The sequence below is a fragment of the Clavelina lepadiformis genome, chromosome 3, assembly GCF_947623445.1.
Source record: "Clavelina lepadiformis chromosome 3, kaClaLepa1.1, whole genome shotgun sequence".
NCBI lineage: Eukaryota > Metazoa > Chordata > Ascidiacea > Aplousobranchia > Clavelinidae > Clavelina > Clavelina lepadiformis.
Genome location: NC_135242.1, coordinates 17,209,973 through 17,474,362, shown reverse-complemented (window position 1 = coordinate 17,474,362; position 264,390 = coordinate 17,209,973). Strand labels below are relative to the sequence as shown.

Here is a 264,390-nt window from a genome sequence, read left to right as displayed (position 1 = left end):
TAAGCACGGTTTCTTGGTATTTCAGAATTAAGATCACTCTGTGAGGAGTGCTACATACACACGACATTACTGTAAGGTTGTTCACTCGAATTTATTTGATATATGATCCATAATTCGGACATCCGTTTAAGGTTTGGTCTTTAAATTTTCTCCACAAGTTTCACAAACCCGGGTTGTCATGGGCGTTACCAGAAATTACAAACTGCATAAGTTTTGTAACAAGTGAAAAACCTTTAATTGATTATACAGCAAGTTACGTACAAAACAGTGTGACAGATCGGACGGCCACACCACAACCACGTTGAACGTGATTGTCTTTGATCACATTTGAAATAACTGAGTGGAATGTCCCAGCCACATATAGCGCTTTTTTATTATTTTACAATATGAGATTAAGTTGTGTGAGTCGTATTTTAACAGTTCATTACATACCTGTGTTTGATGTAAGCACACCTTTCGTCTAGTGCTTAAATACTATTGGGAGTAGCGGCATTTCAAGATGAGAGGACGCTAATAGGTTAAATACAGAGTATATATTCAAAGTCCTCATTATTTACATCGCGTGTTGTCGTCGAATTAATCAACAGAATAGTTTCGGACAAGTCAGAGTTGAAATGAACTTAACGCAGCAATTTGACAACGAACATCTGCAATTAGTGGGATTTAATTTCGTGGAAAATGCTTTTTATTCGGCGACGAAAGCACCACTTTAGTGCATCTCACACAAGATTAAACGCCTTTTTGTAGCACTGAAAATGCTAATAATTTTACGACATCACGGTTATGCATAACGTTTCTCGCCACAACAAATTACAATTGTACATTTTATTTTCCTTGACATAGATATCTTGCTAAAACATTAACAACTTCGTAGAATTGAAAAAGAAGTTTGTCGTCTTAAGTATACGCCCTCATACCCAACGTTAGGCTGCTACTATTCCGTTCCGTGCAAAATTACCATCAGCATAAATATCAATTGTAATTGGAAAAAGATTACGCATGTGAATGCATACCTTTGTGAATGCAAGAATGAAATGAAAGAGCGCAATGCAAACGCAATTTCATTTTTCGCATTCCATCAAGCATTTGTTGCCTTTAGCTAAAGCACGCAAGCAAGGTATCTGGTATGCGTTTAATCTTACGAATAGCATTGATACGATCTATCTGATTAAAATAAAAATTGTTGCTGGAAATCTCCAAAACGATTAGTTGTCACATCAAACTTTGATAATCGGCTGCATTGTTTCTTGCCATCACGTTCTCAGGATAATCGTTTTAGCAAAGCCGTCATGACCTTTCACCTTTGTCATAATGCGAATTACATGCTTCATTTCCCAGTGACAAGTGCATTCAATTGCACAAGCATTTGCAAGCTTAACGCAATGCCCTAATTTGTATGCATTTGCAAACTTAGATCAATTTATACTAAAATCATGTTAAACGCTACTTTAATGATATTTCGACTTGAAGATACGTTTTTTTTGTGAAACCAAAGCATGGTAAAAATATTTTAAGTTTTGGAACACAAACGTTTTATTGATATTAGGTGTAACGCATTGCCAAAAATTGTAGTGTTTTTTATTTTTATACTATTCAACATGGCCTGTGTAGCCTACTTTAACCATTACCTGTTAATAACATAGCAGGTCATTAGCCACCGAAGCAAAACTTAACTCGACTTCTTTATAAATATGCCTATATGTTGGGCTTAACAACGTAAGCCTGGTCTAGTTTTGCAAAAACATTTTCGATTTTGTAATTTTAAACACTGTTATATCTAGGTTTGCATCTATTTTACTGCTCGCTATAACGTGAGCACACTATTGTTTTATTAAACCATTTGCCAAGTACACCGAGATCTCCTTCCACCATCAATTTTTTAACGTTTTGTCAAACATTACGTAACGTTATTGTGGCGCTACCCCATGTCGCGTGCAAATGTGTGGTTGAAACGCGGTAAACGGTTACATCGCACGCTCAGTCTAAAGCCATGGCTTTTGCGAGGTACCATGCATGAAGTTTCATGGCACTACCCTGAATGAAAGTAGGAGCGACATGACTTACCCTGAAAGACATTTTATCGTTTAAGCTTCAACAACGCGTACCGCTTGTTTACAAAAAAAGGATCCAAGTTCACTTTTTTAAAACCATAAATATTTAAGAGCTCAAAAAGAAATTGGAGGCCCTTTCGGTCTTTGCGTGTCAGTGGCCCTTTTTGTCCCCTTGTGTTACTTGCTGCAATTAGGTCGCACGCTTGGAGATTGACGGCACACTTTCTATTCGAAGTTAACCAAGTTTTCAAACCGCGGTATGTGACCATGCAGTTATTTTTAGCTCTAATGATGCCAATTATAATAACGTACCCCGAAAGGGTAACATTTTACTGGCGTTGTTGGGGCGTGTGCCTTATGACTCATTCAGCCCTGCATGCGATGATAGGTTCCCCGACAAAACGACTTGGTGATGTAATGAGATTTGTAAGTAATTTTTCTTGCATATTTTATTTTGAAGTGGTTAAAAATTTCCGCTAGTTTGTCCATCATCACTTACCCTTTGCTAGCCGAGGGATCGCGTCGTGAAACCTACTCGAGTATACTCTGTTAGGGCAGTATGATATACTGAAGATCGTAAATTCAAGTTTTAATTGGATGATGAGGTTACTTATCGCTTGAGGTATTTTGGACAACTCCCCACAATTTTAACCAAAACAGCAGACCCCACCCAGCCAGAGAACCCAGCTTGTCCATTATTCTGCTCTGCAGAGCGTAATCATTAAGACAAACAAATTACAATAAAATAGCCTTGTTAACTGCTGGCGCGAACGGATCTGTTCGCTCAAGTTTCCTGTTGTCACAGCATTTACCCAATCATTGCCGCTTGCAAAATCCCTTAACTCAGCTTTCTCTGGGATGGCATGGCTTTGCAAACGCGATGCGAACCGATTAAAATCAGGATTATCAAAATCCCCGCGCGCAATTTAAAGATTTTGTTGCATGACACATTCAGCAATTTAGGATTTGCCTTTGCTATATTTAGGCCATGTTAAATGCCAAGGCTAGGTTGTGGTTTAATATCTCTTTTGTCGATGCCTATTTCAAGGGTTTGGAAATATATTAAGGGCTTAAAGCTGACCGGAATATGTAGTGTCTGTGTGGTTTGGATATCTCGTATAATGTCAGTTTATACGGTAAAGTTATATCATAGAAGGAACTATGCCAATGCTATTGGCAAGTTTCTTTTTGGGAAACTAAAAACATTTATCCTATTCTTTGCTAAGTATTCTATACTATTTCTTCAGTTTTGTACAAATATATGTTTTACAATATAATGTAATGGCGCTTTTCAGTGCTTTTATTCCAAGTTTGCAATAAAAACTTTCAATAATTGTTATTATTGAAAAAAATACAATGGAAGAATTTTGCGATATAAATAGGGCCGATTGAATGGTGAATGATATGTATATATGCGTGGAATTTACTAGATTGACCTCGTCATTGCTTCGACGAGCAGTGACATTTGTTTTGCCCCCGCCTATACGAGTTGTAAAATTTATTGCATGACCAGCGTGAAAGCTCTACACGTATGTTTAACCGTAAAATTCAGTATAGTTTGTTTCAAAGACATGTTTAATCTATCCCTAAATAGCTTTTTGTCGTAAACTTTAGTTACACGGTCATGGTGTGGCAATATTGTCATGTACTCTCATGTCAAGTGCCCGTTTATTACATAAGGAAATATTTACTTTATTAGCTTACTGCACATCGTTAGACGTTGTGAGTAGTGCTGCTGGCGTCGAAAGATCCATAAAAATTATTATTCGAATTGATGTGACTGAAGGTGATTTCAATGTGTCAAAGATATAGACTGTAAGTAAAAATGAAAGAACATGGCTTATTTTTCTTGATGATGTTTTTTATAAACAAACGGTGAAATCTTCTCCATTGCAAGGCGGCAGATGGCCTATATTATTCATATGCTTCTGATATCTTATTGACACATGTCGTTTCTAGCTGATAATAAATAAGAACATACTTTTTATTTTCGCATAAATCATCTCAACGTTCACTGTCAGTGATCGTTCCATAACACTATCAGAAATATTGCATGGAATTACATTCAAGCAATTTTCACCGCTATGTAAAGTTTATCAATATAATTTATTAAGTCATATTTTGGCTTCTGCGTCTTCGATTGTTTATCTTTTGCTTAATGCTTTTGATCAGCTTCAAACCTGTGCGACACTTATCATTCGAACAGTGACAGATTTCAGTTCAAATTTTAGCAGTCTTATACCGTACTTCGGACATTATGTCAGCAACCGCCAATCCGCTATACACCGTTCAACACTCAACGAATTTTACTTCAAAATATAGACCTCCTATTTACCTGATATCGTTCATCATTCTTGCGCAAACTTTGAAATGTTTACCATAGTGTCCCAAATTCAAAGCTTCTCTTTGATACGTGATATACGTCGATGTCAAATTGACGTGGACATGGACGAATATGCCTTTGTCATCTTTTTTTGTCACCGCACGCACTTCCCAGCGGTGTTGCGGGATTATTTGCCTAACATTTCCACAGCCGCATTCCGAGTAGATATGGACCGACGAGTAAACATGAGACTTCATGTGTATACGCCCCTCCTTGCATTAAAGGCAATCTCAACGCTATCGGGAACAATGATATAATGACTCGTTTTCAAAGACCAAACACTATACGACACAAACTCTCCGTCGCACCAAACAGGTTTCTGTGTACCATGGAAACAATAGATAACTTTGCGTTATGGACGAAATTATTGGAAAGTGTGTTTCTCCCAATCGTTAAAAATTTAGGTTTTGTTTGACCTAAACGTTATTTACAATGGAATTTTTACTGCAATTCTGTCGTAATCTCTGACGTATTACTTTTCGTGTCAGTGTGTGACATCGTCATTCTAGTTTAAACAATCGTAACTAACTTACCGTGTGGTGTATGGGGCAGAGTTAAGCAAACCCGTTCATTAACTTGCTCTACTACAAGGTAAACAAGGACGGTCGGAACACGGGAAAGGTTGAAATATTTCTGAATATTTTTTATCCCCAATGATACCTTTTCCAATGTTTTTCATTTATTGAAGCTGGTATATTATTAATACCAGTATATAATTTATACTACCAGATTCAAAGTAGACGCTATGTCGAGTGTCAATGAGGAGCTGCGGAAATCAAAAACGTGTTTTATTTAATCCGCTTAATGGGCGCGCTACCAGAGCCAAAGGTCGGACACAGTTCACATTTGATACGTAATTGTGACAAGATTCGGCGTTTTAGACCTTCTTAGAACGGGCCAGAGTGACGAGTCAGGGATTGTGACAAAATCGTGCTTGACAGCGTTTAATTTACTTTCACTCGCTCGTGAAGTATAAGCTTTATTAACTGCATGCTTTAGCTAAACCCTGATCAAATTTGACAGGATAGTAATGTTTTTGCCAACATTTCCAAAAACATAATTTTAATGATATGAGGCGACCACAGAGCACATAATGCGTGTGACTGGGAAATGTCAGGCATAGGCTTATATGTTACCACTGGCGTTTACTAAAAGATAATTAAACAATTAAAACCGCGGATAAACAAGAAAATCCCGCCTTGACATCATCATTGACGTAAGAATTTAACCACAACTTATAGCCTATCCTTGTCCGTTATTCATTACAGTCTAAATTCGGTCAACAGCGAATAATAGTCAAAGATGCTTTGTTTGAAGTGAAATAGGTTTTGAAAATTCCGCAGAGCTTGTTTCGCTGGCTGATGACACCGCTTCCATATCTTTTACGTCATAGAAATAAGTTTTCTGTAAATAGGAATCGCACAATCTCGTCCCTTCCTTTCTTGTGGGATTATTTCATTCGTGATATCTCTCAGCCTCGGCTGTAATTCGAAAAAGCAATAAATTTCTCAGCCACATTTTCGACTCTTGTTTACAGGCTACCACCTGGTAAAGTAGTGACATATTTCCTATATGATTTAATAGTTGCGAATTTTATTACACGTGGACAATTTTCCCTTTAGAAGTAAGTAGAAATGAGCCTTTCGGTAAATGTCAGACAAGTGGTAGGACAACACGTATTTGTTATTAGGCAAACGTCCCTAACCTTATTATAAAGTTATGTCATTGTCAACCGTCCCGGGTTTCATAAAGGTTTTAATATCGTCAGTTAATTCTACATCAAAGAAGCGGAAAACCGACGGATTCCACGACTTAGTGGTGCAAAATTCACTGCACACATGGTAACTGTTATAACTGCTTATATGGGCATACTTGGATATAGGCCTACAATGCAAAGGGAATTACAAGCACGAGTGGTATATATCGAATATGTGCTGAAAAAAGTGAAAACGTTAGTATCGACCGTATTTCCATGGTATAAGCATGCATATTTCGTGACTATATTGCCTACTCAAGCCAACTGTTTGGAACATAGGCCTAATCGCGAAGTTTTTCTATTACCTTCTAAACAATCTAAACGTATCCCGAATATGCTTCAATGCGTGCCCTGGGGATTAATTAAACTGACGGTGTAGACTGTAGACCGACCTAAAATAACAAGAGTTCGGAAAAATCCCTTCAAATCCGATCACGTCACGGGCCTTAAAAGTTATCGTCTCCTTTATTTTGCGATTTGTGCGCATTTTGTCTTTTTCACCAACAATGTGCTTGATGCTGAAAATTTGATCAATTATCTCAGCCACACAAAATAACATAACTTAAACTTATCTTATTTTAAGAAGATTTACATATAGTAACCTATGCAGGCTGTGACGTATGTTCTTTCCATGGGTTACGGGGCGCTTCTAAAACCACGCAATGCTGCCAAACGAAACACGATCTTTGAAAGCGGCTGGCGACAAGGTGTACTGTTGCATTCATGAATCCTTTAAAACCATCAAACTTTGAGTTTAAATTGAGGCTAAGTTGTTTGCTCAATCATTTCTGGTTAAGTTAGGTCACTCTTATCTGGGGTAATTTGAGCTGGGAAAACTTAATTAAGTATACTAATTTGCTGAGCCTATTACGTAAAGACTGGCATTATAATATCATTGGTAGGCAAAGTTAGGCTTGAAACAGAGACGTCGAAAATGAATTGACCCATGGCGCATTACGTAAGTATAATTCTTACAGATAAAGGTGGAGGTTTAACACACTTGCCAGGAATTTCACAATATATTGCACAAAAGTTGCGCTTTGCCCTCTGACGCCGTTCGCAGGTATGTGCCTCGTCTCCTTTCGAATCAGCCGATCCGAAGAAAGACATGCAGTGAAAAAACGCTACACAGAATTATTATGAGTTCGCTCATTTGGCCTACAGGAATAAATTTTTTATGGTCTTCACTGCTGACCTGATATGTTGCGCCTCAAGTGGACGGTTTTTGAAGTTTTTGACCACCAAAGAATTTAAAGAGGTTAAATAATTTAACAACAAATCAAACCCATTGAAAGCAGCTTAATCCCACGCCTCTCTTTAGCGGAGTTAATTGTTGTGGGTTTTGACACCGTTTCTTACCAAGTATAGAATTTCCTCTGGTTAAGTTGGTTGATTTATTTCTGGTGTGCTCATCTTAGCAGGGATACAAAAACGTCAACATTCACACACGCGGCTAAGTAAGCTATCCTCTTGTTTTACTTTGTTTAGTTGTTTCATCACCGTGTTACTAACTTGCCAGGGACAATATAATTGTGGCCAGTTGGAACTATATAGCAACGGTGAATTCCCAGTTAATCTTGATGATTCACGCGGCTTAGAGCTGACCGGTATGATTAAAAATAGCGATCCCAACATAATGTTCTCCGCCATCTTATTAAATCAATTAAACACAGAAATGATCACTCCCACATCTGTTGCGGCTTGATATTTTCGTGGCGTCAAACGCAATTAATATCGACCTGATGCATCCCCTTCATGTAATATCATTCACACAATTCTTCGTTATGTCTCTTTTAATTGGTTTTACTCTTAAGTGATGTATTTTAGTCCTCAATTAAATTGCATTATTGGGGCAATGTGGATATAATATACCCACAATTCGGCATGTTTTTGTACATACGTGAATGGTTAACCCATCTCTGTGTAGAGACAAGGATAGATATGCCTTCAAAGGTAAAAGAGAACGTATACACATTCAATTATTATTATCAATTTGAGTGCATTGCCCAAATAGCAGCTATTATGGCGTCCGCTCAAAAGCAAGCTACTTGGTTGGCTTCCTCTAAAGTTTCAAAGCTAATACTTGAAATGATTTCGCTCACGCCACACAAAAAGTAGCTTTTATCTATATAACTTAAATGAATTGGCTGTCATTTGTAAATAGCTACTATCTGATGTCCACTTGAAATTCAACCTTTGCGTGTAATTCTTATGACGTTTAGCATCGAGCGGAACGCTGCAATCGTTAGCGGTGAGAGACCACTAATTTCAATCGTAGAAAAGTAGATTTGCTTGCTAAACAAATTCAAAAAAATCGTGGTTAATTCGTGATATATGCAGTATTATATCATTAACCTGTCATTACCCGTTGGTGACGTTTTCTTTGATTGCGTTATATGTTTATGGGGCGATACATGTGAATGATGTGAGGAAATAAATGGTACAACTAACTAACTAGCTTTTTCTTGGATATTTTCATTTATCTCTTCAAATTATGACTAAAAGCTGAAAGTTGTGCCTTTTTTACTGGGATTATTTGCTATAGGCGTTGAATGCGTTTTGCGTGTTTCTTTAGTAATAAATGCTTACTACTGCAAACTCATGTTTTGTTTGGTATGATGTGTTGGATGTTGTCCAAACTAACTCTTGCTTTTTTTACAGCACAGGTATGGCACTATACAAGCAAGGTTATCAATCATCAAAATTTCACTCTAGCAGTGTTAGTTTGACAATTTTTTCTAAAGTTAGCCTTAAAGTTATCGAAGCTGTTTGTTTTCCTCCAAGCGCGCAAAATACAGGAAAATACCTAAATGATTTTGGCTGTTTTTTTGGAAATTTGTTTTCATTTTTGTGGTATCCGAAGCCAGACCATCTCCATATGCTGCTAACTTTTTCTTAGAACTAAGTCGATTTAGCTAATTGCGATATCCCACAAATTAAAAACGAAAGAAAAATAAGGCAAGTGTGCTGATTGTCAGTCAGTCCATTATCGCTCCTAACTAGCAACATTACATCTTGCACCCGCTGATTCACTCCGTACAAATTAGCCCTATCCCTTTCATTTTTCGTTTTTAAATTGTTAAGGGAAGATTAACTGGTCACGGCTGCCAAACGTGAATAGGAAAGCGGCAAAACTGATAACCATATTCGGTCAGTCGGGGTTATCTTCGGCTTTTAGCAATTAACATTTCGTTTAAATCAATGCCGGCTTATCTTTCGTCAAAACGACCGAATGGAAACATTGCATTGCGAAGCGCAGAAAGACAGCTGAATTTCAAAACAAGTTAGACCCCAGGAAACCGTTAAAAACGCTTTCAACCACGTGTCAACGCCAACAAGGGAAATATTATACCCTTGCAAGTTTTGCAAGGAAATTTCTTTTATATACGGTAAGGCGTAAATTAAAACGTTCACTTGTAACTCGCCATTCTCTTTTCATGTTCAAAATTCGTTTTATCTTGGATTCCTGCTATATCGGTTTTCGAAGAAACATCATATCAAGCTATCTTGATCCATGTCGTGTCTGTCAAGACCAGTGTCGTTTTTTTGTTTAAATTCTGTATTTTGGTAGGAGGCATTTCTGGTAGATGCACTAACCCATTACATCATTAGTGCTTGTTTTTAAATAAAGAAACTTGATTTACCCGTGTACAAAAATAAACCCAGCTAATATGGAGAAGTTGCATTTTGCTCCTAACTTGTAACAGGAGCTGACTGTGCAAATAAAGTGACTAACGGTAAGGTCTGACCCCGTGCTGGGGTATACCATGCGGGTTTGTCTTGGAAAAACAGAGCAGGTAGAATTGGGTATAGTAAATGGTTATTTTTGCAAGTGGCAATTACGGTTGCGTTTGAGTAACATGATAATTCGCTGATTTTGCTGGTTGAGACATTGAGCATTTTAAAATTTTCTAGACCTTTTTGTTTTCGTTCACTAAATTAGGGCGAAATTTGCAACCTACCTCAATTTCAGAGTTTTGTGTTAATGATGTTTTCAACAAAACCCAAAGGTATTACTTTACACAGAAAGGAATTTACTTCTAGCAATAACAAAAAAAAATCAATGCATGGTGAAGTAAAACGCAAACTGCGTGTTGTGCCTGTTCACCCCAAACAATTATTTTCTTTTGAAAACAATGTGAGACGGACCATTAAATACAATAAATATTGTTTTTTTTGGAGAGATCAGCTCAAACTCGGTTTAAGCGTATCATTGTTCAGACAAAGAACAAGCTTCAAACGAGAAAGGAATTTTCAGGCAATTTCTACGCACCCGTATTGCGCTTCGGGTTTCTCTTCAAACATTTTACTCCCCACTAAGTCACCTGTGGCGCAAAGCCTTGTCTTTCCCCAACTGATACAAAGTCAACTTTCTTTGAACGAAGACGTCGAAACTTCATCAGATCAGACGCTTTATGATTCATTACGCAAATATGGCTTTGTTACATTATTTAGTATTTCTTTGAAATAAATGAATTTTATAAAATACATGCATATGAGGATATAGAATTCACTGTTTGGAATCATTTAAATTTTGTACTTATATCAGACCAATTTCGTATAAATGATACTTTCTTTTCGACAGATCTGGCTCAACAAAGAAATGGAATCCAAACGTACTCATTCCCAATTTTACTTACGTATTTTAGGAGTACTCGGTCTGCTTTATGTATAAAAACAACTTCATTGTTTTTTAGTGTAGCAATAAATTTCTTTCTACGTACAGGCTACTCGTTTGTTGGAGATCAACCAAGGCCACGCGTGGGCGTATTGGTAAATTTTCGATATTTGGGATTACTTGTTTGCACGCCATCCTTTGAAAATGTATTAGGCTTGAGACAGCTTGAGATAAATCCAACACAGATTGCCTAAATTACCCATAACTGTAAGATCTGCTGTGGAACAACCCTGAAAGCTATTCAAATTACTTGCTATTGGTGTGAGTCAAATGACTATGCAACTGGTTCCAGGGGGCAAGGGTTGCGTGTACTGTAATCTTTGTTTTGATTTGTGGTCGTGTGAGAGGTAAAAGTATGACGCCATTCATAGGTGATAAGGTTAATGCGGGGATTGTTCATCGTTGTCCAATCTGTTCACTAACAAGCAGCAACGGCTTAAAAAAGCAAACAGTTTTGTTGAGCCTTTCACTGTTAAAAAATCGAAATAAGATTATTTCAAAGGTTTTGCGTTATAACCAAAACTGTGCTGAGGTTTATTAGACTGTCAAGATGGGATTCAATAAATGTGAAATAGGTTTTTAAAGCACAGTTTTTTCAAACGTACTCACTTACGGAAAATTTAGGAGAATAAACACATAAACTTGTTATCGTATAAACGTGTTAATTTTTAATGTATCGACTGATTTGTTGATGTATATTTTAAGTGTAATTTAGTTATGGTTAAAGTAATGGTTGATTATGTCCCAATAGCAAGATTTACTTTTGGTTTGCCGAATGGAAAAAGCAATGAGTACTGTACTCGTTAATTCTATGTGTTTACATGCGATCATAGCTGTTTAAAATTTTATGGATGGGGCTACCGTGGTTCTGCATTCCATCCATACAACACACACACACACAGCTGCTGCATTTTGTGCGCTAAGTATGATCACTGTACACAAATTATGCAGTCTAGCGTTAAAACAAATAAACCTACCATATACGTGGCATAATCGCCTGACCCCTCAAGTGGTGTTTTGTGCTGACAAATTTTGCACTTATTGTTCGGCTAATCGTTTGTATAGAGTGAAAGATTTGGATGGTGGTAGCTGAACCCCTATACGCAAACTGGGTGGGCATGATTGCGTAATGTGTTGGGTCAACGCCGGTGAAGGTACCAACTTACGCGTTGAGATTCGGTACGGCTTCCCTCAGTGTGCTTTGAAACACTGTGTAGGCCGCCACGGAAGGTATGTCGACTTAGAAACTTATTGTTATGCCTATACACGCCGAGAAGGTTTGACTTGACATGGTGAAGGCATAAAATTTCCATTTTCTTAGTTGTAACCGCCAATAGTGCTAAAACGTCAGCAGTTTAGTTTCGGTATACTGTATATACGGTATATGCTTACATCATTAATTCCATAAGAAGCTTTTTTACGTCACGCTCAATAAAAAGTGACACTAAGTAGTTTTTACTGTAAATAAAACTCTGTGACGACAATCTATAGCTCAAACCGCTTAGCCAATAACATGTTTTTCGAAAACCGCTGATACAAGTGGTAAGCATCTGTGCGAATGTTATGCAATGCATAGAGGCACAACGCGTACAGTAGTAACATACCTTGTCGGTATAATTTTATTTCCATTCGAAAACGTTTACAAACAATTGCTGTTGGTTTATCTGATGAGTGATGACAGAAGTCCTGTATAAGCGACAATTTCTTGATTCCTTGCGTGTTTTGACGTGCGTATATGGTGATCCTATCAGATACGGTCACGCTTATTAAAATTTTAAATATACATAACTGCAACTCATGACGTTATTGTTAACCCAATGTAAAGTGAACCGTGTCATTTGTGATGTAATTATTGTATGATGCCAGCGTGATCTTTAACTTGGCTCTCTGTACGATTTAACAATATACCAAACAGTATAAGGCGAATCGGTTGGTAGTGATAATTTTGGAACGTAAACGAAGAGTAGTCCTCCTTGTTAACTATTAGTGTCACCGCCATAACAGGTAAATCAAAATCAACGACACTTCTGTTGCTTCATATGTCCTGATTACCAATGTATAAACAACCACCGTTAAGATGTGCCGGACTAACAGGATAAATAGTGCACTGGGAAAGAGCGCCACATTGTCGTATCTATTGTAACAAGCTGCTTACGTCATTCTATTTAAGTTGTAAAATGCAAATACTAGACCACGAAACAAAAGCAATCGAAATTTTGTACTTAATACAAATATATTGTCCCACTAAGAAATTTATCTCAGAAAACATATTTTTCCTTTTTCAGCATCCTTTAGTGGGCATTCAACTTGTGTTTATACAACATATAACGAACGCAATTTCAACATTATGCAGTAATTGTTTGGAAACGTGAAATGTCTTGTACAAAGTACAGGAATAATTTCGATTGAACTTCAAAGCAAAATTTTATTTCAAAAGTAGGTTGAAAGATTTTTTTATGTGGCGCTTCGTTGAGGACATCCAACAAAACGTGTCTCAGGCACTTCAAACACTTGTGGTGCAAACTCAATAACAAGTCACATGTGTCGTTATGGCATTTGTAAAGGTAACAAGCGGTTTACATGAAAGACTTAAATTTTTTTAATTGTTTGTATAATTATGTCTGGTTCCGTGTATATGTCAGACTTAGATCTATAACACTTCTACAAACATTTGAAAGCATGTTAACATGTTATGACAAATTTTATTATGTGGAGCAAGCTTTTGTTTTGCTCTATATGCAGCATTGCCTACAGTACTTATTTCAGTTTTTTAGCAGTTTAGCACATATGGGAAGTTTTTAAACACTCGAAGATTTGCTATGTACAATTCCAACTTGCTTTGTATTGAGTTTTGCTTTGAAAGGAAAACAGAAACCAAGTTAGATGATAACGTGGTGCTGCTTATATTTGCACAATGTTTCACCCGCTATCCCACCCTGTTGTAAAGGTTAAATTGCGATATTAATTAATGTTAACTTTTTAAAACTGTGAGTGGTGTGCACTTTGTTGTTTTAATCAAGCTAAAGATCAGAGTGCCAGTTAAATCTGCTACCATCTTCTCAGGCCCGTGCTGTATTGATATGCGAAGCATTATCGTATGTCATTAATTTATAATTATCTTAGCGTAGCTTATTATAGTAGTTGCTACCGACTAAGGTAAAGATGAATAAGCGAAAAATAAGGCCTTGTCACACTGTTTAGTATTCCATAAACAAGATATGACTTATAAAATAGTCAGTTATGCAATGACAATAACTTTCAGGCAGCAACAGCTTATTTAGTGCCTGACGAGATTTGAAGCACGTTTACTGCAGCTAGGTCGTCAAATAATCTACATGTTTTTACTTCTCATCATTCATTAATGCGACATAGATCGGCGTATGACGCCACTAGGGCATCAACTTTATAATCTTCACCTATTTACCCACGTTAAAAATTACGGTCATTGCGACAAAGTGTCTGATTTTGGCGCCATTCAAACTGAAAACAGCCAACCACTCAACCTTAAGCGCGTCATATGCGGTCCTAAGTTGAAAACACATTTGCGAGCAGAGCGATTAGACTCGCGTTTAATTAGTTTACTATAATCACATTGGGGAAGTCGATGTGGCTCCATTTATGGCGATGCATCATTCAACTTGTTTTCACCTGCACTTTACTCGGAAGTTATGTGAAACTTATTATAGTGAGGAGAATTTTTCTCTACAAATGCAGTTCGATTTGGCTGGTGATGTGTGTTGCAAATAGTGCAACGTTTGGCAAATTTTGTGAATTATCTTGCACACCTTGGCGTAGTGTAAAACCGCAGGCCATTTATTTTCCTTTATATCGTGTTCACGCTGAAAACTGCTTGTGTCGTAATACGGACATAATGACGTCCATTGATAAAAAATTTACGTTTTTTGTTTATTTTTTTGTAATCCTGGTTTGTTTTCAAGAGAAACTGATTTCTTGACGTAAGTTATTCGTATATGTTAATACAGATTGTTACGCTGCACTATGCCACGTCGCTCGAAGTTTAACACCTGTTCCTGCGGGAAATTATTATCGCGCAAATCGCTGATCTTGGTGCAACGCAGTTACGCAGGAGAAACCTGTTGATGTCAAACACACAATGTTAGGCCTATTTTTATAGAAGCTACAACACGTCACGGAGAACGACAGCCAATCGAAAAACAGTAAAACTGACAGAAAGAGTAAACTATTTTCCGCAAAATGTACTTCCCGCCGTGTGCAGGTGTCAGTGTTACTTCATGATAAAATTGTTTATCGATGTCAAAAAAAACATTTGAAAACTCAAAAAAAGCTTTTAGGGAACAGGTTGTGATGACGTGTTGTAAATTCAGGCGATAAACTAATTAATTATATGACGTGATTCCCACGCTAAAGAGCGATGACGTACATAACCAAATGTTCGGAGACATTTTTAACAATGAAGTTGTGATTCATTTCACTGCCGGACTGGAAACAAAAGGACAGGTGTTTGCGAAAATAAATGCAAAAATGGATTTCTATAAACTCTTACTTAATCACCAATACAACACATCGAATCACCGAGCCTTGCATCTTTTTTCTTATTCCGGACAAACTCCATCAACTTCTTCATTATAACAATGTTTTTTTGCTAATTTACTGGAAACGGTATATGTTTTATTGTTTATATAAGTCTTTCAATAAAATTTTGATTCATATTTGCATTAAAGCTTAAAACTTTATTTGTTCTCTTGTAGACTCTGTGACTGAGTCTTGATGAGACCTGATCTGACCTTATATCTGAGTATATGGTTTTCACATGTATAAGTATACAATTCATAGATTGTTAAAAAGACATGCAGCCAATTTGTAACTACCTGTATAACATTTTCATTTGCTTAAGCAAAAAAACAATATCAAAATTTATCATTACATATCACATTTTTGGCAGCTTAAAGCTTAAATACATGATAGCGATGCTCCGTATACCTCAGGGCGTATATATGATCGGTTTTGACGGCTTTAGTGCCTATAATAATTTACAGAGCCTGATTAATCCATTAAGGAATCGATAAACTTTAGCATACGTGACCTCGAATTTTGTTTACTTGCACTAAAATTATCTCGCCTTGTGCAAGCCATGTTTGTGCCTCACCGTACCACCGTTTATATGTATTACTAGCGAAATGTTTATAGTTTTGTCAACAACGCCCAGAACGTTTTTATTATGCTTGTTGCTCTTAATTAATCACGATTCGAACCTTATTAGAAATGTTCATTTGTATGTACGAGCATATGTTGTAGTATGCGTAAACCTGGGCTGACTATTTATACTGTACGTCGTACGTGTGTTGAAACGATCAACGTACAGTATATTAGCCTGTTTTGAACAAGTTGCTTTCCTCGAAAACCTTTAATTTGAAGTATGCAAATGACCCCTTCTTTGTCTGGGGGTTCTTTTTCACACATTATACGTTAAGGTCTTAAAAACACCTTTTGGTGGAAAATTTGAACAATTTACTTTGGAAATAAACTAGCTGGCGAGCGACCTTTTGCGACACAAAAAGAAGTTTTTTGCAACGTGCAAGAACGAGTTGGACTTACTTTTAATTACATGGTTTTGCACCAGACAAGATTTACGGCGTATTTGTTTTGAAACTTGCTTTTTGGAAAGTCACTTTAAAATAGAAAGAATTTCTTTACTGTTACCAAAGATTAACGTGGGAAAACTGGGCGAGTTTATCATAACAGGAGGACATTTGCAAAGGTACTTTTCAGTAAATCACTGCAAACCAATAACTCTCCCGTGTTAAAGCCTCTTTCGTATGACGTCTGCTTAAGAATAAGTGCCGGACGGCGCCTCTGACGATTTCACCAAGCACTCTGACATACAGGGTGGCATGTAACTACCCATAATCTTTTAATTAAAGACTATGTTTGATAATTTTATGTGTTATAATACTGTTGTTGTTACACTAGTAAGTGCTGTGGAGATGGTCATATGTTAATAATCTTGGACTGCAGACTAAGAATTTGTAAATTCTTGATTAATTGGTTATACTTATTGCCGTATGTACATACGTTCTACTAAACGCAGGATAACACATAATGTGTCAACACCTATTTTGTGGTGTTTGGTTTATTATAGCATATAAGTCAAAATAAAACAATTAAACTTGTTGATATCTTAAAAGCAGAGTTTTATGACATAAACGTTACACCGATTTTGTCATCTTTTCAAATAAAGCAACAATCTCTTGGTAAGTGGATTCAATTCATATTCTCGTAATTTTCCCTCGATGTTGTAAAAATCGGCGTCTTCAAGCTGAGTTCCGGATTGCTTTATTGTGTCGACAGGATACCCGTCACTAAAAATGTTTTTCGCATATTTTGCTGTTATTTCTGCAGCTCATAAAACATATTAAAACTGAAACATATAGCACACAATTTTTGCTAGAAAAACAATAGAATGAAAACCGCTTTATGTCTCAAAAGTTTAAAAGACGTAAATGAGACAACCATATACTCACATGTTATTTTCACGACATATAATTCGATTCGCCAAAGCGCAGATGCAAACAAAAGTCTCTTTGTCGATACTGAGGTTATCTTGCCAAGTTGTAAGCACAAGCCTCTGACATCTTTCGTTTGCCTTGTTTTCAATTTTTTCTTCGTTGGTGTGAAAATGTTTTTGAAATGTAACGTTGGACTTGGATTTTGGGTCAAAACCCAACAAGAATAGAACTCTCCGTAGTAAAGGATGAGCCAGTTCAACAAATAGACGTTCCATGGCCGAACTCAATTCTTTATACGTGATATGTCTGAAAACCACGTTTAATGTCAAAACTTTGGAAACCAATTACAATGTGTATATGAAATGAAAGCTTTACCCGTCTCGGTCTCTGTCGTTTTGATGAAAGGTATTACAATAAAATGCCCTCCAGGTGGCGCTCACTATACAATGTTTTGATAAGTACTGAATTGGCGATACTCCTTTTAAAGCTCTTAGATCAATGGGCAAAGAAAATCTCGTATCAAATCTCGAGTTAGTATCCCCAAATCTACCACCTTGATTTGCCTGAAAAAATAAGCGTGTACGTTAAGGTTAAGTTATGGGCGGTTGCCTATTGAGATACATCTTGTAACGTACCTCTTGTATTTGCTCGCACAACAGATCAAATGAAGGTAAATTAGAAACAGCATTGCTCGCCGTGTTTGCTTTGAGTGGAAACTTTAAGTTGTCATAAGACAAAAGAAGATTTGCTCCTGGAGTTAAAGCGTCACTTCTTAGTAGTTCTTGCCTCACCCACGCGTATAAGTCCTGCCAAGAATAAATTAAAGTGTGGCCTATACCTGTACGTTTATTCATTACAAGTACAAGAAATTTGATAAGTTACCGTACTTTCATGGCCACCTATAAATTTCTCTACCTGTAAAGTTTTGTATTCAGGAAATTCCGTGGAATATTTTTCCTCTTTAAATGTAATTGTAATCTTCACGTTTTCAAATTCAGGCTGTTTATATTTATAAACAGGTTTGTCGGGCTTTCTAGTCTCTTCTATTGTTTCCTAATAACGTAAAGAAATATCTGTGCATGGCTTGACCCATGAGGAAATCCAATTTTATTCTAACTAATTTAAATATTTGATTGTGATCCGCACTCATATAGGTTTTGTATGATGCTGTTTACGTGTTACCTTCCTTGGCCCAACGGGTGCATTTCCGAATGATATTGCAACACTTTCTCTATGTAAACATTGGAACAAGGTGGAAGTATAAATCTTCGTAATAGGTATATAGTTATATACAGTATAAAGTGTGTATTTCCAGCATATAAACAAAATTCACGAATTTCCACTATTATGTATATATAGATTTCTTATTACGTGATTTGGGTAATTTTGGCGTCTGATTAAAATGTGAAACCAATGACCAATAAATAGCATCTTTGTTTATATATATATGTAAAAAATACCTTCGCTTTTTCCTTCTCGCTTCAAAATCCTCTATTTTACTACCTAGGTATTGGGGTGGCGGAGGAGGCAAAGACGTTCTTCGTTTGCTGAGCTCATCTTCAGCCTGCCATTGAGTTTATGTTGTTATATTCATACTATCCAATATTATTTCAATGTAATCACCTTAGACTACCTGTTTTGTGTTGGGCTCAGTCTTACGCTCATCTGCAAATGTCACTGTTTTCTTCATTTCATTAATTGCATCATTTCCTTCCTTATTGTCTTTTTTATTTTTCTGCTTTTTACCAGTCGATCGTTTGGATAAAGTCGTACTTGACTTTTGCTCCTGTATTGGAAAGGTAAATGTTCAAGATTTCGTATATAACAGATGTTGCTCCAATTCCGTCTAACTTGTAAATAAGTTGTTAACAGAACGCCATTTATCCTTTAACTAACTAAATGACAACTCTAGTGGCCTATATTTTAAAGAACAACTTGAAAAACTATTGCCCGAACTATGTACAATTGTACACCTAAAGAGCGAATGGGAAAGTTTTGTGATTGTTCTCACACAAAGACTTGCTGGATTTTCGGGTTAGTAAGCATTGTTAAGCGCTATTTTTGTAAAGCGTATATTTGTTTTGCTACGTTTACATAAATCTACCGAAACAAGGTTAGACATGTCCTTTCTAAGCTCAGTGAAATAAACGAAGACATAAGACGAAGCAAATGAAGTATTTGGCAGTTTGTATTTCCATATTGAAATTCTTACAAATGATTATCTCAGTTAATTTGGTGATTGATAAGAAACCAAGTTATTTGTTCACTTTTTGATTATATAATCTTTCAAGTATAAGACTTTCTATGAAAGTATGCTTTACAATTGTGCTTGCACGAATGTTTTATGTTTAATCCCCATTTATGAGCGTTCGATTGATTTTTTCTGTACGTTTTCACATTGTTTGGCCGCTTATTTGGAATAAGAAATTCTAATGCTTACCGTAAGAAAATGTTAAAATTACCTGTATTGACACAAGCAGACTTTAGGATGTTACTCATTTCAATACACCCATTTTAATAATTACCGACGAACCGTGGAATATAAAGCCAAACCGATCTTGACATTGCTGTAGCCCATTTCATTTGAGTACTATAAGGAATACCTCTATGCTTCGCTTGGGAAAACAATTTTGAACAGTAAACTAATAACCCTGTTAAGCAATAGTTACAACTGTACTGTTTACCATGGTATATACTTAACGTATATCAGAATGAATTGTGGTATTTATATGATGCATGCTTGTGAAAGACTGTATAAAGCCTTGTAAAAGCTGTAACATGAATTGATGTTTAATTTTGCAGTAATACGAGCTCTTGCAGTACTAGACAGTAAATTCAATTGAAGTGTTAGTAGAAAGTCTATAGCCTATAGCGTAAAGATGAGCTTGTAACGCTTCGAAGCATGACATTAAGGAAGTTGTTCTATTGAAGTACTGAATTAGTATAACTTACTCAACTTTTTCAAATGACTTGCAATCTAATTCATTATTGTCATATTATTTCTTAATAAATAATGTTTCTACGGTGATGTTATGAAACCAGTAACTAAAATGACATACTTTATGATAAAACGAGTCATGGCCAATACCACATACTAAGCAAAGTGGTTTGTTTACAAGAAGCCTGTCAGCCATATTAAAAATGTTAAAAGCTCGGACAGCAGTGGGCGTTATGTGAAATGGCACATACACCAAAGTGTTGTTAAGCATTTCCCTATCATTGCAGCTCCATGCTTGTACCGGTGAGTTTTGCGGCAAGCTTGCAAAAGCGCCTGATGATTTAGCATTGTCACTTTTAGAAGCACTTTCAGTTGAAGAAGCGCGCTTAAGCTTGGATGCCTTTGCTGTAGACCTGCGGCAACCAACCGAGTTTCTTCGATGAGGACCAAATATGCCAACACTTGGTCTTTTCCCTGAGTTTGCCATGTCAAGTAACAAATCAGCATCAATGTTTTCAGTATTCTCTGCTGATATTGTGCTTTTTCGACGTTTGTCGTATGGGAGATCACAACAGAAATAAAATATACTTTTACCTGTGATACAAGAAATATGGAATATAGCATCCCCAGACCAACCACATCGTTTAAAATTTTTATGTTATCTCAAAACTTCCTAACCTAAAAGGTGTTTGTTTTCTCGAAGCTCCGGACCTTGAGGGGAGAACAATATAGTCACATTGCGATGTTCTTCCAGCGCTTCCGACCTTGTTTTGTTAAGGAATTGCTTTAACACAATAGAGCTGAAATAAGCTTTTGCATTATGCCAGCCATAGCTCCAAGTTTTTAATACATACATTTTGAAAGATTTTTAAATCTTTTGTTGAGCTATGGCCTAAATTATAACTTAACACAAAGCTTAATGCATGCAGTATAATGAGTTTACCTGACAGCATAAATTTTCAATTTCTTCTACAGACCTCGTTGGCGGTGGACACAAGATTAATTTTTGTTCTCCACATTCACGATAGAAAAACGTTTTTTCGTCATCAAAAGATTTTCTACTTTTTGATTCACACCTTTTTACACATTGAACCAGGATCCACTAAACGCGTAGAAATTTGTGATTATGCTTATGTTTGATGGTTCAACGTGTTAAAGATGATTGCCGCTGCTGACAGCAACATCAACAACAACAACAGCACTTTATACTTACATCTCGTTTTGGTCTGGATTGATTCGGATTTTCTTTATTTTTTGACAAACTATCAACTGTTTGGTAAAAAAAGAGTTTAGTAGTCCTCATTTTTATCGTCATAACAACAATTACCGTTGTTCATAAATTTTACCTCCTGGTAAGGACAAGGAGCGAATCCAGAAGAGATGTCGTGAACAAGATGGCGAACTAAATTTCATTGTTTTTTCTCCGTTTTCATCTTGGCAGTAGGAACATGACAAATTTATTTCCTAAGTAACCAGAAAGCATTGAATAAAAGCTTTATGTTTTAAGAGAATCATGCGCTGGACATATTTTGGAGTTTTTTATACTGTTTGAGATTCATGCATATGCATATATTGAACTTAAATAAACTTTCGATCTTTTTAAGATAATGAAGCGTATACATGACTTTTAAATGATGTTAGGAAAAACATAGTCTTACTTGGTGCTTATTGAGTAATGCCAAATCAGAACATCGGGTTGGAGTTGAGAGTGATCTTTGCCGTTTAGCTGTTTGTTCAACAAGACTACTTGTGCCTAAAAAAAACGTGCGATTTTCTGTCCATAATTCCGAACATCGATGAAGATTATCCGCCAGAAGGTTCGCCGGACAATTTTGAACGTTTGCAACCCTGGGAGTTACCGGTGTCTAGAAACGGAGTTGTAAGACATAGTTTTAGTGTCGTGTTTTTAGGTGGCAAAAGCATTGATAGTGCATAGTAGGAATGAGAAAACGTTGAAACAATTTAAAACATAGTACAACTCCAACTCATAGTAAGTTAATCTATAGTAGTCGCCAAATTTAATACTATATTCTTCGAGGTTTAGATTTTTCTTCGATATGACACCGCGCAATTTTTAAAAATAATACCACTCACCTTGGTTCTCTGAAATGTTTCTTTCCTGTTTCTCAGGTGAATTTTTTCACTTTCGCATTCCTTGCACTTTTGACAAGATTTGTTGGAGAAACTGATTTTTTTCTTTGGCTCTATAGACAACTTAAATTGATAATGGGAAAATAAGGCTAACATAAATCACAGTGCTCATTTTATTATTCGACTGCTCAGTTATTTACGATATATTGGGGATTGGGGGATAAATTGCGTTGTGGAAAATTAAATAACGGTTTAGCTTATACCTGCGTCATAGTTTTCGTTGTTCTTTTCATCGATCTTGTTCAAAATAGGGCTGCATGGTGGACGGGCTGGTGATGTGAAGATCTCTTCGTATATATCATCATGACGCCAGCAAAAATTCCTTGCGTTCATGGAAGTAACTTTTACAGCCACCGGTTGAGTATTATAGGTATCATTGATTTCTTCATCAGAACTGAAATCGGTCTGGGAAGCCACATCACGTTTGGTTTTGGTGACTGTTGATATTTTGTTTTGTTGTGGTCTACTAATGGTAAATGTTTGGCAGTCACTGTCAGAATTTGAAAGAGTGAGATCACTGACAAATCCTGATGACAGTGATGTCACCTTACGACTTCTAACTGGTAAATGGCTAGTCTGCTCATAATCCTGAAAAACAATAAGAAAGGAATCTTTTTTATTCGACTTCAGTACACACTACTTTAACTTGATAGCCTATCTAAAACAGAAATATAGGCTATCATAACATTTGTGTAAATATTAACGATTACCGGTAAACCATTTAAACATTTTTACGTTGTTGTGTGAAGAAGAAAGCTATGGTTTGTGTGCTTGCTGTTTTTTTTCCATCCCTGTACTATAGGTTCTGTTTCCACAACCTAGCCTATGCCATATAAATTAGAAAATAGATGATGAATGTTAACAAAAGCATACCTTGCTCAACGCTCCTTGTTCCAAAATCGGCGGTAAGGATAAATTTCTCGTTTGACTCTGAGTACTTTCAGCTAAAAATACTTCGTCTTCTAGATCGAAAGATCTGCGTCTCTCTTCACTGAATCCGAAATCATCGTTCTTAACTGTTGTTCCATGTAATTCGCTGAGCTCAACCGTGTTCGTCATTAGAATTTTTCTTTATTGACAAGGTTACCTTTCCATGTGATGGTGATGAGTTTGGTGAAGTTCTTTATTGCTGATGTCTCAATTATTTAATTACTATGTATAGTTAAGTGTATATAACTTTATAGTCAATTTAACTAGCCTACCTTGTCATTTTCAGTTTTGCTAAACGAAACCGCTGGTTTGAGGGTGTACGTTAATGAACATTCGGCAATATTGCTTTACATTCTGCAGTTTTCAAACAGAATACAGTATTGTAACGAGATGTATTTAGCTGCGTAGATTGGTATCGTATCGTGAAGGTGGAATTAAGAACAATGCCGTTGCCATAGTGCTCAAAGTCGAGTGGTCACTTTGCTTCACAATTTGAAGTCTCTCTGTTCTGCGATGCGCCCACTCCACATTGAGCACTTGCCAATTCTACTTAAAATTTAACGGTAGAAGCATCGCTGTGACAAAAAACTTTGGGAATGGGCCATACAAAACCTTTTTAGGGATATAATCGTATAGGCCTATTTGTGATGTTGGAAAAAGCGATTTTATTATGATATAGCCTAAGCGCTATATTTTTGCATTTATTTTTTCCTGAAAATAGTTTAAAAACATTTCAAAATTGTCTAAGTTGAAAACACTCCATTTGTTGTGTGGAAACCGTTTCTAGTTTTGTTGTTTATTACCATCAAAAATACACTGATTAAATAATCATTAAGGCCAACTGTCAAGGTAAGTTAATTGTTTTTCTATAGAAAGTGATTCTGGATGTCGCTTGAGTGCAGTTTCCTAGGAATCTTTTTAACGTTACACAGCATAGAAGTAAGCCAACAACAATAAACTTATCCATGTTACTTTAGTGCAAAAAGTGAATTCAGAATTTATATCGATTTGGATTAATTAATTTTGTCACGCACATGAAATGCTGATAATAATTAACGTAGGCTAATTGGTTTAAACATGGAGAGGCATAAAAATTTTTGAGTTATAGACGAATTTTTATATACCTTCATTTGCTGTGTTTTCTCCCAACTTGAAAATAGTATAATAGTAAAATAGTGTTCGTCATTTCTCTTCGTTCACCACCAAATTTGTAGTTGCCAAACTGATATTTGTCGTATTGTATTGTTTATTTTTCTCCATTAACTGTGCGAAGCAAAAGTTACGATGCTAACCGTTGTAGATATTGCACTATAAAGCACATGCTCAAAAACAACTAATGAGTTAGAAAAAGTGGCAAAACCCAAGAGCTTAAAACATGCAAGGTAGCAATAATAGAATTGTGCTATAAGATGGTAGGTAATTAGTATGGCCACAAAATAATTCCTAAGTTTAACAAATTTAAGGCCAAAATAACATAAACAACGAAACAACAACACTGTTGGAAAATGTAGAGGATATGTTCCTTAACATAAGGCAGCAAGCATCATGCAGCATGAACATGCTTCAATTGTTAGCCCAGCGCTATATAAAATAAAAACCCATAGAAGAATTGATCTAATGATTGCAAAATGAGCAGATAAAGTATGGGAATGCTTCAACGTTCTTCGTCGGAGCAGTGATGCGATTATATTCTGGTTCTCAGAATATTTTGATTAAGAATTACATAACAATGAACATTTAACATAATACTTTATGTACGTGCATTCGAAACGTTCCTTTGGTCATGTCATATTTGATCTAGCACATAAAAAATTACAATACGGCATTGTAAAGTTCTTGTGATACATAATTTTTAAATTTCTATGTAATATCTGCTCAATAACGTACTGTAACTTAGGTCACCTTACAATTAACGAATGCAAGTTAATAATTAACACTAAATGCTTGGAAAAATAATTTGTACCTGAATAGTGTGAAGTTGAACAGTTTTATGCAAACCATATTGAAATAAAGTTTGTCAGACTTAAACTTCCAACGTTTGTTTCGTATTTCTTTATCTTTGATATAAAGTTACGCGTGAGCTTGATGATGGCCGTGGGCCAATAATAAACAGCTGCCGGGCCCCAGTTGGCCTGCTGGCCGTAGTTTGGACACACCTGGCCTAAATCACTCTTAAGATTAATCTACTCGCATGCCTTGCGTTTGAGACAAAGTTCCCAAAGCAATCCTGAACTCCTGAACTCAGACAAGGCTAAACGCGTTCAATCTTTGAACCCACAATTTTGATCTTGTTGCACACCTTGAGTTTTTTATAATCTTTGCTAGTAACAGTAGCTACAGTATTTCGCAAAAATACAAAACAGGCCTGCAATTATTTTGCGCAATTTTCACAACAAACAGCAGAAAAAAGGTTACAGCAGACTACCACAGAGTCTGGAAAATTGTAGCCTTGACCACTTATTTTTCATAAGCTTAACGTTTGTAAGCATATCCAGTTTGTTTTTGTGAAATTATAAGCATAGGTTAAGTTAAGCCATAGTCTATAGGCCTATATATTATAGACTATTAGGCTTACTATATAGACTACTCATACATACTATTATAGTATTATAACTTATATAGACTAAGGTTTGAAGAACACTTCGATTTATGAGGGTATCTTAGCTTAATTTTCCTGTTGATTTATCTAACTCTATTGTTGCGTGCAGTTAGAACTTTTGTCGGTCGAAAAGTTTTAATATTATAACAGAAATAGTTTACAAAAAAAGGTTTTTATTATGGGTGCTGTACACTTCATCAATATTACAAATAACCAAGGACATGGGTAATGCTACTACTTATAAGATGTCTAGTGAGTTGCAATCACCATGACTAGCTCAGACAACTCATCTATTGGCTTCGATGATTCACTCAATTAACGTTGTCTGTATCTCTTTCTATCTGCTCGCTGGTAGAAGTGCGAGCTTATAAAGCGTGAAAGCGATGGGAGTTAAAATGTTCGATATGAAAAATGCAGCAATTCGTAGCAGGTGCAGCGAGGAAAATAATATGTTTTGACAATGTGAGATATATATAGCTAAAGCTGACAAATTGAGACATAGATAAATATAATCATTGTTATTCGAAGTTATTCGAAGTTATTCGAAGTTATTCGAAGTTATTCGAAGTTATTCAGAGCAAGTTTCCAAATATCAGTCGAAAGCTGATGTGTTTATCAAAAAACAATTTCATAAACTTCAATAAATAACTACAAAAAGCTTTTGCAAGAAATGATGAAATCGTAGTAAAAAATAGCACCCAGGTCGCTACAGGTTAAACATAATAGCCAGCCATGATTATTTACAAGCGCACTATTAGGTATCCATAGGTGGGCAGTACCACGGTATTATTGTACCGAATTACTGTGCTGCAATACTTTTTCAGTATCGATACCAGTACCGTTGGTACTTTTGTAAAAAACTACCGAATCTCTGTATCGAATTACTTTTTCAAGAAATTTCTGTCGGTCCCGGTACTCAGTAGCCTACTTTTCACGTAATTAGTTCAAAATTTTAACAAATATGTTTTCAAAATTATATGTTAATTAATCCTTAATACCAATTTTAGCATCCGTTGATCTTTTTACAATCTAAAAACGTCAAGAAAAATTGCAAGTGATTAACGTCACATATGTTTTTAACTACAGTAACCTTTACCGGGTTATAAGAGCGGCAAACATTGCCTCTGCAGCAACATCTTTTATACAAAAAATATCGGTACCGAGTAACGACAAAGTACCCAACTACTTTCTAAAAATAGTACCGAATACCGAAGCCGTCGGTACACTTTTTGCCAAGAACCGTTACCATTACTGCCCACCTCTGTAGGTATCTCTATTTCTAAAAATACACATACTGTATCTGTAGACCAATTATATTTTCATCCTTAAGGTATAGTGACTTTAACAACCTTTCATTGTTTTCGGTATTCTTATATACAATATAGGCTACATCCAGTGGTGGGATTCAAATATTTTAACATCCGGTTCTCTCACTAGCAGCATGCCATATTGACCCGGTGCCGATACACACATAGGTCCATACCTACGCTTTGTGATAAATATATCAATTAATGTAATATAAAATTGTGTACGACATAGAATTCTCATCTATGGAATCAATGAAGCATAACACTGCGTGACGTAATCAACTGCTTACCCTTTGCGTGCATTTTGATTTATTCAGTCTTTTTCAGTCGTACGTTCAACGCCGCAACATGTCTTTATGCTGTTGCTGTCACAATGTTCTATCTTGATGTATTCGTTCAAAGAAGCTTCAAATATAATCAGATTATACAGTTGTCATTCCTGTGTCATTATTACTGAAGTCTATCAAAGTTCACTGTTAAGATATACACAAGTAAACAGACTTTGTAGTGTAGTGGGTAAACCTTACAGGTTAAGGCACCATTATACCACTTTTCATTACAGCTTGTTAACAACCGGTTCGCGGAGGTCATTAAAATTCTAAGAATCGGATTTGCACCGGTTCCTGCGTGGCTGAATCCCACCACTGGCTACATTCTGATTTTCATTAAACATTGGATCTGTTAGATATGTGTATATAATCTGAAAATGTTAGGTTAAGCATAACTTAAGCCTCAAATTGCAGACAACTAATTTTCTATTTCCCAGCTTTATTTAGAAATTTTATATAGACCTAGCCAGCCATATAAAAATCCGTAACATGAAACCTAATGATGACTGTGACACAATGGGCAAAATCAAACCAAAGAATAGTAAAACCCACATATTTTCGGGTTTTAGTGTTCTATGATCAAACCCAAATTTGATTTTCACCACTTGAAGCGCTCAACTGAAAATTGTGATAATGATGGGAAAGTTTCGCGCAAATCACGCATGATGTGGACTTTAGTTCCGTTTCTACGTAATCTTTACCCGGCAGTATGAAGATGTGCTTTCGTGTACTTTATAGAAGACGGTTTCCTTTTTCTACGACGTTGAACAATGTTCTAAAGTACTTCGTGCAGTAAGTTGTACTTGCAGTTTAGCTTGAGTTGTTGAGGTACCCTATATAAAGTAATCTTTTTAAAACATTAAATATAGGCTAGCTTATAGGCTAATCGAAGTTTGGTATGGTTAGGTGTGCAAGACTGACTGTGTGCCCCGGTACACAACAAAACGTGTGCACCTGGTATGCCCGAGTGTACAACGTTATGTAGATGCACACTGGCTGTATATTTTATACGATAGTTATTATAAATTTCACTATCCACACCCACAGATCTAATCTTTAAATATATGTATAGGCCTATATAAATATTGGAAACATAAACAATCATAGGCTACAATATTTTCGAGCAGCAGCCTGTTTTTTGCCGAGTCAGCAAGTAGTATCAAGGCACTAGCTATTGGAAAACAGTAGGCTGCTATTTTTCAATAACACCCTCACTTTTGGTTACAAGCCTGCCTGCCTCCAAGTCATGGGCGCCAAGTTAGGGCGTGCAGTGCACGCCCAGACTTGGGCAAGTTTTGCATTTTTCTGAAATCCTAAGACGCGTTGAAGTTCTTAGCTTCTCTAAATTAATTTTCTAATAATCTTTGACTGTTTTTTTATCGTGTCAATATAAGCATAAAGCTCAATGTAAGCAAAATCATTTCTGGAAATTGCTTTGTAGACTATAGTATAAAGACCTGTTTAAGCATAAAAAAATTCTCCTATTATTGGCAAAATCTGCAGTGTAAGAAATTTTTTGTTCATTAATGGACACTTCAACAGTGTTCCGCCCGCTATACAACAAACTGCGTGTCCTTATATTAAACCTTGCAAACTTGCAGCACATTCTGGGTGAGGAGCGTGGATTGTTCTCTTTGCCTCTTTTTCTCGAGTTTGTTTTTCTTTCACTATGTCGTAGATAAAATTAAAGCTTGCATTTTTTTCACTTGTATCATTTTGCTCTTAATAGGATGTGTGTCTTATTTGATACTCTACACTGGTCTATGCCATCGTATCTTTTTGATCTTTGAAGGCTTGGTTGTTAGTATAGTGTATCATTAACCTCAACACCTTTTTACCACATTGAGGAAAAAATTGTTAAAACCGATTTTTAAAAATAAAGCTGAGTGAAAACCTGTTTTCAAAATTTCAATTGTTGTAGCTACCCACTACAACCTTGCTAGAGGAGTAATACTGATTTTAGGAAATGGGAAAGTGAGGTAATTGACACTAGAGCGGGGGTGCATTTCATGTTATTGATACCCCGATGTCCAGTTTGACATACATTATGAGTAAAGATGTTCTATGCCAACTTCAATCCCTAAAAAGAGACACTGTTTCTCTTTTTCGTCTAAACAAGAACAAAGTGAATTTGCGGTTGCCATGGTGTGGTTGCGCCAAAACATGCAAGTTCTCTGTGACACACCGAAGTCAAACCGAATTTATGCCTTGCCACATTGAAGATCTTTAGTGAAACCCACGTAAAATGTACTCTGCCACTAAAAATAAAAAATCAGAGATTGTATCGTTTATCTTTTGCCATTGACTGTGGGTAGCAAAAAGAAGGGTACAACCCTTGTTGTAGCAAAACGTAACAAAAATACAGGTGTTAATTATACCTTAGTATTATACATTGCCGTCGATTTTCTAAAAGAAACTGAAAAATCTGGGGTGGGGGAAAATTAAATATAGTCAAGTGGGGCAAAAAAATGCAAAATTGACAAACTTTTGATTTTCTCGCTAAAAAATGGGCCAAAAAGTCAAGTTTTACCCTCTATTGATCAATATTAATATTCCATTGATGTATCCAAAAAATTGGAGCATTATGTTTATTCTTTTTATTTTTATCGAATATTTTGTGTTGTTTTTTTCCCCCCAGTGTTTGGGGCAATAAAAACCATGCACTGGGTAAAAAAAAACAATCACTTTCGACAGCAAATTTTGTTTATTAAAAGCAACACAAAGCAGAAGAAATAGCAATATATACAGATGAGGATGAAACTGTAATATCTTGTTCAAACAAACAAAGAAGTTTATGCATTATGAAGTCCATATTTGCTTAGGAACACAAATTTTTCTTTCACTTCCTCTTCTTCGGCAAAACCAAAATATGATTTTGCACATCCGACAGAAGTTAACACTGCGGTTGAAGGACCCCAAAAACAATTTTCAACGTTGACTATATCTATGTCCTCCTTTGTTTGCCAGTCCCAATACACTGCATCTTCTGAAGTTGATTTCTTGTCTCAAAACTTAAATTCAGCTTGCTCAATTTTTCCATCAACCTCGTCTCTGAAGACCTTCAGAAGTTTTCCCCAATAATATGTTTTTGGCTTCTCCCAAAACACTGCAAAGTACTTTCCAACTTGCTTTTTGTTTATTTCCAATTTAATTGTTCTCTTTTCTTTCTTCTGTTGATTTACACTTTCTTCAGTTACATCTCTTCCTCTACATCTTCCATTCTAACAACTGTGTCCTCTCTTGTTTCGTCATTCATTTCTTCAGATTCATCGTCAGACTCTTCTACCATCTCATCCTCTATCTGCTCTCCTCATGTCTTCATCCATTTGTCTTTGAATTTCTCACTCCATCCTTCTTTCTATTTCTTCCTCCTCCTCCAGGTCCAGTGAATTTATTTCTTTATCTTCGTCTGCGTTCCTTTTCCCAGCTTTTCTCATTTTTGCAATTGTTCCATTTGCTTCAAAGTTTTCAACTTGCTCGTTAAATTCTTCATTTGTTAAAATGCTTCCATTCATCTTCAATCTTTTTCTTTTTTTCTTCTTGTCATTTGTTTGTCGTCCCCTTGATTTTAACACACTTTCTATCGAAACCGATTCATCTTTTGACACAAGCCATATTTCATACTTCATCCCTTCGGGAGCGTGAATTTGCAACTCATTGATGATGTCCTTTGTTGTTCTGATCCGTGATTGTACTGTGGTGCTCGTCGATGGTGTGGAAACAGCTTAAATGTTGCAGATTGATGAGGTGGATGGCATTTCTTCCACATTACTTGACCATTCAGTTTCCTGTGGACTGGTCTTTTCCAAAATTGGATTGCCTTCTTCATCTTTTGGAGAAACACAATGCTACCAGGACTGGTAAACTAACACTGAACAGAGACTTCTGAAACTGGTAAATGCTTACAAGAAGGTTAAGCTTTTGAATGGCTATTTGGCAGGAGTTCAACAAAGTGGAATGGTACATAAATCAATTAACTACAAAGAACAACACAAAATGATTGGAGAGTGAAACTTCACGCTTAACTTCACTCGCTTAACTTAATTTCTAATGAATCATCAGTACATTAGGATTAATGTATTTACTAGAGATCAGGAAACTGAGACAATGCAAGTAAAACATTAAAATGCTAGTTTAATTCCTTATAGCAACCAAAATCGTTTTAAAATGAAAGTTATTAAAGATGGGGTAAAACAAAACAAGCACAGGGAAAATAAAAACAACTGTCTTTTTTTGCCCCAACACATTGTGTAGTTTTGGGGTAAAAAAAGACAACATAGAATAGAATGAAAGGTTAACAGCAATCAAAATTGAAGTACTGGAGTACAATCATACTAAAATATCATGTAAATACACATAAAAAGATTGTGATTGTCAACCATCATTTTCGATCCACAAAAAGTTTAGTAAAGAGCAAAAAAAGTTTTTTTGTACCTTTTTTGGGTCAATTTAGTGATTTGCATAGTTCCTGAAGAATACTTACCTCTAGACCTGTATTGTATGTTAAAAAACTATGCAAATAAATGATGTTTCTAACCATGCAAAGCTTTTTCAAAAAAATCATTCTTAGGGGGAGTTGGGAGAGTTGTCCTTTTTTACCCCAAGTACCCCTATGTTTTTTTTTGCCCCAACTGACTATATTTTGGCGATTTCCAATTGTGAGAACGTTAGAGCGACCCAATGTTAATGTTGTTGTGTACTGTAATTATGTAAATCATTATCACAATGCGTTTTAAAAATTCTATAATAACCATATAGTGACCTGCGTTTACAACACATTGTTCCTACTTTTATTTAATCTATAAACTTAAAACGAATTTCTTAGCAAAGTTTGAGCAAGTGGTCTTCTTGGTTGTTTTCAAGGTAAGCATAAGTGTAACTTTCTCTGTCTTCCTCGTTTCATTTTGTGCTTTCTCGTTTCTCGAGTTGGAATTGCACCATGGGTTTGGGTAACTATTGTTATTTGTATAATTATTGCAGACTGGAAAATAGAGACGTAAGAACAATCTCAAGCAGAAACCACTATAGAAAACAAACCACAACAATTATAGCTATGAACAACTGCAAAGTTGCTGGTGTTTGGCGAATGTTGACTTTAAACAAACGATCTCTGATGGGTAATGCGAGTATGCGGCTAAATCAAAGTTTATCTGAGTCAGACTTCCGGTAGTATATTTGGTGTGCGGGCACCCTTTGCCCCTGGGAATCAACGCCAATGGTACTATAGTGATAAAAAGTTGACATGGCCACCATACCCAAAACCCAACCTAGGAGGTATTTCCTACTTTTAGTGCTGATTTCCTCATTTTCCAATATTGTACTATAAGTGTTACTCATTTGTCATAATTCTTTCCAGTAATCTATTACTGAACAATTACTTTCACCTACACTTCTGCTTTATCAGATGATGATATTATAGCCGCTGGCATTTGGCTATTTCCACGAGGTCTATTTCGCTTTAGAATGATGGCATACTAGAGCGGTAATGAACTGTCAAAAGGTCTTGCTGGAGGGCAGCTTAATTGCCTTTTCAGATAACAATTTGCAACTGCAATTAATTATAATTTCAAGAGAAAAAAAACGGAACAGTTTTATGTTGGAATAAGATATTGTACTACAAATACTGCAAGAGTATGTAACGACAGAAAATGAAAAAGATTGATAAAAGGGGCTATTGGATAATGGAAAAAGCAATAGTGATAGGAAGAATGTTGCACAATGCATATACATAAAGTTCAGTGAAAATATTCAAATTACTGTCCCGCACTCGTTTGACAAAGTCTATGTTGCACTTGTATGTCTTGCTCACTCAAGCGGTTAGAGGTAACAGTACATATAATTCATGTACAAAAGTTTGAGTTATTTCCTGGGGAAAAGGACTCAAAGCCCATTCTGGTACACTCTTTTACAGCAAATTTTTGCTATAATGCAATTGAGTCTATAGTTAATTAAGTGAGTTGTTTGGTTGTTGAACTTGCATTTATTTTTCATTTTCCAGATATAATGTTTTTGTTATTGTTAAAATTTGATCTTTACTATTGTTAAGGTGGAACATAGTATTGACATGTACCCATTTTTCTATATTTTGAGTTGTTACATTTATATTTTAACATAATTTACATGTGTTTCCATTGGGCTATAGTTTTAGGGCAGTTGTGGAATATGTGGCATGTCACTTTTGGGCCAATGTTGCACAAAGGGCCGTTGGTGCTCACTCCTGGTGCGTAATAAGGTGAACGCCTCGAAATCCTTACTATATGCACGTAAACAATTGTGGGTTAACCATGTTAAGATTTTAGCAAACAAACAGCTCGGCATTGACACGATGTTTAATACAAACTGGTCAGAAAGTGAGAAAATGTTACTAGATTTTTTTGGTTCTCAAAGATGTGTTTTAGCTTAGTTTGGATGGTCTGTATTACGAAAGTAATTTACCAGTGGAAATAAGATAAGTATCTAAGTAGTTTTATGCTTAAAATAATGTTCACCTGCTACTTCATTCAATGCAAAACCCATAATAAGATGCAGCCATACTTGAAACACACCTGTTGTCATGCTTATTGGAGTTCAAAATGTGACGTTATAATTTAGGATTTTCTTGTCTTTCTACGTCTTACTGTTCTATGCTCTTTTGACTGAGTGGTTAGCCATTGAGGAATTATATCATCATGTTGGTTAGTTGTCTAAGGTCCCTAATGAAAATATATTCTATTATATAATAAATGTGATGACGATAAAACCTTTACATATATTTTTATTAAGGTTGGTCAGTAAGTTGTATAGTGTATACTGTATACTGTTTCGAAGTAAAAATGGTTTTGCGTTCATTTTGTTTATTGCTGTTGGTTGGAATTGCATTAACAGCAGTGACAAAAAAAGATCGGGTTATCGATCAAACATTGAGTGACAAAGAACCTGGTTCACCCGATTATGATCATGATGCGTTTGTTGGACAAGAAGAGGCTGAAAAGTTTAACGAACTGTCTCCAGAAGAAAGTCGTCGACGGCTGGCAATTATTGTCGATAAAATTGATAAAGATGCAAATGGAAAGATCACCGAGCAGGAACTTGATGACTGGATTGTTTTCACGCAGCAACGTTACATCAGAGAAGATTCTGATAAGCAATTTGTAACCCATGACAAAAACAAAGACAACAAAATTCACTGGGATGAATATAAAGAACAAACATATGGCTTCTTGAACGAGGAAGACTTTGCTGCCTCAGACGGGGAAGACTTCAGCTATCAACAGATGATTGACAGAGATGAAAAAAGGTGGGATGTAGCAGATGTTGATGGAGACAAGTCACTTACTGTTGAAGAATTCAGAGCTTTCCTGCACCCAGAAGAATATCCTCACATGAAAGATATTGTTGTTCAAGAGACCCTGGATGACATAGACAAAGACAAGGATGGATTTGTTGATTTAAATGAGTACATTGGTGATATGTTCAGTAACGATGCAGGTGAAGAAGAGCCAGATTGGGTAGCAACTGAAAGAGAGCAATTCACCAAATATCGTGATGAAAACGGTGATGGAAAGCTTGACTTGAATGAAGTGCGCAAGTGGATCCTTCCTGATGACTACAATCATGCAAATGCTGAAGCCAAGCATCTCATTTATGAGTCAGATGATGATAAAGATGGTGAGCTGACAAAAATGGAAATTCTTCAGCATCATGACAAGTTTGTTGGTTCTCAAGCTACTGATTGGGGTGAGGCTCTAAATCGCCACGATGAATTTTGAATGTGCCAAAGTTAGTTAACATTTTCCCTTCGGTAGATGCAGACTATTTTTACCTTCAGTGGTTATGGGAGTAAGATTACACAAACATGCAGTATAAATATTTTCTGACAATTATTGAAGCATTTTGAACTGTTTCTGGCCCAATTTATTGCAGTTATTTGAATTACATTTTTTTATAGTTACAAAAATGTTGTGGATAATACAGTGTAACAAATTGTGTTTGACGTATGTTACGCTTGCTTATCTAATCTACCATGATTAAAATTCTACTTTCAAATTTACAGTTTATTTTTTCTGCAATATATCTCAGTACTAACTTAAAAATACTATACATTGTGTCAAATACATAGTACAGATAGATACAAACACTTTGTTTATGTTTTATATCCACGCATAAACGTCATTTGCAGCATTACCTTGTTGTGGTTTCCTACTGAGGAGGTAATAGCACAAATTACACTCAGTCTATGAAGCAGAAATCCTTGGTTTATAGTAGTGCAGGTTTGATTTTAGCTGCATCTCACGTTGTATATTTGAAAGTTTGCATTATTCCATTAGATGCCGGCAACATATCAGTTAAAATAAGGTGTATGAAGTTAAAAATGAATATTGCCTGTTGGTCGAGTCCCCTGGACAAGTGATTTTCAATTGGAGCCACTTGGCTCACTAAGAGAGGAAGTGGGGAGCAGTTGGAAAAATTGGGTAGAAATTCGAGTTCATTGCTTTTGCGCCCCAAGATACTGGTTCTAACAGCTATTATTTACCAGTTAAAGCATTTAGTCAAGCTGTGATTATCTTAACTAGGCTAGGTTTGGGAACAGTAAGGGAAGAATATGGAAAAAATGTAAAAACCATTGCTGTAGTCTTTATATAATTACTACCATGATGCAGTTGTCCTAAAACCAAGTTCAATTATGGTTACTACCAACGGTAATATAACTTCTATTTTTTAATTTCACAATTTCTAAAGAAATTACTTAATTATTTGTGGATGTCTACTTGTGTGTGTCTGTGAAATTCAGGTACCATTAAGGGTAAGTCTTAATACAGCCAACCTCGTTACATTACGTACAGTAGAATTAGCCTATAACAGCAGTAGCGGTATAAACATATGCCGTTATGGGTAAATTGTCATCAACGATTCCAAAACCGTCTTGATTCAACAAGGCTCTAGGTGCATTATCCAGTCACTCAGATTTACCAGTGTCATGAAAAACCGTGAAACTAGCGACTCACACAGAAAATACAGTAATGTCAAGTCGGGTATAGTAGGCGCAGTTGAGTTTGGGGGAAAAGGAAGCGCATCGCGAATTATAATTAAGAAACAAAAAAATTTCAAGTTTCCAAGCAAATCCTTTGCCCTACCATTCTTCTAGGTAATTTATAACGATAGGCTAACTGCGTGTGCTCTCGCCTACTGAGATAGCCAAATTGTAGTGCATTAAAATTTTCGAAAAAAAGTTTTTCAGCCCAAAATATCAGTGCTTACGATAATTTATATTTCCAAAGCAATGGTGAACTTACATGTACATAATAATTGATGATAAAAATGGGTCATGTTCTGTTCCTTTTTCTCCAGTGAAACCTATGCATGCATAAGATTAGAAAACATATATAATTGTTATTATGATAACTGCTGGTAGTTGAAAAAACATGGAGCAATTGTTGAGTTGCTGTAGGTTACAATAGCTAGTTGTTATCGCTGCTAAAAAAACATTAATTAATATACAACCTAAGCTCATTAACTGTTTTTTTTTATTAAACTCTTAAAGCCTCAAAAAACCTAACCCATTTAACTAGTACAAATAATTAAACAAACACACATTAAAGTGTTTTCGCAAAAGATGTTGAAATAACTAGTTAGCCAAGTTTTTCATGACAAAGAATATTTTTCATATGAGTTTGAAATACCTTTTTATATATTAATTTTTTGGATCTAGTGTAGAAGTGCACAACCAGAGGATGTATTTGTATATCTGACCACAGCTATTCAAATTGTGATGTCATTTGGTTCTGCACTTCTCCACTAAACCCGATGTTTCTGTTGTGAAATTATTTCCTGTTTTGAAGTTTTGCACAAGTAAGCATCATCCTAGTCAACAGAAAAACTTATAAATTACTATCAATCGTGGTTTTAATTTCTTTGAAACTAACAGGTATGCAAATTTTATCGAGAACAGTTTTCAGCAGATCAGACTATTCGTTACCCAGTAATGCCGTTTTAATCTTTTTGGGTCTTACATGTAACACACTAAGCATAAGCCTATACGTGTGCGCGACGCGTTCAAGTAACTTTCAAAATATGACACAGTTTCTGCACAGCATACCACTTTTCATTGTTACAGTGAGCTTTCTACCTAAGATACATGAACTAAAGTGGAATACAACGTTTAATGTTACTTTTCTTCAGACAAAAACTTTTTGCAGATACAGTGACTTCGCCTTATCGAAGTATACAACAAACACATTGGGGAAGTTGATGGGATGGACCAAAATGTGTTTAAATATCGTATTGCTATATATGGCAAGATGTGATACATAAGCCTGATAATGTTTTGCGCAGTTGGAACTTGCTGTAAAGAATGCTTGAAACTTGTATAGAATATGCAATAGCAAAAGTGGTTTAGACTTGCTACGATCTCGCAGGTATATTGTTAATACATACCTGATACAGTACGGTAAACCACCTTAACAATACATAAAAAGCAAACTTCAAGAAACCCGTATGACAAACACTATAACAATTGTTATGACACTGGACAATTCCTTAAGACATGCAAACCAGTGATGCCTTTTTCATACAAAAACTACCACCTGGTGTGGTGTTACCAGCAATTATTACTTTGATGTTTTTGAGCACGTTTTAAGCCTTCTCGGCTTTCTCACTTTTTTCCCGTTCATTAGCACTTGCTAGTAACTGGCGCTTTTGACAAAAAATAAAATTATTGATTGAAAGTTGGCAAAAGCTTTGTGTAATTTTGTACTGTTTAGCAAAACTTGGATATTTGCATCTTGCTATTTTCGTTTTCATTAAAACTTTTCAAAAATCGGTTGCATTGACTCGATTCTGATCCTTGTTTGAAGTGCGCAGCAACCTAAAATTAGATAGTGCATTTGCATAAAGTGTCTTATATCGGACACTTTCCATTTGTAAAAGTTCAAGGTCAAATTTCAAGACGAACATTTTAGAATGATGGATATCCGTCTAAGACAGTGATTCGTGATTATCATTCGGGGGCCATGGAGACATGGAGCGAAGGCTACTGCACACGCTATAGTGAAGTAAAAAGTGTTTTGCAATCATTAATCTACATTTTTATTGATGAGCGCGGGCCACGGATCTTGAGGGTCCACTTTAAGGTAGCCACGAACCATGAAAGCTTGAGAACCAATGTTCCAACAGATACAACAAAAAACGTTTAAAAAAATTAAATACTCATAAATAACTTGTATCATATAAACAGCATTTCAACTTGGAGAAAATGGTCACTCATGACATCAAAAGAAAATATCAAGAGCCTTCCTATTATTCCTATTATACTTCCCACATATAAATAGGTGTTATTGGTTTAATGGTGTTAACATGATGTTAGCATATTACCCAACCTATTTTTTTGCTGATATATTACACCAATTTTAATAAGTGTTCTTAACTCAAAATTTGGATAAGTTGAAGTAAGCTAATGGACTTCTCGGGCTTCAGTTTGTGATAAACTTCAATTGTTCAAAAGTTTTCCTATGTACAAAATGATGAAAGAAAGAAAGTGATGGTATTTTTATTTTACATTTATACTATCTTGCATAATTTGCTAAGTAGAACATTAATAGCACGTGACTAACACAAAATTAAAAAAATCCACATTTAAATGATCAGGAGCAATGAATAATATTTATAGGATGCAGTTATAATGTGAAGCTAAGCTCACATACGGCAAATCTACCTCATCAAGAGTTTTTTTTGAATTCAGGAGAAGTTATACAATTATGTGGATAAGCCTATGAATGAAATATTTCTTAAACAGGAGTTGTTAACGTTCTAAAGTTTGTGCATACTGAGAAAAAATTAGTTTTTGGAAGAATGATACCACAGTCAACAAAGCAAATTATTAGTATGCTTTGTACTTCACAAGACAGTAACAACTTTAGTTTTGTGGTAGTATATCTAATTAAATGGGTTGTCGAAACAAAATATTGGCAGCTGTTTAAGAAGAAATGTCCATTTACACCTTTACTTGTTCTTAAATATGTAAAATAACTAAATTGTGCTGAGGTGTCCAACTTCTGTTCAAATCTAATGCAACATTTCGATACCATATATAAAAGTTCTTATAGTGTTTACATAAAGATACCATTTTGAAAACGTGTCTGATATTCATGTACAGGTAGGACATCTGTTTTTAACAACATGTTCTACACAATACATTTTTTAACGAATAATGTGGAAATCAATTTTTTAATGTTTTAGTGTAAGAGTTGTTAATTTATCGAAAGTATAAAATCAGTATTTTGATGTCAGTTCATTTTTTTATTACATACATGTTAAAACATCAGCTGTAGGTTGATTTGTTCTTGTTGGATTTTTGAATTTACCCAATTTATTTTCGATTTAGGTTTTATCTTTCTTGAATGCAGTAATGTTCTCTGTCTACCATATGCAGTGCATGTGCTTATGAAAGGCCCTCATTGAGGTGTGTTAAAATTTACAACAGATTTTCTGCCGCCTTTTTACAGATCTATAGAAGCGTCAACTTCTTGTAGGGCTTGCTGTGTTTATAAAATGGTTTTAAGGGTATTTGTTGGTTTATTTATGGTTGGGATTACCTTAGCGGCTGTTGCCAAGAAAGATCGTGTTGTTGATCATACGTTAAGTGATAAGGAACCAGGTTCTCCTGATTATGATCATGATGCATTTGTTGGTGAAGAAGAAGCAAAAAAATTTAACGATCTCTCTCCAGAAGAAAGTCGTCGCAGATTAGGCTTGATTGTTGAAAAAATTGACAAAGACAGCAATGGAAAAGTTACTGAAAAAGAACTTGAAGACTGGATAATTTTTACACAGCAACGTTACATTCATGAAGATGCTGATAAACAGTTTCCAGCACTTGACAAAAATGGTGATGGCAAAATTCACTGGAATGAATATAAAAATACATCATACGGTTATTTGTCAGATGAGGACTTGGAAACTTCCGAGAAAGATGATGAATTTAGCTACAAGCAGATGATAGCAAGGGATGAAAGAAGATGGGATAAAGCCGATACTAATGGCGACAAGCATTGTGATTTAGATGAGTTCAAGGCTTTCTTACATCCTGAGGAGTTTCCTCATATGATAGATGTTGTTGTTCAGGAAACCATGGATGATATTGACAAGAATAAAGATGGTTTACTAAGTCTGGAAGAATATATTAACGATATGCATACGCGGGATGATACTGAAGAGGAACCAGAATGGGTGGCAACTGAACGTGAACAATTCACGACATACCGAGACACAGATAAAGATGGATATTTGAATAATGAAGAGGTTCGTGAATGGATACTTCCTACAGACTTCAACCATGCAATAGCTGAAGCAAAACATTTAATTCAGGAAGCAGATGGTGATGGAGATGGAGAACTGACAAAGGATGAAATCATTACACACCATGATGCTTTTGTTGGTTCCCAAGCAACCGATTGGGGTGAAGCCTTAAATCGTCATGATGAGTTTTAATTTGCAAATGTAAGACAGATAGTTAATTTGAAGAAAGTGGTTATTGCAAGTTATTTTACTTTATAAAGAACATAAAATTACAGAGTATGTCAAAATTTAACTACTTTTGTTATATTCTAGTTGCCTTATTTTTAAAACTTATATAGTATTATATAGCTGCTTTTAGCACTCCCTAACTTGCGAACATCTGTCATATAAATGTGTGTACATGTAAACAAAATATATGCTTAGCTTTCATACTATGTCATACATACTCCAGATATATGCAGATTTTTCTCATGTAGCTAGTGACATGTAAAAATATAGGAAAAATCACTAAGTACAAATTACTGGAAAATAATCCTCTTCCAATTTAGTCATAGTCTACTATTTAAGCTAATTAACATTTTTAGGTGAAAAACAGATTCGTTGCCTAATATCATGCACCTTTAAATATGTACCGGTACTTAAACAAAATTAATCTGAGATTTCTGTTTTTGAACTTGCAAACAATTTCATTCTTTCCAAAACAGGATTTTTTTCTGTGTATGATGCTTTCATGGCTCCGTTTGTATTGCAGTAATTGTACTGATATAACAATAACAGCCCACAACAAACATTTTGTTTTTGCTGTATTGCCATGTTTTGTTCATCAGGTGCATTTATGTTGGTATTTGTGCTTGTTTTCAAACTGCCTTTGGAATGTCATAAGTTGCAGCCTTGCAGGTATTGTATCCTTGCCTTATTTCTAACATTAATTTCCTCAAGTGATTAACTTCTAATAATATTGCTAATCTGCTATTTCCCAAACAACATTTGTATTTTGTTATTGAAGCCATTTATAACAGTTCTCATTTTGCTATTTTTTTACAGGATAGTATTATAAAAAGTAATTGCAAGCGACGTACACTAGTAAATAATTTTGTTTTTTTCGTTTTGTCTGTTAATTTTCTGACTCTTCTACACATAATACGGTACATCTTTTTATGGTGTGTGCTCATATGTTCAATTATACATTTCTCAGTATTTATGTAAAAATATAACATTTACCTGAAACACACATTATATATGTATATCCTGTGTTTACAATATGCCAAATGTTTACATGTTTTTTGATATTTTTATGTCTGTTTTGTTTGAAGTATTTTTGGGTGAGTTATCAATTTTTGCTGACTATCTTCATAATATGTAATTTTATGTGATGCACTAGCCCTCACTACACGTTTAGTCGCTTATAAATAGTGCTACTAGCAAGGTAATTAATTACAGTTTGGTTATGGTTAAGGTTAATCTATGCTTTATGTTTATATAGTAGATAAGCCATATACGGATACGGCGTAAAGATATCTAAACCACAAAGTTTTAAAAAGTATAATTTTAGCTTTCATAATGGCTGAGAAACCTGAAGATCTGAACCTACCTAACTCTGTAATTGCCAGAATAATTAAAGAAGCATTGCCAGAAGGAGTAATTATTTCAAAAGAATCGAGGTCCGCAATATCCAAAGCAGCCAGCGTGTTTGTTTTGTACTGTACATCTTGTGCAAACAACTATGCTCTCCAGCAAAAAAGAAAGACCCTCAAAGATGTTGATGTATTAGCTGCATTAGAAGAAATGGAATTTGAAAACTTTGTTCCTCAACTGAAACAGTTTTTAGAGGCTTTTAAGCTTGAACAAAAGGGAAAGAAGACAGCACTGGAAAAACGCCGAAAAGCAAAAGAAAGCTCAGTTAATACTCCTGAACTAACAAGTGATGTAGAGAAGGCTGATGCAGCAGGTATAGGTGCTGAAATGGGAGATTTGGATGAACTTCTTGTCATGGATACTGATGATGGTGCTAATAATAAATTTGAACCCATAAATTCCAATTAATAAATCTTGTATATTAATTTAAAATGCTTAAACTTACATTGGATTATTCTTCTGTCAATGATATTGTGGTTGTATATCTGCTTCATACTTGTTCATTGGTAATCAGTTCGATTGGTCTATAACAGGGGTCGGCAACCTGCGGCTCCGGAGCCGCATGCGGCTCTTTCATCCTTCTGATGCGGCTCTTATTAATTTTATTGCTACAGTAGAAACAAACAGAAGAACACTCGTGTCTTTATCTCACTGAGCACATTATAGTAATCACATTAATTAAATCACATTAATTAAATCTTACTGAATTAACTGCTTTTATAAATGCGACACATGACAGTTTTGTTACAGAGTGTCGTTTTCGTTTTATTGTGAAAATAGTTTTGCGGCTCCCAGTGATTTTTATTTTGTGGAATATCGGTTAAAATGGCTCTTTAAGTGCAAAAGGTTGCCGACCCCTGGTCTATAATAATCTTGCCTTCAGTCAGGCTCTCAGACGATGTTTATTTTGTTTTTTACACTGCCATTGTTTTTAGTAAACAGGTAAATCTAGGCAACATAATATTTAACGAGATGTATCATCACAAGGCCAAGACTTTTAGGAAACAATGAAACCGACTTGTTTTGGTGTTACATTACTACTAAAAACTAAACCATGTTGAATAATGTAGTTATACGTATGCTTCACAAAAGGACAATCTGGCTCAGTTCAAGTTTGCATCAATATTACACAGTATTATCAAGAGATTTTCATAATCAGCAAAATCTTTCAGATAAAGTAAATATCAACAACGCAACGCCTGGTAAAATAAAAACTTTTATTGCCCAATCATCTTCAGGCAAAAACATTAGTCGCATGCCACGTGATGTAAACAAGCCAGATTTTGAAGGTCAGCCTTTAGACTTTTCTGTCAGCAATGTTTCAGCTAACATAGAAGAGACAAAGGTTAAACACAAAACAGCTATGGACATTGCAATAAAGTTAAGAGAAAAAAGAAGTTTTCAAAAGCTGCAATCTGAAGATGAGGTAAGTGTTAAAAGATATTAAAAGTCCTAGCAATTATAATACCAACACCAAATTTTATATTCAGTGTACCTTAAGTTATTATGTTTTGAAGCTTACAATAATTATTATACCAAGTGTAAAGTGTAAGCCTAGAAACTGAAATTCAAGTTGCGTTAATAATACATTATTTTCTAGAAAAGTCTACATAAATGTAGTTAAAGTTATGAAGGTTTTCACTTCATGTTGTCCCACTACTACTTTTATTCACAGAAATGCGATAATCCAGTGAAACGAGCTATAGCTGCTCTATCAATGCCTGATCTTAGTCAACTCTCTGCTGAAGATTTAGCAAAACTTCTTCGCAAGCATTTGGTGTATGCAGATAAGAAGCTGGTTATTTTCAATAAACCTTACGGCATTGCCATGCATGGTATTTTTTACTTGTTCTTGCAGGCGTTCTTAAATTTATTTTCTCTGGGATCTAATTTTGCTGTATCGAATTACTAGTAGATAGTGTTTTAGTATATATACTTTTTAAAATGGTTTTTGTTTCATATAAAGTGTAGGTGATAAACAAATATCAGTGCGTATACAGAAAGTAAAGATGGTATTGAACAATCAATCAGGTTAAAAAAGGGTCATCTTGAAAATACCCAACCGATCTGGTTTTACTTTAGTAAGAAAACTTTTAGTTTTACGGGCAAAATTAAGGGTTTTTAGAAAGATCCAATTCTTTTTAATATGTACATACATACACGAATATTTATACCAATTTATTGACCAAGTGCATAGCCCACGTTTTAATGGGGTAATGCAAATAATACTATAAATGGATGTTTACGTATTTTACTACTTCACAATTAGGTGTTGCAAAATACCAAGTTGTAAGTCTGTCATTTTTTTTAAAAATATGTATCAAAGGTAGTCTGGAATATCAATGGACAAATAATATTCATTTTTGTTAACCATGTTAATATTTTCATAATTTCTTCTGTGTATACAGTTTTCTTACTAACCACACAGGGAAGTTCACTTAATAAACCTAAAGAAGTAAAAAGGTTTAAGCCATCTGAAGTTAGAAAAATTGGCGACAAATAATGTTGAAAACACCATTAGGAGTAATGGATGGGTTTTCAGCATTTCTGCTTTGAGAACCCGGTGTATTATAGTGTTTTTTTTTAGTTTTCATGTTTCATAACAATTGACAGTTTCAACAACTTACAGGTGGAGATGGAGTGTCACAAAGTATTAAAAACGTTTTGCCTTTATTGTCAAAAATGGTTTATGGCGTAACTACCAATATTCCATTAACTCTCTGTCACCGGCTTGATGCATATACCACTGGAGTTAGTGTATGTTGTGCAGACAAAGAAATGACCTCATATGTTCAGAAGATGTTTCGGGAACACAAAGTTCTTCGAAAGTATTGGTGTGTACGCTTATTATGTTGACATTTTGGGAAGTTTCCTATATTGTTAGATGAATGCTTACACAAAAAATATTTAATTTGTGTCATATGTAGGGCTGTGGCTGTTGATGCACCAAATCCCATGCATGGTATTATTGATATTGCTCTTGACAGGGCGGTTTTATCAAAGAAAGGTGATAGTGGTGACTATGCTCGTGTGATTGTAAAACCTGATGTAAGGTAAAACCTTATGCAGTTTTAGCAAAAAATAATATGGTAGCGTGATCATGCATTTTTTGCATAGTTAGAATATATACATCACAGTACAGTATATGTCTTTTTCAGGCTCGATGGATTAACTGGCGAAGAGATTAAGATCAAGGCAAGAGGCCATAGGGCTATAACACATTACAGGACATTGGATTCTTCACGTACGCTTGCTCTACTAGAATTGCAACCACAAACTGGTAATGTATATAATGTATGCTTTGAACATACCTTTCCAAACTTATTCAATGTTTCATTCATATACATAGCAGTTAAAATTATGATTTGCCTCGTTCTCAACACTCGTGTTGTACGCTACTTTGCTTTAACTTGTACTCTAACGAGTCTAACCCCTAAAAAACTTTTTATTATTGGAAGGTGTTAAGCATCAGCTTCGCGTTCACTTGGCGGATGGGATAAACTGTCCGATACTGGGGGATCATAAATACTCGCATTATGGTAAACTTGCCCCTCAAATTCTCCCTATGAAGGTGTTAAAGCGATTTGGAATACCTCAGTCAAAAGCACGCTACATGCCTATGCACTTACATCTTCAATCAATTATAATACCAGGTATATGAAACTTAAAGTTAAATGCTTTGTTAAGGTTATTATGATTGGAACAGGAACAAGACCTTACCAACCTTTTGAAAAGTGATGGCATTAAACGAGTCTGATGCTTACCTCGTTATCATGTACGTCACTCATCATGTTTGATACACACATAACGCATTTAATTCTGTCAAAGTTTTTACTCCTCTTTCGTTATTGAAAATTACGTGAGAGAAATAACATGTGTCAATGGTAGTAGGCTTCTATTTATTTGAGTGACTTTTTTACGGAAAATGTTAAACAGTGGCGAAGTGTAATTACCACCAGTCATTTCATTACGTTGTAAAACAGTTGTGTAAAAGGTATTTTACCATAGCAATATTATTTCACCCGAAGTGTTTGGTGAAACTTTCTTGGTCATCCGAATTATTACTATGTTCTGACACCCTGCTAATATGTTCTAAACCAGGGGTCGGGAACCTTTTTGGCTAAGGGAGCCATGAAAGCTACATATTTTTAATTGTATTTCCTTAAGAGTCATATTATATTTTTCAACACTTAATGCAACTAAACGTTTGCATTTTTAAGCAAAACCAACAATATTAGACAACGGTAAATGTCTGAATTTACTGAATTGGTTGGTTGTTACGTTATCGAAGATTACAGAAAAGGTTTTATTCGTAACAATCGTGCTAAGAAATGCCAGCTTAGATTTAACTACGAGCCAGATGCCTTCATCAAAAGAGCCACATCTGGCTCGCGAGCCATAGGTTCCCGACCTCTGTTCTAAACGGTAAAGAAAAAAGTTACTAAATAACACCGTTATTATTTCCGAACAGGCGTGTTTCCTGGTTGCGAGAAAGCAAACTTGATGATTGGTGCGCGCATGCCTTTTCACATGGGAAGAACTTTGCGCATGTTTGGGTTAAGCCCTGGTGTTCCTACGGAGTGGAAAACCATGCACAGCATCACATCAACTCAACAGGCAAAACCACGAAATGTTGAAAGCGAACTCTATTTTGATCCTACTTGCAATACAGACGATGATGAATGTCGTACTCGATTCAGTGACAATAATTGCGTTAAAGTATTTAGAAAAAATAGCGTGAAAGTGAAATACAAATATCATTAGTTGTTGAAGTTTGTCCTGTTTTTTGTTTAAATTAGTTGCCAACTTTAATTCCAATTTGTTATCTTTTCTTTTTGCCAGTCATACATCATCGCACATGTAGTTTTAAGATGGTTTTTTAAACCTGTATAATAAGGGGCAAGTCCAAAAACAAGTTGATCTTATATGAAAGGACACATTAACTGAACATATTGGTAAATCAATTTTGAACAATAATATTTCGTGGATGTAGTTATCAGCAAAACTATCCGTTTTTGGTCTTCATGGTGACGTAGATGAAGGCTCTTGTTATGTCATACATTAGTCAAGTTGCTTGACAGCATGTGCTTCTGCTTTCCTTGTGCGTTAGTCAATTGAAGTCAGTAGTGTATATCATAGGAGTTTGGCCTACGTCGTGTGAAGAAATTGGCAACGTGATGCATTGTGACTGAATAAATTATGATTGTTTTAAAGAAAAAAAAACTAGCCCAGTGATTCGCGTCCGTGAAGTTACGGTATCCTTTGTATCGCATAGGCTACCTGTCAAATCGGTACCGAACTGGTTGGGTTGGGCTACAAGCTGTCACCTATCAAGCTATTGGCAGTTATCATAAGAGTCGTACGTGATATCCAGTAGGTATTGCTGAACATGGATTTACGAATGTTGTCTGCGATTACATATCACAAGAACTTGATCTACATCACAATTAAGGCTAATTTTACAATTTTCTTTTGCTTAAAATTACCTAACCAAGAATATTTTTCAAACCTGTTTTACCAGAATAATCAGTGAGTAGAATTCTTTCATATAAGATCAACTTGTTTTTGAACTTGCCCCTCATTTTAAATCTAAGGATTTTTTCTCGTTATGCCGTTGCTAGTTCCACGAAGTAAACGTTTTACAAATAGTACCAACTACCAAGCAATGGTTTTATACGTTTTGGTTTTGCAATTAGTGAACAAAGTATCTATAAAATTGGTAACATACGGGGCCCCTTTGGTTAAGTCGATCGGTGTATCAGTAGTACAGTATAAAGTGGTCTGCTATTGTGTTATGTTAAATTCTTAACGATCACGTACTGTAATTGATGATACCATAAGTTTGTAAATGCTTTTCGTGTGCAAGTGTCACAAAAAATTATCCCAAAATATTGTTTCCATTTATGATATCATCAATCTAATCTATCCATCAAACAGACAGTGGTACAGGCATAGCTGAAAAATTTTTCAGTGATTTCGTATAAACAAAAAAGGATTGCTTTTATTCAGCAAAAACGTGATAAGTTTATATGTATGATTTGTTTGGCTTGTCATCAGTTATTTTGCTAAGTGGAAAGTATGTAGATTCGAATTTTAAAAACCTGATTTTGGTATTCCGACAAATCCGAATCTTTTCCAAATTAGCACATCTCGATAAGCTAGAAAAAAATTAGCCTACTACTGATACTAAACTGCGAACGTTACTAACCGATTTTAGAACAGCAAAAGTGATTCGTCATAACGCTGTTGGAGGATGTGAGAGCGGATGATGCGAACTATTTGTTTAGAAGTAGGAATGTATGGACGCATTTGTTTGGAAATTGAACCATATGCTACGCAAAAAACCCATAAGCAGTACCTCCAGAATTAACAAAAGTTAAGCGGCGAAACCTATTATAAGACTTAGTTGTCTGTATAGAATAGATCATTCAAGTTTTCAGCCAAATCGTTATTTTTTATGCAGAAGTTTAAAAATAGCTTGAATCGCATTGATGTTTAAATGTAAGTTACACATACGACATGATTTTCATATTTTGTGGCAAAATTACACGTTTTAGTTTGGCTAGTTAGTGTTATTAACAAGATTTATACTGTAAAAGTCCAACTAGTGAGTTTGTTTAGAACCAAAAAAGGGTCACTGCAAAGTTAGCATTTTCGGTTCATGAATTGTTATCTATGGTAGTCGACGTCGAACTGGATGGGATAAAATGACACACATTATGACGTAATAATTTCAAAAAACTGAGAAATAAAATGCCAGATGCTATTTTTTTTTTAATGAACAGGCTCAGACGTACTGTGTAATTAGTTTAATAACCATAGAGATGTTGCAAAACCCGAATTTCATAATATCTCTATGGTAATAACTTAACACCATAATTAAGTCAATTTTGTTGTTATAAGTTGGTTTTCGATGTTTTCAACTCATTATGTTGTTCAATCTACTTGTTTTATCACGCATTACGGGGCCCCTGGCTGCAGCCCAGTCAACCACCTCTTTAGTCCGCCACTGACTGGTACTGTTACGTTTTGGCGTGACTACAGCGTGGGCTGGAGCACACCGGCCTCCACCTAACAGAATTTAATTTAGCCTATCGTTTGTGCGCCTTTCGTTTGTGTTTTGTAATTTAGCCTTTCGTTTGTGCGTTCGTGAGCCCGACGTTCACCTGAACCGTGCCACTTAAATTCACCCAGATTTACAATAACAAAAAAGCTTTTTTTCGGCACCCGGCAGTTATAAGGCAGTATAAATACTTCGTTGATTCCAGCCCAAACAGATAGTAAAATGACAACTGATTGGGTCAAAAAGTTTGGTTAGATTGAGGTCGGGTGTTTCCTCTTAATTCTGTACGAATAGTGAGTGGAAAACTCTGCAACTGGTGAGTGGTGTAGTGCGGATAAGCAAGACCTAACGCCTAGAGCCATGGGCCATGTTATATCCGATTCTTCTGTCTCACACCTTTCCAGCCGAATGCATAACGTGCGAGGTTTGCATAGAAAAACAAGAGTTCGGTTCCAAAGCCAGAGGGACTGCAAGCACATTAGCTACAACCGTTTGCAGTAGGCTACTAACTGAGCCGATTTCCCAGGTCTAAGTTATATATAAGAATGCATAAGAAGCTATACATTGCATTTGGCTGACTGTCGTAGAAAACCGACGGTAAAAGCGTGAAATAGTTTGAGTCAATCTGAGTTATCAAAGCACTGGCTTGCGTTTCCACACTTAATTTTTTAGAACTACAACACTGCTAATAACCCTAATTTCTGAGTAGAAGAGGCAAAGTTTATTACTATAAGCCTAATCATAAAAAAAGCTTTTTTCGAATTTTGTGTCAACTTAGACAAGAAAGGCTAAAGCTAGGATGATCACATCGGGGCTTTACATATCTATAAAGACTACAGAGTTAAAATTCTGTACAACCTGCAGTGCAAAGTGAACCGCGTTAAGATGCGTTAACAAGGCGAGTAACTTTACCCAACCCAAATCTATCAGCTTAGCTGTAGGCCAATTCGTTCTCAATCCCGAATCCGACTATTCTTAACGGAATTCAGCTGGAAGTTTGCAGGCATGTCCTCCTGACCTAAACTATAAACAGTCCAACCATGCAAGCTGTACGAGAAAAGGCAACTTCATCATCAAACCATCGTTGTATTTTAGCAAGATTACCGCAGGTAGACATCGTTACTCTCTGCATGCAACGAAACAGTTACATAACAGAATAACAATGCAAGTATCTTTTTTAATTTAAGCTGCTACAGCATACGGAAAGGCCATAAAATGAATTATCTAAACTTCTCATCATCGGACCAGGAATGCAAAACCAATGATTAAGTGTTAGAAATTGTGAAACCCTTTAAACTTGTATGTAAAATTGTAAGCTAAAGCTTTCGTGACCATCATCTTCGGAAAGTTGGATGCTAGACCAACTACGTCTGTGATGTTAAATAGGTTTCAAACGTAAGTTATAACTAATGACGTTGCTCGAAAAACCGAAAGGTGTGGTTTTTGTAACAGGCTTAAGCCAAGTCTTTTCCTTTAAAAGTATTTTTTAATAAGACACATCTTTAATTCTGTGCTCCGGAAGTCGCCCGGTGTGCCCTATATGTGCGGCAGCGTAGTTTGCCAAAAGGTAGCGCTGGTCCTGTTTTTACTGCAAAATCCTAATCTGTTCATCTTAGTCATTAAGGGAGCTTTTTGTCTGCACTAACAAGCCTAATATGTCGATACTTTCTAGATATATAGATATGGAGACATTCAAATACGTTAGCTGTGCAACTTCTCCACATAGGGGAGACCGGGGCTAGTTGGAACATCGCTGTTTTTGTACTCCCCGAACATCTTTGTCAATCTTTACCGCCTCTTAGTGATTGAAAACGATGTTATCTATTCGCCATGTTAATTTTATTGGTCTAGGAGCAGAAGCATAAGAGTTGTACACGTTTTTCTGTTTTTTACACTTTGAACTAAAATTCGAGCTTGTTGGTAAATATAGTGTAACATAGTGCTCTAGAGAGATAAGTGAAAGTTCATTATTCTATATTGACCGTAGGTGCCATGGTACCAGAAAAGGCAGAGGCAATTAAATTACCTGGTTTATTGGCTACATAAAAAGTAAGTTTTCTCTCCCATGTGCACACGGGGTTAGTTGGAACATGTTCCCTACACCTTTAATTTTATTGAATTTCTTTTCAAAGTCTTTTATTTAGCTTCTGCTTTTTAGCACGGCCAAAGTTTTACCTTTATGTTAATGGAACTTCTAAAATCTAGGATTCTATAGTTAGGTGAACCATTCATAAAAATACATGTTATCTTGCTCAAAATAGTCCTGTTGTTATCGTTTGTATTTTCATGCAAATTTTATCATTGCGACTGGTAGCCTATAACTTGTAGTTGGGGTTTTTGCCCTTGTCAAATCGAAACCATATAATGCCTGTTGTAGTTTTGCAATGCATTTTATTCCCGATCCTCACTACATACACAAAAAGAATCAAGAAAGAAAGTAATAGTTGAACCAATTACCGGCTCACTACTAATGGCACGTATAAGCATTAACAAGTTTACAGGATAAACGTTTAAGGAAAAAAATGTCCACATTTCAAATGGCATTATTGCCCCAAACCAGTTTCACAAATCGCTCATGCACCGAATATCTAGTTTTCTACCACAAAATATATAGTTTAAAATACAAATCATGAACATTTTAACTAAAGATAGTATACGCAACATTAGACGCGGCAACGTAGCAATAATTAAACACTAAGGTTCGTTGATATATGGATGCATTTCGCTCCCCATGCAAAACACAAACGTAACAACGAAGAAACGACAGAAAAGAAGATCAAGGTCTATAATAAGGAGAAGACTGATTTCCTGAAACAAACTTGTCTTCCCCTTTGTACAAATTGTCCAAGGTAAACCAGTCTTCTGAAAGAAGAGCAGCACCACTATAACTAGGACTAAGGTGATGAAAACGAGTAAAATCCTGTTTAACTTGGGAGTGTGGAAACATTTTTTCTCTTCCTTAAAACTTTAACAGCTTTCCTTTTGCACCACACTTGGGATATCTTGTCGTCGAAGCAAGGTTGAAAAATGCAGAACCACATCATCACCAAAACAAGACAACGCATATCATCACTGGTCTATCGAAAACCGCAAGTCTTGAAACTCACAAATGGATCATCACTTTATCTCCCATCTCGACGATAAGGAAGCTAACAAAAGATCGCGACTTGTTCATCCACAAAGAACTTTGCTTCGATTGAGATTCTGTTTTTCTTGGAATCCATACACGGCGTAGGTCCAACTATTTTCAGACACAAAGCTGTAATGTGCCCCCTTAACTTTGCCCAGGTGGTTGCCTTTCATCTCCTTGCAAGATCACCATGATGCCAAGAAATATCTCAAACATGAAGTGGTAACCATAGCCGCGAAACAACTAAAAGGAAAGAACTAAGGAAAAGAATCTAAGAGGACATGGGAATGGACAAAATAAAAATAAAAGTGGCATAAATCATGGTCGAAATTAAAGGGAATCTTTTGTAATGAATAACACCGAATCGCAAAACCGGACAAGTAAAAAATAATAGTAATAAAGAAACGAGTAACAAATAGTAAGATCACAGTTAGATGTCATTATCGTACACCTTGAAAGAAAAGGATGTTAAATAAAATACTGACTATTGCAATCCTTTGAACAATGAAAAATTTAATTATTTGTACGTATAATACAAATAGAAACCCTTAACTCAGAATTAACAACCGTTGCATTACTTCTGGAGAGGTAACTAACTGTTCAAAATTTAGGACTACTTTATTATTTTTAATCGGTTTGTCAGATGGCATATGCGTTAAACGGGTTGTATCACATAACATAAGCCCTTGGTCCGTCATCTGAAGGTTCATTTGGAGTTTCGTTTAGGGAACCATAGCTGCTAATCTATGGTACTGCACTGCAAGCAGTCGCATGACAAGCGCATTCAAGTGCAACTTCGTATTCGTACACCTTTGTAGACGAGTCAGGACAGGTTAAGTCAACCTTGCGCTTTTCAGTCTTCACAATACTGCAGCAAGAACACTGCTTTTGGAATGTTCCCACTTCGGATGAGAAGACTGATGCGCTGGTACAGTGACCTTCGCACATTGTGACGTTAACCTTCTGTGGTGAGCGACAGCCATCGTGTTCAATTTCTTCGAAAAAGTCGGCAACTGGGCGGCACTTAGTTTCTGGTACCTTGCCTGAACACAACATGTTTTATTGTAGTTATGTAGCCTAGTTATTCATTTTGGATTAAAATGGCCGATCCCAAAAATGACAAAAATAAATTTTCTATTGCATTGGGAAAAGATAAAAGTGGCAAACATACTGGAAGCGCAATAGGTACAGCATCCGTCGCTTGTGGCCTTGATATCCTCAGATGCACACAATGGATCAATAGGTTGACATGCAGGTGCACTGCACTGACTGTACACCTCATTGCTCAAAGCATCAATCATACATTCGCATGAAGTACATTGATCATCTAGAGTAACATGTAACGTCAATAAATAGGCCATATATCCATATATCAATCCTTGGATTGTCAGTGTACAAACTTCTTCAAATAAATATAATTATAAACTCTTACCGGAAACGACCCAAGTTTGTCCAGGTGCATACTGCTTGCCCTCGTAATGACACACAGTTGGTACACAATCTCCGCAACACTGACCAGCTACAGGGACGTAAGTGTAGCCTGAACTACATGTACCGCATTTGATTGCAGTGCAAGTGGTTTCGTAAACTCCGTCCTTATCAGGTGTGGAAGAGCAACTACATTCGGTGCAAATATCTTCCATCCAAGTCACTCCTGTTTTACGCAATCGACACAGTTTTGATAACAAAGAGTGACTCGCCAAATTTTTGAATTTAAGTAAAACTTTTCCTATATTTTTTCTCTCTGTGAAAAACTTGTTTTCTTACCTGGTGCATGCATTTCGCCGCAATATGAACATTGTGTTGGAGGCTTGCAAACGCGCTCTATACATCCGCAATCGTTAGTGGCATCGCTTGCCTCCCAGCCTTCTTTGCATGTTTCAGGCTCAGTGCAAGTGTTACATTCACACACGAGTGTTGTACAGCAGGGGTTGGCAGCCTTCTCAACAAGGTGCTTATTAGCCGGGCAGTTGAGTTCTCCTTTACTGCATATAGCTGTAAAAAGACCATAATTGTAATTAAATCAGCTAAAAGACTCATCAATCGTCATAAAATTAAGATCAATTGTGTATGCAGTTACATATAATATAGCAACAATGTGTAATGAACTTACATTGATCGCATTCACATGCATATACTGGACAGCATTCTCCTGGATTTTTTTGGTATTTTCGTTCGTATGATTCGCAGACAATATTGCTAACTGGACAATTTCCAACCTCACATACGCAAATTTCTTCATAGTCGCTTGGACAACAATCCGCAAGACCTGGAGCCCGAGTTTCCTTTCCGGTCTTGATAAGTCTACGTTGAAATTAATTTGGTGCATTACTATTACGAGTATGTGTTCTATTGCCCTGTATCTATAACCTGCTCCACGTTACGTTTTCGTTTAGGAATTGAATATTTCAACAATACTTTGCAATTAATCCAATTAAACTTAATTATGTTTTCCAAGCTACATAAATAAAAGCATCGTTCGTGTAGCGTTCTTTTATTTTTTCCCATTGGTAATATAATTTTGGTGTAACATGGAACGCTACCGTACCGCTTGGTCATGATTTTAGGTTAACACTACAGTGTAATAAACATGGGAATACAATGTGCCTATGGTTGTTATTAATTTAAAATATCGATATGTTTCGATTGGAAATAAAGCAGTAAGTTAATGGAATTTGGGTGTTAATTGCCTGTAGCCTACTACTTAGTGGAGTCAGATTAAACAGATTACAGATTTAGCTACTTAATAATAATAGGACACACCACTACACTTCTAGGGGATTTTGGTTTTGACAAACCTGTAGCCTGGTTGAGATGGACAAGACGTGGTCTTGACTGCTGGGCACTGGGTTACATCACATTGGCATTCCGTAACCTGGCAACAAGCACCCTCTTCGCTGGTGGTAACAAGCTTGAAGCCGCTAGCGCAAGAGGTAACGCAAGGTGGACATCTACTGGTGTCGCACTGACATGCGTATGTTGGGCAACATTTACCAGCATTTGTGACAACCGCCACCATACCGCCTTCACAAGTAGGTAGTTCGCTGGTTTGGCAACTGTCTCTATCACACACGCATTCATATGTTGTACAACAACGTCCTTCCTCGGCGACTCGTAAAACGAAACCTTGTTCATCGCAGGTTGGTTTACTTTCGCAAGTTTCGGTCTTGCACACGCACGTCGCCGTGGGACAACATTTGTCAGACCCAACGACTTCGAGTTCTTCGCCATCCTCACAAACCTTAAAACAAGGCCCAGTTTCCTGTTAATCTGCAAACAACAGTCTGTCTATTTCCAAACCAGTGACTCATCAATGACCTACCGGAACTGGCAAGTTAGGACAAGATTCAGATTTGCATTCACACGTGTATTCCAAGCAACAGTTGTTTGGTCCGCAAGGCGTTGCCTTCCATTCTTCGCCAATGGCACATCGTGGTCGAATAATTGGTGGACAGCTTAGTCCGGCACACTTAGACTCGTGGTTATCCGGCAAGCACACGTACGCCGTACAGCATACAGAATCGTCATTGATTCGAGCTAGATTCTGCGGAAACCATCAACCAAAATGAGTGATATTCAAACACATTTCCACATACTTCAAACAAACACACGCAATAAATGCAGAATGGTTACAAAGCTATACAACAGCAAAGACTTGAACTGAATGCTTAGTGAATTTAAAAGTATAGGTTTACTAATACAAATGAGGTACCTCGTTAGTTTTGCATCTTGGTGCTGGTGGACAGGAAACTTGGGATTGAATGACGGATGAATCTGGCTGACAGGTTGCGACGACGCAAGGTTCTCCCGAATATCGCCATTGTTCTCCAGCCTTTCTTCCATATCCATTTTCGTCACTGCACACTGGACATTGCCAAGTCTCCAGACAATCGCCATCGTGAAGAACCTGGGAAAAACGTGACATTATTGCTTAACATATGATGATACGGAACGAAAATAAGGTGCAATGGAATAACACCACACGTTTCGAAAAGGATTAACATATAACTTATAGAATGAACATACACTTACCTTTTCCTCACCACAGAAGTACCCTTCGGTGTTGAAGTTGACCTTTATAGCAGCATAAGTCTTAAAGTTTTCGCAAGATTTTTGTACATCAACTCCGCAAGCATGATATTCGCTTCCTGGAATGCGGGTACCGGGGTATGCGCAGAAATTTTCACTTCTCCATTCAATGCATTTTCCGGCACGTGCTGCTGCGCTCGCATATGCGGCACAAACTGAACATCCTGGCCAGTCAGCTGACACAGGTGAGCCTACTTGTAAAACTGGAAGTCCGGCAGTAGCTCTTACGCAGGTATCAATGTATTCAGTGGAATCAACAACGTCTGTAACTTCAGCAAACTTGCCGGTTGTAAATAGTTGAGAGCAATATGTACGCACCAACGCACTTCCGTCGCCAGCAATTAAGCCCGTTTCGGGTAGCGCATCCTTGAGGCAAGATGGTAGACCACTTTTTTCTTCCGCATTGCCAACAACAAGATCCGTACTAGTACTTTCACTGGCCAACCAATGGTTAAAGAAGGTCGCGATGGAGTCGGCGTCGGCTTTTACAGCTGCAGATACACTGGCAACAGCATAGCTTCCTATCCATAGGTCGTTCCTAATATTGCCATCAGCCAACCCACACAATCCTTCGGTCTTTCCTGAAAACTTAGCTGGTACATGCACAGCCCATGTGTCAGAGGCATGGTCAAACACCACTTTTACTCCAGAAGATTTCATGGTAACAGTTGTTGTTACACCCGCCGTAGTTATAGTAAAGCTGGTGGGTGGTGTTTCCAGTGCCTAGTGTAAACATACACCCGTTTTTAGATACCACCAGTCGAAACGATATTAATGTATAAACCAATGTAATAAATATTTACATTTTGGTTCTTCTCAATCTTTAAAGTATGTGACGAGACTGTGTCGATAATTGTCAAAGACTTTGTGCAAATGGAACCATCACAATATCCTCGCTGTACAGTTACTTCGAAGTCAAGAGCAAACGCGTCGCGCACAAGAATGTGGGAGCATGGGCATGATCGAGCGTAACTATAACCATCAAATGTATGTATTCGGGTACTTCCAGCATAGCCACGGCAAACAACTAAAAGAAAATCATGAAAACGTTTTCAAACTTTGCCGATTTGAAGAGTTTTAAGTGTATCTTTCAATTTCACTGGAAGTAATTTAAAATGACATTGAAAGCTTTAAATACATACAGTCACAGACGTAAGATGGGCAACATCCATCTTTGTCCAAGATGATTGTGGGTTCAACATCTCCAGGACAAGTTGGTTTCACCATCTGTGGGCACTTTTTAGCATGGCACATCATATTACGATCACCTAGACACTGGCAGAGCTGACATGTGTCTGAGGCCATAGACCAAGTAGTGTGGATATCGTGGAATGTGCCATCGCTATCGGTGCATCCGATTCCTGATGACACATCAGTAAGGATAAGCTCAGACTTAAGTCATACAAATCATTACAAGGTATTCAACATATTTTCGTATGTTTCGTGAAATAAAAAAAATCAGAAAAGCTGAAGTTGGCATACTTTCACACTTATATATTCCGCAACATTCTGAGTCATCGTTCACACGTTCACGTCGTTCATTAGCGGAACATTTTGCAGCTGTAGGGCACGTTTCAAGTCTGCATACTGCACAAGAAAACTTTAATGTTGCTATGTTACTTTAAATAGTGACAAAGACGTGAATGAAAGATTAACTAATGCCCGCGTATCAACCTTGAATGTAACAGGCGGCCACAACCTATAGGTAAAATGAGAAAAACTAATATATTTAAAAACATTTGTGTAAATGATATATCATAATTATTTTAACCATTTGCCACACTCTAACTGTAAATCTTTGTTTGTAAAATAGAATCTGTTGCAATTATTTACCGCATTCATACTGTGGACAGCAATCAAGAGGATTAACAGCAACAGCAGCGTGATGTTCATCACATTTTGGCATTTCTATCTGACAAAGCGACTTGTCGCACACTAATAACACGAAAAACAGTATAAAATGAAGTTATTTTGCAAAAATGTCAGAAAATGTTTTAATTAGTTTGGTCCTGCTGATTTCGGAGTACATCTAGACGAATTACGTAAATATAGCTTGAAAAGTTAACTTGGAAAAAAGCTGATGAGGACAAACGTAGCTGCAGCTTTTTCTCTTTTGAGGTATAACGGACACATTAAATAATCGTAAACTTAGCTTACCGCATTCATATTCCTCACAGCATTCCTCCATCTTTGTAACTAAAATCTTTCCATCAGTGCATTCTGGTTTAGATTGAATAGGACAGGGGTTAGCCGCGCACTTAATACCACTTTCAGTGCAGTTGCATAGCTGACATTTGTTGTGGATATCTTGCCATGTTTCGCCGAACTAATAAAAAATGCATGATAGTGTTCATTTAGGTCGGTTGGGATGTTTTCTAAATTGTGAAAGTCTAAGTAAAAATCATTTGTAATGATCTCTTACATTATGAGGCAATCCTGTTTCGTCTTTACAGCTTGCATCGTCATCAATGCATACAGGACAACAATCTGTTGGATCTATCAAACTAAACTTCTTTCCAGATGGGCAAGAATCGGCGTCGCAAACTTCTGGTGCGCATTGTGCTTCTCCTCCCATGCATATGCAATTTACACATCCGTTATTTTCCTTCCAAACAGCCCCAGTCTGAAATTAAAATAAAGTATGCCAATAATGCAAGATACTTAATTTGGCTAGTAAACATAAATGTATATACAAACAAACACTTAAACTTACTGGTCGACGTATAGAATTCCTAATGCATGGGCAATCCCGAAGATAAACACAGGAAAAACCATCGCAAACTTTTCCTTCCGGACAAGTGGAAGGACAAGCAGAGCCATCAAGAATGTCGGGACAACATCCTTCAACAGACCCACTTTCAGCGGATGCAATGGCTTTTGCATATGTGCCAGCAAGTTCGTTATATCTTCCTGCAGCGTATTGGTTATAATTGACATTAGAGGATGCACCTGCTCCAGCAACTCCCACAAGCATAGTTGAACCAGCAGCGAAGTTAGTGACAACAGAAGATTTATCATGATTAGAACTTCTGAAACCATCCATAGAATCATCAGATTCGGCATCAGAATGCGAGATATATTCACTTGACTTCAAAGATGTTGTTTCGCTCCTTCCCTTGTTAGTTGATTCTCCAGGATGCGATATAGATGAAAACAAACTTTCAGGTAGTAATAAGGAAGACGCAGCTCCAGCAACTGATGAAAGACCAGACACACACTTGGAAACAGGACAGCAGGACGTCTTATCGATCACGATTTGGGAAGAACCAAGTGCACATTTTTCATTATTTAATGGTACGCATTTTGTAGGATTACATGCGCACTCGTATGTGCAACAGCATGAATCAGTAGCTATGAACTGCAAGTCTTCATAGTAATTGCAAACAGGTGACGAAGAAGGACAAGAACTGACGTCACAATCGCTTTCAACAACACGATAAGAGAAACAACAATCATCAGCTTTTTCAGCAATAACTTTGAATCCTTCTGGAGCAGATGGGTAAGAATCACAATGTCTGGGAGAACATCTAAACAAAAAAATGAAATGGAAAATAAAGCAACAAAAAATTAAACAAGATTAACAAAATAAAACAAAATCAAAACACTGACCTCACAACACTTTCCGAACGACAAGAACATAAAGAACATGGATCTCCATTTTCATACCAAGTTTCACCATAGGAACGAGAATCACCAGACTCATCTACGCAAGAAGGAGATTCTGATAAGGAAGTAATTCCAACTTTATGAGTATCAATATCCGAAGCAGCAAACTGGGAAGACGTTTCAACAACTTCGTTTTCCAATGCATTAAACGGTTCAAGATCAAAATTAATTTTTTCAGAAAACTTCCCAGAATCGGACACAACAGAATCGCGGCCAGATAAAGCGCCCGCCTTGCCAGCTCCGGGATAGTATCCGGGCATGCCATAGAATCCGTGGTCTCCTACGCCGCCGGCTAGCGCGCCGGCGCCCAAGGAAACCTTGCCTGGAACGTAGACCGTCTTTGTCACATCACCGTCGTCACCGTGGCCGTCGACAACGAAGTCTGCCTGTTGATCGCCGGTAGCGCGGCCCTCACCAGATGCATCGTGTTTGCCCTTGCCGTTAAAGGCGACGTCTCGTCCAGAGTCACCGCCACTGGTGGTTATCGTTTCCATGCGTCCGCCTCCTAGGACGAGGCCGCTTGCTGCACCGCCCAAACCGGCCTGGTAGCCCTTTCCGTAAGGATATCCGTCGTAACCTCCGTAATGGCCGTGAGTTCCTGCACCAGCGCCTGCGCCGAGGACAACTGATCCGGTGTCGAAGATTGTCTTGCTGTCGTCACCGCCCTTCTTTCCTCCTCCGACACGTAGCTGACCGTCTTGCTCGCCGGATGCTTCACCGCGTCCTTCGGCCGCCATCTCGGATCCGACGTCAGCCTTGACCACGTCGTCAGAATGGTCGCCTCCGACCGTTTCGGTGATAAACTTGCCCTGGTCAATGATCATGCCGCTGCCTGCCAAAGCGCCCGCCTTGCCAGCTCCGGGATAGTATCCGGGCATGCCATAGAATCCGTGGTCTCCTACGCCGCCGGCTAGCGCGCCGGCGCCCAAGGAAACCTTGCCTGGAACGTAGACCGTCTTTGTCACATCACCGTCGTCACCGTGGCCGTCGACAACGAAGTCTGCCTGTTGATCGCCGGTAGCGCGGCCCTCACCAGATGCATCGTGTTTGCCCTTGCCGTTAAAGGCGACGTCTCGTCCAGAGTCACCGCCACTGGTGGTTATCGTTTCCATGCGTCCGCCTCCTAGGACGAGGCCGCTTGCTGCACCGCCCAAACCGGCCTGGTAGCCCTTTCCGTAAGGATATCCGTCGTAACCTCCGTAATGGCCGTGAGTTCCTGCACCAGCGCCTGCGCCGAGGACAACTGATCCGGTGTCGAAGATTGTCTTGCTGTCGTCACCGCCCTTCTTTCCTCCTCCGACACGTAGCTGACCGTCTTGCTCGCCGGATGCTTCACCGCGTCCTTCGGCCGCCATCTCGGATCCGACGTCAGCCTTGACCACGTCGTCAGAATGGTCGCCTCCGACCGTTTCGGTGATAAACTTGCCCTGGTCAATGATCATGCCGCTGCCTGCCAAAGCGCCCGCCTTGCCAGCTCCGGGATAGTATCCGGGCATGCCATAGAATCCGTGGTCTCCTACGCCGCCGGCTAGCGCGCCGGCGCCCAAGGAAACCTTGCCTGGAACGTAGACCGTCTTTGTCACATCACCGTCGTCACCGTGGCCGTCGACAACGAAGTCTGCCTGTTGATCGCCGGTAGCGCGGCCCTCACCAGATGCATCGTGTTTGCCCTTGCCGTTAAAGGCGACGTCTCGTCCAGAGTCACCGCCACTGGTGGTTATCGTTTCCATGCGTCCGCCTCCTAGGACGAGGCCGCTTGCTGCACCGCCCAAACCGGCCTGGTAGCCCTTTCCGTAAGGATATCCGTCGTAACCTCCGTAATGGCCGTGAGTTCCTGCACCAGCGCCTGCGCCGAGGACAACTGATCCGGTGTCGAAGATTGTCTTGCTGTCGTCACCGCCCTTCTTTCCTCCTCCGACACGTAGCTGACCGTCTTGCTCGCCGGATGCTTCACCGCGTCCTTCGGCCGCCATCTCGGATCCGACGTCAGCCTTGACCACGTCGTCAGAATGGTCGCCTCCGACCGTTTCGGTGATAAACTTGCCCTGGTCAATGATCATGCCGCTGCCTGCCAAAGCGCCCGCCTTGCCAGCTCCGGGATAGTATCCGGGCATGCCATAGAATCCGTGGTCTCCTACGCCGCCGGCTAGCGCGCCGGCGCCCAAGGAAACCTTGCCTGGAACGTAGACCGTCTTTGTCACATCACCGTCGTCACCGTGGCCGTCGACAACGAAGTCTGCCTGTTGATCGCCGGTAGCGCGGCCCTCACCAGATGCATCGTGTTTGCCCTTGCCGTTAAAGGCGACGTCTCGTCCAGAGTCACCGCCACTGGTGGTTATCGTTTCCATGCGTCCGCCTCCTAGGACGAGGCCGCTTGCTGCACCGCCCAAACCGGCCTGGTAGCCCTTTCCGTAAGGATATCCGTCGTAACCTCCGTAATGGCCGTGAGTTCCTGCACCAGCGCCTGCGCCGAGGACAACTGATCCGGTGTCGAAGATTGTCTTGCTGTCGTCACCGCCCTTCTTTCCTCCTCCGACACGTAGCTGACCGTCTTGCTCGCCGGATGCTTCACCGCGTCCTTCGGCCGCCATCTCGGATCCGACGTCAGCCTTGACCACGTCGTCAGAATGGTCGCCTCCGACCGTTTCGGTGATAAACTTGCCCTGGTCAATGATCATGCCGCTGCCTGCCAAAGCGCCCGCCTTGCCAGCTCCGGGATAGTATCCGGGCATGCCATAGAATCCGTGGTCTCCTACGCCGCCGGCTAGCGCGCCGGCGCCCAAGGAAACCTTGCCTGGAACGTAGACCGTCTTTGTCACATCACCGTCGTCACCGTGGCCGTCGACAACGAAGTCTGCCTGTTGATCGCCGGTAGCGCGGCCCTCACCAGATGCATCGTGTTTGCCCTTGCCGTTAAAGGCGACGTCTCGTCCAGAGTCACCGCCACTGGTGGTTATCGTTTCCATGCGTCCGCCTCCTAGGACGAGGCCGCTTGCTGCACCGCCCAAACCGGCCTGGTAGCCCTTTCCGTAAGGATATCCGTCGTAACCTCCGTAATGGCCGTGAGTTCCTGCACCAGCGCCTGCGCCGAGGACAACTGATCCGGTGTCGAAGATTGTCTTGCTGTCGTCACCGCCCTTCTTTCCTCCTCCGACACGTAGCTGACCGTCTTGCTCGCCGGATGCTTCACCGCGTCCTTCGGCCGCCATCTCGGATCCGACGTCAGCCTTGACCACGTCGTCAGAATGGTCGCCTCCGACCGTTTCGGTGATAAACTTGCCCTGGTCAATGATCATGCCGCTGCCTGCCAAAGCGCCCGCCTTGCCAGCTCCGGGATAGTATCCGGGCATGCCATAGAATCCGTGGTCTCCTACGCCGCCGGCTAGCGCGCCGGCGCCCAAGGAAACCTTGCCTGGAACGTAGACCGTCTTTGTCACATCACCGTCGTCACCGTGGCCGTCGACAACGAAGTCTGCCTGTTGATCGCCGGTAGCGCGGCCCTCACCAGATGCATCGTGTTTGCCCTTGCCGTTAAAGGCGACGTCTCGTCCAGAGTCACCGCCACTGGTGGTTATCGTTTCCATGCGTCCGCCTCCTAGGACGAGGCCGCTTGCTGCACCGCCCAAACCGGCCTGGTAGCCCTTTCCGTAAGGATATCCGTCGTAACCTCCGTAATGGCCGTGAGTTCCTGCACCAGCGCCTGCGCCGAGGACAACTGATCCGGTGTCGAAGATTGTCTTGCTGTCGTCACCGCCCTTCTTTCCTCCTCCGACACGTAGCTGACCGTCTTGCTCGCCGGATGCTTCACCGCGTCCTTCGGCCGCCATCTCGGATCCGACGTCAGCCTTGACCACGTCGTCAGAATGGTCGCCTCCGACCGTTTCGGTGATAAACTTGCCCTGGTCAATGATCATGCCGCTGCCTGCCAAAGCGCCCGCCTTGCCAGCTCCGGGATAGTATCCGGGCATGCCATAGAATCCGTGGTCTCCTACGCCGCCGGCTAGCGCGCCGGCGCCCAAGGAAACCTTGCCTGGAACGTAGACCGTCTTTGTCACATCACCGTCGTCACCGTGGCCGTCGACAACGAAGTCTGCCTGTTGATCGCCGGTAGCGCGGCCCTCACCAGATGCATCGTGTTTGCCCTTGCCGTTAAAGGCGACGTCTCGTCCAGAGTCACCGCCACTGGTGGTTATCGTTTCCATGCGTCCGCCTCCTAGGACGAGGCCGCTTGCTGCACCGCCCAAACCGGCCTGGTAGCCCTTTCCGTAAGGATATCCGTCGTAACCTCCGTAATGGCCGTGAGTTCCTGCACCAGCGCCTGCGCCGAGGACAACTGATCCGGTGTCGAAGATTGTCTTGCTGTCGTCACCGCCCTTCTTTCCTCCTCCGACACGTAGCTGACCGTCTTGCTCGCCGGATGCTTCACCGCGTCCTTCGGCCGCCATCTCGGATCCGACGTCAGCCTTGACCACGTCGTGAGAATGGTCGCCTCCGACCGTTTCGGTGATAAACTTGCCCTGGTCAATGATCATGCCGCTGCCTGCCAAAGCGCCCGCCTTGCCAGCTCCGGGATAGTATCCGGGCATGCCATAGAATCCGTGGTCTCCTACGCCGCCGGCTAGCGCGCCGGCGCCCAAGGAAACCTTGCCTGGAACGTAGACCGTCTTTGTCACATCACCGTCGTCACCGTGGCCGTCGACAACGAAGTCTGCCTGTTGATCGCCGGTAGCGCGGCCCTCACCAGATGCATCGTGTTTGCCCTTGCCGTTAAAGGCGACGTCTCGTCCAGAGTCACCGCCACTGGTGGTTATCGTTTCCATGCGTCCGCCTCCTAGGACGAGGCCGCTTGCTGCACCGCCCAAACCGGCCTGGTAGCCCTTTCCGTAAGGATATCCGTCGTAACCTCCGTAATGGCCGTGAGTTCCTGCACCAGCGCCTGCGCCGAGGACAACTGATCCGGTGTCGAAGATTGTCTTGCTGTCGTCACCGCCCTTCTTTCCTCCTCCGACACGTAGCTGACCGTCTTGCTCGCCGGATGCTTCACCGCGTCCTTCGGCCGCCATCTCGGATCCGACGTCAGCCTTGACCACGTCGTCAGAATGGTCGCCTCCGACCGTTTCGGTGATAAACTTGCCCTGGTCAATGATCATGCCGCTGCCTGCCAAAGCGCCCGCCTTGCCAGCTCCGGGATAGTATCCGGGCATGCCATAGAATCCGTGGTCTCCTACGCCGCCGGCTAGCGCGCCGGCGCCCAAGGAAACCTTGCCTGGAACGTAGACCGTCTTTGTCACATCACCGTCGTCACCGTGGCCGTCGACAACGAAGTCTGCCTGTTGATCGCCGGTAGCGCGGCCCTCACCAGATGCATCGTGTTTGCCCTTGCCGTTAAAGGCGACGTCTCGTCCAGAGTCACCGCCACTGGTGGTTATCGTTTCCATGCGTCCGCCTCCTAGGACGAGGCCGCTTGCTGCACCGCCCAAACCGGCCTGGTAGCCCTTTCCGTAAGGATATCCGTCGTAACCTCCGTAATGGCCGTGAGTTCCTGCACCAGCGCCTGCGCCGAGGACAACTGATCCGGTGTCGAAGATTGTCTTGCTGTCGTCACCGCCCTTCTTTTCTCCTCCGACACGTAGCTGACCGTCTTGCTCGCCGGATGCTTCACCGCGTCCTTCGGCCGCCATCTCGGATCCGACGTCAGCCTTGACCACGTCGTCAGAATGGTCGCCTCCGACCGTTTCGGTGATAAACTTGCCCTGGTCAATGATCATGCCGCTGCCTGCCAAAGCGCCCGCCTTGCCAGCTCCGGGATAGTATCCGGGCATGCCATAGAATCCGTGGTCTCCTACGCCGCCGGCTAGCGCGCCGGCGCCCAAGGAAACCTTGCCTGGAACGTAGACCGTCTTTGTCACATCACCGTCGTCACCGTGGCCGTCGACAACGAAGTCTGCCTGTTGATCGCCGGTAGCGCGGCCCTCACCAGATGCATCGTGTTTGCCCTTGCCGTTAAAGGCGACGTCTCGTCCAGAGTCACCGCCACTGGTGGTTATCGTTTCCATGCGTCCGCCTCCTAGGACGAGGCCGCTTGCTGCACCGCCCAAACCGGCCTGGTAGCCCTTTCCGTAAGGATATCCGTCGTAACCTCCGTAATGGCCGTGAGTTCCTGCACCAGCGCCTGCGCCGAGGACAACTGATCCGGTGTCGAAGATTGTCTTGCTGTCGTCACCGCCCTTCTTTCCTCCTCCGACACGTAGCTGACCGTCTTGCTCGCCGGATGCTTCACCGCGTCCTTCGGCCGCCATCTCGGATCCGACGTCAGCCTTGACCACGTCGTCAGAATGGTCGCCTCCGACCGTTTCGGTGATAAACTTGCCCTGGTCAATGATCATGCCGCTGCCTGCCAAAGCGCCCGCCTTGCCAGCTCCGGGATAGTATCCGGGCATGCCATAGAATCCGTGGTCTCCTACGCCGCCGGCTAGCGCGCCGGCGCCCAAGGAAACCTTGCCTGGAACGTAGACCGTCTTTGTCACATCACCGTCGTCACCGTGGCCGTCGACAACGAAGTCTGCCTGTTGATCGCCGGTAGCGCGGCCCTCACCAGATGCATCGTGTTTGCCCTTGCCGTTAAAGGCGACGTCTCGTCCAGAGTCACCGCCACTGGTGGTTATCGTTTCCATGCGTCCGCCTCCTAGGACGAGGCCGCTTGCTGCACCGCCCAAACCGGCCTGGTAGCCCTTTCCGTAAGGATATCCGTCGTAACCTCCGTAATGGCCGTGAGTTCCTGCACCAGCGCCTGCGCCGAGGACAACTGATCCGGTGTCGAAGATTGTCTTGCTGTCGTCACCGCCCTTCTTTCCTCCTCCGACACGTAGCTGACCGTCTTGCTCGCCGGATGCTTCACCGCGTCCTTCGGCCGCCATCTCGGATCCGACGTCAGCCTTGACCACGTCGTGAGAATGGTCGCCTCCGACCGTTTCGGTGATAAACTTGCCCTGGTCAATGATCATGCCGCTGCCTGCCAAAGCGCCCGCCTTGCCAGCTCCGGGATAGTATCCGGGCATGCCATAGAATCCGTGGTCTCCTACGCCGCCGGCTAGCGCGCCGGCGCCCAAGGAAACCTTGCCTGGAACGTAGACCGTCTTTGTCACATCACCGTCGTCACCGTGGCCGTCGACAACGAAGTCTGCCTGTTGATCGCCGGTAGCGCGGCCCTCACCAGATGCATCGTGTTTGCCCTTGCCGTTAAAGGCGACGTCTCGTCCAGAGTCACCGCCACTGGTGGTTATCGTTTCCATGCGTCCGCCTCCTAGGACGAGGCCGCTTGCTGCACCGCCCAAACCGGCCTGGTAGCCCTTTCCGTAAGGATATCCGTCGTAACCTCCGTAATGGCCGTGAGTTCCTGCACCAGCGCCTGCGCCGAGGACAACTGATCCGGTGTCGAAGATTGTCTTGCTGTCGTCACCGCCCTTCTTTCCTCCTCCGACACGTAGCTGACCGTCTTGCTCGCCGGATGCTTCACCGCGTCCTTCGGCCGCCATCTCGGATCCGACGTCAGCCTTGACCACGTCGTCAGAATGGTCGCCTCCGACCGTTTCGGTGATAAACTTGCCCTGGTCAATGATCATGCCGCTGCCTGCCAAAGCGCCCGCCTTGCCAGCTCCGGGATAGTATCCGGGCATGCCATAGAATCCGTGGTCTCCTACGCCGCCGGCTAGCGCGCCGGCGCCCAAGGAAACCTTGCCTGGAACGTAGACCGTCTTTGTCACATCACCGTCGTCACCGTGGCCGTCGACAACGAAGTCTGCCTGTTGATCGCCGGTAGCGCGGCCCTCACCAGATGCATCGTGTTTGCCCTTGCCGTTAAAGGCGACGTCTCGTCCAGAGTCACCGCCACTGGTGGTTATCGTTTCCATGCGTCCGCCTCCTAGGACGAGGCCGCTTGCTGCACCGCCCAAACCGGCCTGGTAGCCCTTTCCGTAAGGATATCCGTCGTAACCTCCGTAATGGCCGTGAGTTCCTGCACCAGCGCCTGCGCCGAGGACAACTGATCCGGTGTCGAAGATTGTCTTGCTGTCGTCACCGCCCTTCTTTCCTCCTCCGACACGTAGCTGACCGTCTTGCTCGCCGGATGCTTCACCGCGTCCTTCGGCCGCCATCTCGGATCCGACGTCAGCCTTGACCACGTCGTCAGAATGGTCGCCTCCGACCGTTTCGGTGATAAACTTGCCCTGGTCAATGATCATGCCGCTGCCTGCCAAAGCGCCCGCCTTGCCAGCTCCGGGATAGTATCCGGGCATGCCATAGAATCCGTGGTCTCCTACGCCGCCGGCTAGCGCGCCGGCGCCCAAGGAAACCTTGCCTGGAACGTAGACCGTCTTTGTCACATCACCGTCGTCACCGTGGCCGTCGACAACGAAGTCTGCCTGTTGATCGCCGGTAGCGCGGCCCTCACCAGATGCATCGTGTTTGCCCTTGCCGTTAAAGGCGACGTCTCGTCCAGAGTCACCGCCACTGGTGGTTATCGTTTCCATGCGTCCGCCTCCTAGGACGAGGCCGCTTGCTGCACCGCCCAAACCGGCCTGGTAGCCCTTTCCGTAAGGATATCCGTCGTAACCTCCGTAATGGCCGTGAGTTCCTGCACCAGCGCCTGCGCCGAGGACAACTGATCCGGTGTCGAAGATTGTCTTGCTGTCGTCACCGCCCTTCTTTCCTCCTCCGACACGTAGCTGACCGTCTTGCTCGCCGGATGCTTCACCGCGTCCTTCGGCCGCCATCTCGGATCCGACGTCAGCCTTGACCACGTCGTCAGAATGGTCGCCTCCGACCGTTTCGGTGATAAACTTGCCCTGGTCAATGATCATGCCGCTGCCTGCCAAAGCGCCCGCCTTGCCAGCTCCGGGATAGTATCCGGGCATGCCATAGAATCCGTGGTCTCCTACGCCGCCGGCTAGCGCGCCGGCGCCCAAGGAAACCTTGCCTGGAACGTAGACCGTCTTTGTCACATCACCGTCGTCACCGTGGCCGTCGACAACGAAGTCTGCCTGTTGATCGCCGGTAGCGCGGCCCTCACCAGATGCATCGTGTTTGCCCTTGCCGTTAAAGGCGACGTCTCGTCCAGAGTCACCGCCACTGGTGGTTATCGTTTCCATGCGTCCGCCTCCTAGGACGAGGCCGCTTGCTGCACCGCCCAAACCGGCCTGGTAGCCCTTTCCGTAAGGATATCCGTCGTAACCTCCGTAATGGCCGTGAGTTCCTGCACCAGCGCCTGCGCCGAGGACAACTGATCCGGTGTCGAAGATTGTCTTGCTGTCGTCACCGCCCTTCTTTCCTCCTCCGACACGTAGCTGACCGTCTTGCTCGCCGGATGCTTCACCGCGTCCTTCGGCCGCCATCTCGGATCCGACGTCAGCCTTGACCACGTCGTCAGAATGGTCGCCTCCGACCGTTTCGGTGATAAACTTGCCCTGGTCAATGATCATGCCGCTGCCTGCCAAAGCGCCCGCCTTGCCAGCTCCGGGATAGTATCCGGGCATGCCATAGAATCCGTGGTCTCCTACGCCGCCGGCTAGCGCGCCGGCGCCCAAGGAAACCTTGCCTGGAACGTAGACCGTCTTTGTCACATCACCGTCGTCACCGTGGCCGTCGACAACGAAGTCTGCCTGTTGATCGCCGGTAGCGCGGCCCTCACCAGATGCATCGTGTTTGCCCTTGCCGTTAAAGACGACGTCTCGTCCAGAGTCACCGCCACTGGTGGTTATCGTTTCCATGCGTCCGCCTCCTAGGACGAGGCCGCTTGCTGCACCGCCCAAACCGGCCTGGTAGCCCTTTCCGTAAGGATATCCGTCGTAACCTCCGTAATGGCCGTGAGTTCCTGCACCAGCGCCTGCGCCGAGGACAACTGATCCGGTGTCGAAGATTGTCTTGCTGTCGTCACCGCCCTTCTTTCCTCCTCCGACACGTAGCTGACCGTCTTGCTCGCCGGATGCTTCACCGCGTCCTTCGGCCGCCATCTCGGATCCGACGTCAGCCTTGACCACGTCGTCAGAATGGTCGCCTCCGACCGTTTCGGTGATAAACTTGCCCTGGTCAATGATCATGCCGCTGCCTGCCAAAGCGCCCGCCTTGCCAGCTCCGGGATAGTATCCGGGCATGCCATAGAATCCGTGGTCTCCTACGCCGCCGGCTAGCGCGCCGGCGCCCAAGGAAACCTTGCCTGGAACGTAGACCGTCTTTGTCACATCACCGTCGTCACCGTGGCCGTCGACAACGAAGTCTGCCTGTTGATCGCCGGTAGCGCGGCCCTCACCAGATGCATCGTGTTTGCCCTTGCCGTTAAAGGCGACGTCTCGTCCAGAGTCACCGCCACTGGTGGTTATCGTTTCCATGCGTCCGCCTCCTAGGACGAGGCCGCTTGCTGCACCGCCCAAACCGGCCTGGTAGCCCTTTCCGTAAGGATATCCGTCGTAACCTCCGTAATGGCCGTGAGTTCCTGCACCAGCGCCTGCGCCGAGGACAACTGATCCGGTGTCGAAGATTGTCTTGCTGTCGTCACCGCCCTTCTTTCCTCCTCCGACACGTAGCTGACCGTCTTGCTCGCCGGATGCTTCACCGCGTCCTTCGGCCGCCATCTCGGATCCGACGTCAGCCTTGACCACGTCGTCAGAATGGTCGCCTCCGACCGTTTCGGTGATAAACTTGCCCTGGTCAATGATCATGCCGCTGCCTGCCAAAGCGCCCGCCTTGCCAGCTCCGGGATAGTATCCGGGCATGCCATAGAATCCGTGGTCTCCTACGCCGCCGGCTAGCGCGTCGGCGCCCAAGGAAACCTTGCCTGGAACGTAGACCGTCTTTGTCACATCACCGTCGTCACCGTGGCCGTCGACAACGAAGTCTGCCTGTTGATCGCCGGTAGCGCGGCCCTCACCAGATGCATCGTGTTTGCCCTTGCCGTTAAAGGCGACGTCTCGTCCAGAGTCACCGCCACTGGTGGTTATCGTTTCCATGCGTCCGCCTCCTAGGACGAGGCCGCTTGCTGCACCGCCCAAACCGGCCTGGTAGCCCTTTCCGTAAGGATATCCGTCGTAACCTCCGTAATGGCCGTGAGTTCCTGCACCAGCGCCTGCGCCGAGGACAACTGATCCGGTGTCGAAGATTGTCTTGCTGTCGTCACCGCCCTTCTTTCCTCCTCCGACACGTAGCTGACCGTCTTGCTCGCCGGATGCTTCACCGCGTCCTTCGGCCGCCATCTCGGATCCGACGTCAGCCTTGACCACGTCGTCAGAATGGTCGCCTCCGACCGTTTCGGTGATAAACTTGCCCTGGTCAATGATCATGCCGCTGCCTGCCAAAGCGCCCGCCTTGCCAGCTCCGGGATAGTATCCGGGCATGCCATAGAATCCGTGGTCTCCTACGCCGCCGGCTAGCGCGCCGGCGCCCAAGGAAACCTTGCCTGGAACGTAGACCGTCTTTGTCACATCACCGTCGTCACCGTGGCCGTCGACAACGAAGTCTGCCTGTTGATCGCCGGTAGCGCGGCCCTCACCAGATGCATCGTGTTTGCCCTTGCCGTTAAAGGCGACGTCTCGTCCAGAGTCACCGCCACTGGTGGTTATCGTTTCCATGCGTCCGCCTCCTAGGACGAGGCCGCTTGCTGCACCGCCCAAACCGGCCTGGTAGCCCTTTCCGTAAGGATATCCGTCGTAACCTCCGTAATGGCCGTGAGTTCCTGCACCAGCGCCTGCGCCGAGGACAACTGATCCGGTGTCGAAGATTGTCTTGCTGTCGTCACCGCCCTTCTTTCCTCCTCCGACACGTAGCTGACCGTCTTGCTCGCCGGATGCTTCACCGCGTCCTTCGGCCGCCATCTCGGATCCGACGTCAGCCTTGACCACGTCGTCAGAATGGTCGCCTCCGACCGTTTCGGTGATAAACTTGCCCTGGTCAATGATCATGCCGCTGCCTGCCAAAGCGCCCGCCTTGCCAGCTCCGGGATAGTATCCGGGCATGCCATAGAATCCGTGGTCTCCTACGCCGCCGGCTAGCGCGTCGGCGCCCAAGGAAACCTTGCCTGGAACGTAGACCGTCTTTGTCACATCACCGTCGTCACCGTGGCCGTCGACAACGAAGTCTGCCTGTTGATCGCCGGTAGCGCGGCCCTCACCAGATGCATCGTGTTTGCCCTTGCCGTTAAAGGCGACGTCTCGTCCAGAGTCACCGCCACTGGTGGTTATCGTTTCCATGCGTCCGCCTCCTAGGACGAGGCCGCTTGCTGCACCGCCCAAACCGGCCTGGTAGCCCTTTCCGTAAGGATATCCGTCGTAACCTCCGTAATGGCCGTGAGTTCCTGCACCAGCGCCTGCGCCGAGGACAACTGATCCGGTGTCGAAGATTGTCTTGCTGTCGTCACCGCCCTTTTTTCCTCCTCCGACACGTAGCTGACCGTCTTGCTCGCCGGATGCTTCACCGCGTCCTTCGGCCGCCATCTCGGATCCGACGTCAGCCTTGACCACGTCGTCAGAATGGTCGCCTCCGACCGTTTCGGTGATAAACTTGCCCTGGTCAATGATCATGCCGCTGCCTGCCAAAGCGCCCGCCTTGCCAGCTCCGGGATAGTATCCGGGCATGCCATAGAATCCGTGGTCTCCTACGCCGCCGGCTAGCGCGCCGGCGCCCAAGGAAACCTTGCCTGGAACGTAGACCGTCTTTGTCACATCACCGTCGTCACCGTGGCCGTCGACAACGAAGTCTGCCTGTTGATCGCCGGTAGCGCGGCCCTCACCAGATGCATCGTGTTTGCCCTTGCCGTTAAAGGCGACGTCTCGTCCAGAGTCACCGCCACTGGTGGTTATCGTTTCCATGCGTCCGCCTCCTAGGACGAGGCCGCTTGCTGCACCGCCCAAACCGGCCTGGTAGCCCTTTCCGTAAGGATATCCGTCGTAACCTCCGTAATGGCCGTGAGTTCCTGCACCAGCGCCTGCGCCGAGGACAACTGATCCGGTGTCGAAGATTGTCTTGCTGTCGTCACCGCCCTTCTTTCCTCCTCCGACACGTAGCTGACCGTCTTGCTCGCCGGATGCTTCACCGCGTCCTTCGGCCGCCATCTCGGATCCGACGTCAGCCTTGACCACGTCGTCAGAATGGTCGCCTCCGACCGTTTCGGTGATAAACTTGCCCTGGTCAATGATCATGCCGCTGCCTGCCAAAGCGCCCGCCTTGCCAGCTCCGGGATAGTATCCGGGCATGCCATAGAATCCGTGGTCTCCTACGCCGCCGGCTAGCGCGCCGGCGCCCAAGGAAACCTTGCCTGGAACGTAGACCGTCTTTGTCACATCACCGTCGTCACCGTGGCCGTCGACAACGAAGTCTGCCTGTTGATCGCCGGTAGCGCGGCCCTCACCAGATGCATCGTGTTTGCCCTTGCCGTTAAAGGCGACGTCTCGTCCAGAGTCACCGCCACTGGTGGTTATCGTTTCCATGCGTCCGCCTCCTAGGACGAGGCCGCTTGCTGCACCGCCCAAACCGGCCTGGTAGCCCTTTCCGTAAGGATATCCGTCGTAACCTCCGTAATGGCCGTGAGTTCCTGCACCAGCGCCTGCGCCGAGGACAACTGATCCGGTGTCGAAGATTGTCTTGCTGTCGTCACCGCCCTTCTTTCCTCCTCCGACACGTAGCTGACCGTCTTGCTCGCCGGATGCTTCACCGCGTCCTTCGGCCGCCATCTCGGATCCGACGTCAGCCTTGACCACGTCGTCAGAATGGTCGCCTCCGACCGTTTCGGTGATAAACTTGCCCTGGTCAATGATCATGCCGCTGCCTGCCAAAGCGCCCGCCTTGCCAGCTCCGGGATAGTATCCGGGCATGCCATAGAATCCGTGGTCTCCTACGCCGCCGGCTAGCGCGCCGGCGCCCAAGGAAACCTTGCCTGGAACGTAGACCGTCTTTGTCACATCACCGTCGTCACCGTGGCCGTCGACAACGAAGTCTGCCTGTTGATCGCCGGTAGCGCGGCCCTCACCAGATGCATCGTGTTTGCCCTTGCCGTTAAAGGCGACGTCTCGTCCAGAGTCACCGCCACTGGTGGTTATCGTTTCCATGCGTCCGCCTCCTAGGACGAGGCCGCTTGCTGCACCGCCCAAACCGGCCTGGTAGCCCTTTCCGTAAGGATATCCGTCGTAACCTCCGTAATGGCCGTGAGTTCCTGCACCAGCGCCTGCGCCGAGGACAACTGATCCGGTGTCGAAGATTGTCTTGCTGTCGTCACCGCCCTTCTTTCCTCCTCCGACACGTAGCTGACCGTCTTGCTCGCCGGATGCTTCACCGCGTCCTTCGGCCGCCATCTCGGATCCGACGTCAGCCTTGACCACGTCGTCAGAATGGTCGCCTCCGACCGTTTCGGTGATAAACTTGCCCTGGTCAATGATCATGCCGCTGCCTGCCAAAGCGCCCGCCTTGCCAGCTCCGGGATAGTATCCGGGCATGCCATAGAATCCGTGGTCTCCTACGCCGCCGGCTAGCGCGCCGGCGCCCAAGGAAACCTTGCCTGGAACGTAGACCGTCTTTGTCACATCACCGTCGTCACCGTGGCCGTCGACAACGAAGTCTGCCTGTTGATCGCCGGTAGCGCGGCCCTCACCAGATGCATCGTGTTTGCCCTTGCCGTTAAAGGCGACGTCTCGTCCAGAGTCACCGCCACTGGTGGTTATCGTTTCCATGCGTCCGCCTCCTAGGACGAGGCCGCTTGCTGCACCGCCCAAACCGGCCTGGTAGCCCTTTCCGTAAGGATATCCGTCGTAACCTCCGTAATGGCCGTGAGTTCCTGCACCAGCGCCTGCGCCGAGGACAACTGATCCGGTGTCGAAGATTGTCTTGCTGTCGTCACCGCCCTTCTTTCCTCCTCCGACACGTAGCTGACCGTCTTGCTCGCCGGATGCTTCACCGCGTCCTTCGGCCGCCATCTCGGATCCGACGTCAGCCTTGACCACGTCGTCAGAATGGTCGCCTCCGACCGTTTCGGTGATAAACTTGCCCTGGTCAATGATCATGCCGCTGCCTGCCAAAGCGCCCGCCTTGCCAGCTCCGGGATAGTATCCGGGCATGCCATAGAATCCGTGGTCTCCTACGCCGCCGGCTAGCGCGCCGGCGCCCAAGGAAACCTTGCCTGGAACGTAGACCGTCTTTGTCACATCACCGTCGTCACCGTGGCCGTCGACAACGAAGTCTGCCTGTTGATCGCCGGTAGCGCGGCCCTCACCAGATGCATCGTGTTTGCCCTTGCCGTTAAAGGCGACGTCTCGTCCAGAGTCACCGCCACTGGTGGTTATCGTTTCCATGCGTCCGCCTCCTAGGACGAGGCCGCTTGCTGCACCGCCCAAACCGGCCTGGTAGCCCTTTCCGTAAGGATATCCGTCGTAACCTCCGTAATGGCCGTGAGTTCCTGCACCAGCGCCTGCGCCGAGGACAACTGATCCGGTGTCGAAGATTGTCTTGCTGTCGTCACCGCCCTTCTTTCCTCCTCCGACACGTAGCTGACCGTCTTGCTCGCCGGATGCTTCACCGCGTCCTTCGGCCGCCATCTCGGATCCGACGTCAGCCTTGACCACGTCGTCAGAATGGTCGCCTCCGACCGTTTCGGTGATAAACTTGCCCTGGTCAATGATCATGCCGCTGCCTGCCAAAGCGCCCGCCTTGCCAGCTCCGGGATAGTATCCGGGCATGCCATAGAATCCGTGGTCTCCTACGCCGCCGGCTAGCGCGCCGGCGCCCAAGGAAACCTTGCCTGGAACGTAGACCGTCTTTGTCACATCACCGTCGTCACCGTGGCCGTCGACAACGAAGTCTGCCTGTTGATCGCCGGTAGCGCGGCCCTCACCAGATGCATCGTGTTTGCCCTTGCCGTTAAAGGCGACGTCTCGTCCAGAGTCACCGCCACTGGTGGTTATCGTTTCCATGCGTCCGCCTCCTAGGACGAGGCCGCTTGCTGCACCGCCCAAACCGGCCTGGTAGCCCTTTCCGTAAGGATATCCGTCGTAACCTCCGTAATGGCCGTGAGTTCCTGCACCAGCGCCTGCGCCGAGGACAACTGATCCGGTGTCGAAGATTGTCTTGCTGTCGTCACCGCCCTTCTTTCCTCCTCCGACACGTAGCTGACCGTCTTGCTCGCCGGATGCTTCACCGCGTCCTTCGGCCGCCATCTCGGATCCGACGTCAGCCTTGACCACGTCGTCAGAATGGTCGCCTCCGACCGTTTCGGTGATAAACTTGCCCTGGTCAATGATCATGCCGCTGCCTGCCAAAGCGCCCGCCTTGCCAGCTCCGGGATAGTATCCGGGCATGCCATAGAATCCGTGGTCTCCTACGCCGCCGGCTAGCGCGCCGGCGCCCAAGGAAACCTTGCCTGGAACGTAGACCGTCTTTGTCACATCACCGTCGTCACCGTGGCCGTCGACAACGAAGTCTGCCTGTTGATCGCCGGTAGCGCGGCCCTCACCAGATGCATCGTGTTTGCCCTTGCCGTTAAAGGCGACGTCTCGTCCAGAGTCACCGCCACTGGTGGTTATCGTTTCCATGCGTCCGCCTCCTAGGACGAGGCCGCTTGCTGCACCGCCCAAACCGGCCTGGTAGCCCTTTCCGTAAGGATATCCGTCGTAACCTCCGTAATGGCCGTGAGTTCCTGCACCAGCGCCTGCGCCGAGGACAACTGATCCGGTGTCGAAGATTGTCTTGCTGTCGTCACCGCCCTTCTTTCCTCCTCCGACACGTAGCTGACCGTCTTGCTCGCCGGATGCTTCACCGCGTCCTTCGGCCGCCATCTCGGATCCGACGTCAGCCTTGACCACGTCGTCAGAATGGTCGCCTCCGACCGTTTCGGTGATAAACTTGCCCTGGTCAATGATCATGCCGCTGCCTGCCAAAGCGCCCGCCTTGCCAGCTCCGGGATAGTATCCGGGCATGCCATAGAATCCGTGGTCTCCTACGCCGCCGGCTAGCGCGCCGGCGCCCAAGGAAACCTTGCCTGGAACGTAGACCGTCTTTGTCACATCACCGTCGTCACCGTGGCCGTCGACAACGAAGTCTGCCTGTTGATCGCCGGTAGCGCGGCCCTCACCAGATGCATCGTGTTTGCCCTTGCCGTTAAAGGCGACGTCTCGTCCAGAGTCACCGCCACTGGTGGTTATCGTTTCCATGCGTCCGCCTCCTAGGACGAGGCCGCTTGCTGCACCGCCCAAACCGGCCTGGTAGCCCTTTCCGTAAGGATATCCGTCGTAACCTCCGTAATGGCCGTGAGTTCCTGCACCAGCGCCTGCGCCGAGGACAACTGATCCGGTGTCGAAGATTGTCTTGCTGTCGTCACCGCCCTTCTTTCCTCCTCCGACACGTAGCTGACCGTCTTGCTCGCCGGATGCTTCACCGCGTCCTTCGGCCGCCATCTCGGATCCGACGTCAGCCTTGACCACGTCGTCAGAATGGTCGCCTCCGACCGTTTCGGTGATAAACTTGCCCTGGTCAATGATCATGCCGCTGCCTGCCAAAGCGCCCGCCTTGCCAGCTCCGGGATAGTATCCGGGCATGCCATAGAATCCGTGGTCTCCTACGCCGCCGGCTAGCGCGCCGGCGCCCAAGGAAACCTTGCCTGGAACGTAGACCGTCTTTGTCACATCACCGTCGTCACCGTGGCCGTCGACAACGAAGTCTGCCTGTTGATCGCCGGTAGCGCGGCCCTCACCAGATGCATCGTGTTTGCCCTTGCCGTTAAAGGCGACGTCTCGTCCAGAGTCACCGCCACTGGTGGTTATCGTTTCCATGCGTCCGCCTCCTAGGACGAGGCCGCTTGCTGCACCGCCCAAACCGGCCTGGTAGCCCTTTCCGTAAGGATATCCGTCGTAACCTCCGTAATGGCCGTGAGTTCCTGCACCAGCGCCTGCGCCGAGGACAACTGATCCGGTGTCGAAGATTGTCTTGCTGTCGTCACCGCCCTTCTTTCCTCCTCCGACACGTAGCTGACCGTCTTGCTCGCCGGATGCTTCACCGCGTCCTTCGGCCGCCATCTCGGATCCGACGTCAGCCTTGACCACGTCGTCAGAATGGTCGCCTCCGACCGTTTCGGTGATAAACTTGCCCTGGTCAATGATCATGCCGCTGCCTGCCAAAGCGCCCGCCTTGCCAGCTCCGGGATAGTATCCGGGCATGCCATAGAATCCGTGGTCTCCTACGCCGCCGGCTAGCGCGCCGGCGCCCAAGGAAACCTTGCCTGGAACGTAGACCGTCTTTGTCACATCACCGTCGTCACCGTGGCCGTCGACAACGAAGTCTGCCTGTTGATCGCCGGTAGCGCGGCCCTCACCAGATGCATCGTGTTTGCCCTTGCCGTTAAAGGCGACGTCTCGTCCAGAGTCACCGCCACTGGTGGTTATCGTTTCCATGCGTCCGCCTCCTAGGACGAGGCCGCTTGCTGCACCGCCCAAACCGGCCTGGTAGCCCTTTCCGTAAGGATATCCGTCGTAACCTCCGTAATGGCCGTGAGTTCCTGCACCAGCGCCTGCGCCGAGGACAACTGATCCGGTGTCGAAGATTGTCTTGCTGTCGTCACCGCCCTTCTTTCCTCCTCCGACACGTAGCTGACCGTCTTGCTCGCCGGATGCTTCACCGCGTCCTTCGGCCGCCATCTCGGATCCGACGTCAGCCTTGACCACGTCGTCAGAATGGTCGCCTCCGACCGTTTCGGTGATAAACTTGCCCTGGTCAATGATCATGCCGCTGCCTGCCAAAGCGCCCGCCTTGCCAGCTCCGGGATAGTATCCGGGCATGCCATAGAATCCGTGGTCTCCTACGCCGCCGGCTAGCGCGCCGGCGCCCAAGGAAACCTTGCCTGGAACGTAGACCGTCTTTGTCACATCACCGTCGTCACCGTGGCCGTCGACAACGAAGTCTGCCTGTTGATCGCCGGTAGCGCGGCCCTCACCAGATGCATCGTGTTTGCCCTTGCCGTTAAAGGCGACGTCTCGTCCAGAGTCACCGCCACTGGTGGTTATCGTTTCCATGCGTCCGCCTCCTAGGACGAGGCCGCTTGCTGCACCGCCCAAACCGGCCTGGTAGCCCTTTCCGTAAGGATATCCGTCGTAACCTCCGTAATGGCCGTGAGTTCCTGCACCAGCGCCTGCGCCGAGGACAACTGATCCGGTGTCGAAGATTGTCTTGCTGTCGTCACCGCCCTTCTTTCCTCCTCCGACACGTAGCTGACCGTCTTGCTCGCCGGATGCTTCACCGCGTCCTTCGGCCGCCATCTCGGATCCGACGTCAGCCTTGACCACGTCGTCAGAATGGTCGCCTCCGACCGTTTCGGTGATAAACTTGCCCTGGTCAATGATCATGCCGCTGCCTGCCAAAGCGCCCGCCTTGCCAGCTCCGGGATAGTATCCGGGCATGCCATAGAATCCGTGGTCTCCTACGCCGCCGGCTAGCGCGCCGGCGCCCAAGGAAACCTTGCCTGGAACGTAGACCGTCTTTGTCACATCACCGTCGTCACCGTGGCCGTCGACAACGAAGTCTGCCTGTTGATCGCCGGTAGCGCGGCCCTCACCAGATGCATCGTGTTTGCCCTTGCCGTTAAAGGCGACGTCTCGTCCAGAGTCACCGCCACTGGTGGTTATCGTTTCCATGCGTCCGCCTCCTAGGACGAGGCCGCTTGCTGCACCGCCCAAACCGGCCTGGTAGCCCTTTCCGTAAGGATATCCGTCGTAACCTCCGTAATGGCCGTGAGTTCCTGCACCAGCGCCTGCGCCGAGGACAACTGATCCGGTGTCGAAGATTGTCTTGCTGTCGTCACCGCCCTTCTTTCCTCCTCCGACACGTAGCTGACCGTCTTGCTCGCCGGATGCTTCACCGCGTCCTTCGGCCGCCATCTCGGATCCGACGTCAGCCTTGACCACGTCGTCAGAATGGTCGCCTCCGACCGTTTCGGTGATAAACTTGCCCTGGTCAATGATCATGCCGCTGCCTGCCAAAGCGCCCGCCTTGCCAGCTCCGGGATAGTATCCGGGCATGCCATAGAATCCGTGGTCTCCTACGCCGCCGGCTAGCGCGCCGGCGCCCAAGGAAACCTTGCCTGGAACGTAGACCGTCTTTGTCACATCACCGTCGTCACCGTGGCCGTCGACAACGAAGTCTGCCTGTTGATCGCCGGTAGCGCGGCCCTCACCAGATGCATCGTGTTTGCCCTTGCCGTTAAAGGCGACGTCTCGTCCAGAGTCACCGCCACTGGTGGTTATCGTTTCCATGCGTCCGCCTCCTAGGACGAGGCCGCTTGCTGCACCGCCCAAACCGGCCTGGTAGCCCTTTCCGTAAGGATATCCGTCGTAACCTCCGTAATGGCCGTGAGTTCCTGCACCAGCGCCTGCGCCGAGGACAACTGATCCGGTGTCGAAGATTGTCTTGCTGTCGTCACCGCCCTTCTTTCCTCCTCCGACACGTAGCTGACCGTCTTGCTCGCCGGATGCTTCACCGCGTCCTTCGGCCGCCATCTCGGATCCGACGTCAGCCTTGACCACGTCGTCAGAATGGTCGCCTCCGACCGTTTCGGTGATAAACTTGCCCTGGTCAATGATCATGCCGCTGCCTGCCAAAGCGCCCGCCTTGCCAGCTCCGGGATAGTATCCGGGCATGCCATAGAATCCGTGGTCTCCTACGCCGCCGGCTAGCGCGCCGGCGCCCAAGGAAACCTTGCCTGGAACGTAGACCGTCTTTGTCACATCACCGTCGTCACCGTGGCCGTCGACAACGAAGTCTGCCTGTTGATCGCCGGTAGCGCGGCCCTCACCAGATGCATCGTGTTTGCCCTTGCCGTTAAAGGCGACGTCTCGTCCAGAGTCACCGCCACTGGTGGTTATCGTTTCCATGCGTCCGCCTCCTAGGACGAGGCCGCTTGCTGCACCGCCCAAACCGGCCTGGTAGCCCTTTCCGTAAGGATATCCGTCGTAACCTCCGTAATGGCCGTGAGTTCCTGCACCAGCGCCTGCGCCGAGGACAACTGATCCGGTGTCGAAGATTGTCTTGCTGTCGTCACCGCCCTTCTTTCCTCCTCCGACACGTAGCTGACCGTCTTGCTCGCCGGATGCTTCACCGCGTCCTTCGGCCGCCATCTCGGATCCGACGTCAGCCTTGACCACGTCGTCAGAATGGTCGCCTCCGACCGTTTCGGTGATAAACTTGCCCTGGTCAATGATCATGCCGCTGCCTGCCAAAGCGCCCGCCTTGCCAGCTCCGGGATAGTATCCGGGCATGCCATAGAATCCGTGGTCTCCTACGCCGCCGGCTAGCGCGCCGGCGCCCAAGGAAACCTTGCCTGGAACGTAGACCGTCTTTGTCACATCACCGTCGTCACCGTGGCCGTCGACAACGAAGTCTGCCTGTTGATCGCCGGTAGCGCGGCCCTCACCAGATGCATCGTGTTTGCCCTTGCCGTTAAAGGCGACGTCTCGTCCAGAGTCACCGCCACTGGTGGTTATCGTTTCCATGCGTCCGCCTCCTAGGACGAGGCCGCTTGCTGCACCGCCCAAACCGGCCTGGTAGCCCTTTCCGTAAGGATATCCGTCGTAACCTCCGTAATGGCCGTGAGTTCCTGCACCAGCGCCTGCGCCGAGGACAACTGATCCGGTGTCGAAGATTGTCTTGCTGTCGTCACCGCCCTTCTTTCCTCCTCCGACACGTAGCTGACCGTCTTGCTCGCCGGATGCTTCACCGCGTCCTTCGGCCGCCATCTCGGATCCGACGTCAGCCTTGACCACGTCGTCAGAATGGTCGCCTCCGACCGTTTCGGTGATAAACTTGCCCTGGTCAATGATCATGCCGCTGCCTGCCAAAGCGCCCGCCTTGCCAGCTCCGGGATAGTATCCGGGCATGCCATAGAATCCGTGGTCTCCTACGCCGCCGGCTAGCGCGCCGGCGCCCAAGGAAACCTTGCCTGGAACGTAGACCGTCTTTGTCACATCACCGTCGTCACCGTGGCCGTCGACAACGAAGTCTGCCTGTTGATCGCCGGTAGCGCGGCCCTCACCAGATGCATCGTGTTTGCCCTTGCCGTTAAAGGCGACGTCTCGTCCAGAGTCACCGCCACTGGTGGTTATCGTTTCCATGCGTCCGCCTCCTAGGACGAGGCCGCTTGCTGCACCGCCCAAACCGGCCTGGTAGCCCTTTCCGTAAGGATATCCGTCGTAACCTCCGTAATGGCCGTGAGTTCCTGCACCAGCGCCTGCGCCGAGGACAACTGATCCGGTGTCGAAGATTGTCTTGCTGTCGTCACCGCCCTTCTTTCCTCCTCCGACACGTAGCTGACCGTCTTGCTCGCCGGATGCTTCACCGCGTCCTTCGGCCGCCATCTCGGATCCGACGTCAGCCTTGACCACGTCGTCAGAATGGTCGCCTCCGACCGTTTCGGTGATAAACTTGCCCTGGTCAATGATCATGCCGCTGCCTGCCAAAGCGCCCGCCTTGCCAGCTCCGGGATAGTATCCGGGCATGCCATAGAATCCGTGGTCTCCTACGCCGCCGGCTAGCGCGCCGGCGCCCAAGGAAACCTTGCCTGGAACGTAGACCGTCTTTGTCACATCACCGTCGTCACCGTGGCCGTCGACAACGAAGTCTGCCTGTTGATCGCCGGTAGCGCGGCCCTCACCAGATGCATCGTGTTTGCCCTTGCCGTTAAAGGCGACGTCTCGTCCAGAGTCACCGCCACTGGTGGTTATCGTTTCCATGCGTCCGCCTCCTAGGACGAGGCCGCTTGCTGCACCGCCCAAACCGGCCTGGTAGCCCTTTCCGTAAGGATATCCGTCGTAACCTCCGTAATGGCCGTGAGTTCCTGCACCAGCGCCTGCGCCGAGGACAACTGATCCGGTGTCGAAGATTGTCTTGCTGTCGTCACCGCCCTTCTTTCCTCCTCCGACACGTAGCTGACCGTCTTGCTCGCCGGATGCTTCACCGCGTCCTTCGGCCGCCATCTCGGATCCGACGTCAGCCTTGACCACGTCGTCAGAATGGTCGCCTCCGACCGTTTCGGTGATAAACTTGCCCTGGTCAATGATCATGCCGCTGCCTGCCAAAGCGCCCGCCTTGCCAGCTCCGGGATAGTATCCGGGCATGCCATAGAATCCGTGGTCTCCTACGCCGCCGGCTAGCGCGCCGGCGCCCAAGGAAACCTTGCCTGGAACGTAGACCGTCTTTGTCACATCACCGTCGTCACCGTGGCCGTCGACAACGAAGTCTGCCTGTTGATCGCCGGTAGCGCGGCCCTCACCAGATGCATCGTGTTTGCCCTTGCCGTTAAAGGCGACGTCTCGTCCAGAGTCACCGCCACTGGTGGTTATCGTTTCCATGCGTCCGCCTCCTAGGACGAGGCCGCTTGCTGCACCGCCCAAACCGGCCTGGTAGCCCTTTCCGTAAGGATATCCGTCGTAACCTCCGTAATGGCCGTGAGTTCCTGCACCAGCGCCTGCGCCGAGGACAACTGATCCGGTGTCGAAGATTGTCTTGCTGTCGTCACCGCCCTTCTTTCCTCCTCCGACACGTAGCTGACCGTCTTGCTCGCCGGATGCTTCACCGCGTCCTTCGGCCGCCATCTCGGATCCGACGTCAGCCTTGACCACGTCGTCAGAATGGTCGCCTCCGACCGTTTCGGTGATAAACTTGCCCTGGTCAATGATCATGCCGCTGCCTGCCAAAGCGCCCGCCTTGCCAGCTCCGGGATAGTATCCGGGCATGCCATAGAATCCGTGGTCTCCTACGCCGCCGGCTAGCGCGCCGGCGCCCAAGGAAACCTTGCCTGGAACGTAGACCGTCTTTGTCACATCACCGTCGTCACCGTGGCCGTCGACAACGAAGTCTGCCTGTTGATCGCCGGTAGCGCGGCCCTCACCAGATGCATCGTGTTTGCCCTTGCCGTTAAAGGCGACGTCTCGTCCAGAGTCACCGCCGCTGGTGGTTATCGTTTCCATGCGTCCGCCACCTAGGACGAGGCCGCTTGCTGCACCGCCCAAACCGGCCTGGTAGCCCTTTCCGTAAGGATATCCGTCGTAACCTCCGTAATGGCCGTGAGTTCCTGCACCAGCGCCTGCGCCGAGGACAACTGATCCGGTGTCGAAGATTGTCTTGCTGTCGTCACCGCCCTTCTTTCCTCCTCCGACACGTAGCTGACCGTCTTGCTCGCCGGATGCTTCACCGCGTCCTTCGGCCGCCATCTCGGATCCGACGTCAGCCTTGACCACGTCGTCAGAATGGTCGCCTCCGACCGTTTCGGTGATAAACTTGCCCTGGTCAATGATCATGCCGCTGCCTGCCAAAGCGCCCGCCTTGCCAGCTCCGGGATAGTATCCGGGCATGCCATAGAATCCGTGGTCTCCTACGCCGCCGGCTAGCGCGCCGGCGCCCAAGGAAACCTTGCCTGGAACGTAGACCGTCTTTGTCACATCACCGTCGTCACCGTGGCCGTCGACAACGAAGTCTGCCTGTTGATCGCCGGTAGCGCGGCCCTCACCAGATGCATCGTGTTTGCCCTTGCCGTTAAAGGCGACGTCTCGTCCAGAGTCACCGCCACTGGTGGTTATCGTTTCCATGCGTCCGCCTCCTAGGACGAGGCCGCTTGCTGCACCGCCCAAACCGGCCTGGTAGCCCTTTCCGTAAGGATATCCGTCGTAACCTCCGTAATGGCCGTGAGTTCCTGCACCAGCGCCTGCGCCGAGGACAACTGATCCGGTGTCGAAGATTGTCTTGCTGTCGTCACCGCCCTTCTTTCCTCCTCCGACACGTAGCTGACCGTCTTGCTCGCCGGATGCTTCACCGCGTCCTTCGGCCGCCATCTCGGATCCGACGTCAGCCTTGACCACGTCGTCAGAATGGTCGCCTCCGACCGTTTCGGTGATAAACTTGCCCTGGTCAATGATCATGCCGCTGCCTGCCAAAGCGCCCGCCTTGCCAGCTCCGGGATAGTATCCGGGCATGCCATAGAATCCGTGGTCTCCTACGCCGCCGGCTAGCGCGCCGGCGCCCAAGGAAACCTTGCCTGGAACGTAGACCGTCTTTGTCACATCACCGTCGTCACCGTGGCCGTCGACAACGAAGTCTGCCTGTTGATCGCCGGTAGCGCGGCCCTCACCAGATGCATCGTGTTTGCCCTTGCCGTTAAAGGCGACGTCTCGTCCAGAGTCACCGCCACTGGTGGTTATCGTTTCCATGCGTCCGCCTCCTAGGACGAGGCCGCTTGCTGCACCGCCCAAACCGGCCTGGTAGCCCTTTCCGTAAGGATATCCGTCGTAACCTCCGTAATGGCCGTGAGTTCCTGCACCAGCGCCTGCGCCGAGGACAACTGATCCGGTGTCGAAGATTGTCTTGCTGTCGTCACCGCCCTTCTTTCCTCCTCCGACACGTAGCTGACCGTCTTGCTCGCCGGATGCTTCACCGCGTCCTTCGGCCGCCATCTCGGATCCGACGTCAGCCTTGACCACGTCGTCAGAATGGTCGCCTCCGACCGTTTCGGTGATAAACTTGCCCTGGTCAATGATCATGCCGCTGCCTGCCAAAGCGCCCGCCTTGCCAGCTCCGGGATAGTATCCGGGCATGCCATAGAATCCGTGGTCTCCTACGCCGCCGGCTAGCGCGCCGGCGCCCAAGGAAACCTTGCCTGGAACGTAGACCGTCTTTGTCACATCACCATCGTCACCGTGGCCGTCGACAACGAAGTCTGCCTGTTGATCGCCGGTAGCGCGGCCCTCACCAGATGCATCGTGTTTGCCCTTGCCGTTAAAGGCGACGTCTCGTCCAGAGTCACCGCCACTGGTGGTTATCGTTTCCATGCGTCCGCCTCCTAGGACGAGGCCGCTTGCTGCACCGCCCAAACCGGCCTGGTAGCCCTTTCCGTAAGGATATCCGTCGTAACCTCCGTAATGGCCGTGAGTTCCTGCACCAGCGCCTGCGCCGAGGACAACTGATCCGGTGTCGAAGATTGTCTTGCTGTCGTCACCGCCCTTCTTTCCTCCTCCGACACGTAGCTGACCGTCTTGCTCGCCGGATGCTTCACCGCGTCCTTCGGCCGCCATCTCGGATCCGACGTCAGCCTTGACCACGTCGTCAGAATGGTCGCCTCCGACCGTTTCGGTGATAAACTTGCCCTGGTCAATGATCATGCCGCTGCCTGCCAAAGCGCCCGCCTTGCCAGCTCCGGGATAGTATCCGGGCATGCCATAGAATCCGTGGTCTCCTACGCCGCCGGCTAGCGCGCCGGCGCCCAAGGAAACCTTGCCTGGAACGTAGACCGTCTTTGTCACATCACCGTCGTCACCGTGGCCGTCGACAACGAAGTCTGCCTGTTGATCGCCGGTAGCGCGGCCCTCACCAGATGCATCGTGTTTGCCCTTGCCGTTAAAGGCGACGTCTCGTCCAGAGTCACCGCCACTGGTGGTTATCGTTTCCATGCGTCCGCCTCCTAGGACGAGGCCGCTTGCTGCACCGCCCAAACCGGCCTGGTAGCCCTTTCCGTAAGGATATCCGTCGTAACCTCCGTAATGGCCGTGAGTTCCTGCACCAGCGCCTGCGCCGAGGACAACTGATCCGGTGTCGAAGATTGTCTTGCTGTCGTCACCGCCCTTCTTTCCTCCTCCGACACGTAGCTGACCGTCTTGCTCGCCGGATGCTTCACCGCGTCCTTCGGCCGCCATCTCGGATCCGACGTCAGCCTTGACCACGTCGTCAGAATGGTCGCCTCCGACCGTTTCGGTGATAAACTTGCCCTGGTCAATGATCATGCCGCTGCCTGCCAAAGCGCCCGCCTTGCCAGCTCCGGGATAGTATCCGGGCATGCCATAGAATCCGTGGTCTCCTACGCCGCCGGCTAGCGCGCCGGCGCCCAAGGAAACCTTGCCTGGAACGTAGACCGTCTTTGTCACATCACCGTCGTCACCGTGGCCGTCGACAACGAAGTCTGCCTGTTGATCGCCGGTAGCGCGGCCCTCACCAGATGCATCGTGTTTGCCCTTGCCGTTAAAGGCGACGTCTCGTCCAGAGTCACCGCCGCTGGTGGTTATCGTTTCCATGCGTCCGCCTCCTAGGACGAGGCCGCTTGCTGCACCGCCCAAACCGGCCTGGTAGCCCTTTCCGTAAGGATATCCGTCGTAACCTCCGTAATGGCCGTGAGTTCCTGCACCAGCGCCTGCGCCGAGGACAACTGATCCGGTGTCGAAGATTGTCTTGCTGTCGTCACCGCCCTTCTTTCCTCCTCCGACACGTAGCTGACCGTCTTGCTCGCCGGATGCTTCACCGCGTCCTTCGGCCGCCATCTCGGATCCGACGTCAGCCTTGACCACGTCGTCAGAATGGTCGCCTCCGACCGTTTCGGTGATAAACTTGCCCTGGTCAATGATCATGCCGCTGCCTGCCAAAGCGCCCGCCTTGCCAGCTCCGGGATAGTATCCGGGCATGCCATAGAATCCGTGGTCTCCTACGCCGCCGGCTAGCGCGCCGGCGCCCAAGGAAACCTTGCCTGGAACGTAGACCGTCTTTGTCACATCACCGTCGTCACCGTGGCCGTCGACAACGAAGTCTGCCTGTTGATCGCCGGTAGCGCGGCCCTCACCAGATGCATCGTGTTTGCCCTTGTCGTTAAAGGCGACGTCTCGTCCAGAGTCACCGCCACTGGTGGTTATCGTTTCCATGCGTCCGCCTCCTAGGACGAGGCCGCTTGCTGCACCGCCCAAACCGGCCTGGTAGCCCTTTCCGTAAGGATATCCGTCGTAACCTCCGTAATGGCCGTGAGTTCCTGCACCAGCGCCTGCGCCGAGGACAACTGATCCGGTGTCGAAGATTGTCTTGCTGTCGTCACCGCCCTTCTTTCCTCCTCCGACACGTAGCTGACCGTCTTGCTCGCCGGATGCTTCACCGCGTCCTTCGGCCGCCATCTCGGATCCGACGTCAGCCTTGACCACGTCGTCAGAATGGTCGCCTCCGACCGTTTCGGTGATAAACTTGCCCTGGTCAATGATCATGCCGCTGCCTGCCAAAGCGCCCGCCTTGCCAGCTCCGGGATAGTATCCGGGCATGCCATAGAATCCGTGGTCTCCTACGCCGCCGGCTAGCGCGCCGGCGCCCAAGGAAACCTTGCCTGGAACGTAGACCGTCTTTGTCACATCACCGTCGTCACCGTGGCCGTCGACAACGAAGTCTGCCTGTTGATCGCCGGTAGCGCGGCCCTCACCAGATGCATCGTGTTTGCCCTTGCCGTTAAAGGCGACGTCTCGTCCAGAGTCACCGCCACTGGTGGTTATCGTTTCCATGCGTCCGCCTCCTAGGACGAGGCCGCTTGCTGCACCGCCCAAACCGGCCTGGTAGCCCTTTCCGTAAGGATATCCGTCGTAACCTCCGTAATGGCCGTGAGTTCCTGCACCAGCGCCTGCGCCGAGGACAACTGATCCGGTGTCGAAGATTGTCTTGCTGTCGTCACCGCCCTTCTTTCCTCCTCCGACACGTAGCTGACCGTCTTGCTCGCCGGATGCTTCACCGCGTCCTTCGGCCGCCATCTCGGATCCGACGTCAGCCTTGACCACGTCGTCAGAATGGTCGCCTCCGACCGTTTCGGTGATAAACTTGCCCTGGTCAATGATCATGCCGCTGCCTGCCAAAGCGCCCGCCTTGCCAGCTCCGGGATAGTATCCGGGCATGCCATAGAATCCGTGGTCTCCTACGCCGCCGGCTAGCGCGCCGGCGCCCAAGGAAACCTTGCCTGGAACGTAGACCGTCTTTGTCACATCACCGTCGTCACCGTGGCCGTCGACAACGAAGTCTGCCTGTTGATCGCCGGTAGCGCGGCCCTCACCAGATGCATCGTGTTTGCCCTTGCCGTTAAAGGCGACGTCTCGTCCAGAGTCACCGCCACTGGTGGTTATCGTTTCCATGCGTCCGCCTCCTAGGACGAGGCCGCTTGCTGCACCGCCCAAACCGGCCTGGTAGCCCTTTCCGTAAGGATATCCGTCGTAACCTCCGTAATGGCCGTGAGTTCCTGCACCAGCGCCTGCGCCGAGGACAACTGATCCGGTGTCGAAGATTGTCTTGCTGTCGTCACCGCCCTTCTTTCCTCCTCCGACACGTAGCTGACCGTCTTGCTCGCCGGATGCTTCACCGCGTCCTTCGGCCGCCATCTCGGATCCGACGTCAGCCTTGACCACGTCGTCAGAATGGTCGCCTCCGACCGTTTCGGTGATAAACTTGCCCTGGTCAATGATCATGCCGCTGCCTGCCAAAGCGCCCGCCTTGCCAGCTCCGGGATAGTATCCGGGCATGCCATAGAATCCGTGGTCTCCTACGCCGCCGGCTAGCGCGCCGGCGCCCAAGGAAACCTTGCCTGGAACGTAGACCGTCTTTGTCACATCACCGTCGTCACCGTGGCCGTCGACAACGAAGTCTGCCTGTTGATCGCCGGTAGCGCGGCCCTCACCAGATGCATCGTGTTTGCCCTTGCCGTTAAAGGCGACGTCTCGTCCAGAGTCACCGCCACTGGTGGTTATCGTTTCCATGCGTCCGCCTCCTAGGACGAGGCCGCTTGCTGCACCGCCCAAACCGGCCTGGTAGCCCTTTCCGTAAGGATATCCGTCGTAACCTCCGTAATGGCCGTGAGTTCCTGCACCAGCGCCTGCGCCGAGGACAACTGATCCGGTGTCGAAGATTGTCTTGCTGTCGTCACCGCCCTTCTTTCTTCCTCCGACACGTAGCTGACCGTCTTGCTCGCCGGATGCTTCACCGCGTCCTTCGGCCGCCATCTCGGATCCGACGTCAGCCTTGACCACGTCGTCAGAATGGTCGCCTCCGACCGTTTCGGTGATAAACTTGCCCTGGTCAATGATCATGCCGCTGCCTGCCAAAGCGCCCGCCTTGCCAGCTCCGGGATAGTATCCGGGCATGCCATAGAATCCGTGGTCTCCTACGCCGCCGGCTAGCGCGCCGGCGCCCAAGGAAACCTTGCCTGGAACGTAGACCGTCTTTGTCACATCACCGTCGTCACCGTGGCCGTCGACAACGAAGTCTGCCTGTTGATCGCCGGTAGCGCGGCCCTCACCAGATGCATCGTGTTTGCCCTTGCCGTTAAAGGCGACGTCTCGTCCAGAGTCACCGCCACTGGTGGTTATCGTTTCCATGCGTCCGCCTCCTAGGACGAGGCCGCTTGCTGCACCGCCCAAACCGGCCTGGTAGCCCTTTCCGTAAGGATATCCGTCGTAACCTCCGTAATGGCCGTGAGTTCCTGCACCAGCGCCTGCGCCGAGGACAACTGATCCGGTGTCGAAGATTGTCTTGCTGTCGTCACCGCCCTTCTTTCCTCCTCCGACACGTAGCTGACCGTCTTGCTCGCCGGATGCTTCACCGCGTCCTTCGGCCGCCATCTCGGATCCGACGTCAGCCTTGACCACGTCGTCAGAATGGTCGCCTCCGACCGTTTCGGTGATAAACTTGCCCTGGTCAATGATCATGCCGCTGCCTGCCAAAGCGCCCGCCTTGCCAGCTCCGGGATAGTATCCGGGCATGCCATAGAATCCGTGGTCTCCTACGCCGCCGGCTAGCGCGCCGGCGCCCAAGGAAACCTTGCCTGGAACGTAGACCGTCTTTGTCACATCACCGTCGTCACCGTGGCCGTCGACAACGAAGTCTGCCTGTTGATCGCCGGTAGCGCGGCCCTCACCAGATGCATCGTGTTTGCCCTTGCCGTTAAAGGCGACGTCTCGTCCAGAGTCACCGCCACTGGTGGTTATCGTTTCCATGCGTCCGCCTCCTAGGACGAGGCCGCTTGCTGCACCGCCCAAACCGGCCTGGTAGCCCTTTCCGTAAGGATATCCGTCGTAACCTCCGTAATGGCCGTGAGTTCCTGCACCAGCGCCTGCGCCGAGGACAACTGATCCGGTGTCGAAGATTGTCTTGCTGTCGTCACCGCCCTTCTTTCCTCCTCCGACACGTAGCTGACCGTCTTGCTCGCCGGATGCTTCACCGCGTCCTTCGGCCGCCATCTCGGATCCGACGTCAGCCTTGACCACGTCGTCAGAATGGTCGCCTCCGACCGTTTCGGTGATAAACTTGCCCTGGTCAATGATCATGCCGCTGCCTGCCAAAGCGCCCGCCTTGCCAGCTCCGGGATAGTATCCGGGCATGCCATAGAATCCGTGGTCTCCTACGCCGCCGGCTAGCGCGCCGGCGCCCAAGGAAACCTTGCCTGGAACGTAGACCGTCTTTGTCACATCACCGTCGTCACCGTGGCCGTCGACAACGAAGTCTGCCTGTTGATCGCCGGTAGCGCGGCCCTCACCAGATGCATCGTGTTTGCCCTTGCCGTTAAAGGCGACGTCTCGTCCAGAGTCACCGCCACTGGTGGTTATCGTTTCCATGCGTCCGCCTCCTAGGACGAGGCCGCTTGCTGCACCGCCCAAACCGGCCTGGTAGCCCTTTCCGTAAGGATATCCGTCGTAACCTCCGTAATGGCCGTGAGTTCCTGCACCAGCGCCTGCGCCGAGGACAACTGATCCGGTGTCGAAGATTGTCTTGCTGTCGTCACCGCCCTTCTTTCCTCCTCCGACACGTAGCTGACCGTCTTGCTCGCCGGATGCTTCACCGCGTCCTTCGGCCGCCATCTCGGATCCGACGTCAGCCTTGACCACGTCGTCAGAATGGTCGCCTCCGACCGTTTCGGTGATAAACTTGCCCTGGTCAATGATCATGCCGCTGCCTGCCAAAGCGCCCGCCTTGCCAGCTCCGGGATAGTATCCGGGCATGCCATAGAATCCGTGGTCTCCTACGCCGCCGGCTAGCGCGCCGGCGCCCAAGGAAACCTTGCCTGGAACGTAGACCGTCTTTGTCACATCACCGTCGTCACCGTGGCCGTCGACAACGAAGTCTGCCTGTTGATCGCCGGTAGCGCGGCCCTCACCAGATGCATCGTGTTTGCCCTTGCCGTTAAAGGCGACGTCTCGTCCAGAGTCACCGCCACTGGTGGTTATCGTTTCCATGCGTCCGCCTCCTAGGACGAGGCCGCTTGCTGCACCGCCCAAACCGGCCTGGTAGCCCTTTCCGTAAGGATATCCGTCGTAACCTCCGTAATGGCCGTGAGTTCCTGCACCAGCGCCTGCGCCGAGGACAACTGATCCGGTGTCGAAGATTGTCTTGCTGTCGTCACCGCCCTTCTTTCCTCCTCCGACACGTAGCTGACCGTCTTGCTCGCCGGATGCTTCACCGCGTCCTTCGGCCGCCATCTCGGATCCGACGTCAGCCTTGACCACGTCGTCAGAATGGTCGCCTCCGACCGTTTCGGTGATAAACTTGCCCTGGTCAATGATCATGCCGCTGCCTGCCAAAGCGCCCGCCTTGCCAGCTCCGGGATAGTATCCGGGCATGCCATAGAATCCGTGGTCTCCTACGCCGCCGGCTAGCGCGCCGGCGCCCAAGGAAACCTTGCCTGGAACGTAGACCGTCTTTGTCACATCACCGTCGTCACCGTGGCCGTCGACAACGAAGTCTGCCTGTTGATCGCCGGTAGCGCGGCCCTCACCAGATGCATCGTGTTTGCCCTTGCCGTTAAAGGCGACGTCTCGTCCAGAGTCACCGCCACTGGTGGTTATCGTTTCCATGCGTCCGCCTCCTAGGACGAGGCCGCTTGCTGCACCGCCCAAACCGGCCTGGTAGCCCTTTCCGTAAGGATATCCGTCGTAACCTCCGTAATGGCCGTGAGTTCCTGCACCAGCGCCTGCGCCGAGGACAACTGATCCGGTGTCGAAGATTGTCTTGCTGTCGTCACCGCCCTTCTTTCCTCCTCCGACACGTAGCTGACCGTCTTGCTCGCCGGATGCTTCACCGCGTCCTTCGGCCGCCATCTCGGATCCGACGTCAGCCTTGACCACGTCGTCAGAATGGTCGCCTCCGACCGTTTCGGTGATAAACTTGCCCTGGTCAATGATCATGCCGCTGCCTGCCAAAGCGCCCGCCTTGCCAGCTCCGGGATAGTATCCGGGCATGCCATAGAATCCGTGGTCTCCTACGCCGCCGGCTAGCGCGCCGGCGCCCAAGGAAACCTTGCCTGGAACGTAGACCGTCTTTGTCACATCACCGTCGTCACCGTGGCCGTCGACAACGAAGTCTGCCTGTTGATCGCCGGTAGCGCGGCCCTCACCAGATGCATCGTGTTTGCCCTTGCCGTTAAAGGCGACGTCTCGTCCAGAGTCACCGCCACTGGTGGTTATCGTTTCCATGCGTCCGCCTCCTAGGACGAGGCCGCTTGCTGCACCGCCCAAACCGGCCTGGTAGCCCTTTCCGTAAGGATATCCGTCGTAACCTCCGTAATGGCCGTGAGTTCCTGCACCAGCGCCTGCGCCGAGGACAACTGATCCGGTGTCGAAGATTGTCTTGCTGTCGTCACCGCCCTTCTTTCCTCCTCCGACACGTAGCTGACCGTCTTGCTCGCCGGATGCTTCACCGCGTCCTTCGGCCGCCATCTCGGATCCGACGTCAGCCTTGACCACGTCGTCAGAATGGTCGCCTCCGACCGTTTCGGTGATAAACTTGCCCTGGTCAATGATCATGCCGCTGCCTGCCAAAGCGCCCGCCTTGCCAGCTCCGGGATAGTATCCGGGCATGCCATAGAATCCGTGGTCTCCTACGCCGCCGGCTAGCGCGCCGGCGCCCAAGGAAACCTTGCCTGGAACGTAGACCGTCTTTGTCACATCACCGTCGTCACCGTGGCCGTCGACAACGAAGTCTGCCTGTTGATCGCCGGTAGCGCGGCCCTCACCAGATGCATCGTGTTTGCCCTTGCCGTTAAAGGCGACGTCTCGTCCAGAGTCACCGCCACTGGTGGTTATCGTTTCCATGCGTCCGCCTCCTAGGACGAGGCCGCTTGCTGCACCGCCCAAACCGGCCTGGTAGCCCTTTCCGTAAGGATATCCGTCGTAACCTCCGTAATGGCCGTGAGTTCCTGCACCAGCGCCTGCGCCGAGGACAACTGATCCGGTGTCGAAGATTGTCTTGCTGTCGTCACCGCCCTTCTTTCCTCCTCCGACATGTAGCTGACCGTCTTGCTCGCCGGATGCTTCACCGCGTCCTTCGGCCGCCATCTCGGATCCGACGTCAGCCTTGACCACGTCGTCAGAATGGTCGCCTCCGACCGTTTCGGTGATAAACTTGCCCTGGTCAATGATCATGCCGCTGCCTGCCAAAGCGCCCGCCTTGCCAGCTCCGGGATAGTATCCGGGCATGCCATAGAATCCGTGGTCTCCTACGCCGCCGGCTAGCGCGCCGGCGCCCAAGGAAACCTTGCCTGGAACGTAGACCGTCTTTGTCACATCACCGTCGTCACCGTGGCCGTCGACAACGAAGTCTGCCTGTTGATCGCCGGTAGCGCGGCCCTCACCAGATGCATCGTGTTTGCCCTTGCCGTTAAAGGCGACGTCTCGTCCAGAGTCACCGCCACTGGTGGTTATCGTTTCCATGCGTCCGCCTCCTAGGACGAGGCCGCTTGCTGCACCGCCCAAACCGGCCTGGTAGCCCTTTCCGTAAGGATATCCGTCGTAACCTCCGTAATGGCCGTGAGTTCCTGCACCAGCGCCTGCGCCGAGGACAACTGATCCGGTGTCGAAGATTGTCTTGCTGTCGTCACCGCCCTTCTTTCCTCCTCCGACACGTAGCTGACCGTCTTGCTCGCCGGATGCTTCACCGCGTCCTTCGGCCGCCATCTCGGATCCGACGTCAGCCTTGACCACGTCGTCAGAATGGTCGCCTCCGACCGTTTCGGTGATAAACTTGCCCTGGTCAATGATCATGCCGCTGCCTGCCAAAGCGCCCGCCTTGCCAGCTCCGGGATAGTATCCGGGCATGCCATAGAATCCGTGGTCTCCTACGCCGCCGGCTAGCGCGCCGGCGCCCAAGGAAACCTTGCCTGGAACGTAGACCGTCTTTGTCACATCACCGTCGTCACCGTGGCCGTCGACAACGAAGTCTGCCTGTTGATCGCCGGTAGCGCGGCCCTCACCAGATGCATCGTGTTTGCCCTTGCCGTTAAAGGCGACGTCTCGTCCAGAGTCACCGCCACTGGTGGTTATCGTTTCCATGCGTCCGCCTCCTAGGACGAGGCCGCTTGCTGCACCGCCCAAACCGGCCTGGTAGCCCTTTCCGTAAGGATATCCGTCGTAACCTCCGTAATGGCCGTGAGTTCCTGCACCAGCGCCTGCGCCGAGGACAACTGATCCGGTGTCGAAGATTGTCTTGCTGTCGTCACCGCCCTTCTTTCCTCCTCCGACACGTAGCTGACCGTCTTGCTCGCCGGATGCTTCACCGCGTCCTTCGGCCGCCATCTCGGATCCGACGTCAGCCTTGACCACGTCGTCAGAATGGTCGCCTCCGACCGTTTCGGTGATAAACTTGCCCTGGTCAATGATCATGCCGCTGCCTGCCAAAGCGCCCGCCTTGCCAGCTCCGGGATAGTATCCGGGCATGCCATAGAATCCGTGGTCTCCTACGCCGCCGGCTAGCGCGCCGGCGCCCAAGGAAACCTTGCCTGGAACGTAGACCGTCTTTGTCACATCACCGTCGTCACCGTGGCCGTCGACAACGAAGTCTGCCTGTTGATCGCCGGTAGCGCGGCCCTCACCAGATGCATCGTGTTTGCCCTTGCCGTTAAAGGCGACGTCTCGTCCAGAGTCACCGCCACTGGTGGTTATCGTTTCCATGCGTCCGCCTCCTAGGACGAGGCCGCTTGCTGCACCGCCCAAACCGGCCTGGTAGCCCTTTCCGTAAGGATATCCGTCGTAACCTCCGTAATGGCCGTGAGTTCCTGCACCAGCGCCTGCGCCGAGGACAACTGATCCGGTGTCGAAGATTGTCTTGCTGTCGTCACCGCCCTTCTTTCCTCCTCCGACACGTAGCTGACCGTCTTGCTCGCCGGATGCTTCACCGCGTCCTTCGGCCGCCATCTCGGATCCGACGTCAGCCTTGACCACGTCGTCAGAATGGTCGCCTCCGACCGTTTCGGTGATAAACTTGCCCTGGTCAATGATCATGCCGCTGCCTGCCAAAGCGCCCGCCTTGCCAGCTCCGGGATAGTATCCGGGCATGCCATAGAATCCGTGGTCTCCTACGCCGCCGGCTAGCGCGCCGGCGCCCAAGGAAACCTTGCCTGGAACGTAGACCGTCTTTGTCACATCACCGTCGTCACCGTGGCCGTCGACAACGAAGTCTGCCTGTTGATCGCCGGTAGCGCGGCCCTCACCAGATGCATCGTGTTTGCCCTTGCCGTTAAAGGCGACGTCTCGTCCAGAGTCACCGCCACTGGTGGTTATCGTTTCCATGCGTCCGCCTCCTAGGACGAGGCCGCTTGCTGCACCGCCCAAACCGGCCTGGTAGCCCTTTCCGTAAGGATATCCGTCGTAACCTCCGTAATGGCCGTGAGTTCCTGCACCAGCGCCTGCGCCGAGGACAACTGATCCGGTGTCGAAGATTGTCTTGCTGTCGTCACCGCCCTTCTTTCCTCCTCCGACACGTAGCTGACCGTCTTGCTCGCCGGATGCTTCACCGCGTCCTTCGGCCGCCATCTCGGATCCGACGTCAGCCTTGACCACGTCGTCAGAATGGTCGCCTCCGACCGTTTCGGTGATAAACTTGCCCTGGTCAATGATCATGCCGCTGCCTGCCAAAGCGCCCGCCTTGCCAGCTCCGGGATAGTATCCGGGCATGCCATAGAATCCGTGGTCTCCTACGCCGCCGGCTAGCGCGCCGGCGCCCAAGGAAACCTTGCCTGGAACGTAGACCGTCTTTGTCACATCACCGTCGTCACCGTGGCCGTCGACAACGAAGTCTGCCTGTTGATCGCCGGTAGCGCGGCCCTCACCAGATGCATCGTGTTTGCCCTTGCCGTTAAAGGCGACGTCTCGTCCAGAGTCACCGCCACTGGTGGTTATCGTTTCCATGCGTCCGCCTCCTAGGACGAGGCCGCTTGCTGCACCGCCCAAACCGGCCTGGTAGCCCTTTCCGTAAGGATATCCGTCGTAACCTCCGTAATGGCCGTGAGTTCCTGCACCAGCGCCTGCGCCGAGGACAACTGATCCGGTGTCGAAGATTGTCTTGCTGTCGTCACCGCCCTTCTTTCCTCCTCCGACACGTAGCTGACCGTCTTGCTCGCCGGATGCTTCACCGCGTCCTTCGGCCGCCATCTCGGATCCGACGTCAGCCTTGACCACGTCGTCAGAATGGTCGCCTCCGACCGTTTCGGTGATAAACTTGCCCTGGTCAATGATCATGCCGCTGCCTGCCAAAGCGCCCGCCTTGCCAGCTCCGGGATAGTATCCGGGCATGCCATAGAATCCGTGGTCTCCTACGCCGCCGGCTAGCGCGCCGGCGCCCAAGGAAACCTTGCCTGGAACGTAGACCGTCTTTGTCACATCACCGTCGTCACCGTGGCCGTCGACAACGAAGTCTGCCTGTTGATCGCCGGTAGCGCGGCCCTCACCAGATGCATCGTGTTTGCCCTTGCCGTTAAAGGCGACGTCTCGTCCAGAGTCACCGCCACTGGTGGTTATCGTTTCCATGCGTCCGCCTCCTAGGACGAGGCCGCTTGCTGCACCGCCCAAACCGGCCTGGTAGCCCTTTCCGTAAGGATATCCGTCGTAACCTCCGTAATGGCCGTGAGTTCCTGCACCAGCGCCTGCGCCGAGGACAACTGATCCGGTGTCGAAGATTGTCTTGCTGTCGTCACCGCCCTTCTTTCCTCCTCCGACACGTAGCTGACCGTCTTGCTCGCCGGATGCTTCACCGCGTCCTTCGGCCGCCATCTCGGATCCGACGTCAGCCTTGACCACGTCGTCAGAATGGTCGCCTCCGACCGTTTCGGTGATAAACTTGCCCTGGTCAATGATCATGCCGCTGCCTGCCAAAGCGCCCGCCTTGCCAGCTCCGGGATAGTATCCGGGCATGCCATAGAATCCGTGGTCTCCTACGCCGCCGGCTAGCGCGCCGGCGCCCAAGGAAACCTTGCCTGGAACGTAGACCGTCTTTGTCACATCACCGTCGTCACCGTGGCCGTCGACAACGAAGTCTGCCTGTTGATCGCCGGTAGCGCGGCCCTCACCAGATGCATCGTGTTTGCCCTTGCCGTTAAAGGCGACGTCTCGTCCAGAGTCACCGCCACTGGTGGTTATCGTTTCCATGCGTCCGCCTCCTAGGACGAGGCCGCTTGCTGCACCGCCCAAACCGGCCTGGTAGCCCTTTCCGTAAGGATATCCGTCGTAACCTCCGTAATGGCCGTGAGTTCCTGCACCAGCGCCTGCGCCGAGGACAACTGATCCGGTGTCGAAGATTGTCTTGCTGTCGTCACCGCCCTTCTTTCCTCCTCCGACATGTAGCTGACCGTCTTGCTCGCCGGATGCTTCACCGCGTCCTTCGGCCGCCATCTCGGATCCGACGTCAGCCTTGACCACGTCGTCAGAATGGTCGCCTCCGACCGTTTCGGTGATAAACTTGCCCTGGTCAATGATCATGCCGCTGCCTGCCAAAGCGCCCGCCTTGCCAGCTCCGGGATAGTATCCGGGCATGCCATAGAATCCGTGGTCTCCTACGCCGCCGGCTAGCGCGCCGGCGCCCAAGGAAACCTTGCCTGGAACGTAGACCGTCTTTGTCACATCACCGTCGTCACCGTGGCCGTCGACAACGAAGTCTGCCTGTTGATCGCCGGTAGCGCGGCCCTCACCAGATGCATCGTGTTTGCCCTTGCCGTTAAAGGCGACGTCTCGTCCAGAGTCACCGCCACTGGTGGTTATCGTTTCCATGCGTCCGCCTCCTAGGACGAGGCCGCTTGCTGCACCGCCCAAACCGGCCTGGTAGCCCTTTCCGTAAGGATATCCGTCGTAACCTCCGTAATGGCCGTGAGTTCCTGCACCAGCGCCTGCGCCGAGGACAACTGATCCGGTGTCGAAGATTGTCTTGCTGTCGTCACCGCCCTTCTTTCCTCCTCCGACACGTAGCTGACCGTCTTGCTCGCCGGATGCTTCACCGCGTCCTTCGGCCGCCATCTCGGATCCGACGTCAGCCTTGACCACGTCGTCAGAATGGTCGCCTCCGACCGTTTCGGTGATAAACTTGCCCTGGTCAATGATCATGCCGCTGCCTGCCAAAGCGCCCGCCTTGCCAGCTCCGGGATAGTATCCGGGCATGCCATAGAATCCGTGGTCTCCTACGCCGCCGGCTAGCGCGCCGGCGCCCAAGGAAACCTTGCCTGGAACGTAGACCGTCTTTGTCACATCACCGTCGTCACCGTGGCCGTCGACAACGAAGTCTGCCTGTTGATCGCCGGTAGCGCGGCCCTCACCAGATGCATCGTGTTTGCCCTTGCCGTTAAAGGCGACGTCTCGTCCAGAGTCACCGCCACTGGTGGTTATCGTTTCCATGCGTCCGCCTCCTAGGACGAGGCCGCTTGCTGCACCGCCCAAACCGGCCTGGTAGCCCTTTCCGTAAGGATATCCGTCGTAACCTCCGTAATGGCCGTGAGTTCCTGCACCAGCGCCTGCGCCGAGGACAACTGATCCGGTGTCGAAGATTGTCTTGCTGTCGTCACCGCCCTTCTTTCCTCCTCCGACACGTAGCTGACCGTCTTGCTCGCCGGATGCTTCACCGCGTCCTTCGGCCGCCATCTCGGATCCGACGTCAGCCTTGACCACGTCGTCAGAATGGTCGCCTCCGACCGTTTCGGTGATAAACTTGCCCTGGTCAATGATCATGCCGCTGCCTGCCAAAGCGCCCGCCTTGCCAGCTCCGGGATAGTATCCGGGCATGCCATAGAATCCGTGGTCTCCTACGCCGCCGGCTAGCGCGCCGGCGCCCAAGGAAACCTTGCCTGGAACGTAGACCGTCTTTGTCACATCACCGTCGTCACCGTGGCCGTCGACAACGAAGTCTGCCTGTTGATCGCCGGTAGCGCGGCCCTCACCAGATGCATCGTGTTTGCCCTTGCCGTTAAAGGCGACGTCTCGTCCAGAGTCACCGCCGCTGGTGGTTATCGTTTCCATGCGTCCGCCTCCTAGGACGAGGCCGCTTGCTGCACCGCCCAAACCGGCCTGGTAGCCCTTTCCGTAAGGATATCCGTCGTAACCTCCGTAATGGCCGTGAGTTCCTGCACCAGCGCCTGCGCCGAGGACAACTGATCCGGTGTCGAAGATTGTCTTGCTGTCGTCACCGCCCTTCTTTCCTCCTCCGACACGTAGCTGACCGTCTTGCTCGCCGGATGCTTCACCGCGTCCTTCGGCCGCCATCTCGGATCCGACGTCAGCCTTGACCACGTCGTCAGAATGGTCGCCTCCGACCGTTTCGGTGATAAACTTGCCCTGGTCAATGATCATGCCGCTGCCTGCCAAAGCGCCCGCCTTGCCAGCTCCGGGATAGTATCCGGGCATGCCATAGAATCCGTGGTCTCCTACGCCGCCGGCTAGCGCGCCGGCGCCCAAGGAAACCTTGCCTGGAACGTAGACCGTCTTTGTCACATCACCGTCGTCACCGTGGCCGTCGACAACGAAGTCTGCCTGTTGATCGCCGGTAGCGCGGCCCTCACCAGATGCATCGTGTTTGCCCTTGCCGTTAAAGGCGATGTCTCGTCCAGAGTCACCGCCACTGGTGGTTATCGTTTCCATGCGTCCGCCTCCTAGGACGAGGCCGCTTGCTGCACCGCCCAAACCGGCCTGGTAGCCATTTCCGTAAGGATATCCGTCGTAACCTCCGTAATGGCCGTGAGTTCCTGCACCAGCGCCTGCGCCGAGGACAACTGATCCGGTGTCGAAGATTGTCTTGCTGTCGTCACCGCCCTTCTTTCCTCCTCCGACACGTAGCTGACCGTCTTGCTCGCCGGATGCTTCACCGCGTCCTTCGGCCGCCATCTCGGATCCGACGTCAGCCTTGACCACGTCGTCAGAATGGTCGCCTCCGACCGTTTCGGTGATAAACTTGCCCTGGTCAATGATCATGCCGCTGCCTGCCAAAGCGCCCGCCTTGCCAGCTCCGGGATAGTATCCGGGCATGCCATAGAATCCGTGGTCTCCTACGCCGCCGGCTAGCGCGCCGGCGCCCAAGGAAACCTTGCCTGGAACGTAGACCGTCTTTGTCACATCACCGTCGTCACCGTGGCCGTCGACAACGAAGTCTGCCTGTTGATCGCCGGTAGCGCGGCCCTCACCAGATGCATCGTGTTTGCCCTTGCCGTTAAAGGCGACGTCTCGTCCAGAGTCACCGCCGCTGGTGGTTATCGTTTCCATGCGTCCGCCTCCTAGGACGAGGCCGCTTGCTGCACCGCCCAAACCGGCCTGGTAGCCCTTTCCGTAAGGATATCCGTCGTAACCTCCGTAATGGCCGTGAGTTCCTGCACCAGCGCCTGCGCCGAGGACAACTGATCCGGTGTCGAAGATTGTCTTGCTGTCGTCACCGCCCTTCTTTCCTCCTCCGACACGTAGCTGACCGTCTTGCTCGCCGGATGCTTCACCGCGTCCTTCGGCCGCCATCTCGGATCCGACGTCAGCCTTGACCACGTCGTCAGAATGGTCGCCTCCGACCGTTTCGGTGATAAACTTGCCCTGGTCAATGATCATGCCGCTGCCTGCCAAAGCGCCCGCCTTGCCAGCTCCGGGATAGTATCCGGGCATGCCATAGAATCCGTGGTCTCCTACGCCGCCGGCTAGCGCGCCGGCGCCCAAGGAAACCTTGCCTGGAACGTAGACCGTCTTTGTCACATCACCGTCGTCACCGTGGCCGTCGACAACGAAGTCTGCCTGTTGATCGCCGGTAGCGCGGCCCTCACCAGATGCATCGTGTTTGCCCTTGCCGTTAAAGGCGACGTCTCGTCCAGAGTCACCGCCACTGGTGGTTATCGTTTCCATGCGTCCGCCTCCTAGGACGAGGCCGCTTGCTGCACCGCCCAAACCGGCCTGGTAGCCCTTTCCGTAAGGATATCCGTCGTAACCTCCGTAATGGCCGTGAGTTCCTGCACCAGCGCCTGCGCCGAGGACAACTGATCCGGTGTCGAAGATTGTCTTGCTGTCGTCACCGCCCTTCTTTCCTCCTCCGACACGTAGCTGACCGTCTTGCTCGCCGGATGCTTCACCGCGTCCTTCGGCCGCCATCTCGGATCCGACGTCAGCCTTGACCACGTCGTCAGAATGGTCGCCTCCGACCGTTTCGGTGATAAACTTGCCCTGGTCAATGATCATGCCGCTGCCTGCCAAAGCGCCCGCCTTGCCAGCTCCGGGATAGTATCCGGGCATGCCATAGAATCCGTGGTCTCCTACGCCGCCGGCTAGCGCGCCGGCGCCCAAGGAAACCTTGCCTGGAACGTAGACCGTCTTTGTCACATCACCGTCGTCACCGTGGCCGTCGACAACGAAGTCTGCCTGTTGATCGCCGGTAGCGCGGCCCTCACCAGATGCATCGTGTTTGCCCTTGCCGTTAAAGGCGACGTCTCGTCCAGAGTCACCGCCACTGGTGGTTATCGTTTCCATGCGTCCGCCTCCTAGGACGAGGCCGCTTGCTGCACCGCCCAAACCGGCCTGGTAGCCCTTTCCGTAAGGATATCCGTCGTAACCTCCGTAATGGCCGTGAGTTCCTGCACCAGCGCCTGCGCCGAGGACAACTGATCCGGTGTCGAAGATTGTCTTGCTGTCGTCACCGCCCTTCTTTCCTCCTCCGACACGTAGCTGACCGTCTTGCTCGCCGGATGCTTCACCGCGTCCTTCGGCCGCCATCTCGGATCCGACGTCAGCCTTGACCACGTCGTCAGAATGGTCGCCTCCGACCGTTTCGGTGATAAACTTGCCCTGGTCAATGATCATGCCGCTGCCTGCCAAAGCGCCCGCCTTGCCAGCTCCGGGATAGTATCCGGGCATGCCATAGAATCCGTGGTCTCCTACGCCGCCGGCTAGCGCGCCGGCGCCCAAGGAAACCTTGCCTGGAACGTAGACCGTCTTTGTCACATCACCGTCGTCACCGTGGCCGTCGACAACGAAGTCTGCCTGTTGATCGCCGGTAGCGCGGCCCTCACCAGATGCATCGTGTTTGCCCTTGCCGTTAAAGGCGACGTCTCGTCCAGAGTCACCGCCACTGGTGGTTATCGTTTCCATGCGTCCGCCTCCTAGGACGAGGCCGCTTGCTGCACCGCCCAAACCGGCCTGGTAGCCCTTTCCGTAAGGATATCCGTCGTAACCTCCGTAATGGCCGTGAGTTCCTGCACCAGCGCCTGCGCCGAGGACAACTGATCCGGTGTCGAAGATTGTCTTGCTGTCGTCACCGCCCTTCTTTCCTCCTCCGACACGTAGCTGACCGTCTTGCTCGCCGGATGCTTCACCGCGTCCTTCGGCCGCCATCTCGGATCCGACGTCAGCCTTGACCACGTCGTCAGAATGGTCGCCTCCGACCGTTTCGGTGATAAACTTGCCCTGGTCAATGATCATGCCGCTGCCTGCCAAAGCGCCCGCCTTGCCAGCTCCGGGATAGTATCCGGGCATGCCATAGAATCCGTGGTCTCCTACGCCGCCGGCTAGCGCGCCGGCGCCCAAGGAAACCTTGCCTGGAACGTAGACCGTCTTTGTCACATCACCGTCGTCACCGTGGCCGTCGACAACGAAGTCTGCCTGTTGATCGCCGGTAGCGCGGCCCTCACCAGATGCATCGTGTTTGCCCTTGCCGTTAAAGGCGACGTCTCGTCCAGAGTCACCGCCACTGGTGGTTATCGTTTCCATGCGTCCGCCTCCTAGGACGAGGCCGCTTGCTGCACCGCCCAAACCGGCCTGGTAGCCCTTTCCGTAAGGATATCCGTCGTAACCTCCGTAATGGCCGTGAGTTCCTGCACCAGCGCCTGCGCCGAGGACAACTGATCCGGTGTCGAAGATTGTCTTGCTGTCGTCACCGCCCTTCTTTCCTCCTCCGACACGTAGCTGACCGTCTTGCTCGCCGGATGCTTCACCGCGTCCTTCGGCCGCCATCTCGGATCCGACGTCAGCCTTGACCACGTCGTCAGAATGGTCGCCTCCGACCGTTTCGGTGATAAACTTGCCCTGGTCAATGATCATGCCGCTGCCTGCCAAAGCGCCCGCCTTGCCAGCTCCGGGATAGTATCCGGGCATGCCATAGAATCCGTGGTCTCCTACGCCGCCGGCTAGCGCGCCGGCGCCCAAGGAAACCTTGCCTGGAACGTAGACCGTCTTTGTCACATCACCGTCGTCACCGTGGCCGTCGACAACGAAGTCTGCCTGTTGATCGCCGGTAGCGCGGCCCTCACCAGATGCATCGTGTTTGCCCTTGCCGTTAAAGGCGACGTCTCGTCCAGAGTCACCGCCACTGGTGGTTATCGTTTCCATGCGTCCGCCTCCTAGGACGAGGCCGCTTGCTGCACCGCCCAAACCGGCCTGGTAGCCCTTTCCGTAAGGATATCCGTCGTAACCTCCGTAATGGCCGTGAGTTCCTGCACCAGCGCCTGCGCCGAGGACAACTGATCCGGTGTCGAAGATTGTCTTGCTGTCGTCACCGCCCTTCTTTCCTCCTCCGACACGTAGCTGACCGTCTTGCTCGCCGGATGCTTCACCGCGTCCTTCGGCCGCCATCTCGGATCCGACGTCAGCCTTGACCACGTCGTCAGAATGGTCGCCTCCGACCGTTTCGGTGATAAACTTGCCCTGGTCAATGATCATGCCGCTGCCTGCCAAAGCGCCCGCCTTGCCAGCTCCGGGATAGTATCCGGGCATGCCATAGAATCCGTGGTCTCCTACGCCGCCGGCTAGCGCGCCGGCGCCCAAGGAAACCTTGCCTGGAACGTAGACCGTCTTTGTCACATCACCGTCGTCACCGTGGCCGTCGACAACGAAGTCTGCCTGTTGATCGCCGGTAGCGCGGCCCTCACCAGATGCATCGTGTTTGCCCTTGCCGTTAAAGGCGACGTCTCGTCCAGAGTCACCGCCACTGGTGGTTATCGTTTCCATGCGTCCGCCTCCTAGGACGAGGCCGCTTGCTGCACCGCCCAAACCGGCCTGGTAGCCCTTTCCGTAAGGATATCCGTCGTAACCTCCGTAATGGCCGTGAGTTCCTGCACCAGCGCCTGCGCCGAGGACAACTGATCCGGTGTCGAAGATTGTCTTGCTGTCGTCACCGCCCTTCTTTCCTCCTCCGACACGTAGCTGACCGTCTTGCTCGCCGGATGCTTCACCGCGTCCTTCGGCCGCCATCTCGGATCCGACGTCAGCCTTGACCACGTCGTCAGAATGGTCGCCTCCGACCGTTTCGGTGATAAACTTGCCCTGGTCAATGATCATGCCGCTGCCTGCCAAAGCGCCCGCCTTGCCAGCTCCGGGATAGTATCCGGGCATGCCATAGAATCCGTGGTCTCCTACGCCGCCGGCTAGCGCGCCGGCGCCCAAGGAAACCTTGCCTGGAACGTAGACCGTCTTTGTCACATCACCGTCGTCACCGTGGCCGTCGACAACGAAGTCTGCCTGTTGATCGCCGGTAGCGCGGCCCTCACCAGATGCATCGTGTTTGCCCTTGCCGTTAAAGGCGACGTCTCGTCCAGAGTCACCGCCACTGGTGGTTATCGTTTCCATGCGTCCGCCTCCTAGGACGAGGCCGCTTGCTGCACCGCCCAAACCGGCCTGGTAGCCCTTTCCGTAAGGATATCCGTCGTAACCTCCGTAATGGCCGTGAGTTCCTGCACCAGCGCCTGCGCCGAGGACAACTGATCCGGTGTCGAAGATTGTCTTGCTGTCGTCACCGCCCTTCTTTCCTCCTCCGACACGTAGCTGACCGTCTTGCTCGCCGGATGCTTCACCGCGTCCTTCGGCCGCCATCTCGGATCCGACGTCAGCTTTGACCACGTCGTCAGAATGGTCGCCTCCGACCGTTTCGGTGATAAACTTGCCCTGGTCAATGATCATGCCGCTGCCTGCCAAAGCGCCCGCCTTGCCAGCTCCGGGATAGTATCCGGGCATGCCATAGAATCCGTGGTCTCCTACGCCGCCGGCTAGCGCGCCGGCGCCCAAGGAAACCTTGCCTGGAACGTAGACCGTCTTTGTCACATCACCGTCGTCACCGTGGCCGTCGACAACGAAGTCTGCCTGTTGATCGCCGGTAGCGCGGCCCTCACCAGATGCATCGTGTTTGCCCTTGCCGTTAAAGGCGACGTCTCGTCCAGAGTCACCGCCACTGGTGGTTATCGTTTCCATGCGTCCGCCTCCTAGGACGAGGCCGCTTGCTGCACCGCCCAAACCGGCCTGGTAGCCCTTTCCGTAAGGATATCCGTCGTAACCTCCGTAATGGCCGTGAGTTCCTGCACCAGCGCCTGCGCCGAGGACAACTGATCCGGTGTCGAAGATTGTCTTGCTGTCGTCACCGCCCTTCTTTCCTCCTCCGACACGTAGCTGACCGTCTTGCTCGCCGGATGCTTCACCGCGTCCTTCGGCCGCCATCTCGGATCCGACGTCAGCCTTGACCACGTCGTCAGAATGGTCGCCTCCGACCGTTTCGGTGATAAACTTGCCCTGGTCAATGATCATGCCGCTGCCTGCCAAAGCGCCCGCCTTGCCAGCTCCGGGATAGTATCCGGGCATGCCATAGAATCCGTGGTCTCCTACGCCGCCGGCTAGCGCGCCGGCGCCCAAGGAAACCTTGCCTGGAACGTAGACCGTCTTTGTCACATCACCGTCGTCACCGTGGCCGTCGACAACGAAGTCTGCCTGTTGATCGCCGGTAGCGCGGCCCTCACCAGATGCATCGTGTTTGCCCTTGCCGTTAAAGGCGACGTCTCGTCCAGAGTCACCGCCACTGGTGGTTATCGTTTCCATGCGTCCGCCTCCTAGGACGAGGCCGCTTGCTGCACCGCCCAAACCGGCCTGGTAGCCCTTTCCGTAAGGATATCCGTCGTAACCTCCGTAATGGCCGTGAGTTCCTGCACCAGCGCCTGCGCCGAGGACAACTGATCCGGTGTCGAAGATTGTCTTGCTGTCGTCACCGCCCTTCTTTCCTCCTCCGACACGTAGCTGACCGTCTTGCTCGCCGGATGCTTCACCGCGTCCTTCGGCCGCCATCTCGGATCCGACGTCAGCCTTGACCACGTCGTCAGAATGGTCGCCTCCGACCGTTTCGGTGATAAACTTGCCCTGGTCAATGATCATGCCGCTGCCTGCCAAAGCGCCCGCCTTGCCAGCTCCGGGATAGTATCCGGGCATGCCATAGAATCCGTGGTCTCCTACGCCGCCGGCTAGCGCGCCGGCGCCCAAGGAAACCTTGCCTGGAACGTAGACCGTCTTTGTCACATCACCGTCGTCACCGTGGCCGTCGACAACGAAGTCTGCCTGTTGATCGCCGGTAGCGCGGCCCTCACCAGATGCATCGTGTTTGCCCTTGCCGTTAAAGGCGACGTCTCGTCCAGAGTCACCGCCACTGGTGGTTATCGTTTCCATGCGTCCGCCTCCTAGGACGAGGCCGCTTGCTGCACCGCCCAAACCGGCCTGGTAGCCCTTTCCGTAAGGATATCCGTCGTAACCTCCGTAATGGCCGTGAGTTCCTGCACCAGCGCCTGCGCCGAGGACAACTGATCCGGTGTCGAAGATTGTCTTGCTGTCGTCACCGCCCTTCTTTCCTCCTCCGACACGTAGCTGACCGTCTTGCTCGCCGGATGCTTCACCGCGTCCTTCGGCCGCCATCTCGGATCCGACGTCAGCCTTGACCACGTCGTCAGAATGGTCGCCTCCGACCGTTTCGGTGATAAACTTGCCCTGGTCAATGATCATGCCGCTGCCTGCCAAAGCGCCCGCCTTGCCAGCTCCGGGATAGTATCCGGGCATGCCATAGAATCCGTGGTCTCCTACGCCGCCGGCTAGCGCGCCGGCGCCCAAGGAAACCTTGCCTGGAACGTAGACCGTCTTTGTCACATCACCGTCGTCACCGTGGCCGTCGACAACGAAGTCTGCCTGTTGATCGCCGGTAGCGCGGCCCTCACCAGATGCATCGTGTTTGCCCTTGCCGTTAAAGGCGACGTCTCGTCCAGAGTCACCGCCACTGGTGGTTATCGTTTCCATGCGTCCGCCTCCTAGGACGAGGCCGCTTGCTGCACCGCCCAAACCGGCCTGGTAGCCCTTTCCGTAAGGATATCCGTCGTAACCTCCGTAATGGCCGTGAGTTCCTGCACCAGCGCCTGCGCCGAGGACAACTGATCCGGTGTCGAAGATTGTCTTGCTGTCGTCACCGCCCTTCTTTCCTCCTCCGACACGTAGCTGACCGTCTTGCTCGCCGGATGCTTCACCGCGTCCTTCGGCCGCCATCTCGGATCCGACGTCAGCCTTGACCACGTCGTCAGAATGGTCGCCTTCGACCGTTTCGGTGATAAACTTGCCCTGGTCAATGATCATGCCGCTGCCTGCCAAAGCGCCCGCCTTGCCAGCTCCGGGATAGTATCCGGGCATGCCATAGAATCCGTGGTCTCCTACGCCGCCGGCTAGCGCGCCGGCGCCCAAGGAAACCTTGCCTGGAACGTAGACCGTCTTTGTCACATCACCGTCGTCACCGTGGCCGTCGACAACGAAGTCTGCCTGTTGATCGCCGGTAGCGCGGCCCTCACCAGATGCATCGTGTTTGCCCTTGCCGTTAAAGGCGACGTCTCGTCCAGAGTCACCGCCACTGGTGGTTATCGTTTCCATGCGACCGCCTCCTAGGACGAGGCCGCTTGCTGCACCGCCCAAACCGGCCTGGTAGCCCTTTCCGTAAGGATATCCGTCGTAACCTCCGTAATGGCCGTGAGTTCCTGCACCAGCGCCTGCGCCGAGGACAACTGATCCGGTGTCGAAGATTGTCTTGCTGTCGTCACCGCCCTTCTTTCCTCCTCCGACACGTAGCTGACCGTCTTGCTCGCCGGATGCTTCACCGCGTCCTTCGGCCGCCATCTCGGATCCGACGTCAGCCTTGACCACGTCGTCAGAATGGTCGCCTCCGGCCGTTTCGGTGATAAACTTGCCCTGGTCAATGATCATGCCGCTGCCTGCCAAAGCGCCCGCCTTGCCAGCTCCGGGATAGTATCCGGGCATGCCATAGAATCCGTGGTCTCCTACGCCGCCGGCTAGCGCGCCGGCGCCCAAGGAAACCTTGCCTGGAACGTAGACCGTCTTTGTCACATCACCGTCGTCACCGTGGCCGTCGACAACGAAGTCTACCTGTTGATCGCCGGTAGCGCGGCCCTCACCAGATGCATCGTGTTTGCCCTTGCCGTTAAAGGCGACGTCTCGTCCAGAGTCACCGCCACTGGTGGTTATCGTTTCCATGCGTCCGCCTCCTAGGACGAGGCCGCTTGCTGCACCGCCCAAACCGGCCTGGTAGCCCTTTCCGTAAGGATATCCGTCGTAACCTCCGTAATGGCCGTGAGTTCCTGCACCAGCGCCTGCGCCGAGGACAACTGATCCGGTGTCGAAGATTGTCTTGCTGTCGTCACCGCCCTTCTTTCCTCCTCCGACACGTAGCTGACCGTCTTGCTCGCCGGATGCTTCACCGCGTCCTTCGGCCGCCATCTCGGATCCGACGTCAGCCTTGACCACGTCGTCAGAATGGTCGCCTCCGACCGTTTCGGTGATAAACTTGCCCTGGTCAATGATCATGCCGCTGCCTGCCAAAGTGCCCGCCTTGCCAGCTCCGGGATAGTATCCGGGCATGCCATAGAATCCGTGGTCTCCTACGCCGCCGGCTAGCGCGCCGGCGCCCAAGGAAACCTTGCCTGGAACGTAGACCGTCTTTGTCACATCACCGTCGTCACCGTGGCCGTCGACAACGAAGTCTGCCTGTTGATCGCCGGTAGCGCGGCCCTCACCAGATGCATCGTGTTTGCCCTTGCCGTTAAAGGCGACGTCTCGTCCAGAGTCACCGCCGCTGGTGGTTATCGTTTCCATGCGTCCGCCTCCTAGGACGAGGCCGCTTGCTGCACCGCCCAAACCGGCCTGGTAGCCCTTTCCGTAAGGATATCCGTCGTAACCTCCGTAATGGCCGTGAGTTCCTGCACCAGCGCCTGCGCCGAGGACAACTGATCCGGTGTCGAAGATTGTCTTGCTGTCGTCACCGCCCTTCTTTCCTCCTCCGACACGTAGCTGACCGTCTTGCTCGCCGGATGCTTCACCGCGTCCTTCGGCCGCCATCTCGGATCCGACGTCAGCCTTGACCACGTCGTCAGAATGGTCGCCTCCGACCGTTTCGGTGATAAACTTGCCCTGGTCAATGATCATGCCGCTGCCTGCCAAAGCGCCCGCCTTGCCAGCTCCGGGATAGTATCCGGGCATGCCATAGAATCCGTGGTCTCCTACGCCGCCGGCTAGCGCGCCGGCGCCCAAGGAAACCTTGCCTGGAACGTAGACCGTCTTTGTCACATCACCGTCGTCACCGTGGCCGTCGACAACGAAGTCTGCCTGTTGATCGCCGGTAGCGCGGCCCTCACCAGATGCATCGTGTTTGCCCTTGCCGTTAAAGGCGACGTCTCGTCCAGAGTCACCGCCGCTGGTGGTTATCGTTTCCATGCGTCCGCCTCCTAGGACGAGGCCGCTTGCTGCACCGCCCAAACCGGCCTGGTAGCCCTTTCCGTAAGGATATCCGTCGTAACCTCCGTAATGGCCGTGAGTTCCTGCACCAGCGCCTGCGCCGAGGACAACTGATCCGGTGTCGAAGATTGTCTTGCTGTCGTCACCGCCCTTCTTTCCTCCTCCGACACGTAGCTGACCGTCTTGCTCGCCGGATGCTTCACCGCGTCCTTCGGCCGCCATCTCGGATCCGACGTCAGCCTTGACCACGTCGTCAGAATGGTCGCCTCCGACCGTTTCGGTGATAAACTTGCCCTGGTCAATGATCATGCCGCTGCCTGCCAAAGCGCCCGCCTTGCCAGCTCCGGGATAGTATCCGGGCATGCCATAGAATCCGTGGTCTCCTACGCCGCCGGCTAGCGCGCCGGCGCCCAAGGAAACCTTGCCTGGAACGTAGACCGTCTTTGTCACATCACCGTCGTCACCGTGGCCGTCGACAACGAAGTCTGCCTGTTGATCGCCGGTAGCGCGGCCCTCACCAGATGCATCGTGTTTGCCCTTGCCGTTAAAGGCGACGTCTCGTCCAGAGTCACCGCCACTGGTGGTTATCGTTTCCATGCGACCGCCTCCTAGGACGAGGCCGCTTGCTGCACCGCCCAAACCGGCCTGGTAGCCCTTTCCGTAAGGATATCCGTCGTAACCTCCGTAATGGCCGTGAGTTCCTGCACCAGCGCCTGCGCCGAGGACAACTGATCCGGTGTCGAAGATTGTCTTGCTGTCGTCACCGCCTTTCTTTCCTCCTCCGACACGTAGCTGACCGTCTTGCTCGCCGGATGCTTCACCGCGTCCTTCGGCCGCCATCTCGGATCCGACGTCAGCCTTGACCACGTCGTCAGAATGGTCGCCTCCGACCGTTTCGGTGATAAACTTGCCCTGGTCAATGATCATGCCGCTGCCTGCCAAAGCGCCCGCCTTGCCAGCTCCGGGATAGTATCCGGGCATGCCATAGAATCCGTGGTCTCCTACGCCGCCGGCTAGCGCGCCGGCGCCCAAGGAAACCTTGCCTGGAACGTAGACCGTCTTTGTCACATCACCGTCGTCACCGTGGCCGTCGACAACGAAGTCTGCCTGTTGATCGCCGGTAGCGCGGCCCTCACCAGATGCATCGTGTTTGCCCTTGCCGTTAAAGGCGACGTCTCGTCCAGAGTCACCGCCACTGGTGGTTATCGTTTCCATGCGTCCGCCTCCTAGGACGAGGCCGCTTGCTGCACCGCCCAAACCGGCCTGGTAGCCCTTTCCGTAAGGATATCCGTCGTAACCTCCGTAATGGTCGTGAGTTCCTGCACCAGCGCCTGCGCCGAGGACAACTGATCCGGTGTCGAAGATTGTCTTGCTGTCGTCACCGCCCTTCTTTCCTCCTCCGACACGTAGCTGACCGTCTTGCTCGCCGGATGCTTCACCGCGTCCTTCGGCCGCCATCTCGGATCCGACGTCAGCCTTGACCACGTCGTCAGAATGGTCGCCTCCGACCGTTTCGGTGATAAACTTGCCCTGGTCAATGATCATGCCGCTGCCTGCCAAAGCGCCCGCCTTGCCAGCTCCGGGATAGTATCCGGGCATGCCATAGAATCCGTGGTCTCCTACGCCGCCGGCTAGCGCGCCGGCGCCCAAGGAAACCTTGCCTGGAACGTAGACCGTCTTTGTCACATCACCGTCGTCACCGTGGCCGTCGACAACGAAGTCTGCCTGTTGATCGCCGGTAGCGCGGCCCTCACCAGATGCATCGTGTTTGCCCTTGCCGTTAAAGGCGACGTCTCGTCCAGAGTCACCGCCACTGGTGGTTATCGTTTCCATGCGTCCGCCTCCTAGGACGAGGCCGCTTGCTGCACCGCCCAAACCGGCCTGGTAGCCCTTTCCGTAAGGATATCCGTCGTAACCTCCGTAATGGCCGTGAGTTCCTGCACCAGCGCCTGCGCCGAGGACAACTGATCCGGTGTCGAAGATTGTCTTGCTGTCGTCACCGCCCTTCTTTCCTCCTCCGACACGTAGCTGACCGTCTTGCTCGCCGGATGCTTCACCGCGTCCTTCGGCCGCCATCTCGGATCCGACGTCAGCCTTGACCACGTCGTCAGAATGGTCGCCTCCGACCGTTTCGGTGATAAACTTGCCCTGGTCAATGATCATGCCGCTGCCTGCCAAAGCGCCCGCCTTGCCAGCTCCGGGATAGTATCCGGGCATGCCATAGAATCCGTGGTCTCCTACGCCGCCGGCTAGCGCGCCGGCGCCCAAGGAAACCTTGCCTGGAACGTAGACCGTCTTTGTCACATCACCGTCGTCACCGTGGCCGTCGACAACGAAGTCTGCCTGTTGATCGCCGGTAGCGCGGCCCTCACCAGATGCATCGTGTTTGCCCTTGCCGTTAAAGGCGACGTCTCGTCCAGAGTCACCGCCACTGGTGGTTATCGTTTCCATGCGTCCGCCTCCTAGGACGAGGCCGCTTGCTGCACCGCCCAAACCGGCCTGGTAGCCCTTTCCGTAAGGATATCCGTCGTAACCTCCGTAATGGCCGTGAGTTCCTGCACCAGCGCCTGCGCCGAGGACAACTGATCCGGTGTCGAAGATTGTCTTGCTGTCGTCACCGCCCTTCTTTCCTCCTCCGACACGTAGCTGACCGTCTTGCTCGCCGGATGCTTCACCGCGTCCTTCGGCCGCCATCTCGGATCCGACGTCAGCCTTGACCACGTCGTCAGAATGGTCGCCTCCGACCGTTTCGGTGATAAACTTGCCCTGGTCAATGATCATGCCGCTGCCTGCCAAAGCGCCCGCCTTGCCAGCTCCGGGATAGTATCCGGGCATGCCATAGAATCCGTGGTCTCCTACGCCGCCGGCTAGCGCGCCGGCGCCCAAGGAAACCTTGCCTGGAACGTAGACCGTCTTTGTCACATCACCGTCGTCACCGTGGCCGTCGACAACGAAGTCTGCCTGTTGATCGCCGGTAGCGCGGCCCTCACCAGATGCATCGTGTTTGCCCTTGCCGTTAAAGGCGACGTCTCGTCCAGAGTCACCGCCACTGGTGGTTATCGTTTCCATGCGTCCGCCTCCTAGGACGAGGCCGCTTGCTGCACCGCCCAAACCGGCCTGGTAGCCCTTTCCGTAAGGATATCCGTCGTAACCTCCGTAATGGCCGTGAGTTCCTGCACCAGCGCCTGCGCCGAGGACAACTGATCCGGTGTCGAAGATTGTCTTGCTGTCGTCACCGCCCTTCTTTCCTCCTCCGACACGTAGCTGACCGTCTTGCTCGCCGGATGCTTCACCGCGTCCTTCGGCCGCCATCTCGGATCCGACGTCAGCCTTGACCACGTCGTCAGAATGGTCGCCTCCGACCGTTTCGGTGATAAACTTGCCCTGGTCAATGATCATGCCGCTGCCTGCCAAAGCGCCCGCCTTGCCAGCTCCGGGATAGTATCCGGGCATGCCATAGAATCCGTGGTCTCCTACGCCGCCGGCTAGCGCGCCGGCGCCCAAGGAAACCTTGCCTGGAACGTAGACCGTCTTTGTCACATCACCGTCGTCACCGTGGCCGTCGACAACGAAGTCTGCCTGTTGATCGCCGGTAGCGCGGCCCTCACCAGATGCATCGTGTTTGCCCTTGCCGTTAAAGGCGACGTCTCGTCCAGAGTCACCGCCACTGGTGGTTATCGTTTCCATGCGTCCGCCTCCTAGGACGAGGCCGCTTGCTGCACCGCCCAAACCGGCCTGGTAGCCCTTTCCGTAAGGATATCCGTCGTAACCTCCGTAATGGCCGTGAGTTCCTGCACCAGCGCCTGCGCCGAGGACAACTGATCCGGTGTCGAAGATTGTCTTGCTGTCGTCACCGCCCTTCTTTCCTCCTCCGACACGTAGCTGACCGTCTTGCTCGCCGGATGCTTCACCGCGTCCTTCGGCCGCCATCTCGGATCCGACGTCAGCCTTGACCACGTCGTCAGAATGGTCGCCTCCGACCGTTTCGGTGATAAACTTGCCCTGGTCAATGATCATGCCGCTGCCTGCCAAAGCGCCCGCCTTGCCAGCTCCGGGATAGTATCCGGGCATGCCATAGAATCCGTGGTCTCCTACGCCGCCGGCTAGCGCGCCGGCGCCCAAGGAAACCTTGCCTGGAACGTAGACCGTCTTTGTCACATCACCGTCGTCACCGTGGCCGTCGACAACGAAGTCTGCCTGTTGATCGCCGGTAGCGCGGCCCTCACCAGATGCATCGTGTTTGCCCTTGCCGTTAAAGGCGACGTCTCGTCCAGAGTCACCGCCACTGGTGGTTATCGTTTCCATGCGTCCGCCTCCTAGGACGAGGCCGCTTGCTGCACCGCCCAAACCGGCCTGGTAGCCCTTTCCGTAAGGATATCCGTCGTAACCTCCGTAATGGCCGTGAGTTCCTGCACCAGCGCCTGCGCCGAGGACAACTGATCCGGTGTCGAAGATTGTCTTGCTGTCGTCACCGCCCTTCTTTCCTCCTCCGACACGTAGCTGACCGTCTTGCTCGCCGGATGCTTCACCGCGTCCTTCGGCCGCCATCTCGGATCCGACGTCAGCCTTGACCACGTCGTCAGAATGGTCGCCTTCGACCGTTTCGGTGATAAACTTGCCCTGGTCAATGATCATGCCGCTGCCTGCCAAAGCGCCCGCCTTGCCAGCTCCGGGATAGTATCCGGGCATGCCATAGAATCCGTGGTCTCCTACGCCGCCGGCTAGCGCGCCGGCGCCCAAGGAAACCTTGCCTGGAACGTAGACCGTCTTTGTCACATCACCGTCGTCACCGTGGCCGTCGACAACGAAGTCTGCCTGTTGATCGCCGGTAGCGCGGCCCTCACCAGATGCATCGTGTTTGCCCTTGCCGTTAAAGGCGACGTCTCGTCCAGAGTCACCGCCACTGGTGGTTATCGTTTCCATGCGACCGCCTCCTAGGACGAGGCCGCTTGCTGCACCGCCCAAACCGGCCTGGTAGCCCTTTCCGTAAGGATATCCGTCGTAACCTCCGTAATGGCCGTGAGTTCCTGCACCAGCGCCTGCGCCGAGGACAACTGATCCGGTGTCGAAGATTGTCTTGCTGTCGTCACCGCCCTTCTTTCCTCCTCCGACACGTAGCTGACCGTCTTGCTCGCCGGATGCTTCACCGCGTCCTTCGGCCGCCATCTCGGATCCGACGTCAGCCTTGACCACGTCGTCAGAATGGTCGCCTCCGGCCGTTTCGGTGATAAACTTGCCCTGGTCAATGATCATGCCGCTGCCTGCCAAAGCGCCCGCCTTGCCAGCTCCGGGATAGTATCCGGGCATGCCATAGAATCCGTGGTCTCCTACGCCGCCGGCTAGCGCGCCGGCGCCCAAGGAAACCTTGCCTGGAACGTAGACCGTCTTTGTCACATCACCGTCGTCACCGTGGCCGTCGACAACGAAGTCTACCTGTTGATCGCCGGTAGCGCGGCCCTCACCAGATGCATCGTGTTTGCCCTTGCCGTTAAAGGCGACGTCTCGTCCAGAGTCACCGCCACTGGTGGTTATCGTTTCCATGCGTCCGCCTCCTAGGACGAGGCCGCTTGCTGCACCGCCCAAACCGGCCTGGTAGCCCTTTCCGTAAGGATATCCGTCGTAACCTCCGTAATGGCCGTGAGTTCCTGCACCAGCGCCTGCGCCGAGGACAACTGATCCGGTGTCGAAGATTGTCTTGCTGTCGTCACCGCCCTTCTTTCCTCCTCCGACACGTAGCTGACCGTCTTGCTCGCCGGATGCTTCACCGCGTCCTTCGGCCGCCATCTCGGATCCGACGTCAGCCTTGACCACGTCGTCAGAATGGTCGCCTCCGACCGTTTCGGTGATAAACTTGCCCTGGTCAATGATCATGCCGCTGCCTGCCAAAGTGCCCGCCTTGCCAGCTCCGGGATAGTATCCGGGCATGCCATAGAATCCGTGGTCTCCTACGCCGCCGGCTAGCGCGCCGGCGCCCAAGGAAACCTTGCCTGGAACGTAGACCGTCTTTGTCACATCACCGTCGTCACCGTGGCCGTCGACAACGAAGTCTGCCTGTTGATCGCCGGTAGCGCGGCCCTCACCAGATGCATCGTGTTTGCCCTTGCCGTTAAAGGCGACGTCTCGTCCAGAGTCACCGCCGCTGGTGGTTATCGTTTCCATGCGTCCGCCTCCTAGGACGAGGCCGCTTGCTGCACCGCCCAAACCGGCCTGGTAGCCCTTTCCGTAAGGATATCCGTCGTAACCTCCGTAATGGCCGTGAGTTCCTGCACCAGCGCCTGCGCCGAGGACAACTGATCCGGTGTCGAAGATTGTCTTGCTGTCGTCACCGCCCTTCTTTCCTCCTCCGACACGTAGCTGACCGTCTTGCTCGCCGGATGCTTCACCGCGTCCTTCGGCCGCCATCTCGGATCCGACGTCAGCCTTGACCACGTCGTCAGAATGGTCGCCTCCGACCGTTTCGGTGATAAACTTGCCCTGGTCAATGATCATGCCGCTGCCTGCCAAAGCGCCCGCCTTGCCAGCTCCGGGATAGTATCCGGGCATGCCATAGAATCCGTGGTCTCCTACGCCGCCGGCTAGCGCGCCGGCGCCCAAGGAAACCTTGCCTGGAACGTAGACCGTCTTTGTCACATCACCGTCGTCACCGTGGCCGTCGACAACGAAGTCTGCCTGTTGATCGCCGGTAGCGCGGCCCTCACCAGATGCATCGTGTTTGCCCTTGCCGTTAAAGGCGACGTCTCGTCCAGAGTCACCGCCGCTGGTGGTTATCGTTTCCATGCGTCCGCCTCCTAGGACGAGGCCGCTTGCTGCACCGCCCAAACCGGCCTGGTAGCCCTTTCCGTAAGGATATCCGTCGTAACCTCCGTAATGGCCGTGAGTTCCTGCACCAGCGCCTGCGCCGAGGACAACTGATCCGGTGTCGAAGATTGTCTTGCTGTCGTCACCGCCCTTCTTTCCTCCTCCGACACGTAGCTGACCGTCTTGCTCGCCGGATGCTTCACCGCGTCCTTCGGCCGCCATCTCGGATCCGACGTCAGCCTTGACCACGTCGTCAGAATGGTCGCCTCCGACCGTTTCGGTGATAAACTTGCCCTGGTCAATGATCATGCCGCTGCCTGCCAAAGCGCCCGCCTTGCCAGCTCCGGGATAGTATCCGGGCATGCCATAGAATCCGTGGTCTCCTACGCCGCCGGCTAGCGCGCCGGCGCCCAAGGAAACCTTGCCTGGAACGTAGACCGTCTTTGTCACATCACCGTCGTCACCGTGGCCGTCGACAACGAAGTCTGCCTGTTGATCGCCGGTAGCGCGGCCCTCACCAGATGCATCGTGTTTGCCCTTGCCGTTAAAGGCGACGTCTCGTCCAGAGTCACCGCCACTGGTGGTTATCGTTTCCATGCGACCGCCTCCTAGGACGAGGCCGCTTGCTGCACCGCCCAAACCGGCCTGGTAGCCCTTTCCGTAAGGATATCCGTCGTAACCTCCGTAATGGCCGTGAGTTCCTGCACCAGCGCCTGCGCCGAGGACAACTGATCCGGTGTCGAAGATTGTCTTGCTGTCGTCACCGCCTTTCTTTCCTCCTCCGACACGTAGCTGACCGTCTTGCTCGCCGGATGCTTCACCGCGTCCTTCGGCCGCCATCTCGGATCCGACGTCAGCCTTGACCACGTCGTCAGAATGGTCGCCTCCGACCGTTTCGGTGATAAACTTGCCCTGGTCAATGATCATGCCGCTGCCTGCCAAAGCGCCCGCCTTGCCAGCTCCGGGATAGTATCCGGGCATGCCATAGAATCCGTGGTCTCCTACGCCGCCGGCTAGCGCGCCGGCGCCCAAGGAAACCTTGCCTGGAACGTAGACCGTCTTTGTCACATCACCGTCGTCACCGTGGCCGTCGACAACGAAGTCTGCCTGTTGATCGCCGGTAGCGCGGCCCTCACCAGATGCATCGTGTTTGCCCTTGCCGTTAAAGGCGACGTCTCGTCCAGAGTCACCGCCACTGGTGGTTATCGTTTCCATGCGTCCGCCTCCTAGGACGAGGCCGCTTGCTGCACCGCCCAAACCGGCCTGGTAGCCCTTTCCGTAAGGATATCCGTCGTAACCTCCGTAATGGTCGTGAGTTCCTGCACCAGCGCCTGCGCCGAGGACAACTGATCCGGTGTCGAAGATTGTCTTGCTGTCGTCACCGCCCTTCTTTCCTCCTCCGACACGTAGCTGACCGTCTTGCTCGCCGGATGCTTCACCGCGTCCTTCGGCCGCCATCTCGGATCCGACGTCAGCCTTGACCACGTCGTCAGAATGGTCGCCTCCGACCGTTTCGGTGATAAAGTTGATTTGATCAACCATTATTTCACTTTGTTCTGATGTACTTATATGGCCACTTTCTTTTATTTCAACACATTTTCTAACCTTGCAACACTGATCTGATTCCAGCTCCACCCTTTGGAATTTGTTTGGGCATAGTGGATTTCCAAGTTTAGGACATTTTTCTTTTTTGCATGCGCATTCATATGTACTACAACATTCATCTAAGGGATATGTTATTAATTCTTCGTATATTTGGCACATTTTTGCATTGTATGGACAGGATTTTATGTCGCATTCTTGTGACACCACTCTGTATTTGTAACAGCATTCGTCTTGTTTTTCCTCTATAACTACATATCCTGGTTGGATTGCTGGATATTGGCTGCAATGTTTTACTTCGCACCTGCAATAGTTAATAGACATGCTTTATTTTTGACGTCAATATTTATTGATTGACTTAAATTGGTATTTCATTCTATTTTATTGACATACTTGTGTTTGTACTAAGATCAGAATTATTTGATGATATTTTTATGTGTATATCCTGTTTTTTTTATGCTGCGTTTTATATATAAGTTTGTTGAAGTGTTACAATTTGTTTTTATTTGACTTGTACAGCGTTAAGTTTAAGTATATTTTAATTTTTGTAGTAATATCTGTGTTACTACATTTTTTTAGATTTTCTACAGAAGTACTAAGTTTCACTCTTGCACTGTTGGGCAATATTTCGGAAATTACTTTTCTCATGCTCACACTTTCAACGTTTGCATGTATGCCTAACCATCGTGTGATATTTGGTTATTTCAAATACGTTCTATTTTTAAGAATTCTTTACCGTAATTCTACTAACGATTTTAGAAATCGTTTATGATGCAAATGCTTTTTCATTTATACGGTTTAATACATTGTGTTACTAGGACTAAATAATCAGGGACTATGACATTGGATTTTTCGATTTTGTTAGAATAAATAATTTAATTCAAAAATGCCATAAATTTATTTCTTACCTTATTTCTGAATCGTCATAGCATGTGCAAATCTGACAGGATGCTCCATGTTCGTACCAGCAATCACCGTAATGTCTTTCTCGTCCAGCTTTGTCTACACACATAGGTGCTTCCGAAATGACTTTTATGTTACTTAAATCAAGCGAATTTTCATTTGCATCATTGCTGCTAACGGATGTTATTTGAGAGTTTTCCGTTGGTGATTCTGAAGGGCTCGTTTCGAATTGTGCTGAATAGCCATTCCTCGAAGATGAAACAAACGAACTTGCACCAGCCAAATTTCCAGGTGAATGTCCACTTCTGACGCATTTTGCAACTGCGCAACATTCATCAGTGTCAAGAGTAACCCTCGTGCTTCCGGCAGGACAGGGTGGACTTCCAAGCTGTGGACATCTTGAGGGATTGCATTTGCATTCGTATGTAAAACAACATTCATCAAGCGAATACGAAACCAACTCTTCATACTGTTTACAAGTATACGGTTGGTATTGGCAACTGGCTGAGTCACATGTTTTTGGAACAGAAACATAAGCAGTACAACAATCGTCAGTTTTAGTAGATGTAATTATAAATCCTTCTTTTTCAGGTGGGCATTCTGGGCATTCCTTTGGCATACACCTAAGCAAAAAAAATGAACAAATACATATCAGAATAGTTACAAAAGTTGGAAATACGAAGCTTATCTACAAAGATAAACGTATGAAACACAACTAAAGTGGATGTCCAATTTTTATAAAACAATATCATACTTAACAAAAATCAAATTAGAAACAGAAAATATAACTGAAACTAAATTACACATTAGTAATTGGCCTACTTGTAATTTCCCACATCATAACAGGTGCACAATTTGCAAGAATCGGAAAAATCTTCCCATGTGTCTCCATATTTATGTTCACGTCCAAGCTGGTCAACACATAGGCTAGCTTCAGAAACTATTTCTAAGGTATATGCAGCATCGCCAGAAGAAGCTGCTACAGATCCTGAGGTTGATGAAAATTTTCCTTCAATCGCGTCGTCAACTGATTTATCCCCGATGATTTCGCTTGCAAGCATATCGTCCTGAATACCAATGTCACTACCTTCGAAAGCGCCCACTATGCTAGCTCTGGGATAGTATCCGGGCATGCCATAGAATCCGTGGTCTCCTACGCCGCCGGCTAGCGCGCCGGCGCCCAAGGAAACCTTGCCTGGAACGTAGACCGTCTTTGTCACATCACCGTCGTCACCGTGGCCGTCGACAACGAAGTCTGCCTGTTGATCGCCGGTAGCGCGGCCCTCACCAGATGCATCGTGTTTGCCCTTGCCGTTAAAGGCGACGTCTCGTCCAGAGTCACCGCCACTGGTGGTTATCGTTTCCATGCGTCCGCCTCCTAGGACGAGGCCGCTTGCTGCACCGCCCAAACCGGCCTGGTAGCCCTTTCCGTAAGGATATCCGTCGTAACCTCCGTAATGGCCGTGAGTTCCTGCACCAGCGCCTGCGCCGAGGACAACTGATCCGGTGTCGAAGATTGTCTTGCTGTCGTCACCGCCCTTCTTTCCCCTTCCGACACGTAGCTGATTGTCTTGCTCGACAGACGCTTCACCACGTCCTTCGGTAGCCATCTCGGATCCGACGTCAACCTTGACCACGTCTTCAGAATACTCGCCTTCAATCACTTCGTTGATAAATTTGCCCTGGCCAATGATCATGCCGCTGCCTGCTAAAGCACTATTTCCAGTTTTATCAAATCGCACGCACTTGGCTACTTTACAACATAAATCGCTTTCTATGTCACGCCTTGTGGATCCAGCAGGACAGTCTGCCTTTTCTAAGTGTACGCACTTGGAAGGATTGCAGGTACACTCAAATGTACTGCAACAGTCATCTAAACTGAAGCTAACGAGATCTTCATAGTAGTTGCAGATAGGAGCTACGTCTTTACACGTGCCAATGTCACACTTTTGAGGAATTATTCTATAGCTGTAACAACAATCATCTGCTTTTTCTTCGACCACAACGGAATTCGCTGGAGCTTCAGGATACTGATCACAAACCCGTGGTGTACATTTGGTACTATCTTTGTTTGAACAAGAACATAGAATACAAGGATCTCCGCTTTTATACCATGTTTCTCCATAGCATCGAGATATCCCGCTTTCATCTACACACAACGGCTCTTCATCCACTATGTTGATTTTATCTATCCAAGCTGCACCAAAATTCATATTTTCATTGGGTTTTTCTTTATTAGATAATGTCAAACTGACATCTTCAGCTGGAATACTTGTAATAGTTTCAGAAAACAATCCAAAATTACCAACGTGTGCCTGACTTACTGCTCCTGCTTTTGTAGCTTGTTTTTTTTCATATTTAATACATCGCCCGACCGGACAGCACGTGTGAGGGTCTATGATGGTTCTAGTGCTTCCGTCAGGACAAGGAACATCTTTTTCCAGTTTAGGGCAACTGTTTTTATCGCATATACATTCATAAGTTGAGCAACACTTATCAAGCGGGTATACTTTAAGAACTTCATTATGTTTACATTTTGGTGCGCTGTACTGACATTTAGCGGTGTCACATGCGTCTGGCACTAGATTGTAAACAGGACAGCAGTTGTCTCCGCTTTGTTTAACCACCTTGTAACCGCTCTTTGGGCTTGGAGGTGGATCACATGATCTTGTGGCACACTTTATCTCGCCTGAGTTGTAGCAAGTACAGACGCTGCAGGGGTCGTGTGTACTACACCACTGCTCTCCGTAAGTTCTACCCATGCTGTCATTGTCAGTACATGTATATGCTTCGCTTATAATTTCACCATTCATTTCTGCGTTAGCACCACTAGCAGCGGTAGCTGTTTCAGAGCTTTCTACAGCTGCGTCTATTTCTTCAATATTTAAGCTTTTATCAGTGGTTGAGCTAAACGCAGATTGCTGACTGGACATACCAACGGCACTGCCGGCAACAACTCCCCTAGTCTTGCCATGAAGTAGAGGTCTTGCCCATCCCAATGCATTATTGGACATACCTAACGCTGAACTACCAATTAGAGTTTGACTGGGGGAAAATGTAGTCACTGTTGTTGATCCTTTACGGTTTTGTATGGTTTGAATATCATCTGTCGTTGATGTTTCAGACGATACTGCAGCTATCGATGGAACTGAAGAATCAGATTTATTTTCAGTTATTATACTGTCATCATTACCATCAGGAGTAGAAATAACTTTACTTTCCACGACCCCTACCAAAGCAGCTACGCTTGCCGCTGCATTTGCTGCCTGCGCATTCATAAACACACATCTTCCAACTGCACAACATGCGTCTTGATCAACAACTTTTCTCGTCGATCCTTCGGGGCAAGGAGGATTGCCAACGTTAGGGCACTTCATTTCATCACATACGCATTCATATGTAGAACAACAATTGTCAATGCTATAAGTTACCAGCCGCTCAAATGGTGAGCACTTCAAAGGTTGGAATTGACATGATGACGTTTCACATTCTTCGGTAACATACCGATATGTTAGACAGCAGTCAGTTGTCTGTTCCTCGACAATTTTCTTTCCACTGATTTCTGATGGACGCGGATCACAGACCTCTTGCTTACAATCAATTCTATCTTTATCAGCACAGGTGCAAACCTCACATGGATTGTCTTTTTTCAACCAGCATTCACCGAACGCGCGATCTATTCCGCTCTCATCTACGCATAACTCGGATTCATCTGCGATTGTCAAAGATAGATCAGAGTTTAGCGAACCACTTTCGGATAAAGCTGCGGCGGACTGTGTTGAGTCTTTTAAAAATGTATAACCTAAATCGCCTTTGTTGGAATCGGTTATAGATTCAAAACTTCCACCACCCAACACCAAGTCAGCTCGTGCACCAGAGACCAAGCCTGCGGCTGAGTTGTGCCCAAAAATGTCATTTTCAAATCCGTTTGCCGCGCCAAATAATGCTCCAGCCCCAGCACCAAAAGTTGAGGAACCGCCTTCAATAACATGCCGCGTCTTTGAGCCTTTTGTCTTTTTAGGAACATAAATTGCAAGTTTTGTGTTCTCTTTTGCCCCACTATCCGCTGTAGCTATATGATCAGAATTCAAACTTGCCAGTGTGCTGCTATCAGAACTACCGCCACCATCAGTTTCGCTCACTACTGTACCTCCCTTAACAGTCATCACTCCAGCTATAATGGCTTTTGCCTTTCCACTTCCAGTAATGTGCTTTGGTGGACCGTAGACACCATGATCTAGAACGGCACCGGAAAATGCACCAACGCCCGCGAGCAGTGAACCCGGGGAGAAAATTGTACTTGCTGTGCTATCACTGTCGCTCTTATCAGCTGTTTTCAAGTCAGCGTCTGTTATACTAGTTACCTCAGCTTGAGATGAAGTGGAAATGTTATCGACAAGACGTACTTCTATCGGAGTAATGTTTTCGGCTTGTTGGTTAGAAGTTGTTGTTGTTGACATGCTTGGACTTGATCCCAAAATTACATTCTTTGTTCCACTTGCAGCATTCGGAGATATGTTTACACATTTTCCCACCTGGCAGCATTGATCGGAATCTACTACAATCCTTACACTTCCGTCAGGGCAAGCAGGATCTCCTAAATCTGGACAACTGGATGGGTTGCAAACACATTCATATGACGAACAACAGTCGTCAATTGGATAAACAATAAGATTTTCAGCAAGACCACAATTGGGGGCTTTAAATTTGCAAAGCGATGTGTCACACTCTTCCTTTACAATTCGGTAGGTAAAGCAGCAATCATCAGCTTTTTCTTCGACAACAAAGTGTCCGGAAGGACATTCTGGATATGGATCACAGGTTTTCTGAACACATCGCACATCCCCACTGTCATAACAAGTACATACTTCGCATGCATTGGCTTTGTATACCCAAGAATCACCGAATTGCCTCTCTATGCCAGATTCGTCAACGCAGATAGCAGCCTGTTCTACAATTGCTGCTGACAAGGCAGCAGCAGCCTTAGCTGCTGCATTAGTCACTGCTGCTTGCTTACTTTCCAAGTCCATCATGCTGTGGTGAGATGCATCAGTTTTTTCTTCGTGCACAATGGTAACAGCATCATGAAACATGCTCGTTGTACCATCTGCTGCAATAGCAGTTGATCCATGCTTATCTACTGCTGTTAATTCAGCTGCGGTATATCCCGATTTTCCTGTAAAAGCACCCGCTGCTGCAAGGTAATTGGCACTGGATCCTACTGACAAATGCCTTGTTAGGACTCCATTATCTTCCTGGACAATAGCAATGGCATTGCTGTCACTTGTAGCCGATGCACTTGCTTTGGTTGCGATGTCTGTAGAAGATGTTGCAGAAGCGCTTTTTTTATCAACGGTATCCGCTTCCGGTGTTGCAGTAATAAACGATTCGCCGCTTAGCATTTTAGAACCAACCACACCGATACCAGATCCGGTAGCTGTGCCTCCAGTTGCTTCACTGTACCCAGCGCCATGACCGCCCGCAACGGCAGCTGCCCCAGCTTTTGCAAAACTTGGAGTGCAACCAACCAAAATTTCGTCCGTTAAAACATTGTTCCAACAATAGTAACGAATACAGGCGTCTCTGTCATTGTGAACTTGGCCAGGCTATAAATCAAAGTCGAATATTTGGATGTGTTATTCAAATATATTAAGCTGTATGTAAAATTGAGGTCAAAAAAGTACGATTAAGCATATTGCAGTAATGATAATATAGATTGCTAAATCATCTGTGATGTTTTTATCGATAGTTATATTTAAATATTACAATTAATTATTACAATATCGTAACTAAAATTCCTAACAGACTATATTAGTTATATTTTTGCATTCGTGGTTGGTAAAAAAACTTACACCTAGAGTTGAACCATCAGGAAGCATGCACTGACAATCAGATGGACGGACGCAGGTCTTTGGATCCCTCAAAACGTAGTTGATCGGACACGATACGCAGTCCTCCCCGCAAGTATCAACACACTGGTCTTCAGAGGAGGCATGTGTACATTGATACGTTGCAATTCTCCATACGTGACACACTTGACTACATCGGAAGGCACAAGTACGCATATTGTCCTTGCCACAGGTTGCTGCAAACAATTAACCATATTATACGACAGAGTGCTGACAATACAAAATAATACAATGTTAAGTTAGAATGCTTACCGACAAGATTGTCATACAAATCTTCACAAAGTGCAGGTGTAAGTTCTGCAGGTTTAAACTGAAACCCGCCATAATCAGTGACTCCTCCGGCAAATGCACCTTATCAAAACAATTTCCCATCACTGGTAGCAGACAATAGTTTTTCTCTGTTAAACTAATTTCCTGATGTTGTTATTTATGGTTTAGAGTAAAGATATTTTTTAACTCTATTTTGTTATTACCCATGCTAGTTGACATTACTGGTACCACTCCTTCCTCGGTACAAGACAACCCAAGGCAATGAATATCATGATTCATACAGTAACTGCGTAATTAAGATAAGCATGATCATATAGTTTACAACTGAAACGAAACAATGGGGAATATGACAAAATATATCAAACCAAAGCATAACATGTTACCAGCTTCGACATTCATCAGACATGGACTCAATTTTGTCTCCATCTGAGTAAGCAACGCCGTCGATTTCCTTGCAAACACAAGAGTCGATGGCGAGGCAAACTTCTCCGTCAGAACTAGCCACCTAAACATGAAATTACGAAAATCATTCCTTTTAAGTACTGAAACAGCAGTTCAAACTCTGTCATGTCTTTGTCTAATATTTATATTATATTACTCTTTTCAAATTTGATGCTTTGCAATTTTCAAAGCGGTGTCTATATCGTTTCACTTCAATGCGCAAATAATAATAACTATGACACCTAAATAATCTTCCTAAGTGCCACGATAGGTCTTTGAGTTTTTTTTACGTTGTAACTATTACTGACTTACCATTCCATCTTCACAACCGCATCCTTCAACACAGGCGAACTCGCAGTTGTTTTTTATTCTGTCGTAAACATTGTAATTGGAACATGTTTTTGGGCAAGCTGACATGCAAGGTGTATATTCTCGTTCCTTTCCCATACACATAAGCGCTGTAAAATAATATTTTGCTAAAGTTTGTTTCTAAAAGTAACGCTAGAAATAAAATTAGATAAAAATAACATACGACAAAGGCTTTGAGATCTCCAGTAAATGTGCACTCCAAATCGGTTGCATTCTTGGGCATAAGCATGGATAGCTGTACATAAGCATTCGCAGTCGCCACCAGAGTCACAGGCGCAAGCGTCAAACACACAAGCTTTGTAGTATTTTCGTGGGTCTACCAAAGCGTGGCAGGCCTGCGTAAAGCGTTTATGTGTTATAATGTCCAGGCAGGAGTAAAAATTGAAGGTTTATGCCACAAGCTAGGATACATGTAACCAACCAGGCTCTTTGGTATATTTCGAGGTTCAAATTTCATTTTGCCTCTTTTCTCGTATTTAGAAGCAAGACTTATAACAATAAACCGTTTTTCATTTAGCCTTGAGAAATTTCTACATTATCTTATTACTACCTATTTTACTCTCAGTTTTACTTGCCTCAAACTTTTCGCCAGTCAGCACTGAACACTTTCGTTCAGCCCAGTATTTTCTGTGAGTGTTTAGACCACATATGTCAGTTGGCACTTCTTCCGCATGAGTTCCATTCAAGTAAGTCTAAATCACAACATCAAATATTGAGATGTGTTACTTGCCAAATATATCTTGTAGAGAGTTATTAAATGCTGTACGAACAGTTTTATGCACATGAAAACTTTACCTTCCACGTATTGACGAAAGATATTTCATTGATTTCAATCATGTCTTGAGGATTCTTGAAATCGTTATTTTCATTTCCATCAAAATCGCCACATAGACCTGAAAAGTGTAAGTGACTTTAGGCTTACCTGTTTATTACTTATATCTGTGTTGCACTTTTCTACTGCAATTCTGTTATAAGTTAGTCAATATACATATAAGTACATTCATCTTTACGAGAAACTTTTGAAAGGAATTTGTAGAAGCGGGTAAAATCTTTAGCTTGAACAAAATTATTGTAGTTAAATTTTCTTGCCGTTTTTGTTACCTTGTGAAAACTTAGACTTTGCTTTAATTACCAACGTTCACTGTAAAGAGTCAAAATAGCCGTTTCTAGTTGCAAAATTATACAAACAAAAAATGCAGAAAAAAGAAAAAGTGTGATGCAAGAATATATGAAGACACCTTGCAAAGGTGTGCATCTCGCTTCTCGCAATCATAATTATCCAAGTAAAAATGGGAAATTCTTCTTAATCTTTTTTGATTGTTCGGTAGAATTTTATAATTCTTTGCAAAGAGGCTTATACAGTTTCATATAAACAGTAAATGTTGTAAGCATAGTTTCTCGTTATTACTATAACTATTGTATTGCCTTATTCATATTATTGATATAATTAGACTAGACATTAAATCAAAACACCGGACGCTGGTAATCGTTGACAAACAAAAGTCTCATAAATCGTTATTAAAATCACACCCTGTGCGTAAGCAGATGTACGTTAACAAATTGAACGAAAAGGAGTTTACACTGACAACACACCTTCAATTTTATGGCTATGTTCTGGGTCTAGTCGAACCAAAGCTGTAGTGCCCTTGTCCCACTGAAGAGTAACACCCAAGTCCTTCGCAGTTACAAACACCCAAAGCCCAACGTATGTAATTTCAAAGCTTCCGATCTGGACAAAGTGGAGTTATATCGTATACTTTCTCATAAAAAGAACGCATAAAACTGCATTGTTTTCATTTTGATAAAACTACAACATATTACTGAGTTACTTTTCGTTATTTATTCGCCTAAGACTTACCTTTCGTTCTTGTATTGCTTTACCCCTAACGAGTTCAACACTGTTTTCTTTCAACTCGTCTCCAAGGTTAATAGAGAAAATAACTCGTTTAGAACATGTACCACCACGACTTCCACATCCAACGTTTTCAATTGAAATCTAATACCCAAAACAATCAGAATTTTATAGATGAAATTACTGACACAAAATTTCGATGTACCGTAAGGTTAGAGTTTATACTTTTAAAGTTATAACACCTGGAATGAGTGTTCGTTTTCTTGGCTGGAACGAACCAATGTAAAGACATTTATTCCGTGAAATTGGTAGTCTTTACCATCAAATGTGGTGTAATGTGAATCACCATATGCACGACACAAGCCTGCACATTCGTTTCTGTCGCAGGTCCAGTCATCACCAACGCAACGACTAAAGAGCATCAGAATTATTAGTTTTGGCAGTCGGTTAGATACAGACACACAGACACTGACATTAACCTAAGTTAAATTTGTACATTTATTTCAAAATTAACGCTTTAATATGTAATTCTTGTGAAAGCAGACCAGTCAGAAGTTTCAGCCGTACAGATTTGTTTTTCGAAAGAACCACCCAATCGAAAGAGGAAAATTGATAGGCCACGCTTTAATTCTTACCAAGTGTTGCAGTCTTGCTGCATCGTCTCGCCTTCTTTGTAGCTTCGACCACCATGATAACAAGGACAGGATTTAGGCGTAATGCATAAATTAGATGTCGTATCCCACACAAAACTGTCTTTGCACTGACAGCCGGCAGCACACTTTTCAATCTATACATATTAAAACAATGACACCATGAGATTCATATTCTATATTTCAAAATCATATTTTTACGATACCTTTCTGTTAGCCATTGGAAGATGCATGTTTAGACATGTGCGAATTTCTGGCTTCATGCAGCTAGTGAACTCTTCATTAGATCCGCACTTTGTAGATATTGGACAAATGTTGTCAGTACAAGCCCACTTTCCGCGATGACATTCACTGAAAATTCAAACATTTGTAGATAAAGCTATGTGTAACATATTTTCCTTCATACCCTTTATTTTGCAGGTTGCCTGGACCTCTTTTACACTAAGTACTGAGAATAAATGTTGGGTATAAATAATGATTGCATAAAACCTCGCAAACATTACTCAGCTTTACAATTCCTGTTGCGCATGCTGCTTCAGCTTATTGATCTCTAACAATTAGACTACAATCGTTCATATGTGTTCACCGCACAACATTTCCATTGATATCAAATCGTGACAACGACAATAACAACTTTTTCGTTCAACAAAACTGTAAGTCTAAACTAAAGCATACCAAACATTGCAGTCTTGCATTCTAGATTCACCGGCTTCGTATACAAGTTCTTCAAACATGCAGTTGCAATCCGCAATGTGGACGCAGTTGCCATTGTAGTCAAACACCTGCGTACGAAGAAGTAAATCCGTAACGGTACAAAAGTACATGTGACATTTTTATCATAAATGCATTGGATAAAGTTTGCATTTAACTGGTAGTACTAAAGGCAAATAGTTGGCGTACCTGACCATCAGGACAAGTACATCCTGGAACACATTGCTCATCACATATGAAGCTGCTTTGTAGTGCACCACATGACGAGCCGCAGGCGTTGGCACATTCCTTAAACATTGTACCGTCAGGGCATTCTACTTCGTTAGCTGCATATAAAGGTTGACTTAATCTTTTCGGAAATACGTTTTTCAGCAAAAAGGTGACAACGTAAACTCTCGCTTAATTAACCTCAGCAATGCAACCATTCTGCAATTCGAAGTATCAGACTGTCACGTAAGCCTAGTAATGTAGTAATTCTAGGTCAGAGTCACGCAATGACAGAAATTATTTTAACAATATTCAAAATTCATATGCAATATTCAAAAACCTCCAAAATTTTATAAAAGTATTGAATCTGTAAATTCTGTTTTGCTTTGTTGTCACTTTTGTATCAAAATGTGTGGGTAGACCACTTGCAATCCTGCATACGGTACTCCAAACCTACAATCTTGTATGGCTTACCGCATTCAGTGATTTTCAGCCGCCAGTCACCAAGCACTACTCCTAGTTTGGCACATGCTATGGCGTAATCAGCCAAGGCACGACACTGCATGCTCACGTCTTCATGAGAACACACGTCTTCCATGCAGTTGGTGTAGTATTTCTTGTAGTTTACAATATCGTGGCATTCTGAAGAAAAATTGATTTAATAAAAATTAACTAATTTAATTTTACGTAAAACCTTAAAAGGAAAAAGTCCAGAGAAGTTGTTGTGTAAGTTTTGCAATTTAATGTCGTTTGATGAAAATAAGACTTACTCGTAAATGGTGCTGCAGTAAGCAACTCACAGCTCTCCCGTGCCCGAGCTTTGTAGGTTCGATGAACGTCACATGGATCGGTTAACACCATAGGAGTGCTGGAAAATTGGCATTTGCCAGTTACCCTGCAATATTAAGAGATGATTAACACTTACAGCTTTTGCGTTGTTTCGAGATAAGAACAAATTTGGCTAAAATTTACCATTCGTCGCCAAAATCGTTCTCATTGGTAGCCAGGTCCCCTTTTGGCGTCCAGAAATCATCGGTAGTCTGTGCGTTGAAGTTACCGCACATACCTCGCATCTTGGAGCAAAGTGTTGGCTTGGCACGAATGTAAATACGATCTTTCCCGTCAAACAAGATGGTGAGTCCACTATTAATTGTGACCTATCGAAAAAATTAAATATTTCAAAAGGCGTGTTCGATTATAAAATTTTTAAATAAGCAAAGATAATAATTAATGAGTGATTATTTTGAAATTTGGCTTCGAAGAACATCAATAGACGGAAAACGCCAGAGTAATCCGTATAATCATTTCACATTATATCTGTATGCAGTGGAATCACATAATAATTTTTTCCGTTACCTTGAAGAAGTTCGTCGTAACCTTTTCCATAGCATAGAAGTAATTGTGATAAGGCAAAATGACTTCCTTGTTTCCTATTTCAACCTTTCCACCGTGAAGAATTTGAACGTCTTCACCGTTTACAGTAACCTTCAAGGAACGGTCGCATTTCTTCGGGCTGAATTAAACAGAAAGAAAAAAGCTCTAGCTCTGCGCGGAGTATAAGATGAGTTTACGTAAAGCAATTTTATAATTTTAAACAAAGTTAGGAAAAACACCGCAATTAGCCTACCATAAAACCATTTCAATATTTTGAGTGCAAAAATATGTGAAAGCACCTACGTGCACATATTGATCAGCTCCACTTGGAAGGCAATATCTTGCAGTCCTTCAGTTCTGGCCAATATGTAGTTGCAACGGCCGTCAAAATCAAAGTTTTTCCCATCGAAAGTGGTGTAGTGGTTACCGATAGCCTTGCAAACTGAATCGCAAACGTTCTTTGTGCACACCCATCGGCCGCGAGCACAAACGCTGACAAATTAATTATTACAGTTTTAGAGACAATAATGGAATACATTAAAAAAGAGAAGAATAATACATAAAAAAATACACTAGAACAGGACTTGCGGAGTCATTTCTAAAACTGTTATGTTTTACAAGCAACAACTAATTATATTACCATCTGTTGCAATCGAGTCTGATTTTTGATCCGGGACCATATTCCTGCCGACCGTATTGGCATGGGCAATCCTGACGTGATACGCAAGTACCGTTGTGCAAGTATGTTCCTGTAATTTTTTCGCGAAAGAAATAAAATCGATTCAACCGATATTCACTTGGCTGTGGTGTGGGCATAAATTTATTCTAGAAAATATACCTTCTGGACAATGGCATCCTTCAATGCAGTGGTCATTTTCGCAGTTATAACTCGTATCATAACATGTCTTAGGACATGAAGAACCGCAAACATCGTAGCAAAGATTATCCGGGCATGTGATTGCTGCATGTTAAAACGTAAAGTCACTTTGACACTCAGAGTAATTCAAATCAAGTTTAATTCAGTTCAACTCGACATATAAAGTACAATTTTATAGACGCTCGTTTCAGAATATCAAAACCAATCGAATGTGAATATCTTGTTTTAATAATTAATAAATTTTACTTAGTAAATATTACAACTTAGAATTATCTTTTTCTTTAGATCAAACACAAAATGTAAGCTATAACGTGGTTTGAAATACCAACATATTCGAATAAGGACATTTTTTCCAAATTACTATAATTTATGAAGTATCTTTTAGTTCAGGGTGTTTCAAACTCGGGTACGCCGGTCCAAACCGGTGGCTAGATTTTGTGCGGCCCACGAACAATTTCAGTACACGGTATTTTCCCGTTCAAAATAAGCAATTTGTTAAAATACACATACGTTTCATTTAAATACGTTACATAAGCCCACAGCCCAAGATAAGTCACACATCATTGAAGTGCAAGTCAATATTCGATTAATTAAGGAGTAACAATGCATTTTTACGGTTAACGTCACAGTTTTTGTGTGACGACGTACACATGCGATAATTTTTGCTTTTTGTTGCAGACGCAGTTGCAAACGGGTACAAAGTACCAAGAAGTACGTTATTAGTTGTGCACATTACGTTATTTAGATCAGTAAACTCATTCCTTTGGTTACATTAGACTAAATTTTCCCCTAATTGCGGTTCGCAATGTTTTCCTCAAACCTTATTTGCTGGCAGTCTTGGACCACTCTGTTCTAGGTTATTGCACTGAGTACAACTGCGCATGATTTATGCTACAGAAACTGATATTTTTGCATTTATCTTTATATATTTTGCTTTTATTTTAAGTTCCAACATACCACATCTGTCCTTGTCACGCCAGTCCACAATAACGCCAAACCGCGCACATTCTCTGAAGTAGGCAGACATTGAATCGCAAACATTGTCATCATCAGCAGCCCAACAAACATCCTCCTTACAAGCTTCGAAATAGGGGGCAGGGTCGATAACCTGATTAAAATTACAAAATTTTAGATACAAGTTTTTACCTGTACATTAGTAGAAAAACATATGCATCTCATTTTAGCATGAGTTTTCCAAGTGAATGTGTAATGCAGGCAACAGAACTCATGAAAAGGATTCCAAATTTAACAGAATCCTAAGCTAGAGCAAATTCAAACATTTTGAGAGGTTAGCTTGGGTTTGTAGTTATTGGAGGCAGCATTGGGCAGGCAGTATGAGTTAGGTTGATCTTGGTTAGCCCTGTACTCGGAGTTGATTTATTGGAAAAGGCATGCCATGCATGGTGCCAGAATTGGTAAAAAAACCGACACTCCTGAGCTTTTTATACTGAATTCAAATAACTTACATATTTGCATTTGGTTTCCATTATGTACTTGCAACCTTGCAACGCCTTGGCAAGGATTCTTTTATCGTCTTCGGTTGCTTTTGAGCAGTAACTTCTTGTTTCGGTTTTACTGCAGTCTTTTAAATAAGTTTTTGTTTAGTTTGTGAGAAACACGCTAGTGGTCACCCACAAATCGTTACGATAGATAGCGAACAGTTATCATGTACAGTTTCAATCACTGGCGCGCAAGTTTTTTGATAATAATTTTCTAGCAATAATTAATTGACTTACCTCCAACCGACCAAGATTCCACAAAGTCCATCACGTGATTTCCTTGCTTGCCATCTCTGCGCTTGAAATCATTTGTGTGATCGTTGTCGTAAGTTCCACACAAACCTTGAGTACGCTTTTCTTGTTCATCACCGACCTGCATGTGAACAACTGGTGGTTAAGTTGACATTTGAGCAAAAACACGCATATAGAATTAAAGAAAGCAATTTAAAACCCTACAAACATCCAGAAGTACCAAAATACAAAAATAGTATTAAAATGATTTTCAACATATCATATACACAAACGTGTGATGAACTATGCTAGATTTAAACAATTAAAATGCAGAGGCATTGCATTAGCAAATATAAGAAACGCCATTAAAGTCATATAAATCCTGTATTAGGGAGCTGTTGTAATTGGAAGGAAACTGGTGTAAATATATGGCAGAAAAATTTTATATGTACCCTAACAAATATTGATGCTAGACCATCCCATTTGACATAAAGTTCACTTTCTGGGTCTCTGACCACTATAAAATCGGCAACTCTCTGAATTAAAACTCCTGACATTGATGCAGGAAGCGCAAGCTTTTTGTCGTCAACAATAGCTGCTGGAGTGTTGTCTGCTGGATTGGACTTCAACTCAATGACTAGATCGCCAACATATATACTTAAAGATCTGCATAAAAAATTAATAACGTTTGTAAGTTAATTAGCCAGAGCTGATCAAAATGATTTTAATTGACAAGAGTTATACATCATGCCTTTACGACTTACATAAATAAATTAACAAAAAACAAAGCCGGCCTCAGCTAAAACCTTGTAACACATTTAAGTCCGGTCATAACGTATAAACAATGTTCGTTACCTTTTGCAATTTACAGTCTTGCAGTTCTTTTCATTATGAACGTGAACGGAAAAGAAATGGTCGGTATCTTCGACAAGAATGTAAGAGCATTCCCCTTGGAAACGATAGATTTTTCCGTCAAAGGTGCGATAGTGATGTTGACCCCATGTCATACAGTAACCGGTTTGTTCCAAAGGAACATCTTTGGTTGTATAAATACCGGTCACTGCTGAGATACCAATTGGGTCAACGTAGTCATCAGTCGCTGAAACAATCAGTTTCTTTTACAAAATGGTGTATATATTATGAAATTGTCACAATATTATCTTACATCATCAACAAAGTACAGTTATATAGCTATCAGGAAATTTATTAAAGTTATCCGTGGATATACTTTTTTTGTGTTACTTACGCATGCATACGGGCATTTTAACCGGAGACCACTTTCCAAGAAGGCAGGTATAGAAGCCTTCGTCGGGTGCATCGGACAATGCAAAACCTCGTTTACATGACGGTGTACATTTGTGAACCCCGTCAACAACCTTGCAGATTATGTAACCATTTTCTGGTGGTTCCATGTTGTTACACCTAAAAAGACATCAAAATGTTACAAGTTTGTTAGTTTGACTTATTATTAGCTGATGCCAAAGTTTGTAAAGCTTATGTTAATTCACCTTTTTCCGCCCTGGATACACTGTGGGAACTGATTCAACACGGGCAAACTAGGCGACCACTCTCCGTTACTGAGATCACACATGTATATGTGAGTGTGCTCTGTACGGAAACCGGGATTGCATTGGAGAGAACAGAGCAACGTGTTTCCTGTCTTCTCACACAACACTGAACCACGATCAGGATGCTTGGCTTCACACAAGGTTTCTATGATAGGCGTAATGAGGTTTAGTGAAATTTGTATGATTACAAAATTCTTTTCTTTGGTAGCTGTTATGTAGGTCTTGCGTAGTGAAATCTTAAAAACATGTCACTAAGTATTCCACAATGGTTACTAGCGAAACTTACTTTTGCATGAAGGGAATCTCCTACCAAGCGTCCACTGACCATTGACCCATTTGTTGACAATAGTCTCACCGATTGTTGCTCGACTTTTGAAAGAGTAACCCGACTTACATGTGGCGCTGCAGATCCTGAGATATTCAATATTTTGTAAAATGAAGTTCAGATTTAATTATTATTGGTGGTAATTGGTAAAAGTAGTACTAAATGTTAATGGAAACTCGTAAAACAAGAATTTGTTATCTGCTGCACAGGACTCTTTCTTACTTTACTCCATCTTCAGTTTTGCATTCAACATCTCCGTTGGGTGGCGCGGACAAATCTGAAACAGAAAATTAAAATATTAGGCTGAAAAGAAAACAATCAAGTCAATAAAAGGGTTATTATAACATATATTAAATATTATACAAGATATTTAAGGACCTGAGAAACCTAATACAGTGTTAGGTATAAGAATAATGGTAAAGCAGTTTAAATATTTGAACGCGTAACAAATTATTCAACCGTACTACCGTATTACGCAAATAAGTGGCAATAGTTTATCCTGAAGTGACAGAAGAAGAAAATCGATATCACCTGTTTTGCAAAAATCAAATCACGTCACAAGCGTCATCATCGCTAATATAATTAAGCTTTGACGTTAAGTTGTTAAGCGCCCTCTTTATTGTTTATCTGTGTAGTTAGTTACAATAGTCATGACAACAACGCACCAAAGATACTTATACCCTAAATGTAGTTATTTCAATTAAAACGCACTTGACACTGTTGAAATAAACTTTTGCTAACTCTTAATGTACATTTGATAATGTATAATAAAATATAAATAATATTAATATAACAACTATAATAAAGTATAAGCAAAAATGCGTTATTTTTATTTTAGGCATCCGGCTTAAAAGAAGAATGGGGAAAAAAGTAAAGAGAAAACCTGATAAGGCTGGATTAGAAGAAACCAATAATTTTTGTATCATCACTTAAAAATTTTAAAAGTTGTTTTACAAATCTTACATTTCTTTAACAAAAACACACTTAGAGTTTAGAAAATTATTCCTATGTTTGATTAAATGCGAAACGTTATCCTTGAGAGTAGTGAATAACTTTTGCTTAAAATGTCTATGAATGAACCCAACGTTATAAATAGAAATATTAAGCCCTACTACATTCGCATTATATTCAAGCCAATCAAATTATGGGAATGAAACTGAGGTTTGAACTATTCATGTTAGCAATAGGTCTATACAGAAGGAAATTTTAACGCGATTGGTATATTATTCGTTTATTAAATTTAATGCTTTTTAAACAAATTGTGAAATTATTATAAAATTTTACGCTGTTTGTTTTACGTTTATGTAAAAACAATGTTTGTTTGCATGTCTTTTGCGGAATATAAGCTTACTAAACGAACGCATCATTTTCTGAATATTTGCTTTGAGTAAGATTTATAATAGGCTGTTGTCGTACACATAAAAAGCGACTTACTTTCAGGGGAAGAGATGTCCATATCCGGCATCGTAGCTGAAAAAGAAAACACAGTTACTATTAAAATAGAATTGATAAGTTTTAAGTGAACTTATCTTATAAACAAATTCTAGTTAGGCATTTTCACTGTGGGGTGTAACTTTATAAACAAAATTAAAATTACTATGTTAGAATCTCATTAGCAACTTTTGTCTTAATTACTGTTCATAATATTTTTTGTTACACAAACAAGGTGCAATTGAAAAAGCAAACAAATTAAAATTGATATTTTTTTATTATTTCTTTATTAGCGCGAACAAAATAAGTTATAAGAAAACACTTAAAAAAAGACTTTTATAATTATATCTATCTTTATTTAACTCTACTTACACCTTTCGTATTTACAGGTTTATGGTTTACATTTTAACAAATAGCAGGATTAATTTTCATATCAGATTTTCAAATTTTCAGTTTCTTTCAAAAATAAGAGGTACTTTAGTAATGCCAGAATGATAAAAAATAATCAGAATACTGGTATCGTAAATACATTATGATAAATGCATTGTTGTTGGAGAACTTTTTTATATCAAAATATAAATTTTCCAGCGTTAATTCGAAAAAAAAGGATGAAAACAACTTTCATCCGCATTCGTTACAAAATTGCGGTCTTAAAAATTATAATTTACAACAGTTCCTGCGTACAGTACAGTAGCAATTTTTTTGCTTTATTTAAAGTAATATCATTTTCTAAAAAGTTTGCAGCCCTAAAGGTTTAAAACACACACGTAGTCTTAAATGCAAAATACACAACCAGAAAAGTACTTACCATCCAAAGAAGCAGCACTGAAAAATTAAAGACTTATTAAAATAGCATTTAATTAGAAAATAAACTGTCGTTATATAATTTATAGTTAGATTATTAATAACTTTAGTTATAACATTAGCTACCAAATGGAGATAATCGGAACGTAAAATAGTGTAATTAACTAATTACCATTGCAAAAAACATAAGCTACATAAACCATAACTCCTACGGACAAGTTAAGAAACGAACATGCAGAAAAAAAACAAAAATTTTAAGTCGGACATCAAATTTACCTGTGGGGAGCAGTGCTGCTTAGTAATAATAGAAAAAGAGAAAGGGCACCAAGTGCCATCGCGCTTCTTGTGCGCAAGAACTCGCTTTTCTCAACTTCTTAAAGCTTCGTTTTTGCTTCTCTTTGATATCAGCACACGATAATTCCGACTGGCTCCCTGCGTGAGCTGGAAGCAGTCAACTGTAGCTAGCAATACTTTTGAAACTACCTTTATAGCTTTCGGCAACATTCCATTATCATTGTTAAATCCGGGTTTTTGGTTAAACTCACAACAATTCAACCTTTTCGCAGTTATTTGTTTGACTGTTAATTAGATACTAATATGTGTGATATTAATGCTCTTATTAAATGATAAGTATCGCATCCGTGTATGAAGTGTCATCCTATCTCGGTGTATTCACTTGAATTTATTGAAAGAGGTTCAGCTGCAACAAATCCAGTCCGTTACGTAAACTTGAATAACCACAATTTAAATTTGATTTTAAAGCAAATTATACGCATTTAGCGCTGTATGTCATTTTGAAGAGCCAGTGCATAACTTGATCTCATGAAGGTTGATACTTATGTCGCAACAGCAACTAAATCTCAACGACACTTTACAAATTTATTGATTTGTAATGAGTCGGACATGATTTTTCGTAATCTTTATCTGGAAGTTTTTCAATTTATTTAACTATCAGCATTAATTAGGCACAATTTTTGATCTCATGTTTAATCTTTCATGACGTTTGCAGTCAAAGTAAAACTCTGCTTCAATCACCCGTAAAGCTTTTATTGCTGTAATGATATAGTGTGAAACGACAGTAATAGCCACTTGCATCTTCACTTCATAAAAATTTTTTAGGCAAAGCTTGTACTGCATATCATCTAATCAACTTTTTACAGCATGCCCATTGGCAGATTGAATAATGACTCTTCAATTGTTATTTTAATTGTATGCCAGTACCATTGAAACTAATTAATATGCAAGTAATAGTACCAGAAGTATTTTATAACCTATACGAAGACAAATTATAAAGATCTCCTAAACTAATTCGGGAAGTTCGGGCTACGACGATATACCATGGATTTTTTGCTTTATCTCAAACGGAGCTTCAAACTTAAAGGTGAATTAAATTTGCTTAAGTGCGTATCCTAGGATGGGTAACAGCGAATTTGATAAAAGTGTATTCTAAACTCTAAAGCACTCTATAACTAAACCTATGGCTCCAAGACCTTTCAATACTAAAATTACAAAAACCAATAAAATATTGTTTGCTTTATTCATTCAACAGTCGTATATCGGGCAAAAATACTGCCAAAGCATTGGTAAGATCTGACGTCAATAAAAAATAACATGAATGCAAGACAATAATGATGACACCGAACACGAATTCAATGTGCTGTAAAAACATGCAAAATCGGGATTTTCGTAAAAATAAATTAAAATAGCAAAACAGAAACGTAAAGAAGTGTTGCACGATCATAGTTCGAATTACACGAAATAAGTGGAGCGATGTAGAAGAGTTGAACATAGAACTAAAACAACGATTCCAGAAAGCGGAATGGTTTTCGGAACAAGGGTTGGTGTTTGATCATTTCCATGAATGTTGGGAAGCACCATACAGAGATATTTACGGATGGAGAGTAAAGTGTACAAGAAAAATGACAAAGCTAGTCAGACTACAGAAATAATGGTTATAGAACAGCGAACAACGAATTCGCAAAATGTTTATCAAGAATTTCAGATTTTGCAAGTTTAGATCTCGTGATAATACTGCATTAAGTTAGAGGTTTCTCGCATAGAATCGTTAAGAAAGCAAAAAAAGTTCCAACTAATTGAAGTAATAAAAGACGTGGCCCATAGGATCACACGTATGTGTAAGTATAAATCAATTTTTCATATACTTCGCCTTGAAGTACGTGAGGAAACGACAAACACGCAAATAATTTATGGACTTTATAAAATGGCTTTTTCAACATCTTCATCATTAAAATTAACTTGCCTGCATGGCGAATGGAAAAATTCTAAATAATCTTGATACAAAGATAAAGCTGTACCGCAGTAAAGTGAAGTCTTTTAATGTATGTGTTTGGAAAATAAGAGGCAGTATTAAAATTACGAAAAATAAGAACAGCGACCTTTTAACAGATAGTTAATCTGGGAAGAAATAGAGGAAGCCAGCAATGAGCGAGTACAAACATCCAGCTAACTATTTCCTTTTGAAAGCGCACCAAATGCGCAATGCACTGTTGTTGCTGCCATTGCACAAACTAAATAATCGCTCATCTAATTGTAATCGGGCTTCACAGACAAGATATGGTCGCATTGTACCGGACGTTTTTCTATACGAAGCCACAAACAGTGGCACTGTTCTAAAAATCTGCAACAGTACTGTAACACTATTCGACGTACTATATGAAAAAGTGTACAAAAAATAAAATACAAACAAAACGAAACAAAACATACAAAAATTGCTATCCTGCAACAAATCCATTCAAATATTAAAAAAACAATTAGTCTAATACAAACTACCGCACCAGGCTGAAATTAGGCAAATCGCTATGTGCATGTCTTTGGGTGATCTGCAGTGCAGAGAATTGGCTGTGGAGTGAAGCGCTTCAAAATACCACGCGCTTGTAGACATTGAAGGAATACTAGCAAGCGAAAGAGCGAATCTGTGAATCGGAAATTGAAGAACTGCTCGTTGTTGTAGTAAGTTGGTTTAAAGAGGAACCTAAATGCGAAAGCAAAAAATAAATAAATAGACATCTTACCATGTACATACGGACAATATGTATCAAATTTACTAAGTCTGTTAATATTATAAACAATCCATGCAAGGTAAACAACTTAGCAGCCGACATTGAAACATCGTGACGACCGCTAAACAGTTGGCAGCCATGCACAAGAGTACAAGTTTATGCAATTAACACAACTTCAAACAACGACAAAATTACACAGCCAAAAACATGTACAGTATAATGCATGGTTTGAACACACAAAGCACGATGTAGTAGTAGTAGCAGCAGCAGTAAATTAGTTGTTACGTAGTTTCAAAATTTAAAAACGAATAGTCAATTTACCAAGGTTTTTGTTCCGTGTCACATATAAACGTTCACAAGAACGAGCGTCACCTGTACTTCTTCTTGTTCTTGCTCCCTGCATTTGACAAAGCAGGAAACATGGAATATTGACACGCATGCAACACACGACAACAGCAAAGTTAAGATTTATGCGAAAGCGAACAGAAAGCGCCTTTTAATGGTACACTAACACGCGTACATGCTATGTTTGTTACACATAGGCTGCGACAGTGAAAACGCATACCGTTCTTACTGCACGAACAAGCCACGAAACAGCCAATGTTTAGCTTGAAGAAATATCGCTAGAATAAAGTTTACCTTCGTTGAGGAGGCCGCCGCCGTCCACCACATGATGAGGAGGACGGAACGGGCTGGCAGGACGAAGGACAGCCCCGCCGAATGCGCCGCTATTGGAATGATTTTCTAACCGCTCACCGACCAACACTGAATCGGGCTCGGCGTCGGCCATCGTCGACGGAGATGTGGTGACCGCTGTTGGACGCTTCTTTTTTCGCCACGATGAGTTACGACGAAATCCTTTACCGTCAGACTGCAAGGAAATATAAAATATGTGATATAAAAATATGAAATATAAATACTTTTCAATTTCAATAATGATTCTTTCTGTAACTATAAAATTGCCGAAGTACTCCTTCATCTCGTACCTCGTCCGCTTCTAATTCACGCTCTGTGCCCAAAGCTATCAGATTGCTGAATTCTCTCTCCAAAACTTGACGAGCCTGCGAAGGCACGCATAAAATTAAACGTTGAAGCTATTCACTGCAGATTTGATTTGTGATAGAACATAGCTATGCACATTTCAAACTGGAAAATATTTAGACGAAAAAAGATCGTAGTTACTTGTATATTCTGATTGGGAATCTGCAGGTAAAGTGCAAACTTGTCTGCATCAAATGTATTATCTAAGGCAATCACAGCGCCATGGATGCCGGTGTCGCTCAATCGTGCGGCATATTCCCGTAATCCCACCGCCTGGACCCAACGCATTACACGTTGATTGCTCCATACCAACACGTCTGCAGGGAAAACACCATTGCAATAATATGGCCTTGCAAAAACGTTGTAGTTATTAGGTTGATTTTTGTTTAGTTTATGTTAACTGTGATTATTTTCCATGCTGTTTGATTAATGCAGTGTAGCTTTAGTATATACGAGGTCTGCTTATTTTCGGATAGGGATTAAAAAATTGCAACAACCAAAGAGTTTTCTTTACCTTTTACTTCATCCGCAGAAGCATCTCGCCTTTCTTCGAGTTCTTTTTTATTGTAGTTGAGCCTCTTTAGGCATAATATACCGAAATGTAAACTTGATCTGCAATAATGCATTATGTTTTATGAATAAGGTGCGTTGACATCGCAGAAAAGCTTGGAAATTTAAATTTTGCAGGTCAGTACGCATAATGCGATGACAGAACACTTAAGCAAGAATACTTACCTTTGAAAACTATCAACCATTTTTAAATGCTGACGTAAATCTTTCTTTGTGAGGTGATCTAGCATGCGCGCATCGACCAAACATTCCATGAAATAGGAACGAAATTGAGCAAGACCAAGACTCGGAAGCCACTCATTACCTATCCATTCGTGGTTCATATCTCCGTAGGCTAAAGTCTGCAAGAATGTTCATACATTAGGAAGCAGTGGTTGATTGCGGATTTTATTTCGTTGATCAGCACTGCAAAATTTGTCCTTACACCGAACATCAACGAGGCAAAAACACCTATTGGGCCATTAATTTACCAAAAACCAACGAACAAAGGCGAAGCCCAAACGAGCGTTATAACGGAACTTACCTCTGCCCATCCAACTTTATCATCCTTGCAGAATAAATGAGCGTAAACATAAAAAGTGTTGGTTAGAGAAAATTGGCAGCATTCCTAGTTGTCATAGTTGGCAACGTTTTCGGAACACAAATGAATTTATTTGTAGAATTTACCGTTATAATCTTACAAGCTACTACAGTACTACACCATAATAAACAATCGCATTTAAACACATGGAAGGTTATATGAAAACGTGGCACGTTTTAACAATTTGGATTATGAAAATGGTAACGCAGTAACAAAAGTCAAGTATCGCAAAGGAAACGCTAATCATCCAACGAAGACATATCTTTTATTTGGTGCCTTATCATAAAGGTAAAATGCCAAGTAATAACCCAATGATAACACAACAAAACGATCTTTGACACAGAACAACTACACAGATGCGTGCATTTTATGTATACCGTGGGGGGTAATTGATTGGTAAGATTGTCAACTTCTTCGTGGGTCATCCATACATTTCCAGTTGTCTGAGGGCAGCGTTAAATATTTGATAAAAATCAGCCATTATTATGTATGTGCTTGACCAGTTATGGTCAATTGTAGGTTATTTTTGCTATTCGAATCGTAACCAGTAAAGATGATGTTAGTTCATACTAACTTCTGCATTTGTGTTATTTGCGTACATACATTGAAACAAATGCATCCGGACTATTTTCAACAAACGAGTCCGCAATAATAATAAATTTCAGAAATGAACCCATATATGAAAAAACCGTTATGAAAAGATACATAAACGATACCTTGCATTTTTGTAAATATCCTTCAAAGATCACGCACAAAATAAATTATTCTATTCTTTCTAGATGTTGAATAACGGCTAACTATAAATTTTCGGACATAAAGGTATCGAGATATCCCGGAAATGAGCATAAAACGTTCACCTACCGTTTGGGAGGTAGGTGGCGCTGAAGGGCTGGTTAGGCTTGTCATCTCCTGAATAGCGAGCCTGAGTTTAAGGCGATGAAGAGGGTTGCTAATTCCTATCTCTCTTTGAATCTCAGTTTCGGAAAGACCCGACATGATTGCACCTGACTTGACATTAGCACGGCAAGCGGCAACATACCACGTTGGCATGCCCACCCACAGCTGCAAGACAAAATACAATTGTGACTTTTTTCGCTAATAATGTTCAAACAAGATTTGCGTATTTAATCAAGCTATAAACCTCTAGCCAAGCAACCACAGTTGGACCACTCCATCCGGCAAACGGTGTTCCACTTCGACGAACTTCTTCCAACATTTCATGCCTAGTAGTAACCGGTATAATACGATTTATATGAAATTATCGACAAGACTAGAGAAAATTCTACCCGAAAGCTGTTAGAATGCACACAAGGGTAGCTAGCAACACAGTTTTTCTTTCTTTGAAAAAGTAACATAATCGTATTTTACTTCTTCTTCATTCTTCTTTCTTGCTCCCTGTGATGACTCGGTCCCATTGCATCGAGCGAATCATTCGATAGGGAGCGATCATCTGTGATGGAAACAGAACCAGATCCTGACATCTGCTCAGACGAATTGGCATGCTCAGCAGCAGATGTAATGTAATGACGTCGAGACATCCGAATCTAAGATGAGATGAAGAGTTATCAACTATCAACATCTAGTTATGAATCATGAAAAATTAATTTTGAAAGGTATAACAAGCAACAACTGCCTTGAATATGTATAATAAATCACCTTGTCCTTTTTTCCAAACAGGCGACTTAGTGAAGACTTAATGCCACTTTTCTTTTTGTTGCTGCCGGCAATAGGCAATTGCTGGGTAGCATTTCTTTGTAAAGAATCTTGGCTACTATAGCTACTGTTCGGTGTTCCAAAGCTATCTAGCGACCTAATGCATGGAAAATATTAATGATTTATTGTGTGCCTGTTTAAACTAAAAAAAATGTTCTGTTATTCACAAGCACAAGCAAAAAGACATTAATCGAAAATGTCTTTAAAACATTTTAACTTACATTTTTGATTCTTCCTGATCGGGCAATGCAGCCTGTAACTCTGATCTTTCATTGCTTCTAGAAAAGCCTGAGGATGCCTAAAGTATTTACAACAAGTTCTGACACTATAAATTGATCCAAACACAAAAATCCAATCAGAATGTTAACTTTGTGCCGAAGAAGAACTTCACAAATCAAAATTAAATGCTTTGACTAGATATATGTGTGTGTATACAATCAATGATTATATCAAAAATATACCAGTACAGTACAAGTAAAGTTACTGTACCAGTGGTTTCAAATAGTAAAAACAAATCCCAACCTTAATCCCAACATCAGAACAATAAAAATTTTGTAACACGAATCCTAACTAATTTTTTTTGTTAACTTTTTCAATTTTATTTAATACTACAACCAAACTAAGCTAGACTGATTACTGAAAAACACCAAAATTATTAACAAATATTCATTTTTGACCACTTAACTACTGTGTAGTGGGATTATTTTGATTTAAAGATATTCACATAATTCACTTTAAGGTAGTTATAAATGTGAAAGCTGGCTCTAATTGTTAAACATTGTAAATTATGTTGAATTAAAATCAACAATGAAATGTTTCAGTGCAAGAAATTACAGGCAATTCATTTTGATACAATTTATAAACGATAATACAATTATAACATTGATGTGACCCCTTCAGACACAAAGGACTCTGGTTACACAGAGGAAACATGATACATCCATTTTTTAACAAAAGAGGGAAAACATGTAATCAGCTATTAAAACAAATACACAATTGGCCAGCTCATAATTGCTAGAGTAACACTATCTTGCAATATTCCTTGCAAACTAAATATACCTTGGGCCACACAGTGTGTGATGAAGAGGGTAACACAATACAATAATTTCTAAGCAATCTTTCTACATTTTAAAAAAAATATGTAGACACTCCGTTAAGAGGAGGAACACTGGTTAATTTGACTGACTTTCCCTAGTGTTTATCAAGTGCTATAAGTTGTGGTTTTCAAGTGCTAATTTGCTGTTACAATTTCCATTGATGGTGCAGTAAGTGCACCACATCAGTCAATACTACAAGTTTTAACAAATTTAGCAGGAGAGATTGCAGACTGCTCTGGCAATGAGAAACAAGAGCAATCTTTCAACTGGACTTGTTCAAACGGTTTGCAAAACAGAAAAACAGCAAACATGTATCCTTAATCGGCAAAGATAATTTAGGTCTCAGTATCAGGGTATTTGAATTGTTGCTGCCCAAGAAGCAGAAGATTATACAAAATACATACAAAATAGTTACAAGTAATACTACAAGCATAGTATTAATTAAACAATGGGAACAGAGGAGAATATAAACAAGAGCCATCTTTCAGAATTCGGTTTAGACCTTCCACTGAAGAGAGAAAGTAAAAAAACTCGTCCCACCACAATACAGAAGTATATACCCAAAACAAATCCAACAATCGTGCCCAATTCAAAATGTGCAAGTCGATCTGGAGCGGTGAGCAGAGCAGGACACCATAGATGGCCTCAAGCGACTATGGTTGTGAAGGGTGGGAGGGAACATAAATTTTTTGAGACAGAAATGTTGTCAGTATCCACAAAGGAAAATAACAATAACAAAGAATTAAATAACAATTATGAGAAGTCTAAAGAAGAAAATATGTTTGAATCCAAAACAACTTTTCCTGATATTATGCCAAGCAGTGTGCCGAATCACAATACACTAGAGCTTGGACCCAAAGCAGTTCCAAGTCGTTTTGCTACAAGGTCTCCACCTAAACTTCCTCGATTTTACAAGAAGTGAGTGAAGATATTTCATGCCATACCAGGCCAGGCTTTTTCTAAGGAAGTATAATAATGACATTAAGTATTTGAAAATCATAATTTGTAAAGCTTGAAAAGAATCTTTAGTATACATTTAATGAATGAGCGCTAAACTATTGCTACACTTTCAGCTTAATAAGTCAACCTAGCCACGAGAATGGGAATAGAACAAAGTTAATAAGAAACATCAAATTTTGGCGAGGTACAACACCAGCTGCAAGAGAGACACCTTCATTAACTGCCCATCATCAAACAGACAATCAAGAGAATAACAAAGATGAAATCAAACAAGGATATGTCAAAGAACATGACAGGTATGATTTCAAACAGCTGGTAGCTTGTAAGGGTAGACCAGCAATTTTGATGATTTAATGCACATTGCAAATTAGTGCAATAGTAAACAAATCTTACGCATGGGCCGAAATGTTGGTGAAATTTATGTTTCTATTTAATGTAGTTACACTTAAATCTATCTCGCTTAAAGCATCTTGCAATCTTGGAATGAGCAACTGAGTATACTAGAGGAGTCAAGCAAGGACAAATTTTATACTTGGCACATGGCCCTGCGAGAAAGGCTCTTGAAGCATGAAAAACTTCATTACCATGAAGCTGTTACAAGAATAAACAAATATAGGTGATAGCAAGAATTATGAAATACCTGAATGAATAAATCAACACATTATATCCACATCAAATCTTTCACAATCTCAGACAAAGACTAAGAAGGAGACAGACCGGTCACCAAGAACCAACAGAAAACACTGATGTACAAATGTGGAAAAACTTTCTTCAACAGCAAAGTAGCCATAAGAAACCAAATGTAGCTCCATCTGGAGTTAGTATGTCACCTACTCAAGAATGGAAGCCATACATCTTAAACAGAAATGACCATGGTAAACTCTGATAATAATTAATCTGTGGCAAATATTAGCATATGATACGAAGGAATGCTTGCTTAAATCTGTAAGCTTGATGACTTCGAATTTTATTAAAACAAACACAATCACACTTTAAATGTTTGTATGGAACTCTTGGCTCTGCGCAACAATATTCTGAAATAATTAACTCCAAATATAAACGTTATAAGACACTTAAGCCTGTAACAAACTACAATCTGTTGGCAGATGATGGTCAAAAAAGACCGCCTTTCTTTGGCAAGCCAGCAACTTTGGCAAATGTAACAGCAAAGAAGCATATGAGAACAAGTGGTAATATTATGTCAGGGACTTTAAACAAGAAACTAAAGACACAACCAAACCCAGACAGGGAAAGTACCAACTATCCTGTACATGGGGAAAGCCTTTTAAAAGAAGGTAAAGATGTGAAGAATATGCTGCCAAGAATAGAAACTATGAAGTCAGATGTAAACCCTAATACAAGCGACGAAGGTATACTGAACTGTATATAACAAATATATTCTATACAAAAAAGCACTCTTTATTTAAGTGTACTAGTGTACTTTTATACAGCCTACCATTTAGTGCCATGTATAATGACATAAATATGCTTAATTGGCAAAACTCTATTTGTAACGTAAATAAATGTAAATTTTTCTAAAATAAAGAAAACAACAGTAAAAATGTCACTCCAGATATGGATGATGACAAAACAGTGACGAGAGTACTTTTGGGAAATTTAAAGAAACAACTAATCTCTGGATTTGTCAGTGAAAATAACACAAAAGAAAATGCAGATCATGAACAAACTGCTCCCATACACCAAGCCAAAACTGAAATAGGTGCTAAACTAAAACTCCTATTGCAAAATAATGCACAAGCACAGAATGAAAACAACAGAGAAAAAGATGGAGCAAGGTCCGTTGCAACAGCAAAATACAATGTTCGCTCAACAATGAATAGTCAAAACAAACAGTACCGACCTTTGTAAGTGCAAGGTTCTTAGATAAATATGTATATATATTTTTGACTTCAAATTTAGACATAGCATATATTCCTAATCTCCGCCAATTATATATTCTTACAGAAGTCCAAACCACATGTTCGAGTTCATTACTTATTGAATTACACCATTTCAACTTACAGTAAACATATTTTCAGTTATTACTTGCAACACCTTGTTTAATTTTAGAACAAGGCCTCACACATTTGGTGAAGGACCACTTCCGGCAATAAACAACATAGTGTCATCATCACTCTGGAAACAACACACATACACCAACAGAAAACCAGAAATAAAAGTGAAGCACCGCCTTACATTGACTGGAGTGGCCAACAGAAAATCATTCAGCACCAGTGTGATAGGAATATCAAAGAAGCACATTGTGAATCGCAAGAAGGACCACGACAGTGATAATGAAGATGACGAAGAAACAAACGAACACAACGTGATTGTGAACAAACCACATACGGTTGGTGAAAATAACCGGAGGAAATTATTGCAGATTGTATCAACGAAGCCAAATACTGCACAACAAGCACAAATTAAGAATGATTCAAACGGAAATAATCTTGAGGAGAATGCATTAACTAAAACCCAAAACGAACTTCTCAACAAAGAATGGAGAAAAAAGAATCCTGCATATAGAATGTACTCCTCATCATCATTGTGGCACCAGAAGCATGATGCAAGGTATGAGCCTACAGATGTAAAAACACTGAAAAGCAATTGATAAACATGTAGCAATAAAAGATGTATATTATATTATGCTTTACTTACAGTGCATCACTACCTAACTTCTCCAAAAGAGAAAATCCACAATATAAAAGTCTTAAGCTTATAACCAGCCTGTCTGGAACACAGCAACAAACACTGAAAAGCAATGCTGGAAATGATGCAGAAAATGAGACATTAAGGCAGGCCTTAAAAGGAAAGAAACAAGCAGGTAAATCTACCATTAAAAAACAATACACCCACGCTACTTAAATGTAAACTGAACAAAAAATTAGTAAAGCAAACCGTAAACAAAATTTAGCCACTGGAAAACATAAAGTCTTGAGGGTTGCTGTAGTAGAGCCGCCTCTTACTGCCAAAGAAAGATACCAACGGCAGCAACAGGTTGAAAAGAGCAACAAAAGGTTGACATTCAATCCTACCCATGCAGCAGTAGCCAACTTTACAACTGCTATTTTGAACAGGTAAAGCAAGTTAGTGGCAAATTACTAAAGACAATACAATTCACCACAGGCAAGAGTATTTTTATTAATGTTGTTTCATGGCAAAACAAACTGGTGCAATAAAACAGATTCGTACTAAAAAACACAATCATATTTTTTGTGAACTTTATGGTTACTTGGGAAATCATCTTCTTTAACAGTGAAATGGATTTAAGAGCTCCATCTAGCAGCCCAGTGGACATGTTTTTCAGAAATTACTATGGACAGCACTTTGGCCGTGACAGTGCTGATTTATTGGCAATAAAACAAGCAGCAGGTAAATTAAACGAGTGCTTAAAAACTGGTGAAGATACTGGGAACATGTAACAAAACTATGCTTTGTCGGTATTCACTTATAGCCGAAAGTCTTCAAGAATGTGGAGTAAAAACTGAGGACATTGTGACGACAATAGAAAACCTCAGTAAAGAAGAATTAACAATAAATCCAATGGATGGACTAAAACTACCGAGACCACAACTTGAGACGGAGGATTGCAAATCAAATGGCTTACATAAGCACACAAAGAAAGTGGTCAGCACGCCAAAAGTTAAAGATCTGGCGGATTTGCATCGTCTTTATCATGTTATGAAGAAACATGGAGAAGCTTACACCAATAATGGTGCGGCCTATTACTACAGTCAGTCTCCTGTTTCCAAATTGGCAATGACACCAGAGAACATAAGTAAGCAGCAAGTGATCAGGCAACATACCAACCAAAAGCATCTGCACAAAAAACCATATTATTACTATCCATACCAAGAAAATGAAAGTTGCGAACCAGCAACCCCTTTGTATGTAGTGACTGGAGCTAATTCCACTGGAATGCAGAAGAGACAGCCATACATTAAAACTGACATTGATGCAGGGCACACAGCAGTTACCCCATATCAGCATCATCTTTTTGAAAAGACTGCTCCTCGGGCAAAGTGGCATCAACAAGAGCTATCACGTAATCGAACATCTGCACAACTGTCAAAAAGACATGAGTTGACAGTAATGATGCCAAAAACGCCAGGCATAATGATGACAGCTCATCTGCCACTGACACACTTGGAACAAATAAAGGAGCACGTTCGCCACTGATTACATTTATGTACTGTGAAACTGTAGTGATGGATGTATTATTGATAAAATCAAAATTTCACATTGCCCATAGAAGATTATAAGTCGCAGTGGAGCACTGCTTTTCAGAAAAAGATTATGCTCACTAGTCACCACTTTGATTACAAATCCCAAAAATGACAGCAAATGGGATAATTTCCATGGTATATATTGTGCATACAACCCATTTCGAGCTGCCATCGAATGGCAAAATTGTATGCTTAAAAACCCCAGTGGCACTTGTGTTGCGTGAACAGATGAAGAAGTGTATCACCTCAAATCAATACCTATAAATTATGCATAAAACTGAGTTGCTTCTCTGTTTCGTGTATGATGTATTGCTGAAGTAAATAAAGAATATATACTTTCAACAAGGGTTTTTCACACTTAATCAATCTCATAAGCAATCAATAAATATCAACAAAGCAGCATGAAATCTGAGTAACACTGATGGCCAATAACTGGAACTAGGCTAAAGTTACCCTAAAAAATGAAGTTCTAAAGCAAGCTCAAAATGAGGTCAGATATTATAAAGGTATTGTCTAGTGTGACAGTACAAAATAGGAAGCTTAGCTTGGTCTTAACTATTTTATCGATTGTATGGCTCAACTAGGGTTTGAAAACCAGGATTCCGGGTTCAGGAGTTCCCGGAATTTAGTGACTTTTTCAACTTCCCGTTTCATTGTTTTACTCACAAAAATTCCCGGTTTTTCAAGTTCGCAATGTTATGTCAAAATTACAAAAATTTATTGCAAATGGACGTAAATTTCGATCTTCGCAATCAACAAAATGTGCAACCGAATTTTTGAGCGATATGACCACAGAATGGTGTTTCAATTAAACTTGCTTGCTGCCAAACAACAATCCTATTAATGACAGCATTCAAGTTCATAGTGAAAATTCCACCCACATCAAGTCCTACATATTGCCATGTCATGATGGAAGCCGAGCAATAATTATTCAAGCAGGAGATGAAACTGCTAGAAGCAGAAGTTGAAAAAAAGACCAAGCAATTTGGATCAACTTTACAAGGCGTTACCCAGCATCCCACTAACATCAGTTGAGGCAGAACAAGCCTTTTCTGCTGCAGGACTGTTCATCACAAAAATTCGTTCATGTCTCAGCAACAAATCTGTTAACGCTCTGAGATTTCTTCGCAGTCGTTACATGAAAAATGAATAAAAAAAGATTAGATGTATTTCCATTCTATTGATTTTGCCATTTATTGGGTTTTTGTATCATTGTGTGTAATTTAAACATTTGTTTCCCGGGATCATGGGATTGAGGTAAATTATTCCCATTTTCCAGGGTCTGTGAAAACCTGGAAAATCGAAAGCCCTAGGCTCAATGAAACCACTAATCTTAAGAACTATTATGCAATAATACGATAAAGCCTTTCGAAACACCCCAAACTAAGCGAAACCTTTCTTTTTTACAGTTGTAAGCAGGGCTTTGGAGCAGGGGTAAATGTTAAATTGCTCCAGCTCCGGAGCTCTCTTTTATCATAAATTAGCTCCAGCTCCGGAGCTCATTGATACCACTGCTCCGGCTCCAGCTCCGACTCCATTACGTCAAAAACTGAGGTTTAAGGAAGAACGCTCAATTTGGAATATCTAGCTCAATGGGTAGGTCAGTAGTCAGTACCATCGGTTGCAGCTATGAACATGTGGCTGCTTTGCTGTCAAATCCCCAGCAATTCTAAATTTTGTGAAGGGTTGCTGTTAAATTATGTGAATTCAGCCAATAGTAGTAGGCTAGTAGCATAGCATCTTATGAAATACATCGGAGCCGGAGCTAATTTTCAAACAACTGGCTCCAGCTCCATTTGAATTTCACTTAGAGCTCCGGCTCCAGCTCCAGCTCCGTTGAAAATGCACGGCTCCGGGGCTCCGGCTCCAAAGCCCTGGTTGTAAGTATGTTATTGAAGCCAAGTCAATCAAATCAATCACTAAGTTTAGGTTAGGTTAGATCAAGCTTTCAGATAAACTGAAACAACTTAATTGGTCCCAAGATGCGTGCAAATAACTTAACTAACTCGAAACACTAAGTACCTTCAACTCAAAATGTCAGTTAGCTAACTCAGTGTTTTAGTTGGCCCCATCAATCACCCATCTTGTCGTAACATGGTGTCAATAGCCAAGTTTGGGCAACCCAAACTTCAAAAGGCTTAAGTAAATTAATGATTGATTGATTCAGCTTTTGAGTTAACAAACATTCATACTACTTATAAGTTATAACCATCCCATGACAGCAATCAATCTATTCATATCTACAAATTTTCTATATTTCTATTTTCTATATATTTTCCAAAACAGATATCATGTGCTACAAAAATCAGAAACCATGATTATGTATGCCTCGTTGATCGTGCACACTTAAGTAATTTAGTTGCTGTCAATCACGATGCTGCATTTGCTTGCTTTGATATTATGCCACAAATTGCCAATGTGTGCTTTATCGATATGTTTTGACATTTTTCCATGTGGTACATAGTTAGGACACCCAAATCAGCAGGTTTTAAATTGTTAGTAAGTTAGGTACCAGAAATTTCTTCATATATCTGTGTTATATGGGGCAGATATTTTAACACTGGTCCTTTTAAACACTAATTTTAACTTTCAATTTCCCCCTTTCTAGCCTTGTTAGTTCTTAGAGTAGTATAAACGAGGCAAATGTTAACACTACAGTTGGTCAAGACTCAAGGGTCAAGACTTTGACATCAGGACTAAGAATAACTGGCAAAAAACTCAACACTAAAGAGAAAGCCAAAGTCTGCAAGCACCATCATACCAATTTAAAAATACCAATATCCCAAATGATGGTACTAACATTATAAGAAGCTTGGTTTCTTGGAGCTCCATTGCCGCCAGGATAAACAACTACACCACCGTCAAGTTGAAACATTGGTCGTCTTGTTTCTTGAACTACATTAACACGTTGTTCAATCTCTTCAGCTTTTTTCACAGTTGAAATCTTTTCTTCGTGTAGAACACTATAACGCAAGTAAAAATGTTACCAAATACTACAACATAATTGGTTTATTATCGTATTGCAGCTATGTTACACATTTCACCAAAGTTTAGGAAAAGTAGAGTTGTTTCTGCAACATTTTAGTAAAACTTTTGAGGTGTTCATTCATATTAAGAATCTTATTTTGCACAACCACAAAAAGAAACATGATAGTCTGTGGCATACAATGCCACCTTTGTTTTGCAATGAGTTACATAACAGTAATCAGCAACTTGTTTGCGGTATGCGCCTTTTTCGTACTTGCAGATTCTATAAAAGAAGCTGAGTTTCTAGACACTTTTGCATCGCCGAATAAACGATGGTTTGATTGGAGTCACATTTCTGTATCACACCAGTTTAGTATTGTAACCGTCTGCGAAGCTGGACCATTTATCGGAGTTACTAAAGATACAATGGCGGCTTCACAAGTATCAAACCTCCCTGTACAACAACAATCCCTTTGATTCCGAACTTTACCTACACCTCTTCAGTCGTGGAAGTTCTGCGTGAACAAATTTCAAAGCTGGAGGTACATATCGAAGCTTTAACCCAATGCTCTATTGGCCTGGAGCACAAAGTGTCGCGCAACCAACGCTGTGCCAATCAGGGATGCCGCAGGTAACGCAAACAACGTCATATTCAACTGTTTACGATCGATTCACCTTATTTCTCGGTGCAGCCAATGGGTCAGAGGAATGAAGGAACATGTGAAGTTAACTTGATTTTACATGAAATCACTCCTAACATCTACACATGTATCAACGTAAATCGAAGGTATGCTTCTACCATCGAACGTTTGGAAAGTCGGCCATGAAGTGCAGGAAGTCCTGCAAGTGGTACAAAACGACCCGTTATCGGCAATCACCAGGATTTCAACATCGCCAGCTCGATGCCTAACCTTCGCCGAAGGTCAACATCATTAGTAGTAAGCCACATCAACACCGATGCAAACTTCCACCACGAACGACGGCAACGTCCACACAAAAGTTTTCCAGTAACACAGTTCATACAAGTCAACGCAAACTCGAGTTGAAGACGAGCCTGTGCCACCACCACCAACTATGCAGCTGATGACACGTTCTTCGGATGGCGGTAACCCAAATAGGATGCCTTCTTGACGTAAAGCTTGTGACTTTTACGTTTACACTTCTTTTAGAATTCTGTGTGATTTGTTCGATAAGGATAAAGGCCCTAATCAATTTCTTTATTCACAACTATAATGTTTTAAGGTTGCAAAGCTTCGGTCACGTTTATTGCAGTTTTTCTCGATAATTAACGATATCAGAATTTGGTTTCCGTTTCCTGTCTTTAGCCCTTATCTAGCAGGAGATGATATAGCGTACAGTACCACCTTTGTTTTGTAATCAGTTACATAACAGTAATCAATATCTTGTTTGCGGGATGCATGTTTTTAGTACTCGAAGATTCTATGAAAGAACCCGAGTTTCTAGACACTTTTGCATCGCGAAATAAGCAACGGTTTGATTGGACTCAAATTTTTGTATCGCACCAGTTTAGTATTGTAGCCACCTGTGAAGCTGGGATGAGCATGCCCCTTAAAGAGTCAGATTTATCAGAGCAAGTAAAGATACAACGACAACTTGACACATATCAAACTCCCCCAATACGTTACAAGTCCAATGATTCTCAACCTTGTTTGGTTTGCTGCACTTTTTACCAACATCAGAGGCACCTTAAATTGCTCACCCAATTTTGTTTCTGCATTGCCTACGAGCAAGCTGGTTACTGGTAATTAAAAAAGATTTACTTCAGGGCTTTTCAAACAAAACAAAATTGTCTGTAATTAAAAGATTACACTGCACATTCCTTGCTTTGTTTGCAATCTTGTGACTCCCTTGGTCAAACAAGTGGCACAAAGGTTGATAAACACTGGTTTAGCCAAACCTTATTTCTTGATTTATAGCGTCCAGCTTATCTTGAAGCGCATATGTTAAAGAGTGGAATTCAGCTTGTCCAACAGGAGAAAGCAGATCTGCAGCAGAATAAATGCTGTCATCCATTTCTGGAAATATTATTTATTAGTAATTATTTCTTTAACCATTAATTAATCCTAACAGAACACAATACACTTTGTGCAAAATTATACGGTCTAGAGCAAGGATTCGTAACATATTTTATCCTTGTTGAATAAATAATTGCATAAAAAAAATTCCTTGTTGTGAAAAGAAAGTAAGTGTTGAATTTGGCTTCAAGTCACACTGTTCAATAACCTAATAGTGTCAGTAACTATAATCAAATTCACATCTTGCACTTGCAGTTTTTTATCTTCTTCATGCAAGAAAGCGTGAAATAAAGGATATGTTTGTCTACTTAGTGGGGTTAAATTTTCTTTCAAAAACTTGCTTGGGGTTAAAAAAGAAAGAAATACGAGATGAAAATTCTAATTCTTGTCACCAAATCAGAATTTCCAATTTACCTGAGTTTGCATTAGCTGATATCTGCAGTGAGTTTGAACTTCCTTCAAATGCTTGTTGAACTTGTGATAGAATGGCAGCTTGTTGGGCTCTTTCCCACTCTTCCTCATTTAAGGTGTGAACCTGGTAATAAAACAAGTTATTCCTAAAAATGCTTACTTCTTTTACAGGCTTATTCACTACAATTTAGATAACCAAAGCAAGATCAAGTTTAGGAAGCAATGGTTACATAAACATTCAGTAACTTAGTTCATGTCCGCTGCAAAACATCGACCATTCTTTCGTATTATTGCATGAAACCACAAACTACTTACTTTGTCAGAATCAGTGGCCAAGTTATCTTTTGTAATCTTACTTGATCTAGCAAAATTACCAGAAGCCCTGTATAAGAAATATGAATGCACTTACTGCTTAAAGTGAGAAGTCAGTGCTAAAACACATAGATTTTAAATCAAAAAAGAATTATCAGTAAGTGAACCAAAGGTATTAATTTTCAATAGGCTGAAATATGCGGTGTTTAGTCTCAGATTTGCCACTTAACATAACATGGGTAGTGATGGTTAATTAAGATGTCACAATGTAAAATCAACAAGTATGAAGGTTGGTGTTCGTTTCAAGTATGGCTGTAGGTGTAGAGTAGGTAATACATTTTAGAAAAATATACGATCTCGCAAGTTTGGGTCTCGTAAGGTCAGTTGCAGTTGACATTAATTTTGGCATAGAAGCATCTTAAGTCACCACACATGATAATGCAAAACTATCATGTCTTTATTGCAAATACTGGTACGGGCTAGGCTAGCGCAATGGCCAGTAGCCTTGCTTCTATTTTCACCAGCAAGCGAGGCGAATGCACTAGTTGAAAGTTAAGTACGTTTGAACTGTATATAACCCTATTATACCCCCTTCTTGTCACCTACAGAAGATTTCCTATTCAGCACCCATACTTGATGCAAGGTCCAACGATGACAAACATAGATTTTACAATAGGACCTCAAAATTTCCTATGTTATATATAATTAATGGCAAATTGGCAATACATTTTGAAAGTAATTGCTTAACCACAAAACATTATTGAAAACTTCATTGTTCGGTATACTTACTGACAAATCTTCTTCGAAAATGAGGTTCAACTGTTTCAGCACTCCACTAATTTTAAGTAACGTTATCTTGATACATAGACTCACATAAAATCTTAAATGAAGATAAAACAAGAAATTTGAACAAATCATCACCTGCTGTATGTTGCATAATGGGGTATATCGTTACTGCCATGTTCTATAAAATGATCTGGCATGCCAGTTTCTGCAGAGGCAGAGGTTGGAAAAAGTCTTCGATACTGTGTCAAATCAGGGGTACTGCCTACCATGTGAGGTGCCATACCACACGATGTACGATTACCAAACGACGAACGAGAATTCACAGATACACCAGACCTGTCTAGTGATGATGTCTTAAAATACAAACGTAAAGCATGTCGAATAATCGTTAATGTGACATCCTGTAAAGTTAAAATCGAACTAACTTCAGAGGTCACACTTGGTTGAATAAAGACATAATAGTAATAGCAGTAATTAACCTTAGTTGTGTTCAACATTGACATTTCTGTTTCAAGTTTTTCAGCATTTCGCTGCAAATGCTCCTGTAATGCAAAATATCGTTAGATACTGAAATAAGACTCTATGGTAACCTATAAAGTACAAAATCACCTTTTCAATTTGAATTTCTTCAAGAATTTTCTTAGTTTTATCGAGTTCATCAGTTAATTTGTTCTACATACAACAAGCAATTGGGTTAAATGCAGCACAATTAGTTGGTGCAGTACAATTGTTTTTTCAAGCTAGTAAAAATGCACACCTTCTCTTCTAGGGCTGCCATTCTCTCATTTAAATGCAATTGAAGCCTTTCATTAGATTCAGTAAGGAGTCGGTCCACAGTGTTACTTAAGCGATGGTTGTGTTCTTCATTCATCTTTTCTCGTTGGCGTACCTAAGAATAGAAGCAGCTTTGGCAGAAAGAAGGTAAAACGATATAACCTAGCACAATTAACATACAAATAAAGCCATAGAAGTGCAGCAAATTTGTCATTCAAATTAAAACATGTACAAATTGAACTCTGTACATTGGTGCCTTGCTAGCCCAAACCATTTTTTCCTCAGAACATTGTGTCGAGTAACTGAGGTTTCCAAAGTAATGAAAGAAGATATAAAGTATTAAAATAGATAGTGGGAGCATCTTAAGGCAAAAAGACTACAGCCAGAGTACTTTCGTTTAATAACTAATTTGGCTCTTATGTTTATAGCATTGATAGAAGTAAATTCATTCCTTAAGAATTTGTATCAGATGTAAATGTTTTGGATAAATTTGGTTTGGCATTTGATCTATAGATTGTAAAATGCTTTCAAGCAATTTTTATCAGTTAGGCGTTATGTAAATAAGTTATATTATTATTGAACAAACTCCAGAATAACACAACCCCACTGACAATGCATACCCTCATTAGCTCTTGAGACTTTTCTTCAAGTTGTGTTTCCAATGCTTTTAGCTTCTCTTCAATATTGCCATGGCGTTCTTCAGCTTTGGTCAATGCCGCGACACGCTGTGCAAGTTTAGCTTCCACCTGTCCACCATAGCAGTGGTTTACATATCATGTAAATTGTGTACATCTATCACTTATACTGGTATTTATCTATTTCCTATACACCATATGAAGCAAATTTGCAAAGCTGACCAATTTGACACTAGTACAGATATAAGCAATTGTAAAACACAAATGCGTTGCAGGTCAGAGCTGATAAACAAACTCAAAAATGATTATGTAACCTATGTAAGAAACATCTCATAAACACTTGTACAAGCCTCAACCTCAGGTAAAGCTTCAGCTCTTTTCATTGATTGCTGCATTTCAATTTTAACATTTTTGGCATGTCTTTCAAGAAGAAGATTGCGCTCTTCTATCTATAATCATGTGTAAAATTACGATTAAGAAAACCAAGACCAATTACCAGTTGCTATATTAATATGGAAAAATGAAAAATCATAAACATTGTTTCAAAACAGCACACATCAACCATAGAATTGTTTTTATCCAATTAATGGAATACATGCGGTAGCATAATCAGAGCACCAGACAACAACAACTACTTGTAAAAGTAAGTATATATAATTATATATATCATTATACTTCTCGTATACTGGCCCCTCGGTTTGATAGCTCCATTTCCAAGCGAGAGTTGAGTTCATTCACAGATGCAGCTTCCCTTTGCAGATTTATATTAACTTTCTCGAGCGTAGCTAGTCTTTCCTCCATATCTTGCTTTGTGCGCAGGGCCTGGAAGAGAAAATGTTCCAGCTAAGACGTGCTCATTGCTCACTTTAACTCGGGTTACAATTTGCAATAAACTTTTCAAAGCATACAGCAAAGTTTTTTAGTTACTTTTTCACATTCCTTTTGAAGTAAGCTTTTTTGTTCTTCAGAGTTCATTAGACCTTTACGAGCAGTATCAAGATTTGACTCTAGTTCACTGATCCTAAGAATATATTTCTGGTAATGACTGAACAATTATCAAAGAACACTGAAAGCTAAATAGCTAAGCGTTACCGTTACAGGAAAAGTATTAAATATTCTTTAATAAAATAAAAATCTACAACTTTGACGCAAACACTTCTTTAATTTGCTGCAGCTTGCGACATATACTGACCTTGAAAGTGTACTATTAACTCTTTGTCGAATATGATTTAGCTCAGTTGATTGCTTATCATTTGTTTCTTGCAAAAAAACTATGCGATTGGCTTCTTCCTCTCCTTCTAAACTACCATTGAGCATCTGCGATTGCAAACATATAGCTTCATGAAATGCAAAATCCACAACAAAAATTAAATGACTGAAGTATCGTACATGGATGTATGTTTAGGAGTAGCTTCATTTGCATTACAGAGTGTACAATTCAAGAACGTTTAAAAGTTAAAGTATAGCTACTTATCTGGTGTGTGCTTAACATAGCAATACCTGAATTTCGTTCGGATGTGATTCGCCTTTTGATTTCATAATTTCTCCACCATCAGTTTCTCCTTGTAACTTTAATTGATTCAGTTGTTCTCTTAGTATTTTGTTCTAATTAATGTAATTGTCAATAAATGTACGTTTTACATGAAAAATATATATTTTCATAACAACTGTTGACAACATACACTTTGAAAAAGAATGAAATTTCTGAAGCTTTAACTTTAACATATATCAAAGAAATTTGTCAAAAGAATTTTAATTAATTGTGGAACAATCAAAGGCTCCACTTTAAATTTAATGTGAGGGGCAAGTCCGAAAACAAGTAGGCCTTAAATCAAAGAGTAGAACTTTGTCAGTAAATATAATGGTGAAAGGATATGTATTAAATTGTTGTGATTAAGCAGTTTTTGACATAAATAAGTGGCAAAAACGCAAATTCAACGCTTAATTATGACAAGGATGGTGGTTCTTTTTATGTCACAATAAAAGAAACAATAGGGATGACTCAAGTATTTGGATCAAGTATGAATAGAATGTTTCCTGTGATAGAGAAGTAAAGAATAATAGATAAAATTATAGCGCATTCAAGTACATAGCAGGAACATTTTGCGTTAAATAAGCCTAAACTAGCTTAAAATGTTGGTGTATTTGTACTGCTTAACGTAATTATTACCCTAGCCTACAGTAACAGTTCAATCTTGGCTGTAGGCTCCAGCCTGGTCCGATAAAGACAAGCCTGATAAAAACAAGAATGCTTTACCAGTTTATGTACTGTCATCTATGATATTCCTACGCTATAAATACCTGCTACTAATCACTTACCTACATTACAACTTAAAAGCATAAGCTAGTCTACCTTACCTACTACAAACCCCAGTCATCTGGGATATTGTTTATCCATTGTGAGATCATAATGACCGTCTTCTTGGTCATAACAGGAAGCCAAATTTGTGATACAATTTTGACTATAACTTGTTAATCACTACATATCATTAGAAATCCTATTATCAGTAAATTTACTGACTGCTACTCTTGGGTTGAAAGCCAATTTGCTTTTGGACTTGCCTCTAAGTTCAAGGAAACATAATGAAAATCTTAAGAAGCTCACTTCTCTGGCTGAAGCCTCGAGAAGTTCTTCAAGATGCATTTCACGTTCCAATGCTGCCTTCAACTTTTCCCTTACCTGGATGAAAAATAGAAATAATGTTTCCTTAAATTTTTCGCAAGAGTTGTAGATAAAATCTACGGAAGGGCTACACGTCTTAGAAGACAATGAACTTATAGTAGTTGATAAGTTTAAAAAGTAAAAGACTTAGAACCTTTTCATCCAAAGCTTTATGGTGTTCGAAGAGAGACTTTAAAGCTTTTAAAACCTCCACCTCACTTGATACCCCGGCATTTTGCTGCTGTTGACGCTTCACTACTGTCATTCTAAGTGATCGTTCATGCCGTGCTACCAATGTTTCCAAATGTTCCAGTAATAACTGTGGTATACATGCAAATAAATTATTTTAGTGCTTAGAGAAAAATTAATACTGGGGAAAATGAATACAATACGGCACAAATAGAACAACATACGAACATAGACATAATTATATAATCTTTGGAATTTTAAAAGCAGCTTATCAAGATTATATCAACAACATCAATGTTGCAAGTTTTACTAGTAAGTCATTGTTCTTTTTTTGCCTGTTGTTTGATAGCAGAGTTTAACATTGCGAAGTTCTTCAAAATTTTTTGCTATCTTATGGTTAAACGCGAGATCAAGCTAACGAAAGCTCATGTTGATTAATGAAAAATAAACTTCCAAAGTGGAATTATATTTTACCTTTTTTATTATATACCGATGTGGACATAGTTCAGTCCGTAACTTTGCATGATAGTTAGACTACAGGAACAAGAATTAGGGATGTTCAAGCTTTTTGTAGCAATGGGCTGAAGCAGATTTATAAATGGCTTAGCAGACTATTTGCACATTATACTATGTGATAGAGTGATCGTAAAGTAGAACAATTGTAAAACCAAACTACATGCATTCACCAGTATAATTGATTTTCTGTTTTTATGATACTAAAACGTTGTTAATGAAAATGAACTGAATTAAACTTACTGGTTGATCACATTCTACCAATGAAAAGTAATGTGTGATCGACATAACAGCCTGTCAGAAGAGCAAAGCTTCTGAGAAGCATTTAGAAAACACTTTACAGTTAAATCAAATTGCAATTCATTCACATACTAAGATTAAAGCATTTTGTTTCATAGTAAAAAATCATAATAATGAATGCAATGAAAATAAGAAAACTGAGTAAGTTTTGAAACAGTTTTGCTTTCTAATATAAAAGAAGCTCCATGTGTGTCGCGCTAATATAACACCTTTACAATTTTGTGCTCAAAATATCTGTTATAAAAATTTTTGTTTATATTTTAACTTTGGTAGGGATGAAACGTCTTGGGAATTACTTAGTAAAGTGTCATGTTAAGGTTTCAATTCTTACAAGAAAATATACAGAAATATTAATCAGTAAACATCGATAAACACATAATAAAAGTTTTTGACATAACTTGAGGGATCCTAAAAAAGGTTATGGAACAAATTTTTTGAAAATTAATTCTTTCCCAAATATATATTCAGAAGAGATTCTTATCCTTCCATCTTCTCTAGACACATTATTATTTAGCTTGGATAATTAATACAAAATATTTGAGTACTTGACCATACCCTTGTATTATTTCTTTCAGACTTCATGTCATTTATTTCATCTGCGTACTCAAGAAGTTTCTCCCTGGTTTGATTCAATTCTTTGGTCAAGGCGGCAAAATCCTGCATTAAAAAGTAATATTACAGGTTTGATACAATAAAGCAGTAACTAAACTAATAGGTCACCCCTTAGCGCAGAGGTTCCCAAACTGTGGGCCATGGCCCAGTACTAGGCCACTAAGACATTTTGAATGGGCCACAGAGCCATTTGAACAGATTCGACTGTTTCGTTATACTGTAGATATTATGCGCTTTTTTTGAAAAACATACCAAAACTACGTAGCTATGTAAATCTGCCTTTTCAACACTTGTAAATATGACGTCCAAGCAGCATAATCGTCTTGAAGTTAAGCAAGATATTCGCCGTGCTCTGTCATCAACAGAGCCAAGAATTCCAAATATTGTAGCCAAATTTCAGGAGCATGTATCTCATTAAAAATAAATTGCTAGAAACCTTTTTGCCTGTTTTTGAGTTAAATTTTCATATAACTTGTTTGTGCCCAAATTTACAGCTTGTGCTGAGCCATGAGAGGCTATTAAATGGAAAGCGCAAATAACTTATAAAGCTGAACTTTAGGACAGTTTTGCAGTATAACTGTGTAAAACTAATGTCATAAAACTTGCAGCTGGTGAAAACAAAGTTTGTTAGTTGTAATGGAGAAGTATGACAGTAAGACCACACAGTGTAAATCATCACGAGCAAAATCTCTTCGAATGTAAAGTGAAATCAAAAGTTAATTGTCCTTCCAGTGCGATATGGCAGCGCCTATCTTGGTGTCCATGGCCTTGAAGCCACACAGCTACAAGTTTAAACTAAAGCAGGGGGTTGAGAACCAGTAGTTATATAGTATTGTATAGTATTGTATAGTATTGTATTGTATAGCATTAGTATTGTATAGCATAGCCCACTGGTTGCCCAATACACATGATATGAAAATACCACGAATTGATAACACACTGCTGCTAACACATAAGCACGGAAATATGTGTAATATGGTACATTGAGATAATTACAAAAATCACTTGTTTGTTTTGGCCACAAAAAAGAAAACAACATAATACTAAAATATTTCCAACTGTACAGTACAGTATAATATTATTATGTGAATACTATACTACTGGAGTATTGGTAATTAGTATTACTATATTTATACACCATAGGCCAATATAATATTTATTACTTGGAATATAAACATTTATAATCAATATTACAGTATATTATGACATTGAGCAAATAGGCTGGAAATCCGTATATGCATGTACAATATGGTGGGGTAAAAAATGTTTTATCAGAATTTTATTTTCATTATCATCACAAAATTGGCAAAGTTAAGGTAAAGGTCTCTACACTTAAATCGAAGCATCCATCATTTTTGACTCAAAAAAGGAGAATTTGTTCATTTTTAAAGAAGAAAGAATTTCATCACTTTCAATTTTTAAATATTATATTGTGTTCTGCCTTAGCCAATATTTCTGGCAAATTTTATTGGTTTTGCTTACTAACATTTTTGAAGTTTGGGGGCAATCTTTCAGTAAGTAAGGTCAGTAAGGTTTACTACAAGAAATATATTTGAATGAAAATAAAATTCTGAAAAATCTTTTTTCCTCTCACCCTAACGAACAAGAGATGAAATAACACTATTCAAATTATTTGCCAAAACCCAAACAGCAACGTTCAACCCATTGAAAAGCTTAAGATGAGTGTGCCAGGAAGTCATAAATTTTTAATTGAAACTGGGAATGACAGCTCTTGGTCCAAAGAAAGAAATATGGTGTTAGATATTGGCAACACATTAAAACAAAGACCTGCTAGCTTACAAAACATACTGTAATTAATTGACAAAAAAGTAAACAGTAAATTCGTGAGATGACATTAATAGTAGCAACTGTAGCAATAGTAGGTACTCACAGCAGGCATAGTTCTGTTAAGTTGCTTTGTCAAAAAGTCCCTTTCTTTCTCAATGTCTGCCAGTTTTGCATTGGTGCTGGCCAGGTTATCTTTTACTTCCTAAACCAATATAAATCGAAAGTGAAAAAGATTAGTTAAGAAATAACACCACAACACACATGAAAAACTGTATTCTTTTAAAAAACTATAATCTCTTTGTAACAGTTTAGTTCAAGAACATTTTTTAAGCTAAGAAAATGCAAATCACCATTACCATCATTTTGTGTTTAACTGCTCAGATGGCATGACACTGTTATTATACAATTATACATAAATAAATGTCACAAACTGCGCCCAACACCAGTGGCCACCATGTCTGAATTGCACTCAAACAAGTTACAAGATATCACACCAACGATGATAAAATGTACAGTAAAACGCAACAAAACAAAAAATTCACTAAACAGGCAGCAGTCAATGTTCACCAAGCATAGATGTAAATGTTCCTAAATACATAAATTTTTATCGATGTAATTGTATAAACTTGATAGAAAACCTAGCACAACAAGAAAACTGGAGAATATTCATGATAGATGCTGTCTTAGTTTTGTTACAAAAACTCTGGGAAAACAGTTTATCAGTACCTGCAAAGATTCTACAAGCTTATCTCGTTCTTCCAACACAGTCACCATCAATTGTTCCAAGTTTGTCTGTATTAACATTACAAAGCAGTTTAAAAAATAAGCTAATATATATAATAAGTAAAACTTTTTGATACTTTTGACAACTTTTGCTTAAAATAGATCTTGCCTTATCCTCCTCCTCTTCTGCTCCATCAGCACCAATGTTGCTTGCTCGATCCTCGTTGATTGTCGGCATGATGTCACACATCATTTTGGCAGCGATGTCCCTCGCTGGTGCTGCACATTAGCCGAAAAAGTTTTAATGCCATAAATAATTCATCACATACTTTAGCGTCTAAAATTGAAAATCAATTAGACACATTTACAACGGAAGATCACTCATCCTAATTGAAAATATTTGTATATATATATAGATTACAGATTTTATGCACATGATCTTCAACACTTAAACTAGAAAATTACTTTAAATGTGAAAATATAGATATATCAGGAAGTCAAACAAAACTGTTTTACCTGGTTTAAAAAATGGCAACAATCTTCCAAGCAAATGAGTCAATGATTTAATATTACTAATTCTTTTATCTCTCCATTATCAATATATGACGTCAACTGCACTACACAAATGAGTAGACATTTCAATCACTACAATAATGAACAAGAATACATTATCAACTTCCAGAACCTTGAAAATAAGTTAAATTAAAACCGTTAAAGTTCTACTATACCAGTAGTGTAATCATAAAATAAAGAGCAAGTCTCTTCTTTTTAGGTTCCCCCAACAACTGGGTTATAATAGCAGCAGACGGCCTTTCTTAAAGCAATTCTTTCAAAAAGTCACTGCAAAAAATACTCCGAAGCAATATCTGCATCTGGGAAAATGTGGTGGTGTACAGCAGTACAATTTTAAAAGAGATTAGTGAAACAGTTTGAATAAAATACATATTGTTAAATTTCATAAGTGATATATTTACACTGAATACAAAAAATAGACTACTGTTTATATAATGAAGAATTAATGATATAATTAATTAGTGGAAGTTTTATGTACAAATGTCAGATACATTTTCCAAACTTAGTGTGCATACAAATTAATTTTTTTTTGTATCTCAACACAAGCAATAGTCCAGTTAAAGAAAACTGCTAATAAACATGGCTATGAAATGAGGATTACATGTCGCATAAGTTTTGGTTACCCTTTTCCATGTGTAAAACTTTTGGCAAAAAAATCAAAGCAATCGTACAATTGAATAAGCAGTAGACTGCAATATTAGTACTACCAGTTTAGAAACACTCAATAAGTTTAGCATCAACAAACTATTGCATGAAAATTGAACAAATGTAACATTTTCAAAATTAAAACTGATATCATAAGGCTATCACAAATATGATAAGTGAATCAAAAGATAAATAGTTAATCTTTACTTTACAGGGTAACTGTCAAAAATTTTTATTGAAACATAGCCTAATTATGCAAACATGCACTTTTCAAACTTAACAGTTCAAAATGGATTAGCAACTACCGTCAACCGGGGTTACTATGATAAGATTCAGGACATTTCTTTGCCTCCTCTTTCACATGTAGCTCAAAAAGGGTCTGTTTCTTGAATGAGTAACACTTTGGTCCTAAGCTTCTCAAAAAAATAGAAAAAATTCATTTTTATGTTATCACACTTTTTTTATTCAACTTTAAAAAATTATCGTAGTAGCCCCTGGGTTGGGGCTACTACGATAATTCATTGTAAATACCTAAAATGTTCGTTGTAGCCCTCCCTTGGGGCTTTTCTAATAGTTTTATGCATTAAACAAAACATCACAGCTCAATAAAAAACATAAGTGTCAAAACAACATTGTTAAGCACAGCTGCAATAATCGGAGACATTCAATCCACCATTGTCTCTGAGGCAGATTTTGTGATATCACAAATCACAATTGTCACATCCCTCCCAATCCACATCTCTGCTTCTACCTCGTGGAGGGTCCAAGAGGTTGCAGATGACGCAAACTTCCCCTTCATCTTCACTGGAATCATTGGGTTCTGCAGCAGCACGTTTGCGTTTTCTTGCATCAGATCGAGATGAATTTAAATCAGCAATATCACATGATGAAATTGCTGCTCCTGGAGTTATCTTGGGACCACGTTTTCTTGATGCTGTTTGTCTTGGTGAAATATATTCCTCAAGCATTGTGGCGACTGCATTACCAAGCACTTCTTGAACTGGCTGAGAATTGGCAGGTGGCAGTCGCTTCAGCACTTGCTCTCGGTCTTTTGGGAAAATTCCACAGGCTTTAAACCCTGCGACCAAATTTTGCTGCTTTTCGTTCAACCCATCACAGAGTCTTTTCAGCAAAATAGGAAAAATATTCTTCGGAATGGAGTTTTTGGAACGACTCTCTTTCCTCCATTCTGCTAAAATTCGACGTCACATTCGTTTACCTGGCCCAAAGACACTGACGTCCAATGGTTGAAGGAGATGAGTTGCATTTGGAAGCAGGCTAACAAACTTAATGTCATTTTCCTTACAAGCCTTTAAGACTGTTTTACTAAAATGAGAGGCCAAGTTGTCACCCAGAATAATCTTGGTACCTGGAGTGTCCTTGACAGCTTCCAGAAACAAACCAAAAAACCATTTTTCAAACAAGGAAGTGTCAAACCAACCACTCACGGAATGGTCGTATAAAGCATTTTGGGGTCCATTTCGAATCTACTCTGCATAAAGATTCTTTGACTTATAAACAGTCATTGGTGGCAAAAACTGCCCTGCAGCATTTCCGCAAAACATTACGCTTATAGCCTGTTTGGACGAGGCTATGATAGCATTACCATAGTAGCCCCCAAAATCAAAGTAGCCCCGGTTGACGGTAAGCTATTACAAAACGAAATGAGTGTTTTGTTAAGCTACAATGCAGCGGTACAATGCGGTATGCTACAATGCAAAGTTGATACAGCTTACAAGAGTTAATCATTGTTGAAAGTTATTCCATTTTCAAAACCTAGTCCAGTTTGGATTCCTTGACAGTTGGGCAGCAAACCTGATATTGGAAAACTTTGGGGAAAGAAATCCCCTGCTCAGCAAGGATCAAAAGCACATAACAAAGTATCTGTAAAGTACAGATTTTAAATCATGCATTCAAACTTAGCGATTGGAAGCAAACCCAAGATAACTACTGACTGCAAGTCTTTGCATTTATATACAGTTTGAAATGTGGTAAAGCCTATATATCTACATATATGATATAAATGATAGAGATAAGCCAACTGTGCAGAAGTAATGTTCAACCATATTCAGATTTCTTTTCACAAAGTTATAAGGACATCCGGAAAGTTTGGCGTTCTAACAACCACTTTTTCTTTGTTTATTACAAATTAGCGCGATGAGTAAACTATTCGGCGTCCATGTCGATAAAGCTGCTTTCACAACGCTTTCACAATGCTTTCTACAACGGCCAAAAATCTCACTTCTCATGAAAGTAGGTCTATAGGGCCCATGCACAACTACCGGGGCAGTTCTCAGCTTCCTGGTTGGCCGGACTGCAGAGTATGGCCGTTTTCAGCAAAATCTTGGGTTCGCTAAATAAGCAAAAATGACAAGTGCGGTACGCAAAAATGCTAAGAAGCATGTAGGTGCGCAATTAAACGGTAATGAACACAGCTTGACTGAGTCAATCTTTGTATCAATACAATATTGAGTGCACAGAAGTTCTGTCCAAGTCATTAAGTGCAAAATAAAGCACCATAAGTAGGGCACTGAAGCTCATGAAAAGCATTAGAACTGACCACCGGCATTCTGCCAGAATCCTTGCAAGATCATAAAATCCAAAACAACAAAAAAGCAACGCGACACTGCCATGAATCCCAACAAATGGTAAAGCATGAACTATAGCCAAATACTGTAACGTAAATTGTAAGGAATAAAATGTTAAACATATCAAAAAACTCTAAGCTGTTAGTATTAAAATAATCTTTTAACACTGCATAATTAAGAGATACAAGATCGATTCGCCATCTGCGTGACGAGATATCATCATGCGCTCAATGAGAAAATACACTGTAATTTTTGAGCGATTCTGCTAAGAAATCGAGCCGAGTGGGCCCAGTTTTTTATTTGCCTATATTAAAAACAATTTCTTTACTTTTAGGATGTTTCCTTTAAAACTTAGCTCCAACCATAGAAAAATATACAAATTTATAGTAATTAAACAGGTACTTGATCGACCAGAGTACGTAAGCCCACCAGGATATCATCATGCTTTATGTTGTAGCGTTCACCACCCTGTCTGCTAGAAAGCGGCAGGACACCACGATTATTTGCTCAAAAAAGTATTGTGTTTTTTATTTTATTCGCTGTTTGCATGTCGATTCAGCCGTCTTTTAGACAAGGAGGCATACAAACGCTCTTTTAAAACGTCTCTTCGCGTCAGGTTATATCTGTCCTTCGGCACATTTTATTTATTAATAAAATAATGTCAAGTTAGCCACAGTGGAGTACAAGGAACAACTCAACCCATAAATATAGCGTAATTTTATTCGTTGCGCTATAATATAATATATTCAACCAAATTTTTGAGCAATTCTGCTGAAAAATCGAGCCGAGTGCCCTCGCATTTTTATTTATCCATATTAAAAACAATTTCTTAACCTTTACGATGGTAACTGTCAAACTTAGCCCCAACTATAAGAAAATGCGAAAACGCGCCACACAATTATACGGCATTGGCGTATGTGAGACGTGACTTCATATCATCATGGCGAGCATGGCACACAAAATTGATTTGCTTCACATAAAGGTATAGGCATTAGGGATGGGCCGATACGAACCCAAACCCGAATAGATTCGCCGAATATCGCCTTTATGGAAGATTCGGGCGAACACGAATACCAACAACGGCGAACCCGAATACAATATTACTTATAAATTTACAAATTTTCGTAAAAAATGATAATCTAGTTTCCCGACAACGCTAAACTAGAGTCAGCAGTACGTACAATGAAGTACGTTTTCCTAACGATTTTGCTTTTTCTATCGTTTTTTAAACACTATTTTTCGAAAGAAAGCGATTAGATTATCGATTACGTCATTTTAGAAGCAAGACTTGACAACTTTTGGAGGAAATTTTATTGTTTGGTTCTAATACGAATAGATTCGGGATTCGTTCGTGTCGACCTTCATGATATTCGGGTTCGCACGAACCCGAATAATCTTCCTCGCGGCACATCCCTAATAGGCATAGATGGGTAGTACCGTGGTACTATATTACCGAATTACTGTATCGCGGTACTTTTTCAGTACCGTTAACGGTACCGTTGGTACTTTTGAAAAAAAGTACCGAATTACTTTTTTCAAGAAATTTCAGTCAGTCCCGGTATTCGGTACTTTTCATGTGATTAGTTCAAAATTTTAACAAGTATGTAATGAAAAGTGGGTATATGGCACCTGAACTTGAGAGGTTGACCCACTTCGCTACAATAATTACTTGTTGAAATGTTTATTGCGGATGATGATATATGAGTCTCATGATGTCGTTGTCTGCCTTTCTCACCCACAGATATAATTGTTCACCTTGACGGCTTATTGTCTTGTGAAGATGACAATAAAGTTGTCTATCTTAACACTGAACCTCTTCAAATTGAGTTCAACAATGGTTACACAAAAATGACAACTGTATATACTATATACTGATTATATTGAAGCTTCTTTGACCTGGAGTAACTTTATCGGGGCATAATAGCGGCAAACATTGTGTTTGCGGCGGCATCTTTTCACAAAAAGTACCGGTACCGAGTACCGACTAAGTATCGAACTAATTTTATTTTAAATAATACCGAATACCGAAACCGACGGTATTTTCTAAGTACCGACTGCCCACCTCTGGATATAGGCCGATTTATGGCAATGCTACAGTATCGTATGATATATATTTCGTCATCACCTCTGAGAGCTAAAATTTTATTTAAATAAATCTAGGCCCTTTTTGAAATATTTTAATGAGCTTTAAGGCATACTGTTTTGAAAATGTTAGTAAACAAATCCCGTGTGCTGACCACAACAGCGACACCATCGGGAAGAAACAAAATCATCACATATAAACTAAGGAAATATTTAAAATAAGTTATTTAGAATATTCCACCAAAAAGAAACTTCAACCTGCACATTAATTATATTGATGGTGACATTAATATTGGCCAAATTAAAAAAGTTTAAACCATTGTACATATAACCCATTTAACGCATGGTATAGTTTTTTTGGGAGGTTGGGCATAAGGAAAATTATGCAATGATTCGCAAGTTGGCTACTATGCTGTGCAAACTTTACTTACTTGCATACTGTACTTATTCTTCATAAATAAACGTAATATCTCATCACAATATATCATAAACTACAACTGTATAAAGAAAGAGCTCAAGCTGAATTTATAAAACATTAATATGCAAAACTTAAAAGTAGCTTATCTGTCATTTGTGGTAACATAAGGTAAAAATATGATGCGGTAAGTGGATGGTTTGATGCTATGTTGCATCAAAATCGTTTGGGCTGAAAGTGTCGTCATGTAAGTAAGCTAATTAACGTTCTGCCTTCTTTTAAAAATACAAAACCATTCCTTTCCAATAATTTATAGTTATTAGAAACCATAACTTTCAACGCATGACGACAGCTTTTAATGCTGAAAGACCAAAGTACAACAAGTGTAAAACATAAGTATGACAACTTGGAGCTTTGCCTAGCCTATCCTATTTTTCTTAATGCATGTATTTCTCTGCATAGTGCATACTGTTGTTCACGCCAAATAATAAGTTTCAAACCATTAAATATTTATTACAAATCAACTTTTCCATTAAATGTTTTATTAATTAAGCAATATTTAAATTAATAGCTGATAATAAGTTTTCAAACAGATAGTACTTGTATATTAGCATTGCGTAAACTTCATGACACGCCGCCTAATCTTAAAACCTTAAGCGCCATACGCATAGATATAATATAAACATTTATAAAAAATCACTTATATCACCAACACCAATAACACTTATATAATACACATATTTATATATACTGTACAGTATATATAATATAATGTTTATATAATATCTATGGACATACTCAACTTACGCGCCACCTTGAATTAATGTGACGTGGCTCCGGCGCATAAGTTTGGCGCGTGGTTGGAAATGCTGTTGTAAGTTGTAACCGTCTAGCACAGTGGTTCTTGAACTCGGGGGCGCGAGAGATGACAAATGTACATTATCTTCTACATTTTTCATTAAACATGTGCATTATCTTCTACAAAGCCTCGAATTAAACGTTTGGTTTCCCAAAAACAACTACATCCGTCACATTAATGAAAGTTGATTGAAAATAAATTGTTGTTTTGTTTAATGCTTTTTTATTATGTAATGAGGTGGGGCGCTGATTTTTTAGGTACCGTCAAGGGGGGGCCTATGTCAAAAAGTTTAAGAACCCCTGGTGTAGCACGCTAGCCGTTTACCGAAGTAGGTTTTTGCAACTTCGATAACAGGCAGTCGGTGAAATAAACGCTGCCACTTGACCACCCCTATCACACAAATCTTAAAATAATGCCACTGATGTAAGGTAGCAGCCATTGGAGAAGACTTATTGCACATTAAGTTTGACCGGCTATTCAACTCTTATCCATAAATTCGCATCATTTGCCATATATATAGTCACCAGTACTGCATCTGCATGTTAAACACAACTGTCATTTTGAAATCATTATTTATATAATCAGTATTTTCAAATAACAACAAAATTTGAAGCTTCTGTGCTTTGTTTAGAAAGTATTTTGTTTAGCCATCAGCATTTAAAAAGAGATCCTGTGCTTATTTAATTCATGCTAGTTTATGTAATGCTAACCTGTGTAAATATAGTCAAATTTTTGCTAGGCCCTATTGGATGTCATAAACGTAACTTCATAATCAGAAAATAACCCAGGTTTGCAGTTGTGCATGATTATACAATTACTGTATTTTGATAGGACTTACGTAATTCAGATGACAAATGTGCGCATTTATGGTTATGCAGCATACTGTTTGCTATACACAACTGCAATCCTATGTAACAAATATGTGCTAAGCACACTTGGATTTCAATATCCTACTATATTTCAAGGGTGGCAAACTCTTGTTGGATTTTTAATGATATACGGATACTCAGGTACATAGCTTTTTTATCTTGTTTGTATTCATTTTGTCATTTGTCTGTATCGAAGTATGGACAACTGGGCAGTCCGTTTTTACATTTAACACATATATTTATTGGTTTAAATCATTTTCATTTAAATCTATGTATATTCATTGTTCATATAGGAAATGTTTTGAAAACTGTGACATTATCAGAGGTGATTCCATGGATTCCTGCAATGTTATTGTATGTCGGTAGTATTTACTCCGGATCAAAGGCACTTGCACATCTCTCTATTCCAGTTTTTCTTTTGAGTCATGGTGCCAGTGATGTGATTTTAATGTTGTGTGACAGTCATATGCCCACAGGTGGTGTTCATGCCAGCATGCCTTTTAAAATTGGTGGGATGATGTTGGCGTTTTGGAGTGCTCACTACAACGCCGAACTTCTTGATCTTGTCTGGATTATTTTATATACTTTGTTTGCTGGTGCATATAGAACACTTTCCTTCTGGTACACTACTCCCCAATGGCCATATTCTGGCTTAACAGCATTGCAACGCCAATACCTAAACAATATGTTAGGTTTTGCATCACTTTTATCCACAGCTGTTTTACTTGGACATCATAACCATGTCGGAAACCATTTTCCTCATCTTGGCTCTGTAAGGTTTTATATTGGATGTCTGTTGAGTGGGATGTTAAGTTGGGCAGTAAATTTGGTTTTTGACAATATATCATCAAAAACCAGATCATCAAGTATTGAAGCAATGCAATTAGCTTCAAAAGTAATGGCTCTGATACTATCAATGCATGTATTTCCAGTAGCACATTCTTTGATATTGTGGGCTGCAATCTTGTTAGGTGTTGTAGGGGATGTGCTTCACATGATAGGGAAACTAATGGAAGAGAAAGGTAACCATAACAAAGGTTTAAGTGATATCATGATTGGTCCTTGAAGTAGGTAGTGTGTTTAGTTAAAAATTTATTAGTTTAACAATATCTATTGAATCTATGCAAACCTATGATGTGTGCATGAGGCCTTGTGCTTAACTTCAATAGAACCAGCTTGCCATTTCTTCTTACAGTATGTTTATATACTCGCATATGCAATTTTTCCAAACAATAATCTCAAGCATTTTTGACAATATTTTTTATTTCACTATGTGTGTACTTAGTTCTGGATGTAGTGACGGTTGTATTTTATTATTATTTGTATAAGTATTTTTACCATGATTTTGTATTTCACTATGTGTGTACTTAGTCCTGGATGTTAGGTGGGTTGAGAAGGTAACGGTTGTATTTTATTTGCTGTGATATCGGTATTCAGTTAGAGTCTATAAACATATCAAGGTCATCAAATTCTTTCATATTATTGACGTGTTCTAGTAGTATACATCATATTTTTTTAAAGAGTTGAAGTCTGATTTTTACACTTCCATCTGCAGTTTTATTTCATTTACGAAAAAAATTAGTTTAATAGATATGGTTGTTTTAGTGTCTGTTGCTGACAACTTTAAAGCATGATTACTATCTGCTTCATATTCCCATATAGAAAGTTGAGGTAACTTAAAAAGTTACCAAACGATTATCCTGGTGTCCAGCGTTTCTTAGATTAGGTAAACATGCATATTGTATCATGGGAGGAGGCCCACACATTAGCACTAAACAGTCTGTGCTTGGTGGTGGTAGGTGTTCACGGATCATCTCCTCACTAATGAATCCAGTTGAATACTGCCAATCTACAAAAATATTTTGTACATAAAAAGCAACGAAAATGCTATATCACTAAGTGAAATTTCGTTAGCCAAGTCATATCCTATGCACAATATCCTAGTACACACCCTTTGGTGGCCTGTCAAGGGTGTACCACAGCTTGAATTGATTTGGATATGCTTCTGCACATTCTTCTAGCTCCTTACGCACTAAGATATCTTCATCTGTCTAATGACACATACACAGCAATATATGAAATCAACAATAAAATTTAACTTTAACAGGGCAAAATACATAGATGCTGTGAACAAGATGCAGTTGATGTATCACAATGGCATTTAACTGCAGCTTTAAGAGACTTATCGGCTTTAGTAAGAAGTCCCAGCTATGTACCGTAACTACAGTGGGCTTGATTGTCACTTAAAACAAAAAGACAAATAATTTAAAATTTAATTTGCAAAATTCTCTGTCAAATCTGTATGGTGCTTATATAGGTGAAACGAGAAAGAAAGAACAAAAATCTGACGTAAAAAACTTTTGATACAAAAATACTTCTTTGAGTAAAAACCCCTTGAAAAAAGAACACATAATAATAGATTGGTGGAAAGCTCATGTGCTTAATTTTGTATCAGACTACTGGATAACAAAATTTGTGGAATCGTTTTGTATTAACCCTATTTACACTGTGTGGCCGACCCTGCACACAGCAAAACGTGGCCTACAGTTGCACTGTTTGCTGTAGAAACTTAAAATTTGGTGACATTTCCTAAAAAAGGTTCAGTTATCTTTCCATGTTTGTTTTATAAAGTTTGATTTTGTCATATTTTAATAATTTTGCTCTCTCTCTGCATTGAAGCGTATCATTTTCGTTTACTCATTTACGCACTACTAACTCGATTAAATGTTCTCTTGCGTTCACTTCTCGTGGTCAGCTGGTTTTCCGCACAGCGGGGGCGCAGCGTAACAAGAAAAACTTCAAGGAATGTATCATTTTTAGAAATACTTAATTTACACTTCTTTAGTTTTACATTTATTATGTATTCAGGAAGCCAGATGTTTTTGCTATTAACCTGTAAAAATCTGATCAGTTTACAATGTGTGTGCAGTATCGGCCACACCTAGTTAAAATAGTAATGTCGCGTACCCGGTTTGGATAGGGTTAACACAAAACATGACTTAACAAACGATAAGGAGAACAAGCCTATATACTCGCAACATTTTAACTAAACTTGTTTTATATTTGTTTGTCATTAACTAGTGGTAGTCAAAGTAACAACATAAGTCATCTAAGTATAGGTATTGTTACTCCCGAAAAAAATCTACTCCACTACAAGTAGAAGTATTGCTGTTAAAAACTACTCAAGTATGAAGTAAAACATGGTGTACCGACACTTATCCACGCGACACTTAATCACTTGGACATTTAATCACCCCACACATAATCACTTGGACATTTAATCACGCGACACATAATCACTTGGACGCGACAGCACTTGGACAGCGCCTTTGTCTATAGCCTGCCGCTGTCTTACCGTTGTAAATCGTGATTATTTTAATTTAGCGGACATTACTATGACTAGACAGTTAATCACGCGACATTTATACAGCGCCTTTGTCTATAGCCTGCCGCTGTATTACCGTTGTAAATCGTGATTATTTTAATTTAACGGATATTACTATGACTAATAAAAACGGAACGAGGGCAGGTTGCATTGCAAGAACCACGAATGCAGTCGAAGGTTGGCATTTTGGTCTCCAAGCGCTTTTTCAATGCCACCACCCGACATTGTGGACTTTCATACAGGGAATTGAAAAAGACATTCAAATGCAACGTGCAACGTTTCTGCAAGGAATTGCTGGTACTCAACCTTCTATTCCAATGCGGTACAAGGCACTGAAACTGCGCGTGCAAAACACAGTTGACCGTTATCTGTCAAGCGAGATTTTAGTTTATCTTCGTGCAGTTGCTCACATTTCCCATGCATGACATTGTTACCTAGTGTGTACGGTAGCCTTATCTGCGCAAACAATGTTTAATCATTTTAACAATTTCTTTTCAGGTTTATATTTGTTTTTCGTGTGTAGACATGCAATTTTCGATACTGTAAATGTGTGATTAAATGTCCAAGTGATTATGTGTCGCGTGATTAAGTGTCGCGTGATTAAGTGTCGGTGATTAAGCGTCGCGTGATTAAGTGTCACCAAACCGTAAAACATTTTTTAAATATGCAAGTAAGAACTAGTTATCGATCAAAATATAAGGTTGTAAAAGCACAAATTACCAAGAGCTTTATTGTGTGATTATATGTCAAAACCAAGTTATAGACTGTTTATAAACAGTTTGTGCAGATGTGATTGCAAATGAAAATTACTGCAAATTATCTTCGAGCTAAAACACTGACTACTTCAGCATTTGGTAAACCTACTCAGGTACGTTAGTCTTAATTTTACATACGTGCATTACTTAAAAGTAAAAGTACCCATGTATAAAAATATTTAAGTAGCCAAAGTATAATAAAATTAATACTTAGACAACTTAATTAAAAGTACAGTACTTGATTACTGACCACTACAGCAAATTAACTGCTTGGTTTTTCCTTTGCTCCATTATGTAGTTTTGCATTTCTTACGTCATAATAACGTGCATCATTATCGTTTCTTACTAATTTGCTCATATCTAGGTAATTTTGTCTGCTGTAGTTTTTTAAAATTAACTTTTTTGTTTTCTATTGTTGTAATCTGCATTGACGAAGCTCACCAGCCCGGGTCTGCGAAACGTTAGTTCATTAAAACAAATTTAATCGCCAGAGGTTAATCTTTTGTTGTTGAAGTTATGCCTTGTAGCAAACACAGAATTTTTAACATGGCTGAATGTTTAAAAACAAATTTGTTTCACCAATATGAATACTTGATCAATAGACTTTTCGTGCAATAAATTAAGCAATTTAAATGATGTCATGAATATACAACCAGCCCTCTATTTTACTGATTTAATGCAAAACCTGTCTTCAGAAAGAAAAATGTGGATTAAGTCATTACCTGGTTTGCAAACAGTAACCATAGTTGTGTTTTGTCAGCAGGGTCTTTGAGACATTGCCTAATTAGCTGAAGCATTGGTGTGATCCCAGTCCCTCCAGCAATCATTGCAACCTTTACAAAAAAGAATAGGTTCGGGTTCTATTTCTCAATATCAGTACCCTGAAACAATTTTCTTTTTTCATATAACAAATAAGTTTGTCATTTCACACTTAAACTCATTCAGTTGATTTATTTTTTTGTAGTTGGTTTCATGGAAATGAAACATTTGATATCAGTGATTGCTTCCTAGTTATCACATTCCTGTTAAATTGCAACACCTTGGAATTAGATAGTTAATAGTTAAAAACAGTGACTATTAATTTAAAGTGTTTAAAAAAGGTTAACGTGATGCAATAAATTATGCATGTGTGTAATGCTGGTTAAAAGCTGGTAATTTCAATTTGTTACATATAATAGGGGGCACAAACTTATTATAACAGCCACCACTTTTAAATAATTATATTATATAATAATATAATATACCTGTTTGGCACGTTTTGCATAAGCAAATCCATTTTTTTCATATCTAACACAGAATTGTCCTCTCGCTGTATACTCAACCAAGCCATTTGGGCCACGTACGTTTACTGCATCACCAATTTTGAGATTATCAAGATACTGTGACATTTTTCCACCATCTGGGTACTTCGGATGTGTATTTTTGAAATATACCTACACAGTAAAGGAAGTGAAAAAGATTTAAGCAGTGGTAGAATTTATTTTTTTAAAGATCTAAATGTCCTCAGTGATTACAAAAGGAATGAGGTATCTAAGCAGAATAAACCATTATTGCATGACATTATAGAGACACATTAGTCCAAATTTATGGCCAACCTTTATGACCAAATCCATGTGGCCTTTGTCATCATCGGATGTAACCGGTGTATATGGTCGCACAACCAATTTGCCATTTACTTTGGCAGACAGAAATATATGCATTCCAACAGGCAATCCTAGGATATGCTTTTCTGATGGAAGTTCAAACACAAATTTCCTGAAAACAAAACATAAATTGGGATGACAAGATACTCGGTTCCTTTTCCGTCTGACATATCTAACATAGAGTACTCCAATTTTAAATACAGTGCTCATTAAAAATAGGCAATTAGGTGAGAAGAACCGGTATGCAAAGTGTTGATCAGAACTAATTAAGGTTTCTTTAAAGCTAAACTTAAAATATAAGAAGGAAAATTTGGGTTAGGTTTCATAACTACCAGTATGTCATAGCCATCAATTTAGGTTAACTGGAAACTTATATAGCTTCAAACCAGTGGCATATTTAGGATTAAGTTAAGGGGGTTGTGGGGAGTTTTTAAAAGCTTGGTAAAAATTCCGCGTTTATCCACCTCATCAAAAATGCATAAAGTGCAAAAAATCGGAAAAATGGATTTTCATGCCTTCAAAAATGCCTGAAATAAAATGAACGGTCATACATTTTTCGAACAATAGCTGCCAATTTATAGTACACTATATATATACAATTGCAAAACGATTGTTATTGCCATATGCAACAACTTTAAAACACTCTTTACCTGCCTAACATGTTTTCCCATTGGTTAGGTTTAGATTGTAGTGGTCACAAACAAGTAAACATGATAAGTAACAGGAATAAAGATGTATAAAGGCCTATGGCCCAAATATGGATTTGTAAGGTGGACCATGGTTTAATCCTCTCCAAATGTTCTAGAGCTTCGAACGTAAAATTTTATCCAGTTAAAAAGTGACCTTCAACAGCTTATAGTGACAGTTTCTCCTTGTTATAATATCATCTCCTCTCTCCCATGGCCATCTTCATACTCAAACAAATTTGCTTCCTGTACATACCTTAACACCAGTTCAGTGTGTATGTTCGTATTTGTTTTTTAAATTATGTTATTGTAACAACGCATCGTAACAACATCACGGCCACAGAAACAGGATCCACCGATCCTTGGGATGGGGTTTCTTTTCATGATCCAGATACATTAATCTTAATGAATTTTTTTGTAGTGTTGCCATTTTCAATGTGTCATCAAGTATATATCTACATGTCCTTTTAATTGTAGCCTAGTTACCACACTGCCTCAGCCTTCAACTTTTTACAGATGTTTGTAAGCATTTTTTATTGTTGTAAATTTTGTATGTTGGGTTTAGTGGCCATTATTCATTTTTATCATTTGGTTACATTAGTTTTGCACGTTTTAAGCCTTTGGGCTTAGCTGCTTTTTCCCGCTCATTGTTTGTTAGTAGCGTTATTCTATAATGGTTAGCGTTTTATTTTTTGTTCCCGCATCGAAAATGTTAAAAAATTTACAGTTACAAAAAAGTTAAATAGTAACATCAAATAAGGCTACTAAAAATCATTTATTACAATACCTTACGGCATAATTATGTCAATATTAATTGCGAATACTGGTAGGCCAAACCTGCAAAACGAAAAGGATGGCAGATTTTTACAAAATATCATGTGTGCAGAGGCACAAATCTAGCACGAAAGCTTCTACTTTTCGTTTGTGTATTTAATTAAGGTCTAGTACAAAACTACACAACCACAGGATGCCTTTGTATGCTAGACCTTGGCTACTCAAACTGTGACGTCGTTTGTTGTGCACTTGTTAACTTGACCTATCAATTCCAGATTGATGTTCAAAAAAATAACTATATAAATCAACTTTCCATGTTTAGTCATTATAAATCGTTATGAATGTGGAAGTGAAGGGCGTGTATGTTAAGAAGACTTGAGCGTATGCTAATTTTCTCACATTGAAAGATAGCTTTTGCCTACATTTTGCAGGTCTCATGCACTTTTGCACTCCTATTGCAAGGTCTGATAGGGAAAGAGTTATGAAGTAACACAAAAGAAATTATGACATTACAATTCCTCGATATTCGAATCTGGTATAGGAGTGCAAAAGAAAAGACTCCCTTTTGCAAAGAAGCCTAATTTAACAATTTAAACATTACAAAACAAATGCTGTATTCTGCCATACTGGTATAACATTGTTTTCTGTATGTTACGATACCGATACGGTATCAAGGTCTAGTGGTATACTTTACGTAACAGCATACCTGGTATCGCGACTAATTTCATCCTTTCGTATTAGTTTCAATGCGTACTTTGCATTTGGGTCCAGTAAAGTTTTGGGTGGATTGCTTTCGTCTCTTTTCTTCTTGAAATACCAGCCAGCAGCAGCCACTGCTGCTACGGTTATTCCAATGCTTAGAATTCCACTACCGCTTGAAGCCTGAAAGTGGGATATTAACCCATGGAAATATTGGAACAACGCAGCCATTCTACTACTTCACTCACATGCGGTAAATGAGTGAATAACGTATGGTTTTAGATCGTTTCCTTGTTAAAATTTAACCTTCCGCAACGTGCAAGCTCGCACGCACGAATAGGTCAAAGATTTAAACCGCCAGTGTAACCTCATTTTACCCCAACCAAGTTTTGTTTGCTGTTCACTCATTTACCACACCGATGTTTATCAGTACTGTTACATACTTACTGGTACAGCTGCATCCGATGCCATTTTGTTTCACCACTTACATGAAGTGCTGCCAAAATAATGCCTCTTACTCTTGCAAATATTTGAAATTTCCGCGTTACGGCCTATTAATGATGCTGACTTGCAATTTCTTACAACAGCTCAACGAACCATTAAATTTCTGAAAAACATGTTCTTCACTCATACGTACATTCACAATTGAACTATAGTTAATACATAACTATAAGGTATATGGATGTATTAACTATGGTTGAACGAATGTTGTAGCCCGACTTCAACATTCAGCGAAAAGCAGGCATTGTTTACCTCGTAATCAAAAACCGGTGTTTGACCAAACAGGTCTGACAACGCTGATTGTTCGTAATTACGGCATCGTATACGCAGACGATCAGAAATTTGTTTTACGAGTTGTTTACCGCACATCTCCGAAATTTCAAGCTGCTATTGCCATTCTGATATACTGCAAAATTCTGCATTTATTTGATGACAAATAACATACCAACGAAAGAAATTACAAGAAAACAGTATGCCTTGAGTGTCGATCACAGAAAAGTTACAAAAACACTGTCAAACGATAAGCAGACAGCTGGTGGGTTTGCAGGAAATTGTTCTATCTCCTTATGGCAGTATACACAATAAGCAAACTCGATTTCACAATGCTTAAGGGGGGGGGTGCACAGCATCGGTAAGCAAAACTATCCAGGCACGAAAGCTAAGCTCGGGCACCTGATTGGCTTGTTTGTACACCCATCACTTTGCTTCATTCCACCGGCTTTCATGTCAAACAATTTGTAGTTGGTTACAAACAACAGCAGCATATCACTGAAGGCATTGTAAGCATGATTAAAAATATTTGGTTTCAATAATGTGCAACATAGATCAAAAATGGCTGTAGGACAGTATCCTTCTGGCTTACATAGTTCAAATAAGATGATTCGTAAAACATTTTAAGACATTAGTCATCAACTCAAACCAAATTATTCGTTGCCATAATTATCGATTTCTTATCAACATTTAGTACTCAACGAGATAAGTGATCTTAGTGCTACAAAAAACAACAATTATTACGTAAACTATTAAAAGAAGCTTAGCACAACGGTTTGATATTATTTGTCTGATTAAATTTAAAGGTAACCATGAACACAAACAATGTGTAAGTGCATTAACAAACGTTAGAAGCAAAACATTATATGAAGCATAGTTACAGCACTAGTCATGATCGTTACAGTGAAAGGCCTTAGACAAGTCAGACAGTGAAAGATCAGACAAGTGTAATGAAATGGAAAGTAAAACAAATATCATTAAAAAACTATATAAAAGCAGCACCACAAAATGCAAGGTATCAGAAAATCCACAACATCAACGATACTTTGCTTCATTAGACCCTCATTAACTGTGAGTGACAAGGAAGCTTAGAAAGTTGCTATACGCCATTGTAGTGGTGAGGTCTTTGCTGTCCCTAAAAATAATTTTCATTAAAAATAATCAGTTTAGTAGATTTTCATGAAGTAAAGTTTCTAATCACTGCATACACCAACTCAACTGTTTGTGTTACCATTTCACCATAAGTAGGTCGTGGTGCCCCGCCCGTTGTTAAAGATAGACGGTTAGAAAATGGGTATGCTAAAAGTTGTTTTAGCTATTTAGGATTTATATGAAGTTAGATCTAGCTCAGATTAGAGGACGGATTTAGGTTATTATCTTATACAATTTAAGTTGACAAGATACCTACAGCCACGAACGAAAAAAATGACCTAGCGATCAATCGTGCATGAATGTTGGCTGACGCGTGTGTTAATGCGTACCACGGTCTCGCATGGGTGTGTGCATGCATGCGCACTCCCCAACGCTCGCGTGTTTTACAATTAAAATCTTTTGAAAAAACTTTTGTAAACGCTTTTGAGCCAATTTGTACACCCATGCGACTTTTACTCGAATAAAAACTTCCTCAACCTGACAGTATGACTGGGTATGTATGGTTTGGGTACAACCATAGGACTTCCGTAACACTTACTTCATTGTGTATAGCATATGTTTGATCTGGATGGTGGTTATTTGGTGGGATTTGATCCACAAAAAGCATATCGTCGTCAACCTTCAAAACTTCGATTTCTGAACGAAGTGTTTGGAGCTGCTGTTCAATATTACGGCTTTTTACTTGATATTCCACTCTGGGATGAAATAATTGTTGTGTGTCATTCATATTCACAACACTAACACGCAAAATTATTAAGCATAATTCAACAACATATAAACCAGCTGCCTAATGAGCTCACACCTCTCCTTTTCTATTTCTTGTGACAGTTGTTGCATGTCCGCAATTGAACCTCCTGAATTGGAAAATTCATGACTATTTCTATCCACTTGATTAGTACCATCAGACGCTGTACTTGCATTCTTAGAGGATGGGTAAAGGTGAAACAACATAGATTTTTGATTATTAGATGTCCCGCTTACTGTCGGTGATGGTCCAGCTTGATTAGTACCATTTTGGGAAAGGTTGTGTACTGCCATAACTTGGCTATGTGACTGATTAACAGGGAGATAACTTGTTCCTGGTGTACTTCCAGATGTGCTGGGAGAGTGATGCTATGATGACAAAATTCTTTTAACAACCAGATGTCCGATGTTCATTTAAGATGTCGTATGCAATTACTAATAATTAATGTATTACCAGCAGGTCAAGTACGTCACCTGGTTATAAAATGCAATGTACTTAAGGATTATATGCATTTAAAAAAAAACAGCTTATTACCATGTTGGAATTGTTCATTCTGTTAATTTTACGATTCGCTTCAGATAAGGCAGCTTTTGTTGCATGCAATTCGTTCCGTAGATTTTCCATTTCAAGTGATCTGGTACAAAAAAATATTCATTAGTAGAAACTTTTGTATGATCTCTTACCTAAATGTATCAGTTTTATCCTCTTACTTTGCTCTAGATTGCTCAGATAGTTGTTGTGTAACCTTCAGCAGGTTTTGTTTCAACAAATGATTTGCTTCTTGAAACTGAAAATAAAACATGCTTTAACTTAGACGTAAAAATGTTACTTTTAGTAGTATTGTTAGCACACCTTATTTTCATTTCGAAGAAATTAACAAACGAAGCCGTGACTCAAAGAAATGTGTAGTTGCAACATAAATAATTGACCATCACTCAAGGACATTTCAACAAAAATGAGTTGTGCAATGGAATCATTAACCTAGTGTTACATTTTGATGCGCACCTGATTATTATCCATTTTCAGCCTTTGTATTTCATTTTCTGCGTTAGACACTTTGATGCGAAGTAATTTGGCTTCTTCTTCAGCAAGTTTAGCCTTCTCAGATAAGAGCTCAGCAGTTTCTTCAGATCTTCTCTACAATAACAACGGTGGAACAACATAAAAATGTTTCGAAAATGATTACAGTAGGAATGCAATTGTTGACAAACTACATTTTATTACCAGTGCATCGGCGGCTGCTTTATTTTCTTCTTGCAAAGGCTTTAGTTTTTCCTCCAATTCTTTCTTCTCTTGTTGAATTTGAATTCTTGATTCCCTCTCCTTTCTAAATCTTTCTCTTTCGGCCTGCAAAAGTAAAAGTCAATGATGAATCGAAGACCATGCATTTTCCCTTTTATCAATTTCTTTGAAACCGGACAACAGACATCTCTCCAACAACGATCAACTAAAGAACGTGCGTTTCGCCTATAATTAATCCATACTTGTAACTGCTATTTCATGGTTTCAAAATTGCCCTTTTACCAATTTTCTTTCTCTTTCTTCCTTTGCTTGTGTCTTCATATGTTGAATTTCCATGCTATCAACTTTACGTTTCTTCATGTAAAGATCATGATTTCCTTTACAGAGTTCTAATATCTGAAAAAAAAATTGTAAAAAAATTAAAATTACAAGACCAGACCTCATCAAAGATGTAGGAAATTTCAAAGAAACAATGAAACATGAAAATCAAAAAGTGCTTAAAATTTAAAAGAACAGTGAAAATTATGAAAAATACATGAAATAAAACTGCTTGTATACCAGTTTATTTGTATCGGGGTTATCAGTTACAAAGTGTAGTTCTTCCGACTGAGCATGTAAATTTGACACAGATGCAGCCAAATTTAGTCTTCTTCGACCAAGAGTGCCTCCTGAAATATGCCAACAAACGTTTACACAAACACAATCTTTACTTCATTAACGGCCAGTAAGCAACAAACATAAATACTGGTCATACATATTGCTCTACCTACGGTAAAAAATAAAAAAGAAGGTCGATTTGTACACTATTAAAGCAGAAATAAATTTCACTCGCAGTTACAATCTTCACATGCTTAATGAGTTAAGGTATGTACTTAATGGTAAATTATATTTCTGTAGAAACATTGTACAAAACGATCCTGGTTTTATGAGTATTTTGCTTTTTATTTTAGCTCAAATGGGCCAGTAATGATCTGATTTATATTTATTAACCAGTGGTTAATAACCACTATAAACCTTGATATGATAACACAAAAGTTTATGAAATTCAAAATGGGTGCTGTATGCAGGTACTAATTACGAGATATATTTGTGACGATTTTACCTAATTTCTCAATGATCCTACCTGCAATTATTTTCGGAGTTAACTTTATTGAAAAGTTATTCCCCTTGTATGACATATCTGCAAGTTCACTCCATTGGTATGATTTTGTTTGCTGAAGCTTGTCACCTTTAGGATATAGAGACACAGATTTCGCATCTATACCTAGCCACATATCACAGCCATTGATGTCCTACAAACGTAAGAACATTTATGAAACCATTACTAAATAAAAACCTTCCCATTTACTATCATTAGTAAATAAGTGTACTTTTAAAATATTATTTAAGCACTCCCAGAGGCCAGAACTAAGAATTTTTTAAAGCAAAAAAAAATTACTCACAGAACTACTTTAATAATTCTTAAGTTTAAGGCAACATGTTTCATTGATAATCTCATAACCTTGATTTCAAAGTAGTTTACTCCACTCATTTCCAAATCTTGAACTATTTTAAGATACTCCAGTTGTGCTTCATCCCGGGTTAAGCCATGATGATTGGCATACCTATAAATATTCAAACCACTAGTGTTTATCAATGGTACATGGAGACTGCAGCCGTAAAAAATACATGAAATACCAAAGAGTGCAATATCAAAGGAGTTTTTGCAAACCAATTATCAGTGTTGTGCATTACATTGTTCTCGCATACTACAAGGAAAAATTTTTTCATCCTAACTTTTATATGTTTATTACTTGCTCTTACCACTCTGTAATCTGGTTTTCCCACATCTGTCCAGTTACAGATTGAAATTGGTCAATAACACTTTGCGGAAGCAATACTTCATTTGCAAGAAATCCTGGTTGATGCACATCTGGATCATAGTCACCGTACTAAATACATTCGAGAAACAAACTTGATCACCGGTAGTTACATAGCAAAAGAGCATAACATGACCTTATATACAACAGGGCCGTCTTTATTCTTGTAGCAGATTTACTAAATATGCATCTTTAACTATGCAGAACATTAACCATAGCGTAATTAACAAGAACAGCGTACTTTAGCTTGTACAGCGTATGATGCAAGCAATATGGAAGCCTCAGGAGAACAATGAAGTTCTTCATTTAAAATAAGATGTTGAAACTGAAAAAACAACACATTATGATGGAATTTTTTCCACAAAGTAAGAAATTCAGGGTAGGGTTGGGACAAAAATGAATTCATCATTCAACATTTAATGTTATTGGTCGACCAAATCTAAAGTACTCAGGTATGACCTGACAATGTCGTTTCATCATACTAAAAATACGCAGATGGACTGTATCTAGTCAATAAAGTGTAATGTAACTTTCAGCGCCAGGATATACAGCATCGCATAAAGCAGAAAAACAACACCTGACTTGTGGTTAACAGTTTGTTCCATATTCAGTTCATGGTGACCTAACTAAAGATATAATTTTTACACTGTTGTAAGCTTATCCTATCACTTGATAAACCACGAGTCTTTTGGATTTTTTAGCTTTTTTAATTATGCGAAATATAATTTTACCTTTTTTGGTACCATGAATAAAACTATGTAAAGCTTGATCAGCGTGTTGTTTGAGGTCGTGTTTTATTTTCCCACTAAACAGTCAGGAAAAAAGATTGCTCAAAAAAGGTTTTCTACTTAAAATAGTTGGTGTCGCAGTGCATAATTAAAAAGAGAAGTACCTGGCAGACGAGATGCGAGATTCCTAATACAGACAGTAATATGTTTAGGCTATATCTATAGTCTCCGGCCTCGATAAACAAACATTTAAGTTGATGTAAAAGAAAATATATTTGACATGCCATAAATGGACAGATAGATGTTTTAGGAACATAAACTGATGCTGTAAACACATTCATACAAACAAGGTGTTTGATAAAAACAACTGAAAAACTGTGGTGTGATTTTTACGTGTGATACATTGTGCACTATATATCTGAACTCTATAGGGTAGAGTATGTGTAAAAACAACCTCTGATAGTAATTAATTGAACAATAACTTTGTGCTGAAAAATATTTGTTAATGATTACGTCTGATAAGCATTACCTTTTGCAGTTTTGCTACTACATAATGCAAACCCATAATACTTGCATTAAAACCACTTTTACATTTTTCTCGATTATTTAACGGTTATGTTGCTTACTATGTTAGATCTTATTGTTCTTTAATTTTTTGTCTGTTTAGTGGCTGTTTGCCTCTTGTTTCTTCTTTTTTTGTTGCGGCAAAGAAGCTAGCCATAATCAATGTCAAATGTCTAACAAGATCAATACATTCGCTCAAAATGGAGATGTTCATGTGGAATGTTCAAGCTCGAGTTTGTATTCAGTGCAACTACCATGAGCGATCAGTGACAAAAGCAAAAACTAGTAAAAATGCAACACTGGAGAGAACTTATGATTTGGCAGCGAATTTTCTGTTCATGCAATTGGAATTTAAACTGATTGTAAACTTGTGTAAACTATGCTAAAAATAATAAAACTATGCATGATGCTGAGTGACCATTGCAAAACTTGACCAAGTCTGAATATTAGGAATATGCCAAATTGCCAATACTCGGCCAAGTACTTGGACTTGACTCGTCCCACCTTCAATACGAGCAAAAATGCAGTTTAATAGACAATATTATGTCAAAATTTTGAACAATTAACTTACAAATTTATACTTAAATTTAAAAAAAACAATAAGTTTTAAATGGTATAGAATTTAAAGACACCATTTATATGCTACCTGCAAGTAAAATAAATGCCTAGTAACTTCCTGGATTAAGTCTTCTTCTACAGCTTCAGGGTAAAACTTGGCAAGGAATTTGAACAAAATAAACCCGTCATCATTTATTGGTAAATTTTGATCCAGAATCTGAAACACTTCACAATTAGTAAATATACGTAACTAATAACATTAACATATAGTAGTGGTAGTGTAGTGGTAGTATACCTCCCCTGTATAGTGTACTTGTTCATTACGCATCAATTGGTTAATATAACATGCATTTGTTGCTTTCATATTTTTGGTTAGTGGCCGATATTTCTTTTAATAGCATTACACACACTCTTTTTATGTACCTTATTAATAGCATATTAGCCATGTGTAGTGCTGGCGTAATCCAGCCAGTTTAATTGGTGCACTTACAGACTGGGAGTAGTCATAATTTGAAATAGTTCGTTTTCAATTTGCGTTATCAACTTCAAATACCTTTCGAGTTGAGCAAAAAAATTGGGTTTAACACTTTTAAAATATTTTCTTTCTACTGCTAAAAATCATGTAAAGACGGTTTGTACAATATAGCCGACAATAAAGGGTACAGGCAGCGTACATTAATTAATATTTAAAAGGCCTAACTTAAAAAAACTTAACAACTAAAAGCCATGTTCTCTATGGACTACCGCCTTGTTGTGGCGGAGAAACTGGAGTATATAAAGAAAATTTTGAGCTAAACCGTACAAGATTTTGTGTTTAAAGGGATAACTATGATACAGGCAAAGAGTAAGAAGCGAGAATAAAGACATTTTAAAACCTACCAACATGAATATCCTCACGAATGTCAATCAAACTCCCCATAACAGTAAGGAACTCATGAATGTGTTCGCTACAGCTTTGGATTGGGTACAAAACACACGTAGTCATGTGCCCTTGCAGATCCTATGTGTGTTAGCTCACAAATCAGTCAAGGCTAACAGTTCATAAACTGGAACGTTCTTTCTCTGGCTGGAAAAGAACAGAAACTAATAGGAAAAGCAGTATGTTGTCACTTGGATGTTGTAGCTTGTAGGCATCTCTTCTACAAAGCTGGGTGTTGATGTAAACTTCTACTCGCACATCAATCGAAGATCCAGTTTCTGTCACGGTGGATGTGGGGTCAGTGGGGATGCTCACAAATCCCTGGATAGAGAATTGTGTGGATAAATGGATTCCCTTATAAAGTTGAGTGTCGACATTTTAGAGCTGTTAGGAATAGGCCTGTTATATGAATAGATGTATACCCCAAAATCAACACCACAATACGAGTTTGTAAATGAAGTTGAGGATTTCATGCAAAGAATTGCACCCAATGAATCCACAGTTCTATTGGGAGACTTTATTGTACTTACTGTAATTGATTGATTTTATAATCGTTATAGTTAACCATATCCCACAAATAAAATATGGAAACACAAAATCAGTTACAAAAATTCAATGACCAACAAATTTTCTTTTCAATGATTTTCTTTTGTATGATGCTTTTGGAACATCTCTTTTTAAACTTCAGTGAATCTTTTAGTAATTGTCGAATTTGAGGCCCATTGGATATTCCAGCTTTCAGTTTTTCTTCAGTTAACCCAGAAAACACCAAGCAGATATATTTGAATCATTCTCCATGAAAGTTGAAAGCTTTAACATATTGCTTCATGGGCCCGAGTTGGATATGCAACGGCGGAAGAATGATCTTTTCTGCTGTCACCTAAGATTCATGGATGATATATTTATCGCCTGGTGTTCAACTATCTCTATCTAAACTACCTATCGTTTGGGTCATTGCAGCACTTTCTTCTTTTACTAGAAGTAGACATTTTTAATTCAAAAACTACTTGACTAAATGATCTAAATATAAAACCAATAAACGAAATTGAGTCTAACATAGCAGCTAAACTAGAAACTTTTTGCCACACAGCGTTACTGGTTAGTTTTAATATCCACCCTCACTTGTGCTATCTTGCTTACCTAACAGCGAACTGCCTCCTTTTGTCAACAACTAACTAGTGTGTGGGTTTACAAGTCAAAGAAAAAAATACAGCACATGCTAAGTTTGAGTCCCCACCAATGCTGCATCCTTTTCAGAATTAATACAAACGTTTGAACAAAATGATACAGTTACTTTCTTGAAATTTATCAAAATATTCCAGTCTGCTTTTCGTCAAAGTGCAAGATCAAAACTAAATCAAGAATAAGTTAATTCTGATTTGTTGGCCTAGGAAATCATAACAAGCAAGAAACCGTATGACCTGATGCCAGTAAAACGAGTTGCTACGTGCTAACTCATTTGGAATTAATGGTAGGGGTGCTCTAATGTGGCTAAATTTCGTTGTATTCCTTTTCCAAAACTAAAATGACAAGCATATAAATACTTCAACACATACACAAACCAATTAAAGTAGTCAAACCATAATGTTGGGTTGTGAAATAAAAAGTGTTCATAACTAAAAAACCTGACATGATGGAGAGTCTAAGTTGACATTAGGATTCAGCGACACCAAATTAGTTAGAATCAGTTGACAAAATCAAAACCAGACAAAAAAAATTCTTTTTTTGTAGACCAGTGTTAACGTACATGAAAGGGTGTGATTGGAAAGCATGGTGATGCAAATGTTAATGAAACCGGAAGGTGTATCTTACAGCTATGTCACAATAATAGTCTTAGGAGTATGAACACATTTGTTTACGACAAAGATGTGCACAGCTATACCTGGTACAGGGAAAGTGCACAACAGTAGTCACTAACGTTTATCTCGTTTCAACCGACTTCTTTTTTGTCTCAGATGCGCACTCGAGTTAAAAGAACAGCTGAACTATCTACTGAGCACCACCTGATTGTCCTGCCTGCCTCTCTCGAAATCTCTAGCACGCCCAAGATCTTATAAAACCAACTGATCACATAGAAGCATGTAAGTCTTAGCTGTCAAAGACATGAAAACAATATTGTCACATGTCAAACAAGTTAAGTGACTTTCACACTGCAAGTTGGAATGCATGACTATTTAAAGTTGCAATCCTCGCAAATGCTACCAGCGAATTCAAGCAGAAATGGCTTGACTCAGCATGGTCGAAGGTCAACCAACAAAACCCATTACTTCTTACAAGTCATTGTCTTCTTTACTTGGTACACTGAGGTGAGAAAAGTAGCAGCACAGACAGGGAAACAGTCAAAAAAGCATAACCTGAAAGAAATTCAGAAAAAAGTTGGAGTCAGACTGTATAATAGCCAATGAAATATTCTGGCAAATCATTTACATACTGCAATGTAAAAGATCACCTGCTGCAGAATCTGTTAAAAACCAAGATGGTGGCCCTCTAAAAACTAACATATATACTTGAGACGATGATCAGAGAGAGAATATTTATTTGTTTCAGAACGCCGTTGCAGAAACGGTGGCTGACACACAGCTGATGTGTTTTGAGACTGAAGTTAGCCAATTAGAAATATTTCTGGTGAGGAAGTTGGTTGTTATAAAATTTGACATGAAATGCTGTGGAGTCAAGTAAAGTGGAATGGACTTTAAGGAAAACACCAAGAAATTGTAAAATGGGTGTTATCAACCCAATACAGAAAGTAACAATAAACAGTGTTTGTAGTAATAGAGCATTTTTCGGCTAGGTATGAAACGGTGTATGCCAAATGCTCAGGTCAAAGCACAACAAATGAAGTTTTCAAAATATTCAAAAGATTGTCTGTGCAATGTGAATTGTACATTGACCTCAAAAAGGTTTATGATCGAGTTCCTTGAGAAAAGCAACAAAGAGTATTGCAAAAGGACAGTAATAATGGCAGCTGCCCAGAAATCTGTGTCTGTTTGAATAAAGTTAAGTCAAGACGATTCAAAGTGGAAGTTGCACTCCACCAAGGATGTAAGCCATGTGTGGACTATACCCCAGTCGGAATAGTACATTTCAGGAAGCTTGAAACTGGCAGCTGTATAAGTACCTATTTTGCATTTTACTGTTTTGATAATTTGTGGTCGATGAAATAAACACTTATTAACATGGAATGGAGCATACGAAACATAAAACACTATTTGAATCATATTTGCATTTTGCAAATCTTGCAGCTAATGCGTAGTAAATTAAATCTTATCACCCACGACACAAGTTATGTTAACAAAACTAACTAAACAACAATGCTCTTGAAATAAACACCTTTTTATCCAATTTTACCCAGCCTGATGAACCATCAGAAAAAGAACATGTGAGACCAAAATACCAAGTCTCACGAAGGCCGATTGTATGACATACCAAGTCAAACACATGTTTTGGTTTAGTGAAGTAGTTGACACTATTCCAAAAACAAAGAGTAAGTTAAGTATATTGGATATTTTCATATATAGCAGGCCTATTATGCTATAAATATCACAGTCAGATTACAAAAAACTACTAACAAAGAAAGCTGCACATTTTCAAGCACACACCTGAACTCCATATCAGCATCAAAAGTTGAGATCCTTACAGACAACAGTTTTGGTCTGGGCTTTTTCTTTAAAATATTTAAAGGCATTTTTCTTTACTACTTCAGCTATATAAAAGTTAAATCAACTTTATTGTGTGAACTTACTTCTGAAAATAAAAACTTATTAGAAAAATGATAAAATATTCATTTACCTTTCCGATTGTCATATAGCATTATCATATATAATTTACAGCTTATATAATTTTTCTTGTATTTATCGCTAGCCTACCGTTTATAGATATCACTCTAAATTCAATGAAAAATAAGCTTCACTTATACACAGTTAATACCATGCAAACTTGGACGCATTTTCATTGCATGCTTTGCTGGCCAAACATCCTGCTCAGGTCAAATTGACCTGGTCTTGAGCATAGGATTCAAAACTCTGTTTTTAATGGTATAAACCAGACTGGAAAGTATGGCAGTTTTCATCACGAAATCGTGTGTGCAAAGACATCAAATTTTGATGTGATGGAATGCACTGAAGGCTCAATTTTTGTTTAGTATTAACTAGTTCGATACGAAGTCATGTAACGTGGTCAGTGTAGCAAGCGACATATAATGAGTAAGAGTTTGTGTGGTATCTGAGGCGTGTTTGAATGAAATAATTCGATTTGAATTTACTTCTAGTTGATCATTTTAAACTTTGCTTGACATGCCAAACAAAATTAGTTAGTGTAACGAATTTAGCGAAAAATCTTGTCACAAATGGCAGGGGTAACTCAGAAAAGGTCTATTGCCGCTTACCATATTTTCCTACTTTTGTAAACGGCGCCTGTAAAATAAGTGTCTACTCCAACAGCCGTCGTTTACCGAAGTAAGTAAATGTCAATTTACGGAACCAGCTATAGCCGTTAACCGAAGTAGATTTTTCCAAATTGGGTAACCGTCTGCCGATGAGAGAGAGAGGGTTTATTTCAACATACAAAAACAAATAAAAAAGTATCGTAACACAAATTAATTGGTGTGGGGTAGCGAAAAAACCTCACGGTCATCTAGGGCCTAGCTGCCCCAGACAGTAATGCAAAAAAAAACGATGAAAAATGGACAGAAAACTGAAGCTCAATTAATTAAAACAACACTGCAAATACAAAACAGAAAACAGAGACACACCACAGAAACAACAGCCGAACAAGCTACAAAAAAATTTTTTTTTAACCAAATCAAAAATCAACAACAATATGATGCAAAAGAAATCAACAACCTATCCATCACCCTATTCACAATTATCCGAACAGCACTTCCCTTGCAAAAGTCCACTTCTTAATTGATATGAGAAATATTTATGAGAATTACTTTTTTAATATTGTTTCGTAGTTTATTTCAAAAATTAGGTCCTCGAAATGTTAACCTTTTTTACCTTTTACTGTTTTGGTTGATGAAATAGACGCTGCCATTATATAGGCCTAGGCCAAAGGTGGGCACTGGGCAAACTGCGGCTCACCAACATGTTTTTTGTGGCTCTTCTAGCTGAATAGTAATATATATCCATTATTGTTCATTATCCATGCATTGTTTACCGTATTTGTATTGACACTACTGATCTTGCAGCTAGCTAATGTTTGTAGTTTTCCGCAAGTGACTCTTTCATTGCACAAGTTTGCCCACCACTGATTTTGGCCTAGTAATCTATGGTGCTAGCAGCCAGCTTGACAATTTCTAAGAAACTTTCTGGCGCACAAAGTGTGATAGCTTCATAAATATCAAGCTGGCCGTAACTGTCTGGCAAAATTGTGGTGGGCAGACATTCTTTAACATACATCCAAATGTATGAAACTTATGTAACAAAAATTGTAAAAAAAAATCATTTTAAAGTCTAAAAATTTTTTGATATTTGACACCCTATGTGTTGAATATTGTCTGCGAGCTGTGGTAGATGTTAAAAGATTTTACATAACGGCATATCAATTGTGTTTGACACTTAACAATTAAGTGCCCTCACGTCAGGCAATGGTAAAGAAAATTTAAAATGGAGAAAGATGCATAAAATTTGAATTCAATAAAAACTGTAAAATTTACTTTGTTTGATATTTATACACGATGTGTCTAACGATGTCTGCTGTCTGTTAAATGACTTTAACACATAGGAAAACTAACCGTTGTCTGCTCTGTAGCCGAGTGGTTCGAATACTGCACTTGCAATAAATCCCGATCAGGTTTTGTGTTCGATACACAGTGGCGCCATACAGTTGTGATGTCTTTAGGCAAGGCATTAATGACACTTGCTTCTGTTCAGTGGATCTGGTGGACAGTTCTAAATTCGGATAATACCACAAAAAAATCAAAATAAAAAATATGTGACAATCGGACCTTTCACAAAGGATAGCTTGGTTTATGTCGTGCAAAAACTTCTCCTGAATCCAAGGATAAACATAATCTTACCATAACTGTGTTTAAAACCAAGTGTCTTCACGTCATGCAATCGTCAAAACGTGTTTAGGGGTGTTTCAGAAAGGAGATATCTTTCATGTTTAAAACTACGGGCTTTGCTGTTTTTCCTGTTCATTGATTGTGTGTGAGCGTTTTTTGTTATAGTGTATTATGATATTATAACAAGGTTAGCACCTTACTTTTCGCTCTCCATCAGTCAACAGCGAAAATATATCATATGATTGTAGTCTATAGACTTGTAAGACGCTGTTTCCATCGTCTTCCAAGTTGTATTGTTATAATTTATAAACATGTATCTGTTATCTACCGCACTATTAATGACTATCTTCATACCTGTCATAGCTTCATTCTCAGTGCACGACATAATTAATCAAGAGTAGTGATTGTCAATCTGTTCCACTAACGTGTTATTTATCTTACAACTGTGATTCATTGTACTAAGATAACCTCAATAATTGTCAAAAAACATGTTCTGCTTTGCATTATGAGCTCGCTGAATTCGAAATAACTCCTGTGTGATTAACAACTTGTTCGCGAAAGCAAGTTCTTGCATGAACCATAAATTGCCGCTATTGTCGTTTAAATGTAAAAATACAATCTATTTTGTGCCGTAAAAGCTTAAAATTGCTTATCTTAAATTTAAAACTTAAAAACTTTGGGCTCGGTCCATTTTTGCTGAGGTTATAGTGATGCGGGTAGCTAAGTTATTGCATTTAAAAGCGTTTGTCTCTCTCTCCTCAACGCAATCCTAAATACGCTACTGACCACTGCGCAAGCGTTTGGTGGCATTTCGTTTCCTCTGTTTGGGTGGTGAAAATATGGTAACTCTACCTAACAAGCTATAAACTGGTATACTGGCAACACTACAGACGTCGTCAACAATCTCAAATTTATACATTACCGATGGCTGAAACTTGAAAGTATAGTATGCTATAGATAGCCTACAGTCAGCATTTTGTCAGTCGCAACTTCGTTATCGGGAAAATTGGTCGTGTCGCAGTATCATCTTCACCTATCCGTATCCAAAATGCGCGGCGTCTCAAATATCGCTTTAAACGAAATGTATTTTCGCATCTGTGTGGAAAATACAGCAAACAAATTATAATGTTCACTTTTGAGAGGTCTTGTAGAACTTATATGGCCGTTTAGATTGATTTTGATACGCCCTAAACCTGTCTATTAATGTTATACGTTTCTCTCTGTAGGTTTCAGCTGATATGTAGCCTAGTTGCAAACAAGTAAATGCAATAAACGAAAAAGACTGAAAACGTTAAAAGGCCTATGGTTTAAAAACGTTAGGTTCGTGAGGGGATAAGGGTATGGGCGTAAAGTCCGATGCCCTCTCCCTAAATACGCTAGTATTAGCATAAAATAATAGTTAGGAGGGTAAATGACAAACTCTCTGAAAATATTTTAAGGTTTTGATGCTTTTCTGAATGGCCTTTTACGCTAATCTGCTGAAACAGATTTGTCCCAAAAATATTTATATAAGACCTATACAATTCCATAGTAGGTTTAATTACGATTAATGACATCAACTTAATTGTAATGCTTTCCTGACCACTTATATTATAACAAAAATCTGGGCATAGGCCTAACTCTCGACGAAGCTTGTATTTTGTAGGGACCGTAGCCGTACTCACTTAAAGATATGTTTTGTAATTCCATTTCCTTTCAACAACTACTTTGGACAACCTTATTTTGCTTTTAAAACTCAATAAAACAGTGAACAACTACGTATCAGAAACGGCAGTAATCAATTTGCATTGTTGGAAATGGGCTTTTTAGAAACTTTCTCTCGATGCTTCGTAACCAGAATGACAAGCAATCTATCGTGTTTCACGATCAATCAATTATGTTCTTGACTTTGGTCATTATTTTATGAGCAACGAACAAATAAAATGTGGAAATAACTATGGTCCCCAAAAATTGAGCTCGTAAGGGGGACTATGTCGCAGCTATGGTCCCCTCCGTAAATACATCAGTCTTAGCAAGCACTTTTTAGTCATCGACGTGTGCAGCCGGCTTTCAATTGGTTTTAGTTTTAAAAAAAGAACATTTTCCAGTGCAGTTAGAAGCTACCAAATTGAAAGAAACACGCAATGCAATTTAAATGTTGGGAAAATTAAAGGTTAAGCGCAGACAAAACTTTAAATTTGGTAATTATTTTTGCATTATAAATCAGTTTATTTTTGCTCATTTGTGACACAATGTAGCCGCCCAAAAATTGATGGGGCCCTCAAAGTGATGGGGGCCCCCCTAGACCCTCCTAAATCCGCCCCTGGCTGAAACACATGCTGTTCTATCGCCCAGGCTAGATCACTAGATGTTAGGGCACGAGTTAACAGGACGATTGTTCTGTCATTCAAAATCTGCAGGCTACGCATTAGCATTTACAGATAATAGTACGTTATCGGATTATTATGATGTATTCTTTATATTAAGAGGCTTGTATAGTTATATCCATAAAATTTGTAATATTAGATTTAATTTTTTTTGATTATTTTGTTGGAGAACAGAAATGTTAATTCTCTATTATGGTATTAAACATTTGTCATTATTGGCAACAAAGATTTTTATGGATTATTTATTGTTGTAAATGTTTGTATTTAGGGTCATTCCCTAGCATGAAGTGATGTTAACAATGATGTTGGAAGACCTGTAAATCCTTAACTAACAGATAGACGTTTTCTGTTGACTTCTGACTTTGGGAATAGGCCTAACAGCCTATGAAGATGCGCTGTGGGCAAGCCCACAGCCCTAGACGATGGTATTCAAATCACAGAGTGTACAGAAGAAACGTTTAAACAGTCTGATTGTGAGGTAACCTTGTAGGGGTAAATTGTAGCTAAAGTCTATGTAAGCAGGTCAGCAATCTGGCTCTGGCAGTAGGATTCTACTAGAACACTTCTGACTCAGAACGAACGCGAGAACTCACAATGGTAATTGTCAGAATTTTGTAGGGTTAAGCTTAATATATACTAATGCATTTTAAATGGAAAAAGCTAGCCAATCTCACAGAAAGGCGCAGAAAGTTGGCTTCTGCATCAATTTTATGGTGCATAAATGCCGTTTTAACTTATATGGCAGAGTTAAGGTGAGTTTGGTGTACATTATGAATATGTCAAAGACGATATGCTAACTGCGATTTCTAAAAAAGAGAAACACTGTGCCCTTTTTTGTCTCGACATAAGCAGAAGAACAAAGTGAATTTGCACTTGCCATGGTTGCGACAAGATGTGAATTGGCTACGGGTCACACCGAGGTCAAACCTAGTTAACACCGCTTGACTGTAGCTCACTCCGAAGATCTTTGGCATAACTCACATGGAAAGCACCTTGGCACCTTCTATATTATAAGTATTACTGTACCTTGGCGTGGCGCAAATTTTGGCATAACATTTATTAGTGGTTTTATCCGGCGTACGGAAAGCAAACTTTCCAGTACGGAAGTTAGATTTAGGTTGGGTTTAGGCTACTATGTTATAATATTTAAATTAGGTTAAAAAGAAACTGTGAAAACTAGCTTCAATCGCATGATTTTTCATGCTGAAATAGTGGAAGCTGATTATAACTGGTATGTTTCAGTGGTGTTGCTTAAATTCTAAGGAATTATTAATAAATAGAAAAGAGTTGGTGATGTATGAAATTCCTCAATAATCAAACCCAATGTCTGGATGTGAGGGTAAATGTAAGAGAGTGCAATGCACCAGCAAGGGAGGCCAAACTAAGACGACCAGCCTGTATTTCGTAGAAGCTACGCACCCAAGATAAACTTCTTGCACACTTAATTTTATTCTAAACCGTAATTCAGGAACCAAATGGGTAAGAGAGCCACTTAACCTTCTTAACTTTCCCTCACGTAAGAGATTGTTATAAATTGGTGCTCAAGCAACCGGTTTTTCTTTGTTTTTCTTTCTTTGTTAATCGGCTTGAAAGTAAAAAAGTTCGGCATGCATGTTAATGAACCGTTGATGCAGGTGCCACACTTTTCACTATGGGATGTGGCCAACTCATACTCCGTAGATACTGTTCTAACAGTGTTAGTACTACTTCTCCGTAGTGAAAAGCATGGCAACTGCTCCCTCAAGATTTTTGCAGACTGTGCTTGCTGCCATCGACCGTTTCACATTTACCCCTCAAAAACGGGAGCCAACAAGCTCTGCGTTTCGCCTACCATGTTGCAAAATGCACCTGGTGCACCCCAATTTTAACAGTTCTGCACCAGGTCACCCCTGATTTTGGCTGACCTGCATCCACAAGAGCTCGTTGAAAAATACCATGCTTTCTAGTCTGGAAGGTTTGAGTGTTAGATAGGTGCAATACAATCTACAGTGTATGTAACTCAGTATTAACCAACCCATTCATTAAAGCAGTTGAACAACTTTGTGATGCAATGACAGCTTAGACTCAGCATGAAACAAACAAAGTTACACCTATTATGTATATGAATGACCAGCAAGATATTTAATCTTGATTAACTAGGCTAGAAATTCCATTAGAGTATTAGAAATGGAATGCTTTTTTAAGTATCTTGGCAATTGGCAGAAGGATAAAGTTAACATAAGATGAATTGAAAACATTAAACTTTGTTGTTTCAGATGTTGTTTATTTAGTCGCTTTGTTATTTGCTGCTGCAAAGTAGGAAATGCTGAACGACACATGGAAACTTTTCTGCGTACAATTAATAACGTAGTACTAGGCATTAAGAAAAGACATCCTGATTGCTAATCTCGGAAAAAACGATTTGTACTATAAAAATATTGCACCTGGTTACACTAATTGGAATGTTAACCACTGTATCGTGTATATGTTGACTGGTGTTCACAGTAATCATATAGAAAGCCAGTGGGCAAATGAAAAACAAATTTAAATGAATTAAGGGCGTATACTATAATGGGTATCCAGAGATGGACAGTACTATTCCACGGTATGGTACTTTCTCAGTACCGATATGGGTACCATTAGTACTTTTGGAAAAAGTACCTAATTCCTGGACCAAATTTTTTTTAAGTTACACTTCTGCAAGATTTGTTATAACACAAAAAGTACCGGTTCATAGCACCGACAAAGCACCAAACTACTTTTGTGAAACAGTATCGAATGTCAGATTGGTACCGTCACTATATTTTTTTTGCCAAGAATATCGTTACTGATAGTGCTTTCAAATTACCGACTGCCACCTGTGTGGGCATCTACAGTTAGCCAGAGATTTGTTGCTAAAGCCCCATTGGTATAAAGTATCTTTACATCTACCAACCCCTTTTCTTAGACAGTTGGCACAGTGCCATGCCAGACTAGAAGCACATATATACGATACAAACCGAATTTCTGAAATACCATACTTTGTGCAGCTTCGTATTACACAAACTCCTATGATCTATAAGCCATATGTTATGCTGATCATGTTCCTTGACATCATATCGATAAAGCCATAAGGATAAAAATTAAAGCATTGTAAAATAAATTTGTCATGTAAAGAAATTTATAACCTATTTACCTTAGTGGAATCTTCACAATTCAATGCCCAGAACCCTTGGTATTTCAAAAAAAGTGAAATGGGGTCGATGATTTTTATGGTTAAATATAAGTGATCAAAACAACTTGTCAGTTAAACAAGGTGGTGGTTGTAACTTGGAAAAGGTCAGTTTTAGTTTTCACATTTATGTACATCTTAAGGAACTGTTTCAGAGAAGATGCAGATATCATTGCCCAAATTGGGTGCTATTGTAGGAGGATCTGTGATTGCTGGTACGCTGCTAGGTGCAAGTGCAGTTTTTGTCTTGAAGTCCAGATCAAGCAACTACTCCTTGGATTCACAATGGCCATTTTGTTTTAAGTCATGTAATTCTGCTGTACCATTTCCTGGAAATATTTATGTTGTCACATCATATGCTGATTTGGAATCCATTTTGCCTCGCTTTGAAAGTGATCTTAAACAAGTAATTTTGCATTAATTAGTTTCTGCTCTCAATGTTTTTCAAAAAGAAACTATATTATTTTAAAGAGACTCTGCTGCATAATGTATAAAGCAGGAAAAAGCATCCAAAATATTTCTGAACATAATTGTGGTAAACGTTTTTATTTTTGTCGTGAAAAACTCTCTATTTTATTTCTTTTCAAGATCAAATTACTTGGATTTGACTGTGAGTGGTCAACCATAAATAAAAGAAGTGGTCCTGTATCATTGCTGCAATTAGCAACTACGTCGGGTCTATGCATTTTGGTGCGATTGTGTTTATATGAGGATTCTTTACCAAAATGCTTGCTTGAAGTTTTGGCAAATAAAGATATTCTCAAGGTGCGTTGTACATTTTTTCAAGTGCATTAAGCTTGATTGTTTAAAAACTTTACTTCCAGTATTATTGATACTTGGCAATATTTCATAATTATAGCTGAAGATATTATAAACTTTTTAATTTCTCTTACCTTTTTGTTGCAATTTAATTATTCTAGAAATTCACAGTTTTTGTTGTATGGAAGTTTGTTGTAATAAAGTATGCCAGCCAATATGAGATGTGATAAACAAGGAGATAGATCGTAAACTAATTCAGATAAAATACGACTAGAAATACAAAAAAACTTACCAAGAATTACAAATAGTTTAGTATATACTGTTTAGTTAGGCTATTTGTGTTAATAAAAATGTGGCAGAGTGATTTTTTGTTAAATTGTATATCAGATACTGTCATGCAAGCTTTATACGTGTTCATGTCACAGACAAATCATAAGATCAACACGTGCATAAATGACATCATTAGCTCAAACAAAAGTATTGTTTTTTTTCAGTCAAAAATATTTTACAGTTAGCAAAACGGCCGGATTGTATAAATTTAGGATAGCAAATGGATTTTTGAAGCAGTGTTTGGATTAACTATTTTTTAATTAGAAACTTGATACCAAGGAAAATTTGACGTAAGAGGCCACTGGATTTATTATCCATGGATCCATTTAGCAGATATTGTAATATACAATATTGTTTTAACTAATTAGGTATCATATAATATCATAAACTTTTACATTTCTATTAATTTGCAAAATCAGATTTAAGAAAGAAACACTTTTATCACAAAGTGTTACATTCTATTTTGGTATCATAAAACTACAAGATTTCATTTAATCATGATTTTTATTTTTAGGTAGGTGTTGGTGCATATGATGACTCTTGTAAGTTACTGGCTGACCATGGGATTGTTGTAAATGGCTGTGTTGACTTACGCGATTTATCTATTCGTGATAGACAATATAAGTATGTGGTTAGTTTAAAGTTCTATAAGCAAGTATTACTCCTTTGAAATTTGATAGCTCCATCATTTTTTTCCCAAAAACTACACATCATATTAATTTTTACGTTAAAAATGTTTTTTGTGCTTGTGGTGTTATAATAAGGCGGTATGCTTTTTCACTTACTTCCATGGCTTAGATATTTCACTGTCTCTAGTATATATATGTAAATCTTTTTAGGTACCTTTCTTTGAAAGGTTTAGCCTTCACCTATCTTAATATTAAAATGGAAAAACTGAAATCCATTCAATGTAGTAACTGGGATAGTGAGACTTTAACAGAAAAACAGGTATACTTTGAACTTTGTAGTTTTTAACTCGGAGTGAAGACCAGTTAAAATGGCTTATTCTTTATTTTTAATATACATATGTCCAAGTATCATATGCATGATGACAGTTTCATGACACACATAAATTTATGCTTGTATGGCATTTTATAAAATGTTCTGTTTTTGTCATGTACATAATGTTTTATCATTTTTTTGCTTATGTTTACATTGAAAATGAAACGTCCTGGAACCATTAATGACTTCAGTATATATGTATACTTTCATTTGAAGATAATGTATGCTGCAAATGATGCTTGGATGGCAGTACGAGTCTTTTCATCAATGGTGTCCAAAAAAATGGAAAAACATTCATCAAATTTGCGTGGAAATATTGGAGAAGCAGTGGCAGAAGCATTGTGGGATTTAGCCTGCAGTTACTCTCAGGGGTTAAAAGATGAGAAATTTCGTAACACTAAAAATGGAAAAAAGATGAAAAAAACTGCTAGCCAGCCTAGAAGTACTAGTGTTTTCAAGCCTTTAAAATTGCATTCAACAAGGTCAGTCAGTAAAAACTAATTTCATACCATTTTAACGGAAATCTTTCTGTTATTTTGTGTGATTTATAACTTTCTTTTATGATTTATTAAATCAATTAACACTATACCTGACACTGATAGCTCAGTTTTATGTACATTTAATTAAACTTACTGTTTCTTTTGTAATGGATTTATGATAATTGTAGTGAATTAACAGATTAGTTACAATTTATTCAACAATTCTATGTGTAGTGTCAGCTAAACATCTTTTGTCAACTCCTTTAATAGGAAGCAACCTCTTTATGATAACTGCAAACTGGAAGCACCTGATGGTCAACTACTATCAACTTGTGACAAGAAGAAAGCTGATTGGTATGTTACCAAGGAGTTGGCAGGTATAATACACAAAATATCTTGGCTAGCTGTGTTCAGCCTAGCTTTTTGACTAAATTTAGTTTAGTTGTTACTGGTAGCAATCAGTTATCTGGGACAACTTTCTGCAGATGTTGTGTGTGATGATCCTCACACAATACGTCTTCGATTTGAGCCAGCAAGTAGACCTTCTTCAGATCGAGACTATTATCTTTTCAACAAAGAGAATGTTTGTGTAGTTTGTGGAAGTGGGAAATCAATTGTTCGCAAGAATGTTATTCCACATGAGTATAGAAAGTCAGTTTGAGCATGTAGTTTGAACACTATTGCCTTGGCTAATTACTGATGGTATTTATCTCTAAGTACCACATGTGCTATTTTACATCAGACTTCTTTTTGTTAAAAATACAGACATTTGCCATTAATTTTGAAAGACCATGTCTCCCATGATATTTTGCCGTTGTGCGCAAAATGTCATCAGCTAGCAGGATATCATGATTACTGTCTAAGAAGAAAAATTGCTGAAGAGTATGATGCTCCAGTGGTAACGTTTCTGAAGTTTTAGCTGATCTATACAAAATTATGGAATTAAATGGGACTGTGAGCATTTTTAAATGTCAGTACATTAGTTCTGTCTTGGTAGGGATCTATTCAGACCATTCAACTTCTTGAAGACCCAACGAGACGATCCATTCGATCAGCAGGTGACACATTACTTTACTAGTTTGTTTTTGTAGTTGAATTATGCATTGATATACATATCTTGTTTGATATCTATTGATATCTTGTTACAACCAAATTTTACTTCTACAAAAGGTCACGCACTTGCAACCAATGGTATCAAAATTCCACAACCTAGGAAAGATGAACTGGAGAGAGTAATAAAAAAATATTATAATGTTGAAGAGCTGACTGATGACTTGATTCATGAGGCTTCCAAGCTTGAAACCAGGTTTAAACTAGTTGTTATGAAGTAATTTATTGCTGGTGTAATCACATATTTCAAGATGTACCCCTTTTCAGCCCTGTATTTGAAAGCTTTTATTTGTTAAGATATTTTTGATGCAGGTATCGAAATGAGGCATACATTCGTCATGGTGAAAAAGTGGTAAAGACAATATATGACAAAGAAGAGTTACAGGTAAGTCGCTACTACCTAACCATTTCTTGCAAAGAGTTTCTGTAAATTGCTTTATAAATGGAACATTATTTTATATTCTGTAGGGTCTTGTAAATTTTGAAAAACGCTGGAGAGTACATTTTTTGAGCACAATGCAGCCAAAACATCTTCCTTATCTGTGGTCAGTTGAACATAATCATGACAGACTACAAGAACGAGACTTACTAGATGATGAAAAATTCACTAAGTGATATGCAAACATCAGCACATGATTGGCTTTTCAATGTTCTGCACAATGTCACAACTTGCTTCCAAAGTTACAACTGTGCTAAGGACAATTTTTTTACGTTGACATACATAAGGATGTATTCAAATAGACATTTGCTATGTCAGATATAATGCCTTGTTATCTTTCACATAGTACTTATTTAGTTAAATAAATGAAATAGTAGGTAATGTTGTATGTTTGGAATAAAGTGCAAGGTTGCCCAAACATTTTTGCCTGACCAGCTACTTTTTACGTAGTCACGTCACAGTTAATTAGTCAGGTCGATTAATAAAAAGCTCTAAAACGAAAACCTAAACTAGTTTTTTAGGTATGTTTTGACTGAGTATACTTTACATACCAGTATAACGCCTTCATTGATTTCAAATTAACAAAATTTAAGCAAAGGCAGAGTCTTATTTTGGTGCATCTGTGGCGGCTTGGCTCGCTTTTGTAAAATCCTTACGTCTTTCGTAGAAATGTGTTTTCCAGAACAATTGGAGTTTTTAAACTTTCAGTCCCGCCACATCATTCTTATGAAAGAGTTTTCCAGCTAGTAAATGGAGTTTAAAACTTGCCTTTTCAGAACACTGCAAACTACTGTTGGTATATTTGAAAACTTGCTACGAATAACTTCGTGTGAAAGCTCCTTATTTAGTACGTTACCAGGTCGCTTCCAAGTAACTGTTTCCAACTTAACCAAATTTAATTTGCATTGCAAACACACCGATTTTCACGTTCACACGCTTTGAAATGTTCATGCCTTTTTTGTCATATATTTCCGCCACATCGCAGCACGTTTTATAAGCTTGAACTTTTGTGTGAGACTCCCTCAGAGCCTCAGAACCTCAGTCACAGACGCGAAGTTATAGACATATGTAATACCGTACTACTGTAGTTGTGGTGATTGAATCAGTAGACATCGTGTAAACAGTCACATGACTTGTGTTCTCGGTTATTTGTAATATTGAGAAAGTGTACAGCACCTACAATAAAAGCCTTTTCTGGCAAACGGTATTTGTTATAATATAATACGAACGTTCGGCTATCAGAAAGGTTAGAGAATTCTAACCGCACGCAACAATAGAGTCAGATACTAATGTAGTAGGTTAACTAAGTCAATAACGTAACGTAAGCTAAGACCGATAAACTCTGCATCTGTATCTGCATCTGTCGGCATCAACCTCTACATCCTAAAACGACCCCAACCTCTACACATCAATGGAGGGAAAAACTGATTATAGGTATTCATCTAAACCATTTTTAAGCCACAAAATGCAATCTACCTACATTGCATTTTGAGACTGAACAGTTGATTTTGGAATTTGAGTCAACATTTACGGCACCCTTGCACTAATAAAACCTTTATTTTTTATGAGACACTAAACAGGTATAATCATTTGAAGGGTCTTTTATCTTAATAAGGAGCTGATGGTTTTGGAAAATGTGTTTTTATATGCTTTTATTTTGATATTTGTCTAGTGTTTTGCTATTGGTTGTTGGTGGGCATTGTTTTTATTTGCATAATCCTTTTGTTTCTATGGTCAGTTGGTCACTACCAGTACATAAAACGTGCAATTTAAGTTTGCTTTGACACAGTTTGACTATGTGTGATTGAAGAACTGAAAGTCTGTTTCTGTTTTTATTTTTTAGATTTTTGGGTTACAGGATTATTGATCATTGTGATTACTAGGAAAAATATAGTGTGAGTGAAGATTTAAATCGTAGATTTGAGCATAGATGGATTGCACTCACCTTTAATGCAAATAACAAAGTTTAGTGCATTGAAGAGCGCTGCCTTGAGGAGAGCAACCTCAGCAATGTTTTGTACAAACCACAAACCACTTTTAGTTATTTTGGGAGCAACGGGAGCTGGGAAGTCTAAACTAGCTCTTGATATTGCGGCCAAAGTTGGCGGTGAAATAATTAGCGCTGATGCCATGCAGGTATGTTTGGAAAGCAGTTAGCACTGATTGTGTATGTAATGGATACCTGCAAATGACGTTTAAAGTCGTTAGTATTATTCATAAGTATTTCATTTCTTTCAGGTCTATAAAGGACTTGATATTGTCACAAACAAAGTCACAAAGGAGGAACAAGACGTATGTCCGCATCATATGATTGGCTTTCTATCCCCAAAAGAAGAGTTTACAATTGTTGATTTTCAGAAAAACACCATAAAGATTGTATGTGAAAAGGTTTTCTTGGTTTGCAGTTTGTTCCATGCATTTTTCTTAATAAATATTAATTATGATTATTTTGCGACAACTACAAGTTTTGTAAAGGTCTTCAGTACTCAAAAGTGATTGCATTCTGCAGATTGATGAGATTCATAAACGAAACAGACTTCCTATTTTAGTTGGTGGAACCAATTATTACGTGGAATCAATATTATTTGATTTCTTACTTAAAACAAAAGGACAAGATTCAGATTTAACGAAGAGCAACATTGAGCATCGCATGGTAATGTATTTTGTAATATTCAGTAATTTCACGTTGGCGATTTGTATCAGCTCTGTGAGGCTGGGACAGTTGAAAACTAAATCAGTAATTAATTACACTGGTCTACAAAAACAAAAAAAATTTTTGTTGCACGAACTTTGATGATTGATTTAGGCTAATTTTTGGTTGCTGAATCCAATTCTGAGCTCAGAATTGCTCTATCACGTCAGATTTTTTCGCTGCGCATTTTCCCCAATTTCATAAATTGATCAAATTTTGACTTTCGTTAGTGGTGGTACGGTGAACGTATAACAGCAACAAATCAAATATTGTTATTGAAATCACCAATGATGAAACCTCGGCTGGAAGTTTTGTTGTAGCACAGAATGACAGGGTTTTCAGTAAACTTTAATCTAGTGGTTTTCAATCTTTCTTCAATCACGGACCTCTTTTTGAATTTCGAAAATACATGTGGAGGCATTCATTTTTTCTTTCGTATCTCATTACTTAGTTACCATCTTTATACATCGCGCTTGGTTTATACATCACGTTTGGTAGCTCATTACTGAGTTACCGTCTTTATCTGTATGCATCCGCCCTGGAGACTTAAAAGGCCAATGCTTTTTGTGACAGCACCCTGCTCTTTAGTAAAACGTAAACATTGTCAACAATAAACATAACATTGTTCGTATAATGTAAAAGAAAATTGAGAGATCAAAACGAAGCCTGAAGTGCGTGTTACTTCACAATGGAAATAAATATGTATCGATTCCAGTAGGACATTCTGTGACACTCAAAGAGACGTATGAAAACATTAAGGATGTGCTGGAAACACTGAAGTACAGTGATCATGGCTGGGCATTATGTGTAGACATAACAATAATGAACCTTCTGTTAGGACAGCAAGGTGGTTACACCAAAAACCCTTGTTTTCTCTGCTACTGGGATAGTAGGCCTACAGCCATAGATGAGCATTTGATAAAAGATAAGTAGCCAGAAAGGAGCAGTTTAACACCTGGAGAGAAAAATATCATTCATAACCCGTTAGGAGATACCAAAAAGATCATCCTGCTGCTACTTCTAATCAAACTTGGGGCAATGAAATGGTATGCTAAGGTTCTTGATCACAATGCTTTGGAGTTAAGGTTCTTGATCACAATGGAGATTGCTTTAAGTACATCTGCTAAGCCTTCCCAAGTCTCAGAGAAGAAAAGAAAGAAAAAGGCTGGAGTTTTTAGTGGCCCACAAATAAGGAAGCTGCTCAGAGATCCAAACTTTGCAGCATCAATAAACAGAGTTGAAGCAAGGGCTTGGAATGATTTTCTTTAGTTGTTAGTAACTCCTTTGGCAACAGAAAAGCAGAGAACTATCCAGACCTCTTAAAAGAAATGTTATCCAGTATGCAAGAGAAGATATGCAATATGAGCATAAAGCTACATTTTCTGAAAAATCATTTAGATTACTTTTCTGAAAACCTTGGGGACTTCAGTGAAGAACAAGGTGAGCGCTTTCACCAAGATATTAGAGTTATGGAAGAGCGCTACCAGGGCCGATGGGACTGCCACATGATGGCAGTTTACTGCTGGAACTTGAAGAGAGAAAATTACACCACTACCCATAAACGAAAGCCATTAAAACGAAAATTTTCGAGCTCTTAAAGATTGTGGCAGTTCTGTATCATTACATTGATTGTTCAACGGCTAGTTTCTAGTTATGTTTTTTAAAAGATTTCGAGGCTTTGTGTTCGTGTATTGCATGATTAAGCGTTCCAGCAGTTTTGATTAAAACAACCTCTACATTTCAAGGCGGTTTCTGATTTGCGGTATTATTTATATTGATCATATATATTATTTCAAAAACGTGATGTGATAGAAAAAAAATAATGCCAGATTCGGATTCAGCGCCCCAAAATTAGGTAAAAAAGACCCCAACACAATCTGCAACAAAAATCGTGTTGACCAGTGTTATTAGTCACTTTTTGTTACAACATAAAGAAATATTTTTTGCATTATGGAAATGACATAAACTTCTATAGACGAATAGTGTACATTTATTAATATTTTGAAAGATAATGTTTCTTTTATTGTAAAAATCAGTGTATGTGATGTCTTACTGGATCAGTAAAGTTTGCACTGCACACACTGAACGAAAGGAATATTGTTGAGACTATTTTCTATAAATAGAGACCACAAATCCAAGATAATTTATAGCAGAACGTAGATACAAAAAGTTTTTACAAATAAGAAACTAGATTGATCTGTCAAAACGTAGAAATGCTGTAGTAAGGAGAAACATTAATAGCAACTGGCAAAATTATATGCCTCAAAAACCAGTTCTAACCACATGATCACATTAGGTTTGTGTTCATAGTTGATTATACAGGATAATCATAATATTTCAGTAAACGTTTTTGCATAGTCTGCACATGATGTAGCGACAACCTTAGCATTAAAGACTCCCCTATCCTTGACACAGATCGTTGATGACATATTATATTTGTGCTGATGTTAATTTATTTTGCTTAGCAGAGCTAGTTTAAAACATTTGTATACATATGTTATGTATTTGGACAAGATTGGACCAAATAAGACTAAAGCATATGAATTCAAAAACACACAAGTAGTGACAAATCAACATCAACAAAAATAATGGTTGTGATAATTTTTTTGACAATAGGCATTGAATGATCTGTCATATATTGATGCTCATAAGCAGCTTCTGGAAGTGGATCCAGACTATGCCGCCTTTCTTCATCCAAGAGACAAGAGAAAAGTTATCAGGGCTCTTGAAGTAAGATTATCAGTTTATCACAATCTAAATTAAGGACGGGCCCAGCTGGGTTCCGGATCCAAAAAAATCTGACAAAGTTTTGCTTGTTGTTTAGTCTGGACTTTGAAAAAAATCCTGTTACACCCAGCTGTATTTTTGAGCTTGTACAAATTAAGATTAATAGGCAATCTTTTCTGGAAAATGTGCTTTTCTCTATTGCATAAACCTGCCAAAACAATTTCAAACCAGAAGTCAAAAGCGAATGCAATTCTATTGACACAAACTGTAAAAGCCAAACCCATTGGATATACATCAGATTCGTGCTGTAATATTATGGGGCATGGAGATTTGAAACTGTGCTAAATGACCATGTAATTGAAAGCAAAGCAAGATGGTCAGAATAAAAACGGAGTTGGTCTTTTATGTATTTTGTCATAACGTAATCTCATCAAATTTTAAATGTGTTACGGTCGTACTATCACCATCTAGTCACCTTGTAATAATTTTTTCTGTGCGTGGCTAACAATGCAGTGTCAGACAATATTCCCAATTTTGGCTTGAACTGGTTGGTGGGTAATGAATTTTGTTTTGAAAATCTTGCAGGATTTACTAGGTGTGCTAAATTTTTTGAAAACAAAATTTCGGTCCAGCTTAACGATAATTTCCCCCGACCACCCCATCCCTAATATTCAAAATCGTGCAGAATGAAACATTTTAATGAGTGATAACTTTGATTTGCCATTAGTAATTATTGTATTCATAATATTTTACAACTCTGCATGGTAAAGGTCTTCTATGAAACTGGGAAACGAATGAGTGAACATATTGCACAGCAGAGAACACAAAGTGGTGGCAGCTATATTGGTGGTCCAGTTCGTTTTCCCGACTCATGTGTTATGTGGGTGCAATGTGAACCAGAGGGTTTGTGATGTTTTCTGTCTTTATTGGAAACAAGTGTTTTTACCCAGCCATTGTTTTTGTCTGAGATTTATCCTTGATTTCATATTAGTACTCAAGGATAGGATATACCGAAGGGTGGATAAAATGATTTCACGTGGTTTATTAAAAGAATTGTCTGAATTCCATGAAGAATACAATAAAGAAAGGTACAATGTATATTCCTTTAGTGACTGTGTGTGGTGTTACTTCAAAACATGGCTGTGTGTAAATTTTTGTTCATTTACTGCTTTAATGATACCAGTAACGGAAAAACCAGTAACAGCGGAATACGTTGATAAATGTCAATTTTCCTGTTTTTAGGTTAAGGGAGGGTTTGGAGCCAGATTATGAACATGGAATATTTCAAAGCATTGGTTTTAAGGGTAATTATACATAAACTTGTGTATGATTTGTGTTCAAAAAGTATCCAACCTTTTGCAAAAAACAAAACATTATGGATTTGACAAATTTGATTGACTTCTAAACAGTCCCCTTTGATGTTAACACCCCTTTTTCAAGCAGTTCTACCATTGCTAAAACATTTCTGAACAGAATGTAGAAGTTAGAACATTGCACAAAATTGCAATCTCTGAAACGCCTTCTCTGGAATGTTAAGAAGCATTTTTTGCTTTCTGCATACCTCTCGTGACTCCAATCACACCCATTTCAGCAGGTCATTTAATTTCAGGTTTTCAATTTAGAGATAAACCAAAAGCTAGGTCGTTCTCTTAGCATCAGATCAGTTTGGGGTCACCATATAGCAACGGTACTATATTATCCAACCGTTACAAATACTTTATCAGAAGAATGCGATTTCTTTTGATATAAGACTCAAGTGCTGATTGCCTCATAGGCATCTGTGTCTGAGAATTTCCCTCGTAGCTAGCATAACACATCACAAAAAAAATCTCGGAATTGCATAGTATATTTAACATAATAGGCCTATACTTTATGTTATCACACACGACTCGGCTTGAACGACTGACACACACCGAATTAACACATCAGAATAGAGATTGAGCAAGATCCGAAGAGAAGGAATATTACCAAACTTACTAATTTAGAACTGGAGAATTATTTCGTAATTATATTAGCTTTTTTCTCTAAATTCATTCCGTGAAGATGATTGGCTAATAATAATCACACTTTAGTGACACAGTACGTTGCTTCAACGATAATACCGCTTCAATGAGTATAAAACTGCATTGGACAATATTCCACGGTGGGCCACTTGATATTACCAGAACGCAATTGAGATAACATCCTACGCTCATTGAATCAGTGCTCGCCTCAGAACCCAAGTCAAAAAGTTGATTGTGTGGCCTAGTGATGAATATTCTTGATACACAATATTATCCGGTTCAAAAACAAGTCAGCATTATTCACACATTGCTTTGTTGATACCAGATGCTTGCAAGGAGAACTAGAATCTGCTTTGTGGGTTGGAAATTGGAACCATGCCTTAAAATTGGTTATAAAATTCATCGGAAAGACCTGCTATGTTTTGATTACTTTAGTTGGACTATCACCTAACTTTGGGTAAAATGTTATGCAATATCTCAGTTCGATGTGTTTTAGTGTTTTGCATAAAACAAAATTCCAATGAGGGCATATTACACATTTAACCTAAGGCATGAAAAAGAGAAATATGGCTTGAAAATGTCCATTGCAGAAAGGGGCGAAGGCAAAGTCACTTAGAACCTAAAGACTGCCCGTGCAGTATTACTTGTGGTGGGATACTTGTTGAACAAATTTGGTATCATAATAATAATTCAGCGGTCAGACTTGCTTATGTCTAATTTTTTATAAAGAATTCCATTCATATCTGGTTGCAACTTCAAGCAATGCACATGAAAACCCACAAATTCTTGCAGAAGCCACTGAAAGAATGAAATTATCCACTTGGCAATATGCCAAATATCAGAAGAAATGGATAAATAAAAGAATAGTGAACAGTTAGTACTAATATTTATTTACATAATCAGTTTGTTCAAATGAAATATATGAACATGGTGTGTATTTCTGCCTTGTTGCTTGTAGGACCAATTTCTGTTGACGTGTATGGACTGGACGCTACAGATCCGGAAATGTGGGATGAAAAAGTATTCACACCTGCCATGAAGATATTAAAATCGCATTTTAAAAGCAATTCTGGTCTATCAATGGTGTTGGATGATATACCAGACGAGGTAGGAAGCGGGGATATCTACATATTTTAAGTAAAAGGAACCTTAACTTTAGCAGACCTCATATTTAAAAATAAAGATGCACCTTAACTCGGTTTTGCCTTGGCAACTACTGATATTCATCATTACTATAACTTTGATACCCTCTTTGTTGGTATTCTTAAGTTTTTTTTGCAACTATTGAAATAACAAAATCTTTTCTGAAGTAAATATTTAGAAACAAGATTTACATGACCAAATGATGTATTTCAGTGCTTTTTTATGGGTATGATATTTCTGCAGTAAATAATCTGTTTGCAGGATTACCATCTACAGCCATTAGAAAAGCAAACAGTAGCAGATTGTAAGAAAAGCAACAGATTTAAAGCTTGCATCGTTTGCGATGGAAAACTAATTATTGAAAGCGATTGGGAAGGTTTGTAACCATGGTTTAGAAATTTGACTGTAGAAAGACCAGTGGAGTTAATGTTGTTTTATCTACAGGTCATATTAAATCTAAGAAACATAAGCATTTTTATCGCAAAATGCAAAAAAAATTGGAGTTAACTTCTGAAATATTGGAAGCAAGACAAAATCATCTTTCGCAAAGGAATCATAACAATGAAGTTAGCATTGAAAGGATTAAGTCTGCTGAAGAAAATAAACTAATAATGCGGAAACAAGCATTAGAAACTGGACCAATTTCAACAGAAACAACCGATTCCATTTAAAATACTGATGTCCTATAATTCCTTGCTTGGTCACTGTAATGAATTGCAGAACAGACTTTATAATTCTTTTGTCACTTCTGTATACAATTTACAAAAGTACACACAGTAAGGCACTCTTGAAACATGATTTTAAAGTTGCACTATATAGCGCAAAAGTCAATTAAGTTTTTGTCAAATTAAAAACATTTAAGGGATCAAAATTTTTAATTGCTAAGTTTAGCTCAGCTACGAAAAAGTCTATAAACGGCAGGAATCTACAAAGTGAAAACAAGGAATAATACAGCCAAGACACCATAAAAAACATGATAAAGCAGATGATGGATTGTATTCAAATCATTTACTGATGGTTGTAGCGATTTTGTTGAATTAATACACACATTCGCATCGGTTTATTAATATTTGTCTAACTTGTAATGTTTTACTATTTTAGTATTTCCATTACTTTGGATAATTTAGTACTTGCTAGCCACTTTATTGTTGCATCGACTGAAAAGTGAAAACAAGGAATAATACAGCCAAGACACCATAAAAAACATGATAAAGCAGATGATGGATTGTATTCAAATCATTTACTGATGGTTGTAGCGATTTTGTTGAATTAATACACACATTCGCATCGGTTTATTAATATTTGTCTAACTTGTAATGTTTTACTATTTTAGTATTTCCATTACTTTGGATAATTTAGTACTTGCTAGCCACTTTATTGTTGCATCGACTGAAAAAAGTTATGCAAATGCTAATGAGCAGCCAGCCTACACTAATCCAAAATGTTAGCAATAATCGTTTCAAAAACATTGAAAAGCGATAACGGTGATGGTGACAAATGCTAAATCCTGCTTGGCAGTGCATTTAAAACAAATTAGCATCTATAAGAGTGGACAGTCAGCCATTTCACTTGCAGCTGCTAACTGTTTACGCCAGCTATGTCCAATCGAAATTACCATAGTGGGGTAAAAAATGTCTTGAACTTAAAACTTGTCCAACTCGAGCCGCACATTGCCACCATGAATGATTTAAACTATTAACCACACAAACAACATGGACGTTCTGACGCTCAAGCAATTTGTACATGAATAAAAATAATAATCAACGGTATACTTTACGTATAATAAAATAATACCAACACCAGGGCCACACAAATCCACACATATCATGGAAAACTGTAAATGGTAGGTTTACAAAATTTCTTGTCTTTGTTGAACTTTTATGGGACATCTGCAACCCACCAATGTGGGAAAAGCATCAATTTCATCACACTAAAATGCAATTACTCACAGAACTATACTATCTATTAAAAATACCTCCTACCAAAATTATAAATAACATAAAACAGTTGTTCTTAAAACACATTGAGGCTTTTTCTTCTGAAAATGCTAACTTTGCCACAAATAATACAAATAAAATAAAAATTATTCCTCTTCCATTTCAGCCCAAGCTTCTTCCGCAAGAGCAAAGTACTTGTTAGCTAATCGTCCCTTCATAGCAGCAGTTGCAGCTTCTGCTGCTTCACTATAAATTTCACCTGTAACAATACAGGGCATGTTAAATTACAATACATATATAAATGCCATGAAGCAGGAACTATTTGTGCAGAGAGTTACCTTTAGACAAAAGATAAGGACCACATACAACACAAGTGAATCAACTGCGAAAAAAACAAATTTTAATGGCTGTAGCAATATACCTTACCTGCTCTATTTGGATCTTTGGTCACACCATGGCCACCTTCAAAGTGTATCTGTGCTTGAAAAGCTAAAATTTCGTGACGAGGAGCAAGTCGGGTAAGGACACAATCGTAACCTCCTTCTGCATCATGCTTATGGACTTCACATATTAGCTTTTCATACCACTGAAGTGCTTTTGAAAAGTCTTTCGACCTAACCATGTATTTCAAGTTACTATTTAACAAAAAAGTACGAAATAAAATAATATATGCACCACAAAGCGAACTGTCTATCAAAATGTTGCTTTAATAACTAATATAAAATTTTCATTACTTTGCTTTTGGTAAGCCAAAGGCAGTATGATACGCTTTTGCAATGTTCAACATTGAGTTGCGATCACCGGCATCAGCAGCTAATTCCAACAATTCAAAGCCTTTTGTAGCATTTTCCTCACTATTCTGTTGTATACAGATCATCCCAGAATGAACAAAAAATTTTTCTTGTGTTTAAAACGGTTTATGCATACTTCCAACACAAGCTTTTGTTTACATTTGACGCTAAATGCAGTACAGTAAGATCCCGGTTAAATACGCAACTTAATCTGAGCAGTTTGTGCGAGCGTAACGGTTATGGTGGTAAACACAGCAGCTTCCAATACCAATAAACTTCTGAAACGTTTGAATCAAAATTTTGTGACAAATTTTTGCGTACTTAACCAGGATGTTATTGTATTCAAAACAATGTGAATAACAAAGCTATTTTTCATGAACAAACAAACCTCCAGTAAAATATCTGGAAGTATGTCATGTGGTATTCCCATGTAGATCTGTGACATGAGAAGAATAGCTTCCAAAGAGCCGCATTCTGTTGCAATTTCAAGATGAAAAAGAGCAGAGTCTTCATGGTACGGAAATCGTCCAAGGTCATAATATACAGCAATGGCATAATGAATCTGTCATGATTAATGCAATTTAAAAAAAGTTTGCAAGAATTAGTTTATTTGCTTATGAGACAGCTACATATTTTTTTCAAAATCAACATGATTAAAACTAATGTATATCGCCATAAACATACTTTTCCTAAAATTGATTTTCCAATTTCCACTTTTTTTGTGCATGGCTTTTTCAACTTTGAAACTTCAGACACCATACAAGAAGCACGGCGCATCATATTCAAGCCGTTCATTGGATTAAGGAACACTGGAGTTGTGGGGGATGGAGGTTTACCTTCACTTGCCTCACTTTGCTGTTTTGATGGCAACAGATGAGCATTGCTGTTGCCATTTAACATACCAATAACCTCACGAAATTCCTACAGAGTTAAAATTATAAAAACATTCGATAAAGAAATACATCATTGGTTTCACATAAAGGCTGAATAAAGATGCCAAAATCATTTGTGGAATGATCAGTTACAGAGCGGAAATTCATGGTTAATATAATAAATTTGTTTTGTTCAACAATGCCACAACTTGTTATTACTTTATCTACAGTCTACATCAGAACACTCTCTCTAGTTCAAGGATCTCATGCAGTCCTAAAAGATCTTTTTTTGTGGCCCACCCTTACTTTAAATGCTATAATTATGCCTGTTATTTAAAATGCACTATACCAAAAATTTTCAAAAATATAGTGCCAAAATCAAATCTTTGTTAAAATCTCACTAAATCTTTCACTCATCTGACCAGCCAAAACAATTATTTACAGCAACTTTTCAAAAATGCAGAGAGCAGTAATTGATCATTAATTATTGACCTGAACACGCAAAAACTACTATTTGCTGATGTTGTGTAACAGGCCTACCCCTAATCTTCCTGGTCATGATGAGATGCTAAGCTGACAGTAAATCATACAATAATATTCATGCAGCCCTTTAACACCTACTGAATGATCTGAGAGTTCACTGATGGTGCGAGATCGACGAACTGAGCCGTAACCACTGGATGCATCATCATCAACATCTGAGCTCAGTTTTCGTGATAACTTGCGCCTGTGATTACCATTGGATTCAACTTCACTTATTTCACTTCCTTCTTCTTCTTCTTCTTGTAAGATGTAAATATCATCGTTCCCTGTTTGTGAACAATTATATCAAAAGGCTGTCATACTTGCACATCATGAAAATCCCGAAGTATTTAAGGTAAACGTAGGACAATGTACACTAAAGTAAATAGTAAAAATACAATACCTTCACTTGATCTGGGAGGCAAATAACTTGATGATTCTTCCAAAATTTGGAACAAATCAGCAGAGTTTTTAATCATTGGTGAAAGAGGCTCCTCAAGACCAGTTGGTAAGGTTCCCCTTCTCTGTAAGAAAAGCATTAAAAGCATATTTCCATGCATATTTTTATCGATATGAAAAAGTTTGTTTTGCAAACTTTACCTAAAGTTATTTAAATATTCAAAAATTACTTGAGTGATACATACAATAAAACTAAATTTGATTTTAATAAAGCATTGCATAACTTATGAATTTAATAGCATTTTATAAACAAATGATATTGAGCTGGTCAAGCTGATATTACCTAGCTTGACCAAAGCTGCCATAATTATCTGTAAACAGATATGTTAATTCTAAATTAAAATAACAAGTCTTACTGCAAAAACTGAAGCACGTCTGCAGTTTGATGTTTCATGATGGGATAAATCGAAAGGAGACAAGTTAAGGCTCTGACAGATCTTATTGCAGGTATGTGAGAAAAAGAATAAGCCCATTCCCTTGGTCCCAAGATTGCCATCACCATATTCTGTTCCCCTGTTACAGTAATGAACAAGTAAGACAGGAAAACGAAACACAATTCAGCACAGCATAATTGCATAGATATTGTTCAATCTTCAATTACATCAATAATGAAATTGAAAAAATATGAATAATTAATTAGTCAAATTGCAAGAAATACAAACTTATAATAAGCCTTTTTTCGCTAAAAATAGAAAATGTAAGAATCAGTACTGGTATTCATTATGTACTAGTGATGAGCAATGGAAAAAGTAATTTGGGTTCATACAAACAAAACCGTCATGTAATTACTAGGTCGATATAAACTTATATAAAAGTTTATCAATATGCGACCCAATTTGGCACATGCCAGAAATATGGTGCAATTGCTATAAACAATTTGACTTGCCTTGAAGAAAAAACAATTACTTTGATGTAAAAATATCTTTATTTCAATGATCGCTGTCCTGACTTAACTGTTAAAACAAAAAATTTTATTTTTCAGTTTTCACCAACGCTAGTAAATTTATATGTAATATTGTATTCAGTTTTGCCATTGTTAGTATTCGTGTTCTTCCCAACTTTCTACAACAGTGATTTTCAGTGAATCTACTCCTGTTTGGGTTCGTGTGGGTCCATCATATACTTAAACTAGTTAGGAGAGTTGTCTGGTAGTGGCTATTCCCTAAAGGCAAACCATCTACTTAGGCTGAAGACACAAAGATTTTCAACCTTGATCTAGTGTCTACAAACAAGTTATAGTAAACACCCACTCACAAAATCTGTAAAAGACATTGTCAGTACTAGTAAAATGCTTGGCAATCTAATGTGATGTAAAGAACATATATATATGGTATATTATAGATCAGTGGTTTTCAACTGCCAAATCACAGTGCTTTATGTTGTGTCACATTAGAAGCGTTGTTGTTGTTGTTGTTATTGTACATAATGATCAAGTCACATACATATCTATCTGATTAACATAGATAAATTTCTCAAATCTTCCGCATTTACAAAGTTTAGTGTTTGAAAACCTACTTGTACGTGTGTATTTGCGGGTCAGTCCATAAATCTCCAACGCCTTGGATATCAACTACAATCAGTCTGTGCTGAGAGCATTCAAAAGTGAAATGACTGAAAGCCTAAAATTAAGAGCATACGTAAAAAAAGGATAACAGTTTAGCTACAAAAGTAAACAAAAACACATGACTAAGAAGCAGAAAAAAAGAAAATTTCAACCTGGAGTGCACAATATATATATATATATGTATGTATTTCAAGCTTTGTCTCTGACTTTTTTAGCTAACAGCTCAGCTTTATTTTTACTCGACTTACTACTAAAAATGTGCAATTAAGTAATGTTTTTTGAAATGTTAGTATATAATTCAACCGTAAATAAACCATAAACTTGATTACTGTAATCTATCACCAACATAAACAAGTTATCAAATTTACACATTTTAAATTTTAACAAGTATTGCAAGACTTCATTGTGTTTCACAATAACAAATGCTGCAAAAAACAAGATGTCAACATGTTTAAAACTCGTTGAGCCCAAAGTAGTGAGTGTGAGTTTAAAGAAATGAGCGTATAGTTCAAAAGCATCACATATCCTGCATTTGTGAAGCAAATGATATTCATACCTGTGGCGTACATCTTGCGTCGTCATCAAGCACAAACCCTGAGTTTGAGTTATATTTAACATAGTCTCCCTCAATAAAGTTTTCAAGATGATATAACGGTGTTCCTTCTTGGTCAAGCATCTCAATAACGCACATTTGCATAATGTCAACCTTGGCAAATAGGTTTAAACATATTAGACATTATATTCCATAATCAAATCACCACAAAATATTACTTTTTTATGATTTACTTTCTTGGGCGGTTGATGTTTGTTATATTCTTCACCCCATAACTTTGCATCCATCTGCAGTCGAACATCTTCAAATAGGGTTTTTCGTGTGGCCGACTCCATGTAACGTTTTACAACACAATTTATGGCGGTTGTCCAGTCATGTGTATGACCAAAGTTGGACAATTTTTTCCTGTTTACATTAAAGCTTTAAATGTTTGAAGGCATTTAATTTCCATGAGACGTTAGCTCTACATATGTCATCATTGGTTATAAAGTACATTATAAATGTCAAATACACTCCCAGTCACGGATTACTCACTATTAAAACGTGACAAAGGAAATACCAGCATAACTTAGCTTTGTTAACTTATACAGTGGGCCGGTGTTTTCTCATAACATAAGTATATAATTTAACAAGTTTCTAAATTTCTTATTTTACATTATAACATAACATGCCCAAATGCAGAATTCATAAATAATAATTAGTCCAATACTTACGCTCGAAAGCATTCTCTCATAGCACCTTTGTTGAAAGGCTGCAAGTTTTAAAACACTTTAAACAGGTATAGCTAAAAAGTAAAAATGGAAGCTACCAGAAAATGCACATGCATTAATTGATAAAAATTATTTGAATGCAGTAAAACCGAGCTTATCACTCCTGCTCTCCTTACTTCTTTCTCTATTTTCATTTGTATTTCATCTTCAGTCCATGTTCCCTTTCGGGGACTGTATCTGTAACGTTTTGCTCTTTCTGTTGGCAGAGCATTTATCTCTTGCCAGATATCACGTTGTGTGGCACGGACATGAGATGCTGATAGTTTCCACATCCTTTTTTGCCGCTGTCCAGAATCAGGAATTCTGCGTACCTAAAATTTTGTGTTTTATAGCTCAGTTTTATATTGCCAGAAAATATGCAAAAACTCAAATGAAATACTTCAAGTGTTAGCATTCACACCAACTTGGCCTTTCACATAATAACTTATAATTAATTAACATGACTGAGATGATAGTTCATTGCAAGAATCTGATTACTTTATTATAAAAATGAGTATTTCACAAAAATTCAGCTACAAGCACCAAGCATAATTATGATATATCAATGAACAAACTCATGAAAAAAATCAAAATGAAAACAGCCTTTCAAAGTCGCTTCAAGTGTCAAACATAATTTTACCAAAACATTAAGTTGCTGACATGGTGTGACCACCATCTGAGGGATAAATTGTAACTAAAATAGAGAAACAGAAAATGAATTGAAAGAAAAATCAATAAAATTGTCAATTTTGAAGAAAGTGAGTCAACTTGCTTAAGATAATAAAGACTTTAGAAGTTAAGTGTTTAACATATGCAAAATAGCAAATAGAGATGAGGTATGGTAAATGTCACATTATGCCAGCAAATAATGACAACTAAAATTCACTAAAGTGCAACTTCTAACAAGCCTTCATAAAAACTAATCAAATTTCACCCATATACAACACCTTGTTTAACTCTTTCTGCCGTTCTTCATGCACCTGCGCTCAAAAAGAAGTTAATTTTTATTTACATGCACATTACCAGGCTGCATTCCCAAAGTTGTGCAACTTTAAAAACATTCGACAAAAATTTAAAATGAAGCAATCGAAGGATTGTTCCAGGTAACGAAGCTCAGAAATATTGTGTTCTCAAGTTGATATACCATGCAGCATACAAGCTTGAGGTAAGTATAGTTAATAAGCAAACACCCAAAAACATCCATGCTTCTATAAAGTAATTAGGTTACCAAATACATTGCATGTAACGCCCCATCTAACAATTATGATATATATCAAATACTTCAGAAACACCAGAATGTTAACATTTGGTAGTATTGTGCTTTTTGCAACACTGACATATAATATCACAACTCTATACCTGGTTGCTCATGGATCTGAAAACAATATGACGTAAGTTATCTTCAATGATTTCACTGTTTTCAGATAGTTTAGCTTCACTTGGCACATTGCTAAATAAACACATAAAACGAGATATAAAACATGGATTAGAAAAGACACAACCAAACTTAAGCTTAAACTTACTCTGTCATAATATGCTGCGTACTAAAGAATTCTTTAGTATCACACTACATAGCCTATATATAATATAAAATTTATAATCTACAACAAGATGACTAGCAGCACACAAAATATTGTCGTTGTATATACATTTATCCTTAAGTTTATTATAGCTGCACTATATTTCAGTATGGATGTGCCAAATAAAACCTGAATACAAATTCTATGCACGAATAACCTATCAAAGTTATTCCATTGCTCATAAAGTATATAGCTCATTAAGTGCAATGAGCAAAGTTTGATTTGATTAGGAACTGTATGAATATCATTTTTCAACAATTTACTCATATTTGAAAGAACCTTAAGTTTTGTAATTGGCAAATTCGTATATTTTAGTACTGACTGACATGACATCCCTACATGCAGTTACGCATAGTATGCACAGTATTTTAATTTAGTTGAAAACTGACTTTTTTAAACTTTTAAATGCTACATAGAAATATTAAACATGGTCACTTTGAGTAATGCTAAAAAATTGCTTTGCAAAACCATAGAAGAGTGAATTATTAATATATAGGTAAACGATCACACTTCAGCGAACTGTTTATTGATTTTTTAATCTGAGAGGGTATGAAGTGGTTCTCCACTTTTGGCCGTAGCAAAACAGATCTGGCAATGACATCACTTTTATGATGAAGCCTAAGTATGAAAAGATACCAAATAATATACAACAAAAAAAGTTTAGGTTATAAATATTTAAAAGCTTTGGCTGCTTTTAAATTAGTATACTAAATAAACTATATATATATATATATATACCAACAAATCACTAAGCTATCTAAGATAAACAAACACCAATATTAGCTAAACAGACCATCAAAACAAAAAGGGTTAGGGCACATGGCAATTAATATGATCACAAACTATCAACAATATGTAAGAAAATATGTAGCAAACTGAATTCATATTTGAACCTAAGCACCAGGCACCTTGAGCTATCTTCACTTGAATTTTCCGACAAATCATCTTCTATCCCAAGATCATCATCATCATCAAATAATGCTAAAACTTTTCCATCAACGAACATATCTAAATCATCATCATCCGAATCCGAAAATGGCTCGGGAGCAGCAGCAACAGCCACAGACATCGTTAACCCAGAACTTAACCTATTTACTAAACCAGAATGTATGTTGCATACATTGCAGTGTTGTAATAATTCAACTCACTAATTTGACTCAACTCGACTCAAGTTACTTTTATTGCGCAGTGCATATTTGAAAAAATTTAAAGCTAAATGCAGTGACTCGCCTTGATTTGAATCACAACTCAAGCTGGTTGAACGAGAAAAATGACTTGAAAAATACAACCTTGGTAGTGGTATGATTCTACATGAACATGACTAAGCTATTGTTGTTATCTAGACAATTACCAGAATAACTAATTAATGTCATATACTTACTGCCAGACAATAATAAGGAAAGCGTATATAACTACAGTTCCACAATATAGCATCATGCTAGTCAGCAGCTAGTGCATTACAGTATTACATAGTAAGTAATTAGACAAATTAGTCAAAGCTAAATAGAGTTCTACTATAACCTTTGTCTTGAAAGCAAGCACATACTTTATCTATCACCTATAAATGGTAATTATACCAACGAACTGATGTAGGTCACGTAGCCTGTCGTTAAAGATAGGTTAGGAGAATAGGTATAGCGTATGCAAAAAGTTGATTTTAGCTGTGTGAGGGCTTATTGGATTTAGATTAGGTTCAAGTTACTACTTAATGACATTTAAATTAGGTTAACAAGAAACTGAGAAAAAATAGCTTGGAACGCACGATTTTATCTAGTGGCAGCCTTATAAGAATGGCTATATCATATGGAAAAAAATTGGTCTGCGAGTTTCATCTTCACAAGAACTGTATTTAACTCAAAATATACCCCATGGGGTTTAACAATAACTTTTCAACAACACTACACCCGATAATCACCTTGTATGATTATGTATTATTCAGCACGGGCTCACTCATGGCACCCAAATCGCTGCAGGTAAAGTTATAATGTAGACCTGGCCTGCAAGGGTCAACTTACGTTTGCAGCTCTTCAATGCATTTTACTGGGCAACTTCGTGTTGTCAGGTAAAATCATTTGTCCGCCTTTCCGGCGAACGCATCCCAGCATTAACAAACATGAGCAACTCCACTGAGTGCACAAAGAAAGCACCTAACGTTCGTTTTTCTGAGCTTGACTGTATTGTGTATGCAGTACTTAATAGCAAACCAGCACTGATTCACCGAAGATAATCACACGTGGTTGAAACTGGTGGAAGAATAGCATAAATGGAACATTTTGATCTGTTTTACATTTTTGCAACATGTAAAGTGCATGTAATGGCAAGCAACACCTTTCCCAAGCTCCAACCAGTCCTTTAGTAAACAAGTAGTTGCTCGTGACGAATAAGGGTTAGTGTGCGTTTGTTGTTTACCAGACAGGCCACCCAGCGCAGAACGACGTCATCTGGTAGCTCATGTACGTAAGCAGCCAAGCATAACAATAGACGTGTGATTTTCCATCAAAACAAAGGCAATTGTTAGCAGAGTCAGGTCGATCAACAGCACTCTAACTAAACCAAAGAGCCTAATGTTTGTTAAGTGAGTAACTTCGTGAATTGCTTTTAACAACTGTAAGATTGTTTTGACATCGGTGTATATTACGATCTACATACAATCATTGGCTTAGAAGTGATAACAAAGCAAGTTATGCTTGCTAAAGACCGCATAGTCTGATAACAAACTAGCGACCCATGAAGGCCAGCTGAACGTATTATAGTGCTGAACCATTAAATCGTCAACTCTCAAATTATTATTGATCTGTTACAACTACTATACATTTCTGGCAACTAGCACCAAATAAACACTTCTTACTTAAATCCGCAAAGGACATGCACTTTAAAATTTTAAATAGTTAAGTTTCACCATAATTCATGGCGAAAAAAACTATAACACATTTGACGTGCAGACATACAGGTTTGTTTGCTTGTAAATAATATAGCCTGTAGCTTACACTACCAGCACAACGCTCAGATAACAACAGTTTCTTGCCACAATACATGTACCGATTTACAGGAATTGATCTTTGGAGTTCAGATGATGCCTACACAAGATATTATTGGCTTTACTAAGAAATTTTTCATGTGGACTTGTAAAACCCGTTTAACATTTTACGTAGGCGCATTCATTTGAAATGATTAAGTTTCCAATTAGTTGACACACCCGTAGTGAATGCCTTTCTGGCATAAAGATTTCAGTGAATCAAATATAGCCTACTATTATCTTGAGCTAGCAGGAAACGCCTACAGTGTTTATCAAGAAAACCCTTTTAGCGGAGTTGTAAAAACTTGAAAAGGCCTACTTTTCTAAAAAATAACATAACTTCAGTCAGTTGCTAATCATGAGGTTTCAGCATAATGGTAAAATAAACTTTTTTGCTTTTTTCCGAACACTAACATTCTATCTATACGAAAGCATACGGGACAACAAAACCAATCCAATTTTCAGTACCGGTAATTCCAAATGTTTGTTGTTGATAGAAACGGTCGTTTTATTTTCTGTATGTCTAAGTTTCAGACATCAATTGACTTGTGTTATTTGCCAAATGACTTGAGTAACTTCTTGTAAAAGGCTGGACTTGCGATTAGAGTGTGATGAGTTGGTTTGAACTCTGATAATAAGCATTCGAAAAAAGATTGAATAAATACAAACTTTTAGCATACAATGATTTATTTCAAAACGCAATAGGCTATAACTTTCCTAGTTGGTCGTTTTTTTCACTTGAATACTAATGGCTAAATTACAACTCGTAAGTGTGGCACGAGAAATACAAGTGCATAAACGTCAGAAAAGTAAAACAAACGGTAAAGCAAGCGAAAATATACAGTAGAAGCAAGTTAAGCGAATTTCTGTATCTGCCATAGCTTTCATTGAACAAAGTCATAAAATACAAATCGTAAATAAGAACGCGCTATTTATAAAGTAAAATATTGTATTTAGCAGAACATTTGATTTACTTATCTTAGCACGATTGTACGAATTTGGAACAATAACAAAAACGAAAGGAGTCAACATTATAAGGCAATTAGGAGTTATAAACTTAGTATGAGCTTATAAGTTACGTTGTAAGGCTTTATGGGCCAAACTATTCGATAATAAAGAATAAGTTCACACAAAAATTCGTGATTTTGTTATACATTTTTGAACAACAAAAACCATGCCGAAATCGATATAAAAGATGTACACCTAACCGCCAGACACCGCATGTTTTCAGAAAACAAGTATATAAACAAAAACGAATAATCTGTATTATGTTGTAAATGTTTAAAATGAACGAAATTTCCTATGGCTCACCACTGAAACTTCGAGTTAAAGATTTCAAGCAAAACATTTGACGTTTTTTTAATTGGTTTTGAAAGATCAGCTTATTGCACTGCTTTAAAAAATATCGGATTTGCAAAATATTAACCTTAACAAGCACAAGCAAAAACGTGCTTTTTATCGTGCAAACTGCAAAGTAACATTTATAACCAAACACAAGTCGAATGGCATTTCACTAAGACAACGGACATAAATTAACAACAGGTGTTTATATGCATAAATCTATTGTAATTTTTTTACACACTGCCAAGGTCAATAACAAAAAGTGAAAAACTAAAATGGCTGCAATTCATAACCGTTAATCCCTACTCTCATCAGCATGTTGCCCTAGACCAGGGGTTCTAAAACTGAAAATGAATTTTCAAGGGTCCGTGTTTTCTGACTACAAATTTGAAAAATTGGATACAAACCTTAAGCCCGATTTTCGGCGAGGAAACTGCAAGCTTGTTTGTTTGTTTCCAAAAAAATGCCTTCTTTTTAAGACAAGGGTAAAATTGGAACCAGTGTTCAGCGAAAATTAATTTATGGGTCAGTGTTACAAAACAATTTAGGAACCTCTACTCTAGACATTCGAGCGTCGGACATCTCGAAATGTGCGTGAAAACGGTTCTTACTAAGCAACAGACATTTATAAAGAATATAGTTTCTAAATCCTTCGACCAGTGATATCCTGAAAACTACGGGTTTCGTTACTCGCGGCACTGTATAAATAATGCAATTTAAGATGGAAGTATCGCTTTTGACAAAATAAAACAACAATACGATAATACTGCACCGATTTGGATTCGACAAAAGGCATTTTAGAGGATAAGCAAACGACTTCAAGATTTACTCGGTATAGCATGGTACCCATGTTGTGTTAAGTTAGTTTCAGTCGATGCATGTTCCGTTGCATCGTCGTCGTGATATTCATTGAATTCTTCCGAGTCAAGGTAAGTGCGATTGATGGAACCATCGCCAGTTGGTAGGTATTTGTATTCGGCAATACGAGACTTACGTGATTGACACAGCAAGATTCCTCCAACGATAGTCACGGCGAGTAGAAGCATCACTATGAGTGCGATAAACATGAATGTGTAGGTTTCATAGCCGCTTCCCGGAGAAACTACGGTTGATTCTTCTTTTGAAGTGGAAAGTCTGTCCTCCTTCAGAGTGCACGACGAATCGTATGGTTCCATGTTGGCACCGGCCACACATTGGACACAGTCGGAGACCTTAGGTCCAACGCATTTGTGGCAAAAAATAGCGCACTTTCGACAAACATAACCGTCGTATGACACTGGAACCTCTTCACGCTCCACTGTGTCCCGCGGTTGAGCCGACGCTAGTTTTTCCCCGGACTTGCTGTAAGTTTCTAGCGCTACGTAATGTCCGTCCGGACACGCGTCCAAGCAGACCTTCTTGACCGGGTCAAGGAAATCTGTCATTCGGCAGACTGTGACACAGAGGTCGCCATTTTTGATCAAGACAAAACAAGCAGAGTTCGGTGAATGCACAGTGACACAAGATATACGTATTTATGTACGTTTTTTTCCAAAAACAAAATAAACAATAGGAACGCAAAAATTTAAAAACAGGTAAATAAACAGTAACAGTAATAAACAGTGATACAACCATTAGGACGATTGAATACGGCGGCGTGGTTGGCATAGAACATCATTCATCGCAGATAAGATGAAGGCGGGAAAATTGACATTCAAGGTCAATCATCGGAATGAGTTAAGGTCAACGTCGTAGGAGATCATCGATGAAAGAAAAGCGAAAAACAAATACATTACTAAAGGGGAGTTGGATTGCACTGTTAGCGAGCCACCGACCAATGGGGCATATTTTTGAACAATTTCATTTTTCACCTTGAACTTAGTTGCAACATAATTGTGTGCAGTAACTTAATTTTGCATGCATGGTTAAAATAGTATTATTAGTGTGGAATTACTTTCATAACATAAACTAATTAAGAAAATTAACAAAATAATAAATGCCAAGAAATCAATCTTTTAGTATGACAAGCATGTTGAAGCGAAGTAAGCAAACATGGTATTAAAGATAGCAACTACAAATTACGAAATTAAACTGAGTGTCCTAAGAAGGGACCACGTAGTTGTTCAGGTTGTAATAGACAAATTTTCTGTTGCTAATGAGCTGGTTAAGTGTGTATTACGGCTCCTGTGCTACTTATTCAGAAAAGAGAACATGCTCATTAGTCATTACTCTCATAATAACATGCATAAATATAAAGTAACTTTAAAGTGAGGGGCAAGTTCAAAAACCAGTTGATCTTATATGAAAGAACTGAATATTCTGGTAAAATATTTTTGAAAAGTAATTCGTGGTTAGGTAGTTATCAGCAAAAGAAAATTGCAAAAGTCTCAGTTTTTGGCCTTCATTGTGAGGCAGATGTAGGCCCTTGTTATGTCATAGATTAGTCAAGTTGCTTGACTACATGCTGCTGCTGTTGCTTTCCTTGCGCGGTAGTTAACTGAAGTCAGAAGTGTAGGTCATGGGAGTTTAGCCTATGTCCAATTAGGTGTCATGTTAGAAATTAGCAACGTGAAGCAGTGTAACTGAATGAATTACGATTGTTTTAAACATAAAAATCCAGTAGCCTAATCATTTGCGTCCATGAAGTTACGGTATCCTTTGGACCGCATAGACTACCCGTCAAACCGGTACCGTACTGGTTGCCATGGATGGACTATAGGCTGTCAGCTATCAAACTATTGGCAGTTATACCTGATATACAGTAGCTAAATTTATGAATGTCGTTTGTGACTGATTACCTATGACATCACAAGAGCCTTCATCTATGTCACAATTAAGGCCAATTTTGCGATTTTCCTTTGCTTATAATTAACTAACCAAGAATTATTTTACCAGAATATTCAGTGAGTAGTTCTCTTTCATATAAGACCAACTTTTTTTGGACTTGCCCCTGACTTTAAGGCAGAGATAACTTATTAGCTTATAAGCTCTTTTTACAAGAAACGGCAGAGGCCTCTCTCTGGGAAAGTAAGAAATTTCAGTGTCAAGCCAACTCAAAATTAAGAACCTTTTTGTTTGTTACATGCACAATTGCTTGATATGGTTCTGGTTTTAAAAGCTACGTCTATGAAATCTATGTTTTTATTTTAAACTACCCAGTAAACTCCAAGTCTATTGTTTTCTTAATTGTAAACGGATAATTTGGACTTTGGTGAGTGATGTCTGATTTAAAAAAGTTCATTTCTCGATAAATTAAGAGACTCTGTAAGAAAAGTTTGTCATAAAATTCATCCCCGTACTTTAGAAATTAAAAGCTAAACTCCTATAAACTCCAACCCATAGTTTCTTATAAAAAAAGTGTGACTGATCCTCAAGTAAGTATAATTAAGAGTTTTCATTAGTTAGGGAAATACCAGTTATTACGCCAATTACAGTATCAACGAGAAATAAAAATCAAAAAAAATTAATTTAGTCATGTGAGAGCATTTCATATGAATAAAATTGGGTTAATAATGCAACATGCATATGGATTAGCCAATCACAGCAAACAAAAAGCATTATTTTAGTGCAATAGAAATAACGCAAGCCGCAGCATGACCAACAAAACCGAAGACGTCATACAAAAATGATGTCATCATTCAGGTACCGGGCCATACGTAGATGAGGTGGGTGGCTATCCAACAGAGCGAATGCTAATAACTAAACTTACAATAATTGGTTGCCTTAGTAAACCAGAATAAATATCATTAATTATAACACAATTGCATAAACTAGTTTCAGTATATGACAGCAAACTCGTAGAAAAATAGGTTTAACTGAGAAATTTTCAGAGAAGGTTAAAGTAATTTTTGAACCATTGTCTGACTTCTGACTAGTTCAAACTAATACTAAAAAAGGTAATTAGACTTCACTACTCGCTAAAAATAGACTGCATAGTGCATACACGTCAGTGTTCAGCAGAAGTGGTTCTGAGTAAGTACGTATTGGAAACATACTGGCAAGGCCTGCAAACTTTTTGAATATATATAATTAGCGAATAGAGTTCAAGTAATTGAAATTCCAAGTTTTTCTATTAATTGTTTTGTTTCTAAAAATCTAATTTAGTAAAAACCATTTAAAGCTTTGGCAATTTTTTAAAGCATTTACAGCGTTCTCTATGTTGGCCTGCTTTTAACTCAATGTTATCAAATAAACAAAGTTTTAACCGAACACCAAATTTAAGCGGGAAAGGTAAATGTAATCGTTTCTGATTGTGTCCGACTTATTACACTGTTCCGAAATTGCCTCCTTTTTACCTGGTTACCTTGCACAACGATACCAACAGAGCAACGTCAAACATTACACCACATTTACGTGTAACAACATAAACAAATGACAAACACTTACCCATGCAACCTTCTCCAGATACAAGTGAGACGGCACAACCACGCAAGGTATTTGCTGAAATTATAAAATACTTGTAAGTACTAGAATTGTGGTTTTATCTTATCAAAACGCCGAAAAAATACGATTTTTAAAGAAAAAGATTATAGCAAGAGTGGGTGTAAACATTTTACTTTCTGACGTTTCAAATACTGTAGCTACTAGAGTAACTAGAGTTAAACGAATGTTCCCATCGTTACAGTTTTATATCTCCGGAACCATAATATTATATTACGGCTCTATATTCCTCGCAATTTTAAAGCAATTATACTTGCACTTTCTCTCTGTCAGTAAATAGCTAGAGAACGCATCGTCTACCATGACTACTTCTATTTATTTTACATTAATGATGAGCACAGGTACAATTTCAAGCGTTGCATTTACTTAAAATAACCATTACAAGCTGATTTAAGTTAATTGACAGTTGTAAACACTGCAACAACAAAAATCTTTCAGCAACAGCCATAGAGATGTAAAACCTTACGTTGAGGTGCAATATTCTTGGCTAGTTCAGAATCTGAAGACAAGCGGCCGTTTGATGAAGTCCATCGATGGTTACTATTAATCGACTGTGATGGAGAATTGAATGTCGTCCTTGTCGTTGTCTTGATTGTCGTACTCGTGGTTGTGGATGTCGTGGAAGTAGTGGACGTGCGGCTCTCTGGTGGGTTGTGCCAGTCAGCGTGTCTGGTACCGTACAGCGTGAGGTTAAACATCGAAAGAGAACCTGAGTTAGAAGAGTAAAATTTGTCGGCAAAACCGAATAGTAAAAAATCTCACTGTAGAGCAAAAACGCGTTATTCTAGGTGCTTTCATTGCAAGTTTTCATTTTATGCAAGTTAATTATCCACATTTGTTCAAATTTCTCACGTATACTCTTATTTAAAAAAAAAAAACAACAAAACAAATAACAAAATAGGCACCGGTTATCTCTGAAAAAATGATTAAGTGAAGAGTTATTTTCTCATGCATACAAACAGTGCAGCTTCTACTTGATATAATGAACAGCTGGAGAGTATCACAGCGTTTGAACCTCAAGCCTCGACAAAGGAAATGCTCGTATTACGCGACTTAACTTTCCACAATGTACAGAAGGATTGTCCTGCTTTCAAGCTATCGTGCTAATATGGCAAAAAGTCGGCTTTTTCATGAGCTCTTCAATTTATAGGAAATTAATTTTCGCTTGAAACACAATATTGCGACGCTTTTGCCAGCGGCTTAGTGGCCAGAAAAGACCTTTCATGCATAAAACATGAGCGAAGAAAGCAACCGCTAAAGTAAGGCATATACAGAAAAACTTGCTTCCGTTAACTTAAGCCCCATCACACGTGGTGAAGCTGATAACCCACTTACTTTCGATGGGCTTGAGTTTAGTTCTATCTTGACGCCATACCGGGTACCCACCATAGGCAGCATGAGTAGTCTTGTCCATTATCTCCAACTCCCATCTACCTTGCGGGTCCTCGTCCCATGAGTGTGTTGTCATGAAGGCCCATTCTGAGAATCCTTTGGAAGAATAATCCCGACGTCTGTAAAGTTAAAAATAACGTCAATGTAATATACACTACAGAATAAAGTTGATTGAAATATCATGAATCAACCGTTATTACTTATCTACAGTAGAGTAAAATAACGGCGGCAAACTCTTGGATTTTGCCGAAGTAACAAAAGTTATACACAGAATGAAAGCGAGAGTATGGGGCATAACATTATAAAATATATTTTTACGCAGACAATAAACTGAAAATGTGATCTAATAAATTAATGATAATGAATATTAATAAATAATGAAAATTAATAAATATGATACATAAGTTTTCTGCGGTTATAATTCTTGTGTTCGTTCTGTGTATAAGTCATAGTTCGTAACTCCTAATCTTTTGCAGCTAAGAAGAAATGTTTCTTCTGACAAGGATTTGACATACACAGACCAGAGTTGGAAGTCAGGCCGGGCTTTTCAGGTCGGGTTTGGATTCGGGCTTAAATTTGAAAAAAATACGGGCCTACATAAATACAGACTTGGGATTTATACTCCAAACTTAATCGGCCCGAGTTTATACTCACACTCTGCCACATTTGAGTGGTAATTCCATTTTCTTTACACGAATGTGCATGTGCGCAGCAGAGTGCTACGTTGAGCGAAAAGCGCAACTTAGAAAGGGATGACAGTCAAAGAACGGCATCAAAAGATGACTTTGAGTCATTTAGTAAATTTCACTTTCGGGCCTAATTCGGACTTCAAATAAATTTTCGGGTTCGAGTCGGGTTTGGGCTTATATTTTCGGGTTCGGGTTGACAATATAGGGTCTGTTTAGAACTCTGACACAAACGTCGGTTGTTTCAAATCTTAAAATAAACTAAACCGTTGTAAATTTACTAACAACTACACATTTAATCTACCTTAATCCAAGTAGTTGTGACTTGGTACCCTTGGCTGATTTGAGGTTGATGACAAGCTGTCCACGCTGTTCGTTGCGTAGGGTTAGTACAGCCTGTACATGCTCCAGCCGTTCGATTATCTCTTCACCGTCGTCACATTGCAAAACCTCATTAAAGAATCATGTATGTTAGAATGTTTAAGCCGCTACATGTTAACTATCCTTGAATATTACATTACAGAAAAGCTATAAAAGTTTAATTCACTGCTGACAGAAACGGGAAGAATCTAATACTGTACTTACATTTAGGCAAAAGTAAAATTGATAATAATAAAAGGACGGGTATGGATGAATTAAACACAGTGAAGCAGGGCGTATGAAAACAGTATGTTACCTGTACGCTAGAGCGCAAAAAAGATATTACTGAGACATTAGCGCACCAAACAAATTGTGAGCGCAAATTTCATTGAATGAATGTATGATGCAAACCGAAATGCCGGTCCTCAAAAAATTTTTAAATGTCTTCCATGCGGAAACGATAGTATTAAAACAATACAACCGGACAAGTAGCACGTAGAATAGCATAAAACCACTGCAACTGAACCAAAACAAAGAAATGTTAGACTCACCTCAACAGGAACAACTAGAACTTTGCGGGAGCTGATCTCTCTGGATGGATGTTTCTCTGATATCACACTCACCGTGCACTTGCGTTGTGGCGGTACCATAGTCCAGTTTCTGGCGCGAGTCACCATCGCATAAGCGTCCATTAGTCCATACCCGAAAGCGTGGCTGACTGTGGTAAAAACAGTAGGGGTTAGGGCAATCGTATTAAACATACTAAAAGCTAATAAGACAATCGAAAAATTTTTATAACAAATCAAGTTAACTAAAGTTGAAGATTTTGCAAATCTTCACCGCCAATACTTTTGAAAAAGCTATTGCTTTTATGAAATATGGCACAATCCAACATATTACTCAGCATATTATACTCGGCGTATTACTCAGCAGCGTTTTAAACACTTTCCTTGCGCGAATATGCGCTTATGAAAACATTAGTCACCTTTCCGGTTTACACCGTTCACGACCCAGTCATCAGCAATCAATTGATCGGGGTTTGCAGTCTGTACCACCAGGTGCTGCATATCTCGCCAAGTTAAATTTGGGCTGTGAAAAACGATGACCGATTAATCGCGCACGTATTCTAACGTTGTATACTGACAGCTCCAAAAAAACAATTCTGTCTAAATAATTATAAAACAACGCTCATTGTTCATCATAAACCCTCAAAAAACTGTATAGGCCTCCTTCCAAAAAGCCAAGAAATTTTTGTATTTGGCCTCAAAGAAAAGAAGCACTTTTTCTTTCTTACTTCCGTAATAATAGGTTGTTTGTTGCACTGGTTTTAAATACAAGTGTAAAATTGTACAACAAATACCCAAAACCTTGCAGTAAATTTCAATTCCGTTGTTTTCTTAATTGAAAATAGCTTATTCATTAACAATTCATGTGGTGAGAAATTAAGAATCTCTGTAAAAAAACTTTCCCGGCAAAACTTGAGACCAAACTTAAGAAACTAACGAAATAGTAACCAAAATCTCCAACCAACAGTTTCTTATAAACAATGAGCGCAATGGTGTATTGTAATCTAATCCACAAAACTATGCAGGTAAGGGAAGCCATTCCAATTATTTAAGCGAATTAAAGCGAACGTACTTCGCTTCCAGTGCCAAAGCACAGATGGCCGCCGCTAATGGGGCTGAAGCCGAGGTACCCGTATGAGTTGAAGTACAGCCTTTACGAAGATCCGTAGTTACCTGACAAAGCCACATGATAATTTATCCCAGCGTATCTAACTTTGTACGCCAGGACCGTGTCCAGTCAAATTAAGTGGTATCATATGTTAATATGGCATTCGATGTCTGAGGTTTCACTTACTATTTGCCGGTCGCCGCTACTACCGCTACTATACGTAGTGGCCAATGTCGATGAACATGATTCGGAATACCAAGGTTTCGTGCTACGTTGAGTAGCACTACTTATCGAAAGTGTATAAATACTGTCAGTGTAACCGTCGCAGTTACAGTTGTCTAGACTGCGACCGCCGTTCCCTGAAGCCCAGACAAAGATTGATCCTTTTCCGCCTCGGCCCTGCAAAATATGAGAAGTGTTTTATTTATTGCAATCTGGCGTAAAGCGATTTTTTGACGTTGGTTATTCGGAATTTTCCATTCCCAGGATATCAATCAATCATGTGCTTCATTTTGCATAATTCGTATGAGGTAAGCCACAAAGAAATGAGTCAATTGACCATTTTGGGTGAAAATGTAACACGATAATATACAATTTATGTACGATCACGGATTATATGCAAACTCAATTACCAAGACAATTTTTTTCTGATCTATTTTCAACGAAAGAATAATAATAATTAACGACAACCATAAATGTCACAAACATAGCGTTTTCGTGACATGACGTAATTTATATGACAACCCCAGGAAAAGTTCTGATTGAGGGAAGTTTAAAGGAAATTAAACGCAACATCCTAATACTAATTCAAAATTCATCAATATTTGCAACACGCTAAGAGAATTGTAATCCACAACTTCAAAACATGCTTAACATGTTTGCGCTATAAAGCAAAAATTGCTTTCAAAATTCGATCAAACGTTTTTGTACCAAGAGAAGAGAAATGAAAATGAGAGATAACGCGTCGTATCTCGTATGCTTTAAAATAACTACATTTTAAAAACGAAAACAATAACAAACGGTACCGTGCATTGAGTCAAAAAAACTACCTATTGTACCGCAACTTCTTTGTAAAAAAGGAGGTATAAAGAGACAAAATCAACAGGATGTGTAAAGGCAATCGAAACTTATTGCTTCATACACTAGGAGAGCAAAAATGGATTGCAGCTGTAGTTCATTCAAAATATAAGGCTGACAAACTGCGACGGAGTGTTTAAACTAATTAGAAACTATACGGAAGCATTTTCTCCAAAAGGGTATATTACAGCTCTTTTTAAGTTTCCGAGATAAAGGGATGAAGCAGTGATCCTCACAATGTCAAAACGATTGCCGGTAGCACAGCGACCCATACAGAAACTTCATGAAAATTTGAGTCATATTTAAAATAACAATTTTGAAAGAGCGAAACACTTTACTTAAGTGAATGGAAAAGTCCGTCGTAATTCCCAAAACCTAATCTTATCAACGTTCGACATAACAAGCAACTGACCTTTTTGACACCGTTGACAAACGCAGCTCGTGCCATCTTCGCCGGACCGTCAACGGTTTTCCCGTCATCGTCTGGTCCCCAGGAAGCACTGTATATATCGATGTACTCTGGACGAAGACCTATGGAGGCCGCTTCTACTGCATCAGTCACTTGACCATCAAGCATCCTAACACCTGCCCAAAATGTCAATATCAGATAAAACTAAATGATAAGCTAAAATTGTACCAAAGATAAAATACGATACATAAAAACAGTAACAGCTTGGACCTAAATTACTACTTTGTCATGCCAACTTGGGTACAAGCTTATCATAATCCCTGTAGCCCATGAATGACACGTTTTCTAGTTAATCACACTTAGTCGTTTATACATCATACTGCACATTGTACTCTTACTCTTATCTTATAAGAAGGACCGGTGTGAGGTCCGAAACATGTTAGCGTTTAATGCAGTATGAATGTTTCTGCACTTGTCATTCTTGCAACAATTTGGTACAAGACAGACAGGGCAACCTAGATGTTAATTATAAGCTGCCTTTACATTATACTGACACTGTTGTCATCGAATGATCCAAGAAGTTTCATTGGATTTAACCAGTCTGGTGCAGACGCTAACGCTGGCAATTACATTATAACTGACATGGCTACAACGTATGCATACCTAAGCCCAGTACACTGGTTAACTACCGTCTACCAACCTCCTATTTTAGCGTCGTATGCAATTCCAATGGAGCATATACCATTGTTTGCAATGGCAGCCACCTCCCCAGCACACCTGGTACCGTGTCGGTTTTCATTGGACGGGTTAAGGCGAGGTTGTGGGTCGTCGTCGTGATCGTTTATGTCGGTCGATGCCTTCGCATCCTAAAGAAAAAAATTATTTGTCTGTCCACCTCAATTATAAGCAATGTGAATAAATTCGGAAGTTTGAATAGCTTACGTAGTTTGCATGCAAATCCGGATGGTCGTGTTCTATTCCGTCGTCTAGTATGGTAACAGAAACGTCCTTTCCGGAATAACCAGCTTTCCAAGCATCCACTATACGCATACTCGGCCTAGTGCTAGGTAGCTACATAAGAGCAGTTAAATAGTATTTGTAAGTATTTTGTTTCATTAAATAACACATCTCTTATATTTATACAATTTAATTTAGTTACAGCGGTGCACGCATGCATGGTCAGAGTGTACTAACAAGTAACACTACTCACCATATACCACATCTCAGCCCACTTTCCGTCATTTGGCTGGTTTTCAGGGTTGTAATCGCTATAATCTCGTTTAACACGCCGTTTTACCTGTTGTTGTTCAGCCCAAAAAACCTGTAAAGCAGAGAAGGTCATTTAATGAACTTATAATTAAGCTTCACTTACATATCCTGGAAACAGGGCCAAGCTTATCTGCTACAGATACATTTCCTAATAAAATTTAATGAGTGTCGACTGTCGATGAAAAAAAAATTGTTTTTGGTTGTGGCCGAATCAATCCAATTTCTCTGAAATCAATCTGTTTATTCATCGTATTAAAGCATTCCTAACAGGCCACCAATCGGCTTCAATATAGATCTGTGGGTGTGGCAATGGTCCTGCAAGACCTCAAAAATCTACGAGATTAATTACAAAATACATTGGGTCCGACTACCAAGTGCCATGCATATTAGAATTACACTTAAACAAAAATACCAGACCCCAATTTTCTAAAATGATGTGATTTTGTATTTCGCAATGACATTGTCGAATAGCGCTGGAGTGTAGGTAAGTGATTTAAAACCATGCCATTCCCTTCATTTCAAAAGCTGTTGTCGGAAAAAGGTAAGTTAGGCCTGTCTTACCTCTGAGCTAATTCATGACGTAAGGAATGTTTGAAAAATGTTAAGAAAACACATGTAGAATATCATACATGATTTAGTAGATTTACGCTTAATTATTAAAGCTAAAGCGTGATAAATCGCTCAATGCGTTACGCAGCACCATAACCTATTTTTCTATGTAAGTTTAAGGTAAACAACTTACAAAGCATAATGAAAGAGCTTGTGCGTAAGAAAATATTTGGGTAATTCAACGTAGATTGCGTCTATCGAAAACAAGACGCCTTCAATGCAAACATATGGAGTAAAAATGGTCGTGTACCTTACATATATGCCAAGTCAAAGCTTCGCCTGCTAAATGTCATAATAACGTGTTACCTATAAGCTTTCTGCTGCAGAAAAATTGCTTTCTTGGTGTCTTTTACTGTAGGTCTGCTCAAAGATGGATTGCGTATCTTCTGTATCGTGTTTATATGCGATGTATCGGATAGAATAGGTGAAGAAATATGTCTTGTAAGGGTTATACAAACATAAACCTTGAAATTCCTGTTTGGAATTTTAGCCGCCGATCGTTGTAACGTGATTGTTAACAGGTTCTCTGCGATTGTAAAGTTGATGGGATTTCAATTCGTAGCAACACATATGTGTGGAAAACACATACTAAAAACAACGTTCCAAATACTCTCAAACCGAAGAAGTTGTTACAAGCCTCGCATATGGAATGTACTTGGAAACAAATGACGCATTTGTGACCAGAACCTTTTAGGAGAAAGTACTTCTGCGTCGAACTTTGTGATTGACGCTAAGTTTGTATGAACGCTCATCCACTGAACCATTATCATGAACTTTAAAGAAACTGACACATGTAAATAGTGTATTAAAAGGTTTCACAAAATACGAGTTGGCATGTCGTACGAGGCACCTACACCATTAATTATATTAATTACCTGTTTCGGTTTTCCTATCAGTGCTATCAGTCTCACAACAAAACAATTCATAATTGATTAAAACAGCAGCACCATGAATATTGTGACGTCATACTTGCCACCAATTATGTCATGATTAGTGCCAAAATTGTATTTTTATGCCCTCATTTTGGCGATGATTGCTAATTCATTAAATAGAACTAAAGTTAATTTAAGGTCAGTTTATGTTCTTAATATATTGTGTTGTGACATGAATAAAATATCAAAATGTAATTAACAAGTAAATCTTAATCGGTAAAAATTGATATACTGCTATGTTATTCAACGGCCTTCCACTTCAATTAAGCAAAAACCTACAACAGTCCGTGTTTCGTTTTCTGATGCCCATTTCCTAAAATATGATTTCAATGAGACAACAAACAACGCAATTTTGCTACCTAAAAATAAACAAAGAAAATAATTCATACGTTATTCATAAAAAGGTTCAATAAGGTACAGGGTTCATAAATTGGTAAAATGGTTAACCATGAATATGGTCAATTAAAAATCCATTTTTTACTAGTTTAGATTTTATTCAGTATATTAAGTACATTTATATTAAAACTGTACAATAAACATGAATAGCACATCAAGTAATTATTTACTGTAATAGAAAGCTGAATGCATTATAATTCAGCCGCAACCATCATAATCTAACATACCCTAAATACCTTATGGCAATGGAAGTAAAGTACACCAAATTCTCAAGTGATTTTTTTGCTTTAAACAGAAAAATTATATACATTCATTTCCCTGAAGCAATAACTGGTAACAATACAGGCCAGAGCCACCACAAAGTTTCTGGGCTCACAACTTGCAAGTTACATTCAAAATAGCCATGTTAACATAACTAACTATCGATAATATAGTAAATAAGCTCTCATATGAACTGTTAAGTGTGTTAAATTATTTACCCTAAATCTTAAAATAATTAATCAATGATTTTCATTTATCAAAGCTTTAAAAATGATGAAACGGCTTGGCAAAACAAAAGAAACACAAATACCAGAAAAGTAACCTAACAATTAATTATACTAACATGGGATGGACCACAATGATTACTCTCTTGTTAATAATATACAACTAGCACACATACATACAACAACAAAAAACTTTTCAAAGGTACAATACAGTTCATACATCAACACATAAGTAGTAATAGTGATAGTGATACTGCACTATTTAGTGCAGATTTGTTATGATTAACTCTAAACTAAAATACTGACAACAACCCTTGAAAAACTAAGTGTTCCCTCTGTGTTTTGCATGTGCATTGACACATTATACACAGATGAACAGAGCTGTATAGCTTTGTCTTTGTGTAAGTTTTGAAACCAGGATTGATTTCAGTTTCAAAAGTGTTCACTGTCATAACACAAAGTTCATTATAGTTCTATAAAGCGAGTTAACTATTTTAAGGCTTCAATCTGTAGGTTTTGTTATCCAACCTATGGCATAAAATACAGCTATACAAGTCATGGCTTAATCATAATATTGCCTGTTTAACATAACGTTTTGTCATTCTGCAGAAATTCGTATTTTGTGATCTAACAATATAAAATGTTAAAAATTTATATCACTGAAAAAACTTATTACAAGCCAACTAAATTATCTAAAAGACATATCCCATATATATATTAGAAGTTTTAGTCACATATTGTAACTGAAGAGTTGAAATGTAATAATCCTACTATATTTCTTAATTCTAAAAAAATATTACCGTCCACTACTTTAGAATAAAAAAGAAATAATAAATAAATTTAAATTAGATATTGTCCTCGAGATAATGCAGCCCAGGCAGACATTTCATTGTAATGGCTGACTTCACTTACCTTTATATGGGAAGAGAGTTTTTCATGATGATCATCACTTCTTCTGAGGGATCTCTTTTTTAATTTTGGATGTGAAAAGAAATAAAAGTCTTCTCCTTCCAAAATCTGAAAACATAGATGACGGTTTAAAAAGAGAACAAAAATAATGAGTCAAAGACCATCAGTGGCTATAATCATAAAATCATGAACTAATTACAGTACGCAGATGTTATTTTCACCAGGTGAAAGCGATTACCTTGCCATGGTTAATAAAACCATGTGTTTCTGCAACTTCATTAGCAACAGCATCACCACCTATAATTTCAACTGCCCATTGATTTGTGTAAGTTATTTGCCTTTCGTTGGCCAAACTTCTAGGAGTGTTTGTGATGACAATAACAACTAGGATGAGAAATTTCAATGAATAATAGTTCCAGATTTTTGTGACTTTAAGTTGATTGCAGTAACTGAGACAAGCCCATGTTGCCTGCTTTTTCATGTCAACAACTGGTTGATAGATGACCTCCTTTAAAGAACTTCCACAAGTGTCCCAGAAAGAAACTTATAACCTTACACTACAACTGCAATTTTATATAGATATATCTATATTTAGTTTAAACAAACAAATTTTTTAACTAAATACATTAAGCACTTTCCACACGACAAAGTTGCAGCAAGTAATTGCAAAATGCGTTATAATGTTTAAGGGCAAGGGTAAAGAAACGTTTCTTGGTTGACGACTGCATTTTAGTTAACCGCAACTTGAAAAGTATCTTTAGTCGCTTACACAAAATAGTATAGAGATTTGTTTTTGTTCTTTTTTTTAAGCAGACAAATGATTAAAAAGCTGCACTGACCCCTTGAAAAGTCTGTACTTTCCCAATGCCTGCTCTAGGGCAACACACAAGCAATACTTGCTCCTGTTCAGAGGATCTGGTGAACAGTTCGAAAATCAGGCAGCTTGATAGATAAAACAGAGAGCAAATAAAAATACATGTGTCTATCAGAACTAGCTCAACGACAATCTCACGTGGTCGGAGTCTAGCGAATGTGAATCATTGCAAGATAAACATTCTGATATCATGTAACAATACATAATGAAATTTTTGTTTTTCCGCTAGACCAGGTGTTTGCATAACTTAAACAAAGCAAAGACAAGGCTGCAGCCATGATTACCAAAATTATTCGCAAGCATTTTCAGATGGATACAATTTCTATCAAATGTTTATTTACATACAGTTGGGATAATTTATTTTTGGGCACATGATATGTTTAAAATGAGTCTTGCTTGATCAATGCTCTTTCAAGGCGGACAACATGATTGTATGCCTGCAGAGCAAGTATAGATTTAACACAGTTGGATGTATATATATATATATATATGTATGTATATATAAAAGGAGACAACAACAAAACTTTTGTCTTATTTTCGTTTTTCATAAAAACACTAAAATGGATTTGTAATCTTGCAACCCCACAAAAAAAACAAGTCTAGTGCAGAAGTCGACAATCAGGTGATGCATTTGTAAATCATAAAACACATTTGTATACTAGACCTCTGCTATCCAAATTTTGAATTGCACAACCAAATGACGTCACAATTTGGGTAGCAGAGGTCTTGTATACAAACACATCGTATGGTTGAGCATTTCTGCATTGTACCCAAACAACCAACTTGGGATGATGACATTTGGAGCACCACCAAACTGTGCATTGAGTATGTTTTTGAATGCTTCAGATGCAAGTAACAAAAAGAACAGTAATCGTGTGCCAAGACAAACCGAGCTTGGTAATCTTAGGTAGTTAACAAAACAGAACATAAATCTGAGCACATAATCTTGGATGACTACGAAAATAAGACACAAATCTGTACTTTCAAGTACATTTGCTTGAAATAACCAGCTAAAATAAATACCAATCTCAGCCACATGTTAACAATGGTATTGCCTAGTAAACTATGATGAAAATGTGATATATTAGCAAACTGCTACCCCTAGAATATTGCAAATTTTCACAAAAAATTATGTTTTTCATATGGAAACTAACCATAACTTATATCTGCATATATAAAATCTAGACATTACTCACACACATTGGGACCAGACTGCAGAGTATGGTAGCTTTCGTCGAAATCTCAGGGATGCAGAATCAAAATTTTGGTGAGCGCTGTGATTGGGTGGCATTTGTGGTAAGTAAGGCGTGGCGTTTTATAATAGAAAATAAAGGAAAAAGTAGTGTCTACTTTTTTTAAAGAGATTGTGTTAGCTGTTTAAAAGTATAGCAGTTAGCGGTATTAGCCTACCTTAATTACTAAGCTATATTGAAGTCCCTTTTCCTTTTGCGCTCCTACATCAGAATCGAGTATTGAGGAATTATTACTGGTACTTACATTGTATTGTTTATTTTTCGCCATTAACTGTACAGAACGAAAATTAGGATGCCAACCGTTGTAGTTATAGCACAATAAAACACATGCTCATGAACAATTAACGAGCAGGGAGAAGTGGCAAAGCCCAAGGGCTTAAAACATGCAAGATATCAATTAATAGAATTGTGCTATGAGATAGTAGGTTAGCATGGCTGCCCAGACTGCAAAGTTTGGCATAGGTGCACTCAATCCTGCTTTTCATGAGCTTCAGTACCACACTTAAGGTGCGTTAAATTTCGCATGTAATGAGTCAATGACTTCAACAGAACTTATGCACTGTGCACATTACTGTGTAAATGTGCACTTCAATTGCGTCTGAGCATTTTTATGCACCGGACTTGTCATTTATTGTTGTTTGGTGCACCCAAGATCTTGCTGAAAACGGCCATTCTCTGCAGTCAGGATGGCCACCAAACCCATAAAATATAGGGGTCTAGTATACAAGTGCACAACCAGATGACGTCACAATTTGAGTAGCTGGGTTCTAGTTAGGGATGGGCCGATACGAACCCAAACCCGAATAGATTCGCCGAATATCGCCTTTATGGAAGAATCGGGCGAACACGAATACCAACAATGGCGAACCCGAATACAATATTACTTATAAATTTACTGACTTTTGTTAAAAATGATGATCTAGTTTCCTGATCAAGCTAAACTAGAGTCAGCAGTACTTATAATGAAGGTCGTTTGCCAAACGATTTTGCTTTTTCTATCGTTTTTCAAACACTATTTTTCGAAAGAAAGGGATTTGTTTATCGATTACATCATGTTACAAGCAAGACTTGACAAATTTTGGATAAAATTTTATTGTTTGGTTCTAATACGAATAGATTCGGGATTCGTTCGTGTCGACCTTCATGATATTCGGGTTCGCACGAACCCAAATAATCTTCCTCGCGGCACATCCCTAGTTCTAGTATATACAAAGGCATCCTGTGGTTGTGCACTTGTATACTAGACCCAAAATAGTTCCTAAGTTTAACAAATTTAAAACCATAATATCAGAAAAACGAAACAACTACAATATTGGAAGATGTAGAGGACATGTTCCTTAACATTAAAAACAAGGATATTAACAGCCGAAATAAATATACGAACAAATATGGTTTGACTAGCCTACAGTGACAGTGAAGATCTCAAGTACAAAATTGCTTCATATTTCTTTTCTATGACTTTATAATTCTTTCCCATTCAGCCAGTCATGCCTTCAAGTCAAAGTGCAAAAGCACAAGAGACCCAGCTACCGCAGCCTAGTTTACAGGTAGGCTACTTATTAGCCTATTTAAAAAAATGCTTTTGTGCTTTCACAAGATTTCTATACCCTCCGACTCCTCTTCATATAGCGTTCTACTTCTACATCGCCCACGTAAACATGGTCTTATACTGCCTGAATAGGATTACAGCCTTAAAGACCGAGACTATTTGAGTTGCAACCAAACCAAACTGCCAAACGTGCAGTGCTCTTAACACTTCTCCCGATTAGCCACTCGGCCATAAATAATCTTTTTGTCAGCAGTGTTCAGTAAATCATAGAAATCTTCAACAACAGTTGAAATCTCTGAGTAAAGAATAAGTTGGCTTTATGTCTTTTTGAGCCAATGCAGCAAAACCGTCGCTCATCGCCTCAGATACTACAATCTTGTTCTTTGAGTAGCAAGCTAGTCTACATGCCTACGTGTGCATTAGAAGCATTTTAGCAGGGTACAGGCACACGCAATATAGCCTATAGCCTATACAAGATCAGAAGACTCGCTAGTCCTTCATAATTAGCCTAACACCGTATCCAGGGATGGGCCGATACGAACCCAAACCCAAATAGATTCGCCGAATATCGCCTTTATGGAAGAATCGGGCGAACACGAATACCAACAATGGCGAACTCGAATACAATATTACTTATAAATTTACTGACTTTCGTAAAAAATGATGATCTAGTTTCCCGACAATGCTAAACTACAGTCAGCAGTACTTACAATGTAGGTCGTTTTCCTAACGACTTTGCTTTTTCGATCGTTTTTTAAACACTATTTTTCGTAAGAAAGCTATTTGTTTATCGATTACGTCATTTTAGAAGCAAGACTTGACAACTTTTAGAGGAAATTTTATTGTTTGGTTCTAATACGAATAGATTCTGGATTCGTTCGTGTCGACCTTCATGATATTCGGGTTCGCACGAACCCGAATAATCTTCCTCGCGGCACATCCCTAGTATCCAGTGATGCATACCATCGGATCCTCATGGCGAAACTTGAAAATTTCTAGCTGGTAGAAATGTCGGAAATACTGTAGCAAAAAAAATGGAAGGGCCTTGCAGAGACCAACTTAATTAGGACCATATTAACACCATAGAAAATACATATACGTAGCCTATATGTACTGTATTATCTATATTAACGTAATGTCAAGTGTAGCATTTTAAACAGATTCATAGCTTTTAAGCAGAGGTGGGCAGTCGGTATTTTGAAAGTACCGTCGGAAACGGTACCGTTACTTGGCAAAAACTTTACCGACGGTTTCGGTATTCGGTACTATTTTATAAAAGTAGTTCGGTACTTTGTCGGTAGGCTACTTGATACCGGTACTTTTAGTGTAAAAGATGCTGCTGCAAATGCAATGTTTGCCGCTATTATGCCCCCGATAAAGTTACTCCAGATCAAAAACATATGTGACGTTAATCGCTTGCAATTTTACTTAACATATCTAGATTAAACAAGATCAACAGATGCTAAAATTGATATTAAAGATTAATTAACATGCATTTTTGAAAACATAGGCCTACTTGTTAAAACTTTGAAACAATTACGTGAAAAGTACAGGGACCAACTGGAATTTCTTGAAAAAGGTAATTCGGCACTTTTTTTGAAATGTACCGACGGTACCGGTATCTGTACTGAAAAAGTACCGCGGTCCAGTTGTGCTAATTGTCATAATTAGCCCTTAATCCTACGGCATTCTCTTGCAGATCTGATGATAGTATAATGTTATTTAGTGTTCTATTTCGTGTGTTTAACAATAAACGCTGTAGTACAAATGACGTAATTCGGAAGTAATCAAAACTGGGTCGTGTATACTAAACACGGCCAAAATATAGTACAGCGCTTGTTGTTAAACACACGAAATAGGACACTAATCACATTATAATATAGTAATAGGAGTCTGTAGTTTGCAGTCTACCGAATGGAACTTTATTCTGTGCTCTGCAAACAGTAACCGTTTCGTTGAGAACCAATAATAAATAATTATTCAAGACATTAACAGTTTGGTTATGGTACTGTGATGCTTAACTGACTATCAGGGGTTAATGAATGCGCTATCAATGGAGTTAGATTTGCGACCAATCGATCTAGCAATAATTAACAACAGTAGGCTACACAAACCCGACAATACGCCTAGTTAGCAAAGAGTAATTCGCTACTATAGGACCAAGGTAGGCCTACTGCCCACCTATGCAGTCAAGTTAAAAAATATTCATATAATTTTGGTTTTGGACATGGTTTGAACATTTTACTTGACATTTCTAGATTAAAAAAACAACAGATACTAAAATTAGTATTAAAGACTAATTAACATGCATTTTTGAAAACATACCTGTTAAAATTTTGAAATAATCACTTGAAAAGTACCGAGTACCGGGATCGACTAAAATTCCTTAAAAAAAGTAATTCGGTACAGAGATTCGGTACTTTTTTTTAAGTACCGACTGTATCGGTATCGGTACTGAAAAAGTACCGATAATTCGGTACTATAGTACCGCGGGACTGCCCACCTATGATAGCGGCAAACATTGCATTTGCAGCAGCATCTTTTACACAAAAAGTAACGGTAACGAGTACCGACAAAGTACCGAACTACTTTTGTAAAATAGTACCGAATACCAGAACCGTCGGTACATTTTTTGCAAAGTACCGGTACCGTTACCAACGGTACTTTCAAAATACAGACTGCCCACCTCTGTTGTGATCACACTCCAGTATGAGGTAGCCCCAAGAATACTTAAGCTACGTGCCAAATTGCAGAAAGCTCAAAGCTTGAGTTTTAGACTAACTTCACTACGTAAAAAAAACAAAATTATTTGCTGCTTTCTTGGATTAGTTCGAATATCAATAATATTTACTATCCGGATAACGCATATTTCTGTTTTAGCTAACCGGTTAATAAACGCTAAGCACAAAGCAACCTTTTTATCCTAATTTCTAGTAAAACATAATGTGTGGATTGTAAAATCGTTTAAGTGTGACGCAGTTTTTCATGAATAAACAAATATATGTCCAAATTTTCACAAATTCTTAATGATTAATTATTTAGCATTTTTGTTTTATTATTATTTATTTTTAAACTTAGGGAATTCAGAAGCGTGCAATCGATCTCAAACAACTTTCTTTGGAAAACCGCCCAGTCCTCACCTTGCAATGCATCAAAGTGTTAATGCCTTGAGGATAACTTATGTAATTCTACTTGCCCATTTTGATGGATTTGTGTATTGTTTGTGACATAATACAACAAATTCTTTCAACATCTAACGTTTTGTAGAAAATAGAGAACAAAGAGCTGCGAACTAGGTTTTAAATTAAGTTCAGCTTGGAGCCAAACACCAATTCTGTTCTGCTAGACTGCCCGTTTCTGAAAACAGAAGAGTTCAAAATTTGTTAAAAAGGCATAAAAACGCACTGTCAACGTTAAGCATTTGTTATCCGATAAACCGACCAAATTTTATCTGGATATCAGATACCTAAAATCGCCTCGGTTAACCGACATCCAGATAGTTCAACCCTACTCGTTTCACCTTCATTACTTCGAATTTATGAAAAATCTGAAGATCGCCCTCGCTACCACACATTTTGGTTCTTTCCCGGCTTCACTCAGATCTAATTTGCATTCCTAATTTTCTTTGTAAACAAGGAATTACTTTTCTTTGTTGATGAAAAAAATGTAATGTATTCGACAAATTCTTTTATCATTTTACGCAGCACAAACTCAAACCGTCCATATTTCGTTTTGCTTATAGATTTACATATTCTTCCGTATTTGTTGGACGATAATTTACATAGGCCTACAAATGTCGAAAAAATTAATTATCAAAAACCAGTGACCAAACATGCAATTCTCCGCAATTATGCCATGTACTGGCAAAAGTGCGCAGGAAAATTGGTATAACCTATTACGTGTGAATAAAGAACAAAACGAACCTTTGCAGATATATTTACGAATATTTGGTTTGGGACTTAATTGCCAGATGTGGGTAGTACCGAATTGCTGCACCGTGGTATATTTTCAGTACGGAATTGCTTTCCAACAAATATAAGTCAGTGCCGGTACTAATAAAATAATTACTTCAAGGTTCTGAGAAGTTTTTTTTTTTTAAACTTTATTTTAGTTAAAATCTAGTGCCAATTTTAACGTTTTTCGTTCTTATTTATTCTAAAAATCGCAAAGAGTGAGTTCACATTTCATTTGATCTGAAATAACCTTTAGCGGGGTCATGATATCGGCAAAACTTGCTCTTGCAACAGGATCCGTTGTACAAAAAGTACCGGTTTCGGATTGTCGGTACATTTTTAGCCAAGCAACGGTACCGTTTCCGACGGTGATTTCAAAGTACCGATTGCCCACCTTGTTTATTACAGGTTAAAAACAAAAGCAGGAACTTACATTCGAAGAGATACGGTAAGCATAATATATTCAATCTTACTTAGATACTTGGGGGTAAGCAAGAACAACACCAGATTTAGTAGATTTTCGTCAACAGTATGCGGCACACTAAGCCTTGTTAGGGCATCGAAAATTGGGATCGTAAACAAGAAGTAAATTCCCATAGCGACATCATAAATATACAGTTGCTTGCTACTTTGTCAATGCCTTTACAGTCGTAAACAGTGTACTGCATAACGTATTAAATTTTCTCATTGGAAATGCATAGATTGTATGGATACCCAGTAAATGGGTATTAATTAATTCGCAAACGTATTCAGCAATTCAATTATTTATTTGGAAAATTCATGTTGTTGTACTACTTAAATTGTAGAAATCTGGGGCGTAACACGAATAGTACAATGTAAGATTACACTGTGCAAATGTTGAATCAGGTAAAAATCAATTATTCTCTTTATGATACATGTACAATTTAACAATCACATATTGTCATACGTATGTATGCCACTGAATTATGAAACAAGGAACTTTTTTAATAAACATACGATAAGTAGTTCTTCTCCAAAATTACGATAAACTTCTCGACAACAATATGAATTAACATGGTAATAGAATAAACAGAAAAAAATTCAAGATTAAGCAAACAACTGTACTCTCACGTAATCGCCTGAAATGGTTGGACCTTATGATTCCTCAATACTCGATCTGGATATAGGTGAATCCTTTTGACCAAAATATTTCATGTGCCATTCCGTTATGTTAAAACCATTTCTGCATAACTATGGTCCATGCACTTTGACTTAAACGGGCAATTACTGAACTAGTCACTGTAGGAAGCGATGTACATTTTATATGAACTGTATGTTCTGGATTAGACATGGAATAATATCACCTAACATGCAAAGCACTAATATTCGGAGTAGATCTAAATTAGACATCAGGCCTCTGTGTATTTAGCTTCAGTTTTGTGGGTGTTTCGTAAATTATAAAACCTCCAAACTACTATTTGAAGAACTGACAACACAATAGGTAAAAGACATAACAGTTTAAACATTACATCATGAAGCTTAGCAAGTTCAAATGGATCCGGGTTTGGTTCATCTTCGGTCCAATTTGATCCATACTGTTTAAGGTGGTCATAACCATAGCTATTAAATATACCAAAATGTGTTAAAGTACTTTTTTGAAGTTATATGGAAAGAAACCGTTTTATAAGTTGATATATTAACCTCAACCAACAGAAAAGTCGTATTGAACCAGATCTGGTGTAAAACATAAGTAACCAAGCACCTGTTAAGTACTGCTACTACCAACATGGGGGCAAGAGAATTAGCTGGTTTTGTGATGAGTGCGTTTGTGCCAAACACCATAGATGACTGTGGAAATCTGTTGTGTAAATTTTCACACGAGGAAATGTTTAAACAAATAAATTAATCGACAAATAAAAATGTTTTTATCAGATTAGAGAAAGAAAACTTTTATGTGATTTGTTTATTTAATACTACTTTAAGTGTAAGGTAAGTTTTCCTATACTGCATATATTACTTACTTCCTGTTATTAATCTTAATGTCTTCATCAATAATGTCTGATAGAAGAATGTTGAACAAACTAAACATCGCTGATGGAATGCACCTGAAAAAACTTGCGTCAACAATGCTCTGAAACGATCTCAGACAATGGTTTATGTGCTCTCAGAAATATCCATTCATATTATCTCCACAAATCACAAAATTTGCGTAAGTAAATTGAGTTGTGCGATAAAGATGCTTATGAACTAAAACTGAGTGTTGAGAGTTTAAGAGGTTTGTTGATTGCAATAGAAAGAAAACAAAATATTCTTACATATCTAAAACAAAAAAGCATGCAATACTCCAGGTAATTGTTGGACCAATCATGTACACAGTAGAAGCAGCAAGGATTTGTATGATAAACGAACACATTACAACCCTGTAGGCACCAAGCTTACGGATAACTTGACCCCCAAGTAAAACGAACAACTGAAATTGAAACAAAGTAAATTGTATCAGTATACTGTCTTTTATAAACCAGTTTGCAGTGTGAGTAACTGCATGTAAAATAGCTCACAGTCAGATCAACAAATATAAAACTGCATTGGAGCTTAAATAATTATATCATAAAACACCACCTGAGGCAACATGTAGGAAGAGCCAAATACAATGCTTCTTGCTATGGAGGGCAACGCATTTTTTGGTATTAAATGGCTGCCAAAAATCAACAAAAAGTTGGAACAAAATGTGGTATGGAAAACCTGGAAAAACAAACGTTATTTAAACTTTTGAATAAAGATCAATGTTTTCCCATGTCTGAAATATGAACTTTTTAACCTGAAAAAAATTCATGAACACGAAAGCTAAAAAATTTCGATTTTGTAATATTTGCTTTGTGATTAAGATTGCCCCACTAGCACTGATTCTACCATCATTTGGTGATAACAAGGTTTCAGTGGAAGACACATCACCTGCTTCATATTTTGTATGGACATTAGCACCTGAAAATCTGAATAAAAACAAAAGTGAGCAATTTGTAATTTATAATAAAAAAAATTAAAATATTATGTACATAGCAATTATTATAACAACATTACTTAAACTATACACTTACCTCAGAAAGATACAAGCTGCAATAGCAATTGCTACACAATACAACTGAAGACTGAAAAAATCCTCCATGTTGTTTGAAATAAGATTTGAAAACAACACACTGCTAGTTCCAAGTAAAGATGCAACCTATACATACATTGCAACAGGAGAATAATATAATAGACATTACTTTTATGTCGAATCAGCAGTGGAGCCCGGGCTCACAGCAGATATTTACCTGCTGATACTTGACAAGTTGAAGTCTATCCTCATGTTTAGTAGATATTTCTGCGGATAAAGCACATTGAGCTAACAGAACAAAGGTAAGTAAGGAGTCGTATGCACACAGGGTAAACATAAGATGTAATCCAATTATCCAATTATTTGTCGGTTTGGTGTAGTCTGCCCATTGAAACCAAGGCAGTAAAAATGTGAGTGCCCAAATGGGTGCACCATAGTAAATCGCTTTTTTACGACTTCTGAATAAAGACCAGTTTGAGTTGTCTTGTAAATAACCGAATAGAGGATCATTTATGGCATTCCATATCATGTAGACAACCTAAAGATACAAGGTTATTATCTAAAGCAGATCATTTATTTGTATCACTTTAAATGCATGCCAAAAAAATAAGCATACAATACAAAATTTCTTTGGAGAAAAGGAGTGTAGTTGTGCTTACCTGCGACCATTGAAACCAAGCTGGACTCAGTCCATACTTTTCTAAAAACAATTTCACATAATAAAAGAAAAATACAGAATTCATCGAACTTGCAGCCAAAGTTGTAGCAGCATACGCCACAGCATTTCGATTTAAAGACATCATTATTTAAAACAACTAAAACATCTAAGGCAAATTTCAGAAAATCAACACCATCTGTAAACAAAGACTAACATGAAAAAATGGCAATAAACTAAAATGTCAGTATTTTATGTATATAAGTGTACATTGTACAGGTAGAGTCAGTAGGGATAAGATTCAACTTGCTTTTAGTTTTATTACCTGTGACCTACAAGTTTATATCAATTACAAATTTAGAATACACATAAATTGATAGCAAAATCCACTATTGCATTTTTTTCAAATCAACCGCAAAGCAAACCCTAACTTTAATAGTTATACCTGTATATGTAAAATACCTAATTTGGTAAAATTACACTAAGGTGGTTGCCTTCATAGATTGAAAAAACCAAACCACATTGAAAACACTTTGTTTAAAACTAAGAATAGCATATTAGTTATAACAATGCTCTTCTGTTGTATGACCTTTTTAATTAACTTTATTTAACATAAACAACTCTTTGAATAAAAGTTGGATAGTGAAAGATCCCTTGTTACTGATAACAAACATGTTAAATAGATGTAAAATCATGATAAAACTTGCAGCTTTTAGAACACGAATAAAGGAAACATCACTATCCAAACAGGAAGTTTGGCAGCACTACTATAAATGACTATTTTAGCTGTACAAGTTGCAAGTAAATTTTCTTGGGCCCAAGTATCTGAGTATAGAAATGACTTCTGTTTCATAAAATGTAAATTGCAACCAAATAATCAGAATAGCTAGTAAGATAAGATAGTGAATTGCAGTAGATATATAAATTCCAAACTACCAGTATTTAAGCAACAATTTTTAATTGGGTACTGCAGTTAGGCCAGCATAACAATTTCTTAACTGTTTCTGAGTTTTGCATCTATTTGCATGTGAACAAATGATTAAAAACAGGTATGATACGAAGTGTAGACCAGTCAAAAAGGAAAACATGGTGAGCCCGAAAGTTTTCAAATTTCATTGTTTAAACTATTTTATTTCAACAGTGTAAATGTTTCAATGTGCAGTTAATTTGCAACCACTTTATCCAATGAACAAAGTACAGAGCTGAAGAAAAGAAGTACAATTCTAAATAACTTTATTGATTATGCATCATGGTGATGTAATTGTTATAAAAACACTGTAATTGTATATTAGTGAGTGTTTGAACAATTTTTTTAAATTTAAAATTTATCTACAAATATCAGTGATTTCAATGACAACGCACCCAACAGGTCGAGGCTTTACGAAACAAAATTAACTCATTGAACAGATGTTATTAAAATGAAAATCATATATGCGCATTCATTGAGAGAAGATTTGAACAGTAGATTTAATACATAAATACTATTTAATACAAAAAAAATAAATTGTTTTAGCATTTCAATCATCTCAGCATAATTTTCATTACTTAGTTGGGAATATTCATTTTACTTTATTACATTTTTTAATTTTATAATTTGGACATTTGCAGTATTTGATGCAGCTCAACCTTATTTTTGATCACGTGTGTGTCAAATACAGAGAACAGATTTAAATTGCAAACATTCCGACCTCCTATGTGAGTTTGTCAATTTATAACAAGAGCCATTCCTTAATATACTTAACAAATTTATCAGCACTATAAAGAAATGTATAGAATGTAACCTCATACTTCCACCATCAGCTTTGTAGATCATACTTCCTGTAGCATTTTATTAACATTCCTGTTAATTAATAATGTGTGACTGAATGCGGTATTTAAAGGGGCTTTCTGTCATATTTGCAAATGTTCTGACTTTAAGAATTGATAATCTGGCAGAGTTTTTAATTTATAGGTGTAGATTAGTTTGCATAAATACTATATGACTTTTTGTTTAGAAAGAGTTAGTAACAGTTAAATTTCTTGAATAATGCCTTTAAATCAGAATGCTATTGCGTATGCAGCAACAACATTAGCTGCCACTGCAATGAACTCTGTTTTCATTTTTTACTATGTAAAGCTTTTTTTGGAAAAATATGGTCTGGATCCAGCTTGGTTTAATTTTTCCCAAGTAAGCATGATTGCATTTGATTTTACCATTGTACAAATTAACAATTTTATTTTGTTTATTTACAAATGCGTTTTATTCACATAGTGCCTATTATCTTGTTATAACACCGGCTACGTTATTCCTTGGTACTTACAGTATGAAATACATTTATATATATGCATAGGTTGTCTACATGATATGGAATTCCATAAATGATCCTCTCTTCGGGTATTTACAAGACAACTCAAACTGGTCTTTATTCAGAAGTCGTAAAAAAGCTATCTATTACGGTGCCCCTGTTTGGGTTGTCACTTTCTTGTTGCCTTTTTTTCCATGGGCTGACTATACAAAAGTAGAAAACAACTGGATTATCGGAGCACATCTCACAGTGTCATTGTGTGCCTATGATTCTTTGTATACCTATGTTTGCCTTGCTAATTGTTCCTTATTCGTAGAAATATCCACCAAGCTTAAGGATAAGCTGCAACTTATCAAATACCAGCAGGTACGCAAGGGTATATATTGAAAGGTTTCGAAGTTTAAACAGTTTTTAAAATTTTGATGGTGGCGATTACTGGAATTTCATGTATTTAACAAATATCTAAACTCAACTTATCAAACTCTGCTCCGAGTGATGATATTTTCCTCAAAATATCTCAAACCATGCCTCGTATTCAATAGCAATTTAAAGTAACATTTAACTTTACTTTTATAACAGGTTGCATCGCTGATTGGTACAAGCAGTGTTTTGTTTTCAAGCTTGGTATCTAATAACATGGAGAATTTCTTCAACCTACAATTATATTGCGTAGCAATAGCAATAATATCTTGTATTTGCTTAAGGTAAACGGTGACGGTCTATGTTACAACTATTGTTGAATAAGTAACTAGGCCTTTGCACATTTTGTGTATTTTTTAAATATTATGTTATGCTTTTACACAGATACTCAGGTGCCAAAGTTCATACAATGTATGAAAATAAGGATGTATCATCCGGTCGAAAACTGCTGCCTACAAGTGATGTGGGAATGAGTGTTAAAGGGGCAATCTTGATCACAAAGCAAATACTGACCAATCAAAATTTTTTAGTTTTTGTATGCATGAACTTCCTCCAGGTAATCAAATAGTTTGAGTCCATATTTACAGGTAAACTTCTTAAAACAGGAAAATTATGTACCATTTAGTAATACCCACTATCACTTTTACTAGATCTTCCATATCACTTTTTCCTCAAACTTCCTACTAATTTTTGCTGGTCATTTGATACCAGAAAATGCACTGCCTCCTACTGCAAGAAGCTTGGTCTTTGGTTCTTGCTACATGTTACCTCAGGTCATTGTTATCAACATTATCACCAACCCAAAATAGAGTGAAAATGTTAACATATATTTTTTGTCCTACCTGCAAAAGTTGCTTGATCTTAAACTAGCATTAAATCTTTTTTCAAAATCAACGCAAAGGCCAGAGATACATTTTTTAACAGCTATGCCTTATTTTTGGAGGAAGTGTGATTGGAAAAGTTGGTGCATACAGAATTTTGTTATGCACATTTATGATACAATTCATTGCTGGTGTCCTCGTCTTTATCATTGGTCCTACTGTTTACTGGAGTATTATTTTGTTCTTTGTTTTGGACAAGTAAGAAAATTTGATATTAGAACAACCACAATTTCTAAGTAGTGCCCAAAATGACCAAGTGTAGCAATTGATGCATAACACAGTCTGGAATTTGTTTTTTTGTGGCCAGAAAAATTATTCCTTTAAATGGTTTTTACTGTCATTTGATGCATGCTACTTCCAAAGTAAAATTAGTAATTACTGAACACCAACCATTTGATATTTCATTTAAAAAGAGGGTAAACAATTAAAAATGCAATATATCAGGCATAAATCAAAATGAGTAACGTTTAATGGTGAAAATACACACTGTTATTTGCAAAATAATAACTGCAACAGCTCATGAAAATTAGTAGTTTGTAGTTTACATTCAATCAATGCATTACAGACAAAGTTTTATGGCACACTTACCACATGTTCTGTGGTCTGGCAGGTGTTAAACGAATACACTGTTCGTTGACAGCAATTTAAGCTCGCACATGTTTTACGCAATTTTACGGATATTCGTCAATTTTGATGAGGTGTCTTCCTATGGCTGTATTTTTCCACTATTTTAATTTGGTGTTTTCCCAATCAGATGTAGGATCCGATGATTGACTTGCAAATATGTCTCCGAACAAACTTATCTATTGTTCAGTGCAAGTACACGGTAAAACATGTGATAGTGTTCACAACCATTACAGGCTGTGTCCTAGCCATAGATTGATCAATGACTCTAACCACATCTTTTCTTTCACTGATAAAATAATTTCATTGTATAAAAGTAGTTTATTTGTTCCTGCCGATCTTTCTTTTAACTACATTGCTTGCAAACACGTACTAGTCTCAAATAAAATCAGGTATCTTGAAATGCTGGTCAGTAAATCAGGTCAAAGTTTAGCAGCAAAGCTGGAGTATATATTTATAATTAGTTTAATATTGGAATAAAACTCAATTACCCTCAGACAAACCAAATTGTTAAGTTGTTCTATTTACTCACATTGTAGTGACTATACACATAGTAAGCATTAATTTTGTAGACTGTATCTGTAACTGTACCTAAAATATCAATTTTCATGTGCCAACTGACACGTACATAACTACAATCGGTGCTTTTATTGTAAATCTTTAAAGTAATATAAAGCTAGAACTATTAGAAAAAGATGGTCGGCCAATTTCAACAAAAAGGATTGATATCCAGCAAAGATTCAAACAAATAAACGTATATATATATATATATCTCAAACACGAAAATTAATGCCTTGGTTGTTCCTAAAGATAATACAAATTGCTACTGATGATTTTTAAAACAAAAATAGAGCATTTTCGCCAAGCTGATGTGATTTGTCTGTTTAGGTGCCTACCAGCTGCAATGTTCAGTATATTCGGCATTTTTCAATCAGACATTATTGATGAAGACATGAAGATCAACAAGAGAAAGTAAATAGAGTTGGGTTGTCTGTCATCATAATTAAGTTGTTTCCCTGATAGCTAGGGCTATTGTGCATTTGGCACAACAGTTGTTAGGAAGTGAGGTAGGCGCGGATACAGTAGAGGTGTTGAGATGTTGCAACATCACCCTTGGGCCTTGGCAGTTAAAACAACTTTTGCGCGTACTGCTTAAAGTTCATTTTGCTCGTTAAAAACAACCATTACTTCATGTCAACGCTAACATGCACCACAACAAAGTTTCTAAAACGCTTTGATAACAAGAGGCAAGCAATTCTACCTATTACTTAGGGCAATCCTCTATCCCGTTTCTCACCTTTCTCTCTGCCCATTGCCCAGTTTTTTTCACCTGCTCTCTTTGAAATACTTGCATCTGGTTTGAGCACAGTCCAGCAGGAACTGAAACCGCGTTGGTACTATCAAAAATGCTTTGGCGGGAATGCAGTGAAAACTTTACCGCAAAAAAACGTGTCAGGTGTCTCGTGTTGACTTCTAGGCGTTGCTTTGTCATTTTGCTTTAGGAAATACTTTTCAGGAAAATCGATAAACATAATGCAATGCAATGAACACACTTCAGTGCATAGCGATACTGGAAGGCTCTACACCTTTGGGACATGGACATGTTGGGCATCAGACTTGAGCAACAACACTGTGCTGCATGAAGGTTTGCAACTGTGCTAAATTATGGCGTCACTAAAAGCGAAGTAAAACAAAAGAAATATAACCGGACACGCTACTCGATAGGTCATGACTTGCCATACGATCATCATGGATTCGTGATTATCTCATTACACTCTCATTAATTAAATAACTTTTGCTGCACTCGTTGTATATACTGATTACAATTACATCATTTTGGTATTGTCATCTTAATTACGATATTACGCATGATTGGGTAATTTAATTCTGAATTTCTGGTCTGCTGTCCATGATTGATTGACAGGTGGGGGATACTTCGACAAAAGTTTCATTTGTTTTTGTCTAATGAAAACTTCGCTCGATGGTACTAAAAGCGGTCATCTTTTTGTTTTCATTAACCATTAGCAAAAAAAAGATCAGACATGTCTAGAGCCTGTCTAATCTTTTTACTATAACAAGAAGTGTTTTAGTTGCAGTAATAAATGGGAGCGGCAATCTACATTGTTTGCGTCATTGTTACTCATGTTATCACGACTAACCTAAAAAATGACCAACACAAATAGAGAAAAACTGCTTACCGGTAAATCTCAATATTACATACAAAAATATATGTAGACTTCTCTATTCCTTGCGTTTTATTTTCTGCAAATAAGTTTTTTTACTTAAGTTCTTTGACATCACCTAAATTTCTTTAACACCTTGTATCAAAAGCTATGGCGCAATACAGGTATACATAGTCTTACACTTAAATGCGTCTGTGTGCACTAAAGCTGTGTGTGAGTTGTGATGTAACAATCGCTTTTCGGATAACATCTCCAGGCAACATTGACGAACGCATTTCATTTTTTGCAGATGTATTAACGGCTAATGAACATCGTACTCAACAAAACGTATTTCCTCCGGTAACTAACAACCCTTCCAGATTTGCATGTAGTCTTATACCTGGAGTAACTTAACAGAGAAAGCAAGCAGTGAAGTGAGCTAGGCTCAGAACAACTTAGTATTTCAAAAAAAAAACGCAAATATTTTTAGCTCACTAACTGATACCAAAGCAAGTAAACCATTGGAAAAATAAACCTGGCAAATTTCCCGTTTCTATTCTCATTTTTAAAACTTAAAACGAATGGAACAGCCCTCTTAAAAATTTTCTGGATCTGCCCCTGCAGTGATGGCATCCCAAATTCCCAATAACTGGTTGTATAAACTGTCATGAATTTGGTTACCGGTTCTCTAATTAATTATTCATTATTTGTGAACAACTTCAATTACAACTAGGTGAAAAACAATAATTGAGCAGCAGGTAGACAAAATCCTCAGTGAATAGGTAACCGAAAAAAAAGAAACATACAACAAAAATTTTCACCCACTGTGCAGCAGCAACTTATTGTGCCATAAAGTGCAATTTCATAAATGCAAAACCATACCATACAAATTCATTCACCATGCCATACCATTCAATTCATTCACACCAAAACCATTATCACAATCTTGCAGCAAAATTGTTTAAGTGTGAGAGGAAGACCCAAAAGACAGGTGGGAGGAGTATATATATTATCTACAAATGAAGCTGTCAGTCAATAACCTAACATGGTTGCGAGTAAAACCCTTGTCTCGTGGTGCTGCCAAACTAAACTTGTTACTGCTTTTGTGTCAGTGATTACCAGTAAATTCAGGGCAATGATTTTTAATCATGATAACATAACCAATCTTGACATACATGGTTCCTCCCTCCCAGTCTTATATACCCAAGTATTGGTAAACCAATAAAACTGTAAAGAGGAAGAGGAGTTTGCGAGGCCATGTCATACATTGAAATGATAAGTGCCGACATAAGGGGGTTAAGACCGAAACCCTCAACTTGCAATCATCTATGAAACATCACGAAAGAGATGTTGCTGTCACCAAACCACAAAAAAACAAACATGTTGCGAGCCCAATATGAGGATGAGCAGTTTTTAGCGGAATAAACTGTTCTTTCAAATTAATGATGTCTGTAAAAATGTCTCAACAGCTGCTTTGTGGAAACAACTTAAGCTAACAGCATGAAACTATTTTCGGTTAGTCTAGGGAACGTTTCACAAAGCATTTACAATTGTAACAACTGATTGCCAGTCGAATGCCATTATCACTGCTGTTAGAATCTTAAATCAATATTGTGAAATTATGCTATGTACAAACTTCCTTCAGTCCTAAGACTGAAGATTCTAATGCTTAATCATGTCAAGACTCAAATCTATATTTTAACAGATATCCACAGTCAGCTATGGCATTTGGAACAAATGCTCTTATCACCAAGCCAGCAAATTCTCTGGCTCCCATGTTGGTTGTAGCTGCACTTGACAGGTAAACCATGATCAGTTTTATCAAACAATCATAGCCATATTGTCCCGCAGTCTCATTTTCAGTCTTTTGCTGTCAAATGACTTATCTGATGAACGAGAAGTCATTTGACAGCAAAATAGGTTTTCATAAACCCGTATATCCAGGATCCTAAATGAAATGATTTGTTGTTTGCGTGGCGGGCAAATATGACTGTGATTTATTTCCAGATATGGATATGAACATATAAGGCAACTTGGAACAAATTGGCAGGAAAAGACTGAACCATTTGAACAGGCTAAACTTGGCAACGCAATGTTTAAACTATTATGCCTTTTGCCAACTATGTTGTCATTACTTCAGATTCTGATTTGGAAGTTTTATAAGCTTCAAAACACTTACCAGACTGATGTTAAATATACCGAATAGTAAAATCGTTTGTTTTTGTAGTAAGCACTATTACTTGCCTTAGTACTAGTAGTATGTTAAGTAACTGACAATCCTGTGGTGTAATTGTGTGAATTCATACTTTTAAGCATAACAATGGTTTATATATATTAAAATGCACTTTGGTTTATGTAAAGAACAAAAAACAAATTTTTATGCCTTGCATAAATAAAACTACCACAAAATACCATATAGGCAGGGTTGCCATCGGTCTGGACTCAAAAATCAGGACGAACAGGAAACAAAAGAAGAATACTACCTTAAACGGTGCACAACAGGAGAAGGCAATCAATGTCCCAAAAATGAAAAAACGAGATACTATTTGCATGTTCTCAATTTTTGTATCTCTTTGGCACAAAATGATATACTAAAGGTGTCAAAATGCCCAAAATAGGAACCTCTGCCCTAAAAATAAGACGAAAGTAAGGACGCAAGTGAAAATAAGGACATTTCTTAGAAAAAAGGATGGTATGGCAACCCTGCATATAGGCCTACCACAATTACAACTTACAGTTATTTAATATTACTTCTTTCATTAACTTATTAAATTCTGCTGCATGATACAAATCTATTGTATTATCTGACCAATGTTACATGTATATTATATATGTAATGTACACCTGTATACGTGCTCTAACTATTATTATATGCTTATATAAAAAATGTGATAATGTAAGCCTAACAAGCTATATAATTAATTAACATGATTGTATAGACATAGATATGGATTTTTTATTTGCAATACCTGTACTGCATTAACTTAAATATTATTAAACATTGCTTTACATGAGTTAACTTAAATTGAGTGTTGTTTGCAATTTGTATCTGATTATAAAAGGGAAAAATAGTACATATTTGGTAAACAAAAAACACATGCCAGCAGCATCACCATATGACACAGCAACTCTACAAAACTTAGCTC

At 41.4% G+C, this 264,390-nt stretch overlaps 18 protein-coding genes and 1 long non-coding RNA gene across 31 annotated transcripts; 10 read left to right on the top strand and 9 right to left on the bottom strand.

Moving 5' to 3' along the window:
• Window positions 1-16,898: 16,898 nt before the first annotated feature.
• Window positions 16,899-24,031, bottom strand: LOC143450702 (uncharacterized). The gene is made up of 18 exons (XM_076951356.1): window positions 23,648-24,031; window positions 23,319-23,532; window positions 22,649-23,033; window positions 22,389-22,498; window positions 21,953-22,159; window positions 21,641-21,758; window positions 21,508-21,563; window positions 21,238-21,396; window positions 20,973-21,078; window positions 20,722-20,888; window positions 18,990-19,142; window positions 18,817-18,920; window positions 18,539-18,587; window positions 18,272-18,409; window positions 17,992-18,162; window positions 17,732-17,919; window positions 17,372-17,662; window positions 16,899-17,209 (listed from the first exon to the last, which is right to left on the bottom strand). Exons 2-18 carry the CDS (start codon window positions 23,502-23,504, stop codon window positions 17,071-17,073), a joined length of 2,727 nt encoding a protein of 908 aa, XP_076807471.1. The 5' UTR covers window positions 23,505-23,532; window positions 23,648-24,031; the 3' UTR covers window positions 16,899-17,070.
• LOC143450704 (uncharacterized) lies at window positions 18,401-20,091 on the top strand. Its single transcript, XR_013114763.1, has 2 exons — window positions 18,401-18,633; window positions 18,864-20,091. It is a non-coding gene; the product is annotated as an uncharacterized LOC143450704 (long non-coding RNA).
• Window positions 24,032-34,352: 10,321 nt separating the features above from the next.
• Window positions 34,353-35,773, top strand: LOC143450362 (calumenin-like). Its single transcript, XM_076950878.1, has one exon. It carries the CDS (start codon window positions 34,423-34,425, stop codon window positions 35,356-35,358), a length of 936 nt encoding a protein of 311 aa, XP_076806993.1. The 5' UTR covers window positions 34,353-34,422; the 3' UTR covers window positions 35,359-35,773.
• A 4,294-nt stretch (window positions 35,774-40,067) lies between these two features.
• Window positions 40,068-42,365, top strand: LOC143450361 (calumenin-A-like). The gene has a single exon (XM_076950877.1). It carries the CDS (start codon window positions 40,136-40,138, stop codon window positions 41,072-41,074), a length of 939 nt encoding a protein of 312 aa, XP_076806992.1. The 5' UTR covers window positions 40,068-40,135; the 3' UTR covers window positions 41,075-42,365.
• Window positions 42,366-42,442: 77 nt separating this feature from the next.
• Window positions 42,443-43,745, top strand: LOC143450363 (DNA polymerase epsilon subunit 3-like). Its single transcript, XM_076950879.1, has one exon. It carries the CDS (start codon window positions 42,443-42,445, stop codon window positions 42,923-42,925), a length of 483 nt encoding a protein of 160 aa, XP_076806994.1. The 3' UTR covers window positions 42,926-43,745.
• LOC143450360 (pseudouridylate synthase RPUSD4, mitochondrial-like) lies at window positions 43,572-47,289 on the top strand. Its single transcript, XM_076950876.1, has 7 exons — window positions 43,572-43,943; window positions 44,193-44,352; window positions 45,147-45,351; window positions 45,445-45,570; window positions 45,676-45,797; window positions 45,976-46,170; window positions 46,989-47,289. The coding sequence occupies exons 1-7, from the start codon at window positions 43,572-43,574 to the stop codon at window positions 47,279-47,281; spliced, it is 1,473 nt and encodes a 490-aa protein (XP_076806991.1). The 3' UTR covers window positions 47,282-47,289.
• A 4,662-nt stretch (window positions 47,290-51,951) lies between these two features.
• LOC143449836 (uncharacterized) lies at window positions 51,952-127,012 on the bottom strand. The gene is made up of 25 exons (XM_076950164.1): window positions 126,904-127,012; window positions 126,724-126,806; window positions 126,503-126,601; window positions 126,194-126,426; window positions 121,898-125,947; window positions 121,164-121,600; window positions 120,347-120,964; window positions 119,442-119,742; window positions 60,409-60,899; window positions 59,513-60,326; window positions 59,222-59,422; window positions 58,957-59,125; window positions 58,633-58,734; window positions 58,282-58,386; window positions 57,942-58,160; window positions 57,603-57,826; window positions 56,743-57,522; window positions 56,423-56,617; window positions 56,033-56,254; window positions 55,509-55,951; window positions 54,824-55,014; window positions 54,478-54,705; window positions 54,143-54,364; window positions 53,882-54,037; window positions 51,952-53,753 (listed from the first exon to the last, which is right to left on the bottom strand). The coding sequence occupies exons 1-25, from the start codon at window positions 126,924-126,926 to the stop codon at window positions 53,455-53,457; spliced, it is 10,905 nt and encodes a 3,634-aa protein (XP_076806279.1). The 5' UTR covers window positions 126,927-127,012; the 3' UTR covers window positions 51,952-53,454.
• Window positions 127,013-128,906: 1,894 nt separating this feature from the next.
• LOC143449835 (von Willebrand factor-like) lies at window positions 128,907-138,089 on the bottom strand. The gene is made up of 24 exons (XM_076950163.1): window positions 138,059-138,089; window positions 136,847-136,901; window positions 136,586-136,710; window positions 136,240-136,444; window positions 135,978-136,153; window positions 135,587-135,830; window positions 135,184-135,397; window positions 134,738-134,873; window positions 134,468-134,583; window positions 133,959-134,109; window positions 132,963-133,085; window positions 132,765-132,873; window positions 132,428-132,616; window positions 132,107-132,263; window positions 131,723-131,907; window positions 131,521-131,645; window positions 131,225-131,392; window positions 130,733-130,869; window positions 130,508-130,614; window positions 130,039-130,183; window positions 129,818-129,969; window positions 129,425-129,593; window positions 129,189-129,326; window positions 128,907-129,059 (listed from the first exon to the last, which is right to left on the bottom strand). Exons 1-24 carry the CDS (start codon window positions 138,087-138,089, stop codon window positions 128,907-128,909), a joined length of 3,510 nt encoding a protein of 1,169 aa, XP_076806278.1.
• A 2,288-nt stretch (window positions 138,090-140,377) lies between these two features.
• Window positions 140,378-167,459, bottom strand: LOC143449652 (liprin-alpha-1-like). 5 transcript variants are annotated; one of them, XM_076949926.1, is made up of 33 exons: window positions 167,291-167,459; window positions 166,944-167,053; window positions 166,778-166,843; window positions 166,155-166,253; window positions 164,207-164,308; window positions 162,804-162,968; window positions 162,593-162,667; window positions 161,488-161,592; window positions 161,180-161,304; window positions 160,915-161,008; window positions 160,663-160,809; window positions 160,344-160,436; window positions 159,973-160,098; window positions 159,336-159,467; window positions 159,188-159,250; window positions 159,058-159,120; window positions 158,714-158,931; window positions 157,796-157,862; window positions 157,484-157,604; window positions 156,952-157,069; window positions 154,867-155,029; window positions 146,005-146,081; window positions 145,727-145,880; window positions 145,439-145,614; window positions 145,212-145,293; window positions 144,932-145,132; window positions 143,656-143,831; window positions 143,435-143,532; window positions 143,062-143,237; window positions 142,866-142,940; window positions 142,519-142,750; window positions 142,201-142,276; window positions 140,378-141,851 (listed from the first exon to the last, which is right to left on the bottom strand). In XM_076949926.1, exons 2-32 carry the CDS (start codon window positions 167,025-167,027, stop codon window positions 142,248-142,250), a joined length of 3,702 nt encoding a protein of 1,233 aa, XP_076806041.1. In that variant the 5' UTR covers window positions 167,028-167,053; window positions 167,291-167,459; the 3' UTR covers window positions 140,378-141,851; window positions 142,201-142,247. The 5 variants fall into 5 exon arrangements, with proteins under 5 accessions (XP_076806041.1, XP_076806038.1, XP_076806040.1 ...); XM_076949923.1 differs by lacking the exon at window positions 142,201-142,276; XM_076949925.1 differs by lacking the exon at window positions 142,201-142,276 and having other exon boundaries at window positions 156,952-157,039.
• On the top strand, window positions 146,933-152,453 carry LOC143449653 (uncharacterized). 2 transcript variants are annotated; one of them, XM_076949930.1, is made up of 11 exons: window positions 146,933-147,798; window positions 147,954-148,136; window positions 148,307-148,456; window positions 148,534-148,715; window positions 148,947-149,210; window positions 149,414-149,705; window positions 149,911-150,411; window positions 150,501-150,664; window positions 150,755-150,917; window positions 151,097-151,212; window positions 151,295-152,453. In XM_076949930.1, exons 1-11 carry the CDS (start codon window positions 147,329-147,331, stop codon window positions 152,017-152,019), a joined length of 3,210 nt encoding a protein of 1,069 aa, XP_076806045.1. In that variant the 5' UTR covers window positions 146,933-147,328; the 3' UTR covers window positions 152,020-152,453. The 2 variants fall into 2 exon arrangements, with proteins under 2 accessions (XP_076806045.1, XP_076806044.1); XM_076949929.1 differs by having other exon boundaries at window positions 149,387-149,705.
• A 6,494-nt stretch (window positions 167,460-173,953) lies between the features above and the next one.
• Window positions 173,954-176,414, top strand: LOC143448260 (UDP-N-acetylglucosamine transporter TMEM241-like). The gene is made up of 2 exons (XM_076947906.1): window positions 173,954-174,946; window positions 175,099-176,414. Exons 1-2 carry the CDS (start codon window positions 174,739-174,741, stop codon window positions 175,869-175,871), a joined length of 981 nt encoding a protein of 326 aa, XP_076804021.1. The 5' UTR covers window positions 173,954-174,738; the 3' UTR covers window positions 175,872-176,414.
• LOC143448261 (NADH-cytochrome b5 reductase 3-like) lies at window positions 176,337-183,428 on the bottom strand. 2 transcript variants are annotated; one of them, XM_076947908.1, is made up of 7 exons: window positions 183,195-183,428; window positions 182,755-182,930; window positions 180,541-180,700; window positions 180,190-180,378; window positions 179,668-179,778; window positions 176,757-176,856; window positions 176,337-176,654 (listed from the first exon to the last, which is right to left on the bottom strand). In XM_076947908.1, the coding sequence occupies exons 1-7, from the start codon at window positions 183,216-183,218 to the stop codon at window positions 176,482-176,484; spliced, it is 933 nt and encodes a 310-aa protein (XP_076804023.1). In that variant the 5' UTR covers window positions 183,219-183,428; the 3' UTR covers window positions 176,337-176,481. The 2 variants fall into 2 exon arrangements, with proteins under 2 accessions (XP_076804023.1, XP_076804022.1); XM_076947907.1 differs by lacking the exon at window positions 183,195-183,428 and having other exon boundaries at window positions 182,755-183,119.
• A 224-nt stretch (window positions 183,429-183,652) lies between these two features.
• LOC143448259 (merlin-like) lies at window positions 183,653-195,025 on the bottom strand. 4 transcript variants are annotated; one of them, XM_076947902.1, is made up of 17 exons: window positions 194,885-195,025; window positions 194,616-194,751; window positions 190,455-190,583; window positions 188,758-188,841; window positions 188,461-188,588; window positions 188,159-188,261; window positions 187,781-187,949; window positions 187,216-187,325; window positions 186,940-187,053; window positions 186,640-186,762; window positions 186,421-186,552; window positions 186,126-186,202; window positions 185,950-186,049; window positions 185,652-185,783; window positions 185,473-185,591; window positions 185,209-185,365; window positions 183,653-184,653 (listed from the first exon to the last, which is right to left on the bottom strand). In XM_076947902.1, exons 1-17 carry the CDS (start codon window positions 194,968-194,970, stop codon window positions 184,618-184,620), a joined length of 1,935 nt encoding a protein of 644 aa, XP_076804017.1. In that variant the 5' UTR covers window positions 194,971-195,025; the 3' UTR covers window positions 183,653-184,617. The 4 variants fall into 4 exon arrangements, with proteins under 4 accessions (XP_076804017.1, XP_076804016.1, XP_076804019.1 ...); XM_076947901.1 differs by having other exon boundaries at window positions 185,473-185,783; XM_076947905.1 differs by lacking the exon at window positions 183,653-184,653 and having other exon boundaries at window positions 185,225-185,365; window positions 185,473-185,524.
• A 7,946-nt stretch (window positions 195,026-202,971) lies between these two features.
• LOC143448477 (exonuclease 3'-5' domain-containing protein 2-like) lies at window positions 202,972-208,811 on the top strand. Its single transcript, XM_076948242.1, has 12 exons — window positions 202,972-203,254; window positions 203,437-203,613; window positions 204,452-204,561; window positions 204,777-204,885; window positions 205,156-205,421; window positions 205,689-205,795; window positions 205,904-206,069; window positions 206,184-206,316; window positions 206,416-206,476; window positions 206,589-206,724; window positions 206,841-206,913; window positions 206,997-208,811. Exons 1-12 carry the CDS (start codon window positions 203,009-203,011, stop codon window positions 207,141-207,143), a joined length of 1,731 nt encoding a protein of 576 aa, XP_076804357.1. The 5' UTR covers window positions 202,972-203,008; the 3' UTR covers window positions 207,144-208,811.
• A 106-nt stretch (window positions 208,812-208,917) lies between these two features.
• Window positions 208,918-216,595, top strand: LOC143448478 (tRNA dimethylallyltransferase-like). Its single transcript, XM_076948243.1, has 11 exons — window positions 208,918-209,103; window positions 209,206-209,343; window positions 209,477-209,620; window positions 212,276-212,389; window positions 213,157-213,289; window positions 213,378-213,474; window positions 213,629-213,690; window positions 215,119-215,262; window positions 215,348-215,496; window positions 215,794-215,908; window positions 215,977-216,595. Exons 1-11 carry the CDS (start codon window positions 208,918-208,920, stop codon window positions 216,201-216,203), a joined length of 1,509 nt encoding a protein of 502 aa, XP_076804358.1. The 3' UTR covers window positions 216,204-216,595.
• Window positions 216,318-225,781, bottom strand: LOC143448476 (eukaryotic elongation factor 2 kinase-like). 2 transcript variants are annotated; one of them, XM_076948240.1, is made up of 16 exons: window positions 225,468-225,781; window positions 224,339-224,429; window positions 223,927-223,959; window positions 223,117-223,311; window positions 222,944-222,981; window positions 222,464-222,635; window positions 222,234-222,383; window positions 221,629-221,732; window positions 220,470-220,626; window positions 220,058-220,178; window positions 219,754-219,941; window positions 218,945-219,181; window positions 218,649-218,822; window positions 218,204-218,328; window positions 217,896-218,083; window positions 216,318-217,728 (listed from the first exon to the last, which is right to left on the bottom strand). In XM_076948240.1, the coding sequence occupies exons 1-16, from the start codon at window positions 225,626-225,628 to the stop codon at window positions 217,616-217,618; spliced, it is 2,247 nt and encodes a 748-aa protein (XP_076804355.1). In that variant the 5' UTR covers window positions 225,629-225,781; the 3' UTR covers window positions 216,318-217,615. The 2 variants fall into 2 exon arrangements, with proteins under 2 accessions (XP_076804355.1, XP_076804356.1); XM_076948241.1 differs by lacking the exon at window positions 223,927-223,959 and having other exon boundaries at window positions 225,468-225,778.
• A 2,463-nt stretch (window positions 225,782-228,244) lies between these two features.
• Window positions 228,245-244,120, bottom strand: LOC143448474 (furin-1-like). 3 transcript variants are annotated; one of them, XM_076948237.1, is made up of 15 exons: window positions 243,772-244,120; window positions 243,537-243,641; window positions 240,144-240,254; window positions 239,876-240,004; window positions 239,634-239,799; window positions 238,937-239,109; window positions 237,634-237,846; window positions 237,412-237,512; window positions 236,759-236,862; window positions 236,325-236,491; window positions 235,718-235,863; window positions 234,671-234,846; window positions 233,802-234,044; window positions 233,282-233,335; window positions 228,245-230,348 (listed from the first exon to the last, which is right to left on the bottom strand). In XM_076948237.1, the coding sequence occupies exons 1-15, from the start codon at window positions 244,012-244,014 to the stop codon at window positions 229,735-229,737; spliced, it is 2,745 nt and encodes a 914-aa protein (XP_076804352.1). In that variant the 5' UTR covers window positions 244,015-244,120; the 3' UTR covers window positions 228,245-229,734. The 3 variants fall into 3 exon arrangements, with proteins under 3 accessions (XP_076804352.1, XP_076804353.1, XP_076804354.1); XM_076948238.1 differs by having other exon boundaries at window positions 234,722-234,846; XM_076948239.1 differs by lacking the exons at window positions 243,537-243,641; window positions 243,772-244,120 and adding an exon at window positions 241,118-243,470.
• Window positions 244,121-251,542: 7,422 nt separating this feature from the next.
• Window positions 251,543-255,116, bottom strand: LOC143448990 (transmembrane protein 180-like). The gene is made up of 9 exons (XM_076948994.1): window positions 254,877-255,116; window positions 254,435-254,755; window positions 254,219-254,343; window positions 253,942-254,113; window positions 253,743-253,865; window positions 253,439-253,593; window positions 253,145-253,228; window positions 252,886-252,981; window positions 251,543-252,743 (listed from the first exon to the last, which is right to left on the bottom strand). Exons 1-9 carry the CDS (start codon window positions 255,018-255,020, stop codon window positions 252,533-252,535), a joined length of 1,431 nt encoding a protein of 476 aa, XP_076805109.1. The 5' UTR covers window positions 255,021-255,116; the 3' UTR covers window positions 251,543-252,532.
• A 1,735-nt stretch (window positions 255,117-256,851) lies between these two features.
• On the top strand, window positions 256,852-264,175 carry LOC143448991 (transmembrane protein 180-like). Its single transcript, XM_076948995.1, has 9 exons — window positions 256,852-257,039; window positions 257,203-257,523; window positions 257,737-257,861; window positions 257,962-258,133; window positions 258,228-258,350; window positions 258,502-258,656; window positions 259,971-260,054; window positions 262,950-263,045; window positions 263,252-264,175. The coding sequence occupies exons 1-9, from the start codon at window positions 256,899-256,901 to the stop codon at window positions 263,448-263,450; spliced, it is 1,416 nt and encodes a 471-aa protein (XP_076805110.1). The 5' UTR covers window positions 256,852-256,898; the 3' UTR covers window positions 263,451-264,175.
• Window positions 264,176-264,390: the final 215 nt, after the last annotated feature.

Coding starts and splice junctions, on each gene's coding strand:
- LOC143448990 (XM_076948994.1), bottom strand. CDS start 255,020: ATGATGTCTTTAAATCGAAATGCTGTGGCGTATGCTGCTACAACTTTG. Junction 254,756..254,876: donor CTTGGTTTCAATGGTCGCAG/GTAAGCACAACT, acceptor TTGTATCTTTAG/GTTGTCTACATGATATGGAA. Junction 254,114..254,218: donor GCAGCTTGTATCTTTCTGAG/GTAAGTGTATAG, acceptor GTTTTTATTCAG/ATTTTCAGGTGCTAATGTCC.
- LOC143450363 (XM_076950879.1), top strand. CDS start 42,443: ATGGCTGAGAAACCTGAAGATCTGAACCTACCTAACTCTGTAATTGCC.
- LOC143448991 (XM_076948995.1), top strand. CDS start 256,899: ATGCCTTTAAATCAGAATGCTATTGCGTATGCAGCAACAACATTAGCT. Junction 257,040..257,202: donor CTTGGTTTAATTTTTCCCAA/GTAAGCATGATT, acceptor ATATATGCATAG/GTTGTCTACATGATATGGAA. Junction 263,046..263,251: donor GTTGTAGCTGCACTTGACAG/GTAAACCATGAT, acceptor ATTTATTTCCAG/ATATGGATATGAACATATAA.
- LOC143448261 (XM_076947907.1), bottom strand. CDS start 182,978: ATGGCTGCGTTGTTCCAATATTTCCATGGGTTAATATCCCACTTTCAG. Junction 180,701..182,754: donor GAAATTAGTCGCGATACCAG/GTATGCTGTTAC, acceptor TTTTGTTTTCAG/GAAATTTGTGTTTGAACTTC. Junction 179,779..180,189: donor ATGCAAAACGTGCCAAACAG/GTATATTATATT, acceptor TTTTTTGTAAAG/GTTGCAATGATTGCTGGAGG.
- LOC143449835 (XM_076950163.1), bottom strand. CDS start 138,089: ATGCCGGATATGGACATCTCTTCCCCTGAAA. Junction 136,445..136,585: donor GAGATTCCCTTCATGCAAAA/GTAAGTTTCGCT, acceptor CGCCTATCATAG/AAACCTTGTGTGAAGCCAAG. Junction 129,327..129,424: donor AAAACGAACACTCATTCCAG/GTGTTATAACTT, acceptor TTTGGGTATTAG/ATTTCAATTGAAAACGTTGG.
- LOC143449653 (XM_076949929.1), top strand. CDS start 147,329: ATGGGAACAGAGGAGAATATAAACAAGAGCCATCTTTCAGAATTCGGT. Junction 148,137..148,306: donor TATGTCAAAGAACATGACAG/GTATGATTTCAA, acceptor TCTCGCTTAAAG/CATCTTGCAATCTTGGAATG. Junction 150,918..151,096: donor ACAACTGCTATTTTGAACAG/GTAAAGCAAGTT, acceptor CTTCTTTAACAG/TGAAATGGATTTAAGAGCTC.
- LOC143449836 (XM_076950164.1), bottom strand. CDS start 126,926: ATGTCTGATGAATGTCGAAGCTG. Junction 120,965..121,163: donor TATGATGTGGGAAATTACAA/GTAGGCCAATTA, acceptor TTTTTTGCTTAG/GTGTATGCCAAAGGAATGCC. Junction 119,743..120,346: donor TATGACGATTCAGAAATAAG/GTAAGAAATAAA, acceptor TAACTATTGCAG/GTGCGAAGTAAAACATTGCA.
- LOC143450360 (XM_076950876.1), top strand. CDS start 43,572: ATGTTGAATAATGTAGTTATACGTATGCTTCACAAAAGGACAATCTGG. Junction 45,352..45,444: donor AAAGTTCTTCGAAAGTATTG/GTGTGTACGCTT, acceptor TGTCATATGTAG/GGCTGTGGCTGTTGATGCAC. Junction 45,798..45,975: donor AGAATTGCAACCACAAACTG/GTAATGTATATA, acceptor TATTATTGGAAG/GTGTTAAGCATCAGCTTCGC.
- LOC143450361 (XM_076950877.1), top strand. CDS start 40,136: ATGGTTTTAAGGGTATTTGTTGGTTTATTTATGGTTGGGATTACCTTA.
- LOC143449652 (XM_076949923.1), bottom strand. CDS start 167,027: ATGATGTGTGACATCATGCCGACAATCAACGAGGATCGAGCAAGCAAC. Junction 143,832..144,931: donor CGCCACCTACCTCCCAAACG/GTAGGTGAACGT, acceptor ACATTCTTGCAG/ACTTTAGCCTACGGAGATAT. Junction 143,533..143,655: donor ATGGTTGATAGTTTTCAAAG/GTAAGTATTCTT, acceptor GCATTATTGCAG/ATCAAGTTTACATTTCGGTA.
- LOC143448260 (XM_076947906.1), top strand. CDS start 174,739: ATGATTATACAATTACTGTATTTTGATAGGACTTACGTAATTCAGATG. Junction 174,947..175,098: donor AATGATATACGGATACTCAG/GTACATAGCTTT, acceptor TTGTTCATATAG/GAAATGTTTTGAAAACTGTG.
- LOC143448478 (XM_076948243.1), top strand. CDS start 208,918: ATGCAAATAACAAAGTTTAGTGCATTGAAGAGCGCTGCCTTGAGGAGA. Junction 209,344..209,476: donor AGAAAAACACCATAAAGATT/GTATGTGAAAAG, acceptor TGCATTCTGCAG/ATTGATGAGATTCATAAACG. Junction 212,390..213,156: donor AAGTTATCAGGGCTCTTGAA/GTAAGATTATCA, acceptor TGCATGGTAAAG/GTCTTCTATGAAACTGGGAA.
- LOC143448474 (XM_076948237.1), bottom strand. CDS start 244,014: ATGAAAAAGCAGGCAACATGGGCTTGTCTCAGTTACTGCAATCAACTT. Junction 240,005..240,143: donor GGGCTGAGATGTGGTATATG/GTGAGTAGTGTT, acceptor GCTCTTATGTAG/CTACCTAGCACTAGGCCGAG. Junction 234,847..235,717: donor TCACAACTACTTGGATTAAG/GTAGATTAAATG, acceptor TTAACTTTACAG/ACGTCGGGATTATTCTTCCA.
- LOC143448476 (XM_076948240.1), bottom strand. CDS start 225,628: ATGTCTGTGGCTGTTGCTGCTGCTCCCGAGCCATTTTCGGATTCGGAT. Junction 221,733..222,233: donor ACGCAAGATGTACGCCACAG/GTATGAATATCA, acceptor TCTTAATTTTAG/GCTTTCAGTCATTTCACTTT. Junction 220,179..220,469: donor GACGTGCTTCAGTTTTTGCA/GTAAGACTTGTT, acceptor CTTTTCTTACAG/AGAAGGGGAACCTTACCAAC.
- LOC143448259 (XM_076947901.1), bottom strand. CDS start 194,970: ATGCCTTTAAATATTTTAAAGAAAAAGCCCAGACCAAAACTGTTGTCT. Junction 186,763..186,939: donor AAGAAAGAGAAAGAAAATTG/GTAAAAGGGCAA, acceptor TTACTTTTGCAG/GCCGAAAGAGAAAGATTTAG. Junction 186,050..186,125: donor TCTGAGCAATCTAGAGCAAA/GTAAGAGGATAA, acceptor TTTTTGTACCAG/ATCACTTGAAATGGAAAATC.
- LOC143450702 (XM_076951356.1), bottom strand. CDS start 23,504: ATGACGAACACGGTTGAGCTCAGCGAATTACATGGAACAACAGTTAAG. Junction 22,160..22,388: donor AAACATTTCAGAGAACCAAG/GTGAGTGGTATT, acceptor CTCCGTTTCTAG/ACACCGGTAACTCCCAGGGT. Junction 17,920..17,991: donor TGTGCGAGCAAATACAAGAG/GTACGTTACAAG, acceptor TTATTTTTTCAG/GCAAATCAAGGTGGTAGATT.
- LOC143450362 (XM_076950878.1), top strand. CDS start 34,423: ATGGTTTTGCGTTCATTTTGTTTATTGCTGTTGGTTGGAATTGCATTA.
- LOC143448477 (XM_076948242.1), top strand. CDS start 203,009: ATGCAGATATCATTGCCCAAATTGGGTGCTATTGTAGGAGGATCTGTG. Junction 204,886..205,155: donor AGACTTTAACAGAAAAACAG/GTATACTTTGAA, acceptor TTTCATTTGAAG/ATAATGTATGCTGCAAATGA. Junction 206,914..206,996: donor ATGACAAAGAAGAGTTACAG/GTAAGTCGCTAC, acceptor TATATTCTGTAG/GGTCTTGTAAATTTTGAAAA.